Here is a 288,271-nt window from a genome sequence, read left to right on the forward strand (position 1 = left end):
AAAAAAAAGCATTACAATAAATCGTGCTACCAATGGTGATTAAATCTAACGATCTCTTAGCTCATATCACATCAAACCTTGCAAATTATTATTATAGTTATACTTTGTTCTCAAATTGTTAATGTTAACAACATCAGCATTGCGTGACTATGTGTATTTAGTGTGTTTTAGCGTAAACTGTAGATTTCAATTCTGTAGCCACTCTGCAGTCCGAAGACTTTTGCTTTTGACTACGGGTGAATCTCCAGTTGTCACTGATGATTGTCATTTGGACCTTTCTGGATTACAATCTGCCATCAAAATGATAAATTAAACTATTCCATCAACTGTGAGAAAAGGCTATAAATGATCCGCTACCAACAGCATCCTCACATGCCATATAGCCTACTGGCTGGGACTCCTTCTTTATGTATACAGACGTGATATAATGACGCAAAGACGAACGGCTGCATGCTCGAATTTCCCGCGGAAACCCACCAGTACCATGCGAATTAGGAAACAGGAGTAAGGAGTTTTGAACACTGGCTGGTTATGTACTTGCTCAAAAATTGATTTTGGATCATTTTTAACCAAAAAAAGTTACGGACTGCAGCTTTAAGATGACAAGACATCAATAAATGTCTCAGACTCAAAATGGTTAAGGACTTGGACCCAACACTACTAGATACTTTTTGGAAATCATGAGATTAAGCACATATATTTTATTCAAAGGACACATATAGTTTTATTCTTTATTTTATCTTTATTTATCTTCGGATTTTCAACATGGTAGGTAGAAATAATAATAAAAAGTATATTTATAATATAGTTTTTTATACATGAAAATATATAGTTGCTCATATTTGGGGGTGAAAAGTTTGAAAAGAAGTCTTTGAATACAGCGCACAAGTCACATAATTCACAAAATAATCCATTTTGTTCTCTCAAAAAAAAAAAAAAAAAAGTGCCATGAGCGTGATTAAATGATGACAGCATTTTTATTTTTTTTATTTTTTTAACTATCCCTTTAACATATTCTTGAAATGCTCATAGATTGCATGAACAGCATGACCAACAACTTAAAGGGGGATTAGGCCCAAAAAGTGTCTAATTTCCCTGGACAGGACATCTCAATAATCCAGGCCTCTGCAGCCAAATGAGCCACATGTACAGTTGTACAGAGAGTAACAGAGCTGTATGGATTGATTTAGAGCAGTATAGTGCATAGAGCTGCAGAGAGAAATATAGGTTTAGAGGAGCGGTATAGAGTGATATACAGACCATTTTTGATTGGTGTTCTGTGGCACAGATAGATGTAAAGCAGCGAAGAGTGGTGTGGAGTTGTTTAGAGCAGCGTAGGGCGGTGTAGATCAGTGTAGTTTAGCACGGCTCCCTTCTCCCACTATCTGGAGCAGAGCGACAGACTGCCGGGCCCATGGGGCAGATTCTCTGGCATTCATCCACACTGCGAGCCTGCTGGAGGAAAGAAAATGGAGCTCTTTGGTAAAACAGAAACCCCCCTTTTTCTTTTTTTTTTCTTTTTTGCTGTTATCTCTTTTTTCGCAAATGCATGTACCATTATTTTCCTGTTCTTCACTTTGCATAGTAATAGGACCGATAGATCTCCCTCATTGGACGAATTTCCAAAATCAATTTTCTCTAATTATCATCCATTCCTTTTTGTTTTCTTCTTTTATCTCGCTTAACATCCCCTCTCTACTGTGCATTTATTCTCGTTATCTGATCCTCCCTGTCTCCAATGTGTCTCTTTCTCGTTTAACTCTCTGTTAAACTGTTAGCCTTTACCACAGCCTTAAAAAACTCATCTCTGTTCATGGGAGTGTTAACGCTCTTCAGCACATCTCTACGATGACTATGACCACTGACTGGGGTGGAAGTAATGTTTTTTTTTTTTTTTTTTTGCAGCTGAAATCAGAAGCAGATGGATTCAGGATGGCTCAAATTAGCCTCTCTCTCGTGTTCTGCTGTTGCTAAGTAACAGTTGACAGACAGGGGGTGACAGGCCAGTGATGGCAGCGTTTGATGGCAATATGTCTTTGGCTCAATGGCTCCGAGCTAACATTGAAACAGTGCCTCATTTAAATCAGAAGGAGAGTGAGAGAGAGAGATTTTTGTAAGAGTCTGTGAGCAAGCAGATGAGCCAAACCTACCACACACATAGCCAAAATTTGTCACTCATGTCATATGTGAGAATACAATCATGTTGCCATAAGGACATCTGTTGTGTGCCAATAAAATATGTTGTTTTAAGGGCATTAACCAATCAGAATCCCGCCTTTCCCCTGCATAAGATCACAGATTTGACTGTATTTTAAAACTGTCAGGCACACAGACCATCAGGAAAAACAAAAGGGATAGAAAACTAAAAAGAGTAAAGAGGCCATTTTTTGTATCTATTGTAACTATAATGTATCATGTTTTTATTCATCAAATTGTTTTATTTTCCCTAAAGTTGGCATGAAAAGGAAGTTGTGATAGTCTTTTCTTCCCTATTTTTGATGTATATCCGAGTGAAAAGGCTTCTCAAAGAAAAAATGCAGGGCAGAAAGACATGGTAACTGGTACCCTGGTAAACGTCATCAGAAAAGAGAGAAAATCAAAAAATAATGAGCACAATATGCACAAATAAATCATTTGTAATAAATACTGCAATATTCCATATTTAAAACAAAATCAATTTTGATCTCATGGTGACCTTAATAAAGAGCTGTTCAGTTTGTATATAATTAGCATTTCGCATGTAAACTGCTAGGACTACACTGGTTTTCTGATTCGTCACGCATGTAAACCTGCATCCTTGTGGTTGTTGTAGTCTTTATGTAGAAACTTGTCAGCAAAAGCTCAGCGGTTTCAAAATTCATGTTTGCGGCAAAATGTTGTCTACTTTATGTTGTAAGACAGTAAGTCTGTAAGTAATTAACCTTATGTTTTAGTGTATACTTTTGTTTGCCACTGTATGCGCAGCTCACTGCATTCAAGAAGCGTTTTTACTTGACGTTACACATTACACTTTTCTCCGAAATGATAGATGGCAGTGCAGAGAAAACGGCAAAGAAACCGCAGTAAACGTTAGAATAATTTTATGAACTCTGAATTTGTCACAGTCAGAAATTTAACAGCGTAGTTCAAATCTGACTGCTTTAATAATATTTGCGGTCTGTTTCAAGTATGCTTACCTGCACATGCAGTTGCTGTTCGTTTAAAGCCCCAAAATTTTGAGATGTAGGCTACCTACAACGCCACACTTTGCGGAGCAATTCGTCAAGTGTGCAATGACGTATTGTTTTTTTCGCGCGGATCCACGCGTGCGAGCTCATCAAGTAGAAAATATAAACGTATTGGAAGCTGTGATGAGCAGAAATAGTCTTCAGAACCTACTCAGGTAAACTTCATTTGCTTGTTGATAGAGTTTGACAGTTTGACAAAACAACAAACACATAACATCTGTCTGGCTGTCTGGTTCTACGTTAAGCTACTTTTTACAGTTTACATTTTATAAAATCAGTATCTTGTTTTTTTTACGTTTGAAATCATGTTATGAAACGAATTTCATTTATAATTCCTTCATTGCCCCATAGTGAAGCCAAAACAGATTAAAATTACATGGTTAAATTGGAATTTCATAAAATTTTAGACTGTCATGTTTCAGTTTTTTAGCTGTTAGATACAATACACATACAGACTGGCAAAGAAACCTTACATTTTTAAAGACATGAAATAGAATTATGGACTTCTGTGTATTTATAGCACTTAATAATATAATTTAAATATAGTCAATTTATACAATTAGAAATGTTAAAATGTAACGGTATATGTAGAAATTAATATTAACCTAGATTAAAAAAGTTAGTTTTGCACCTTTTGTTTGTTAATGAATTGTACTTACAGTTAAGTCTTAGCAAGATTATTCAAAAGATTTTTAGTTTCGCTTTGTGCAGAATAAAAACAGTAAGCAGGTTTAGAACAACATGAGCATAAAAAATACAAAAGAGTAAATTAATGACAGATTTGTCATTTTTGGGTGAACTACTTTAACCCCCAAGTTCGCACCCAAAAAAGTTTTTTTTTCTCATTTTCAAGACTTTTAAATAATACATTGAATATATTTGTAAGCTACTGCCATCATATGTTCCCTCATTTTATTTTACTTTGATGTGTTATGCAATGTTTATTATATTCTGTACTAGTATGTATGTCTCATTCTATAGCAATATTAAAAAGAGAGGGTCTGATAGAGATGAGATAGAGGGAATAAGAAAGAAGCTCGGGCACAGTATTAGCTAGAGAAGGTTTATTATTCTCTGCAGCACTCAATCAAACATTGGCCCTATGAACAGAGAGTAATGCTAGAGAATCAACCTCAGGGCTTCTGTCTGTCTCTCTCTCTGTCTCTCTCTCTCTTTTATTCCTTACAGTGTGTGAGTGGTATCCATCTGTCAACTGTCAGTGCCAGTGAGAGATATCCAGAGCTGTCACATCTTGTCAGCTCTCTGAGCTGACGCCTTTTGCAGCTGCCTGGCCAACACACATACACACACACTGTCCCCGATGATGGCCAGCATGCAGCCACACTAAATGGGGAAATAATGTGGCTGAAAGAAAGAAAGCAGATAAAAGCTGTATAAAAAAAAAAAAACGTGGGCCGGAAGAGGGATGGAGGGATGGCAGGAGCAGACAGATTGTACAGAGGGACGATGAGTCAGATCCAGGCTGTAGAACTCTGTGGATGAGAGACTGAGTTGGAGAACCATCAAAGTGCTGTGGACAGGGGGTTAGGCGAGGGGCAGCGGGCATACGGGCAGCGTGAGGAGGATTAACACAGAGAAAAGCTCAGAGATGGCTGTTTCAATGGCCACAAGATGAAAGGGGCAGAGTAGATATGACAAATATATAGCCTGTCCCTCTTCGGCACGCATTGGTCGTCCGTTTCTCCTTCAGTCTGCAGATTAATGTTCTTGATAGAGTTTCTAAGACTCGCGTGACTTTGCCGTTAGTTTGAATGGCTGTTAAACGGCTTGATGTAGCTATTTGGCTCTTGTCCCAGCTCTTAAAATGATCTCCTTCTCCTTGTCTACTTTCCATCATTAGTTCAGATCTTCACAAGATCTGGATAAATAAAAGCAAGATGGCTTCAGCTCCATCAAGCTCCATCGTTCATCGACGTGCTAAAAAATCTAAAGACAAGGGAGAAAAGGATCATTTCGAATTTTGGAAAAGCGCCAGCTGAGTGTTGAGAGATCAGAGCAGGACATTCCCATCTGACTTCCTGTCTTGATTTCACTCAACAGGAAGTAAGAAGTCAGGTGTGGCCGGGGGAAACAAAGCTACAGCTTATGTTTAAGACGTCCATCTCCGGGGCCCAGATTTGAAGGATTAGTTAACCAAAAAAATTAACATCCTGGCATGATTTACTCACCCTTGTGTTGGACTAAACAAGGATGCTGTTATTTTTTATGTAAAGTAGAAAGTTGCTTGTGTCTAGATTCTTTAAGTGTAATGACATGAGATTAGTATGCTCATTTTGGGGGGTACACTATCCATTTACATGTGGAAGACTAAAGACATATGGTCAAGTGTTTAAAATGAAGCATTCATTTTCCCTGGCTGACACAATATAATGATGAGAAGAACCGTGCATAAAATGAACGGGCGTTAGAAAGAGAGATAATTAAAGATTGAGAGATGATTTTGATGTACATGTGAGTTTTGTGGCATTTGACAGTTTCCGCATTTGCATCTGCAACCTCAGCATAACTGATCTTCACAACTCAGACAGACTAGTGTGTATGCGTGTGTGTCTTACAATGGCTGATGTGTGGTTGTGCTCAGGGCTTGACATTAACACCCGCCAACCTGCCAAATGCGGGTGGATTTCAGTAGTGGTGTGTAATTCAGTCACTCCTACTAGCCACTTTGGCAGGTTGAATTTTATAAACAATATATACTTTTTTTTTTCAATTGTAGTCTTTTAAAAAGGCATCTGAAATAATAAAATAAATGCAATGTAGTGTCAAAAATTTTGATACATATCGATACTAAAATATCTGAAATGCTTCCATTACTCATTTTCTGTAGAACAGATACGCGATACCAGCTGCGCTTTCTTGCTCTCTCATCTCTCCGACAGCAAGTTGATACACAAACTCGCCTTCCCTCACTCACTTGTTTCATTTGCTCAGGATGAATATTGTTGGTGTTACAGGGCTTGAATTCTGGCGTAGGATTGCGCGTATTGCGCATAATTTTACTCATTCCCGCAGATTTTGTGCTCACACCCAAAGCGCGTGCATATCAAGCCGCCTCTCAGTACTAAATTGAGTTCTTTTTCACTGCTTATTGTGCTTAAACAGTCAAATACACACAAAATAATGTCAAAATGCTGGTCTTGGCAGTATTTTAACGTAAACACAGTCAGTTATGTTTTAAGTGAACATAAACAGTTGAGAAAGAAAATGTGTGTAACAACACAGTGCTTTCCACACATAGATTTTACTTGGGCCGGCCGCCCAGTATATTTGGAGACGCATTTATGCTTTTATTATTTTTATTCTCGTATACTTTTGTATCCGCCCAAGATAATGAAACCATCTGCGATCGATTAACTAGTGGAAAATCTCAACTCGCCCTACGTGTTTCGTACCTGCTCGTTATGTGTGCGTCAGAACTGTTTACTCCCGCTGACATTCCCACGTGCGCTGCAGAGACGCGGTGGATATTTCACAAAGAGCGCTGCATGTTGCAAAGTCACAAGGCAGCGTTGTTGCGCATTCTACAGGCTCGCGCAACAGCGCTTCAGACTGCTTCAAAGTGATTCTCAATCAGTGAAAAGTGCAGATTTATGCCAAGCGATTGCTAATGAACTCAAGTTGATGAATTATTACGATGTCTACTTTATGGCCTTTATATAAAATGTTTTAGATAGTTGTAAGAATCTGAAGGATCAGCCCGCAATTGTGTAGACATTTCAAAAAAAGAGTCCTGGTGTATTTCGGACTTGTTTATAATTAAAAGTCACACGCTAAGTTTTTTTTTTTTTGTGGTATTTTGGTTACACAATAAATTGTATTTAATTTGATTCCCATTTAAATTATTTTAGTCTCCTCCACAGGAAGAAAAGACTAAGAACATTATTTGACACGTATATTATTCATTATATAAATTTTACTAGTAAAATCTGTGTCCCATTCACTGAGAGAGACACTATATGACAGCAAGGAGAACATAGGAAAAGGAGAACCATTTAAATGCTGTAATTTTGCATAATTTACAATGCATAATAATGCATAATATTAATATGTAATTAAATGTAATAATTTGAAATTAATTTCAATAAATAAAAATACTGTTAAAAATCACACATTATTTGTTTGTCACATGTAGTAGACCATTTTTGTGCCATGGGTAATAGGAGGATTTTTCACCCGGCTACCACCGCAAGTATATTTCAAACCTGTGAGAAGCACTGCAGTATAAAACCCTGGGTATACTTCGTTTTTTTTTACACATACACTAGTGTAGACGCACAGTCAAACGCACATTTGCAAAGTATACTTCATTCGACTCGTACACATACACAGGCATTCAAAGCATGCACAGTTTTGAGCAATCTCTCGCCAAGAGTTACAACCCACGTAAACAGCTTTGTATTTTTTTTATGCTAGAGTTGTACAAATGAATGTAACTTTCTACCCTCTTCGCAAAATCTCTCGTCTGTGTAGGCCTCCATTGTCGCTGTAGCTTGCATGCGTTCCGGTCTGTTCTGTTTATGCAGTTTTTCTTCGAATTGATGCCCCCAGGGGACGGTTGCCACCTTGTGGATGAACTAATTATGTAAGGTAATGTTGTAAATAGACATAAATTTTCACCAAGCGCTTACACTGATACACACGAGAGCGTTTGAAAGCAGTATGCAAACTTCCAAATTCAAACACTTTCGTGCGCTTTCTTTCAAATGCTCCCGTGCATTGATCATTGTAGCCAATCACAGACATATCTGATGAGCACGTGAACACAATGGCCAATCAGAGGCGTTTACAAATCCACTCAACAGCGCTCAAAGCGTCACATTTTTAAAATTTCAGTACCGACTTGGTATCGTGGTCGGTACTTTTGACAACACTAATACATATATATATTACAACTGTGAGAATTAGTAGTACAGATGTTGTTTGTGTTGTTTGTAGGTGGAATAATGTGTGATTTTTCACATTTTCTTATATGTTCACTACTTTTATGATGCCTTTTTTTAAAAATTTATATTGGTGTTTGACATTTCACCATCCACTTTCATTGTATGTAAACGGCCATAAAGACATTATGCAAAATTTCTCCTTTTTTTGCTCCACACTAAAAAAAAAAAAGTCCTACAGATTTGGAATGACACAAGGGTGTGTAAATAATGACAAAATTTTAATTTTTGAGTGAACTATCCCTTTAAGGTTTCTGAAGATTTAATGTGATGTTTTGTAAGAGTTAGAAAGTCTGAAAGAAAGTAGTATAGATGTTGTTTGTGTGGTTTTTTACGTGGAATAATGTGTGATTGTGCACATTTTCTTACAGGTTCACACAAACGCACCAGGAGGGATCTGAAGCCCACGCGACACAGACACCTCAACCAAATGTAAAACAAACACACTCGATTTCACTCTTCAAAAAGATGTTCTCCACCTTCAAAGCCTTACGACGAAAGCGGAGCGGAACGCTCCAAAACACAGGCAACAAACAACTCGTTTATACATTCTCCTAATTCCTCTCCGACGGGCCTCAATGTCTTTCTTCCGCAACAGACTGTTGGGGATCACGGCTTCAATGTTGCGGTTTTAAGACTCCTCCGTCTCCCCTCCCCGCTCCTCCGCTATCTCTGTGATAAACGCCGGAGCAAATTCAAAGCCAAACAAACACGGATTCAAAGAAAGATTTTCGTGGCAACTTAAGGAAAGCGTGCGTTCCTGACAACGTGTCGCCGGGGAGTTTGTTCAGTCGGTGCTCGCTCAGATAGACCCTGGCTGCTCATCCTGAGCAGGGAAGTGCATTTGCTTGATTATCATTAAAAAAAAGAGAGATGATGTCTTCAGAAGTCAGCAGGGATATTTATCAGACTCGCAGTTGGAGACATGATGGCGTGTCTCTTCTAATAGAACAGCCTCAAGGCTCTGGGCCTGTGTGTGCAGGTTATGATCCCATGAGAAGTGAATAAGTAAAGCGCTGACTGATCACATGTATTTACTTCATGCTTGCCTTTTGTCCTGTAATGAATATCAATGAATGAAAAGGCAAATGTGGATGAATAACGTATGCTATTAGATGGCGTACTTATTCAAGTGCATATTACTGCAGCATAAAGTAGTGTAGACTATATATCACAACAGATAAGGCTTTTAACATTTACCATTATAAACCAGGGCCGTAACAAGTCCCCCCCCCCCAATAATTAGAAATGGCCAAATTATCCCCCCCAATATTTGATATTATTGATGCTGCTCTGCTGTACTCCATTACGCTCTGTTTGTTGTTAACGTTAAATTTTTAGGCTGGTCTGGCTCAGTGGTCTAATAGTGCTCATCACTGTCGGAATGAGTGAGCTGGCCAATCAAATCAAAGAAGGCAGGGCTTACTGTTCACAGAAGACGAGTGCGAATGCCAATGTGATACTTTCGTTTTAGCAGTGAAAGAGTATGTGGCGAGTAAATAGCTAAACATTTAACATTTGACGACTGTCTTATGAAATATCCAGTGATGCAAACTACTCAGCATTTTAATGAAATTTTGCCGTTTTGAATTGAAAATGTGCTATTATTTGATTAATATGGTATGATTAATGTAATTCAAATCATTACTGAAGGTGACGAGACAAGGAACGTTTTGCGTTTTTGACATAATAGACATACAAATAAGAGTAAATTTTTTTTTTAAATGTTATTTGCAAATAGTTTAAATTGATTACTTAATAACTACAATAGACCTGGAACTTGTACCGTTGTTATTATTTTATATCAGTTATTCCCTTAAATCCCTTTTAATATTTTTATTATTTAATTCCTTTTTCCTTTTAAATTTTTTTTATTAAAAATGTTTGCCTTTGAAATCTGCAATTTTGAATAACGTGTACCAATAAATAGGGTCCATTTTGATTTTATGTAGACTTAATTTTCTTTTCTGGATGATGGTGGTGGCTGACATCAACTTACCCAGTGTGTTTACCATGGTTATTTTTCTTTAACGTGGTAAACGGTTTGTTTGGGGCTAAATTTAAGATCAGAGTTTTGTGAACGAGAAATGAATTTATAATGATGTAATCAAACTTAGCAAGATTTACAACGATTCTCTTTTTATTACGATATGCGTTCTCTTGCAGACCAGACTGTGAAAGCACCATAAATCACTCTATTTTTATAGGTGTATATTTATTTTATTTCCACGACATACTTTTACTACTGCTTGCTCAAACTTCATACAAAACAAAAGGAAAAACAACATGACCTGTTATCAGTTTTTATTCAAAATCCCATACCTGTCTGAAAGCAAATGTTCAGACAAGAAAGAAGCTCACAAAGACGGAGAGGAGGGAGCGCCGCAGGAAAGTTCCACATGCAATCTTTTTTGTTTGTTTGCGAGTGTAAACGCAGTTGTGATGAAATATTGATGCTCCCTTCCAAACTGTCTTGTAAGTCGTCTCCGTTCTTTCAGGCTTTCCATCTGTAGCACCTGAGGAAGAGGACGGGAACGCCGGGCTGTCAGGAGAGATGAGCTCAAGCGCTCTGCGGCAGGCTGTCAAATGCGACACATCCTCTTCAAGAGCAGACACAAGAGCAAACTTCCGCTACTCCTCTATCGTTGTCTCTTTCTCTATCTGTGTCGCTGTACCTCAATCTCTATCTTTCTTTCTCTCTTTGTTCTTCTCCTTTTTCTCCCCTACTCACATTGCAGGACAGTAGGTAAGACCTATGGAAACAGAGGCATCCATCATTTGTAGGTAATCAACATTTTTGAAGGAAGTGACTTGCCAAAAACAGCAATATGCATATATAGCAATATGAATACAGATTCAAATATAAATTAATTACAAACAGACATGGAACAGAAACAAAAAAAGACAGTGTTCACATACTTCAGCTCTGCTGACATCTCTCTATTTTCTTTGTTTGTGCTCTCCGCTATATTACTGCCGACTATCATTTGCAAAGTGTTGTTTGGCATTTGTGTTTTTCTCTATTGGCTTTGCATGCTTGGCTAGCTGCGCTCGAACCTCTCAGCAGAAGAGACCTAGGCCTTTTTTAATAAGGTCCCTCATGAGAAATCTTCCTCATCTGAGCAGGAGCATGTCTAGAGGGCAGTTAAAGAAGAGAAATAGAAGAGGTAACAAATAAAAAGATGAGGAGATATAGACAGAAAGGAGGAGAGACTGATGAGGGAAGGGGAAGAACGTGATGCGTGATTGAGTTTGTGCATTCTGCCTCTCTGAGAGGTGAGAGCTGCTCTATCAGGGGACAGGAAAAGGCATTCAGAGTGTGACATGTTTGTCACGGTGGGCGACATTGGCATCTGTCACGCAACCTTTGGCAACGCTTGCAATAACCCTCTCCGTTCCAGAAGGGTATGAGACAAAAAGAGACTTTGAAAACGAGAGAGATTTCAGAGGTGTGTCCTAGTCGGAGTGCACAAGCTCGAGGGCTGCAGTGCTCACAGCAACCTGTCCTGTCTGAATAAATCCACGCATAAAGGCCTGAAGTTTTAAAATTAATAAAAGATAAAAAAACATAAGAGTAAAAAGAGATTCCCTTGTTTTTGCATTAGCAATTCTATGGTACTCACATTTAGCACTTTGTCTTTCTGAATAGGACAAAAGAATCAAAATGATCTTCCCTTCCGAATTCATGGAAATGGAGAGGGGGAGGAGGACTCCTGTCAGGAGGGAGGCATGGAGCGCTGGTCAGTATATCAGGGAGTTTTAATTAACAGCTCAGTGATGAGGATTGAAACAGCCCTCATGCCGTTTACCACTCTACGGGACCGGATCAAACCAAACTGCAGCGCAGAGGGGTTGGACTGGTGAGTCTGAGAGTATTAGAGTGTTTAGAAAGTACCATTATGTAACTTAATATATTGGATATTTATCATAAGACATTGTCAAGGTCTGTTAGTATCAATATATCATTATTATGATGATTATTATTATTATTCACAATCCGTATAAACAACTAAAACTACAACTATAGTGTAACCATTAATAAGTAATGATATTTATAAATCTTATTATTCAAAATCAGTATAAAAACAACTAAAACTACAACTATAGTGTAACCATAAATAAATTAATGATTTTAATAAATATTATTACTATGACTCTAGTTGTAGTTTTAGTTGTTTATTTTATTGTTGTTGTTCACAAAAATCAAACTATAAATAACTAAAACTACAAGTAATGTAACCATAAATAAGCAATTATATTAATATGACTAGTTGTATTATTATTATTATTATTATTATTATTTATAATAGTCATAGTATAAACAACGAAAACTACGATTTGTGTAATCAGAAATAATGATATTAATATTAATAATATCACTGTAGTTGTAATTTAATTTGTTTAAATTATTATTATTATTATTTATAATAAGTATAAACAACTAAAACTACAACTTGTGTAACCATAAATAAGGATATTAATATTAATAAATATTATAATAATATGACTCTAGTCATATTTTAATTGGTTTATATTATTATTATTATTATTAGTAGTAGTAGTAGTAGTAATAATAATAATATTAATAATATTAATATTAATAATAATAATAATAATATAAACAATTACTACTACAATTAGTGTAACAAGAAATAATAATATTAATATTAAAAAATATGAATAATATGACTAGTTGTAGTTTTAATATTATTATTTTGTTGTTGTTGTTGTTGTTATTATAAAGGAAAGATAAAAATGTAAAATTAATTTTAAGTCTTATACCAGACTGATTAAGAAGATTGAAGCATGTTTGTTCTAAATCTTCCTTGAAGTATTAGTAATTCACATTGTAGTACACTGTTCTGTGTCCAGTCATCCTAAATGGTTTAAAAAGTAAATAACGCCACCTCCCTTGACATCTCTCTCTCTCTCTCTCTCTCCCTCTCTCTATCTCTCTATCTCACTCTCTGATGAACAGCTCCACTCAGCCATCTATAAAAGACTGGCACTGAAATCAGGGGCATTTGCATACGGTAATTATTCTGCGAATCAGGCTACCTTTATTACTACCACAGAAATCTACTGTCAGCAGACACACATACATCACTGCACCGGGGACATACAGTACGTGTATATCTACATTACTGCACAGTGCACAAGAGAAGGATGGAGGAGACACATACTTGCAGTACATTGTATTGTAAAACACCTGTTTGTTTATTTATTGGGATATTTGTAGTGCCCTTGGAATTATTGAATTCCTAAGTACAATCTTCAAATAGCTAGTTAGCTGTCATTAAGAAGATGTTTTCTTATCCAAAGCTGTACTTGTGTGTTTGCTATACACCTATTAAGCAATAAGATTCGAGAGGCTGTGCTATGTTGTAAATACAGTCGATGCAAATGGCCTGCAACCCATTCAGCCATTAAATATATTCACAATATATTCACAGCCGGGTGTCGTATTGCTTTTATAAAATTTTTACTATTAAGGACACAAATTTGATTAAAATACTCTGCTAGAATTCCTTACATAATTTAAACCAGTGTATTGATGTAGTACACATACATTCAAACACACAACAGTGCAATTCTGTGCATTGTTCATTGTGCATATATCACACACGTACACATATATACAAAAGGATGTAGTTTGCAGTCATTGTCACTAATGGTGTTTGCTGTGTGTGCCCTGGAGACGGTCTGATCATTTACTGACAACATCATTATCCGGAGCTTATTGATCCCGTCATACTGCTGGGAACAATAGCACACACACACACACACACACACACACACACACACACACACACACAGACAGTCACTGCCTTGCTTTAATTAATAATTAAAGCGACACTGTTCATTTCAGAAATTGTCAGTAAACATCTTGCTCATGTTTTTATTGTCGTCAGCGTTAAACACAATCATTACAGACAGTCGAACCAAGACACAATATCGTATATATTCTGCTGTGACTTTGTCAGATATTGCGAGATCTGTCAATATCAGGGAAAGTCTGATTGGCTGCGCTGTTGTGTGACCATCAAATCACTGGCCTGCGGTGACTATACATTCAAGTTTCATGCAATGAAACCGTTTGTCAGGAAACATCATTTGGACAAAGCCGTTTCATAGATTTTTTTGTCATGTTGTTGGTGTCATTTGAGGCTTCAATAATAATTTAATATAATGAAAGTTCAATTTATGTAAGGCATAATGTACAGTCATTCGGTTATTATTACAAAATACACCCAGACAGGGTGATTAGAGCCATGCAATACTCGCTGAGATGTTACATTATTTTGGCAGATGAGTTAAGGCATTGAATAGAAAAAAGTGTTAAAAGTCAATATATTGTTGCTACCCTAAGACTCCCCAAGTGAAAAAGTTGTGTCTGATTTGGCAAGGTGTGTTGTCTGTAGCTCAGGGGGAGTCAATTAAATAATTTTTTATATAATTAATTTTACAAAATTAAAACATTACTTGTAGTTCTAACATTAAATAGTTAACATACAACAATTATAACATTTTGAAGTTAATCTATTAGTTAGGACTGTAGCTCAGTCTTTCTCTTAAAGGGATAGTTCACCCAAAAATGAAAATTCTGTCATTTACTCACCCTCAAGTAGTTCCAAACCTGTTTGAATTTCTTTCTGCTGCTGAACACAGGAAGGAAGATATTTGGAAGAATGTCAGTAACCAAACAGATCTCGCCCCCCATTGACTACCATAGTATTTATTTTTCCTACTATGGTAGTAAATAGGGATGCACCGATACCAGTATCAGTATCGGGCCCGATACCAAGCTCGTGTACTTGTACTCGTACTCGTAAAAATACCCCCGATACCAAAGACCGATACCTTGCATTACGTAACTGACAGAATTTTCCGTGCACAGAGACACCGGCGGCAGCAGCAGAAACAATGTCAGCCTCAGGGGTGTGGAAATACTTCAAAATTAATGATGACAACCGACACATTGCGAACTGCATGCTTTCAATCACAATTCGTTATCGATTAGTGAAGGCGGGATAGGCGGAATCGTGCTGAATGACACAGACCAGAAGTGCTCTCTCTCTCGCGTGCGCGCTCTCTCTCTTTCTTGCGCGCGATCCCAGTTCTCTCAGACAGCACGCGATCAGTTCTCCTTGCGCCTGAATGGTCAAATGCACACATAGTTGTCAAAATGTCCATCGTGTGGAGTATCTTGCGTAAATACAGTCGGTTATGGCTTGAGTCGACATTAACATTTGGTTAAAACAGGTCAGTATCCATGGATTTGGTCTTAAAGGGACCGTATCCTATATTTGTCATTAATGTTAATAAAACAACAAAAGATGTTAAATAAATGTATACATGGTAAATAAACCTGCTGTATCTGAAAAACAAGCTTATTTAATTTGTACCTCTATAGTATTTGTTGTATTGTTTATAATTTGTAAATTTCTTTTTATATTACAACAATTATATATATTGGTAATTATGCCCTTTGAAGGTTATTGGACACTGAAATGTTTGTTGTTTAAGTTTGTGACAAGCACATAAAAATTATTATTTTTCATTAGAGCAATAATAAAGAAGCTGTCCTGCATTCATTAGTCTCACTGTGTTGTGCTTGGAAAACTGCAACATCACCAAAAAAAAAAAAAGAGAGAGAAATTAAAAAATGTGTAGGCATCGGTATCAGTATCGGCGAGTACCAGAAAAAAAGTATCGGTACTCGTACTCGGCCCTTAAAAAATAGTATCAGTGCATTCCTAGTAGTAAATGGGGGGCGAGATCTGTTTGACATTCTTCCAAATATCTCCCTTTGTGTTCATCAAAACAAAGAAATTCATACAGGTTTGGAACTACTTGAGGGTGAATAAATGATGACAGAATTTTCATTTTTGGGTGAACTATCCCTTTAAGATGAGCCCCTGTTTGATTTTCAACACGTGAAGGAGGCACACAATTCACTCATCACCATGCATAGTAATGCCTCACTGGACTTATTATGGGATTGTGTTACTTTATAGTCTGCCCTGAGTCCTATATTGCCTCAGCGTTGTCGCTTGAAACCTGTGCTCATGGGACTCCGGTCTTACTATTAATACACACCGGAGAGTTTTACTAACATTCGTTTACTTTCTCTCTCTGTCTCTGTCTCTGTCTCATTCTATCTAATTCACGTAGACTAGTATCTCTCCTTTTTTTCCTCTCTCTTGCTACTATGAATATATTCTATATCTGCTTCGTCTGCTATCACTGTAACACATTTTTAGTAATTTTATTGGTAAGATAATGTAAATGTGCTTAATATAAAAACCTGTTAATTTGTTAACTGTAAATCTATTTTATATTTAACAAGAAAATAATAAGTGAATACATATGCGAACTTGCAAATTGTTAGGCACCAAAATAAATGTGATGCATAAGACTTTTCTTGGTTATGTTTATTACTTCAGTTATCAGTTATACTTTTGAAAAAAGTCTCTCATGCTCACCAAGATACAGGTACAGTAAAAACTACAATATTGTGAAATATTATTACAATTTAAAAGAACTGTTTTCTATTTTCATTTGTTTTAAAATGTAATTTATTCCTGTGATTGCAAAGCTGAATTTTCAGCATCATTACTCCAGTCTTCAGTGTCACATGATCCTTCAGAAATCATTCTAATTGGCTGATTTGGTACTCAAGAAGCATTTATTATAATCAATATTGAAAACAGTTGTGCTGCTTAATATTTTAGTGGAAACCGTGGAAACTTTGATGAATAGAAAGTTCAAAAGAACAGCATTTATTTGAAATATAAATCTTTTGTAACACTGTAAAATTATTTACTGTTACTTTTGAATGAATTTAAAGCACCATTGCTGAATAAAAGTATTAATGTCTTAAAAAAATAATCTTACTTCAAACTTTTGAACGGTAGTGTACATTTTTACATTTTACATTACATTGCATGATTTTTATCATTTTATTAACACAATGCTGTCCAAATGTTTATTAAAGGAAAGGCCAATTTTGATCAACTTTAATTCATAATGCTGCCTTTTAATGACTGAAACATTGTCGTCATATATATATATATATATATATATATATATATATTTTTTTTTTTTTACTGTATATTTAACAGGATTTTTAGTGTACTCTCTCTTCTTCCTCTCTCTTCTCTCTCTGTATCATGTTTTTCTTTCCATCTGTGCTCTTGTTCATTTGCGCTCTCTCGTTCATGCTCCCTCTATCCTCTTTTCTTGCACTCCGTTTGTTCTTGGATCTCTCTCTCGTTCTCTTTCTCTCTCCTCTAAATGGGAGAGAGGAGAGCTCATGGCCTATATAGAAATCCCAGTGGGAGTGTATGAATTGCGGATCCTCTCTGAGTAGCTGTTTTGTCATGTTTTATATCATTCAACTAATAAAAGGCAACTCCGTTTACTAACGACTCGGAGTCCCATAAGAGCATTGTTCTAAATGTACTGCAAACACAGTTGTTTGCTTCAGAACATGTTCTCTCTTTTTCTTTCTCCCGATTTCCACTTCTTTGCGCAATTTGCAGTCACGCTCTCTTTCTCTGTCTCGCTCTCTGATTTTCTCTCTCTTTAAAGTGCAGTACTGAGATAAAGTGTAATTGAAGAGTACTGAGCTACCATCCTGCCAGATGAGGAGATTTGGCTCTGGAGAAAGAGATCTTTAGAAACATGCTCGCTTTTGCAGTGGAATTATCTTGTCCTTTTGTATGTACAACTGTTGTGTGAGTTTTGTGTCGTTTCCTGATTGGCCGGCCTTTCAATCCTCCAGGGCATGGTCAAGATCTGCTTTCTGAAATGGGCTATGATGTTGTTTGCCCTACGGACTACATTCATATGACGTGTATGATTATTTGCGAAGCAACAAACCAAAGTGAAACCTTTCTGAAAGACGTTAAACAATATTCAGTCATTCCCAGCGGAAAATTGTTTTGCTCTTTCATGGCTGAGGAGATGTAATGGAGTTCTCAGTTATGTTTCCTTTAAGCTTCCACTTTGTTTCAGATGTTTCTCCTCTTTTTAAATGCGCTTTAATATATGTACACTACTATTCAAATGTCTGGGGGTGATTTTGTTGGAAGAAAATAATACTTTTATTCAGCAAGGATGCATTAAAGGGTTAGTTCACCCAAAAATGAAAATTCTGTTATTAATTATTCACCCTCATGTTGTTCCACACCCATAAGACCTTTGTTCATCTTCGGAACACAAATTAAGATATTTTTGATAAAATCCGATGGCCTTTTTCAGTGCCCAGAAAGGTACTAAAAACATATTCAAAACAGTTCATGTGACTACAGTGGTTCAACCTTAATATTATAAAGCGATGAAAATACTTTTTGTGTGCCAAAAAAAACACACAAAATAACGACTTTATTCAACAATATCTAGTGATGGGCGATTTCAAAACACTGCTTCGTGAAGCTTCGAAGCTTTATGAATCTTTTGTTTCGAATTCAGTGTTTCGAACTTTCAACAGTTTGATTCACGCTCCAAACCACTGATTCAAAACAAAAGATTCATAAAGCTTCGAAGCTTCATGAAGCAGAGTTTTGAAATCACCCAATCAGATTGATTTCAGAACGATCATGTGACACTGAAGACTAGAGTTATGGCTGCTGAAAATTTTGCTTTACCATCACAGGAATAAATTATATTTAGAAATAATGTATATTCAAATAGAAAATGGTTGTTTTAAATTGTAATAATATTTCACAATATAACTATTTTATTTTTGATCAAATAAATGCAGCCTTGGTGAGCGTACACTGGTTAAATGGTAGTGTACACTGTATATATTGATATCACATGAATAAAAGCCCATAACCAGTTAAGGTAAATAATTTACTCTGAAATATAAATGGCATCATCTGTGCTGTTATTACTTGGCACTTTGACATTTTTTCCATTTACGCCTCTTAAAAAAAAAAAAAAAAAAAAAATATATATATATATATATATAATATATATAATGTTGTCTTTGCTATGGATATCCTGTGCAGGTTTTTTTTTCCTTCCATGTGTTTGGAGTCTATGAGATTGCATTACAGTTTATGAGAAACTATTGAGAGATTGTGAGAAAAGGAGTGTGATTTTGTTGATCTGGTCTGTCTTAGCGAATCGGCATTGAATTGCTTGAACTAACACCTCTGTCCTTCTCAGAATTCAAGGGAATTTACTTAAGGACACACAGAGATAGACAAAAAGCAAGAGATCAGAGGAGAAAGAGGGAGAGTTTAGATGCAACCCGATCAATACGTCAGTCAAAGGCAGCTTTGATTGATTCTTGTGTGTGTGTGTGCACTAAAATGTGAGGGAATGCATACAAGAACACAAAAACAAGGCAGAATTTCTCAGAACCTCAAGTGCCCTCCTAATCCATTTAACCCAAAACCGACTTAGCAGAGAAAATCTCACATGACTCTCGACAAACGCTTTCCACACCTGTCCCCGTTTCCATTCGAACCAGGTGTGGGATAAAGTCAGTGCTTCTCTGTCCAAGTGACCCTGAGCCTCCCTCCTGTCTCAGCGGCGGTTTTAAAGAGAGCTCCGAGAGCTTTATTGCTAAGTGGGCCTAGGCACACTAAAGTGGCTGGTGACTGTGTTTAACAGGACCATTAAGAACAGACAGACCGATCAATACTTTGAGGGAACAGGAGAGAAAGGAGATGTGTAGTTAGTGCATGACTGTCTTGAGGTGTCGGCAAATCTTAAACACACCGATCCTTCTCTCATCCTATTATTCTTTAATATACCTGACTCTGCTACAATTAAACCGAACCCTTGCAGGGCATAATGCGCAATGACCGTAAAACTGAACGTGCCAACGTTTCTTCATGATTGATTTGCAATCAGACATATCTTATATCACCTTATAAATGCAGACAATTCCTCCCTAATTAGGTATAGTGTGCTTTAGTGATTAAACAATCTGAGTTGAGTTGGATTCATCGCCTAGCTGTTTGCTTCTGGGTTTTATGTGTTTGTGCATTTATCTTTATTTATCAAATAAAGCCATTGATCAATTCATGTATATAGAGCTAAAATCGAATATGGTAACACATCAATAGCATCGACGCTTGTGTCATGACGTCATGCCGTTAATTCACGTGACATGCAAGAACCAATGAGGTTTGATGTTGCTGCCGTGTCATATTTGATTTGGGCTCCGTTTACATGAGCTGATCAGTGATTTGATTTGAGAGTGAAATGACCGCTTACACTTTAATATGTATTGATTACTTTTATGCTAAATTTATTTTTGGACAATTTGGAACTTGGACTTTTATATGGACAGCGGAGACATTGCTCAAATTGTGTTCCACAGAAGAAAGAAAGTCAGGTTTGGAGCAAATGATTTTTAGGTGAACTGTTCCTTTAAAGAACCTTAAAAAACTCCTTTTTGAAGGTCTAAAATAAGGAAAAGAGAAAAATCTGGGTTGGTAACTAAAAGATTGTTGGTTTGAACCCCAGAGGCGACAATTTGTGAGAGGCCACCATTGTGCCCTTGAGCAAAGTACTTAACCCCAACTTGCTCCATAGAGACCGTCCTCGTCATAAAAAATGTATTGTAATTTGCTTTTAGATAAAAACATAAAACAAATATAGAAATTGATGTAATATTTTTTTACCACTACAGGTACAGATGACTTTACATCATGATACTGATCCTTGGAGTCCGTGGAGTAATGGAGGTCACCGGAGAGCTGCTGAGTAACTGTGCTGAAGTACGAATTACAGATCCTGGATCCACGGAAATGGTGCTTATGTCGGAGCGGGGTATCAGTCTAGTTTTGTTTTACATTTTAAATTAAGGAGATACTTTCTTTGTTTGGTAAAGGCATTATATTGCACATCGGCTTCTAACATTACTCTTTTTGAGACCTGCAAGACCCCAAGAAAGTGCGGTTGTCTTTCTTGTGTTGACACTTTTCTTATTCAAACAGGATGTTTACATATTTAAAGTCACAATAAAATTGAAGTAGTGACATATCTTTGCTTCCCTATTGTGATGCACATCTGAAAAGGATTATAAGAAAACAAATGTAGGACGACTGTCATAACTGTGAGTTAGGACATTTTGATTAAAAATGACCAAATCAAAACTAAATTTAAAAAATGAAACATGTACACTTAAATCGTTTACAATGAGATAAATAACATACATTTAGAAAATAAATAGGGTGAATTTCCATTTCATCCCAACTTTGAGAGCCAATAGCCTTAGCTTTACATCACAGCCATGAACATGATCTGCCATTTGCTATTGCTAATCATAAGTAAAAACAAACATTTTGGATAAACCCATCAGATGTGTTTCAGTACAATTTTCCCAGAAGGGAAATACTAAAAAACTTAAATCTGTATGTCTTCTAATCTGAACGATTAGACTAAATAAGATTTTGTAGGGAGATTTTATGCAGAGCCGTTTTTTACTGCCTTTTCTTCAGTGGAAGCATAAGAAACTCTCTACATAGTGTTTTAGATGCTACAGACTTCACCGGCACTACAGTGAGCGTTTGAGTGTGTGCGAAGGAGACCAGGGAAGTGTGAGCCTGCCTGTTTGACTGTTTACGTGGAGCTGATATATTTATTTCTATCTCTCTCGCTTCCTCAGAGGGTGGTGTATGAAGCTGTGTTTGCCTGCGGCAGATCCCCCTGGCAGTCTCTGAGAGCTGCCATCTTCTTCTGCCAGCCCTCCATTAGGCCTGTAAGGTGTGTCAGTCAGCGCTCGTACACAGGGGCTTATGGGAAGACTGCGGGGAAGTGAGGAGTGAACGGTAACTTGTAGCGCACACACACACACTACTCACCCACACATGCCAGCGTGTGTCAAATTAGGACAAGCAGGGGACAATTAAACTCTCTGTCTCTTACACACACTCTCACACAAACACATATACACAAAGTTGGCTGTGGATGCAGTTGTCTCAGACCTCTTGTCTTCTCGTCTCTTCCTCCAGGTGATTATATGTACTGACTACTGCAACTCTACAGTAACACAGTGTCTTAACCAGGCACGATCAGCCGCGGTTCTAGACTGTTTACAGTGGGTGGCCGCAGTGAAGTTTGCGTGATGTGTCAGGATATGTCGACTATAAAACTAGGTCTATAAAATATTTCACTGAAAGCATATGACAACAATAAAGTGTAGTGTAGATGCTCATAGGCAAAATATGCATTCTACAGATTTTTTTTTTTAATGAAAAAAGTGACTTATATTGTAGTCAAGGCATACATTTTAGCAGCTTATAAGTTCTCTGGTAACAGTGCTATTTTATTATTTATATATTATTATAGTATTTATTAATATTTTTAATTATCTTGTATTTTTAAAAATGTTTCATTTTCATTTTACGTTTTATTAATTTTGTTATATACTTTTGTCATTTTTATTAGTTTTTTTATATTTCTTTTTAGCTTTAATTTTTATTTTAGTTCTATTTTCAGTAATTTAGGTACTTCAACTAAAACTTATTTTTATTTCAGCTAATTTAAGTTTTTAAGTTTTTCACATAATTTTTATATTTTATTTCCCTGTATTTCAATGAACAAAAACATTTTTATTTCAGCTAATTTAAGTTTTTAAGTTTTTCACATAATTGTTATATCTTATTTCTCCGTATTTCAATGAGCGAAAACAGTTTTTTATAAATTTTGTTTTACTTAAAAATAACAATAATGTCTATGACTTTGGTGTTGCTAGCTCCATGCTCTAGAGTAGTGTTAAATAATAAGAGTAATAAACTGCAGTTATAGAGCCAGCATTTGAAGTGAACTGCACAACTTCACCTGAGTTTGAGAACAATAACATTATTCAGCCAAATTCTGCCAAAGTCTGCTTACTCTACTTAAAAACATTTGCCGCCTTACAGACAGGGAAAAAGAGACAGAACGCTACCTCAGAAAAGTGGCTTACACCTGTGAGTTTGCTGAAAAGAAAAATCTCTGTGTCATCTCTCAGCAAGATATGTGCAGTTCAGCTGATCATATTAGCTTGACAAAAAACAAGCAATGCTTTTGTTGAAGTTCGTTATAAAGGTCTTGTATTGTACCAAGTGGCCTACACTACTTTTTTTTATTTAAATGACTTTCTTTCTTTAATAGAAACCAAAGAAGATATTTAGTGGAATGTTTGTGCTGCTCTTTTCTATACAGTGACAGCGAATGTTGACCACAGTCTTTCAAGCTCCGAAAAGGTAAAAACAAACACCATTAAAGTAGTCCATATGACTTGGTAAACAATAGCATTGTGTGGGAAACAAACTACAATTTGAAATTGCTGCATCTCATATAAATGTGTCAAATGTTTTTACACCCACATAAATGTATTTAGATTTATAAAACGGTTAGTTCCTGTCCTTGATTCTGTGTTTTATTCACGATAAAACACGGCTATGACCGCTTCACCCAACGGTTCTGTGTATCACTACACAACACCCTTAGCAACCACTCTAAACTGTTTGTTCTCCATTTATATTGTTCATTGAAGCTTATTGTATTATCATTTGTGAGAAAGAGATCGAGTGAGCGAGTTTATTACCTGCATTCAGATTTAGCATTTTCCTTCAGGTCAGTCCTATGTTTATAATAAAAATCTGTTTAAATGTCTGATGCAATATCTTGTCCTTTTAACAGTTAAGGGGTTTTCCCGTGACTAACAGGTTTTCCTTTTTCCGGCGGAAGGAAGGCTTTTAGTGATTTTACTTCATGAAAGTTGCATTGATACATATTTTTTGGCTTTAATATTTGTATTGTGTGGTAACCGTTTTATAAAAGCAAATAAGTCACGGCTGAAGGGGTTTTAGGCACTTTGCGTCGTGTCTAACAACGCCCTTCAGCTGTGACTTATTCACGATACAGCACAGCCTCTCGTACCTTATTGCTTACATATATACTACTGTTTAAAAATTTTTTGTTGGAAGAAATTGGTACTCTTATTCAGCAAGATTGCATTAAATTGACTAAAAGTGACAGTAAGGACATTTAAAATGTTACAAATGAATAAAATACTGTTCTTTTTTGCTTTTTATTAATCAAAGAACCCTCAAAAATGTTGTATCATGGTTTCCACAAAAGCATTACGCAGTACAACTGTTTTCAACAATAATAAGATAGTAACAAGAAATGTTTCTTGAGCACCAAATCAGCATATTATTAGAATAATTTCTGAAGGATCATGTGACACTGAAAACTGGTGTAATGACTGCTGGAGATTCAGCTTTGCCAACACTGTAATACAGTAATACATTTTTACTGTATTTTTGATAAATAATTGCAGCCTTTGTGAGCATAAGAGATTTTTTCAAAAAAATAACTGACACCAAGATTTTGAACAATAGTGTAGAAATATAAATAAAATCTATAAATATCTTGTGAGAGAGTGTGCAAAGTTACATTTGAATATTGAGAAGTGCAAATGAGATTAGAGAGTCGGTTTTCCACCTTATATTTCAATCTGTTCCTCACACAAGTCATACAGGTTTGGAATGGCAAGAAGGTGGGTAAATAATGACAGTATTTTCTTTTTTGTGTAAGCTATTCTTTTAAAACTGTGGACACAAGCAGTAAAACTTAAAACTCAAACTATTTTGATTAGTTTTTTCCCCCTGAAGTATGTGTGGGTGGTCTAAGTGTGTGCAGTACTTGTTTGCCATTACTATTTGAGAGCCAGTACATCAGGAGTCAAGCATAACAATACATACGCGTTTCAAATCAAAAACTTTTGTATCCTCTTCACACATTTATAGCATTTCCACAGTCTCAACACTCAAACTCATGACAGATCTCACTCTGTCTCCGTCTGTGTCTCTCTCAGTCTCTTTTTCTCTCCTTCCCTGCGGAGGAGGCCTGCCACATCTCTCTTCTCTCTTGTTCTTCACTGTTGTTCATGGATGTGGGGGCAGTACAGTATCAGATAACTTTATCCTGGGCCAGTGCCAGTATTTTGCGCATGCAAACGCGCACACATACACACCAGCTGTGTGGGTGACTCGGCTCCCAGGCAACGGCAGGAGGTCAGGTAGTCCTTTGCATTGCATGCTGGGAGTGTAGGAGTGTGGGGGTGTGTGACAAGTTATTTCAGCTTTTGTTTAAAAACATGTGCAACAGTTTTGCTAAATGTCCAAAACAAGTCGCGCAGGAGTAGCTGTGGACTGTCGTCAAGTTGAGCACTTCAACTTTGTGTTGAGGCTCCTAACCGAAAGTTCTTTTTATGTCGTCTTTTCACCAGGATGAAGAAAAGACAAGATGAAAGAGTGATTCTTGTCCAAGTGCATTCAGTTTGAATCGCCTACTCTGTCAGATGGCCTAAGTCCTTCATGAAGTCTTTGTAATAATCCATCACGCAGGACTATCACGGTGATATATGACTTCCATTTCGTTCACACGAGGTTCATATGGCATCGTCAGCTTTGCTTTTAATTATCGAAACCTCGCCTGATCCCGCTGTTCACATCTCCCTAAATATTGATTTGTCTGTGGAGCACAGCTAAATCAGTCAGCGCATTCAAAGCATTGATTGTGGGTGGTAAAAAAAATAGGACAAAAAAGGGAAAAATTTTAAAGAATTGTTTCCATTACCATGACAACCATTCTCTACGAAAATTTCTTTGGCTCTCAGGTCAGGTTTGGATGGGGGTTCGGACGTCTTGTGAGAAACAGGTTGATTTCGCTCAGCCTTGCCCAAAGCGATTTCACACCTTTAAATGCAAGGATGCTGTAGCTTGATTTTAATTTCATTATATTTATAAAGAGCCTTTCATCTTGCATATGTAGCCTTAGCGAAACATCAGCTTTAAAAAAAAAAAAAAAAAAAGACCTTATATTAAAGGGTTAGTTCACCCAAAAATGAAAATTGTCATTTATTACTCACTCTCATGTCGTTCTACACCAGTAAGACCTTTGTTCATCTTCAGAACGCAAATTAAGATATTTTTTTTATGAAATCTGATGTCTCAGGGAGGCCTCTATCTGACTCTATATAAAAAAAACTAAATAACAGCTTTTCCATAATATCTAGTGATGGCCGATTTCAAAACACTGCTTCGAATCTTTTGTTTCGAATCAGCGGTTCGGATCGCGTGTCAAACTGCCAAACTGCTGAAATCACGTGACTTTGGCGCTCCGAATCACTGATTCGAAGCAGTGTTTTGAAATCGGCCATCACTAGATATTGTAAAAGTATTCTTGTTGCTTTATAATATTAAGGTAGAACCACTGTACTCACATGAACTGTTTTAAATATGTTTTTAGTACCTTTCTGGGCACTGAAAGTGTAAATTAACTTGGTGGCAATAGAGGCCTCACTGAGCCATCGGATTTCATCAAAAATATCTCAGTTTGTGTTCCGAAGATGAACGAAGGTCTTACAGGTGTAGAACGACATGAGGGTGAGTAATTAATGACATTATTTTCATTTTTGGGTGAACTAACCCTTTAACGGAGAGACTACATGGAATGTTTGTCACACCACAGGACAATTAAAGTGCACATTTAGGGGCACAAATTTGAATCAAAAATTGTGAATAACAGTCAACATGGAATTAAAAATGATTAGTGCACTTTATATAAAAGGGGACCTATTATGCCCCTTTTACAAGATGTAATATAAGTCTCTGGTGTCCCCAGAATGTGTCTGTGAAGTTTCAGCTCAAAATTGTGTTTAATTTATTATAGCTTGTCAAATTTGCCCCTATTTGGGTGTGAGCAAAAACACGCCGTTTTTGTGTGTGTCCCGTTAAATGCAAATGAGCTGCTGCTCCCAGCGCCTTTTCTAGAAGAGGGTGGAGCTTTAATAGCTCTTGCTTCAGTTGCTCAACAACAACAAAGCTGGAGAATATCACGCAGCCAAAATGATGATTGTCAGTAACGTGTTCAGCCTTACATTGTTCAAACTGGAGTCGGACACTGATGGAGAGACTCAGGAAGTTACAACTGGACGTTACTGAATGGTTAGTGGATTAATTTATGTAGTTGCTGTGGAGTTGATTCAACTCATCGACTAGCACGTGCCGTCATGTTAATCTTTTGTGCAAATCCAGTGTTGAAATGACCCTCGTTTGTGAAGCAGTCTGGTGTAAAATGACGGCATGGCAACAACACTGTACTACAACAACTCTTCCTCTTCTCTAAAGCAGCCCAACATGGCCTCGCCCCCTTTGTTGTGTGTCCTCAGGGGTAGGGCTTACGTAAATTTTAAGGTTTGTGATGTCACCAACCCAGGAAGAAGCTCGTTGTAGTCCCTACCAGCCGTTTGTTGTAGTCCTTAAAAAAAAAACGATTTCTGTAAAAGAACATATCTCCCTTTGCATTGAACTTTAAGTGTCATAACTTTGCAGATGTTGTTTATGCTCAAACAGCAACATTACACACTAACTAAAGTTAAAAAAGTAATCAAGGACCCCTTTAAAAAAAGCATGTTTGTCTTCATAATCATTCATCAAAATGTCCTTTCTAGATGATTTCACCTAGGCCATGCAGAATATTAAGTAACTATTAAGTAATGTGACTAATGCCACTTTTTAGAAAAAGCTTAGTGTTTCAGATCCTATAGATGCTTTCAATAGTGAACTTGATCACCAGCTATTATGTCCTGATCGAAAACTTTCCTTAAAACTGACTATGGACTTGGCACTGCAAGCTTGGATTCAGGTCTTTTTGTGTTGCACGTCTAAATATGTCACATTACAGAAGTAAAATGGGTTGCAAATGTCTTTTGTTGTGAAGGGGGCCTTCTAAGGACGATTTAAAAGTATTACAACTATAAATTATTACTAACCCCCCCCCAATAACTATTGTCTGTATTGAAGAACAGAATCATGTATGGAATCATGAAGTTTAAATAAAATGTGGTTATTTTAATATATCAACGCTCCTACTTTGTTGATAAAAAGTTTGAAAATAAGCAGCATTTTCATAAATAAAGAAGAAAAACTAGAAATATATGTCCTATATGCGGGACCTTTGAATATGGTGTTGGACAGTATAAGACCTTTAAGTAGTCAAAAAGGCTGAAAACCACTGATCTAAAATATTTTTTTCTCCTTCATAAGTATAATTTTTATCTTAAATCATATATTATATAAAATCTGTTGTTAGAGCAATTCTTAACTGAAATATCAGCTAGACGCAAACCACTTTAGCTTACAGTAATGGCAACAGTACCAGAGCTCAGTACAGCTGATTTTAAGTCCATAATATGGTCACTTGAGGCCGTTGCTTCCTCAGCGCTTCTAGCGTCTGTCTGAGGGTTGCCATGGCAACCGGGGCCCAAGAATACCTCTAACTGCTCCTGACTGCCACCTTATGGCTGGGCCAAACACCTTCATTTACTAGATTAATCATTGTGTGTTTAACAAAGGGAGCACAGTGTTACAGCAGCGGCTGTAGTTCAAGAGCGAGACAGTTCTACAAAGTGGCCATTGTTAGAGAAGCCGCAGTTGGTTCAAGCATCCAAAAAAATAACAGATGGATTCAACTCTTTGAGCCTTGGGCAACAAACACGTCCTATTAAGTTCGGTCCCTCTATCACAAACACACACACATACACAAAAAAAGCCTGCAGCTGTCCTACTCTCCCAAACTCCATGTGTTGCTCTGGATTCATATACTTGTTCTCTCTCTCTCTCTTTAGGCCTTCTGGATATGTCTCTGTCTTCACTGAGGGACTGGAAGTAGCATGAAAGGAGAAGCTGTCTTGCGGTTCTTGATGGCTGTACACTAATTGCTGACCCTAACAGGTCCAATTAGAAGCTACACGCGCCCCGCGCAGGCCCAGGGGACTACACATCCCGGCATGCCGAGCACTGACACTCTCAGAGTGACATGAACAAGACAGCAACCAGACGTTCCCTCTTTCTTCTTTTTCCCACCATGCTTTTCTCCATCGTAAGTAACGGGCTAATTTGTGAGGGCTGAGAGGCACATCCAAGTGACTTTTTATAGGCCAAAGATACAGATGCATTTGCAGTAGGAGTTTTTGGCACTTTATTATAAACAGAGATTATGAAATTGAAAGTATCAATAATTTTCGAAAGCACATGATCTTAAAAGTAAAATTGTGATATAGGAATATGTCTAAGCGCTGGGACACACTAGTTGTTTTCAAATCTTAACCGATTTTAAAACGGTGTGAGACCACAGCCATAAGGACAGTTTCAATGATTTTTTTTGTCAGAGGCAAGATCAAGAGTTGTAAATCAAACATGTTTGATATTTACAATTTGGGATTAGGGAGGCTCCGACTTGATTAGGAGCAGTAAAATAATCATAATGACACCACACAATTGAGAATTATTTTGGACAAGAAGTCAGTTCAACAAGCCTTGAATCGGTCTCGAATCGAAACCCCCCCAGTTCGTTGGGGGATGCAAATCGGGCCAAATATCGGGCTTAAAATTGTCAAGAGTGTGGACAGCATAAGTTAGTGATACAAGTTCTGGAACTATATGATTTGTTGTTGCACCTTTATAATATAATATAATATAATATAATATATCCTGCCACCCTACGTAGAAAAAGTGGTTTGGGCAATAGGTGGAAAATATAATATATCATATAATCCAGCCATCTATTCTTCAAGCCGCTTGTTCTCTGTATTATATTATATTATATTATATTATATTATATTATATTATTATAAAGGTGCAACAACAAATCGTATAGTTCCAGAGCTTATATCATTAACTACATATCACTATTTTAGGCATATATCACCATTATACTTTTAAACTGCTCTGTTTTTATAATCAGAAGGAACATATATAAAACAGTTTATGTGCTTTTGAAAATTATTCATACACTAAAATTGCATAATCTATAATGTATTTAATATATTATGATTATATATATTGCATTATATGTAGTAGGGCTGCCCCATAATAGTCGACTAACCGTTAGTCGACGAGAAGAGGCTTAGTTGTGGCTTTACAATTTTACATGGCCGCGCTTTAACATTAACCGGGAAAAATGCGGGCTTTCAAGTGTTTGTGCAGAGTGTGAAAACTAAATAGTAGCGCACTTACTGCATGACAGCTATGTAGGAGCTGGTGTGATCACTTGCACTTAAATTACTCCGTCATTTTTGGTCATACAGATAAGAGTAGGCTAATACATCTTTTGAATCTGTGAAGAGTCTATTTTTATTTTTAAACGGGTGCCCATTCTGCCGTCTCTCTCAGTGAACTTGAGTGCGCCGAAAAATAAACCGAAACAACTCCATGTAAACTTGCCTCACAGACATGAAAAATATATCTATAGAAAGCGAAATGTCTACTTCTAAATGAACCAGTTCAAATGTAAAACAAATATTCTCAGGTTATGTAATCCATATGAAACGTGCATATAGCGCGTGCGTCCACTACTGCGAAGATGACGAGTCAGCATCGTCAACTTCATCACTGCAACTGAAAACACAGAAAACACTAGTTTAATAAATTATTTATTAAAATGTTAAAGCAATCTCCTTGCTGTTTTTCCCTGACACATTCATAATCATTACCTCTGCCGGTGCGCTGTGGCGAGCTTTATGCGTGCACTTGACCGCTAATTAGGCAATGTAGTATACTAGTCGACTACTAGTTCACCAGAAAAATCTTTAGTCAAGGGCAGCCCTAATATATAGACACTTAATGGCAAGCAAAATAATATAATATATAAAAATGTTGTAGATTTATAGTTTACTTGCAATTAAGTGCCTATATAAATATTAAATAATGTAATGTATTTATAATATATTATATTTAAGTACATAACATTATTATTTACATTAGATTATTATTTATTTATTACTTCTATTATATAAATTTAACACTTGAGTTTTTTTTCCCTTATTGTAGCAGCCCGGTACCTTGTTAACACAACTTTTCCGGACTTATAAAACCTGTGCACGCTCACTCCAACCAATCACATTTAAGCTTGTCAGTTTGAGAAAGTGCTTTCTTTTTTGTGTGAAATATGCATCAGACAATCATCGAATAGACTGGGGGTGGGCCGCAGGCATGACGCTGATACTAGTTTGATGGAGTCGTGCTGATGGACCTTTCCTGGTCCCGTCTATCTGTGGTGCTGATCTAGCGGTCTCCAGCAGCCCCATATGGATCCTATTATGTCTCGGCTCTGTCAGAGAGGAATTACAGGGCATCAGGCATGAGAACATGATGACCGTATCAAAACGTTGTCATGTCCTCTCTGCAGAGCTCTGATGTGGTACACACACATGCTCTGACGTTGCCCCAGATTGCGGCATGGTCGCTGTCCACACGATTCGCAAGCAAATCAATAGCATTATGTCTCGTAGCCCTCACAATCTTTACATCACAAAAAAGTCCTCAGGGTCGGATTGTAAACCGCTGCAGTTGGAATAAAAGCGGCCTAAAATTGTTTAAAGGAAATGCTTTTAGCATAAGAAATGTTGTGTGTATTTATTTGTCGAAGATAGATACAGAAACCATTTGAGTTCTGAACTAAAATCTGAAATGTAACTCTTTTATATCGGATCTTTTAAATTTGTACATCCATCTCGCTTTTCATTCTTCACTTGAGCTCTAAGGCTATTGAAAAATTCATTCAAAGAACATTGTTTGTTGATTGATTCTCAGTATGGAATATTAATCCCAAATCGTATAGATATTTTATTAGATGTGAGTATTTAATAGTTTAATCTTGAAATAACATAACTGATTGAGCCGTTGAAGCTCATGCGGTATTACATTATGTATAGATATTAAATCAAGCCGGCTATGTATTTTCCTCAGCAGTTAGAAGGAAAGACGGCGATGTTAGCGCACAAAAGAGGAAGAGTTGAGAGATCAGCCCCATTTTCTGCCATTTACAAACACCTTGTTTAGTTTCCCGTGTTTACCGAACGCCTTCACGTTGATTCTCCTGACATTGACGCATTGCCCTGGAAAAAAGAAAAGAAGCGGAATAGATAAATAACACAACAGCGACACTGCTCCGTAATCCCTTTTGTTTCGCTGGATTTGTTCTTCTCATACGCTAAAGCAAACAATCCCCCGTAAAAAAACTTGGCTTGGAACTTTCCCCCCCTCGACAAGCCCCCTCCCTTTATGCCCGTGTGTGAGAGAAAAAGATATTTAGTGACTTTGATATGTAAAGCTACAAAATCTTACCTGAGGCTACACAATCATCTCTCTTCCACAATCCAGTCAAATCAGGAGAGAGAGCGAGAACAAAAGAGATAGGATAGGACACCGAAGAGCAATGCAAATCTCGCTTTCTGATGAGAACAACAAAGAAGGGGGGAAAAAAGGAGTGAAAGGATGGATGTGGAGATTAAAGGGAAGACAAAACCCACAATTGGCCGGCGCTGGATTCGAAACGCCGCTCTCTCTCACAGCAACCCAGTCCGTCATTCCGAGATGTAGATTTCCATTAGGAACACGTTATTAAATGCAAAGGGTTAAAGGCGAGGGCTGTGAGGTGAAAGTGGACAATAGACTAAATGCTACATGCGCTCAGGGCAACACATCAGACTAATTTAACAGAGCATGCCTCCGTGATGTAGAGGTCAGATCTGGAGAGTTGCACGTCCTGAAGCCCACAATGCTTTTTTAATGAAACAGGCAATGGAAAGAATGCCCAGCCATTTAAAACGCCTGACCCCAGACTTTAACACAGCACTTGTAAATTAGCCACACAGACAGCCTTAGCCGAAAGGTCACGAGCGTGTTTTTCTGCTCCTCTTTCTTTGACATAATCTAAAACGGAGGGTCTGAAATTAGCTTTAACCTCCCGAATGACACGTTTATTTACATAACCGCTATGGACAGAGGGAGCAGCTCCACGCTAGATCAAAATCAACACATTGTTTTTGCCACGTCGCGAGCAGTCGCCCAGTGACCATCTCCGAGTGGCCCGGGGATATTTGTTGTCAAGACGAGAGCTCGGCAAAGGGCTTCAAATAATCTAATCTGGTGCATCTAAGTGTGTTCTGTCCTAACGCGCCTCTGACCCCATTCTGTTCTCGCGGATCCTGGCGGTGGGGGCCAAGGGGGGCTCATGTGCGGCGTGCTAATCCGCCGAGTCAATAGCGGCAGCGAGCGCTCGCGAATAAACCGGTGCCGTGGTGGTGGCACTATCGCGACTTGGCTTGACTCTAATGCCAGTGTCTCCTCAGGGGAAGGACTTTATTTCAGCGTCGTTAAGGGAGGGTTTCGGAAAAACATTAGCGTCAAAGCGCGTGAGCTTTTATAGAACAGCACAGAGGAAGAGTGCGAGGAGAAAACCTGTCACAGCAGTTCTAGTCTCTGCGATCGCATGAGGGCGACCTGCAGTTTTAACTCTGTCACGGCAAGAGTCTGGAGGTTTCCTGCTTCGCTCTGCCTTTTGATAGCACATTTGAAATGCAAGAATAAACGTGTCAGCTTGGCACACAATCTGTGTCCACTGGGCCTTTGTGAGATGACCTTTGGCTGGTGAATGTCGGACTGAGTTTTTAAGTGTTATACGCATTAATTTGAGTGATTATTCATATTAGTGCGTGTGCACAAGGCTTTGACTGTTGTTTTTTGTTTTTTTTTGTTTTTTTGTTTCCTTGAGGATGCCAACGACCTTTATGCTGGGCATCATGTACCTTTTTTTGAGGGAGCACCAGTGACAGTCTTGGTTCACTGAATTGTAGGCCTATAAGAAATTCTTGTGGTACCCTACATTGTTTTAAATTAATTCATTTTTAATCTAAAAGTTAATGTTTTAAATGAAGCTTTACTGGTTAACAAATCAAATTGTTTGAGAGAAAAAAAAAAAAAAAAATTCCACCAGAATGTTATGTTATGTTATATTATATTATATTATATTGTGACGGGATTATATCATATTATTTTTAATTATTCATGTACACAATATAGAATTTCAATATTATTTACAAATATATACACTGTAATATATGTGTGTATATATACATGCATACACGCACACACACACACACACACATATGTATGTATATACAGTCAAACCAAACATTCGGACATTTTTTATATATTTTTACTAGTGGGTGCAGGACACTATAGTTCATTTATGTAAGTGAAGATAGCAAAATAAAGTAAATGTGACATATTATACCCAAAAATTCTTCATACAGTGGACTACCAGTAAAATTGATAAAAATTTGAAACCAAAAATTATTCAGACACTTTGACCTGACCATGTTTTGCTTAAGTGTTCTGACATAATTAAGAAATTTATTTTATTACCATTTTTTTAAACTATAGTGAATAAACTGCATTAATGAATGAAATGTTCAAGGTGTCTGAATAAATTTTGGTTTGACTATATGTATATATATATATATTGAAAAGTAACATTTTAAACAATATCTCAATGAACACAAAAACAGTTTCCAAAATGTTGACAAGACTAAGTTTAATATAACATCTGTTTAACTTATAACATGAAAGTAAGGTTAATAATATAACTTAGATTACACATTTTTCAGTTTTACTCAAATTAGGGTGATGCAAAAATGAGTACACCCCACAACAAAACCTACTACATCTAGTACTCTGTATGGCCTCCATGATTTTTAATGACAGCTCCAAGTCTTCTAGGCATGGAATGAACAAGTTGGCGACATTTTGCAACATATATCTTTTTTCATTCTTCAAGAATGACCTCTTTTAGAGACTGGATGCTGGATGGAGAGTGATGCTCAACTTGTCTCTTCAGAATTCCCCATAGGTGTTCGATTGGGTTCAGATCAGGAGCCAATGAATCACTTTCACCCTGTTCTTCTTCAGAAATCCAACAGTGGCCTTAGATGTGTGTTTAGGATCATTGTCATGTTGGAAAAATGGACGACCAAGGGCATGGAGTGATGGTAGCATCTTCTCTTTCAGTATAGAGCAGTACATCTGTGAATTCATGATGCCATCAATGAAATGCAGCTCCCCGACACCAGCAGCACTCATGCAGCCCCACATAAGGACACTGCCACCACCATGTTTCACTGCAGGAACCATGCATTTTTCTTTGTATTCCTCACCTTTTCGACGCCATACAGTTTTGAAGCCATCAGTTCCAAGAACATTTATCTTGGTCTCATCACTCCAGAGTATAGAGTCCCAGTAGTCTTCATCTTTGTCAGCATGGGCCCTGGCAGACTCTAGACGGGCTTTTTTGTGCCTGGGCTTTAGGAAAGGCTTCTTTCATGGACGGCACCCATGCATGCCATTCCTCTGCAGTGTACGCTGTATTGCGTCACGGGAAATAGTCACCCCAGTTTGGCTTTCTACTCCTTTAGATAACTGCAGTGAACTTGCATGCCGATTTTCTTCAACCCTTCTCATCGGAAGATGCTCCTGTCTAGATGTTAACTTCCGTGGACGACCTGGACGTCTCTGTGAGATGGTTGCAGTTCCATCTTTTTAAAAAATTTTGTACCACTTTTGCTACAGTATTCTGATTGATAAGTAAAGGTTTGCTGATCTTCTTGTAGTCTTCACCTTTCTGGTGTAAAGAAATTATTTTACTTGTGACATTTCTCTTCCATGTGGTGCCATTGCTGACGGCATGAAATGGGAAGGGGTTTTAACACCCTTTTATAGTCAACTGTCTGCTGGACACCTGTGTAATGAATAATTAGACTCACCTGTGGTTGAATTCTTGTTAAATTAGACATTTGTAGTCTAAAATTTAGCTTTGCTCCAGAGACTTTCAGTGGGGTGTACTCATTTTTGCATCACCCTAATTTGAGTAAAACTGAAAAATGTTTAATCTAAGTTATATTTTTAACCTTACTTTCATGTTATAAGTTAAACAGATGTTATATAAAACTTAGTCTTGTCAACATTTTGGAAATTGTTTTTGTGTTCATTGAGATGTTGTTTAAAATTTTACTTTTCAAAGGGGGTGTACTCATTTACACTGAGCACTGTGTGTATATATATATATATATATATATATATATAGTAATTCTATCATTTATTAGATATAAGTCACATTCAAGATCCACTTGGCTCACTAATTCAAGGGGGCACATGACACAGTTCGGTGGGTAGACTGTGTGTGTGCCACCATGTGCGTTTTTTCATACATGCAAAAGGCTCGCGTGTTCAAGTGATTGATTAGATGAGTGAGTAATGTGTGTGTGAGTGTGTGTTTAACAGTTAACGCAGCAGGGAGTGGACAGAAGGGCCAAGTGTGACAGGTGGACAGGCATGATAAGGAGAGAGCAGTGCAGCCCAGCGCTCAGCAGAAGCAGAGCCCAGGAGAATATCCAGCCAAAAGCAGCTAATAGCTGATACTCATCAGAGATAGAGCCACTGAAGATTTCCTGTCTCTGTGGAATAGTCTGTTCATTCAGCTCCAGCCCAAATTCTCCTCCCTAAACATGTACTGTATTTCATACAGTCGTGACAACATGCTGTTGATCAAGTTTTATACAAAAGGACAATTAAAGTTGGGACTAATGGAACATGCCATGGTTAGTATAGTTTACAGCTTACACTATAACCCAGGTTAAATTGTATGTTTTTTTTGGTAAAATTGACGTTAAATTATGATATTCACATTTTCAGTATGAACGTTATGATCTTTGTGACTGCTCATAAGAGAAAAAAAATCACAAATGAAATCTCTTTAATTTCACTTTTTGTTTGTCCTAGATAAGAATGAAATCAGATGGAGACTAAATTGAGATTTTCTGTTTACTCCAAAGAAAAGACCACATTAATCTTGCACATTTCCTCTCAATTTCAGAAGAGATTGCAACAATATCTCAAACTTTTGATAGACATGATCAGTATAGTTTTGGCTTTTTCTGTGATCCAGTTAATAATGTTTGTGACTGCCCATGTCTTTAATTTTTTTAAAAATTTTCTCTTAGACAAGAATGAGATTATATATATTATTAGAGCAATAATTGGGCCTTTCTGCTTCTCAGATTTCTACAGATTTCACGCCAGTGTCTCCTAGAGTTTCAGAGATGATCTCATCAACTGTTGTAACTGCAAGAACCTAACATGGTCAGTAAAATTTTTTGCTTTCTCTGTGATCCAGAATATTTTATTTTTTTGTGCATTTGTTTTTCACATGTATAAACTTGATCATATTTGTGACTGCCCATTTCTTTAATATCTAAACTGAACTCTTTCTCCTAGACAAGAATGAGTGTAAATAAGAGAGGAAATTGTACCTTTCTGCTTCTCAGCTTCAGGTTCAGAACAGATCTCTGTAATGTCATTTGGTAAAAGTTCAAAGGTGAGTGATTTCAATATGAACAAACATTTCTCATTAAATTCAGAACAAATGATCTGTGCTATGCCATTTACAAAAATGTTTATAGATCTATACTTTTACTGCATGTCATCAGTTGACTCATTTGTTTCTATTTTTATTTCTTAAAGGACGAGAGCGACCCACTAAACGTGTCTTTACACTGCTGAGCCCACACTTGTAATTTTTGTCCCAGGTCCCATGAATTTAAGTGATGGCCCTCTCTGTGAGACAAATACATGTACCTAAGAGATTTTCAGGTATGGAAAGATGATTTTGATTGATATGTATTTACTTAGGCATCAAACGGATTGAATGAAGGTTCAAATCGGAGCTTGTTTGTGTCGAGCCGAATGATGTTTACGGTACAGTATCGTTCGAGCTTAGTGATTTATCACAAACGTGGCAAACAGTGAGTCAGTCAGCAGTGTGGGTGGCAATGTGTCACCAACACACAGCGCCATCTGCTAGGAGTTTGTTCAACAAAGATCGATTGTGCTTCGAGACGCTCCCTCTCTCTGTCGGTTTCTCTCCTGTGTTCGTTCTCTCACCTCCTCTCCTCTCCTTTCCTCTACTCCGCACAGAGGAGGACGTGCGATGCCAAAATAAGAACGAGATGTTGGAAGGCACTGAAGAGGAAAAATGATCGGTTTGTCCTCTCGTTGGGAGTGGTCCAAATCTGTAGCTTCATCTGAAAAGTTTGTTTTCGCAGTTGGTCATTGCTTATGAAGCCAATAAAACTGTACAAATGCACCTATAAAGTCAGCTCACGGCAGCCCCTAGGGGTCAGACATGGTAAGTCGACATGTGACTTTCAAAAAGCGCTGTTTAACATACAAAAATATATCATGTTGCCCTGCAAAAGGGTCAAGTACAAATGGTTAGATCTCAGGAGACTAAGCTTCACTCTAAGCGCTTCCTGCAGAAATCAAGATCTACGATACGTGTCAGCCATTATGTGAGACGTACGAGGTAAAATTGCTAATGTAAAATTGGTAATGTGATTAGAACGGTCCCTGGCAGGCGAGGCCGAGGCAGCGGTAAACAAGCCACCGCTCCTTATGTGTAAGTGAAGATGGTGGAGGAGACACAGACTCGACATGAATAACTTCAACCCGGCCTGTTTGCCCCAGAGCTAGAGGTCAGGACCCGTTTGGAAACAGCGTGTTATGGCGTTTGGACATACTTGTGCGGGTGCTGGACCAGTCTTCTGCGTTTTATGCCCTTTAGCTTCTTACATGCCAGTTAAAGTCACCGAGGACAGCAGCCGACATCTCCTTTTGCGCTAAGACAGAGGATCCGTTTGTTGACAGAGCCGTCCATACATACGCCAGATTGGGATCTGTGGCCTTGGTAAAGCCAAGGGTCCTACCCCCATCAGACTCGCAGCGGTGACCCTCATTTTGGTGTTTACGCCCAGGCAGGTGTGCCCATGATTGCGGGTTGCGTGAACTGGCATCCGTCAGGGCATCCGTTCCCTTAGCGTGAATGTAAAAGAGCCTACAGTCTGTGGGTGAGGCCCTTGTCTGTTTACCTGCCAAAGGAGGGCAGAGAGGGGGCTATAAGCACAGAAGGCCTCCTTTGACCTGGTGTTCCTGATGGCCCCCAGGGTCAAGGTCCCTCGTTTAGCTCTCTAAAAGGACTATGGGTATGTTTTTATACTTGTTTTATGTTATTTATACAGCATATTGCCAAATGTAGCATTTGATTGCACCGATACCAGTCGAGAATGAGTCTTGCGTACCAGCGGCTCTCATTAATTGTTGGTTCTCTCTTCTGTCTTTGTTTGAAATGAAGAGGTTTCAGAGAAGCAACAGCAGTTAGAGTTAAAGAAGTGTGTTGCTGGACTGACACTTTTTTGTTGTTGCGGATTCTCTATTTTAGATTTTAATTGTTTTCCTTCATTATTTCCAAGCCAAAAAACATCTTATCTTGAAAGCCATGTTTGAGTCTCTTCGAAGCATAAATATTTTCAGAATTGGGCCCTAAATTTGAGGGGGATAAGGTGAAAAATGTTGAGATAGAGGTTGTATTGGGGCCTTAATTAGCTTTGACCTTTGTCAATTTGTGATTAAAATGTGAGATATTAACAGTATAACAATATTTCACTCATTTTGAGGCACACAATGTTGACTACCTAGGAGAATCTTGTATGTATCAGGATAGGTACTGTGTCCTATAGCCAGCAATATTAGTTTTTGTGTGTGTGTGTGTGAGTGTGTACACATACCACTTTTTAAAAGACATTAATACTTTTATTCGGGCAGAAATCATGTTCATGGATGAGCTAATGTATTAAAGCTTTATTAACGGTATTGTGGTATGAAGGGCAGGCCGAGAGCCACGGGAGTCCAGCGGAGCTTTTATTATGCTTATGCTGCAATAGGCTGCTTCCTCTCTTTTCGTTGCATATGTGGGGTAATACAGTGCTGTTTTACATGGTTAAAACAATCATACTAAATACATTTGAGTGTGTTGAAAGTTATAACATTACTCTGTGCGTTCGCTTGGTGGCTGGTATAAGAGCCTTATTGCACTTTGCAGTAATCCAGATTGATATTAGAATGTCATTTTAATAAAAACTGGATGACTTGTGTTGCTAAATGACATACAGTTACTTTAAAAATACAGTTCTGGTCAGAATTATTGGTGCCCTTGGTAAATATGATCAAAGATGACTGTAAAAATAAATCTGCATTGTTTATCCTTTTGATCTTTAATTCATAAAATTAGCAAAAATCTAACCTTTCATTGAAGGAAAAGAATTGAAAGTGGGGGGAAAAATCACATTATGAAATAAATGTTTTTCTCCAAAACACGTTGGCCACAATTATTGGCACCCTTTTATTACTTTTTGCATTGATTTGATTTGATTTTTTATCTGTTATTTGATAGAATCCATGATACCATGTATCTGAACAAGATGTCCAGGACCTCCAGCAGAAAAATAGGCCCACAACATTAAAGATCCAGAAGTATACTTAACCGTGGGCATGGGGTACTTTTTATCCATGTGTGCACCAAACCCATCTGGTGGGTTTGCTGCCAAAAAGCTCTTTTTTTAGTTTCATCTGACCATAGAAGCCGGTCCCGTTTGAAGTTCCAGTCTTGTCTGACAACTGAATATGCTGGAGATTGTTTCTGGATGAGAGCAGAGGATTTTTTTTAAAACCCTCCCGAACAACTTGTGGGGATGTAGGTGCTGTTTGATAATATTTTTTTTTTAAATATTTTTTAGGCTTTCTGAGACTGAAGACTCAACTAATCTCTGCAATTCTCCAGCTGTGATCCTTTGAGAGTCTTTGGCCACTCAAACTTTCTTCCTCACCGCGCATTAGGACAATTTAGACACACGTCCTCTTCCAGGCAGATTTGTAACATCTTTAGTTGATTGGAACTTCTTAATTATTGCCCTGATAGTGGAAATGGGGATTTTCAATGCTTTAGCTATTTTCTTACAGCCACTTTCTATTTTGTGAAGCTCAACAATCTTTTGCGGCACATCAGAACTATATTCCTTGGTTTTACTCATTGTGATGAATGATTAAGGAAATTTGGCTTTTGTGTTTCCTCATGTTTTTACTCCCGTTGAATAGGAAGTCATGGCTGGACAATTTCATGTTCATGATCACCATGGTGTGCTAGAAAAAATGTAAATATGAATGGGAATATACTTCAGAGATATTTTACTCATAAAAAATTCTAGGGGTGCCAATAATTGTGGCCAGCGTGTTTTGGAGAAAAACATTTATTTCATAATGTGAGTTTCCCCCGACTTTCAATTCTTTTCCTTCAATGAAAGGTTAGATTTTTACTAATTTTATGAATTAAAGATCAAAAAAAAAAAGGATAAACAATGCAGATTTATTTATACAGTCATCTTTGATCATATTTACCAAGGGTGCCAATAATTCTGACCACAACTGTATATTGTATGGTGGAAAAAGCTCTTTCTGATTATGTTATGTTAGCCACTTGACAAAATAGTGTCCCTGAGGCATGGTAAAAATCGTGGTAAATCAAGAAAAAAAAGTGATTCAAACAATAAGACTAACCGTGTTAAGCTATATAACTATGAATAGATTTCAGTTGATTTTCAGTTGATAAATATATCCAAACAGTTGCTCACCTGTCTAATAAAACACATAATATATTAAAGCATCTTTGGTGTTTCCATGGTTTCTATGAAAGTAAAACTGGAAATCGAGGGTAACACGGGTATGACGTCATTGCCAGGCAACGAAATGACACGGTCCATGTCCTGGTTAAAATTGCTGATTTCTCTGAATTTAAACATTGTTTGAAACATCTGGGATAATATAAGTACAATATGTAAGTCAATAAAATATATAACATTGTTCTTGTGGTTTTTGGATATTTTAATCTAAAAATCGTACATATTGTGCCTTTAAATTGATCAAAAATGGCAGACAATTATAATTAATTCTATTTCATATAAATGTTATTTTGAATAACATGGTTTCCACAAAAATATCAAGCAGCATACCTGTTTTCAACATTGATAATAATATGAAATGTTTCTTGTGCACCAAATCAGCATTTAGAATGGTTTCTGAAGGATCATGTGACACTGAAGACTGGAGTAATGATGCTGAAAAGTCAGCTTTGCTATCAAAGGAATAAATTACATTTTAAACTACATTCAAATAGAAAACAGTTATTTTAAATTGTAATAATATTTCACAATATTAAAGTTTTTATATTTTTTGATCAAATGAATGCAGCCTCTATGATCCAAAAATATTACCAACCCTAAATTTTTGAGCGGTAGTGCGCATATGTGTATATATGCAAACAAGGGGCAACAACACCTAATTTTTTGCACTTCAAACACTGTCTAATACCCCACCGTCACTGCTGACAATGATGGGAATTTGATTTGTAAATTTACAAAAGAAAGTGTAATAGCCTGCATATTGTAGTCATTAGAACTGTTTTTCTGGTTATTTCCTCAGGGACGAAATGGAAAGATAGAGAGGGAACGAGAATAATAAATGCAAATTATGAATCCGTTTACAAAACACCGGTAAGAGCATCTCTCTTTCTTTTTTTCTAACACCCAAAACCTCACAACTTCCTGCCTGTCCTTGGGGAAACGGCCACACTTCTCCAGTCCGCCTATGAACAAACATCTGCCGTGAAACACGGTAGCGTTCCCCTGATGATTTGTTTCCAACAGATCCCCTCATCCCATGTGCTGTTTAATCACGTGTTAAAACTGGCGACAATAGAGCAAGTCCCGGCAATCTGAAAATTAGACAAAAAGTCCGGGAACAAATTTACAGATTTTTAATGAAGTTTATTTTTTTTTCTTCTTCTCCTCCATCTTGATGTGTCTCGCTCTCTCCTGATGTGCTCTCAGCAGTGCCGCGGTTCCTCCTCCGTTAATTCAGTTCCTAAACACCTGCTTTTGCACCTTTGATAATTATGGCTGGAACGTTTGTTAATCCGCTCTAATAGTGCTCAAGCTGAGTCCGTTTGCAGCTAATAATTACGGCAGTCGGCATGGGGTTTGGCTCGTCTCTGGTGTAGCCTGTGTGATACAATACCGATCACAGCTCTAGCTAGCTAACATCTCGACTGGGATAACTCAACATCACGTCCCTGCCTCTTCCTACAGCTGTCTCTTAAAACTCGGCGCTCTCTAAATGCAATATTCATCCCTCTTTTGGGACATTTATTTTGGAGATATTAGTGCAAGCTTGACCTTAAAAAGAGATGAATTAATAGGATGGAAATATATCAGGAAAAATAAACGAATTCTTGAAGCCCTGAAGGAAGAGCAAACAAATCATTGGCACAGATCTCACCTTTGGGAGTTGTCATACTTTGCGTTTTTTTTTTTCTTCTTCTTCTTCCACTCTCTCTCTTCTTCCTCCCTGTGAAAAGTTAGCTAGCGCTTGCATATCATCATTAGTGTGGCTGCTGCTCCTTCAGAGATCAAATGCTGTTTTCTCAGCACTAGCAGAAAGTCTGTTGGTTTTAAACTCCAGAGGGTTTGCCCTGAGGCTTTAAAAACATAGGCATGTCAATCTGTGCATGTCGAAAGCACTCTCACAGGCTGCTAGATAAAAAACGGCGATCATTTAAATGGTAAATAGTCTAAATGTTTGGCGTTTGAAGAGTGGAGAAATGCCAAAATAGATGCTGCTATGGTTCATAGGGAAGCAACGAGGGGCAAAGAGGCTTCTGCCTACCGTTTCATATGCTATGGCTAATCGTGCGTGTATCGGAGCGTCTGATCGTTAGCGTTGAATTAAAAGGAGAGTTCTAAGGCCGGGCTTCTAGTCTCAGATCTTTCTGTATTGACACGTTGCAGCGGTACAGACAAGAAAAAGCATGCAGCAAAACACATTAAAGAGGAGATTCTAGAGTAATTCTATACTGGCTGCAAATGCTTTAATATCGGGGGGAAAAAATCCTGAGGTGCAATCAGTGAGTGTAGACTAGAGCAACAATGAAAAAGAGAGAAAAGGGATGTGTGATCTTCGTGTTTGTTATACACTGAAATAAAGAATCTCAAAGTACAGACAGAATGTTGAATGTATGTACAACTCGACCCGATAACATTCTGGTACTCTATTGATAAACGGTAAATAAACAGATTTGTTTTTTAAATTCCAAATAAAATAATAAATTTAATGGTTAGCCTTGGTTAAAGTGAAAATAAAGTAAAAGTTGTACATGACACCACAGTGAAATTTTGGTAGTGCAAGTCAAAAGTCAAAATAGGAATGTTTTATAATGAGAGTGTTACTAAAATGGTTTAAATTTTATATCTTGCTGAATATAGTGATCTGTTTCAGTGTCTACCCAAACATATGAAAACGCACATTTGCTAGAGCCAGACGTTTCATACTAGTGAGGTTTAATATTTTACCTTTTTTTTTTTTTTTTTTTTAAGTAAGCATCATATATGTGATGTTTATTTAACTGATAAATTCATAGAATTTATTTATTGGAAAAATAAAAATAATATATATTTATATTGTTTATTTGTAATATTTTTATAACTTCTATAAACAAGCAAAATGAATTTGTGCAATTTTGAAATAAATAAATAAATATTGATTGATTTATAATTTTTTACAACTCAACAGTTCTGTAAACAAGTGCAAAATGAATTAGGTTGTGCTGTACACACACACACACACACACACACACACACACACACACACACGTTGGGTTTTCATCTTTTATGGGGACATTCTATAGACAAAATGATTTTTACACTGTACAAACTGTATATTCCATCCCCTAACCCTAAACCTACCCATCACAGAAAAACGTCCTGCATTTTTATGTTTTCAAAAAGCATCATTCTGTATGATTTATAAGCTGTTTTTCTCATGAGGACTAAAAATTTTTGGTTATTGACATCTTTGTGGGGACATTTTCTCCCCATAACGTAGGGTATACACATTTACTAGTTATCTTAATGGGGGCATTGCATAGACTTCTGTTGTTTTTATAAGCAGCTAGTTGTAAATACTATAACCTAACCCACATCCTAACCCTAACAGAAATCTTTCTGCATTTTACAAAAAAAAAAAAAAGTATTTACTTTTTCTATCTCTGCATCGCTTTCACAACATTTTAGATCCCTCAGTTCTTGCCATCTCCGAAAAGCCAATCCATTGTTGATTCTTGTTTTATTACAAGAGCATTCTCTTTTTGCCAGCATACTCTCCACCCTCCGTGATGTATGTACACAATTTCCAGTGAAAACTATCCCAACAGGTATAAAATACAAACACTTATAATAGGCTTACTATAGTGAATTAGAGTAAGACAGAAATGCGTTTTTGGAAGAAGTATTGATGATGTATTGACTCATTATTTAAATTTTGTTCATTTTGAACAAAAAAAGTTACCTAGTGTACCTTTAAGTAGGTACACACACACACACACACACACACACACACACATATGTAAGGAATAATTGACGAATTGTTGAATTCTTAGAAAATAATGCACACCCGAGGTGGTAATGTGGCCAGGACGCGAAGCAGAGTGCATTATTTTCTAAGAATTCAATGGGCCGGAGTCAATTATTCCACTTATACTACGGTTACCACACCTCAAGACACTGTTCCGATGTTGTATTTCAAGACATTTGTCAGGTTTTTGTCCTTAAAACACTCTTGTGTGGGCATCTCATCACAAGCCTCTGTTGCTAATTCCAAAACATCATTTCAGAACTAGTAACGGACGCTTAAGCCTTGATAGCAGAGCCTTGAGCCTTATTAACACAGTTGAGAGAGAGAGAGAGAATATGACATATGTGAATTAGCCTACCTGAGTCTGTGCGTCTCTCATGGCAGCAGTGTCTTTACCAATAGCGAAACTATAAGTTTATCTACCTCAAGATAGATAAACTACCGCACAGATATTACCTCGCTGGTGAGATATGTCATGTAGCCTTTAAGTTGCTAAACTGTTTTACCGATTAATTCGTCAGAGCAGCGCTGACAACATGTTTCTGTGCAAGTGTGTGTCTGTACTATACAGTATGTGTGTACATTTGAAAGAGAGAGAGAGCTGGAGAGAGTATGCCCTTTCAGGACATAATAAAACATATTTTGTGGCAAAAACCATGACAATAATTTGTTGTTTTCATCCTATTGTTTACTATATTTATTTGCTTGGTCAGTGTCGTTGTGGGTTTTGTTTCTTTTGCTGTTGTAGGCTGTAGGACCTATTGAAATAACTGAAATCATTTGGGGAAGTGATATGGAACTGCAATGCGGTCAAGACCTGCCTAGAACTACTTCAGTCATGCGTTTCCCTGAAAATAATTGCACACCTTAGAATGTTGGTCAACCAATCAGATTCGAGCATTCAACAGCCCCGTAGTATAAATATATATATGTAATTATGACTTTTCATTTTTGTTAAAATGAGGGTCAATGCAGTAAAAAAGAAGTATATGCTTTTACGGCTGTTTAAAAATACATGAGAAAAAGAAGTAAAGGCCTGAGACGCAGCACCGTGGCTGTGGTACGACTCCGGCCTGCTGTCCTCCGTGTGTCCTCTCCCAGCGCCCTTAGAGTCACGCATCACTCATCGTGTCACAGTGAACTCCAGATGCTCTCACCCAGGAGAACCATCCCACCCCTCTCATCCCTCTTCATTCCCTCCAACAATTTAGTAATGAAATATTGATTTTTAGTTAGATTCATATTGATGCTATTAGCTTTGCATTGATAAATCACAGCTCTGTGCCCGTCGGTGGCAGAGCAAGTGTTTGCGGTGCAGTGCCGGGGAGATTACAATCAAGCCATTGATGTGTTAATTTGATGGATATCTTTGATTTCTGTGTCCTTTTTTCCCTCCCTTTTTTTTCTACGCTGTCCTCTATTTCCACGAACCGAGTTTCATAACAATGCTTTAGCACAAATCACACACAGCTGGATTTATGAGACTCACTGTCCATTGGAGCGCCTGCAGCCTTCTACACACTCTCTTGCTCTGTCTCTTAGTGTGTGTTTGTGGGAAGGTGATATCATACTCTTCGCCTCAAATCACCCACGCAGCATTTGAGTGTCAGCCTGCACACATCCCAATTAAAGCCTTGAGAGAAAAAGAGGTGAAGCTAAAACTCAAAGCCCTTTTAGTCTCCACCCACAGAATGTTTCTATAAACACAGCTGAGCAATAGATGATCATCAACATTTCATGTAACATGATTAAATACACAATATTTTAATTAAAGCCAGTCTCTGCAGATGTATTTCTTCTAAAACAAATAAGTGGGGTGACTGTTGCTTAACATATGCACGGTTAGTAAGATGCTTTGGTCAAAAAGCACCTGTTAAATGATAACCTGTAATTAAATGACATCTATATAAACAAAACATTATTATAAAACTGATATTTTTCTTTATTCTTATTGGATTAGTTGTGTTAAACCGCCATAAAATGCAGATAAACGCATAACTGCGACCACAGATTACACTGTTTAAACAACTTCATTTAGCTAATGCAAGCAGTCACCGATACAAAAAAAAAATGTAAATTACTTCAAAACCCTCAACAACAACAACAAAAAAACATCCCCCAAATGTTGTCCCAACTAGTCAAACACATTTCTTATATTGAACAATTTTGCTGTTTTATGTGCAAAAATATTATTCATTGTGTAGCTTTGCTTCAAAGTAATGTATAAGTGTCATATAAAACTACATATATAAGAATAGGATAGACTAAAATGTACTGTTATTAATTGAAGATTTTATGAACAAGAAATCTGTAATTGCCTTGAGAAGATTTTTTTGGGCATCTTGCATTTAGTGATCATACAATGTCAAATTCTGTATTTTTTCTTCTTCCAATTTATTAATTATTTTTGAGAACTCAGTTTAAATTTTCTCAACAAGTACTTTTTTTTTTAAATGCATAACATTGCTACCAAAACTATCTTGTTTGTCTAAAGTACTATATTACTTGGTGGAATGAATATTTATTATTATTTATTATTTTTATAATTGTTAAAGGATTAGTTCACTTTCAAATGAAAATTACCCCAAGATTTACTCACCCTCAAGCCATCCTAGGTGTATACAACTTTCTTCTTTCTGATGAAAACAATCGGAGAAATATTAATAAATACCCTGACGCATCCAAGCTTTATAATGTTAGTGAGTGGGATCAACGAGTATAAGCTGAAGAAAGTGTCTCCATCCACATCCATCCATAATAAGCATATTCCACACGCCTCCGGGGGATTAATAAAGGACTTCTGAAGCGAAGCGATGCGTTTGTGTAAGAAAAATATCCATATTTAAGTTATGAAGTAAAATATCTAGCTTCCACCAGACCGCCTTCCATATTCATGTTGCGAAGAAAGTGTAAACTGGTTTCACGTCAGTTAAGCTTTTTCCACAACTTGAATAGGGAAGGCGTTTTTTTTACACAAACGCATCGCTTCATTTCAGAAGGCCTTTATTAACCCCCCGGAGCCGTGTGGAATATGTTTATGACGGATGGATGTGGATGGAGACACTTTCTTCAGCTCGTACTCGTTGATCCTACTCACTGCCATTATAAAGCTTGGATGCGTCAGGATATTTATTAATATTTCTCTGATTGTGTTCATCATATACACCTAGGATGGCTTGAGGGTGAGTAAAGCTTGGGGTAATTTTCATTGAAAGTGAACTAATCCTTTAAGAGAGGTTTAAGCACTTACCTTTGGTAAAATTATTGTAATATGTCCTTTTATTGCTTATTGCTTTAATAACACATTATAAGAAGAAATAAAACTACATTTATCCAGTATCAGATCCTGTAGGTCCTACCTTTAAAACAACACAACCAGTTCTCACCAAATAACACATAAAACATTTCTAGTAGCCAATGCAAGAAATTACTTTTCCTTCCTCATTTCCACAATAACATTCAGTTTGAACTGAGTTTAATTGGAAATTATGATGTCTACACACAACGAAAGTTCCCTCATAAGTGTATGTAAAATGTATAGAGGGTAAATAAATGTAGGTTGTAAAATGTAATGTTTGTCTGTTTGTCCTCCCCTTTGACCCATACAGGCAAGAGGAAGTTCACAGTCTCCAAGGCACCAGATTACTCCATTGATCCGAACCCAAAATGGCTCCATGTCTGGCATTTTCAGAGGCTGTTTCCAAGTCAATGTCATCCTATCGGCCCCATACTAAAAGAGACAAATACGACTGAAATAAGGTATCTGCCTCATTATGAGGCACCACAGATCAGAGCTTAAATAGTTTAGACTGATTCACTGACCAACAAAATAGCGCCAGAGTTTCAGTTCAATAAAACTCAGCCTTGCAAAGTGTCGTTCCCTTTCTGAGTGAAGTTGCAACATACTACCATGTCCAAACTGTTGTGTAGTTTTGTTTGTAGAAAGGACTGGAAATATAGCTTCATTTATGTTCATAGTGATTTATTCTTAGCCTGCTTCTAGTGAAAAGATAAATTGATTGACATTTTTGGATTTTAGCATTAATTGGAGTTGTTAACACTTGCAATGTATTCATACAGTACGTTTGAAATGCTACCATAGAAAAGTGCTTTAGCGGGGCCATAACTGAAGCCTTCTCTCACAGGTAAAGATGGAGTGGTTGCCTTGCTGTTGTGCTGGTATCAGACATGGGCTCTTCATCAGATGACTAATGGAGTTGTGCAGCTAACCAGGAGGCCCAAGGCTGTTTGTTAGCTCCTAACAAGGTGAACCAGCTCCTACGGAACAGCACACTAGCGCTGAAGGATTTATTATAGATCTGCGTGTCCGCAGGCCATGAACGTTAGCGCCAGTCTCATTGTAGTGGGTCCACCACACTAGCAGAGGGCTTAGATCATTATTGCCTCATTGTTTTGATACAATTTTGGAGAGTGGATGATGGATGGATGGATAATCGGATGAGTAAAGGAGTTTCGGTAGCCTAGCACATGAGGGTAAAGGATGGACTGCAGAAATACATGGGGAAGATAGGGAAAAGTGAGTTTTGAACATATTTGGAGAAGGAATTTAGAAAAAGTTTGCAGTCTTTACATAAATCAATATTTGGGTAGTTGACATTGTTGGATTGTTGACAGAATTTGTGATGATTACATGATTATATATTACTTTTTTATATACAGTAGTGGCCAAAAGCGATGTCTGGAGGGTATTTTTTATTACCCTACAGGTTTGATTAAACCATCAAAATATGAGGAAAATATTTTACATATTTTAAATATCAGTTAAGAACAAGACACTAAACTGGGTTAAGGTATTTTTCTGACAAAATTATTTTGCCAAAAATCTAGTTTTTTTTTTACTATGCAAATAATAATAATAATAAATGTGTATATATATATATATATATATATATATATATATATATATATTACATTGACTAATACGTAATCAGTTATTAATATTTTGTTGTTTCTCTCTTGTTTTTGCCCGTTTATAATTTCTTTGTATGACAGCCTGGTTAACAATGATGTTTTCTAATAGCCAATTGAAAGAAATTAGATTTATTTATTCATATATATATATATATTATTATTATTATTTAAAAAAATAAAAATACATTTTGTATTCTAAAATCTTGATTTAAGAAAAAACTTTTACTTATATTTTTAGAGATTTAAAAAAAAAAATTAAAAAAAATGCACAAGCGTGTATGTAAACCAGTGCAAATTTTCCCAGAGAAAACTCAGTACCATTTTGCCCTTTTGTCCCTCAGTCAATACAATCAGCCGGTGTCATCCAGCGGTCAGTCTCCATGCAGGAGGGGCAGGTTTGTGCGAGGTAGCGGGGGCTTTAAGCGACGCTAATCACCGCGCTCGCTGTCAATCGCCTGCCAATATTAGCCGCCCCGTCCCCATCTGTCAGAAGCGGGCCTGATGGCTCCCTCGTTAGCGCCGATCACCTGCCCTCAGCCGGAGCGGCTGTGCTAACATCCATCACTCACCCGCGCCCATTTTTCCGCCGCCGCTGTCTAATGGCCTTCGTTCAATTGTCTCCTTTAGCTCGGGCGCTACAAAGTTAGTAGAGCGCAGGGGTGATGGGTTGGGGGGGAAATGTAGAGGGAGGGGTGCGACAGAAGCAGCTCAAACATTTCAGGCACGCTGCGGTGGTGTAATGAGCCATGGCAGCTGGATATACCTGTGCATGCTTTGATAAAGGTGAGCTGACACACCAGGGCCAGATAGGCACTTTGGTGTCGCAGACATATGTCTATCTATCACCGCAGAGTGCTGGAGGGGAGAGAGAGAAACAGGGAAGAGCAGCATGAGCGGGAAAAAGCCAATAGGGAGGAAATGGTGTGAGAACAGCTGCTAGTATTTTGTAGTCATCAGTACGTACAAGCAGCGGTCTCCAAATTGGACATTCATGGCTAGAAGGCTCCTGATCTCAGTTTCCCCTCTAACAATCCTCTGAAAGCGGAGCGAGATGATAAACTGCAAAGAGCGTCTCCAAGCTATTCCTCTTGTGTGGCCCTCTGCGTCTCTCGACCCCTGTATTCTTCGCTGTTTCTTTCCTTTTGTCCGAAAAAGGAAAAGAGGGAAGCAAACATTTAGGGGTGCAGTGTAGCATGCTGGACTGATGCAATACATTCTCTTTGTGGGACTGTAGTGGTAAAGCCGCTGGACTGTGGCTCTGCTCACCAGCCGTGAGATGATTAATTCAAACTTAACACCAGAGAAGACACTAATATTCATCACCTCTGCTGCATTCCTCTCCAACGCCAGCCTACAGCTCTCCTAATTCATCAGCACAGACTACACCCCAGCAAAGCTGCACAACAACAGTGTATGCTGATAGAAAACAATGCAGGAGAAATCAAAGCACTCTCAAATCGGCGTACGTTTTGATTTTTACTAGGGGGGCTCACGTGATTGAGAAAATTTGGCCAGCGTTTAATTGTCGTACAATAATTGTCTGTAATGTGTAAGCTTAATACACATACCGGAAGAAATCATTTAGTCGCACTGGAAACATTAATAAAATGTATACATTATATACAAGGCTTCACATTAACACCCGCCAACCCACCAAATGCGGGTGGATTTCAGAAGTGGTGTGTAATGCAGTCACTCCTACTAGCCACTTTGGGTTGGGGTTGACTTTATATAATAAATACATTTTTCAATTGTAGTTTTTTAAAAAGGCATCTGAAATAATGAAATAAACTAAGTGCAATGTAGTGTTGTCAAAAAAATATTGATTTTTCTATGCATATCGATACTGAAATATCTGAAATGCTTCCAATACTCATTTTTTGCATAAAATACACAATACCAGCTGCGCTTTCTCGCTCTCTCATCTCTTCGACAGCGAGTTTAAACACACAAACCCGCCTCCCCTCACTTGTTTCATTTGCTCCAGGTGAATATTGTTGGTGTTTACAGGGCTTGAATTTCGGCTTGGGATTGCGCATAATTTTACTCATTCCCGCAGATTTTGTGCTCACACCCAAAGTGCGTGCACATAAAGCTGCCTCTCAGTAATAAATTGAGTTATTTTTCACTGCTTATTGCACTTACATGGTCAAATACACACAAATATAATATCAAAATGCTGGCCTTGGTGCGTATTCATGTGAACACAGTCAGTTATATTTTAAGTGAGCATAAACAGTTGAGAAAGAAAATGCATGTGTAACAGTATAATGGATCCGTGTGTCAGGTCTTAAAGTGACAGCAGCCTAATATACCTGCTGCCAAATTATGAGATAATATTAAAAATATCTATATAGCAGTTTATCCTCATGGTATCGATTTTAAAATTGTGGCCAGTGAAAATGCTGAGTGGCTAGTAACTATGGAAAACCACTAGCCACAGTGGCTGATGAGCAAAAAAGTTGATGTAAACAAACAAATATTGCACAGTGTAGAATATTAAACATTTCATGTAATATTAAAGTTATGTAACAAGATTTTGTTAGCTTTTTTTTGTTTGCTGACCTGAATATTAAAGTAATATTTATGTTTTACATTTAGTCATTTCACAGTAAGTAATCAAATAATTTTTTAAATAGATAAATTATAAAAAATTTATATAATAATAATGATAAATTATTCTATTGAAAGTGATGATTACATTTTTAATCAATATTATACATAAATGAGTAAATACATAATTTATCTCTGTTCTAATTTATTAACTTTCACACAACATTTTAAGTCAGTCCAGTTAGACCTTTGAGTCGTCATTGTGCTTTAAGGAAGAGTTATCGATAATACTTTTTCTTCAAATCTTCATATCATTTGCTTTTTTTTTTGACATCCAAAGATATTTGAAGATATGTGAATGTAAAAAAAAAAAAGTGAATCAGGAGCTATTTACATTGACGTGTATAAAATGTGGGTTTAATTTTATGTTTGCTTAAAATTCCCATATTTTGGATGGCAATATACAATTCGAATACAAAGGTCACAGTTATCTAAAATAATCACAATGTAAATAATCGCAACAGGCCTAATGCGATTTCATATTGTAGTCCGGCCCCTTTTCTTTATTTCCATATATGACGGTATGCTGAAACGAGTGGCCCTGTGCTTTTTGTTCTTTTGAAAATAAATCCCATTAGTCTATGCGACATCATACACTATTGTGTATCTCTTTTGTTTCATGCCATTCAGATGCCTAGCTCGAATGAGATATAGATCATCTGAATCGCGATTGTTGAATGGAAGGATTGTTAGCATGTAAATTCATCTCTTAAATTAGCACCTTTCATTGTGTAATCAAGTTCTGCGGTATGCTGGAAAATAAGACTTTAAGGTTCTGAATCCTGCGTTGCTATAGAAATCTTTTTTCCTTTTTTTTTGCAGTACAATCCCTCTCCTCATCAGACGGAGAAAATACCTCACTTTGTTCTGTTGTGCTTTGCATTGTTGTTAGCCTTCCATTCAAACAAAGGAGACATTTTATGGTGCAAACGATCTATTCAGTGTTGCCTCCTCTCATAACTCCTCTCAGAAACAGCCTTTTATGCTAGAGAAACACCCTCATATGTTAAACAGACAAAAACCAAATCCCTTCTTCCAAGAGGGAAAAAAGAAACGTGCATTTTGCCGAGAGCTATTTTTCTCGGTTTGTCACAGGGGAGCGAGAGTTTACACGTGCCTCAACATGGCGGCCTTGACCGCGTATGAAGTAGAACAAAAGTGCTGACTTCATCTCCACTTTCCTTTTCTCTCAGTAGCCAGACAATCTCATCAGCACTGCTTCTCTTCAGCATCTGTTTCGGTTATGATGGCCACCTGTCCTGTTGTCCCTCGAGACTAGGAGATAGGACAGACAATTCACACATGTAGAATGCCAAAATATGGTGTTGGTGTTCACACCAAAATCTTTTGCTTTTTTGTTCTCAAGACATGTATATTCACCTATGGTCTGCAGGCAGGGTGTTTTATTGTTCACAATATGCCTCGTTCGCTTTTCAACCTTCAGTTTAAGTGTTTTTGTATTATATGGTGCATATCATGACCGAACGAAGCTCTTTTCTTTCTCTCGCAGCCTGAAGAGAGTGAATCACATCTTTAGAATAATTTCAGGGTTTGATTTATTTATTTTTTCAGATTTGAAATACTATACTTCAGTTGTAGACAGTAAATATAATGGGATCCAAAAGTCTGAGACCACATTGAAAATCCAGCATTCAAATAATAATTTAAAGTTTAAATGTGTCTATTACTGTCACCAAATGAAATAGGAAAAATAATGACATTTTCAGACCAGACAGGTTTCCTGAACGCTCCCTTCTGTCTTCCATTGGGTGGACAAACAGATGGTCTCGCCCCAAATTCACATCATTGGTTATGCTAATGTTGCTGTGATGGATTGGAAGTGATTCTCAAACAAACAGTATTTTGATAGTGCAAGAGAGCCATGGTGTTTACAAAGAATTAAAACATTACTTGGAAATTTAAATTTGGAAATTGTTAGTATTTTATACACCAAAAAAAAATCTTATGTTATTCTATTATTTATGAGAGAAGTCTTTCTTTTTTTTTTTTTTAAAGTTTTAAAGCATTTTCACTAGTGGTCTCAGACTCTTGGACCCTACAGTACATCCATCAATTCGTGTTTGAATGTCTGTCTTCAAAAGCACCTCTTGAGTGTGGTTTAAACATACCTGTAAAATGTCTAAATCAAAATGTTCCTAGAGAGGAAATAAATTCATGTCTGTCAGATTTCTCTCTTCCACATGGTTTTAGTAATTTGTTTTAAGTTGGCAATCTTGACAAGCTCAAGAAGGTGAAAATGGCAAACTATGTGGGACCAGCTGAAATATTTCAAAAACGAATTTCATACATTCCCTAAGTACATTTGAAATATTTCTTCTTGTTTTAGACCTATTGACATTTTCCAGCACTGATAATTCAAAAATCATCAGATAATGACCCTGCAGTACAATGCTCTTCTTATTTATTCAGAATAAATGAATAAACACATTTATTATTAAATAGAGAAAGATACTCCCCATGACCTTTTTACAGTTTGAATGCAAAGTATCATAAATATTAGCACTGATGACTGACTTTCACCTCTGGAATACTTAATTCTGATTGGTCGATCGCAGCATTCTAGTCGCGTGTTTTGTATAATGATAACTATTTGAATTTGTGCCGGGCAACCAATTTCTTTCCTGTAATTCTCACATAACAAAAAATGGTAATACTTTATAATAAGGTTTGTTAACATGAGTTAAATACATTAGTTAACATGAACTAAAAATTAATATTTCAGTTACACTTTATGGTAACACTTTATTTTAGTGTCATTGTTACATATCTTACATGTACTTACCATAGTAATAACAGTAAATTATGCATAATTACACGCAACTAACCCTCGGCCAAACCCTAATCCTACCCTAACCCTATAGTAAGTACATGTTGTTAATTAATATTACTCAGTATTTAAATTTATAATTACACTGTAACAGTGACACCTTAAAATAAAGTGTAACCCACTTTATTTGAAGATGTCTTTGTTACACATTTAAGTACTGAGTAATATTAAGTAACTACATGTACTTACTATAGGGTTAGGATTAGGGTTTGGTTTATGGTTACTGTTTTGGTTAATTTACTGTTATTACTATAGTAACTACATGTAACAAATGTAACAATGACACTGTAAAATAAAGTGATACCAATATTTCTACAGCATTTATCAATCTTATCTACTTTCACTCTCAACATTTACTAACACATTTTAAAGTTCAAAAATGTAATGTTAACATTAGTAATGCACTGTAAACTAACATGAATATGAATATTTTAATTATGTAACATTAACAAGTACTGTAAAAATATATCACTCATTGTTAGTTCATGTTATTCATAATGAGACCTTATTGTAAAGTGTTACTAAAAGTCCATTTATTGATTTATTTGTAATAATATTAGTCGTGATTGCAAAATAAGCCTCTCCATGGTGGTTTTATGACTTTACATTATCCCTTACATATATCACAATAATAATATTCACAACAATTTTGCATTTGGCCCTCAAGAGTGGCACTTCATAGCCCAAAGTTTCACTTCATAGCCTTGCATTTCACAACACCATTTAAATCCAGTAAATGAAACAATTATCTATTATTTCTTTAACTAGTTTTGTTAGTCTATCATAGCAATGGCTCGTACACCTGCTTTTCTCCATTGTTACAGATGGGTCGTGCGCTATCATTCGGCACAATAGCTGCCTTTTAACTCACAGAAATAGCTTGGGAGTGACACATTAACACAGGTGTTCCTCTCACAGCTAAGTGCTCCACGAGGTGAAAGGCCTTTAAGTACCTGTTGATAGGTGACAGGGAGGGACATGTTAATAAATACTGTTAGGCTGCGGAGAGGGGCCTGGTGTAATCGTGTGCAGTAAGTCAGATTGCTGTCTGGCTCTCCAGCAACAGTAAAGAGTTAATGACACGCTGTGCCAACCGCACGCCTCCTCTGCCTCGCCTCTCTATTGTAAAGGCCCTGCGCTACACAAAGCTGAGAAGAGGGATGAGCGGAGAGAGGCGGCGTGCCTGCCGATGAACAGGAAATGAAACAAAGAGAGAGAGGATGGCCTGATAGCAGTGATTATTACCCAAAATATCATATAAAGATGGCAGCGAGCGTGAGGGGGAGGACTAGCGTGCCGCCCACTTAGCCTCGCATAATGAAAACGTGCAAGGTGCGAACGCGGGCCAGAATCGTGCTTGTGAACGTGTGTGTGTGTGTGAAAGAGAGCGAGGGGGTGGGTGGGTGCGCTGAGGGATAAATGCTAGGAATGTAAGCGTATTTTTTCGTGAATCCGGCAGAATATCAAGGTTACTAGAATTCATTTGTCCTTTTGCCATTCTTCGGGTTTACCCTGGAGAGATGGACCGCGGTTCCACCTTTTAAAAAGGTAGTTAATCTGGAACTGAAATGTACACCGACTCGACGTGCCCTTGTAATATGTTGCTCGAATGAAGGAGCCGATCAATCTGCTTTTGATTCATGGACATATTTCTCAGATTAAGTCTCCGCTGCCATTAGAGTCCCCGGAACAGTAGTGAAACGTGTTTACGACGTGTGGGGATAGGTAGCGTTTCCTGTTTATGGTGATATTACCATGCATTAACAGCTCTCGCTCTTTCAAACAAATGAAATCCACAGTAAGCTGACTTTAAATCGATAGTTTTCATCTGAAGCCTGCAGAAGTTGGACCGGGCTGAAACAATGCCGCAGTCAATGAGCAGGGTGAATAAATCTTAGGATTACGAGTCGGACGTGCGCAAGCTGTGACCTTACTAAAACTGAAGTAAATGCGAGGTCTGCTATGGGGTCTGTTACATGTTACAAATAATTTTGGTTCTGATTGGACGAGCCGCACCTGTGACTCTGTGCCACGCATTCTATATTAATGTGCCAAGTTGCTATGTTGCTTGGCAACCGTGAACAGCCAATAGTTAATGAACTTGGCGAAAGAATCATCATTATTTAAATTATTATTCATAAATTTAAAGGGTTAGTTCACCCAAAAATGAAAATAATGTCATTTATTACTCACCCTCATGTCGTTCTACACCCGTAAGGCCTTCATTCATCTTCGGAACACAAATTAAGATATTTTGATTAAATCCGATGGCTCAGTGAGGCCGAGTCACTGATTCGATTAGTAAAGCAGTGTTTTGATATCGGCCCATCACTATATTGTTGAAAAGTCATTATTTTGTTGTTTTGGCACACAAAAAGTATTCTCGTCGCTTTATAATATTAAGGTAGAATCACTGAACTCGCATGAACTGTTTTAAATATGTTTTTAGTACCTTTATGGATCTTGAGAGAGGAAATGTCATTGCTTTGAATGCAGGCCTCACTGAGCCAGCGGATTTAATCAAAATATCTTAATTTGCGTTCCGAAGATGAATGAAGGTCTTACGGGTGTAGAACGACATGAGGGTGAGTAATAAATGACATTATTTTCATTTTTGAGTGAACTAACCCTTTAACTACTTATACTGGTGCTTTTTTCTTTGTATTATCAACTTTACAGTTTGGTCATTCAGTATTGATGAATTTTGATGAATTGAAGTCAGTTTTTGACTGAAATGTCATTATTGACATCATATTTAATTCATATTGAATCATTCAGGCTGATTTGTTTACCAGTTTGGTTTTCATTGGGGAAAAACAGTCTCAAAAGAGTGAGTCGCTCACAAGTAAAACATTTCTGCAAGTTTAACACTCAATAGATCTAGCCAGTTAAATATTTCAGAGCATAATTAGAAAAAAATGTATATTTACTATGGATTTTTATACAGGCCTGTAAAAAGACAATTGTTGATCATTTCCTGGCCTTTCCAGGTTTTCCATTAGTCATTTGTGATTATAAGAAAAATATTTTTTTATAATGAATCATCTGTGAACCGATTTAGTCAAAACATTGAAAAGAGCCAGCTCAGAATAATAATTCATTCTATTGCTTCTAGTCATGAAATAAAAATGAAAAACTTTTAACAGAGTATAACTAGAAAACTGTATATTAACTATAGAAATTTCCATGACTTTTCCAGGCCTGGAAAGCACTATTTCATAAAATTTACCTGACATGTTCAGGTTTTCCACGACTGCAAGTTTGGGAATGACTGACAAAAAAGTTCCCTGGCTTCAATTTTAACTGTGACATTAAAAATTGAAACCTGAAAACGTCCATTTTAGCGTGAGCGTGAACTCCTTCTTTTACCTGCCGTCTGACCTCCTTGTATAAGGTGTTCTATTATCTTTTAAAACGATGGGCAGATTCTATTTCCTGTCCATCAATCAGCCACTTAAAATGTACTATGCTTGAGATTATGACGAGCAAATTACACATACAAGAGCTCTCAGCTTCAAAATGGTTATGAGAGTCGTTAAGAGTGTAATTAACCTTGTGTTAAGTGGCATTTACTAATGATTAATGTGCAGTATTATAAAGGCAGATTGTTTCCTAAAATGAATACCTCGAACATAGCCAGTTTAAGGCTAATTGATCCAGACATCAATAACCCAATGTGGGATCAATTACAGCGCCTATTATCAGAGCGACAGCAGAACGGGCCAGCTTTTAGTTGACACAAATGGCTTACTTACTTAGTGATATAAATTTATTGTGCCATATTTGCTGACAATACATTGCAGGACATGTAGGTTTTGTTGTGAATTGAACTTTGCATCTGGAGAGTTTGCAATGTACCAAATACAGGAATTTCAGTGTCTTCAAGAGCCGTCAAGTCGAATCTTGATGAGAAGGGGCTTTTGAGGACTTTGTCTCTCTCCTTGTTCTTTGTCCGCTCCGCTGACCCGCTGTTAAGCTCTGTATTTGTGTAGCTTCTGCTATGTGTTAGGCCTCTGCCCCTCTGTCCCTTTCTTTCTCTCATCCTCTCTGTCTCCCCCTTTTGCTCGCTCTAGTTTTATATGAGTCCATGCGTGTGTGTTTGTGTGCGTGTGAGGCCCTGGCCTCTCAGTCTGCCTTTCACAGAGCGAGATGCCTGTCATTCTAATCAGCCGGCTGCCCATCTCTTCCACCACCAGCTGGCTGAGTCAACAAGAGAGAGGGCGAGTGTCTGAGTTGACTGGGCTGCCAAAGAACATATGCCCCTGTAACGGTATCTACTCTCCGAGCCCTGAGCGCTGGAACTCGCGGTCTTCTCTAGCTGGCAGGGCCGTCTATGATCCGTGTCTGTTAAACCCATGTCTGACTGACACTGCCAGTGAGCTGGGTCCTGACACGCTGACGCTGAGCCGATCTGACACGCCGGAGCTCGTGCTGGATTCCTCCGTTCGCCGCTGCGGAGAAGTGCGGGTAGATGGGGAAATGGGGGCTGGAATGGCGTAGCGAGCACGAGACCGCGAGATTTCAGGCAAATAAGAGGGATGAGATAGCGATGGATGGGTAAAATTACATTTTACAAGCACGAAATAAAAAAATAAGCACCTTTAGAAGTGACGATAAACTGTTATCGCTATCCGACCATTTCTATTCATTACCAAACGTATGAATAATCAGTTAATTTCACGCAGTGCAATAAATGGAAACTGTAAAGGGATATTAAAAAAAACCTGAAAACTCCACAGCGATTGCTGACCTCTCTGAAAAGAAATTTCTGGAGGCAGTGTTGTCTGAAACTACCTCCAGCTCTCAGAAATAAGCCGCTCCAGGGCCTCTGCTTACCGTAGCGCGCCATCTGCTGGCTGCCTTAGTAACTGACGCTGCTGACTCGTTTGATGGAATGTCATGTCACTCATTACAAAAATAATATTTTGTGAAATGTTTCAATACAGGTTTACTTGATTATTATAGATTAATTTGATCCCCTATGTGTAGAAAACTTTAGCTGTATATTGTCGCCAGTTCCAGTATGAGCACTTAATGAGTAGGCTACCCATAAATTATAAAGTTTTGCGGTAGGCTAATAAGCTAATGTTTCCTTGACAGATTTTCTATTTATAGGCTACATTTCTTATCCCTAAACTCAGAACCTACCAGGAATGAGAAAAAATGTTTTAAGAAGTTAGACCGTCATGTTTGTTTTATAAACTTCAGCTTTGCAATTTAATGTACGTCATTTAGGGAGCGTTTAATCCGCTGAAGACAAGCGTGTAAAAACTCTAGTGCAATGATGGTCGTTATATAGCCGTAGGTTCAGTTCACCTTCATAAAGTCACTCTTGGCTCATTAAAGGTTCTCCCATTAACAATAATCCTTCAGCATTTGGCTTAAGGTATTTGGGCAAAGGAGAAGCACGCAAATGCTCCGCTTTGTCGACTTTACGGCAACACTGGAATACATTAAACTCCTGCGCCCTTCTCCATAACTGTTTCCCGCTGTGAGTAATTAGCATTTCTGGGGTAAAAGATTCCAGCATGATTGTCAAGTGTATTACAAAAGACTCAAATTACTCAGGTTTTTTCTTCTTCTTTTTTGGCGACCATTTATCTAAGGAGTGACAAAGTCTGCTTCTGTTCCTTGTAAAAGAGAAGGGGGGTGGGAATAAGTCTAGGACACATTGCCATGTTGAGAGAATGCATATGAGAAAAAGCACATGAGAACCCTAAAATGAATGAAATTTTACACACTTTTGGATATTCTTTTGAGGTAATATAATACTAAATTATAACATATAATTATTTTATATAAATGGTAATGTTGAAGTATAAAATGCAAAACTTTTATTGGTGATCCGTGGCATTTTTTTAAAGTGAAAATCAAAACATTATGTTTGTTTGAGAAGCCTGACCAGCCTGACATAGCAACACTGGCCCAATGGTGTGAGTTTGGGGGCAGGACGATCGGTTTGTTGACCAATGACTGACAGGGGTGGGAGTGTTCTGGAAACAAGTTTGAAAACAGTGTTTTGCAGTTCCATTTGGTACCACTAGTGGTGGACAACTTGCTTTTAAGACGGTCACCATGAACATACTTGGTTTTGTTGCCAGAGGCCATTCATCATTTGTCTACTAAACATCTGGTTAAATACATCAGCTCTTCTACTTATGCTATTGTTAACATCACTGTTTGTTTAGAGCGCTTTCCTCCTTCTTCTAGCTCATTACCAGCTCAATGCATGGGAAGAGACCTAATCAGAAATTCCACTCCACTTGGTCTGTGAGAGTCGAGTCTTCCTATCACAGTTGCCAATACTGCGGGCTGTGCCTATAAAGAAGTCCCTAAAGAAAATTACACAAGAGTTTAAACCTTCAGGCTAATAGCATTGGCACAGACACTTTGCCAATATACATTTATCACCTTCAGCTCTGGCTGGGCCAAAGGTAGTGGGCCAGAGTCATGTCCTTCTTAGAAGTGTCTGGTTGGAAGATTGGACTGTCCGTCATCATTGGCTCTGCCCATTTCCCATGAGTGTACAGAAGGTTGAAGAGTTGTTTGTGTTGAAGGCGAAGTGATTGAACCATTGTCCTTACACCGCTCTGACTTTGAGAACATCAGTTCTAGGGCATTGTTAGAGATCTTTTGCGCCACCAGCTTAGAGACCACCGTTGACAGAAGAGGACAAGAGAGTTATAAATGGGACATGAGAATGTTTATAACCGCGCGAGTCCATTCATCTTAACTTATACTGGTCTAGATGAACAAATGACACATGGATCTGTTGGGCACACTAGAAGAGCTGTAGAATTAGCTCTTTTGACTAATCCCATGCTAGTCGCTTTAGTCAAACACTGGACGGTTTGTGCCTGACTGATATCCCAGGCCCTGTATTACAGGATTTACTTTAAACTGCTTCTTTAAAATGTTCTGTTTCTCTTTGCTGTTTTGTCCTTTTGTCACAGAATAGACTATACTGGTGCTCTTGCTATACTTCTGAAGGATTTCTGCCAAAAGCGTAGCATTAGTTTAAGCTGTAGGATCCAGCTACATACATCAACTGTTAAGTATCAGTAAAAAAGAAAAAAAAAAAGAAAATTAATGGGGAAGGGGGATATATGAAATGTCCTTAATGTTAATGCTAATCACTTTTTGCCTATTAAGCACAAATTAGTGAGGGCGATGTTAAATGTCACTGGATGTCCTGGGAACCATTTGCACTTTTGAGAGTGCAGACCTACTGAATAGCTTCTGATTAGCATACTTTAGATATGGTTTAATTCTCTCCTCTGCTGATATGAGTCACGAATCACACGGAGCCATAAAGCTTTGACAATGATGCTAAAAGACAAAGGCTGCTGGCTGTCGGGAAATATGCAGGACAGGTTAATATGTAAGATTGGGGTTGTTCTTTAAGGTATATGTGCCTGACTCTAGTTTAAGTGTGTTAGGGAAAACAAAGTGATTTATATGTTCAGCTTTAGAAGTAGAGTAGGGCAGTTTAGAATGGGTTGTTACTGCTGATAATGGAGGGGGAAAGTACTGTGGCAGTATGATGGTACAGCAGTCAGTCAATGATATATACCATGGTACTGAATGATTATTATTAGTGATGCATTCATATTCTGGCTGATATTCTGTCTATATATATGAGTCAATGACATGACGCCTACATTTTCTGTCCGATTGCATTTTTTTTTTTCGGTTAAAATTCGGTTTAAATGCATAAAAAGATACCATATATGTGTGGTACCTCTTCTGTGCATGTATTCACTTTAACTTTTCAAAAAACATTAGTTATTTGTAATCCTGTACAAAATTGCAAAGCATTTGTATTTATATTTCCATCATAATATACAAACAAACGTTATCCGATGATGTCTATTTTTTTTTATGAAATATCATGTGGTGCGACCGTCAAAAAACTACCACTTTGACACATGACATTTTTTAAGGCTATGGCCAATTCATCTAGACAAAAAAAAAAAAAAAAAATGACTTAATTTAAAATTTTAATATGAATTTGTGTACACAGCATTCTTAATATTTGAACAATTGCAATAGATATTATTTTTTGTATTTTAAAATTGGCTTGTCAAATCCTTATACGTCATTGACCCATATATATATATATATATATATGTATATATAATTTTATATTTTTTCAATAATTATTTATGGCCGATAACTGATAAATGGCTAATATTAACATTCTATACTATTCTATCAAAATAATTCACTAAATATAAAATAAATATAAATAAATATAAAAATTGTTTTAGGCCTTACAACATTATATAAAAATGGTTATTAATTTTGAGATTTGCTTAAAGATTACATTCAAAAGTGTTATTAAATTAAATTATTAGTGTTTAGTGTTTTTAAATATTAACTTTAATTGAGCATTAGATGATGGCAAAGGTAATCTAAAGATAAAAATATAGTATGCCCAGTAAAATATCACCAAAAACAATTTTAAAAAATATCAAATATTATTTAGCAATAATTGATTTGGTCATCATTAATAACCATTATGATGTCTTTAAGATAAGTTAAAGAATATGATGGGTACTACCATGGTATATGTCCAAAAAACATTTTTTCTGTGGTCAAAATCTTTTCTTTTAGTGCATTTTTGCAACGGAAGGGTATAAATAAAAATTTTAAAAGATAATCAGACTTTTAGTTAAAATGTCATTCTTTTTGTCATTTTAGCTAGCAAGTTTAATGTTTAGAGAATTTCAGTTGATCCATAACCGAGAGCCTCGACATCAAGAGACTTAGTTTTCTTGGCCGCCAGCCTCCTGCATTTGACAATGGCGATGCGAGGCGAACAGAAGAGAGTGTCTGTGTCCCTGATGACTAGCGTTCGCTCTCTCAGCTGTTTGGCTGTAAATAATCGTTGATATGCATAAACAGCTCTCTCCATTCATTACTGTCAGCATAGTGAGGGGCCTGCAGGCAGAGGTCGTCCGCCAGGGGTCCGCTCTCCGCTCTCAACCCCGCGGTACCCGTCACTCCAACCTGCTCCGCCGGTGCCCTAAACCCTCCATTAGCAAGGCTCCGGGTCGCGACCTCGCTGTGGCATTTGCAATTCCAGATCGTTTGATTAGCAGCGTATTTACATATTTCCGCCGCAGACACTGTTGGGGTGTCGGAAACACTTGAAGTGTTGTAATTTTCTCTGGCCTTTTTGTCGCGTGGCGATCGGGGCCCACGCACACACAAATATGCACATGCACTTCTTTTCTACTCATCTCCGATGACAGTGACAGCGTCCTTCGCTTTCCTGCGACAACTCTACAGTTCTGGTCTGACCCTCAGAGAAGTGCCCAGTGAAGTGGATCACAGTCCCGTCTGAATTCCCCAAAGATGGGTGGCCTCTTGCCTTTTAAATCTAGTCTGATTAAAGGCATTGAGTTTTTAATACATGAATCAGATTTTACCAATGGCTGCTCTTCATTCTGGGACTGAGAAGGGACTTTAACTGCACCAGTCAAAGCAGTTCATTTAATCCAGCTGCAGTTTAATTCCTTGATAGGAAAGAAAGATCACAAATGAGATCTTTTTAAAGCAGTTTCTTGCTCAAACAGGAAGTTTGGGCAGAACTTATTGCTTGTTGCCTTTTTCTCTTTTATGAAAAAGAATAAGAACTCCATTAGTCTCCCAAGTTATTTACAAAAGCAGTAGATCTGTACTGTAGTAGGTAACTGCTTGTTGTTTATTAATAAATGTTCACCTTTTGATTATTATTGTTGCCTCTAGTAATTTTGTGTCTGATTTTTAATTTCCAACCTATTTTGGGTTCATTTTAAGCCAGCCATATAGTCATTTTTAAGCAATAGTTGGGTTAAATAAAACCGCCCAGCACTTTGGGCACACATTTAACCCAACCACTGGGTTTGTCCATTTTCAACCCAACTTAGGTTGTTTTTAACCCAGCATTTTTAGAGTGTAAGTTTATTTATTTTATATATATATATATATAATTATGAGAACAAACTTTGTCATGTCTTGCCTTTACCTGTTTCAATCCCCTGCATAGGTTTAATTGTGAGCTTGAACAGCGCCCCACAGAGGTTTGTTTCTGGTCAGAGGTCTATTGTGTGGCTAGTAGATCAGACAGACTCCTGCAGTTGTTTAGCAATGTAATCCCAAGTCATTTGTCAGAGCACAGAGCAGCAGCAGTAGCTATGCATGCACAAGAGGAGATCAATGCAATTAGCAGCCATTTCAATGCAAAGGACTTCAATACTAATGTAAGTGAACACACATGACAGAGAGGTCAGAGAGAAAAAGAGGGAGAGAAAGAGATATGTCTGTTTGAGTAAAATGCAATTTAGAGCATATAATTTGGCTAATGTGTGCGTTTTAGACATTTAACACTTAAACAAATAGTAAAGATTAATCCTTACTGTAGATTACAGTATTCGCATGCTGCAGTGCAGTATCTTGAATGACAGTGTGCATAAATGGACTTTTTATCTGCTGTCAGCTGCCAGCCACAGAAATATATTCAGAACAACCACTCGATTGCAAGTGGGATTTTGCTTTTTACACAACTCCTCTATAAACAAAAATTAATATCGAATTATAGTGTCCTATCCCCCTAGGGATTCTTTCCAGGGACTTGAATATTTTGAATCTGGTTGCTAAAAAAAGATTGGTTCATTGACTCCAATTCATTAAAAAAAACAAAACACAGATACTGCATTCGTTACTTCGCGACCATCAAAAAAGTATGTTCTACATAGTATGAATGTGCGTATGAATTGAATTCGGAATTGCTACATCTGCCATGTTTTCACCATCATGTAACTTATGGCGTCAGTTATGTTGCTTCATGGGATGGTAGAGTGTCCATTAGATGTGTACTTCAGAATCTCAGTGGATCTAGTAGGTCTTCCGGGTACTTTACCCATACTATTTTATGAATACTATGAATTTGGACATACTACTCTTTTCACAAACTGTCTTTCATCTACTATATAGTAGGGAAGTAGTCATATTTAGACACAGGGCAAGTTGTTCACAGCAGAAGATGAAAGTCTTGTCTTTACCAAAAATGTGTGTTTCTTAGAAGATCTGTAGATACAGAGTGTTTAAGCAACATAAAATCATTTGAGAGAAAAACACTTATCACACTATAGAAAAAGACTAATAAGTTTCAATAACGTCCTTACATCATTTTAATTTTGGTCATCATTCATTTTTGCACATATCTGCCCATTTGTCTTTTTGTAAACACGTGGCATTACGCATTACATACAGTACATGCTTCCTCTTCTTCAACTGGTCAGCAAAATTGTCCCTCTCCTTCAGTTAAAACATTGATTTGTGAATGTTATTTCACAACTTTAACTCAAATGCTATTGGCTCTTACTACAGTTAGTGTTTAACGCCAACAGAGCAGCCATACACTTCAAATGGTTAAGACTTTAGTAAATGAAAAATAAGTCATAAAAAAGTCCAAATCGTCTACAAATGAAATGTCAATGTCCTGATTGCTTCATGCCCCTGACTGAGAAGCATTGGTCTAGATCAGTGGTTCTCAAACTTGTCCTGGAGGACTTCCAGCACTGCACAATTTGTATGTCTCAGACGCATATTGCAGTCAAAGCTGCTTTAAAGGGTTAGTTCACCCAAAAATGAAATTTGTGTCATTAAGTTCTCACCCTCAAGTCGTCCAAAAAACCTGTAAGGCTTTCGTTCATCTTCGGAACACAAATGAAGATATTTTTGATGAAATCCGAGGGTTTCTGATCCACACATAGGTAGCAACGTCATTGCACCTTTTGAGGTCCAGAAAGGTAGTAAAGACATTGTTAAAATAGTCAACATGACCACAGTTCAAATTGTCTTGCGGGTTTGGGACAACATGAGGGTGAGTACCTAATGACAGAAATTTCATTTTTGGGTGAACTAACCCTTTAAGGCAAGCCTCCAAGGTTAGCAAAAAACAGCGTAATGCTGCGGTACGCCGGGAAGGAGACCAGAGGCTGTTATTTTGGATTTCAATGGAAGAGAGGCTTCACTACGCTGAATAAACTGCTTTTTTGGGAAAACGGCTTATCATTAAACAAATCGACAGCCTATCAGCTACTCTTCCAACATGTTTGCTCTTAAACATTTGGATGGATATATTTTTAGAGTTTACACTGGGAAAATTACTGTTTTATAAGAGAAGTCATGGACAATTGAGCGACAGGTATGATTCAGTTTACAGCACTTCTCATTCATTTCTATGTTATCCGCAAACAATGATTGACTGTCGCACAAATGTAATGACGTCATTGCTGTAATGTGATTGGTTATCAAGGCACACATGATCCAGGTTGGCTGTTACGCTTTCTTCAATGGTAGAGCCACGGACCCGTGTATCACCCAATAATAATACCATGGCTCTGTCTGAAATCGCCCCCTATACCCTCAAATAGAGCACTATATGAGGAGACAGCCATTTGTAGTGATGTCCGAAACCATAGTGGATGTCATTGAGTGCAATAACGAGTGTACAACAAATGTACACTCAACAGCTATAGAACACCCATAATGCACCATGAGGGTTGCGCTGTATGAATTCCCGATCTCACCAGAAGATGACGCCCACAGCTGTATCATCTATCCATCCATTTTCCAAACCTTTGGTCCAATGTGGGTACTGCATAATACCATACAGGTATAAATTCCTTTTTAATTGATTATTAAATTGTTTAATTACGGTGTATACATAGTTTCCATGACAGAGTTCAAGATAAATTTGTTCATTACTACTGGAGCTGCCAGTTAGCTAAGCGCTAAATGATTTTTAAACAGCAAGCACAAGCTATGCAAAAGCGGCAGCTGTGCACTCAGTGTCCGAATTCGCTCACTCATTTTCATTCACTCCCTCAAGTGAACTATATTACTGGACTAATGTTGGGAATAGTGAATTAGGGTATAGGAGGTGATTTCGGACACAGCCCATCTCTGTTGCAATCTCTACTAATAAGCTGATGAGTTGAATCAGGTGTGTTTGATGAGGGAGAAATACAAAATGTGCAGTGCTGGGGGTAGGCTATTCCAGGACAGGTTTGGGAACCATTGGTCTAGATTAATATTAACACCATTTAATATTTAACACCATTTAGACCAAAGGTAAGGGTAAAGTTTAATTTAAGCGGTTCAAAACTTCAACAGTTGACAATGTATGAGATGGAGATGATGTGATGATGACAGTTGACAGGTATTGTGTACTTCATTGAACAAAATATATGTGGAGGGAAAAAAAGAGAAAACTTTTAACCACACAAAATACATTCCATACATTCAACTACTACTTCTATTCAAACCACAAAATTAATAGTGTTACATAAAGAAAAACAATCCAATTGCAAATGAATTCATAACATGCTATTTAGTTTTCTTAGGTCTTCTGCTCTAGTACTCAGGGGTTTTAATTTAGTAAAAAGCTAACGGGAAAGGCTATTTGTTTTTTGTGTCCTAGGACAAATTTTAAAAGATTCCATGATTTACTGTTAGTAAATTACAATTAAGCAGTCACATTTCATCCTATGCAACTTCCAAGACATCAATTGCAGGAACATGAAGTCCCTATTGCCTTGCTCAAAGGCATTGGTGATAGAACTGTTCTCAGTAACTCTCAGTTCCTGGGTCACTGCCGCTGCTTAGAATCTGCAACATGTTACAGTTTGACTGCTGAGTATCAACACAAATTCACACGGGAGGTTCTTCTAAAACAAAATTTGTAATGTAGGATCAGTTTTCTTGGCTTAGTTTCCAACATAAGGACTTCGGCAATATAAATGCTCTAGATAAATGTTCATTTTTGTCTCTTGTACATAACTAAATGCAATTAAACGTACACAACTGTGCAGGACTGTATCTGTAAATACCTAATTACCATATACAACATCCATAGAAATATATGGACAAGAATTTCTTTGCTTTTAAGTTTTCAAACTCTAAAAAATATGGCATTCTAAAGCTTTATACGTAGCATTATAAAACGCACTAAAATCCCCCAATCTAGTCTTGCACTAATCACTAGTTTCTCTATGATGTAATAATTTAAATGATTATACAGACAACTTGAAACTCGTCATGTTAAGATTAAAATAGATCCTTCATCGAAAACTTCAGCATTTTAACATGGCTTTAAGACCTGATGTGCCATTGCCATTGAACAGTTTTCTTTCTCTTTTTTGAGATAGAATTATTCAGAATCCACTGAGGCAAACATATTTGATGGAAAAAAAAAAAGAAACACAAGCACAGACAAATAATATTCCTGACTTTGTTGGACCAATCAGATGACACTAACACAAAATATGGCATGTGTCTTTACCTTAAACTCTTCAGAAAGATGGTTTATGAATGACACTCAACGCAATTGGAAACCCATGTAACAATACAGCTGCGCTTACATAAATACTTTAAATCCCAGGTATAACACAATACAAAAGTGTTTAGGGCATATTTTGATGATAGTGCCAAGTGTTTGTCCAACCAGTGACAAAACACACACACATCTATATTATATATGCCTATAATCAGCAAAACTCAAATCTAAGTATTGAATTTTACTGCATGTCTCCTTCGCGTGCAATTATGCACTGTTGTGAATGAATGCAGGCTTTGGAATTTCATCTAACTCAAGTCCTGAGAATTAGAATGTGGAAAACACAATCGCACACGCACGCACAAACTACACTCGTTGTGGACTAAGGCTATTTCATTTAACCACTAGTCATTCAGGGAACTCTGAGGCAGCATTTCAAGTTTAGGGGATCAGCTGGAGTCCTTGGGTTTGAGAACGCAGCTCACTGTCATACTTCATCAGCTTTGACCTTGTGTTGCCAAGGCTTTAGCCCTCAAGTGTTTTGCAAGTTCTGGGTAAAGGAGGTGTAAACATGTTGCAAACATGTCGCTGGTCTGTTCTGCGTAGTTTCCTTTTAATCTAGAGCATTGTGTCGGGTGAAAATATAAAGGTAACACTTCCCATCAAACTAAACTAAAAACACGAACAAATCCAATGCCGTACATTATACAAAGTCTTCCTTGAATGGCGTATTTTTGCGTCAAACAGTTTTTGATGGACTTTTTATAGATTTCAATCTTCATTTAAGCTGGTCGTGAGGAGGTGGGGATGTTCAGTGAGATCCGGAGGGGTCCGTAGGTTCATTGGTAGGGGCTTGGCGGAGTCTCCTGTCCGGGTACTGTGCGTTGTCGAAGGCTAGACGGTGCACGGTCTGGACATGAGTCTTCAGGTTACCTTTCTGCGAGGCGCTGTAAGGACAGTATCGGCACTGGAAAGGTCGCTCACCTGAAACGGACACACAAAAAACAAGATGAGGTCAGAGCCTGGACCCGAAGGTGAGAGCGGAGCCGAGGTTGGAACCAGAGAGGAGAGAAAGGTGACGTGGCGGTGATGTCGAAGGGCTGGCTTTGAGAGCGCTGCCTTCCCTTTTCAAGAGGAAAGAACAGAGGCAGGTTGGGAAGGTGGGGGGAGGGGCCGTGGCATGATTGATGGGCTGATGACATGCCATATGGAGACGGTTGACTGTTCCCCCCGAGGGGACGTCAGCCTTTTGTTTTCTGTTTCTGTCAGCTGTTCGTACAAACACACAAACTCACAGACACAGGAATCTCTGCCTGCCTGCCTTCCCCTGAGCAATAAGACGTCACACCGATGGTAGATGTCGAAAGTCTGGGCATATCAAGTTTTGCGAGGAGAGGCGAACTTGACAACCACACACAGACCTAGTTTCTCCTTCTGCCCATGTCTGTTTGGGGCTCAACACTGGAATAATTGTCAGAGTCCCAGTTTCAGCGTTTAATTAGACTGATGTACAACGTTGTCCTCGCGCAATCGCATAAAAATATCCCCCCACACCTGAGCAAAACAAATGAGTCTGCCATTCAATTTCTCCGTATTATTATTTTTGAAAAATGAATGAATTATCCACTAGGAAATAATTGTCATTCCGAGGGGCTGAAAAAGGGGTATTATCATAAATCATGCCTCATAAAAAAATGAAGACAGACACAATTAATCAGGACTATCTGAGGCTGGGTTGCGCTGGCTGCCTGATAAGGTCTGCGGCACAGTAAGAGCTCATCCAGGGGCACCGTGGTTCCCTAGAGGAGTAGAAAGTGAAACCCCGATCCAAAACAGAACTCACCAAATTACATTAAAGGTTATTGTCAGAACATCACCAAGAGTGCGGCACAAATTTAATTTGACCTTTACTCTCGGCCTGCTTTTGCCATTTGTAATATGCAACACATGCAAAGGGGGTAATTCATTAAGGGTGGGCCTCCCCGCTGCAGCAAAGCACATCTCCGACTGTTAAGGTAGATGCGGGATGTGATCCATTTGATCCCCTAACGTCTGTTTATTTCTAGAATTTTCTGCATGGTAACAACGATGGCAGGTTGCAACTGCACATCACAGAATGAAGAAAGGTGAAGAAATGATTGACAGGACAGAAACTTTAAAAGAAAAAAAAACACAAGATGCACACAAATAATGCAAACAACCGAACGAAAAGTGAAACATACTTGTTTGGGGGCTTCTGTAGAGGATGGACTCCAGTTCCCATGAGTCCATTGGACTCAAACATCACTGTGGGAGCAAGGTGGCCGGATTAAAAGAAGGAAATCAAATGTAAAAGTTGCAAAAATTGGAACTTGTTCCCTTTTAATGTTATCCAGCAGGGTGTAAACATAATTCTTGAAGCTTTTAAGTCAATACAAAATCAAAATGTACTCTATTTACTATCTAATCATATGTTCCTTGCTAAAATAGTCTTCTATCTGAAATATAGAGATTAGAGTTGTGAAAAGTACAGACTTCAGTACCACGTCGGTACTTAAATTTCAAAAATGTGATTCTTTGAGCGCTGTTGAGCAGATTCGTAAACACCTCTGACTGGCCATTGTGTTGACGCGCTCATCGGATATGTCTGTGATTGGCTTCAATAATCAAACACTTCAAAAACGTTGTAAATAGTCATCAATGACGCTTTTCACCGAGCGCTTACACAGATACACGCGGGAGCGTTTTAAAGCAGGCATCTATCGCGGGCCAGTCCGCTGATAGATGCCTGCTTTCAAAGAGCTTTCAAATTCAAACACTTCCGTGTGCTTTCAAACACTCTCATTCATTGATCATTGTAGCCAATCACAGACATAACCGATGAGCGCGTCAACACAATGGCCAATCAGAGGTGTTTACAAATCCGCAACAGCAGTCAAAGCGTCACATTTTTAAAATTTCAGTGAAGTCGGTACTTTTGACAACTCTAATAGTGACCATTTTTCACGGCCCAATCAATTGATGAAAATAAAATATAAATTTTTATCTCACTGAATAAAAGTTTTACTGGCACATGCATTAAGTTACAGAAGTAAAATTGGTTGCTAATGCTATTTCACGTTGACTTTAATGATGCTTCTGTTTTTCTTGGTCACATTCGAAGCAAGTATTGAGCATCCTCAAAGCAGGAATCCATTTTAAAAGCACTAAGGTGCAAACCAAGAATCCACCCTCTCATCGAGCATTAGCCGTAAAGGCCTTGAATTAGTATCACCAGTTAGCGTGGCCGCGGCAGACAGTGAACTGAAACTACCAATTTAAAGTGACACACAGAGTTAGTGTGCATGCTAATGGAGGCCGGGGGCCCCTGCCCCGCTTCATTTGGAAGCTCACACTGAAGAGAGCAATCACTGATGACGTAGATTGTAAGTCTATGTATGTACAGAGAGAGCGCTCCGTAAAATGTAGCATTTGGCCTCTGTCACTGGGGATCAGTCTGGCTAGTGTGCACAACCTTCACACACTCTTCAAAACAAAACATTAAAAAAAAAAAACTCAGTCCTCTCATGATCCGAGCAGCTAAATGTACACCCCTGTTAAAAAGAGTGAAGGGAACCCTATTCATTTGGACTACTGCAAATGGTACATGACCTCTTTGTATTATTAAAAAGCTGCTACGGTGCATGCTAATGATGTGCAATAGCGTTTTTTCCCTAGTAAACTGGAGGTAAATGTACTAAATACTTATAATATAGGTGATTTCAGTTTGTAGAATGTAAATTGATACAAAATTACAATGGCAATGAATCATAACAAGCCCCCAGTTGTTTAATATTCAAAATGTTAACAGAAAATGGCACACAACTTCATTATAGATTTGTAATAGTGAATGAAAGTTTGTTGTTTAACATGAATGATGGATATAATCTTATCTGTGATGAAATGAAAAAGACCCCCTGATTGAGTAGGTGTGTGTGTGTGTGTGTGTGTGTGTGTGTGTGTGTGTGTGTGTGTGTGGTTTGACAAGAAGACAAGGGCAAACTGTCACATTTTCTCAGTGAGCATTTGACGCATATCATACTGGACTGGTGACTGTTCAGCTTATTAGCATGCACAATTACAGCTCCATAAGTGACATCTGATTAATAATGTATACAATTTTCACAGGTCAGAGTCAAACGCAAATATGTTTGCGGCGGAAAGAAAGAAAGACTCTCGTCCAAGGACAGAGAGAGATCGCTCGTTATACATACACACACACATAAACGCATACATGCACATTTAAATATATATGAAATTGTATGCTAATATATGGGAATCATTTAGCAGCTTCTCTCTTATCCAACTTGACTATATACATTTTTGGTATATTTATAAATTATTTCACATTTTATATATAATATTTCATATATTTATAAGGATAGAATAAAAATGTATTAAAAATAATAAAAAAACACTGATATAATGTAGATAATGTAAAATGTGTGATTGGATAAAGTATCTTATATTATTACAAATATTTATAATTATATTTACAATATATATACAATATATAAAATGAAATGACAGCTTAAAAATGATATAATGTGACATGAAAAGCAGCGTTTTATAATATTTCATATATTTATCATTTTTATAGTGATAAAATATGACAAAAACAGCATTTTTAAAAGGAAAAGGTATTTTGTGACTGTAGATGCTACTAAAAAATGTAGTTAGGTTAGTAGTTTCAGTTAGTTGCTTTCCAGCGCTGGTGTGTATGTTTGTTTTTAGTGTGTGTATCTCACCTGTGTGTGATCTCATGTGTGTGCGGTAATGGCTGGGCTGGTTGAAGCTCTTCCTGCACACCGGACACACATATTCCCCCTGCTGAGACCCTGACCTCGCCAACCCTACAGTTCACACACACAAACAGAGAAAGAGAAATGAAAATTAATAGGAAAAACATGTAGCCGAACTTACACGGAACAGATAGAGAGGTTAGGAGACGGAGAGAGAGAGAGCATCATTAGTATGTTTTATGTGTCATTATGGGAGGCTACCTTCAGGGCTTGGATGGGGAGCTGTCATGCCGCATCACGAGAGCATCTCTGACAGCCTGACATGAACACAGGCCCATGTGACCGCATAAATTACTGTGAATTAAAAGCCTTGCCCTGTGATGTGCCCCCATCTGCGCTACCATGTCACATGTCAGGTGTGCTGCTTTCCCCTTCCTCCCTCTCTCCTTGTCTCCTTCCCTCTCGCTCTCACTGCTCTTTTCCTGCCCGTCGCTCTAGCTATGTCAGGCCTCGTCCGTGCGAGGGGAATCGCTTGGACACGTGCGTGTCGGTGAAGGACTCGCTGAAGTAACAGGAACGGATGTGGAACCTGAAGCAACCGGCATTCGTTTCCCCTCAGGGCGCTTTAAGCGCGTGAGCTGAAATTCTGTCCCTTTGGCTCCTGTCCGTCACCTGGCACTGGTGGTCCTACCTGCTCCGACCCCTCGGGCCCCGCTTTGTCGTAACGTCGAGCCGTGACTGAGAGCGTTGGTGGCAGTGGTAAGCAAGGCTACGTTTAGTAAACATGAGTCCGCGAGTTATTACCATACAGGAGCGACACAACAGGAAAAGCAGCGGGCAGCACAAACAAAAGGAAAGTCTAATATTGGAAAGGTCACTTTATTGTATGTGACTCAAAGGGCTAAAGAGAGTGCTGATGATATCAGGCCAGACAGTTGACAGAAATTTCCGCTGTCTTTCCGCAGAACTACACTCACTGAAGCCGGCCAACTGGACCACCGCCTGGCAAAATGTCCTCAAATGAAGTGGAATGGAAAAAAAGCATTTGAAAATATTTTTCAAAGCAGCTGGTGGCTTAATTTGACTCCTCTTGCTCTTTCGCTCATTCACTCGTTGAGTTGGCTACTTTGCATATTTGTGGCGTCGAGGCGCTGTAGCCCCTCGGAGAGCGCCCGGCACGCCGTTACAAGCGTGATGTTTAAGGCTCGCAATGCCTCTCAGCGATAGCTGTCTGAAATGTTTTTACACACTTTCGTAGGTTACACGATGATGAAGAGATTACTCAATAGTTCCATTAACCTTTGCGTATGCGCATGCTGGCACAACGGCGTGCGGGTTGCTACGTGCCATTTTAGCCCTCACCGTTCTCATTTGTCATTTCAGCTCAGGAGTAAATGTAGTTAATGTGCTTTTGCTGAATAATTCAGGTACTGTGACCTGACAACCAATTTTCAGCATGCCAATCTTTACCTGTTTTTCAATATCACAATGGTCCTGCGAAGTTAGTGTTATTAGAGAAATTCTGACTCTTAAGAATTTTCTCTGAATAACTTTGTCTAAATAAATGAAAAATAAAACACTACAAACTAAATTCAATTGTTGTAATGCTACAGGTGAATGTAGGCATCACATCATTATAATGTAAAATATGAAAAATGGATTTTCATTTGCAAAAAGAATCCAATAAAAGTGTTATTAAATCATTAGTGTTATTAAAGATTAACATTAGGTGAGCATCGGATGATGGCAAAGGTAATTTAAATGCAAATTTGGGAAATGAGCATGCATAAACAAACATCCAATATTGACAGATACCAGTAAATTAAAAAATCTTTAGTACACATACCAATATATTATATCTCTAGATCCAGGCCTTCTAAATAGCAAACATTTGATACTACAAACTTTGTCAATTGATATAACAAATAGTTGCAAATTTTGAACAAATGTGTCTTATCAAGTTTGCGTACATCTTATTTTATATTATTCAATTGTATTATGTATATATTGACATTATAGACCACGCTGCTCTATAGATATCAATATTGGTCACTAAAAAACAACTAATAATTGTGATAATTTTTTGAGGGTTAGTGTTAGGTTAGTTTTTACCTTCAACTATTCTGTAAATGATTAAATGTGCATCCACAACTGTAGTTGCATGTGAAGGTTTCTTAATCGGTTCTTGACTGAGGTATGCAAATGTAGGATTTGGCTTAATGAATGTACATCTTGCCCTGTTTATGATTATTTAAGAGTCATAATCACAAACGGCACAGGAGAATGTGGAAGTCCAGTGTGCACTAACCCATTGCAAAGCTAATTGATAAGATATCTTAATACCAGTTTAGTAATCAAGTTTCAGAAGAAGAGAAATAGGCCCAAAATACATCATAGAGGGACCCCAGTATTTGGACACGCACATCCCTATTCACATGTTCAATGTATCAACATTGTGCTGATGTGTCATTACATTAAATCATAAAATCAGACCAAATTGCATGTTGAAAAAAGATTATTATTATTAGTAGTAGTTGTAGGTTTTTGTGAACTCATACATTTTTGAGGGCTACTTAAATGTCCAAATACTTTTTGGGACCACTATACAATAAATATAAGCTTATTGGAATAAAATAAACAGTTAAAACAGCATCATATGATACAGGTATACTTCCAAACACCCCTAAACAGCCTCTTACCTGCTTGCTCTGCAATGGCATTGCTGAAGCCCCAGTGGTGGTAGAGGGCAGCTAAATCGTGAGGACTGCAGTTCTTCAAGAAACTCAGGATGTCCGTCACAGCTTCTGGACCGTCAGCCTTTGACTGTCTCTTGGACTGGGAGTGAGAGGATGGGCCGCTCGAGTTAAGTCTGCTCCAGGGGTCATACCCAGCCACGGACGGTGTATCCTGAGCTTGAGAGTCAGACCTGCCGGGGGTCTGAGGAGCATGGGCTTTGGAGCTCCTCTGATCTGAGAGGTTGTGTTTGCTAGAGAGCATAAAATGAAGTCCTTCTTGAGGTAGCAGACTACTCTCCATCACTCTGCTTCCCGTCTTTGGGGTTCCAGTCTTCTGAGGACTTGCCGTGGGCCGTGATGAGCTGTTTTGATGGACGTCTGCTTTGTGTTTACTGCTTGCCAACTCATCCATCCTGGACTTGCTGGTCTTGTGTTTGGACGAGTGAGATGGCGCCCCTGGTGCTGTGGCCGCGTGCCAGCTCTTGCTTTGCGAAGAGCTGGACTCTACGCTACTTGTCTGAGGTTTTGATTTCTTTGTCCCTCCAGGGCTGCAGTCAGGTGGACTCGTTCGGGAAGTTCTCATCTGTGGCAGAGAGGGGCAGTCCTTACCCTCCAGAAATGGAGGTGGCCCAGTGCGTCTCTTGAAATCGAGAAGCGTTTTTGGCCCCTTGAGGCCATTTCTTGGGGCCCACTTAGGCACCAACGTAGTGCTGTCAACTTTGTGTGCAATTCGTTGGTGGATCCAGAGAACTTCTGGATACAGTGTTGCATAAGAGCAATAAGGACACTGGTGTCTAACCAAACTGTTCAATAATGTAGAAGAAACCCCTTCTTTTCCGTTATCCACCTCCATGGAGAGATTAAGCAGATTAGCTTCCACTTTATCTGTGGAGCTACTTTCTTCCAAACCCTTGCTCTTTTCATCCTCCGTCTTTGAAGCGGTGTCGCTCAGTGCTGCCCTCTCCAGGTGAGTTGAGGTGGTGTAGGGCCAGTAGGGCTGCTGCAGCAGGGCATTTCTCAGCCTCGGGAAGCCCGTGTGGCTCGTTTGGTGAGTTTGGCTTTGGCTGAGTGAGCTGGTTAAGGCATCACTCCTCTGGCCCCAGTCCCTAATCGCCAAATGATGCGTTTGGACGTGGGCAGCGATGGCCGAGGGCTCCGAGGTGCAAAAGTCACAGTGCTCACAGGTGTATGGCTTTTTATCTGTCATGAAAACAACATACAGGGATTTGTAACTATAGAACAATAGCAAAAAGTCTCTGAAAGTATAAAAGTTAGCAATCATAATAACAGTGAATTTAGATACTGGCAATCAAAACAGTTTTAGAGTTTCACCACAAGATGGCACCACATAACCATGTCAGTTTACTTAAGTACAATGTACTAATCCTGTACTGAAGTTTTGGATCGTGTTTATATACATTATACACACACACACACACACACACACACACACACACACAAAACCTTAATGGTGGTAGCACAATCACACACAGTTTGTTTAACAGTAGTACAATGGAGCAACAGACTACTGGGCCTGGGAACTTTGCCTGGGTCTACCTCTTCTCATCTGTCAGCAAGATGTTTGTTTGCATTTAACATGTCTGCAATCTCTCAGTAGCTCTCTCTCTTCTATTCTCTCTCTCTCAAGCCATCTGGATTGCATTTGGTGGCTTACACTAGCTGCTGTGCAGCCTTCAGTCCACCCTCTCTGAGGTTACTTTTGAGCCAATTCAGAGAGGGGGGTCCTCTGAGATAAACCTTACACGAATTTAATGGCCATATCTTCTTCCCTAAATTCTTTCTGCCTTAGAAAAGCTACATGAGAAGCTATTATATTCTAAGAATAATTTGGTATGATTATGAATCTTTTAGAGGAGATAAATTGTGTGCAAGAGCATTCTACAATCTTCACACCTTTATGAAAAATATCAGTAGTGAGTGGACATCTGTTTCAACTCTTACACAATGAAACCTCTGTTCTGGAACATTCCATCTATGTTAATCCCTAAGAGGGCATCTTTTGTTTAGGGCAATTTATTTTTCTTAACCTTGTGGTATCACGGGGCCAGTCTCTCAGATCTGTAATCTATTCCTTTATAGACGATTAATACAACACCCCATGATTTCACTAAGTATGACAGGAATTATCTATCATCAGGACAGATTCAGTGCTCTATGGGGCATTGGCTTTGTTGAGATACCTGCCATCTGCAAGTATTTTCCAGTGATTTTAGTGTTGTGTTTTAACTGAAGGTCTGCACTTAGATGGGGAAAGTGGAAAAAATACACACAAATCTTTAGAGCTTGTCTTCCTGAGACAGGAAGTCCAGAAATAGCATCATTCAAAGAGGGCTGGACAGCTTCAGCTACAAGCTCAAAGGACAGAAAACAGATGTAAAGGGGTATGAACAAGTGATACACAAGTGAGACTAAAATGTATCTCACCCAAACCTATGAGACCTATAGTCCTTTGAGACCCTACCTGTCTTGTGGTCCTTCACAACAAATGCAGTTATGTTTTTTTCTTTTAGCTTTGATACAGAAGAGTAAAACAAACTATAGGTACTACAAATGGTTTTATTTTGTGCATAAAGCTTCAAATATGTTAATTATTCAATTGAAAGCAAGGAACATGCTCTCATTAATTAAATAACAAAGTGAAAAAATGCCATAATGACAGCCCTGTTCAGAGTCAAATATGTATTGAAGATTTAAACTAGGCACAAAAGCACAAAAAGTACAATACAACTGAGCATGTTAAGATGTGCAGTAGTATTTGTCCACAAGGTGTCTCTGTCCTCCTTCAGAAGCTGTATATCATACAGTATCTGTTAAACCAGCCATCCTCATATCCTATTCCTGGAGATCTGCCTTTGGTACCAGGTCTAAAATACCTTCCAGTTATTTGTTGGTTGAGTCACTAGTTTAAATGTGTTTTATTAAAACCTTGTAGAAAGGTGGATCCACAAGAGTAGGATCAATAACTATAAAGGCTCTTGAATGTAATTTTTAAAGTGACTACAGCAGATAAACCTGATTCATAAATGTTACTGTAATCCTTCACATTATCATCCCAGTGTAATTTCTGATCAGGTACAAGGTACCTGTTGTGAAGTTTACACATTCTTTGGAGCACTGTCACACTTTTAGTGTAGCCAATTCAGCATGAGTAAAATTCATTACAACTATAAATTAATCAAACACACCTGAAACAACTAAACAAGGTCTTTAGGTTCACTTAAAAATTATGCTGTGGGCAAGTGTTGAACAGGGATAGAAAAGGAAATTTCTACAATAAAGTGTATTTACAGTAGCAATACTGAGGACCCATGGTGTACAATACACATACTGTAAATAAGTAACCCATAAACACATTAAAATGATGAAACTGCATTCCTTGCGGTGAATTTAAACATCAGCAATTCAGTATATAAAATCAAAAATTTGAGCTATTTGTGCATCTGCACATCATTTCATTGTGCATGTTTACAAACAGGTAGACAGAATGGAGGTTATGATATGCAATCAAGTGATGCTTGAAGTTTATAACAAATGTTCAAACTAAGAACACATTTCTGAGATTACACTTAAATTTTGTATTGGCTTTAAATTTCGAAATGAGAATTACCTGTGTCCCCAAAGAACCCTGTCCGCTTTTGATCCCTGAAGTGTCCTGCTGATTCCCCTGCTTTAGATGGGCTGGACGCTGCTTTACGGAACAGTCCATTTCCACCAATGGTTTCACCCAAGCCACCATGTCTGATGAGCATGTGGATCACCATCTGTTGCTGTGTGCGGAAGCCCTTTCCGCACTCCAAGCACTCTGAGGTTTTCTGGGAATTCTTACGGCTAGGGCGAGAAGTAGGCCGGTACTCTGAGTCACTCAGATTCTCTGGACTTCGCTCACCTGTCAAGACCTGGTTGTTCCTTTCTCCATTGCTGTGCTGATCTGTGTTGGAGCCTTGGGTTCCAGCCCCTCTCCGTTTCTTGGTTGGGATACTCACAGTGGAATTGAGTGATTTCTTCCGCTTGTCCTGTCTTGTCAAGACGTACTCGCCCTTTTCTCTGTCATATGCTACATCTGCATCGGCTAACCTCTCTTCCCAACCCAGGCTCTTCTCAGATACCTCCACCAGTTTGCCTCTGGTGACCAGTTGCCAAGCCTGGTAGCTACTTACTGGATCAAGCTCTGGGATTCTTTTCCCTAGAGTTCCCTCAATGGGGTTCTCTTCCTTTCCTGCTGGTTTCAAGTTTAGGCATTCCAAGAAGCTTGTCTTGGTGGCAGATGTGAAGTCCTTATCACTGCATAAGGTATTGTTAGGAGGCTGCTCAACATTTCTGTGGACCTGCTCGTGCAGTTGCAGGCTCTGGCGGTCATGGAAGAAGTTACCACACTTGGCACAGAGTTCATACAGACACACTTCATTCACCAAGTTGGACTCATCCTGCGCCACCTCGTTAACAGTAGCTGGAAGGTAAGAGTCACTCTTTGGTTTTACCTTGGTGTTATGAGTCTTCATGTGGCTACGTAGGAACCAGGGCTCACGGAAACGGCGTCCACAGATCCGGCACCCATGATCCAGACTATTCTGATGCTTCTTCATGTGAGCTTTCAGAAACCAGGCTTGGGTGAACACTTGGTCACATTGTTCACATGGGAACTCGCCTTTACTAAGTTCACCGTCAGCTTCCTCGCTGGTAGAGACTTCTTTGGTGATAGATTCCTCCTCAATAGGATGTACCTTTTCAACGTGAGCCTGCAGTTGGTCCTCCTGCAAGGTCTCATAAGGGCACAGTTCACATTGGAAGACCTTGTGAAGCTCCTGCATATGCTGTTCAAGCTCTGCCTGACTTGACACTCTTTTCCTGCACAAAGAGCACTGCAATGACTGTTTGCCATTCTCACCAGAGATTCTTTCCTTCTTCCCACCTTTCTTCCTCGTTTTGGTCGCCTCTTCACCACTCACAACCTTGTTGCAGGCTGAGGTACTCTCAGTAGGACTGGAGCAACCACCTTGATCTTCTGGCACCCCTCCTTCTTTTTCCCCTTCCTCATCCACATCTTCCTCCTCGCCGCCAGTGCTCTGGCTGAGGCCGTCCAGTTTGTGACTGCGAATGTGTGCCTTTAAGCTACCCTTCTGAGCTGAGCGGTGATCACAGTGAGGACACTTGTATGGTTTCTCCCCAGTGTGCTTTCTCATGTGCTGGGACAAAGAGCTGAGGAAAGGAAAACTTCTTCCACAGAGTTCACAAGTATGACCCCGGATCTTCTTGCCATCGGGGTTGTCCTGTCCACCCTTGGAGAAGGTCTCTTGCTCTGCGACTTCCGGCCTTTCCACCTCCATCTCAAGGCTTGAATATTCCACTATGCTGCTATCTGTTGTCCAATTTATTAGATCCTATTAAGTCTGTCTCGCCTGTAGTCATTCGGTCTGGGTAAAAGTTCTCTTTGTCAGACGTGTCATTGTTGGTAATTCTGTGTTGACAGTGTTGCTTTTGTCTGGAATATGTCTGGAGTTTTTTCTCCTATGAATCATCTTAACAGCTGAAGGTTTGCTTCATTCTGGTCACCTGAGAGGAAATGGAGACACAACAGAAGTAAATTTGAGAACAAGACTTGCAAATGAGTAAATAAAGGTTATTCATTAATCCATTAGTCCATGGCAATGAACAAGCAGTTACTATGACAGACTCTACTTTTTTCCTTTTTTTTTTGTAAAATTACTGTCTTAATGATTCTTAATATGAATCAAGTGCTGTTATGAATCAAGTGCTATGTCTTAAAACTGTAGAGATTCTAAACTGTTACATGGAAAAACTTAGACCCAGTGTTTGAGACCCCCAGCTAACAGAGTCCTTTTATATAATGTCATCTGACAGTCTTTTGTTCAGTTAAATCTATTCGTTTAAGGCAGGATCCATACTGCATAGCTGAAAACAGAGGACATAGTACATTGGGTTTTATGCTCTGCACCATTTAAAAGTGAGTGGGAGAGGGACAAAGAGATAGAGAGAGAAAAGACTGCTGATGTCCTCATTTAGAAGTCAGAGGGAACGGCATGTCTTTAAGTAATGCATAAACACACTAACTTTCCCATAATGCTCTCTGATTATTTTAACAAGACAATAAACACAGATACAGTAAATATACGGCTTAATATTCCAACAAGCATGGTATTAATTGTTGAAAATCCACAAAAGCTTACACACCCAAGTCCAGAATCAGGATTTCCTGCCATTCTGTTTTGTGTTCTATCCAATCTAAACATAGCAAACCTTTTTTTTTTTTTTTTTTTTTTTTTTGCATTCATCAAAAATGAAAAAATACCCAACCTGACATATCCGATTATCTATACTACACTACAGTGGAGACTGGGTGAGGTTGTAACATGGAGAACTGTAACTAATCTCAGTAATATCAGGGTTTTCCAATTACACAATTGTAATGTGTGGAAATGCTCTTACAATATATTTTGAATTTAAATGTTACAAACCTGTTTCATTAATATTAATAATATCTACAGACAAAACAATGGTTTGATACTTTTTTTTAAATAATTGTTTATTTTCATAATTATTATTTGTTAATGTTTAAATTTAGTTCCTATAATTCCTATAATAGGCTGTTCAATGGCAGGTTCTCATTGTGACACCATATAAGTGTGACAACGTGCCCCACTATTAAGGTCAACGTGTATTCAGTGAACTGTATCTTTTTTCCTGGGCAATAACTGGAAATGTTCAATAGCTTTTTTTTTTTTTTTTTTGTAGCCAAGACTTTTAGGTTTGTGTGACAACTTGCCCCTGCCTCCCCTATAATTGAGTCTGTCTGTGTGTATTTGTGCGAGTCTTTGACTGAAGGACAACAGTCTCAGTTTGTCTCCTCTCATAATCAGTATGAACAGTGGTTGTCTGCTCACAGACCTAAATTCGTTGTGTGTACGTGTGTGTGTGTGAGTGTGTGTCTGCTCAGGCGTAAAGAGACTATTCAGTGTTAGGCAAGAGAGGGGCCAGTTGGGATGAACCCTGAGGGCCGGTCCTCTCTCTCAACAATCAATAATCCATTATATACCAACTACATTTCACCACTGGCCCAGCATCCCCCTCACACAAACACACACATTCTAACGCACAAAAAGCACTCCTCTCTCCACAGTTCATCTTTTACGGTAAGTTAACTTGCTGGGCTATAAAATGCCAGGTAAGAAATTTAAAGAAGAGACGTTTAGGAAATTGGAAGTTTTCCTAGAGGTCCCATCATCCATTTATCTCAACTTATAACCAATGTTTGCCTACTTATCTAGTTTATTTTCTTTGATTATTTGATTTTGTATGTTGTGTAGCGTGTAAACAGTGTAGCCATTATGACAATGGAATGGATGAGGTGCTTAACCGCATAATAACGGAACTGAACATGCTGAGCTGGTAATGAATAGTGTTTTGCTGTTTGGCAAACCAATGAGCTGAGCATTAAATCGCCGTAACTATGATACCAAGAGGTTTGGGAGATGTGTAAGGACACACACTACACAAACACACACATACATATACACACGTCAGCAGTGGGGTTATTATTGAAACATGGCTGTTCTCAGAGGGCTTACCTCAGCTCTGCTGACCTACTTATCCCCAGACAGTTCATCTCATCTTGTAGTTCCATCAATGCAGGATCAGTGCATTTTTCAAATTGAGCAGTGTGTGTGTGTGTCCGTGTGCGTGTGTGCACTCAAATCCTAAACCAAATTGTGCATTTTGTCCAAATGCATAGAGACAGTTACCAAACCACTAACATGCATCAACAATAACAAGAGAAGATAGAAGAGCTCGACTGTCTTTTGTTCTTATTGTGATGTGACGGACAGCAGATTAATCATTTGTTTTTCCTTAAGACTACAACCAATGACATTTTTAATGCATAATCTGTCTTAAAACGAGCATAATGAAACAAAACAAAGTTTAAGTATTTGATTTCCACTTAATGTGCAAAAGGTTTTTTGTTTTTATTCCAAATGTTTTAAAGAACAAATCACAGTTATCACTGATGAAGCTCACTTGTTATCCATCATTTTTGCGAAACTCCTATAGGAGCATATTGCCTCCATGGGCTTCCTATCTTACTAACAATTTGGTAGTTCTCAAATCCCCCCAAACTACAATCTTATTGTGCCTCTCGCACCAGAACTGTCACAATAGCTCATGTCTATACCTCCTCTGAGCAGCGGGGAGTCCAGCACAACCATTGTTGGATGCAGGGGTCCATCCTACGCTAGAGGCCTGTCTGAAGCATGTCTGGTTGGGGAAGACAAAGGGAAGTCCCTCCCGGTCCCATTTCGAAGTAGAACCTGCCTGGTACTATCAACTGCTGATTACAGCTGCAATAAAAAGGGGGCCCTGGTGCATGTTTGCGCTTGCGAGCATGATAGCAGGTGCTGAGGCTAACATTGTCATGTTAAATTACAGAAAATATTCTGGTGTCTATGACAGAAGTAGTTCCCCCAGGTTTGAAACCAAGAAGCGAGAGGAGCCAAGAAAAAACGGGCTTAGTTGGACATGCTACACAAAATGTCAAGTCCAGCAAAGTTAAAGTCTGTGTAATGAGGAATGCGAGTACAGATGTGGTCATATGATAAAAACCAAACGGAGAACGAGCACAAACGTTTCTATTCAGCTGAAATGTAAAGCTTAGTGATACAACTTGCACAGGGTGAAGGGCTCCTTTGTTCTGCAGTGTTTCTGAAAGGGAGACACAATGAACACTACTTAACTGTAGCCTGACCATGTTACATAGGCATAAAACAAGATTTAAGTTAAAACTTAAGTTCTTCAAAAATACGCTTCCCCTATAGTTGCTGACAGTGGTTATGATTGGGTGTTTATGATTCTAGCAGTTTACACAGTTAGGATACAGCCACCGTTCATTTCAGATTCCTGAGGAACCTTCCTCTGACCTGTCTGTGGCTGTTAGCCCTGCCTCAACCCTTAGCTGTCATTCTTAATACACATTTGCAGTTACATCCTCTGTATAAGGTAAGCATCTTCAACATAGTTTGTTGATTTACTCATCTTAAATGAACCGATCACTCAATCATTATTTAGTCACTCTCACTGATCGCTTTCTGCTCTGTATGTCATCATTTTCAGCATAGAGTTTAAAATGAATATTTTTATTCAGCAAGGATGCATAAAAATTATCAAAAAAGTGACAGTAAAGACATTTGTAATGTTAGAAAAGATTTCTATTTCAAATAAATGCTGTTTTTTTACCTTCTATCCATCAAAAAACATGAATACAAATGTCACGGTTTCCGCAAAAATATTAAACAGCACTGTTTTCAACATTGATAATAATAAGAAATGTTTCTTGAGCACCTAATCAACGTGATAGAATAATTTCTGAAAGATCATGTGACACTGAAGACTGGAATAATGACTGCTGAAAATTTAATCTATAATCTATAATGAAAATCATCAACAACGAATTTCATTATCGATTAGTCGTGTCTGCCCACCGTGCACGGAAAACTTCCACCAGTCGCATCAAATTACAGCACTGAATATCGCATTTCTATGAACAAAATGCATCTAAAAATAGTGGAGTAAACAGAGTGAGCTGCTGCGGCAAAGGTACGTGATCCAAGCTGCCAAAAACAAGAGAATTCTTTATTTTGAGCTTCAGGCTAATGCGTTAGCGTAATGTTTAACATGGCTTGCCATATCAGGCGCTTTGACAGCGTGCAATGTTTCCTCAGTGCAAAACTTACATTTTTTCACTTTCATATCCTTATCTGTAAGTGTTACAGATTCACATGATTATTTCAATTTTGCATGAAGGCTCGTTCTGACAGTCTGCGTTAAACTTTACACTTTACTGAAGGAGGCAAGGAGCGCATACACTTCAAATAGACGGTGCGCATTAGAAAGGATGGCAATTAATATTCAGCGCAAAAATATTAATTTTGCTGAAATATCTGTTGCTGGACGTTAAATTTAGGTTTAAAAGTCCACATGTAATTCAAGTATTTTATGACTGTAAAAGGATAACAGAGTGTGATTGACCGTTCGCAAAGACCCGCCACTTTTAGTTACTGTTGCCACGTCCGACAAGCATCGCCAATCTCTCGCCACACATCATGTTCTCACACAGTGAAAAATACATTGCGGAGCAAAGAGGACACTGACAACGCGTCGACAGACAAGACAGAGCAGGTTACTTTTGATATGAAACAAAGTCTCAAATTTCAAATTTTGTCATTTTTAAAGAAATTTAAACAATAAATACCGCTTTATGGCTCTTTAATTTGTCGTGACAGTTCGCTGTAGTGCCTCAGTTCAAGCGGCTCGTGAACCGATCATCTCTTCATACTAGTTCATTTATAGCATCAAATAAACATAATTGAACATCATAAGAAATGTTGTTTCAATCGCGGAAAGACACCATTTTTCAAGTTCAAGTCCACCTGCGTTAATCTGCTAACTCCCCTGACTGCTTTGTCAGACAAAATGGCGGATTCGGCGTTATGATTGGTTAGATCGCCTGTCAATCAATCTCCTGGCGAAAGGTCAATTGAATATAAATGTAAGACGTTTCTTACTTTTACAGGATAAAGAAATGACAGTAACAGGTTACTGTGTCCACTCCAGAGTGAAAGTGTGTGTGTTCCTGCAGAACACTCCTCTTATCTGTTAACACTGAGTTTGTGTTTATGTTTTTCTTTATTATCTTTATTACAACCTTCATTTTTACTGTCCTTTTGCTTTATAACTCTTTTGCATGTAGCATAGATATAGAAATACTCACTTTATAGGCTATGTTTTCATAGTGTTCAGTTGGCATTGTTTGAAGGACAGCATTGGGCAGGATGTGGAATTTATCCGATTAATCAATTAATCGAAGAAATAATCAACAAACTAATCGATTATCAAAATGATGATTAGTTGCAGCCCTACTGAAATTCAGCTCTGCTATCACAGGAACAAATTACATTTTAAAATATATTTTCAAATAGAAAAAATATTTCACAATATTACTGTTTTTACTGTATTTTTGATCAAATAAATGCCTTGGTGAGCATGAAACATACAAAAAAAAAAAAATCTTATCAACAACAAACAGTTGTTTTTGAACAGTAGTCTTACACACACATATATATATATATATATATATATATATATATATATTTCTTTATTTTAAAAAAAATACTGACCCCAAACTTTTGAAATGTAGGGTTAAAAAAAAAATTACTTTTCACTTATATATAACTAATGAATTTAGATGTTACCACATTATGCATATTGCAGCAAAAATCTATCCTTATTAGTACTATACTTCTGTGACATTCTACTGCTGAAGTAATTAAATCATAATTAAATGATCAATGATTGATTAGCAGCCATATGCTTGAGGAAAGTCTTCAAAAATGATGTCACATCTTTATGACTGCATTTACAAGCAAGAACCGCTGTTTACACTTCACCGACACACAAGCAACAACATATGTGCCTGTAAAAACATGCATAGGCATAAAAACACAAACAAAGACGGCCAGCTTTCAGTGGAAAGAAACAGCAGCACATATACAGGCCCGTATCTGAGAGACACAGCCCTGAGCGAGAGCTCCATTCTTCCCCTCCTCTCTTTTCTCTGGCTGATGAATGGCTATGGCGAATCAACTGTCTGCTCGCTTATTCAACCTGACGGCTAGTCCAGCTCAGCACAAACGCCCCATGCTCTGGACATTACTCCTCTGCTCTGAGCCAGTGTTTGTGGAAGAGAAAAAGTGCACGTGTGTATATCCTCATGTGAAAGACAGAGCTAAACCAGTCCATCACACATATGATTTTTCTAACACACCCCGGTTTGAACCATACAGCGTGAGCCAAACAGTGTGTGTGCTAGTATGTGTGTGCCCTGTGCACATATGTTAATTGTTGCATCCGTGCCAAGCAAACATGTTGCATGTCAGTGTGTGTGTTTGATAAATCCTAAAATACCAAACACCACGAGAGGCCGAGCAGGAGGAGCTGTAGGTTTTGAAACAACATCACAAACCAACACTACAGTACAATGTGTGTGTTATTGACGTATGATGCTCATCTGCTAATAAGATTACACCGCTGCAGTGACTTCTTCACAAAGCAGTAGTTTTTCAAGCTCAGCCAGAATTCATAGCTAATGAATGGAATGATAATGGCCTCAGATCACTGTCATCAGTATTATCAGACCACCGTTTCCCCAGTAGAGATTACAGATGCGCGAGTGCTCCATGACCTCCCAGTGCCGTCACTACAGAACGCCACTCCCTAAAGCCAGAACACGGTTACACAAGCAATAAGCGAGGGATTATTTTCCTGCCAGTGTACATGATGTCTGACTAAAGAACCTGGAAATCCTGAGTGATGATATATATGAAATATATAACGGTACAGACCTTTTGTTCAACAAAAATTATTAAAAATAAAAGATAATGTACTGTAGAAAAATGCTATTCTTAATCTATATTAATATTTCTCTTGTTTTCATTTGCAAGTTTTCTCACTTGTTTAACGCTAAGCTTAAACCTCAGCAAATCTTACAGAAAAAAAAAAAATCTGTGGATAATATCTTGTCAAAAAATCCTAAAGGGATGCTAAAAGAATCAATTATGGAAGCTTGTTTCCGCCACTAAATAAAAAAAAATTACAAAAGGTAATTGCGACTTTTTATGTCACAATTCTGACTTTTTTTTCTTACAATTGCGAGATTCCGAATTATAAAGTCAATTGCGAGTTATAAAGTCAGAATTGCGTGATATAGTCGCAATTTTGACTTTTTTCTGGCAATTGCGAGTTTTTATCATGCAATTCTGACTTTTTTTCTCAGAATTGCGAGATATAAACTCGCAGTTGCATCTTATAAAGTCAGAATTGTGTGATATAAACTCACAATTGCTTCTTATAAGATTACTTTTTTTTCTCAGAATTGTGTTTATATCTCACAATTCTGACTTTATAACATGCAATTGCGAGAATTGTGAGATATAAACTCTCAATTCTGAGAAAAAAGGTCAGTCTTTTTTCCCTCACAATTGGACATTATAAAACGTAATTGCAAGTTTATATCTCACAATTCTGATTTTATAACTCACAATTCTGACTTTATATCTCGCAATTCTGACTTTATATCATGCAATTCTGACATTTTATCACGCAATTCTGATTTTATAACTCGCAATTCTGACTTTATAACTCGCAATTCTGACTTTATATCTTGCACTTCTGAGAAAAGTCAGAATTTTGAAAAATAAACTCGCAGTTGCAAGAAAAAAGGTCAGAATTGTAAGACAAAAAGTCGCAATTACCTTTTTATTTTTTATTTCATGGTGGAAACAAGCTTCCATAATCAATTAAGAATCAAATCAAATCAGATAATAAATCAAATTTATTTTCCAAAAGTAAGGTTATTCAGAATTGCGAGATATGACTTTTTTTCTCAGAATTGCGAGTTTATATTTTGCAATTCTGACTTTATAACATGCAATTGCGCGTCATAAAGTCAGAATTGTGAGATTTAAACTCGCAATTCTGAGAAAAAAAGTATTTTCCCTCACAATTGGACATTATAACACAATTGCAAGTTTATATCTCACAATTCTGACTTATTACCATACAATTCTGACTTTATAACTCGCAATTCTGACTTTATATCATGCATTTCTGACAGTTTGTCGCACAGTTCTGACTTTATATCGCGCAATTCTGACTTTATAGCTCACAGTTGTGAGAAAAAAAAGTCAGAATTGTGAGAGAAAAAGTTGCAATTACCTTTTTTTTTTTATTTCATGGCAGAAACAAGCTTCCATAATCAATTAAGAATCAAATCAAATAATAAGTCAAATGTATTTTGATTATTAAGATTACCTCACATTTTAGGTTTTTTTTTCTTATTATTTAATTAGATGATTCCTCTTCTTAATTTCATTAGGATTCCATCAGCATTCCTTTACTTCAAAAAAAAATTCTTTAAAGGAACAATTCTGTGATCAATTTCTCACCCTTATGTCGTTCCAAACCTGTGTGACTTTCTTTCGTACGTGGAACACCAATGTAAACGTTTAGCAGAATGGTCATTATGTCGTTTTGCTGTTCAGGTAGATTTACCCTATTTTATTTATTTTTTTAGCTATTTTTATTGGCAAACAAGACAAACATACTGAAGAATAGGATTTCTTTTTTAGTAGAGTGCATTATAAAATGATACTTAAAACAGCTAGCGGCCATGTGATCACCATAACATAAGATCTGTGAAAGTGGCGAATTGTCATAAGTAAATTTGTTTGGAATAATCGAAAAATACCTCTACATGTTTCCACAGGTGAATTTGTATGTTTTTGGGTGCAAGCCAAAGCATGCAAGTGTGCATGTATTTCTATGTGTGTGTTTGTGTGACAGCAGTGATAGAGAGATGAGAGAGGGACACCAGCAGTAATGCTTATGTAATATCTGGCCGAGCCTCTGCAGCACTACTGATGGCAGTATGACATAACACCTAGGCGGCCACACAGATCGTCTAAGAAACACACACATACGCACTTAAACAGACAAATAATTTTCATCTGGTCTTGACTAGATTAACAACTTGTTGCTTACTGATTTGCATGTAATCTATTATGATTTGATAGTTGCAAACAGCAATAAAATTCACAAGAAAGAAATAAAATCACACATCTATAAAACCAAAAATAACTATTTAACAATTTGAACTGTTGTCAGACGCAGTTGACGTAGTGAACGCAGTGTTGGCTTCCGTGTTTACATCCAAACGCCGGCTCAGTATTCACTACGTCAACTGCGTCTGACAACAGTTCAAATTGTTAAATAAAGTCGTTATTTTTTTGTTTTTGCGCACAAAAAGTATTCTCGTTGCTTCATAACCTTAAGGTTGAACCACTGGAGTCACGTTTACTATTTTAACGATGTCTTTACTACCTTTCTGGACCTCAAAAGGTGCAATGAAGTTGCTGCCTATGTGTGGTTCACATACCCTCGGATTTCATCAAAAATATCTTTTTGTGTCTTTTGTGTCCTTTTTTAAGCTTGACACCTTCACCCCTTATTCACTTTCCCTTTATTCTCTGAGAATTTTATTTCAGTTTCAGTTTTAGTTATTAAGTTTACATTAAGTTGATGAGAAATGTTGTTTTAGTTAACTATAATACCCTTGCTTTACACTCTGTTTGTTATCACAGTTGTCTTGTGACTGTAGAAGTGATATTGTGACAGTAAGTGGCTTGCAGATACACTAGTGTGGTTGGCGTGGTCTAGAGCTGAACTATAATCTGAAAGCATTAACTTGCTCTCTAAAAAAAGCTCTCTGAACAGGGATTAGATTATCATGGTAAGGCCAGCTCAGACTCTCTTTCTCTGTCTCTCTTTTTGTCTCTCACTCCCCTTCATTTTTGCAAACACTTTCTCAACAAATGAAGGTAAAACAGAATAAATGTGGCACAGGAACAGGAAAGGTTGCAAAAGTGGTTCATTTTTTTTATTTTTAACTAAAAAAATTGCAAATCACATCAATGTTTTATCTTTACGTTGAGCATATGTTATGGCACAGAACAAACTAAAACTCTTCATTGGGTTTATAGCCTGAGGGCGAGCGACTGCTGATTGGAGGGGTTGCAGAAGCCCCCTGGGGCAACTTAGGGGTTAAGTGCCTGGCTTTGGGTTGCCAGATCCGTATGACCCATATTTGGCAGAGCAAAAAATAAATAAACAAATAATATTCTTAAAGAGATAGTTTACCCAAAAATGAAAATTCTCTCATCATTTACTCATGTAACTGTCGAAAGCATCCAAATTGCTAAAAACAAGCTAAAGCTATAACATTTGATAAATTCTTGCACTACGTATATGCACTTTCACATAGTGCAACTCATCCCTCCACTGCCTGTATGCTTTATTGCCCTTGATGTCAGCCCAAGTGGGACACTCTTCCTCAGAACCGCCTGGCCTCCGTAAGTATATCTGCGTCCTTGCCGAGAGACGTGATCACGAATGGCTCGGTTAGAGAGTGCAGGGCAGCCAGATGTCTTTCTCATGGCCTTCAAAGTATTGTCTCTCCAACTGTTTATTTATTAATGTCGAGTTCACACTGTGATAACTCTCACCCTGCAAATACTGTTTATTATACCAGAACCGTGAAAAGTGGCAAGTTTTTAACTCTTTCCTCGGCAGCGTTTTTTTTTTTTTTAGTTTCCAGCCACCACCATTGTTTTTGCTCATTTTCACAAAACTTTCATGACCCCCAGAATATTTTGAATAAATGTCTGAACATGCAAAATATCAAAAGAACAGAGCCTCTAATATTAAAAAAACATTTTCTAGCGTCCATGCATTATTTTTTCATCAACGAATGTGGGTACATAAAATAAAAAAGCAAAAATTTTATCAAAAAGCTGGAAAAAAATTGCATGTTTTTTAAAAACTGCAACGAATATAAACAATGCTTTTTCGCTTGTTTCTGCTTCTTCTTTGCCTGTGTTTTGATCTAGAGATTCTGTAGTCTTTCAGAAGATGTGTAATAGCGCCCCTGCCATATAACACGGAAAGCCGGAAAATTCCGTCAATGGCAGGGAAAGCGTTAAAGACTTATATTGAGAGATATTGCCATTGACAGAATTTTTTATATATTTTTTATATATATATATATATATATATATATATATTTTTTCTGAGTGGTGCTTGCCTGTGCATGGTATAAAAGCCACCACAATGCTGTTATAGTTTTGTGGGTCGTTGCCAGGGCATTGCTATGAGGTGGCTAAAGGGTCCTGAGGTGTTGCTAGGTGGTTGCTATGGTGTTCTTTGTGGTTACTTGCTTACCCATCCAAGTTAAAAGAGCCCTCCCCCAAGTCTTTGACATTCTGCTCTCATATGACTCTGGACGCTCTTTCTATTAGGTGCTTAGAAAAGCAATAGCACATGATTTGAGGTATTATTCGTGTCTGTAGCTGAAAAAAGTTTAATACTTTGGGTGAGGGGTTTGTTAAAATTCCCATGTATGAGTAATAATAATAGTGATACTGATGCTTACATTAGCAAGGGAAATACCTGGGGCAGATCTTGAAATTGTTGGACCTTGGATTTGTCCTGTAAAGTGCATTAAATCCTATTATCTTAACCCTCTGATGCATGATGTCTACTACAGTATACAGCCATTTCAGCCAATGGCCGAAAAGCCATTTTTAAACATTCAGGGTGTGATCTTACATCCAAACTACCATGGGTGATAACCTTTGACTCCATAATTCTATATGACAATTATAGTGTTTTTATTATATTTTTTATTTAAGACAACATAAATTCAATATGGGACTAAAGTAGTGCATCAAGTACATTATCATCTAAATCAATGGACAGATATGCAACTCTCTCAGAATATTAACAAAAATAAAATCAAATATATTTTTAATTAAGATATATGTTGTTTGGAAATAAAAATAACCATAATGAAAGTATTTTGTTGTTTGTTTTTTTTCTTTTCCTTTTTGACTTACATTATTAATTCATGCATCAGGAGGTTTAATACAGTAAAGAATATGAATTTATGCTTTAAGGTCATCGTCACAGTCTCTGAACAAGCTCAAGTTTCTTAAAACGGCTGGTTTCTCTCACTCTGGTTAGTTCAGAGAAGGACAGGTAATCTAACACCATGAAAGCCATCTCAATCGCTCTCTTTCCCTCCCTCTTCTCTGTTCTTCTTTTTCGTGTTCCTGTTCTGGTAAGAGAAGATCTGTCTCTTTTTAATGAAACTGCCCCGTCACACCCATCTCCCATCTGGTATGTGTGCATATATGTGTGTGCTAGATGGTGGGAGGGGGAGGCTGGTGTGCTTATGTGTGTGAGCAATGAGCATACATATAACCAGGGGAATAAGTACATGTGTTTGAGTGTGTGTTGTCATTTCAGCAGGAAGCCTTTACTCTGATGAGAGGTCTCACTTCCTGTTTATAGAGCAACCACTGGAGCAAAACAATAGCTGGAATTTTGATGGATAGGCAGAGAGGACGCCCAACTCACGCCCTCCAGAAAAAAAGCTTCAGTTTGTCACTATTGCTGACAATACAACAACACAATCTATTCTCATCCCAAAAATTAATAATTAAAACTATTTATTTATTTTGGAGTGAATCATCTGGACATTTCTTACAAGTTTAGTGAGATTCATCCATTTACTTGGCTGTTTACTACAGCTCAACTACAACAATAGCCTCTCGTGTTATTGTATAAAGGGCTGTTTTGGCTCCAGCCTGATCAAAATGGTGGTGTCGAGCATTCCCCTCGCTGAGGGATATGTCATGTCGGGCTCTCTGGGATTTGAGGTCAGTCCAGCTGGACGTCTGGTGCCAAAATGAGGTGGATTACACCCTTTAATCCCAGTTACCCCAAGGAAGTGAACTAAAGCTTCCAGCGTCCTTCTCCAAACCACAGACTTCATTCAGCTGATGAACCTCTTTAAACGGGCTTGGTGAAGTGTGACTCAACAGTGCTACTATCACTTGTCACGATACAAAAAAACAGATGTAAAAGAGTTTTGCCCTCGGGAGACCAGCAGCACCGACTGCCGAGATGAATTATATATTTACACTGTATCATGTGACGAGTTAGAAGGCTTAGAAGGCTTGTCAGGAAAATACATGTAGAATACTTCTGTCAATTCCTTAGAATTGACAAAATGAGGATGTAAAAAGTTTGGTGACAATTTTACAATAAGGTTGTATATGCAAACATCAGTTAATGCTTAAGGTTTTTTTTTTTTTAATTTAGGCTACTACTGTTAGTTAATGCATTAACTAAAAGTATAAACTTTAAAGTCATAAATTTATTATGTAGAATGCTATACAAAATAAATGCTGTAAATCACAAAAGCTTCACAATCACAAAAGTTCATAAAACGAAGTTTTGTCTGTTTACACTGACATCAGAATTTTCTGTAAATTTATGTATCTCCCTACAAACAAAAGGGCTGCCTAGGCAGCTAGGTGTTTTGATCGCACTTTTTGTAGCACAACATATTGATTTCAGACATAACACTGCAATAGCAAGACCTTTTTTAAACAAGAGTTTACTGAAGCTCTTCTTACTGGAAATAAAAGTATGCACTTGCACAAGAAAAATGCACAAGAAACTCAGAAACAGACTTCAACAACTTCAGAAATTTGAACAGAAGGGTTGCACTGTATTGGATATGAGAGGTTTGGCACTGAATGCTAGCTTTATTTTTCTCAATAAGCGAATTCCCTCGAGCTCGAGCTATTAATAATCTCTGAGCTCTTTCTCAGAGGAACAGCTGTTGGGGAAGCTGAAATTTGCAAATATTCCCAACCTAGGCTCAATGGAAAAACATGCCTCTAACCACAATTTTGCAAAAACTCCAAAAATGTACCTTTACATATAATTCATTGCATTTTCCAGATGAAATGAAAACTAGTGACAGTAAAACTCTGATAACTTTTATTTCTGTTTACACAAATTGTATTTACTGAGGCAAATTAACGATTAATGAAGACCTATTTTTTGCATAATTAATACATTTTGACGTTTGCGTCACATAACCAGCTCTACATGTATGGCTTTACTGACATAGTAAACTTGCTCAGTACCTTACCTGGTACAGCACTGCACGTGCAATGTGAAGCATTTGGTTAAAGTGAAAGACATAAGTCCTGATAAAAGAGCTCAAATATTTGTAGAAGCAAGCTAAAATGGAATTACTGCCTCAGAATATGCGTTTTTATCTCACGTTTCCTTTTGTTAACACTATGGGTTAGGTTTATGGTAGGATTTAGTGTCGATGGAAAGTTTTCAAATGCAATTAACCTTTTACTTCCACTCACCAGGCATTTCATTTTCAAATTTCCATGATATCTACAACTTCCAAAGTAATAAAATGTTGTCAGATTCATATGTTTTGGATAAAACTGAACACATTTTAGTGTCACACAATGGTTAATTAGGTTCGAAAGAGTTGTGAGATTTGCAAGAAGCCACGTAACATCATTTTGCAGAAATGTCACCACAGGCCTGTTTTTCCACTGAACTTAAATTGAATATTTCAGATCATTTTTCCACTTTAAAACAGCTTAAAAATCATTGGCCACCCATATGACCAATACATACTCTCCTTTCCCATTTACACAATCATTATCCTTTCAAAATAATATCATAAATCCATTTTTAAAGCAACGATCAATCAAAGCAGTGTAAAATATTTAGCTGCATTAAATACAAAGTACACAAATGAAGATATAACGTGCAGTGCTTTTCGACATGTTGTTTTACAGACAAACTAGACTCTGAATAATTTACAGCAGCAAGGCCTTGACATCCACAGGATCCAATTAGTTGAAATCCACATGCAATCAGTCCACAGGAAAAAGGCACAACAGGGACATCTCCAGAGAGATGAGACACTATTAGCAAGTTTCTAAAATACAGAGGAGTGCATTGCAAAGAGGAGAGCAAACGCAACAACGTTTAACAAAACATGGAATCCTTGAAATCAGATCAGTGGACAAAGAATGTGATACTCGTATACAAATAACTCAGACTTCAAACAAACCTTTGATAAGACTGAGTAACAGCTGTGCTTTAAATAGCAACAGCTATAGTGTTAGATATTTTGTATGATAGTGCAGTATAACATTGTATATAGCACTATAGTATATTATGGTCTGCTAGGACATTTGCTTGTGGTTTTGTAAAATGTAATTTTTAAGTAATCCGTGCCCTGGAAAATAAATAAAAGCATCTGGTTGTGAAAGGCAAAACCTGGACCAGCTGAATGTTTGTCTTTCCCAAAGTTTAAAAACAACTTTCCACAAATCATGTGAAGAACTATTCAGATTGTTAATGGTTTCCTTCAAAACAAAGATTGTAACTATGAGTTTGTTTCTTCTGCTGAAAACAAAAGAAGATCATTTGAAGAATGTTTCAACTGTTTTTCTGTAGACAATGAAAGACAGCAGGTCTGATGTTGTTTTTTGTTCCACAAAAGAATAAAAATCCATACAAGTTTAGTTCAACACAAGAGTGAGTAAATGACGACAGTTTTCATTCTCGGGTGAACTATCGTTTTAAGAGTCAATTATTATCACTAATCTAAACACTGAGGTTGGTTATGGTGGTTACAGCCCTCACTAACAGTGGCACATGAGCGTAAACTACTAAAACAAAACTAACAAGGCAAGTCCAGATAGCAGAATCTGTCCTAGACAGTTTACCAAGAGATCCCACACCAGAAACTACCAAAGTTAAACTAAAATTCCTTGTGACTGATTGAGTGGTTTGCATTATAAGCTCAAGAGAAAAAGAGCTGTTTCAGTTCTGTCTAAGGGTGGAGTAGCCACAACTGTTTGTGTGGTTTCCAGCCAATGGCAACAATGACTTGTTTCTATAATCTTAAATGGAACATTTGTTAGACATTGATTATGCACTACTGAATAAAGTATCATAAAGGGTTCTTAGCATAGTATAGTCAGGTTTGGTTTAGTGTGGCATTGTTATGGCTTGATGTGCTGTGGTTTGGAGAGTATTATGTTTTAAATGTATAACATGATCTGGTTTAACCAGGTTTGGTTTGGTATCTAATTTGGCCTTTCATGGTATCATATGATCGGTCTTTGCTGCGGTACCATCTTTCAGCATTGCTATGGTCTGGAAAAGTCTGATATGATATGGTTGTTAATGCTGCAATGAGGTAAAGGGGACAGTTTACGCAAAAATGAGAATTATACTAATTACACAAAGTTTGGAGGCGATATGATTTTTCAGTGTTTCTGAAAGAAGTTTCTTGTGCTCACCAAGGCTGCATTTCTTGGAGCAAAAAAAAAACAAAAAAACAACAACAACAAAAAAAAACAGCAATATTGTGAAATATTATTACAAGTTTCTCATTTAAATATATTTTAAAATGTAATTTATTCTTATGATGGCAAATCCGGATTTTTAGCATCATTATGATGATCTGAATATGCTGATTTGGTGCTCAAGAAATATTTCTTATTGTTATCGATGTTGAAAACAGTTGATATTTTTCAGAATTTTTTGATGAATAATAAGTTTTCTTTTGTAATAATGTTAATGTTTACTGTCAATTTGGATCAATTTAAAGGGTTAGTTCACCCAAAAATGAAAATTCTGTCATTAATTACTCGCCCTCATGTCGTTCCAAACCCGTAAGACCTTCGTTCATCTTAAGATATTTTTGATGAAATCCGATGGCTCAGTGAGGCCTCCATTTCCAGCAAGATAATTAACACTTTCAGATGCCCAGAAAGGTACTAAAGACATATTTAAAAGTTCATGTAACTACAGTGGTTCAACCTTAATGTTATGAAGCGACGAGAATACTTTTTGTGCGCCAAAAAAACAAAATAATGAATTTATTCAACAATATCTAGTGATGGGCGATTTCAAAACACTGCTTCATAAAGCTTTCGAAGCTTTACGAATCTTTTGTTTCGAATCAGTGGTTCGGAACTATATCAAACTGCCAAAGTCATGTGATTTTAGTAAACGAGGCTTTGTTACGTCATAAGTGTTTTGAAATTTCAATGGTTCGCCACTGGGGGGCGTGACTTTGGCAGTTTGATACACGCTCCGAGCCACTGATTCGAAACAAAAGATTCGTAAAGCTTCAAAGCTTCATGAAGCAGTGTTTTGAAATTGTCTTTCTGGGCATCTGAAAGTGTTAATTATCTTGCTGGAAATGGAGGCCTCGCTGAGGCATCGGATTTTATCAAAAATATCTTAATTTGTGTTCCAAAGATGAACAAAGGTCTCACGGGTGTGGAACGACATAAGGGTGAGTAATTAATGACAGAATTTTCATTTTTAGGTTAACTAACCCTTTAATGCATCCTTGCTGAATAAAAGAAATACTTTTTTTCAAAAAAATAAAAAAATCAATCATTCAATCAATCTTACTGACCCCAAATTTACTCAACATCATGCTGTTCCAAACCCATGACTTTCTCTCTCCTGAACAAACGATGAATTTTTGTAGAATAACTGGGATGGTCTTTTCCATATGATGAAACTGAATGGGAACCAGAGCTCTCAAAGTCTTAAAACAATGAAAAAAGCACCATAAAACTATACAGACAACATACAGACAATAATTTTCAAATAAAAAAAATGACATTTCTGTTTGTTTCTGACACAAAGCTATTGGAATATACAGAGTTTATAAGCATCTTTTATGTTGTTTTTTTATGTTTTTGTTGGAGCTTTACAGCTGCAGTGCCCATTCACTTTCATTATATGGTGGAACAACATGAGATGTGTGCATAAATAAGATTTTTGGGTAAACTATCCCCTTAAAAAGGCAAAAGACCATGGCAATGGTTCAGAAGAACTCTACTAACTACATGCTGGACGCGATGGCAGTGAGGTCATGGTCAAAAACAGGGATGTGTGCAGTATACAGTACCAACCTGTTCCTGTTGGAACGTTGAACAGGAAGATACACACTGCCATCACTTGTTGTGCTCTCTTGTGCCAAAGCTGTGCCCTGCTTAGCTCTCTCTGTCTCTCTCTCTGCCCGCTGATGCCAGCTCACTCATGTGCCAAGCCCTCCACTAGACACTGGGCATTATGCACGCCCAACACAGCTGATACACACACAAATCCTGGACACAATCATTCCAAAACAGTTTTTTATCATCAAAACACATTTGTATTTACTACAAGTAATGTACAGTCATGACACCACCAGCCTGTTTTTCCACTATACTGGGTGATGCTGATTAGTCAGCACTACTGTATTAAAAGATAAGGTATCTGCCATCACTTGAATAGATTCTGGTTTAGTCAAGAGAGATAGTATGCCTTTGTGTACATATAAAACAAAACATGGGCAGATTAAGACATGTATTTCTGCCTTAACACTCCGGAAAAACAAGTACAGCAGTTAGTTTACCTTACTATACTGGTTGAGGCTGTAATTACTGCCATACAGTCGATCAAAACACAATTACAAAACAGTATTACTTTAATATGAAGTGGAATGACTTTTTGTAATAAATAAATAAATAGACAATTATTTAAGAATTATTTATTTCATATTGTTTATACTACATGAAAAATTGAACACATTAAAACATTTATTGCGTTATATATCAAAATATCAAACCAAGTGACAAAGAAATTATGCTAGACATTTTTTAGAATTAACTTTTCAGATCTTTGGATTTTTCCAATTAGAAATTCACTTCACACATGTGTTGCAGAGTAACCACAGTTGTAGATCATCACATTAACAATGGACATGATCCACCAAGACAACTAGAACATGTCTAAATAATTATTTTGTGAAATGTTTTGCTTGAAATGTGTTTTCTTTTAAATAAATGGCGCTTGGTTTTATATTTTGTTATGTAATGCAATGACAGTGACATACATATTTTTTTAGGAGCAACTGTATGTATCTAACGCTGTATTTACTATAAAACACTGACCATTTAGTGCCTAATCAAAAACAAACAAAAAGCACAAATAGGTATGTAATCAAATAAATATCAACCAATTTAGGAAGACATCTGTTCACTCTTAACCTGGACGTCTTAACTCAGCAAATTAAATTCTTCATGCGGAGTCTCTCCTCCCCCTCAGCTGCACTTAATCCCAGTGATTAAATCATTTTTCTTCAGTCCTAATTTTGCCTGTTACAGGGCTCTGATGGAGGATGGGCGTGCTCTCTATTGATTGGTGGGTTGAGCAGATTACCCTAATAGCGGGATTACCGCCCACATGTTGACCACGCGTGTTGGAGCTGCTCGGCCGTGGTGCCAGCTCCCCATCAGATGGCCCGGGGGAGCAGTGAAGACACACCACTCAATGAGAGCGTGTGTCTGTTCATCTGTCTGCAGGGTGCGCATTAACAAGTATTTGGCGACACATTAAGTTCTTTTATTTGCAAACTCATTAGTCATCTCAGCTGTGTTGTCAGTTAAGATGTAGTCAAGTTCACTAATGCTATAATAATTATCAAGTATAGCTTAGGCTATACTAAGGCTAGCACAACTTGCTTGGAACATGACGGGTCCTATGTCAAACTGTGTAAATGTTAGTTAAAGGGTTAGTTCACGCAAAAATGAAAAATCTCTCATTAATTACTCACCCTCATGTCATTCCAAACCCTTAAGTTCCCTTGTTCATCTTCGGAATGCAAATTAAGATATTTTTAATGAAATCTGAGAGATTTCTGTCCCTCCATAGACAGCTACGCAACTCAAACATTGATGCTTCAAAAGGTTCATAAAGAGATCGTAAAACCAATCCAAATGAATTGTCCAAATTTTCTGACACAATCGCGTTATATGAAGAACAGGTTGAATTTGCTTTTATTCACATATAAACATTGATCAAACCTGCTTGACCCGTGAGAACAAACCTCTTGGAGAAGCTCAAACGTGCTGCGTAACACACGAGAATGAACCTCACTGGTTCTTGCACGTCATGCGAACATGCTTGAGCTTCCGTTGGTTTACCACAACTGATGTGTGAGTTGATGAATGTTTATATGTGAATAAAAGCCTAAATTCAAACTGTTCATCATATTAAGCGACTGTGTCTCTTCAGAAAATTTTGGACTGAACAGCTCAATTCATATGGATTAGTTTTACGACGTCTTTATGAAATATTTGAAGCGTCAAAATAGTTTCAGTTGCGTAGCTGTCAACAGAGGGACAGAAAGCTCTCAGATTTCATCAAAAAGAGCTTGATTTGTGTTCCAAAGATGAATGAAAGTCTTACGGGTTTGGAACAACATGAGGGTAAGTAATTAATGACAGAATTTTCATTTTTTGGTGAACTAACCCTTTAATGTAGCCTTAGACTTAGTGTCCATGGACTGTTGGCTAAACAGCTGATGCATAAGGCACACAAACCGAGAAACTTGAAAGTTTGAAACACTTTGAAAGTTTCAAAGTCATCATATGACTTATGTTGAATTCTACAGGATTTCCAGGTACATGTGTCACATTCTTTAATGGTCCGCCTGGAAACAAAGCCCTTGTGATGCCAAACCCCCTCATGGAAGAAGAAAGTCGCTGTGTTTATAACTGTGACAATGACCACTTATCAGTATCAGCTAAATGCTGGATTTTCAGAAGTATATGAAGTTTTCCTTGCACAACGTTCTTGAATGAAGAATAATTTATTAGATGCATACCGGTCTGTTATCGTAGGGAAGTCAACTTTACATTTTCACGCCCCTAATCATGCCGCAGAACAAAATGAACTGTGATTGGTTGCTTTACATGTCGGCCAGACCTCCTTTTGGGCGGTCCTTTGTCAATGAAAGCTGCGATGGAGTCCAGACCTTCTGCCGTCAGTCTAAATGTCTGGCTACGCGAGACTACTACAAATGTAACCTGAAAATGTGCTTCATCTGGTACAGTAACATCTAAATGATCTGTTTTTATTCAAGTGGAAAATGTGATTTAATATAATTGAATCAAACTGACATTGTGTTACGCCAATAAAAGTCATTTAAATGCAGAAATACCCAGCTAACAGGGAACATTCTCAGAACGTTGACTAGAAAGAGTAATTTATAGCAGAATGTCCAAGCTTCTCTTTTCCAACCAATGAAAGTGAATGTTGACCATGCAAAGCTACCGTTTGCTTTTAGATGACTTAAAATATAGTGCACAACTCATATAGACTACTTTTATAATGCTTTTCTAATACTTTTTTGTCGTCTTGGGAGCTTGACAGCCTCAGTCCCTATTCACTTCTAATGTATGGAAAAGAGCAGCTCAGACATTCTGCCAAACATCAACTGTGTTCTACAGGTTATACGGGTTTTAAATGACATGATGATGAGTAAATGATGGCAAAATGTAAATTTTTTGTGTAAATGATCCCATTAAGGAAACGATTGAGCATTTTCATTTAACTCGCTCGCCATAATTCAAACCAAAGGTGGATTAAGACCACAATTTATGGATATTTCCTTTCAGAATTATTGCTCCTGAGGGCAAATGTCTCTCAAACTGAACTCGGTGTGCGTGTGTCTTCGAAGCCATTTTCCTGATTATGATTCTATTAGACTGAATGTACAACATTCAGCTGTTTATCAAACAGACAGTTATTCAAATTAATCCACAACAGGTAAAACTGCACTTCAGTTGATGACATATGCATGACCCAATCCTCCAACCGTCTCTCTCATCTATCTGTTTCTGTACGTGGGTGGGTGGGTGTGTGTATGTGTGTGTTTATGTTGAATTTAATGAGCAATGAGAGGCAATGATGTAGCAATGAAACATTTAACAGCTTTGTGACATACTATAATACACATTACGCATACTGTAGCAATAATATCAACTCATTAAATCTATTTCCCTACTTTGAAATAATCAACAGAACGCATCATAAAACATTACTGCATACGTTTCACCAAAAGGATCTTACATTTGCAGCGCTCGTTATTATGTCTTCTGAATCCAACTGACACTAATGGCTAAGCAGCCTCATATTGCTTCAGTATAACAAAGGCATTAAAATATTAAAGTTGCAAATGTAAGCTTTTCTCATGTGTCCAGATGGGGGAACTAGAAGCTTATTCAGGCCATGGAAAAAGAATTCCAGTAATCTACTGCTGATCCTTCACAATGCCACCCTTGTGCCTTTTGTTTTAGTCTCCCTATACTGCCTGTACTCAAAGCCACTGATAATGTTAATGGTCCCTTCCTCCAACTAGCGGATCTTGAGCTATTAGGGGTTGCGAGAGGACTGGAAATGCTTGTTAAGTCATAGTAGAATGTCGAGGGGACGTACAGGGTCAACTTTGCAAGGTCACCACAAGTTCAAGCCATAAACCTCAAACAGAAAATAGTCTGGTGACAAAGGGAAATGTCACATAAGGAACGTTATTTAATCCTCTCGATATATGCGGAAGATGTACATGTTGCGCATTCTAGGTAGACTTATTATCTCCAATGTTCAAATATTTCAAATATCTGGGTCTTTGTTTTTTTATCGTCATTATATAAACAGCTTGGGCTCAAATCAAAGGGACAATTCAGCCATCACTGTTTTTAACTTCTTTCAGTTTTGAAAAAGGCTGCTCATTCCATTCTCATTCAGAGAAAAAGATCTTGAAATCCAATAATCTTTCGACATTTAAATGGCTGAACCTAAGCCCCCAGGACCTTTTCAGAAGAAAAACAAATCCACAAAAAAAAAAAGCACTGAACATCTTATCACTTTTCCTTACATCTCAGTTGGGATTTCATAGGTTGCTTAGGTCTCTTCACAACTCGAACAAGCAGTACAACACCCACTCACTCACTCCCGAATGAACATGCTAGAGTTTGTTTGATTTGCACTGTCAAAAGGTGTGTAGTGCGTGAACTGAAGCCGTGTAAACAACTTGCTTCATTGAGGCTGAGCACAGTAACCAGCTGCACATAAAAGGGAAGTGACTTTAGCAAAGGCCCATGCAAATATCTCCCACCGCTGCTGCAAGGTAAGGCTTTTGTCTGTCGGCACAGAACACAAGAATAACTCTAGTGTTTAGTGTCAACTTTTTAATCCAAGGCTACCTCTTGAAAACCAAATAAAGTAGCTAACACAATAAAATATGCAGTTGTTACTTTGAGGAGTTAATTATTTTCACATATTTTCACTAACTTTTCTTTTCTTTTTAAGAAAAGGCAGTTTGTTCCTTTAGGTTTAAACTACATGTGCACAACATGTGAAATATTGGGATTAATTTAGATGTTATCAAATGAAACACCATTTTAGGTCACCTGACAAAACATAATTCCATTGTGTGTAAACCAGCAAAAAGGAACACAAAAGAACCCTCAAAAGTATCCCGTTCAAAGTCATGTTGGTCAGAAACAGACCCCTCATCACAAAGCAAAGGGGTATTAACTAGTATGCTGACGCCATCCCTGCAGCAGCCCCCCAGCAGCCCTTATGCCAGCAAATTCACCTAATAATACAACAAGAGAGCCCTGCACATGCCTGTTGGGTGATTTACCACAAAACCTCCCTCAAGTTATTTGACTGTTACATGAACTTTCAGCTTCACACAAGCAGATGTTCCTTGGCACCACGACAGCCATGATAATGATAATGCACACACATATCACCCTCCTCCCCTTCATTCAGCTCATTATCATTATCAAACAACACCAAAACCAGTTTAACAGTTTGTATCCAAACTAATAAATAAGTAGCCTTCCTTATATGTAAATGGGCATGCAAACTTAAACATCTAGTAACAATAAATAAATAAAAAAACACTTAAGGGTTTTCTCAAGTTTAGAGGGTGTTGAAACTGGCTATAGGTGTTTACTAATCAAAGTATGCTGCATAATTACATACTGTATAATCAAAACATGCTATAATTACTATGCACGCTAATTAGTTTGATTAAGTTTTATAACTGTAAAATGTCTTACCATATGTTTTTATTTATTAAGTGTCCTCATGAAAGATCAGTCATGCACGTTCTTTAGGAAGCACGAACATCCTTTACTGCTTTTCAAACGCTTCATTCGCATAGCCTATTCCTTATCCCCGTATAGTGAAGATCCCAATTCAACAGGACCGTTATCCAAAAATTCCCTGTAAATCGCAGTCCGTCGTCCTCCAAAGGCTTTGAGCCTTGATAATGGTAAGCTAAATGCGAACTGACAAGCATCCGACAAGCTTTCAGGGAGAGGGGAGGAAAAAAAACTGAACAAAACAAAAAAGTAAAGCACCAAAGCCCCGCCCTAGACTGTAATAGCTCTGAAAGTAACATTGGGTTTAGATTTAAGACCATACGAAGCCAATGGTCGCTATTGTGTATTGTACCAAAAAAAAAAAAAAAAAAAAAAAAAAATCTAGGCTAATAGATCATGTTTAAAGTAATCATGTCGAAAAAAGATCAATAGAATGATGGAAGATAGCTGTAACCTAATTTAATGCTGGGCATTGCATGGTAGCCTATGTTTTTTCCATCTAAAATAATTGGTTTTCAGTGATGTATCATGTTTTCCTCTGCATCAACAAGTTTATTATTTAAATGCACAGCTGTTTTCCTGAGCTTGGCTCGGTTTTGGGTTCATGGTTAAAATAATAACGATTAGAGCAGAATTAATATTTATACGCGCATTTATACGCGATATAAAGTGCATAGTGGCTGTTGTTAAATTAACAAGAGTGAATAAAGCATAAAGGTCGTTATATCTGCGTTGTAGATCTAAAAGTTATAAACAAACACGTTCAAGTAAATACATTTGGCGTCAAAGTCGCCTAAAGTTAAAATATATGACAGGCTACACAAAACTTTGACATGCCAACTCAAAAGCATTTTCTGAATGATCACAGATGTAGATTTGGGAACCTGTTCTTATGAACCGGTTCCATTTAACAAATACCGATCTGAATCTAAACAATGCGTAAACTGTTGTTTACACAAACATCGCTACTGTAGGCCTACAGCGAAACATACAGCAGCCAGCAGTCCGTTTCCAGATTGATTCTCTTATGAACCGATTCTTTATAATGAATAAAAAACATACAGCGCAACTACTGTAGCCATAATGACTCTATTATGCGCCGGTTCGTTATAGGGAAACAAAAACATACAGCGAAACCGGGGTAGTACAATTCCCGAATGAATGACTCTTACGAGTCTGTTTAGTGAATCAAAAACATACAGAGCGAACAGTACGATTCATAAACAAATGGCTCTTATGAGTCGGTTCTTTTTAGTGAGTCAAAAGCACTTTAATCTAACTAACTCACTTACTAAAACCACAAATAGTCTGCATTCTGTTGTGATAATAATATTGTATAGGCTATAAACAAATAAAATAAAATAATCAAATGTTTTATTAGTTTTATAGCCTAGCTATTTTATGTAACCTATAAAGCCAATTACTAGATTGCAGGCTATGCCACCTCTAAAAAGTCTGTGAAAACTCATTAAACACACTCTTTGCCAGAAATGTATTTAATTCATTTCTGATTTGCTATAGACTAGACTAGGCTACATGCTATGTAATTTGAAATCTCTTCAATCTCACCAGCAACAGACTGCTGAGTACAGCACCTACAATAAGAATTTCTTACTTTAAAAAATGTCCTTCTCAAAAGTAGATTCGTTAGAGGAATTATGGAATGATCCATAGGAATCGGAATTATTAAATTCCTTCCGATTTCCATACAGCTGATTCAATGGTTAAAGCTCTTCAGAAGAGAAACTTCCTAAAAATAGCGCATGGACAAACAGAATGGGTTATGGCAGAGGTTATAGCCTATGTGAGTGCGACACGATAGGCTTTATGTACTGCTATTTACAATAAATAAACGAATCATTCAATGTGCGACTACCATTTAAAGTGAGTTGCCAATAGATTGATCTCTAATCTTAATCTCAGTTCCACCAGCGCTGAAACAATGCCTATTCACATCACGACAGCAAGTCCAAGCGAAATCTCTCCGTCCAATCTCCCTTCAAAGTAGCGAACTATTATTAACACGAACGATTAAGCGATGCTACAGTTTATGATGAAATCTTTCTCAGAATTCGATTCGAAACTTACCTCGTTACATTTAAATGACGTAATGAAGTTGTGGGGCAACGGCACAAACGCAAGGTGACACTCCGAGATGATGACAAACTGAGTGGCATCCGCACTCCGCAGTTTCCAAATGACTTCAGCGTTGAAATCGCAAATCAAAGCGATCAAATCGTCTAGGTTCGTAGATCGAGGAAACAATGTGATGACATCGACCGACGTTGATCCAGATCGAGACGGATCGACAGCGAAGTGCCCCGTGTGTTTGGTGCGACACCTGGAGAGGCAATGGTTCCGTACCTCCCTCTTTCATTGACTATTGTTTATTCAGCATAAAGTTATGTGATGCAGAAGTCTGGTGTTGAGAAGACTTGTAGTGGTAATGGTACAGTCTCGGTCTACTGGCACATAAGGTGATAATGACTTACATTTTATAATTATTGAAATGATTTGGGAAAAGATAAAACACACAGAGGCTATATATATCTAGGCTATATATGGGTCAAGGACGTGAAGATCATATTTTATTTATTTTGTCTGGATCTATTGGGTTATTCAACGAGACATTTCAATATACAATAAAATAATTATTAAAAAATTTAATATTTTATAAAATATTTTAAGGCAAAATATCTATGTGGTGTAACTGGATAAAGTAAAAAAGACAAAAAAAAATGTCTAAAAACAAATGATTATTATGTATTATTATTCTGTTATGAAGGCCTAATATATCTGAACATGTGAACTCTCCACTGTAGGAAGCCATTTTGACCCCTTTAGACCATCAAGTGTCAAAGATCTTTCTTTTTTAACCTTTCAATTCAAATCCACATTTTGTGCAGGTCAAAATGAATAATCATATAATAAAAATGTTGATTTAGTATATATATATATATATATGTTAGGGATAACGCATTACAAGACTCTTTTTTAAGTAATTAGTAAAGTAATGCATCACTTTTGCAACAAAATATCTAAGTTACATTTTCAAATAAGTTTACTTTTTCACATTTATTGACTGACAGCTCTCCTGTCCCGTGTTGAGAGAAATAAAGTGTAGAGGTGTTGTGTGCGCTGTGTAAACATGATGGTTATTGTAGTTCAAGTGAACATGCATTTACTCATCTCACTTGCACGAAAACATTCAGTATTCCTCAAAATGATAAAACTGTGAAATGCAATCTCAGAATTTTACGCAAACCTGTAATAATTAACTATATTAAATTACACAAATATACTTTATGTATTTAATCTCACTTTATTAAGCAATGTCTTTGCTGCTGACCTTCAGTGATCGAATTCAACTATACTAACAAGCAAAAACTGTACAGGCGTAAATATGCATTTCCTTCAGTCTGAGGAATATTCATTTCACTTTTGGTTAGGGCCTTAAGATTTGCCAAAAATATAACTTTTTTTGTTGTTATTAAAAAACAAACAAACAAGCCCAGCCCAGGTAAGAAAAAGTAACGCAAAAGTAATGTAACACATTACTTTTCATAAAAGTAACTAAGTAACGCAATTAGTTACTTTTTTAGGGAGTTATGCAATATTGTAATGCATTACTTTTAGAAGTAATTTTCCCCAACACTGTATATATATGTAAGCAATAAGGTACAAGAGGCTGTGCTGTATTGTGAATAAGTCACGGCTGAAGGCCGTTGTTAGTCACGACGCGAAGCGGAGTAACCGCTTCAGCCGTGACTTATTCACGATACAGCACTAGCCTCAAGTACCTTATTGCTTTTATAAAACGGTTACCACACAATACAAGTATTAAAGCCAAAAATATATATCAATGCAACTTGCATGAAGTAAACTTTCACTAAAAGCCTTCCTTCCGCCGGAAATAACAGTCCCTGACCGTGAACAGCAACAGAAGTTACATTATTACGTTCGTAAGATTTTTTATTATGAACATAGGACTGACCTGAAGGAAAATGCTAAATCTGAATGCAGGTAATAAACTCGCTCAATCAGTCTCTTTCTCACAATTCTCTTCTAGTTCTACATATTACAGAAAGCTTCAGTGAATAAGAGTGGTTGCTAAGGGTGTTATGTAGTGATACACAGAACTGTTGGGTGAAGCGGTCATAGCCGTGTTTTATCGTGAATAAAACACTGCTATTGACCAATCAGAATCAAGAACAGGAACTAACCGTTTTATATGTATGTGTATATGTATATATATATATATATATATGTGTGTGTGTGTGTGTGTGCGTTTTTGTGTTTTATGAGGACACAAATTTGTATAATGACATTGGTATTACACTGGTATTACGATGTAAACATGAAATATGAGGACATTTCATGAGTCCTCATATTTAAAATAGCTTTAAAAACATACTAAACAATGTTTTAATAAAAATGCAGAATGTTTTCTGTGATGGGTAGGTTTAGGGGTAGGGGTAGTGGGGGATAGAATGTACAGTTTGTACAGTATAAAAACCATTACGCCTATGGAATGTCCTCACTAAGATAGCAAAACAAACCTGTGTGTGTTCAAGGTGTAAAGAAAATTACTTTACTTGACATTTTTGGAGCTACTATGTTTTGCAGAAAACTTGCAGAAAATGATTACATAACTTGTGTTTATAACTACAGACATCCTTCTTTGTCATTGAGTGACAGAATTTATCTTAAAATTTAAAAGTGGCACATGATATGCACACATGCAGGCTTTTATTATTACTATATTTATTATACTATATATACTATATAATGATATGTATTTTTTTATTGTTACCTTTATTTATTTATTCATTTATTTAATAACTAGTCCTTTACTTGAATTAACTGATTTATTTGTTCTTTTCATAGAGCAGCTCCTTTAAATGCTTTTTTTATTCACCACACTTGCCCTTCAAAAAACAGTGTGATTTAAAGTCAGTAGTCAAACTTAATCACCATTGTATAATTTCAGCTCTATGTTACATAACTTTCAGGCCCGCCATGCAGAAGTGGATAATGCAGTAGCTGTTTGGCTGGAGCTGTTGCAGGACACCTATGTGAAGAGTGGTCATTAGTGGCTCTCACCAGAGGCTGTGACAGCTGTCGCTTGTGGCTGCCGCTGGGCCCCAGTGCCTCCCCCTCGCCCGCTCACAATGCTCCAGTATGAACAGTAGGTCTGAAAAGACATGCAACCTGACTCCCTCATCTCCACTTACCCATCTCATATTTAATCCCAGACTCACCCTGTCATTAACCACCAGCCACATTACCTCAGGCCCACAGCTTTGATCATTAATCAACGCATTCGCGCAATTATCGAACGGCACAGATGCTCGCCTAACAATGTGTGTTTTGCTAACTTTTATTTTTTCTCTCACATTTTCTATCATATTTTGTATTATAATACATCGTTTATTCTGTTTAATCGTCTTGTGAGTATTCTTGATGATTAGTGTGGTACAATTAGGCCTGGTTTGTGGTATCGGGACTGCCACCCTTTTAAGGGCTTGTTTTTGAGATGAGCGAGAGTCGATGGATTTTTTTGGTTGTGGGGGAAGGGCAATTCTGAACTCTATCACCCCACAATTCCTCTCAGGCACACAAAAAACCTCACACACTGGAGTCTGGACACAAGGGGGAAAGGATGAGTATAAATTAACACATGTGAAATACAAATGAAATATTCAGTTTTATAACAGGAGCATGAAAAGGGGGGTTACAAATGAGCCTGAGTATGTGTGTCAATTTAAACGTTTGTTTCCAGCTAACAAAAATATGTTCTAAGAATGTTACCATTAAGTTATTTCTGAATGTTCTGTGAACTTTTAAAACATCCAGTTTTGTAAATGTTTTAAAAACGTTTTTTCTTGGTTATGCAAATGTTAAGGGAACATTTCATTTTATCATTTTGCAAAGATGGGAACGTTACTTTTGAATGTTCTCTGAACATTCTGAAACAAGTAGTAACATTTAGACAAATATCCAACTAAAACGTTTCAGAAAAAAATAATGTTTTATATTAACGTTTTGAGAACATTATTAAAAACCAGATACCTTTGAACAAACGTTCTATTGACATGTTTGTTCATAACTTTAAGAGAACCTTGCCAGAATGTTAGCTAAAGTTCTGAGAACGTTTCCTGATAGCTGGGTGGTTGTTTCAATGATTTACATTAAATGTTTAAAATCATTTACATTTAGTCCGCAACCTATTAATATTATTCCCAGTGTATTTGCATTGCAGACAAAGAACACTTGTTTCTTCTCCATTTTTCTTGAGGTGTTTACATTCTGCTTCAGAAACTGATTGCATTCTGCTTTGCACTACAGATCCTTATGCTTCGAAGTTATTAAACATATGATCTGAAAGCAGCAACCTGTTGTTTTCCACAGCAATGCGGAGCAGAACAACTTTGACTCTGAGAGTTAGTTTAGAGAAGTGGGGGAGGACGCATGTGAATATTCTTCCAGCAGGTCAGAGTTCACGGGCTCCATCAAGAAGTGTAGAATGCTTTTCCTGTTCACCTCCAACTGTGCAGTTTATAGAAACAACAGAATAACACGTTCAATCAACTCATTTATAACTTTGTGCACTCGTGGTGAGCCGTTTTATCAGAAAAAAAAAAAAAAAAATGCAATCTTTAAGCGCTGTAGTAAAACAGGAAGAATCTACTTTAAATCTGGGGCATATAGTAGCCTATCAATGATATCAGTTACTCTACTCTGAAGTGGAATATGATGAAATGTTTTGTATAGAATGCTGCAGGAAAAGGAAGTCTAAAAATAGGTCAAACCAGCACATGCAGTTTGGTTTCTCATTGGTTAAAACATTGCAAACCTGAATGTTATATACTTAACCCCTCTGCTTTAATCCCTTGTTTTCTGATTTGTGGTGTCAGGCCTGTTGCTTTGACAACAGCAGAATGTGGTGAATATTTCATGATGGGGGGGGAGGGGTGGCCCGCCAAACTTTGACCTGGGGACTAATCTATTCAGACAAAAAGAGGCAGACAGGAGTTGAATTCTGAGACAATTAAGGTGCACTGTGGTCAACTCTTTGTGAGTTCTCTCGTTTAAGTGTTATGTTTACAAATCGCTCCTGCTGCTTTTTCAGCTTTAAAACATTGTTCAGTTGGGTTTTCTGTAGACTTGCGTTCTTAGGTTAATCTCTTTTGTCTTAGACTTGGGATTCACTGTCTTCGGCCCTTCCATCAGTAAACTGTTAATGAAAAGAAGTCATGAAGTGCTAGAAATTGTGTTTTAGAACATTAAACATCTCGTCAAATGATGTCCACTATCTGAACGATTTGATATAGATTTTATTTACTTGCTTTTTTAAAAATACTTTGTGAGAGTTCAAAATGTATTTAAATATATACCTATAACAAATCAATATTTATTTATTTATTTATTTTCTAATGTGAAACAAGGTTGCCAAATGCCATATTATCTTTCTTTGTTATTAGAGGGTTTTTTTTTTTTTTGTAAAAAATTAAAAATAATGTGGAAAAATATTCCATTGTTAGACCATAAAGGTTATAAGAATTTTTATCTAAAGAGATTTTCTGTGCACTTCCCCCTGCAGCACCTTAAGGTTAAGGGCCTTGCTCAAGGGCATTGAGCGAGAAGATGATCTCAGTAACTCTCCAGGGCCCCTCCTAGTTTGCAATTGAACCTGCAGCCTTTGTGTTCATAGCCTGGATCCTTGACTCCACCATGCTGGTTAAAATTCTAGGCTTGTTCAAAGACTGACACTCCTGAACAGAACTTGGAGATGCTGCAGAAACTCTTCTGTCGTCCATTACTGCGCAAATCGCATTTATTTCGCCTCTCATCATCCATCAAAGCATAGGTGCTTTCATCTGGCAGTGTCTCTTTGTACCTGTAATTAGTTTTGGGACAGGAGATCGACTCTATTAAAACAGCATAAAAAGAGAATAAAGAGGTTTGTGTTTCCTTGTCATGGATGCTCAGGAGCTCTGCCTAATAATGGCTGATAGATTTCGCTCTGTCAGGCTGTAGAGAAAATGCTAGTCTGGCATGTTTATGACATTACCTCAGAGTAGGACCAGGGCTGGAGTCAGACACTCATGGTCGAAAGGGGTTTATTATGTGTCCTAAAGTCGCATAGATGGCTTTGTGGCTCAGACTACACAACAGCTATTATCCAGCTAACAAAAATATGTTCTAAGAATGTTTTGCTAACCTTCAAGTTATGAAAACATTATTTCTGAATGTTCTCTGAACATCCATAATGTCCATTTTTTAAAATGTTTTAAAAACACTTTTTTTGTTGTTATGCGAAGGTTAAGGGAACATTCCACTTGATCATTTTGCAAACATTATGGGGACGTTACTTTTGAATGTTCTCTGAATGTTCTGAAACAAGTAGTAACATCTAAAAATGAAACTCCAACTTAAACGTTTCAGAAAAAATTCCACGAATAATGTAGACATACAGTGTTCATGCTAAATGAAGTTCATGATGCAAGCTAAGGAGGAGGTTGTTCAAGCATCTGGCAACATCCAGCTGGAATTCTTGTTACACTCTGCACAGCACGAAAGCTTCTCTTCCGAAGACGAAATCGTCATCTCTCCCCACTCTCTTTCTCTGGTTCCTGATTCCAGACAAGGATCTTCTTCAACATCCTCATCCCTGGAGTCTGTGATGGTAAAAAGAGGCTTCTAGCTAAGAAAGTTTTTCCCCACCCTGTCACCTCCAGCCTTCCCAACCAATGAATTTGGCAAGCCTTTATACACCTCCTATTGCAAAATGGATAGTAAATGGTCTGCGTCACGCACTAGCAGCTGCTAACATCGTGCTTTCTCACAGAGCCAGCAAAGTACAGATGTTTAATCTGTATGTTTCATCAGTTCCATAAATCAACCATCTGAGAAGACAAGCGAACAATCTGCCAAATCTCACTTCAGGCATTCAAAGCATGTCTCTTCTAACTCCAAAACAGGGACTACATCTCCCTTTCAAGACACAACTTCTGATCTCACTGTACTTCAACATCAGACAGCTGATGCCACGTATCAAGGCAATGCCCTTCCACCTCAGGTTTCCATCACTTCTCAGTCTAATGATCCATTTCTTCCCTTCCTGCTTTTTCTCAAAATCTTCCACCACCTGCTCTCCCTAAAGCCCGGAACACACCAAGCTGACGGTCGGCTGTCGGGCAGTTTTTGTTTGTCGGATGACTAAGTTTTCTCAGTGTGTTCCGCACCATTGGCTGAAGTTGGTCTTCGTTGGCTTTTTTTCGGCCGATTCGACATGTTGAATCGGTGTCAGAGCTCGTCGGTCAGTCGGGCCATCTGATCATTCTGATTGGCTGTTCAGCTAATGCCACCTGCTGGTACGGAAAGGCATTTCTTCTTACGCAGACGTAGAACGGACGTGCTACTTGGCCGTCGGGTGTCGAGCGTCAGTTTGGTGTGTCAGGGCAACTTTGTACCCAGACGCTGCCGACGTGAGCCAACCCCACAGTCTGCTTTCGTCGCCACTAGTTGGCGTCGGCTTGGTGTGTTCCGGGCTTAATGCTATTCCTTCTTTGTCCTTTCATCAAAATATTGCTCTTTTAAATATGCACCTGTTTCCTCAGGCCCTCTCCATTACCCTTTTCTTTGGTCTAACCAAATGTTGCCTCCCACTGTCATGCCCAGTTTTCTTTTCTTATACCTGCCTTCCCTTTCTGCTGAATTTCTGTCTACTTCATCTGTGCCAGGAGTAGATCCAAATGTGAGGCTCCCTCCGCAAGGACTATCTGCCTCTGCATTTCTACCTTGTAACATCTCAATTCCTGGCTCTCTCTTTCCTCTCAACTATTTTGCCTATGGAGTAGACCCTAGTGTGAGGCTGCCTCCGCTGTCGTTGCCTCTCCAGGAATTTCTATTCCTCCTAATCCTATCACATCAGTACGTTCATCTCCCTATACCCTCTCATCTGCTACCCTTCTCGCAGACCCCCCACACGCCCCAGCCATGAAACATCCGCGCTCAAATTCTGGTAGGTGCAGACATACTGCAGGTCTGGCTTCTCTCCTCTCTCCTTTCTCCCCACACGAAGCGCTTCACTCTTTGGACTGTAGTTCTATTTCAGTGGTTCTAAAAAATTCAAATTCCGATTCCAGAAGAGCGTTAACTTTGGCAGAATTTAGCGTTGTCTTTACCAAATACACAGAAGTAATTTGCTCCACCTTCCCGCACAGACACAAAGAATTCAATTACTAAATGCATTGCAGAACTTTCTCTGTCATTTGGGGGTAGTCTTTTTTCTATTCCTATATTCTAAGCTAAATGCACAGCTAAGCTAAATCCACTGTCCCAGTGGAGCCCGGGACTTAGAATTACACAATCATCTCTTCCTAGGATGCAGAAGATAGATCTGCAGATCTGTAGACCACAAGACTTCAAAATGTCCCCTAACTTAATTCAACTACATCTGTCAAATCCACAACCTATGTCCCACAGTCCCAGAGCAGAAGCACTTTGAATGTGAAAAGAAGAACTTTTCATTCCAACACTGTTCGACAAGTGTGCAATGACTTTAACAATTTTGGTTGCTCTAGACAATGAGCCTCATAATGGATTTATCATCACCCAAGCATAAATAGCTTAATTCAAATTGATGAGTTCTGTTTAAACAATATGGCAAGTTATGGCAAGTTATGCCAATCCACCCAAACTTCTGGCATATCTTTGGAATTCAACGGAGAGAGAAATATTATTTTGAAGTCCATCAAACATTCAGCTGTAAGAGCAGCCCCAAAATATTCAACACATTGTCTGAAGTCCTTTGCTGGATCTTGTCGAATAACTACGCAATCCCCTTCCTAGTCCATTTATTAGAGGATTTCATTTCCATCTCCCCCTCCACATGCTCTCCTTGCAGTACATCTCCCTATGATTTTAAGAGGTTTTTTTTTTTTTCAGAATTAGGAGTTCCCATTTCTGAGGGAAAAAAAAAACTTGGTCCCATGCACAAAATTGAATTCTTGGGAGTATACTTGGATTCTCTGTCAAATTTCAAACATCTCTTCCCAAAAAGAAAATCAAAAGGATAATTACAGTAATATCCAACCTACTAACGTCCCACCAGGGCACAAAGTGGGACCTTGTCTCTCTGCTTGGTCACCTAAACCTTGCCACGCATATCATTCCTCTAGGGTGCTCTTTCATTTCCCGTCTCCTTTTGCTTACATCCTCAGTCCCAGCTCTCGCTGATCCAGTAATCATTAATGACTCGTTCATTTGTGGACTATATTTCTCAACCACTGGTACGGAATCTCTTTCTTTTACAACGACTGCCTTTCTCGCTCTAGTGACATGCACCTGTTAATTGATGCAGCCCCATCCTCAGGATTCAGAGGATTTTAATTGATTTAATTGAAAAACAGTTCTCCTGTCATTCATTTTGCATCGAGCCGCTACAACAGCAGCACAGAAAGGCCTTCAGGAACAGCAAATTAAGTCTCTGTAAATGTTGTCTCATGCTTTCCACTCTTACATTCGCCTAAATCCACATCACACATCAAGCAAGCTCATCAAGCTCTTTTCAAAAGTTCACACTTACAAATAAATAGATAGAATAAAAGAGTTTGTGTATTTGGCTTGCTGTCTGGGGGAGGGCTCCGGGCTCGGAATGTGGCCCGAACCCAGAATACTCCCCCGTATCCCTGGCTGGGATAGGAACTAGCCGAGTGTGAGGAGTAGGGGTGGCAGAGGGATGCAGAAACTGTCGAGGAACGAAGGTGAGTTGGCTATATATATAGGCCTTCAATTGTCGTGATTGGGTAGAGAATTTGAACGTGCTCCTCCTGAACTTTGTTAATGAAACATCATTTGTCTTAGACCCTTGTGCGTATTTGTGGGTTTGGGGACCCTGGACGTGGTTTCCTCTTAAGCACAGCTCAAGTGAGGTGCCCGTTCGTTGGACGATCTAGCTTCATGTGTAGTACTCTATCATGGACTGGACTGCCCGACGTGACAGGAGCCAGCTTATCTATCAAACCGGGTCTTCTCGAACCATCTATTCAAGGGATTTCCCAGCCCGCCCCCTTCGTCGCATCTGGAGGCACGGGTACACTGGGTATGGGGTAATCCTGTGCAAAACTACATGTGTCACCGCTGTCGTCAGGGAAAGACCCGCTCCTCTATTGTTGCGGCAGTCAGCATGAAATTCTTATTTGCCCATCCTATTAAAGTTGGAAACAACGGTTTATCAGTCCAGGTCTTCAGTTCAAAGTGCAGCGGGGTTCTCCCTTTTTGCATCGCCGTGTGCTCGGCCTCCACTATTATTTGGTGCGTTGGCTTTGCATCCAGCATGAAAGGGTGTGGGGGATCCTTTCAATGTATATGGGAGATGCTCCATGTGAGTCGCTTAGCACTTTAGTGTACTGCTATTGACTGCTTCCGCTGCTTCTGGTGTGTTGAACTCTCCACCCAGTTTAAGCTCATAAACTATACAAACCCGATCGCTCACACTGCCACAACGGTAATTCACACACTTCTCCTTCTATCTAATCTGCATTCTCTGGCAGTGGTGATCTCATCTCGTTATTTAAACCACCAGCACCTGGCTATTTATGCTGCGGCAGACGCTGCCTGCAAGTAATCACTGCCTTGCGCTCTGTTCCTAGGCAGTTTTTTGCGCCAGGCTGTCTCTGCGTAGGTCTTTTGCCTAGCTTATGTTTTTCGACAGCACGCCAAACCTGTTTTCCTATACTTTTTTCCCCCTATGATTATAAAGCGAACTTGTGAAATGAAGTTCATGACACAAGTTCAGGAGGAGCTTGTTCAACTTGTCATGTCTTTAGGGGGATATAAGTAGTGTCTTACTATACCTTCTTCCATTGACGTTGCTCAAGCATCCCTCCTCCTCCCCTTCTCCACCTGATGCATCGCTCTATGTATTCTCAAGGGGGCGGAGTCTAAAAGCTCATTCTCAATTTAAGAGCAAACTTTTAACGTTTTTGTGCTAGCGTTTTGAGTACATTATTAAAGACCAGATACGAATGGAAGAGACGGCGCCAACTCCTGCGATGACTTCAGAAGATGCAACATCTGGATCAACACGCACATTCGCAAATTTCTATATATCCTATTTCTATATATATTATTGTTAATATGTAATTCATTTTTCCAGGAGCTCTTTGCTTCTACCTTCAATTAAATTGCTAACAGTGATTGTATATTAATCGCCTAAATTATTACATTATTAGCTAACTGCAGTCTCCAAATTGTAATGTTGACATGCATTCTCTGTAAAGCTGCTTTGAAACGATATGTATTGTGAAAAGCGCTATACAAATAAATGTGAATTGAATTGAATTGAATGTTAAAGATGTATCAAAGACTCTGAACGAACGTTCTTACATTACTGGAAGAATGCTTGTTTATAAATTTTAGAGAACCTTACCAGTCAAAGTTCTGAGTTCTGTTAGTATTTGAGTTGTGTTAGCTGATAACTAGGCAGAGAGTGTCAAATGCAACCTCGCAGGTGACTGACAGTGGAGAGCAGATGCTAAACAGTTTTGTTCATCTGCAACCTGGCGGTTAGAATTTAAGAATATGTCCCTCCTAGCACCATGACAAAAACACAAAATTACAGTACTTGTGTGTGACGTCATGTACCTGTATGTGCGCAGCCATTCTCGCCTCTGAGAAATGACAATATCGGGGTTCTTAGTTTTCATTCAGAAACCTCATTTCTAATGCATTCATAATACACTACATTGGCCTAATAACCAGCAAATCTGATCTCTCTCAAACATGGACGTGTGAGGAGGAGGGAGAATCCAGGATGAATGAAAAAGGAAGGGAGGGCTGGGAGAGAGAGAGAGAGGGATAGCAGGGGCACAGGCAGATGGTCGGGCTGGTGTGGAATCTTGCTTTGGTGGAAATCCCTGAGTGCTTAACCCCTCCTCCACTAGGGAGAGATGTGTCATGACAACAGTTCTCCCCCTCCCTGCGACAGATCCTCACTGCTATCACCAATCCAGGCCCCCAGAGGAGAAGAAACAGCTCTGTCAGTCTGCCTCTGCAATACTATTCACATCTGCCTTTGTGCAGGTTCAGGGAGTGGATAGATAGATAGATAGATAGATAGATAGATAGATAGATAGATAGATAGATAGATAGATAGATTGATTGATTGATTGATTGATTGATTGAAGATCAATAACTGAGTCAAAATGGATGTTTAGGATATTGACCTGAATGTTGTAACAAACCTGTGCTTGTCTCTTCTCTTAGAGCCACTTCTCTTCTCTCACTCTTAGAGCCCTCTACTGGCTCACCACGGTCACAACACCCACTTTATGAACCATGAATACAGTCACTGCAACAGGTTTAAGAAATTACAGTGGTTCTCAACCATTTGATTTCAAGGCCCCCAGCATTGTCCAAGACATTATTCAAAGGATCCATGTAGGTATAAAAAGCTGCTTTGTGTAAAATAATTTAGACAATAATAATTAAATTCTATCATTCCAGAAGTTTCACAATAATAATTAAATTCTATAATTCCAGAATTTTTAAGAACTGAACTTTCCAGTAGTTTGTGGGTGATTTTTATAGATTAAAAAATTAAAAATAGTAATTTCTACCTGATAAAATATTTTAAAGCTTGACATAACTGGAAAAATGTATATTAAATAGTATGTCAGTGTACATCGTGATCTTTAGCTATTTTACCTTGTTTTAACCTCCTGGGTCCCTCTGTCCTCGTACGAGGACATTATATTTTAGTGAATTACTCGGACACCATATATGTCACAGCTTTATGTCCTGGATGTCCTGTAAAGAGCACATTCAGGGCTTTTCAGAGATATCAAATGTTTGAAGGTTTCACCAAGACAACAACTTCTCCTTGGTCTTTAATTATGAATGATCAAATTCAGCACTCTTATGGAAAATGATAATACTTTGTAATTATCATTTAAATCCAACTAATTTTCAAATTATTTGTTATAAATCATAAATCTCAGGAAAATGTTATGGGGTTTCTAATCAAAATATGTCTTTCTGGTACAAAACTCTGTAGAGGACACAAGGACTTAAATCATGTTTATCAGACATTTTAGGAGACACAACAAGTGAATATATAGGGAAAGAAATTACATATCAATATTCCTATGAAATATTAGATATTATTATGAAAATGTTGCCAACTATTGCTCCCATTATTACAATTCTTTTTTCATTACATGTTGCTCCAAGAACACATTAATATGCAAATTAGATACAGTGTATAGAGACATTGCATTGAATGGGAAAACCCATGGATGGCCATTTTACCTATATTGCATAAAGTAAAATGGTATATCAATTCATTCTGTTATATCTTTCATAACATAGTTGAGAATCATCTCTAAACAAAGTTTGATTTAAAAAAATCCTGAAACCTAAAAATGTATTGGTGAATGAAAAAAAAAAAAAAAAAAAAAAAAAAAAAAAAATCTCATTGTTTTTGCCTATACATGTAATTTCATGTCATTTTATTTTTTTAACAACTGAGTCCTGGTGTCCACTTATGAAGACATAGCATAACATATGAATAAAATATAATTTTTCAAAAATGTTTTTTTTTTATTGTTATTATTTGTTTCTTATGCTCTAAACAATGTAATGACTAAATTCAAAAAACATTTGGAAAAAAAAATCCAATATCAAGTAAATGTACAGAATTATATAGCAAAAGAAGGAGCACCGCATGTAAAATTCACTTCCCTATTACACCAAAGGAGGGCAGTGTTTCATAATAATACGATCTAACACCTGTTGCCATGTGCAACAGAGCACAGAGAATAATGGATTTACGTGAGCATTCATCCGTACAGGGATATAGATATTCCAGAAACAGATCAAACATTTTCTCTTCAAAGAACCCAGTGACACATCCTCTTTTACTGGTTCTACGTGACAGATCCTCAGGTATATAATTAAAAGTCCATTTGTGAACCCGCAGGTCTCAAGAGCATGTTTGAAGTCATGAAATATTATGTGATTGTGTGTGTGAAAGAAAATAGCCACATTATCTGTAACGGGTTGACTGAGGTGCAGTCAATTAATCAATATTGACTGTTCTTGGGTTTTGTTAAATGTTTGGATGATTACTTTCATGTTGATAAGTTTTCATAAATAGATATGTAGTAGGGTACTTTTCTGTGTGTCGGTGAGCTTCAGTCAGTCTTTTCAAAAAAATTCATTGCTTCTTTTTTGTAGTTTGTAGGCCCAGATCAAAAAAAGAGTCCACTGAGACGCCATCAAGAGAAACCTACAAGCTGCACACATGTTTTTATGAGAGAAAGAAAAATCTTTGGTGAGTTGTGAATTCCCAACTTCAATCAGTATTTTTTAGTGCAGTATGGACATTCTCAGCTAAGTAATTTGTGTTCTGAGAATGTTATACAAACATTCTATTTTGGTTGTGGGAATGGTGACTTCAAATGTTCAAAAAAAACATGAAAATGTCCAGTTTTCTTTATGTTAGCATGTTATTTTAAAGTTAACATAATGTTCCTGCAATGTTCTTTTTAACCTGTGTTCCTTTCACCAGCAATAATAATAATAATAATAATAATTATAATTATAATAATAATAATTATTATTATTAGCATGCCATTTGTGGCAAATTTAAGTCTTCAGGCTAATATATCTGATATTTGACACATAAATGAAGCATTTTGAAACCATTTAAAGACATTTTCAGTGACCTTTCAAGAGAATTATTTTAAGGGCATTTAAAGAAAAAGCACCAAGTGTCTGTCCACCACATTAACAACTGACTAGGCCCGAACACACCACACAAAGGTCATGGCAAGTCTTTTGCTAACATTCACTTCAGAGAGAATCTCCTAAATCAAAGTTTTTTTTGTGTCTCTCTTTTATAGTCTCATTTTATAGCTCGAGTCTCCTCATCTGTACACAGTGCTGGGTAGTAACTGTAATTAGATTATATTACGTTTTTAAAATACTTGTAATCAGACTATAGTTACTTTTTCATTAATTACATGATTACATGTTATGCTCACTATGGCAATAAATTATTCATAATTCACATCACTTCGTATTTACATGCAATGCAGGGATTCCTCAACTTTTTGTCAGCTGAACCTCTTTGATCTAATATGTTTACTTGAAGTACACCCTGAGATTTTAAGTTAATATGTAAGGTTAATAATAAAATCAAGTTATTGATAATAATAATAATAATAATAATAATAATACAATTTAGTTTACAGTTCTCTGATGTCATTTAATGGTAATATAAACAAATAAAATACTTTTATTTTAATTGTTTTTATTTTAAAATTATTTATTTTAAATTATGATTTAATTAATAGCTTTTCATTAAACTCATGAACCCCTGTAGTTCCATCATGAATCTCAGTCTGGGAAACCCTGACTAATGTAATATTTAATTCACTTCATGTTGTTGATAAATGTCACACTTACTCAGTTCTGTTTATTCTTAGTTTCATTTTCATACACTTTCAGTTTGTTTTCATCAGTCACATGTGTTCCTTTGTTTGAGTTTCCCGCCACTCATCAGTTTCCATGGACACTAATCATTTTCACAGCTGTTCGTCTTTTAGTTAATCACCATGGGCCTCATTTATAAAGCGTGCATACTCACAGATTTGATCTTAGAGTGTGTGTACGCTTAAATCCATGCCAACGCTCATATTTATAAAAATGGTCTTTGACGTGGAAAAGTGCTTAACGTCACGTCAGGCTCTGAGCAGACGTACGCACTTTTCCTTGTCAGATTACTGTAGGTTTTTGGAAATCTAAGCTATTCTTGCAGCTCGCCATTCTAAATGAAAGCTGTGCGCAAGTTCAAGATCATTTGCGATAGATTTCACATCTGAAACAGAGGCGTATGCTCGTTTTCTGTGTGTATGTTCATTCACACGTACGCACATCTGAGAAATGATCGTAAGATCAAATTTAGGACGGTTTCTGTGCAACATTTTATAAATGAGGCCCCAGGTGTAAATTAGTTCCTCACCATCACTCAGTGTTTGTTTGGTCTCGTTTATGTAAGCACTTGTTTGTATTCGTGCCTGTTGGATTGTCATTAAACGCTGCATTCGAACTTATCCTGATTTTCTTCATCTGTCTGTCTGAACCTTGCTGACAGAAGACCAGACCAAATATGGATTATGCAGCTCTATTTTCTGCTGTGGCTTGTGAGAGCACAGATTTATTTTATTTTTTTTTTTTACGGAACATTTTTGTCGTCTTGCCGTCATCTGTCCCTATGACAACAAGACCCTCAAATCGCTGTCCTATATCGGGGCCAACTACCACCACCCTGTAGACCTCCCAGACACCTCAGGACTTGGCTGGAAACCATCATCAGGTGTCTGAAGAGCGTCTGTCCCCGATCCAGGACACAGCCAGACCAGAGCCCAGAGCCCAGCCCACCACCATCTTCGACCGCAGAGAAGAGGACAGAGCTGACAATCACCCTGGAAGTGGAGCTCCATCTGACCAGGGGTGTGAGCCCGCGACATCAGTGGACGAATGAGTAGTGAGTATGGAGAATGAGGACTGGCTGATAAACCTCAGTGAGGAGCTAGCATGGACTGTGTAATATTTACTGTTATTCTGTCAAATTCTGTTGCTGCCATCACTGCGAAGCTCAGTCAGTCCTACAGCCCTGCCGCTGCCAGATGTTTACAGCCTTGAACCGTCTCCATGGAAGCCCTGCTTTGACGTTGAGCCGCAGGTCATGATACCACCAGCAGCGTCTGTGCAAGAGGATCCTGCTGCTCCACCTCTGGCCTCAGATCTCTTTGCTCCATCTCGACCTGTCGGCCCTCGGACTTGTGGCTTCACCAGGTTCCCTCGTCCTGCTGGCTCCCTCTTGGTCAGTCGTCACACCATTTCCACAACAGACTTGCGGGCCGTCCGCTGCACTCCGTCTCTCCTTCCCCTCGGCGTTGCCTCTGTCCTCATTCATACCGGCTCTGGCTCAACCATCAGGTACTCTGACTCCACCTACGACGTTCACTGCCGCGGCATCGCCGAGATCTCCAGAGCCAGTGATGTCGCTCAAGCCCATCAGCTCTCCGCCTGCGCCCTGGGATTCATCGCCTCCGCCTCCGTCAGTCATCGCCAGGATGTTGTTAGCCACCGCAACACTTTGGCTCCTCCCTCCCTCAACTCCACTGTGGGCTATCATCCCTGCTGTGCTCTGGGTCTGTGCCAGCGGACATTATTCATCCCCCATCGTTCAGCCTTCTAATGATGTGTTCACACCAGACGCGAATGAAGCGTTAAGTGCGAGTGATTTACATGTTAAGTCAATGCAAAGACGCGATAGACATCCTGCGGTGCGAATGGAAAAATCTGAACTTTGCCGAATATTCGCACCACGTTAACCAATCAGGAGCTTGCTCTAGTGGTGACGTGATTGCGACGTAGCAAGCGGAGGCAGAAATCCGAAACAACAATGGAGGACAAAATCATTGTTGCTGTATGTGGATACCCGGAGCTGTACGATACATCTTCGTACTTTTATAGAAACAGGAATAAAAAGGATCTTGCTTGGAAGAAAGTGAGTGAGGAGGTCGGACAATCTGGTAAGTTGTAAAAAAAAATGCTCTTTACTCAATTTGAGCTATATATATACATATTGAGACTACAAGCTAGCTAAAGCCGGCAAATTCAGCTTATTCGCCGTATTTTACAACTACTTTCCCGCTGACGAGTTGATGTGTTTATTCAGAGGAAGTGTGCGGAAAGAAGTGGAAGAGTCTGAGGGACACATATTTAAAGGAGAGCCCCTCCCATGATGCGAATTCGCGTCTGTTGTGAAGTGAATTTCACGCACGAATGAAGTGAGTAAACTCAAAATGTTCAAGCGTCCAACTACGTGCGAATAGCGCTATTTATTCGCGCAAGTCGCGTCTGGTGTGAACGCCCCATAAGCCTTCTCCTCTCCACGGCGCAAGGTCGTGCCTTCCAGGACGGGGCGTTCTGTCACACTTATTCAGTTCTGTTTATTCTTATTTTCGTTTTCATGGACTTTCAGTTTGTTTTCATCAAGTCAAGTCACCTTTTTTATATAGCGCTTTTTACAATGCAGATTGTGTCGATGAGGCCTTCACAGGGGATGGTCTAGTTGACACAATCTCTGTTGACACTTCATGGTCGTGTCTAGGCGCAGGTCCTTCATCTGATCTGGATACGGCCCGGATCCGACTGACTACAGTAAACCTTGGGATAAACAGAGAGACTAATATTAGCGTAGACGCCATTCTTCTTCTGATGTAATGAGTACATCGGGTGTTATAGGAAGTGTTCCCTGTTCCGGCTGATCTAATTTATGCAGCCTAACAATCCTTTAACAGATGTGAAAATATAAATTGATAATGTGTTATGTGTATGCCAGGTTAAAGAGATGCGTTTTTAGTCTAGATTTACAGAGAGTGTCTGCTTCCCGAACAATGCTAGGAAGACTGTTCCAAAGTTTAGGTGCCAAATAGGAGAAGGATCTACCGCCTGCGGTTGATTTTGATATTCTAGATATTATCAACTGGCCAGAATTCTGAGATCGCAATATATGTGTCGGACTGTCACATTAGTCACATGTGTTCCTTTAATTGAGTTTCCCGCCATTCATCAGTTTCCATGGACACTAATCATCTTCACAGCTGTTTGTCTTTTAGTTAATCACCATGTGTATATTAGTTCCTCACCATCACTCAGCGTTTGTCCGGTCTTGTTTACATTAGCACTTGTTTGTATTCTTGCCTGTTGGGAGTCATCAAACACTGCATTGGAACTTATATTGATTTTCTTCTTCTCTCTGTCTGAACCTTGCTGACAATAAAGAATTTTTATCAATATGGTACAAGATTTTCCTATTCAAATCAATGTGATAACCAAGTTAGGTGAAAAGTAACCTAAAAGTAATCAAAAAGTAGGCAGATTATATTACCTTAAATGTGTAATGGGTTACGTTACTAACTACAATTTTTTTATCATATAATTTAGAATCAGTACCCGACTACAATTTGTAAGTAATCTACCCAGCACTGTCTGTACAGAATATATTAGCGTATTAAGATGAACAATGCACATTAACAAACAATTGCAACATATTGTCTGATTGTAAGTTTACAAATTATCTTAAAAGGTCTATGCAATTTTGTCACTAATCATCACATCTGGAGTAGTGACAAAATCTATTTCTATCTGTGTAATCAAAATGAAGAAACAACACAGTGAGACAAATTTTCGAGATTTTCGAGGATGAACAGATGCACAATCAAACACAGACTGCATACATTTCTGATTCTTTATTTAACGTTACTTTATAAATAAAGGGAGGGTTAAAGATATAACATCAGAACACCTGGCCACTTCAGAATATCCTGTGCATTATAGAAAGTGTAGCACCATTTTGGAGACAAATCCAGCGCTGACAGGGAGAATATGTGACCTAATGTTTATTCAGCACTTTTTCAGAAACAGTACATACAGGAAGAGTCTATGAGACACGAAACAATGAACATTATTAAGACACATGAGAAACATCACAAGAAAAAAAAAAAAAAAAAATCAGCTGAATAAACTTCATTTCAGAATACCTGGTTTATCATTTCCCACGTTTTCCCTCTTACACTTTCATGTTTCCTTCCTTTCTTCCCACCGGTTTTAAACCCTTTATGCTCCCAGTGACTGTTTGTCCTAGATTTCTGCTTGTCTGTTATTTAAATATTAATCCTACCCCTGGTAATTATATGAGACCTTTCTAAAATAATATCAAAATTGCACACATAATGACGCAGACAACTTTTACAGGCTGTTTTAACACACATACTGCAGTGCAACATCTGAGGGCATACAATCCAAGCGTCATATATGCTTAGAATCTATTCCCTAGTCCACAAAGGTTTTGTTTTTAGTCTTCTTTTAATGATTTTAAAGCGTGTTCGTAATTAGGAGCTAAATAATTTCTCAAATAAATCAAATTTAATATTAGGTAAATGTTAACTTGTCATCATTTTTATATTGCTTAAAATACAATAAGGAATCCTATATACAAACTCCTGATACAAAGTAAATAAACAATATATAATGCAACACAAGGACCACAATAAACATCCACAAATACACAGCACATCACTGAGGTTGAACATTGATCTCAACAAAACCATGGAGAGGCTTTTTCACTGTAGCACTAATGTCACGCATCAATTGCTGGATGGCACACAAACAACCCATTATGTAAGATAGATCTGAGACGAATTCAGAATTATAAGATAATGGGTTTTAATGGCCATGATTTCCTACTTTTATCTGTTCAAACAGAGAAATATTCTGTCTGGTTCTGTCAATTAAGACTATTATCAAACCTTTTGGTTAATCTGCATTGCTGAGGGATGATGATCCCTTTTTGCTCTTGGAACATTTTCGAATTGGTCACTTCAACTAAATTTTGAAGGGAGACTTTCAGTATAGCAACTAGACGTATCGCATCACCTGACCATTGACAGTTATTGCTGCAGTTTTGCACACATACAGTCAACACGTGCTTATGAAACCCTGCAGGCATGTAGCAACAGATACTTGGATTGTATCTCTATCTAGGAAGCGAAGATGGCCAATGTTAGTCTGTTAAACTCGCTGCGACTTGTGAATCTATAAGGCAGAGATCCTCCCTCTCAATTTTTTGCTTTTCTTCCGTTTCACTCTCTTCCATCTTAGTGTTTTTCTGGTCGGCGAAGGGCTCAGAAGATGGTGCTCCAGCGTTTGGGTGGAGAGCGAGATCGGCTTTCTCCCTGAGATCGGAGAGAGAAAACCAGCATGGTCATCATCACATCAGATGTGTAAAACACAAAACCTTCTCGACAATGATGTTGGATTATGCAAGGTCAAAATCAACGTTGCATCACCGTTAGTTCTGAAACATATTACAAAAGAATAAATGCTGAAGCGTGCATGGAAATAGCACATAGCATCAGCAGGATGGGTGAAGGACTGAATGTTCAATGTCACAACTAGAGCCTTTAATAACAAAAATGACATAATGTTGAGTCACCCATGTTGTAGGAGCATTACCCAGCCATAACATTTCTAAAAGAGTGATCTGAGCACTCAGCGCTCTAGTTCTACAGCATAATGGAGGTGGAGAGCCAGTCTGATTGGATTGTTTCCACTGTGCAGGAGAGATTGTCATGTGAAAAGTATAAAAGGGAAAAAAGGAAATTAGCAAAGAGAGCAGATGAGGTAGAAGATTTGAGCTGAACATGAGCATCAGTGCCATACTGCTGGATGCTGAAAGTGATCTGAATAGTAAGTGTTCAGTAATACCATATGAAACAAATACTTGCAAATATGTACATTTATATACTGTTTCTACTATAGATAAAATGTTCTATTTTTTGAAAGAAGTTAATACTTGTATTCAGCATTCAATTAATTAAAAGGTAAATTTATAATGTTACAAAATATTTGTTTCAAATTCCTAAAAAAATGTATTCCAGTTTCCACCAAAATATTGAGCAGAATAACTGTTTTTTGAACATTGATAATAAGAACAAAATGTTTATTGAGCACTAAATCAGCATTTTAGAATGATTTCTGGTGGATCATGTGACACTGAAGACTGGAGTAATAAGTTATTTTAAATTGTAACAATATTTCACAAGACTACTACTTTGGCTAAATAATGCTTGGTGAGTGTACATACCTACACTCTAAAAAACTCTGTAAAAATAGGGCACAATGTACTGTATTAATTTAACAGAATTTTCCGTATTTATTTTTTTACCTATATTATATTACCTATATTTTTACTATATTATATTACCTATACTATACTATAAAGTATAGGTTTTACCTATATTTAGAATTTTGCACTTCATTGTGTTGTGTTTTAGGGTTAACGAAAAATTAGGTAAAATTACTGAATAATGTCCTGGTAATGAGCTGCCAGTACTTTTTTTACGGATTTATTTTTTACAGTGTGCACATATACATATATATGTGACCCTGGACCACAAAACCTTAAGTCTTAAGTCGCCAGGTATATTTGTAGCAATAGCCAACAATACATTGTATGGGTCAAAATAATCAGTTTTTTTTTTATGCCAAAAATCATTAGGATATTAAAGGTGCAATGTGTAAAATTTGGGAGGATCTACTGACAAAAATGCAATATAATATACATAACTATGTTTTCAGGAGTACATAAAGACCTTACATAATGAACTGTTATGTTTTTATTACCTTAGAATGAGCCATTTATATTTACATACACCGCGGGTCCCCCCTCCATGTCAAGTCGTCATTTTGCGCCGGCATGTTTCTACAGCAGCCCTAAATGGACAAACACTCTACAGAGCACGTTTCGTCACCATGTTGTTGTTCTTCTAAATCGTTTGTGTTTTTAGAGGCAGCTTGTATCGTCACTACATTGAATACGCACAAAGAAGAAGTAGTAGTAGTCGTCTGGTTTATTAGAAGCAGAGAGTGTTCTTTGTCAAGTAAGAAACCTCATTGCTTGAATGGCTCACGTACTATCTGCTGTCTCAGATGACGACATCTTTGCCTTGTGTCGGCCAGACGGCCACCGTAGCTTCTCAAATCACGTGAAAGGGAGGGGTGAGCTGCCATTGGTTGCAGTTCACAACCTCACCGCTAGATGCCGCTAAAATTTACACACTGCACCTTTAAGTAAAGATCATGTTCCATGAAGATATTTTGTAAATTTCCTACCGTAAATATATCAAAAAAAATAAATAAAATAAAATAAAATTTGTGAGTGGATATGCATTGCTAAGGACTTCATTTGGACAACTTTAAAGGCGATTTTCTCAATATTTTGATTTTTTTGCACCCTCAGATTCCAGATTTTCAAATAGTTGTATCTCTGCCAAATATTGTCCTATCCTAACCTAACAAACCATACATCAATGGAAAGCTTATGGAAAGCTTTATTCAGCTTTCAGATGATGTATAAATCTCAATTTCACAAAATTGACCCTTATGTGGTCCAGGGTCACATATACTCATCCTAATGTCATTCCAAACCTGTATGACTTTTTCATCAGTGACCTATTTTCATTGTTTGCATATAATGAAAGTGAATAGTGACCATGGCTGTCAAGCAAGATTTTTTGAGGATACAGAGTTAAATTTCAGCCTTATACAAAGCTATCAAACATCAACTTCAGAAGAACTGAAATATAGTGCACACTTTTTTTTTTTTGGCGCTTATAATGTCTTTTTTTTTTGTCTTGGTCTCTATCCACTTTCATTGTATGGACAAAAAGCACCTCAGACATGCTGATTAACAGCTTTACTTTTCATGGAAGAACGAAAGTCATGCAGGTTTGAAAAGACATGAGGATGAGTAAATGATGACAGAATTTCAGTGTGAGCGATTCTTTAAGAAGCAGGTGATATTTCCTTATCCATTGAAAAAACAGATCTTATTGGGAATCAATGAGCATGAAGAGATGCGAATACTTTTATGCCCTGTACCTGGCAAAAGTTCACAATGCTTATATGAGGCTCTCAATGACTAACTGAATATAAGCAAGGTTAAGGTGCATGGTAAGACTCAACTTTCACTGTAAAATTAAAACAGAAGAGACGGGCTTTCTTTATAAGCTGAATAAATATTGATTTTGAAAAGCTTAAGTGAATAAAAGACCCTCAATGACTTCTGAAAGACTGAACAGCCCTCGGCATATGACAGGATAGGTGTCATTACTTTGGTGAGAGATGGATATTATTGGACTGGCACACTGAGGGCGACTCTGGGACAGAAGCAGTCAATAGTCTCATCAAGAACATTCTCATTTACTTTTTCAAGCACAGAAAGAGAGTTCTACATGGTTTCAAGGCAATAATCTATGCTCCATCCTGTTATTGAACATTTTTAATAGCCTTAATTACATCTCGATGTTGAAATTGCTTTCTTTGTATGCATTTGCAAAAAGGCGCATCAATCAACAGTAATTGCGTTTAAATGAGAATAACCTCTTTTAAATAGCTAAAAAAAGAGGTCTAAACTGTATATGATAGTTTTCTCAGAGGATCTAACACTGATTTCTTTTTCTGCTGTTTTAGGCTCACCAGGTTGAAGATTCTGGAGAGTGTATTCTGTTCCCTTCTGCGTCTGTGAGGCGATCTAATGCTCTCCGAGCCACGCGCTGACGGGGAAGCCTAAAACACATAGTTTATGAACACAGAGAGGATACCAGCCCAGTGTTGTTTACCCCCCGAAAAACTCTCCTATACCAGCTTAATAGCAGAAATAATTATAAGCAAGCCAGGTTGATATATCTGAAAAGCATAAAAGGCATTTTTCTATCAAAATGTTTGGCAATTTACCTTTTAAAAACAAAAAACTCACAAAAAATGTTATTTGAAAAACAATTATTTTTCCAATTTCATTTGATGGAACAAAAACGACACACTTCACCTTTAAGGAAGTCTCTGAAATGTCCATGAATATTCACTTAACTGTAACTGTCATAATAGCTTCCTGTGTTCATAATGTTGCAATATAGCACCCCATTTTTTTGGATTGGTGATGCATTTCTGCACTGAAGTCTACAAAGAGTGCAATAGCAGGTTGCAACAAAGAATGTTAAATGTTTGCCACATATCAAGTATTATAGGAGGGGGTAATTTAGAGACGGCAGGAGTGCAGCATATGACAATCACAGTCATAACATGGGTTATTTACATATTTCAATCTCAAAACAAAACAGTTTGGCTCGCCAAAGTCAGTTATTATTAATGTCCAAATGCATCCAATGCTGCATGCCTTTATGTATTGGAGCCTGTGGAGTTAAACAACACGTGACTAAAACATAGGGGGCGCTGGTGAGTCAGTGAATCAGGACCTGGGAAGGGAGTAGATGGGTTGGAGTATGAGTATGGGGGGAAGTGAACAATTTAAAGACCCCTAGAGAGAAAGCTGCTTTACCGGCTGCGACTCAGAAAAAGTCTCGCTGTCTCAAAGTCATCAAGAAGCAGAGAGTCGCTCTGGTTCAGGAGAAATGCCATCATAAAAGAAAGAGCGCAACAATCAAGGCAAAAAAAAAAAAAAAAAATACAGTAGAAAGAAAGAAAGCAAGAAAGAAAGAAGGAAAGAAACTGAAAAACAATCAAAAACAGGAAAACTTTTCTAATAATCTAATCAATTCAGTGCCTGAGATCACTCTTTTATAGCTGAAAGCTGTGGAAATTCATAATCACATGATAGATTAGGATAAAATTGCAACAGATTTCTTAAGTAATGCCTATTTCATGCATTTTGGCATTAGAAAATTTGTTCCGCAATGAAATTATGCATATTTAATCTTATGAGAGTGTGCCTTAATAAGTGCAATAATTATATTGAAAGCATTAAATGTGGCTAAATTAAAACCACAATGCATTAATGCTTAATAAACTTCACTAAGAAAATGACAAGGCTTAAATTTCATGGCCCTCAACAACACTAAAAATGTGATCAATCTGGAGATTTGTGGAAAATGGGCCCACTCAACCTTATAAAACATCTTATCCCACAGGTTAACGAGAAGATCGCATGAAGCGCAGCGAAAAGTTCAGCAGCTGTAATTAGAGCAATGCATTGGTTAATTCACAAAGAAGAGAACAAATGATTAAGTAACACGACAGATCTATTAGAAATGAGACACGGGACAGGAAGGCTTCCTGCAATCAGCTAATCAGATCTGTTTATGGGGGTGTCTGTGAATGCAAATGTGAATCACGTCAAGGACGAGTGACGTACCAGGCCCAATAGTTCTCTCCACTGCACATGAAAAAAAAAAAAAGAATGTAGAATAATTAATTTTTTTCTTAGATGTAATTATAATTTCATTGCTGGATACGAGAGGGCATAGAAAATGATCATGGGTCAAATCTATTATATCAGCTAGGAACCAGCGGTATTACTCATAATACATGGTGGTATTTCATGGTTTAATAGAGATAATGGTGGCCTAATACAGAGGTGTAAAGTATTTGATTAAATGTAATGTAACCTTGTTGGCTTATTGTATCTTTTTGGCTAGTTTGTAGTTTTAGAGTATCAAAGATATTAACAACTTTTACTTGACTACATTTTTGAATAAGTATTATGTACTCTTTATGTCAATACATTTGTAATGAGTAATGCAATTAGTAATGACATTTTGCATGGCACCTCACTATTTCTGCAGCAGTTTATATCTGCTACAAAATAAGTGTTATCGCCATCTACAGGGCATTGAAGGTACTATATTTTGTGTGTTTTGCCCTTGCTCACCCAAATTTGTCAACAGGGCTATGAATGCGAACGCATTAGCAGGTAGTTGCTGAATCGCAGGTGTTTCATATATGAGATGAGGACATGACTGCAGCCGACATTAGACCGACACTAGCACATCCAGTGCAAGTAGGCATTGACTATTTAATTTTACTTAACATTATTGAAAGATATTTGCTATTTATTCCCTTTTAGAGCACTTGAGCTTAACTGATACTTGAGTGTTTGGAGATGTTTAAGAGGCTGTTGTGTTGACCCTTGATTTATTAAAATACTGAGGTGTTATTTGGATTTTAGAAAATAAGCACTTTATTTGATTGCTCTCTCTCTCTCACAAATAATCTGTTTCATGTTTTTCACTGGCATGTCTCTTTGGTGATGAGGGCTAGTGCATCTCTGAGCCTTCAATTAAAATGAAAATTCTGTCATTAATTACTCACCCTCATGTAGTTCCACACCTGTAAGATCTTCGTTCACAAATAAGATATTTTTGATAAAATCTGATGGCTCAGTGAGGCCTCCATTGACAGTAAGATAATTAACACATTAAAATGCCCAGAAAGTTACTAAAGACATATTTAAAACAGTTCATGTGACGACAGTGGTTCAACCTTAATGTTATGAAGTGACAAGAATACTTTTTGTGCGCCAAAAAAACAAAATAACGACTTTATTCAACAATATCTAGTGATGGGCGATTTTAAAACACTGCTTCATGAAGCTTTGAAGCTTTACGAATCTTTTGTTTTGAATCAGTGGTTCGGAGTGTGTATCAAACTGCCAAAGTCACATGATATCAGTAAACGAGGCTTCGTTACGTCATAAGTGTTTCGAAATTTCAATGGTGCACCACTGGGGGGCGTAACTTTGGCAGTTTGATACACGCTCCGAACCACTGATTCGAAACAAAAGATTCGTAAAGATGAATGGAGGTCTTACGGGTGTGGAACGACATGAGGGTGAGTAATTAATGACAGAATTTTCATTTTTGGGTGAACTAACCCTTTAAGTACTGTTAAAATCAGATATTCTAAGACTTTTACTCAAACTTGTAACTTGTAAGGGGCCATTCACACAGAACGCGTCTTTGCATATAAAAACGCGAGATGCAGCGCTCAGGAATGGTTTTTAAAAAAGTGCAGCATAGAAAGCGAGGGTCTCGAGACGTGCTTTTGCGACGTGATGCAATAACGACAATAGAAATAGACAAACAGCAGAATTGATAGATACGAGTTTTGACATGGAAAAAAAGAAAATAAGATAATAATGAGCGCCTCCTCCGCCATGCTGCCATCAAATAAAATAGTTGTGATGCCAACTTGCTACTGTAAACAGAACAGAAGCTAGCAACGCTTGCCCCACCTCCGAGTTCTTTTTAATGGTCCACTGTTTTGGAACTGACATTGATGAGCGACGCTGCGTGTAAATTCTTTTAACTTGACATGGCGTCTTAAAAACGCGGCGCTCATGTGCGAGGCGCTGCAAAAGACGCGAGACGCGAGCGTGACGGTCATGCACGTCCGTCAAGCGCGTTTACATAGAAAAACAATGGGAAAGTAGCGCATTGGAATAGAAAAACACGTTCTGTGTGAACGTCCCCTAATGGAGTCATTTTCGCTGTAAGGTATCTGTACTTTTACTCAAGTATGGTTTTCAGGTACTCTTTACACCTCTGGCCTAATAGAGTGTTTTAAATTGCACAGTCTTGATCTGTCACTATTTATACCCTGAGCAAAGTGTTTTTTTCTTTAAAAATGTTCACTGCAAATTTAACTACAAACGATTGAAAATCAATATACCAAGAGCATTTAAAAAAAATGGGATTAGATGCACGGCAATAGAAAAATGGGATGTGAGACTTACCCTTGACTTGGGACGAGGAGAGGACACCTTTCAAGAAACAAATTAAAACTTTTAGTCAGGGAACATTTTAGGTATTCAACAGGCACAACCACAGCTTTTAATGAAGAGGCCTGAGCATTATAACGAGATTATGTGATATCCAGTGTAATACAAACAAGATAAGCAAGTCTTGAACAAAGACTTTTCCTTTTAAAGATGTTTACAGGGGTTGTTCATTAGGCTTCCTTGCAGTTCATATGAATAATGAAGGAAGAGACTGTATCTTTTTAATGAACAAGCCCACACAACTGAGAAACAACTGTGCAATTAGTGGTTCCCAGAAAAACATTTTTAATTTAGGACATGAGTAATAGGAAACATTAACAGTTATAGTTTCCACAGAACCGATTTTGTGTTTTTCAGGGGAAAATTCAAGAAAATGATTATGAGATAAGACTACATGCTGGTTCGAGTTCTAGTCATGTCACCCAAAAAGTGGAATTTCACATTTACACATCACATCTTACATAATGGAAAAAAAAAGGTTGATAGTAAAGGGAATCGATCACTTCGAATAAAACGTCTATGCTATGCCAGGTAAAAGTTTCCACACATACAAGACTATATTCTCACTTTTTTACTGAAACAGTGACCTTCAAAGAGTGACTCATTCTTTACTACATAGCAGAGAATCTAACACTAGTGATGTAAGTGTGTGTAATGTTGTCTGTCTGACAGAAAAACAAGTCTGGACTATTGTAGCAAAGAAAACATGGGCTGCATGTTGAACATGACGACAAACTTGGCCTGCGAACTTAAACGGCAAATGGCCAGACACAATGTGGCATGTCTAGGACGAAAGCTGTCTGGAGGTTGCCTTATTGATATTTTGGTTTGGTTTTACGTAGTCTTTATCAAATATATATGCTCTTTCTTCTAATACATTTGAACCGATACGTTGAATGGGGTAAAGTTTTCCTGCTGCTCAGTGCTTTGAGAGCGGTAACAACCTCTTTGGATCAGTGGGAGCTAAAGATGAGAACAAAGGGAGGTGTGAAAACATCATTCTCATGTCTTGAGACGAATTGATTTCTTTTCTAGGGTTTCTATTGTTAGTTTCCTATGACTCTGAAGTTTGGGACTTGTAAAAATCCATGTCAGCACACATACTGCACTTACAAAGCTCCTGAAGAAATGCACCACAGGGTTGACATCTCCACGACGACGGGTGGAAGAGTGCTGGGGTCTCTGTGGAGAGGAGGATAGATGACCACGAAATGAGCCCTTCAAATAAATGAAAAAAAAATGCCCAGAGTCAAGGTCCAACATACATTAAGACGACAACTTCTTGGACTGGAAATCCAACCATGAGATTCAAAAGACACAGCTACGTTACCAGTCCAATTATTCAATTTCTGTGACAAAAGCTTGCCACGAGTAAAAATAGAAGAGGAAAAAACGGAAATAATTTTTTTTCCTTGCATAATAAATTGGCATGCTTTGAACATTAAATTGAGCTTGCAACAAGGAGGTATGAGTGTCAATAGATAAAGCTCTACCCAGAGGAAGTAACTGAATTGCACTCTATCACCAGAACAGCAAACCCCTATAATGATATCACTAGCACCGCAAACAGCTGCGTCCAACGCTTCTTAATGCTGTGAGGATTTATTGTTTTTTGTTTTGTTTTTCATTTCAGCGATTTTGCTATGATCGATTGCTGCTAAAGAAGCCCAAAAAATAATTCCCATAAACATTATTTTGAAATATAATGTTTATGGGAATTATTTTTTAAACAGATTTGTTCAGGATTTAAGACCAAATTCTTTGTTTAAATGCTCCATAAAATAAAATATTTATAAAACGTTCTGAGAAAAAAACCCAGTATCCCAAAATACATATCAGTGAAATGTCATATATATATATATATATATATATATAAAATTTCACTGATATACATATAAACTGATTTATCTTTAAAATTGTTTTTAAAAAAAATTGTATATAACACTTGCATAACACAGCAGAATACTGTCAGGCATTTCAGCCAATGCAGAGACTATAATATTTTTAACGCAATTCAAAAAAAGATGAGTAGAGGCAGCCTATTTGCAGTGCAGATGAATTTGCAGTGCAGTCCACAATCAGTAAACAATTTCTCTAAACCCAAGAGTATTTTTTCATGTCTGTAAACTGAATCCCGATGAATCCAATACAAATGCAATTTCCACTGAGTCCTAAACAATATTCCAATTCATCTACCCAATCTGGAACCAGTATTTTCCCCAAGAAATTGAGCAAGAAGTTGTCGTTGACCATGACAATGTTTGGAAAACTGTTAAAAAAAAGACTCACCTTTCCCTTTCTCTTTTTGTCTCCTTTAAAGAACCTGCCAATCTGATCCAGAAGTCCAGGGGCCCTCTTCTTCCTGCTCAGCCCAAAGGGGCTTTGTCCAGAGGTGCTTGCAGTAGCCATTCTAGGTGTTGATCTGTTTGGTGGTCTACAGTCTGGACGGTTCCACTCAATCCAAAGTCCGTTCTGGGGACACTCTGCAAACCTTCTCGATAGTCTTCGGCACTTCTAAGGAAGAAGGGCTGGCCTTTGAAGGTGTCGTCCCCTCCGTTGCATGGCATCACGGGAGATGAGGTGGGTCTGTAATAGCGTCAGTGATTCTGGGCTGGTGCCAGGCATTCTTTCGAGCCCTATGTGCCCGCGGAGGGTGTCACTACCCTGCTCTCTGATAAAAGGAGCTGCTATTGTTCTAGTCCACATCTGCCTCAACTTGGGTTGAGCACAACAAGGCCTGTCTATGAGAAAGAACCAGAGCGCAGTGAAGAACGGCTTCAGCACAATCAAACCATTGTTGTGATGACTCATGTTCATTATACAAATAGTTTACATTGAGAAATGACATATGGTATATTGCAACGTATAGGGTTTGGAATTGTTAGCTGCAGACAAATGCTGCCACGTTTCATTCATGCAATATGATAAAGCACGTCTCCAGACATTTAAGGAACACAGACACTTGATGCAATTGATGCAACATGCCTTTTTTTTATTTCCAAATGCCATGAACTAGTTCTTGGATTGATTTCTTGAAGTAATGTTGTAATTTGTGCAACCTGCACTCGCCGGTGCAATCTGCACTCATTCTGTTCCCCCCACGTCTTGAAATATTCACAAATTAATTTTCAATGACTTTGCCATTCATTAACCAACTGCTGTGTGTGATACTCAGCATGGTGCCCACCATGCTTTTCAGAGAAACATTATAAACACATGGACAAATCTGTCTCTGTTGAGGGTGAAGTGCTCCTAAAAATGCTGTTGGCTTTAGCGTGCTGTTTTTTTCCTACTTTTTTCAAACAATTGACAGTTGTTTGTGCTGCGAGTTTGGCCAGAGAACAAAGACTGCAGTGTTTCGTAGTAAAAATGTGCCGCTTTTATTATTTATTTATTCATTCATTTTTAAAAATGTATTCTGTTTTTGTTGTTCTTGTTGTACTATCATGTTGCAAAATCTGAAATTTCTGATCATATAAACAAAGGTTTTTCCTTTGCTATATCTCCCAGATGTGAGGCTGCTATTTCCTTTGTCCTCAAGATGTTTTCCACAAGGTCATTAGTAGAGGAAATTCATTCAAACTAGAGATCCAGCAAAACTACTGAGCAAACATGCATAAGCTAAAATAATGAGGCATATGTGAAATAGCTCAGGAAATAAAAAACAACACAGCACAGGCAGAAATGATGCACAGACTTTGTAAACACATCTAGTCAATTTCATATACCATCAAATCTAGATTTTAAAATGATGCTACATGATTACAAACGGAAAGCAAAACTAGATAAAGCTAAAAGTTGTAAATGCATCTCATCTATTTAACATCAAATTTGTGATTTCTCTTTCTAAATTGTAGTTTAAAGACTGTTTATTTGCTTATTTCTTCCTTATATTGTTCAAATATAAATATATTTTGAGTAATAAAATATACACCAATCAGGCATAACATTATGACCACCTTCCTAATATTGTGTTGGTCCCCCTTTTGCTGCCTAAACAGCCCTGACCTGTCGATGCATGGACTCCACTAGACCCCTGAAGGAGATCTGAGGAATTTGGAGGCCGAGTCAACACCTCAAACCATTCCTGAACCATTTTTGCTTTGTGGCAGGGCGAATTATCCTGCTGAAAGAGGCCACAGCCACCAGGGAATACTGTTTCCATGAAAGGGTGTACATGGTCTGCAACAATGCTTAGGTAGGTGGTACATGTCAAAGTAACATCCACATGGATGGCAGGACCCAAGGTTTCCCAGCAGAACATTGCCCAAAGCATCACGCTGCCTCTGCCAGCTTGCCTTCTTCCCATAGTGCACCCTGGTGCCATGTGTTCCCCAAGCAAGCGACACACACACACACCCGGCCATGCGCGTGATGTAAAAGAAAATGTGATTCATCAGACCAAGCTATTTTCTTCCATTGCTCCGTGGTCCAGTTCTGATGCTCACGTGCCCACTGTTAGCGCTTTCGGCATTGGACGGGTCAGCATGGGCACCCTGACTGGTCTGCGGCTATGCAGCCCCATACACAACAAACTGTGATGCACTGTGTATTCTGACACCTTTCTATCAGAACCAGCATTAACTTCTTGAGCAATTTGAGCTACAGTAGCTCGTCTGTTGGATCGGACCGCACGGGCCAGCCTTCGCTCCCCACGTGCATCAGTGAGCCTTGGCCGCCCATGACCCTGTCACCGGTTCACCACTGTTCCTTCCTTGGACCACTTTTGATAGATACTGAGCACTGCAGACCGGGAACACCCCACAAGAGCTGCAGTTTTGGAGATGGTCTGACCCAGTCGTCTAGCCATCACAATTTGGCCCTTGTCAAACTCGCTCAAATACTTACGCTTGCCCATTTTTCCTGCTTCTAACACATCAACTTTGAGGACAAAATGTTCACTTGCTGCCTCATATATAACACCCACTAACAGGTGCCGTGATGAAGAGAGAATCAGTGTTATTCACTCAACTGTCAGTGGTCATAATGTTATGCCTGATTGATGTATATAATCTATACAAATGCACTATATGTAAATGACATAAATTGATTTTAACACATATCTTCCGTAGCATAGACATTGCAGATCAATACAACAACACATGTTGTCTCAAAAATGAAACTGCACGACACATGGCCAAGGCATCATGTGTGCATAATGTGTTGGTGATGAATCATACAATTTAAAATACAATTTTTTATAATTATTAAAATTGAAAATTTGAAATGGGGTCCCCCTAGGACCCTTACAACAATCTGTACTGTTCAGTCATTAGCATATACACGAGTTTTCAGTTGTTTATCACTGTATATTCAGTGTGTAAATTTGTGTGATTATACTATGAGCTGTTGAGAACACATTGAGTATTGACATAAGTTCACAGCATGCTCTCAAAACATGCTCCTCACAATGTTTGTCTATGCGCATATTCAACTAAGTTAGCCTGGCCTCTCTGTCTCAATTTATAGCAAACCCTGCGTCTCTATAAATGGAGCTAGAAGATTGTGTTTGTTCACTCTGACCAGTCCACAGAAGCTCATCTGTTGGCTGAAGAGCTAGCTATCTACAAACCTCCCACTGCTCTTTAAGGGATCAGTGCAGGAATGCAGGGAGTGGGCAGGTTGTACTGCAAGTGCCCTTGTGTTGAAAACGAGAAGCTTTGTTGCCCAGAAAGGGGTGAAAGAGACACAGGAACAAACAATACAATTCTTGATGTGATCTTGTGGGACACAAACATGGGAGACAGCCCAAAACAACGAGAAGTATTCAGATCACAACCAAGACTCCCACAGAGCAGCTTTGGCCTGACCACCACTTCCATTTGTTATAGAGAAATCACGATGAAAATGACTGTAGACCAACACTGTGTGCAGTTTAAACTGTTATTTCCCTGAAAAAGTCACATAATTATCTCCCATTGAAAGATGACATAATTGATCTTCACAGATGGTAAGTTGTGTCTACAAATCAATGAGACCAACCAATCTAAATGCCAAAAAAAAAAAAATCCCTGGATGACATATTGGATGCCTGGAGAGCATATTTAGTACCACATGTCAGCACTCTTTCAAAGACTATACAGATTTTTATTTTCATCCAGGCAAATGTCTACACACTTTTTCATTACCATGATATATTGAATGAAATATAGTGGAGTCCAAAAGCCTAATTTCATTTTGTACAAATAAACTCACATGTTCAATGTCGGTAATGAATATAAATAAAATAATTATTTAAAACACTTTTCATTCATTTTTATTGAAATGATTCGTTGATTCAAATTTCTAAAAAAGTTTCAGATTATTTAAGAATCAGTATTCTATTAACCATAAATATAGTTCATGAAGAAAAACGGGAACTCTATTAAATTCTAAACCTTTGTTGCAGAGTGAACATTTCTGTGAGTTTTTGCCCATGCGTGGCAGCGCCGAGTGTGAGGGCATGATATTGTTGTGACATAAAACAAATGGCCAGCATTATGCTTATGTCCAGCATTGAGAGAGGATGCCAAGAGTTGATGGAATCATTGGCGGCCTATCACTGAGGCATTAGCATCGCCTTGTTTACCCGCCAGAAGGAACAATTAGGACAGGCCTCCAGCACACTGAGATCAGATATACCAAGGACAAAGTGCATAGAGAAGTTTTGGATTGTTGTTGTGGCTGTATTGCTGAATATATTTTGAGACTATTCAAACCTGTTTAGTGAAATTTTGCACATTAGTACACAATAATAACATCAACAAAAAAGCTTTTGTTTCATTAAAAAGGAAGCTCTTTAGGGAACTTGTCTGTGATTCATCAAATACATTTCCAAAATCTCGCATATAAGCCATTGAGCATTCACAATAGCTATTCTTCATGACACCCCGGGAAAGAGATGCAGGAGGGAGGAGGTCACGGTTACTAGCGGACACGTGAGACATCAACACCTTCCGGTGGCCACATTAATGAAGGATTGTGGATCCGTTGGTAGAAATCAATGACGCAGGCAGTGTGACATATGGCACAACATAAGAGTTTGTCTATAGGATGTGTACAGGGCATAGAGGGTTGTGTTACAGAATTACAGCTTTACTGGAGGAGCCCTGTCCCTGAGTGCTGCCACAGCACAATCGAGTCTTTGTAGCGTAATTCAAGCTGGTTTGTTCTTCACAGTAGTTATTCTGTGACTCAGAAACCCTTGATTTTTTTTATTTTATCTGTATGTACAGCAATCCTCTTATTGTGCCATTATTATTATTATTTTGTTAGTCATTGCAGAAGGTATAGTGTGTTCCAAATGCATGCTAAAAACACTCGTCACACTTTTATTATCTCATTCTGTATGGAAAAAATTTGGTTCGAAACTGAATTCACTTCTGAAAAAAAATCAGATGACAGTGACAAACAAATGTTTAGTGTAGTATGCAACCTGTTTCTGATTCCGCATAAAAATGTAAAGAACTAATTGTAAGAATGAAGTCACATTGTGAGAAATGTAAGAAATGAAATCAATTATGAGACATAAAGTTGCAGTTGTGATGAGATATTGTGAGAAGTCACACTGCAAGAGTTTTTATAAAAATATTTTTTTCATTCTTAGGCAGAAACGGGCTTCCACACAAAACTGAACTGAACAAGCAAAGGCCCGTTCACCGAAGAATGATGATTATAAAGATAACTTTAACAATATCTATATTAGCGTCCACATGATATTGTTTTTGTTTATTATAAGCATTATTATAATTGTTATTATAAGTTCTGTTGTCTGCAGCTTTAAAGTCCCCTTACAAAAAAGTAAGTATACTTCAAGTTTATTCTATTACGTATAGCCTACTTAAGTAAAGTTTAAGTATATTTTAAGTATACTTTATGTAGTAAGTATAGTAATATCAATGTACTAGAAGTATACTTGTAAGTGTACTATTTCAATACTACTAGGGACTAAATTGGCCCACTTTTTAGTGTATAAAAGTATACTTTTAAGTAGACTTTAAGTGTAACAGTAGTAAACTTTGAGTACACAACTAGCTTACAACTAAGTTTTTTGTTTGTACTGCAACTCTACTACAAGTGAACTTATAGGTATACTGATAGTTTACTAGTTAAATACTAACACATTTTTAGTTTATGAAAGTACACTTTGAAGTATACTCTCAGTAAACCACTAGTTTAGTAGTTTTATACTGTATACTTATAAGTTTTCTTTAAGTGAACATGACATCATATTAAAGTTTACTATTTATATATTATTTTTGCACTTTAAGTATACTATTATGTTTCTATTTAGGTATTTTTTTTATACTCGAAATATACCTTTATCTGTACTTTTTCATTTTAAAAACATTTTATTCTAGCTTAATGCATCCTTTTTTATCATGAATATCTTGAATGTGGGTAAGTTTCATAAATAAGCAACAAAGCAACATTTTAAACAAAAAGCTGAGGAAAAATGCATTTTTGTCAAAGGAAAGGAAAGTAGGATGTGAAGGCCAAGTATGGTAACCCATACTCAGAATTCGTACTCTGCATTTAACCCATCCAGTTAGTGCACACACATTAGGAGTAGTGAGTAATGACACACACACCCAGAGCAGTGGGCAGCCATTTTGCGGTGGCACCTGGGGAGTGACTGGGGGTTAGGTGCCTTGCTCAAGGGCACATCAGTCATTTCCTGCCAGTATTGAGAATTAAACCTTTGGGTTACCAGTCTGACTCTCTAACCATTAGGCCACAACTGCCCCCAGGTCAGATTCAAAACGATGATCAAAACATAGATGGAGTAGATTGAGTCCATCAACACCCAAAGCTTCACAGTCATTAACCCTTCCTGGGTTGACATTTCATTTGGTAACGTTAGGCGAGACTGTTCTCCTTCAAAAAACAACCCTATAGACCCTTTTTATGACCTATATTTACATTTTAAAGTCATGCGCCCTCTAGCTGGCGTAAAAATAATAACAGTGTCATGTTACGTCTGTCGTCATGAAATTACGTATGACCGTCATTACCAATCAAAATGTGTGTTCATTTAAATGCAATATGTGGATTTTTTACACGGTCCCTTACCCGCTATTTGTCCTATTTCCATTTAGCAAAAATCTTTTTTTTATTAACGACTACACCTACCCCAACCCTAAACCTACCCTTAGTGATTTATAGTGCATATACACTTTATGAGCACATGCGTTCCCTAGGATCGAACCCATGATTGCATGATCACGTGATTGCATATTGTCATATATTGCAATGCTCTGCCAATTGAGCTACGCAAAACCCAAAATATGACGCAGATAAAAGGGAACAATGCATTAAAATGAAAGTGTCCTGTGGTCGATAGGGGCGCAACTTTAGCAAACGCTCCTATGGGTCGTATTTAATGCATTAAAATGAGAGTGTCCTGTTGACGATAGGGGCGCAACTTTAATAAACGCTCCTATGGGTTGTATTTCAGGGAAGTGATACACGACCTATATGGGCGTATTGTTTGGAGGACATGTTGCGTTAGGCAGTTTTGAACTTATATGCTGTTTAATGTTTGATGATCATGTTATATTACATTTGCAGAAGCAATCTTCTATCACTTGTTTATGCTTCTTCTTCACCTGTGTTTGGATCCGGAGATTCTGTACTATTTCAGAATATTTGTAATAGCACCCCCGTACCATATAACAGTAAAAACATGGATAGCTGGAAAAATTAGGAAATAGCGGGGAAAGAGTAAAGTAGATTTGAAGTAAATTCCTATGTACACTACCAGTAGACTAGCCTACGCAAAAATTCAGATACTCAGAATTAGTAACATATCTGTTTTCTTGATAAATCAATATTTTCAATCAATGTTCAAACAAGTTTACAAGACAGTATGTAAAGTTATGTGAAAAAGTATTTAATAGGCAACTCAATCAAAAGATTAAACACAACTACACGCCAAGTATACTTAGAATACTTAATTATATTTTTAAGTGTATCTCGATCAAAAGATTGAGTGCATGTATAGTCTAAATATACTGTACTTAGACTTTTCTGTCAGTATAAGTCAGATATACTTAAGTGTAATTTTAAGTATATTTCTGAGAAGTACATAAAGTAGGCTATAGTTCTGAGAAGCATAAAAAGGAGACTGAAAGTATACTTTCTTATTTTAGTTTAAAAGAAGCATATAGCACACTTGAATAAACTTCTTTTTCGTAAGGGGAGGTGGAGGCATACTGCTGCTAGATCCATTTCAGTGACATTTCAAATATAGTAATGTCCTTTCAAATGACATTTACATATAAGTATTTTAAGGATGTTTATAGTGCATTTAGGTAGCTATACATTTTGTGTGTTACTTAGGAATACAACCCATGTCCTTGGTGTTTCCAGCGACATGCAACAGTTGAGCTAGAGTCATTTGTCACATAGAGCAGACAAACATAGCTATGCTGCACCATGTAGCAATACTCAAGCTCAATGGAATAAAAAGGGATACACTAATTGCTAAGAATTCCGAGAATCTGAGTTGAGTTACCTTGACCATCTTATTTCAATAAGAACATTCTCAGAATCTCTGAAATGCAGAAAAATATGTTATTCAGATTAAATGGGCCCATCAATTTCATTAGTGTCTTTTTATTTTTAAACCTGAACTACCTTTGAAAAATACAAGTCTGCTTCAATGTCCTACATATGTCTATACAGGGTTGTACTGAAGCACATTAAAGTAATTTCTATTAGACTACTGGAGTCTTTTATATTTAAAGCATTTTGGACCAAGCAGTAAGTATCCGAAGAACCTTACATAAATAACTTGGAAATTTGACTGAATAAGATTCAGAAAAAGACTAAATATGTATCCAACTGCCCATGTCTTCTGGGATAATTCCAGGAGAATATAGTTGCATGAGAGAGAAATTTTGTCTGTTTTTATTATTATTGTTGTTATTATTATTTTCTTTCTACCTTTATTTTTTGTTAAAAAAAAAAAATGTTTCCTTACACCCAACGGTAGCCAAAACTGTTTGGTTACCAACATTCTTTAAAATATCATCTTTTGTTTTCCACAAAAGAAAGAAAGTCACACATGTTTGGAAAGACATGAGAGTGAGTAAATGATGACAGAATTTAAATTTTTGGGTGAACTGTCCCTTTAAATGAAAATTGGTTTAGTTTGCTGAATGAGATTTTAAAACCAGAGTCAGTAAACTGAAACAATCTAATCACTAACAAAACATATGTACAACACAACTGTATAAAGAGAGCATATTTTATGTATCTAATCATATGCGTAGCAACCATTAAAATCAATGTTTGCTTTTTGATTTCAATTTTCAAATAAAAATCTTGGCTGAACACAAACAGTGTTTATTAAACAGAATCACACATTTTAAATCTGTGGTTCATTACAGAAAAATCCAATTATATACTTTTGTAATCCAAGTCCGCTACCGCATTTTTCAGTGGAAACCAATCACAAAGGCCATCCCAAAACATTTTAGAAATTTTGCATGATTAAAATAGACGTACCAGTTATTCTATCTCTGCTTCACAGACAGTGAGCAGAAACTTCAATTGAAATTCATCAGTTGTAGTAAGCCAGCCTGAGCTGTGTTCACACAATGTGTTTGTTTTCCTCATGAACAGTTACTATTTTTAGGGTGCAAAGGTCTCTTCAGGTTCGCACAATAATACATGTTGAACTGAGTCATCCATCACTGCTCTCCAGTGAGATCTAACCAAACACGCTAACTCTGAATTCATTAACTGCAGAACTTACCCAATTACAAAATGTGCAAGCACTCATTAAACTCAGAAGTGTTAAGTACTTGAATTTAATTTCTCTAAAGAATTTACAGATTCACAATAGTCTTTTTCTATAGTTTCTCTTCATTTCTCTCTATCTCTGGGTATATGATTCTTAACTAGATGTCAGGTGTGTCGCTGAGGGATGAGGTAAAGACTCAAATGCAGAGGGTAGTATTTATTAGAGAAACACACACTCCAAGGCACAGCAAGGCAGGGTAAGACTGAAACACACTGGAACGTTAAACAACAATCTGACAGAAGACAGAGAACACAGAGAGAATAAATAGTGAACACAATATCAAGGGAGGACAAGTGGGGAAAATTAACTGATAATCAGATAACAAGGAGGGGAGGTTCAAGACATCAAACAGAAGCCATGTGCTCCACATAATACATATCTGAATTTTACTGTTAACAATTTGACATTATCCAGGATTGTGAGGTTCTTCGAAGTTCATCCTGGAGGTGCTGTCATAGCAACACGTCTGTAAGCTCAAACCTCCTCAGGAGCCGGCTTGTTTCACAGAAACAAGGTTTGACTGTGTCTTTTTAAAGGTGAAAGTCTGTTCCAGCCATTGCTACTTTCTTACAAGAGCACCCTATTGAACCGGGGAAATTAATAATTAAAAATATAAATGGAAACATGTTTTATATACATAATAATAATAATAATAATAATTTAAAAATCAATTTGAAAATAATTATAATGTTGTGTAGTCTATGATAGACAGAGACAAATTTAATTTTTGAGAGATTTATTCGTGATTGAATAATTATGTCATAATTTTATTGGAGCCTTATAGACTGTCAGGCTATGGGCCCTATTTTCACACACTTAGGGCATGTCTGAATCCACTTTTGCTATGGTTTAACAACGGAAAAAATGGTCAGCGCACAAGGCGCATGGTCCAGAAGGGTTTTACCCAGTCTCTTAATGAGTCAGGGCTGTGTTTTGGGCATAACGTGCAATAAACCAATCAGAGTGTCATCTCCCATTCCCTTAAAAAGCCACGCTTGCACCATGGCATATTGCTATTTACATGGTGGAATATAGACACCCTCAACTTGACAAGTCAGCTTAACCCTTTGACATGTAACATGGGTCTAAAGTGACCCGACTGAGTTTTTATTTTCTATATCTTTGCAAGAATTTAATTTCATCATTCAGTATTCCAAGTATTTCTCAACAAATTTGTTTTTGATCATCACAAATCCTTATTTTCATTTTTCCTTTCTTACTTTTTGAATTAAAATCGTTTTAGTATCACTACCCTTCTAATGCACAACATGGGTCTAAAATGACCCATATTCATTCCTTATTTCAATCATGGCTGAGTGATTCTTTGCTGAATCTTTGAAAGAAATGTATTTTATCATTTATTATTCCAGGTATTCATTAAATATCTAGTTTTTGATTTATTTCCACAAATCATTATGTTTAATTTTTCCTTTCTTACTTTATATACAAACACAGTTTTTGTAATTTTACATCAATTTTACACACATGGGTCAAAAATGACCCATATAGAAACCTTTGATTTTTGCAAGTAGGAACATATTTACTGCAGAGAAATATTAACCTGCCACACATTTCACCACTTAACATGTCTTTATATATATATATACACACTGCCCTCCAAAAGTTTACACCCCTGGTAAAGTGTGGTTTTGGACGATATCAGCATAAATCCTTATCATTTTTTGGTGCAAATACATTAAAGTAAGTTGACATTATCATTGAAGACCAGCAATAATAATTTTCATTTTGATTACATAATAATGGCAATATATACATGTCAAAGTCAGACATGCCCCTTTGCCAGCTGTGATGCCTGGTTACTGGTTTAAACTTGGCCCAGGTTTCTAAAAGATTTTTGGGTCAGCACACCTTAATAGCTTCAACAATTGATTGCCAATTAAGTTTAGAATACAATGAACCATTAGTTTGTAACCGTAGTTTGTGTTGTCCCTTATCAGTGCAAAATGATCACAAATTAAAAAGGATTCATGCCAATATTGTCCAAAACCCCACTTTTCTAGGGCATTTCCAAACTTTTGGAGGGCAGTGTGTGTATATATATATATATATATATATATATATATATATATATAGGCTAACGTTACCTAGATCTTGAAATCCATTACTATTGAGAAAGAGAAACATGTCCAATACTATTAGCTGGCTTGCTGTTGACATATTCTTTTCTAGCTAGATAATATTAGCTTGTTCAAACAATATAAAAGTTGAAATAGAATGTTATTATATACAAGTATATCACTGTCGGGCAGAAACTTTGTATCTCCGTAAGAAAAAATAAAATAAAATAAAAATTGTGGTCACTGAGAAAAAGATGTTTTGAATATTTATGGATCATAGAGTTCAGAGCTCATGGAATATTACATGCTAAAATAAATAGATTTCAAAAGATAAAACAAAAAATGCCCAGCCATGCATGAAATAACATTGGAAATGAATATGGATCATTTTAGAACCATGTTGTGCATTAAAAGGGGTTTGCATAGCTTGTGCATCAAAGGGATAAATGTGTGTATTGCCACGATTGGTCAAATAATTAGCCAATTTCATTCGTCATTACTGCGAATAGGTAATTCTGATTCATGCAATGACTATCCATTATGACATGTAGGCATTTATATCTTTATGTGCACAATAATATTCTTTTACATTGTAATTTTATATTTGTCATGTTTGTGTGCTGCTGCACGTCCCTGTGTGTGTAACAAGCAGAGTGTACGCGCGTTGTGCACCCTCCTATAGGTTTATATTACTAATGCACCCTTTAAAATACCGTGCCATTGATTTTAGACCTTGTTTTTTTTTTTTTTTTTGGTAAATGGTTCATTAGTTTTCAATTGCCTCAAAATAGCAACACGCCAACAATGCGCCTGAACACACCTCGTTTTCAGAACAGCATGCCGATGGGCGAACAAATGGGCACGAGAGCATTTGCTATTTAAACAACATGGGCGCTGAACGTGACAATGATAACTGCGTCGAGCTGAAACTACCAAAAAAACTTAAGTCGTGCCTGCCGTTGCATTGTGCCGGATGTATGATAGGTCCCTATGAGCGCACAATGACGAAAAAGTACAAACAAACAGTCTTTAATATTAAATCCAAAAGTAACATGCAGGAGATGAGCCAAAAACAGAATAGCACAACTACAATCAAACTAAGATGAAACTGAACACTAAACAAAGGGAACTAAGGGCTTAAATCAACAAAACTAGAGACAGGTGTGTAATATATACAGTAACCATAGAAATAAACAAGGATCGGGAACACAAGCAAACAGGAACAAAACACAATCAAAACACAATGAAACGTCTAGGTTACTAATGTAACCCCCAATCCCAGAAAGGAAAGAACGGAGATATTATGTCAGAATGACTGACGAATTGGGGTCTCGCCTAAAAGGCCAATCACCTTCGAGTGTAAACAAAACAAGCCAATGGTCATTGGCGAGTGAGAATTGCATCACAAACCACACCCCGCGAAGCGGGTATGAATAGAAACATGCTGATCTCACCGTCCCGGCCATTTCAGCGGTGGTACAGCAATTGTGGCAATGGGACGTAAAGTCATTACATTAGTAACCTAGACGTTCCCAATTAGACAATCATGTTCAATGTTACATCAGAACGACTGATGAATTGGGATCCCTACCAAAATTCCGCAGTTGCTGCCCCTTCCAGCATCTCGCGTAAGCCGCACTACATTTTCACGATTTGTATTTGTACAAGCTTTACACTTTTTCAGTGTCAATAGTAGTCTTTTTTAATTAACAATTCATACAATTTTACACATGAAATGGATAAAGCTTAAGGGTCAATAACATATTTATAGTGGCACAGAATTTTTTTTATGTTGCATTATTATTATTATTATTAGTAGTATTATTTTATATGTTATCTGCATCTCCTGCACTACAGGTTTGGAACGACATGGGGGTGAGTAATTAATGACAGAAATTTCATTTTTGGGTAAACTAACCCTTTAATGACCTGCGGCCATATTCACAAGACATTCTATCTTACATATCTGCATATCAAGAGATTCCAGAATTCAAGCGACAAATTATGTTTTACAAACAAAGTTCAGGAGAAGCACGCATCTAATCAGCTAGAGAGGAGGCATATATATATACACAGCTGACTCACCTAGTTTCCTCCACTGTTTTCTGCATCCCTCAGCCACCTGACTCACTCTCGGCTGGGGATACGGGGGAGTAGTTTGAGCTAAATTTGAGCTCGGAGCCTCTCCTCAGACAGCACGCCAAATATGCTTATTTTACTCTTTTACTCTATTGGATCATTTGTAAGTGTGAACTCGTGAAAACAACTGCCACAGGTAATCTGACATTATTTTATATTTATTTATTTATTTTCAAAGATTTATTTTTGCCATTTTTGTCTTTTTATTATAATAGGACAGTGAGTAGACAGGAAGCGAAGTAGGTGAGAGAACGGAGGGGCCAGGATCGGGAAAGGTTCATGAGCCAGAATTTGAACTCGGGTCACCCGAGCTGCCCACAAGGCTATCAGTGCAGACGATAGGACATTATTTTCAGCTTGACCACAATGTTTTATTCTCCAACATTTAATACATTTTGCCTGTACATAAATGAACCTTTATGTTATGTCATTGCAGATTAATCTCTATAAATCAAAATATTTATTGCATTTATGAAGAAAAAGCTTAGCACCCAAGGCTCTCCTATTGCCTCAATGGTGTACAGTGTCATTGGGGGATTGCCGGCAACAACCATTTGTGATTTGGTGTGATTTGCGATTTCAGACACAGCCCAGGAATCACAATGGTCGCTAAAAAAAGTACGCCATACTTCTTCTTTCTTTTAATGGCTATTTACATTCTTTTTGTATATTGCCACCTACTGGGTGGTCGTGCAATCATTTTTAAAATCTTATCTTTTTAATCTTTTAATCTTTTAATCTTTAATAGCTAAGTGTTTTTATTACTGTGAACAAGTTTGATGTTTTATGCTAAATATAAAAATGAAATACAAAAATTAAAAAAGATAGATTGAATGAACTAAAAACCGGTCTGTGCTTTCAAAGATAATATGGCTGTATAGGTTTATTTGGTAACACTTTAGTTTAGGATCCATTTCTCACTGTTAACTAGTTGCTTATTAGCATGCATATTACTAGGATATTGGCTGTTTATTAAAACTTATAAAGCACATATTAATGTCTTATTCTGTATGACCTTATTCTACATCCCTTAATCCTACCCAATACCTAAACTTAAAGAGTTAGTTCACCCAAAAATTAAATTTCTGTCATTAAGTACTCACCCTCATGTCGTTCCACACCACACCCGTAAGACCTTCGTTCATATTTGGAACACAAATTAAGATATTTTTGATGAAATCCGAGGGTATCTGATCTACACAAAGGCAGCAACGTCATTGCACCTTTTGACGTCCAGAAAGGTAGTTGAAAACATGGTTAAAATAGTCGACGTGACTACAGTGGTTCAACCTTAATGTTATGAAGCGACAAAAATACTTTTTGTGTGCAAAAACAAAAAAAATAAAGATTTTATCCAACAATTTTAACCGTTGAACAAAGGTCTTACGGTTGTGGAACGACATGAGGGCAAGAGTACTTAATGACAGAAACAACAACCAAACCAAAACCTAACAAATATATAAAATAAATAAATAAATAAATAAATTAGAGCAAAATAACATTGCTTTATAATATATATAGCAGGCTATGCTTAGAGAGTATATTGCTATGGCTAATTACATACCCTGAAAGTTTCCTCCACTTTTGTAACTGAAAGTTGAAATGATTCACTAAGTTATCCGTAAACATATCCAGGTATGTTGCATAACCTGCTTTCTGGAACAAACCCATACAGGAGCACACGGTGAGGGAATGAACACTCAACCTGTGTTCTCACAACAATAGATGAAACATGGATCAAAAATGTCCAGACCCTGACACTTAACCAAAACCTAACTAGACAGGAGTGGCGGTATCTTGGCTTCACACTCCACACACACAACGCATGATGCACACTCAAAGCCGCACTCTTGCACAAGGACAAGATGATACATAAGTGTCAGGGTTTTGTCACCAAACTAAGAACCAGCGTGACAGAACCCTGACTTGAGTGCTTCTACTCTACTTCACTGGAGTCTTGAGAGAATAATGATGCTCTCTTACCCCCTCCACAGTTCAAATGAAGCAGCACAATCACTCATCCCTCCATTTCCTGATCTAATGTCTGTTCTCTCCTGTGTAAAACATCCAACAGGTCATATAGCATTCAACATAAAAGAGGCTTGTCAGAGTACTTACCTCAGAGAACAGATGAGAGAAGAGGAAGACTTTTGAGGAAATACTGAGATGAACTGTGCTAACCTTCCATTTCAGATCTACTCACGATTTCATTTATGAGAATATTGCTTGGTTACAAGGAAGCATAAGGATGAAGGTAAATTAACAACATCATTCAGTGCAGCAAAATAAGCTGTCAGAGATGTTGCGTTTCATTTTGTGTGTCAACATTACAGGAAAGATTGCATTATATTACTTTAAAGCAGTATGAAACAATTTGATTAGGAGGATTTATGCTTAAAAAAAATAACGAAAGGCATAGAATATAATACATAAATAACATTTTGTAATTCAGTATTTTCAGGTGACATTTGATAAATATTTTATGCAGCAAACTCAGGTTTGCACATTCTCTAACAGGAATGATGCAATTCATTATTTTAATCGAGTGTTATAAATGAAATTATGCATTTTTATGGGGCCATCTATAAAAGTAATCAAGAAGAGATTTGCCTATTACAGAAATGAAAGAGCGAGACTAATGACTAACTTTATGCTTCAGGGCACGTTGCGTCAGACTTGTCAAAAAAAAAAAGAGACCACGGCAAACAAAGCATTGAATACTTAATTTCATTATAATTTCTTTTGTCTCTTCTAAATTAGAAGAAGCTATCAGAAGAATCTTCACAGACAATGGATGTATTGGTTCAAGCCCGAGGCCTGCGTTCTCCGCCTCTGTCCATGGTGCTGAAACAAGCAATATACTGATATGCTGACCATTACTCTTTTGAGAGCTCTGATGACTCCTTCTAAACAACAATTGTACTCGCTTTTAATAAACATATGATTAAAATGGATTCTTAGATGAGTAATGATCTTTGTCAGGGGCTTAACCACATTGTGTTTGATTCATCTGACCCAGAAAAACATGATCAGCTCCAGCACAGTCTCTCACACTGAGAGAGAAAAAATGTTTTGGTCTTTGAGAAGAGGCAACCGGTCACCATGGTAACATCAAGATCTCACAGGGGCAGCACACAAAAGGCTGGAGGACTCCAAAACAATCTAAATCGTTAAAGAGCAGCCTAATAATCTTTCAGTGTGATTAGAACATTGATGAGTGGTTGATTTATTTTTTCTCATGCAAAACATCCAACCTTGTTGACACAGTGTCATGTCTGTGAGATGTTCAGGCCTCTTGAGAAGGACGCTAAAAACAACCATTGCATGTCAGTGGCAGATTTGTTTTACAATTCAGATTGAATTTTTACAAAAGATCCTTTAATTTCTCTGGAGATTCCTAGTCTTATGAGCTTCCTAAGAAACTTGCATTGATTTGTATTGTTTGTTTCTTTCCATAATCGTTCGCCTCATATGCCATGTGTTTGAAATATGCTCAGGTTGTCTCACATTGTCTGGTGATTCACTAAAAGCTTTTATTTCATGTCATGTGGGGCCACATCTCAATTCATGTTTATCATAAGAATGATTTTTCATTGAAAAGACAATATGCAGTAGCTCTCAAGTTACGATTTTTTTTTTTTTTTTTTAAATAATTTCATTAGAAATTCAGTTGTCATAGTTTCCTCAGCGCCATCAATACCCAACGAGAAGGCTGGAGATGTGGTTATCTCTTCAGCGATCGTACATGACTAACCATCTCTGGTTCCCTAAGGACAGCACAGTTGTATTTCCTCTTTGGATACTTGTAGTTGTGCAGTAAGGGTAAAAGGAATCCATTCAGCATGTGAGACAATTTATGTGTAATGGGTAGCTTCTTAAATAATAAATGTTTTATAGTGACCAGACCTATGACCAGCTTTGTCTCCATACTGGTGTGATGCATCCAATCTTCACACAAAAGGAATTGGATGAAATATTTGAATGCTACCAATCCACATTCTGATTTCTGACTTGTTATGAAGCCTATCTCATAATCATATTGGATGAGAACTGAACTGAGATGGACGATGACATCACTGTTTTCTGCAGACCTGCTTTATAGATGAAATGAACTAATTTAATAATTAACGATCTTTACAACGGAACTGAATCAACACTGACTTCAGCTGAACAATGACACTATTTTGTTTGAGAGATTTTCTGATGTATATTAACAGGTGGCAGCAGGTCACTTTGGGGCATCAGTCAATCTAAAATGTAAAATAATTCATACATTATTTTTTCCTTTTTTTTTTTCTTTACAATTGCTAGGACGCATTTCTCAATTCTTAGGTCAGTTTTTTAGCTCAACTTTTACTCTACAGCAGATAATTTTACATTCAAAATACACTAAGGCCAGGTTTCACAGACTAGGATTTAGATTAAGCCAGGATTAGGCCTTTGTTCAAGGATATTTAAAGGGATAGTTCACCCAAAAATGAAAATTTGATGTTTATCTGTTTCCCCCCAGGGCATCCAAGATGTAGGTGACTTTGTTTCTTCAGTAGAACACAAATGATGATTTTTAACTCCAACCGTTGTGGTCTGTCAGGCGTATAATGCTTGTCAATGGTAACTCCATCTATAAGAGTAAAAAAAACATGCACAGACAAATCCAGATTAAACCCTGCAGCTCGTGATGACACATTGATGTCCTAAGACACGAAACGATAGGTTTGTGCGAGAAACCGAACAGTATTTATATCATTTTTCAGTATTTATATCACCTCTAAAACACCACTATGTCCAACTGCCTTGCGCATCCGGTTGGTGAGGTCTGAAAACGCCTTTGATGACGGAAGTGATATACTTCAATGAGTGCGAGTGCGAGACATCACTTCCATTGTCAGAGCACGTTCAGACCTCACCAACCGGATGTGCAAGGCAGTTGGACATAGTGGTGTTTTAGAGGTAAAAAAATGATATAAATACTGTTCGGTTTCTCGCACAAACCGATCGTTTCGTGTCTTAGGACATCAATCTGTCAACACGAGCAGCAGGGTTTAATCTGGATTTGTCTGTGCATGTTTTTTTTTCACTCTTATAGATGGAGTTACCATTGACAAGCTTTATACGACTGACAGACCGCAACGGTTGGAGTTAAAAATCATCATTTGTGTTCTACTGAAGAAACAAAGTCACCTACATCTTGGATGCCCTGGGAGTAAGCAGATAAACATCAAATTTTCATTTGTGGGTGAACTATCCCTTTAAGTAGCTTTTATAAACGTGCCCCAGAAAAAACAAACAAACAAACAAAAAACATTACTGGAGTGCATCTTCAGACAAAACAATGGCACTGGCATATTTTAATGTCAGTGCAAGATGTTTTCAGTTAAGAAACCCTCAAACATGTATTTTAGTCTGGGACTAGGCTTAAGCCTAGTCTGTGAAACCGGACATGAAACTACCAAAACACTTCATGCATGTTTAAAATCAATTCATTCTTCCATAACACTAGCAAAGGTTGTCACCCAACAAACAAACTTTAAAAAAAAGCACTGTACCAACTGAGACGGATCAGACACACAATTGTTTGTTATATTTAACAAAAGCTGCAGTCCGTAACTTTTTTTGGTTAAAATTTTCCAAAATCAATTTTTGAGCAAGTACATAACCAGCTAGTGTTCAAAACTATCTCCTACCTTAGCCTGATTCACAACGGTATGCTTGTATTAATGTTTTCTAATAAGAGCGGTACTGGTGGGTTTCTGCGGGAAATTCGAGCATGCAGCTGTTTGTCTTTGCGTCATTACGTCACGTCTGTTTACATGAAGGAGTCCCAGCTAGTAGGCTATATGGCATGTGAGGATGCTGCTGGTAGCGGATCATTTACAGCCTTTTCTCAGAGCAGCTGGAATAATTAAACTTATCATTTTGATGGTGGATTGTAACCCAGAAATGACAATCATCAGTGACAACTAGAAATTAACCCGTAGTCAAAAGCAAAAGACTTCGGACTGCAGAGTGGCTACAGGTTTGAAATCTACAGGTAAGGCTAATACACACTAAATACACATAGTCACACAATGCTGATGTTATTAACATTAACAATTTGAGAACAAAGTATAACAATAATAATAATTTGCAAGGTTTGACGTGATCCGAGCTAAGCGATCGTTAGATTTAATCACCATTGGCAGCGCGATTGTAATGCTTTTTTTTCTTAGTTGGTCAGAACAACAGTGGTAGACATGTTACTTACTTGTTCAGATGTCATTTTCCGGTGAAAATTCTTATTTTGGTCATACTTCCAAGATGTAGAATCTGATTCCAAAGTACAGTATCCACACCGATGTGGTGACTGACAGCAAACATTAGATTCATCCGTGCTGAGAAGCCGTGCCGATGCACAGCCCACATGAAAAATGTTAATTCTGCAAATAACTGCAATTGCAGGTTTCAAACAGAGATGGTGACAAAGAGGCAAAACTTACGGACTGCAGCTTTAACAAATAATCCACAACACCCCTCACCCAACAAGCAGACCATGAGGTAGAGTTCTGAGGCATTGTCCCCGAAGAGCAACTAACACCCAAATGCAGGCCTCTGGTTACCGTGGTAAAAAAAGATAAGACTGGTTTACAAATACAAAGTTCTGGCATGAAACTCTAGATGCCGCAGGCTGATAGGTCCCTAACTCAATATGTTAGCAATCACATCATTATCTACATAGTGCAGCTGATTGGTGGCATCAGCAGCCAATGAGCTTGCTGCTCAACATTCATATACTTGCCATTGTTTGCTGTTAGCAGTCTGCAGTGCACTTCAGAAACACTCCATCTTCCCCAGCTCCACCTGTATAGATCTGCTACGGGGGTTATTTCATGTATGTTATGCAGCAGCATGTCTTACATGCTCACAGCAGCATGTCTGTGAATGTATTGAATGTATTAGCATTAGCAAGTCTACTTGCTCTGCACAGCAGCAGCAAAAATCAACAGCAGCAGCAGCAGCAGTGTAGCATATCTATTTTGCCAAAACCAAATATATTAACATTGCCACATCCATTGCCATGCTAATCTCTCTGAGAGTTGTCATGACAGCTCTCACTGTCATGACAGTTTTACTCTAAATTCACTTTGAAAAAGACAAATGTACCCCTTTTCTGCACAGTCCATCCTAATCCTACATTCTCTATATAATCACTTGAGATATAATCACTTGTACAATTATGTATCCAATTTTCCCATGTAATCAAATGTTCTTTTATATTGTTTTGCATATGTATTAATTCAGACACTATTGAAGGAATTATTCAGAATGGCACACTTAACCAAGATCACATGTATAGCATGTTGGGTATCCATGAACTGCATTTTTAATTTCCTTTATGTTCATTTACATTACATTTTGCTAATTCTGTTACATATCAGTATTATAATCTACTCTCTAGTCTCTTATCTTTACACAATTCAATTTCATTTGCAAAAAAAAAACAAAAAAACTAGAAGGCAAAGGATTGTAAAATTCCATCCAAAGGAACAACTCCTTATTGGCTTACTCGCTGAGGGTGTGACATCTTCAGACTTTAAAAGATCACCAATCACAAGATCAGGCCCCATCACCCCCTTCCCTTTTGCTGATTCTGAGAAATTAAAGATGAGCTAGAAGTCCTCTAAGGACCCCTAAGTTTGTCCCAGGCTGCGGCCTTGTCTTTCCATTCATCAAAGATGATCTGACACAAACTTAGTCACATTATTTGATACACTGACCCCCGGTTTCACATATTTTTTGTTTTGTTTTTGCGCACAGAAAGTATTCTCATACCTTCATAAAATTAAATTTGAACCACTGCAGTCATGTTGACTGTTTTAACGACGTCTTTAGTACCTTTCTGGACCTTGTGTCGGTTAAATTGCTGTCTATGGACGAGTCATATACCTTGCGGATTTAATAAAAAATATCTTAATTTGTGTTCTGAAGATGAACGAAGGTCTTACGGGTGTGGAACGACATGAGGGTGAGTAATTAATGACAGAACTTTCTAACCCTTTAACCCTTTAAACTAACCCTTTAAGCCTATTGTCCCAGACTAAAATGCATATTTGAGCTTTTTAACTGAAAGCAACTTGCACTGACATATTTTAAAATATGTTATTGTTTTATCTCAAGATGCATGTAAGTAATGTTTTTTTTTTTTTTTTTCTAGGGCACATTTATAAAGGCTGCTTAAATGTCGTAATTGTCCTAATCCCCACCCCCAAATGCTTTATGAACTTGCTTTTTTTTATATACTATACATCCTTTGCACATTTTTGTCTCAACACAATGCTTACAATGTAACTTTCAAGTTCACTTGAGTTGAGAATATATGGTGGGGGGTGACTCTTGAATCATAGATCCTGCGCTTGTTCCATGTTCATAAGAGGATGGGTGAGCAAGGCTGGGAAATTGGTGTCTCGGTGACGTCCACACAAGCAATATTTTATTGCGGCAGCAGAGCACCTCTTTTTTTTTTCACCTAACGCGAGTGCAAATACTAGAAGAGCTCCTGCAGATGAAAACATAAATCTAAGCGCCATCAGTGTGAGAAAGCAAAAGGATTGTCAGAAGCTTCATTTCTGAGAATTATTTTTATTGTTATGAAAGTGTGAACAATATAAATATTGTGATGCGCGTGAATGATCAACTCAAACCCCGTCGCTGTTGCACTCCGGTAAACTTTAAAGGATTTTCCAACCAAAACCTCTCTTCTGGAGAATCAACCAAGAACCAAGAAAACTAATTGCTGGAGATCTTCAAGGTTTCGTTTTCACGACAGACCGTCAAAATACGCTCACGTTAAAGATGAACATCCAAAACAGCAGTGATTTAGACAGACCTGAAGGCAACTTGGAGGCACCTGAAAAAACCTTATTTGGCATCGGCACCGACAACTTCGTCACGCTTTTGATCTTTGGACTCATTTTTAGTCTTGGGGTCCTGGGAAACTCTCTGGTTATCACTGTTCTGGCTCAACGCAAACCTGGACAGCAACGAAGCACCACCAACATCTTCATCCTCAACCTCAGTGTGGCAGATCTGTCCTATCTGCTCTTCTGCATCCCCTTTCAGTCAACAGTTTACATGCTGCCCACATGGATCCTGGGTGCCTTTATTTGCAAGTTTATCCACTACTTTTTCACCGTGTCCATGTTGGTGAGCATCTTCACTTTATCAGCCATGTCGGTGGACAGGTATATCGCCATAGTGCACTGCAGAAAGTCCTCATCCATTCGAGTTTCGAGGCATGCATTGATCGGGGTGCTGATCATATGGGTGCTTTCTTTCGCCATGGCCACCCCGGTTGCCTACTATCAGGGAATCGTGGAAAGTAAGGACAACAGTACGTTTTGCTGGGAAGTGTGGCCAGATCACAGCAAGAGGAAAATCTATGTGGTGTGCACTTTTGTCTTTGGATATGTGTTGCCGTTGATTCTGATATCTTTCTGTTATGCCAAGGTGGGTGATGAATATTTTCATCATTGATTATGAATATTTGCATTCAATGTCCATTGATTTTAATCCTTATTAATGCAAAATGATATGTGGGTTTGGTTTAGAATCTGTTTTCGATGAGAAATAAGGATGTCCGAAATTACATGTGTGCCAAGTTAGAAATATTGTCATGTTTAATACATTTATAAATCAATTTTTTGAAAAATGGTTATATGGTTTCCTTCAAAAAAAGTTTTATTACATATTCAAGAATTTGTAAGTTAAGTTTAATTCCATTTATTTCATTTTTATTCCATTGAGTCCTGAACAAAACATGAAAATAAATAAATAAAATAACATATAGGTCTATGGGTCCTCTCTGTTTTATGCATTTGTCACATGACAACAAAAATTGCATCTCCTGTATGTTGATTTGGCTAACAAAATGTTTTCAAATACTATTTTTTGCCACCTAGATCTATTTTTTACTTCAAGCCCCACAAAATATATCAAAATAAATATTAAGAAATGTAAAACTTATATATTTTATAGAATGATCTGTTGTATTCAATTCACTTGTATAAATAGCAAAAAAAAGTTGTATATTTGAATAATTCAATATATCTGGACAAAAAGTGCATGTCAAATCATTGTCCCATCATTCTCACATCTTAATTTCAAATTACTATGTGTCAATGTGTCTTTAGGTCCTGAATCATTTGCATAAAAAGTTAAGAAATGTCTCCAAGAAGTCTGAGGCATCAAAAAAGAAGGTAAGGAATATTAAGAGTGCTTGCTTTAAATATTAAAATATAATATCATCTCTTTCCCACACGTTTATGTTAATTGTTGACTTGTTAATTGTTTATTATTTTGTGAAAACCAGCAGAAATTTCTCTCCACCTCTCTTGACAGACTGCTCAGACAGTTCTGGTGGTTGTGGTGGTCTTCTGCCTGTCCTGGCTGCCTCATCACGTGGTGCACCTGTGGGTCGAGTTTGGCTCCTTCCCTCTGAACCAGGCATCCTTCGTGTTCCGTGTGGCGGCCCATTGTCTGGCCTACAGCAACTCGTCTGTTAATCCTGTTATTTATGCGTTCCTCTCCGAGAACTTCAGGCAGGCGTATAAGCAGGTTTTCCGTTGTCAGGTGGCTTCTGAGTGCCCAACAAATGAGGCCAGAGAGATGAAGGCAGCACCATCCACCAACTGCACCACTGTGTAATTCCTGCAGCTGTTATGTTTGTCAAAATTTATGATATCTTAAAAAAGACTTGAAGTTGAGTTTTTAAGCTTGGGAGAAGGCGAGAAGCTTGTTACATATTGATTTACATTGATAAGAATTGAACATGGTTAGAAATTGGCCAGTCTTTTTCTTATATGCTTGGAGGTTTGAGTGGTTGCCATTTTAAGGGCTTTTGACATGTTAAAAAAGCATTTGCTGTGTGCTTACTCATGATGATGAATTTCTTTGGAGCGCAATCGAGACCTTACTTAGCACCTGCTGTGAAGCTGTAGTGATGTATGGCCTGTAAATATGTGCAATCAAAAAAAAAAAAAAAAAAAAATGGTGAAGGTTAAGGAGAGTGAGGATCTGGTTTTCCTTTTCCTACAGGGAAAATAGTCTGAAATGTAATGAACTGTTATCTTGAGCCATGATATAATTTCAAAGTCTTTCAAAGTCTATCAAATGCTTGTTTAATAGCATTTTCCCCCTTATATCATCTGGGGGGAAAAAATGAATCAGAAAATGCTGGTCTTGGAAATGTCCCATATGTTGTACATAAGGTATAATTATAAGAATATTTTGGTAACACTTTACTTAAAGCCTTTATATATAATGCATTATAAAAGTATTTTTAATGAATGAAAAATGCATGTCCTCATGAATAATTGTAATCACAGTTATATTATAATATTTATTTTACACCTTTAGAAAGTAATGCATAAAACACAACCGATTTCAAATGTAACAAGAAATCTGCAAATATTATAATGCATTTTTACAAATATTTATGATATAATGCATTATAACATACATTATGAATACATGTATAATCCACTTTACATAAAGACATTTAGTAAAGTGTTACCAACATTTTATATACAGTACATCATGTTAGAAAATTTAACAATTTGGCTTGTTATATTATATTATATTATATTATATTATATTATATTATATTATATTATATGTAGTATAATCAACATGCGATAAAATGCTTGTTATATTGCATGTATATTTATTTTCTTTTGCTACATATATATATATATATATATATATTAGTGCTGTCAATCAATTAAAAAAAAAATAAACATTGAAGTTTTTAATATTCTTATACTGTAATACTTTCACACTGAATCTCCAAATCTCCAAAATAATGTAGAAACACCATAAAGCTAATATATTTTAAATATGTTTAATAGCATCTTTTAGCTAAGCACTATGAATGAAAGCCAGTATTACTGATACCAGTACTGATTCTCTATTTAATGGATTTTTTTCCTCAATTTTAGCCATTAATTATAGCCATTTAGAAATACAGTATAATTGAAAGCTATAATTTTTAAAGGCTGTGTCTTTAATGTATCAGGGCTCAACACTAAGGTTTTTTTCTACTGGGCCAGGTGGGGCGGTTCAGATTTTTACTTGCCCTGCTAAAATGCACAAAAAAAGTTGTTTTCGTTGTTTTGACCCATGTAACCTTGTAAATAGAGCTTTAAGATTTTCAGGTAGGTCTAACAGGTAGGCCTAAATATACAGAAATTGAACAATTTCTGGATCTGTGCATTTAATAAACACAGCACAGTCTTCACTGCATAAATTATAAACTGAAAATAGATTAATGCTTGTTAAAGCTACAAAAGTTATTCAGTCAAGAGCAGTGAGTGATTTCCCTTTGTTATTTGTTCTTTGATTAACATTAATGTTTATCAGGCTGCTGTCACTTTAAGACCTGGAATACATGACGCGGATCTGACACACATCCTCTCTCAACTCTACATTCAGTTAACGCTTTTTAACTCACTTAAAACTCTGCTTACAAGGTTACTCGCCAATAACAGCAATTTTGTGTGTTTTTGTCCGTTCAAGCGCAAAAGAGAACTCAGTTTGGCGCTGGCGCCTTTCTGTACAAGCGTTTGTACAAGCACGCAAGTGCACCTAAAGATGGCAGGATAAACAGAGGCTGCGTTAAATAGGCTATTTTTTACATGTTAAACTGAAAAAATTAATTAACTCACTCGCTAATTTTGACAGCCCTTATATATATTAGGGCTGGGACAATACATCGATGCATTGCAAATCGAGCAATGACTCTGTATCATTTTAGATATTTTTCGTATGTATCGTGATTCTCTCTCAAATCGATTCTGAGCTTAGTTTTTAACATTAGCTGGCATTGTGTGCTTTAAAAACAGCTGTACTCTGCTTCCTTCCAATTCCTTACACACACCACTTGAACCTTCTATAAAATAATCATTCATAAAGTTCGAAAAGATTGAAGCGAATTACAAGGGTGTTTGCAGTGGGCTGTTTACATTAATCTCATGTCATAAAAGCATTCTTGGGTGCAAATACATTCTCAGACTCAGCCGAATGCACAAGCGCTCTTCTTCGTGAGCATTTGAGCATGTGGTTAAAAAATAGCCTAGAGCGCCAACTGTTAAAAACTAAGCTCAGAATCAATTTGCGATGCATTTGGAAAAAATATCAGAAACGATCCACGAATCGCGATGCATCGGTAGTATTGTCCCAGCCCTAATATATATATATATATAGAGATTAAGCCAGGATTAAATGGAAACTAAAAATGAAAATGTTTTGGAAAGTCTTGAAAATATTTCATATCAAATGATCATATTGCATGTATTGGCCTATTTTTTTTTCTTTTGCTCCCTCTCTCTCTCTCTCTCTCTCTCTCTATATTTATTTTTTATTTTATTTTATTTTATTTTTTAAATCTGAAAATGCTGGCCTTGAAAATGTATCATAAGGATGAGAAGATTTTATATACATAATGTATCCTGTATCACCATCAAAAGAATTATGTGAAGTAGTAGCACTCAAAAAAATATATTTTTCCGAAGATCTCATAAATATAACACTCATCGGATCACAAAGCAAACCAGTACACCTGGGGATGTCTTTACATCAAATCTACATAACACCTAAGCCCAAAGATAACACATAAGCCCATAAGATGCCTCCTTCAGCAAACCAACCACTTGAAGTTTATTAAAGGAACTTTATTGTTAGGATTCATAAATTCATAAGTGTCCTTCACTTTAAAGGAAATGCAGAAGCTCAATTTATATGTGGCACATTAAGTCCACACTGAATTAAAAAATCCAATAATAAGACACTGCACTGTCTCAGGGTCACGAAAAGATGCTGTTTATCTTATCACCTCAACAAGAGACTTGACAAGATTACCCTTTGTGGCAAATGTACCTGAATTACTGATAATGGAATATAAGAAGGTCATGTGAGGCAGCATCGTCACGATCTCTCTCAGAATGGATTTATATTTTGCTGTGAAATTTATATATCTACAACTGTATGTTATGATCATATGTATGTTTTTTTATTTTTTTTGTGATGTGTAGTAAAGTTCTTTCATGTGCTGTAAAAAAGAGTTTCTGTCTCAAAGTATCCTGCTTTTGGTCGTCATGGAGACCTGAGACCTGGGCTTTAGGGTGAGCAACAGGAGTTGTAATTCTCCATTTCTGGCTTGTGTGTGATAGGTCACTGTGATCCACAAAAACTCTTGCTTCTGGAAGCTTCTATTCGATATGGGAGGGCTACAGTTCAGAAGAGTGTAGAAAGATTTGTAGGCTGGAGTCTTATTTTGTAGCAAACAAAAGAAATATTACACAATATCTATCTATCTATCTATCTATCTATCTATCTAAAAGCCTTTGGATTTTAAGGTTAGGTTAATACATGGCCTCATGACATAAAACCATCAAAAAAAATAAATAAAAAATCATCACTGGGTCAGAGTATACTGTACTGTAAATGATGAGGTAAGATTACAAAAGGATTTGCCAAAAAGGGCTCTTTTTCTCTTCTCTGCATGTGATTATGTGCAATTTGTAACTTTTGTAACTTCCTCTGATGATACCATTTTTAAAATTTCAAGATTTTAACCCCAGGGACTCTGTTGAGGGATCCATTTTGATTGCTGCCTGTCTCTGTCTCTGTGTGTGTGTGTGTGTGTGTGTGTGTAGTGTAGTGTACCTGGTATTCCCTACGTCATGGGGACCAAATTACTTTTTTTTTTTTTTTTGGTCCCCATGAGGAAAACAGTTTATTATTCATACTAAGTGGTGTTTTTGAATATGTAAAAATGCAGAAGGTTTTCTGTGATGGGTAGGGTTAGGGGATAGAATATTCAGTTTGTACAGTATAAAAATCATTCTATGGAATGTCCCTTTAAAACATGGAGATCCAACATGTGTGTGTGTGTGTTCAGGTATTCCCTGCATTGTGGGGACAAAATACCAGAAATCTTTGACCTTGTGGGGATTTTTAGGTTCCCATGAGGAAAACAGCTTATAAATAGATGATGTTTTTTGCAATGCAAAAGGTTTTCTATGATGGGTCAGAGTGAATGTATGTTCACATATGAAGGCTATTTGTGTTCCCAAAATATTTAATTGGCTTACAAAAGTGGATACATTTATACATCACACACCATTTTATGAAATGATTTACATGGAGTCAAATGTTAAATGATTGAGTAATAACATTCTAGCCTTCAATTGCACTCTCATCAAATTCACTGGCAGTAATAAATATGAATTAGGGTTTATCTGGTTGGATAAGCAGTAATAAACAGCATGACATGTCTACTGACTTTGTTTTAAGGAGCTCACTTTTCATATAGGCCAATGGATTACAGAGGAAAACTCAGAATTAGTCCAAACATGATTTAAAATAAAAAAAGTATTAAAACATCATAAAATAAAAAAAAATCATAGCATTTTCATAAAATTATTGTACCAAAAATAATTTACGTCAATTCTCAAAGCAGAAACAAAATCTTGCAACAAAAAAGTTGCTCTATTGGGTTACACCAGCAGAGGTCAGACTTGCACAGCATTTCAAAGATTGCGCTTCATCATGTAAAACCCCTCGAGATTCATTCAAGTGTTATTTTAGTGGCACTAGACTAGAGTAGTTAATATAACCCACTAATCAAACAGATTAATCTAAAATCATAATGATAAAACATAGCACTCTCATTACAAAGGACACTTCAAACTGTAACACAATTTCCTCCTCCGTTTTTAAGCACAATACGCCCTCAGCAACATATCAATGTTTTATCAGTGTTTTTAAAGTCTCGAGAGGACACGGAACGGGGTTCAGAAACTCTCCTTCAACGGTTTCTATGTAAAACTGTGATAACAGTAATTTGATAAAACAATGTTCAGTAGCCTAAATAGCAATCTTAATCAGAATAAACTTTAAAAAAAAAAATTATTAAGCCTAAACTGTAAGTCGTTTAACACGGTTGCTAGGCAGCGTAGCAACCTGGCGCATTAACATATAATTAATCATAATTAATTTAGTTCTTAAGTTAATTCTTAAGCGGCTTCGAACGTGGCTCATCCAATGAGAATCAGGTCAAAACTATTTATTTATAATTAAGGAATATAAGTACAAGAATAAATTACACCATATTTTAATCTAAAGGGCGTTGCGCGGAGGACTGTTAGGCTACTAGCCTAAATGTATAAATATCAACTATTCGCTAATATAGGCTGTAATGTAAATGTATTCTCTTCACAGTATAGCCTCAACAATGCTTTACTAAAACATTTACTTAAAAGTAAAAATCACAGATTTTCATTAAAGCATTTTTTATTAAGTAGCCTACCACTCCTTTTGCTAACAAATACCTATAACCCCCTAAGGAGGTCTAGCCTATAGTGGGGTTGGAAATATTTACAAGATAAGCATGAATGACCAGATAAGGTGCATGCCACTGTAAAGCAATTATAGTAATGAATGATTTTGCAATTAAGTTAATTTAATTTTCCATGCTGTATTTGAATAATATTAAGGCACATACGAAAAAAAGCTCATTGACAATCAGTGTAAACTTTAGTAACGTAATAAATGCAAAACAAATGTTTGCAAAATAATTTTTTTTTAGATATCATACATAATTGATTGAGATTATATAAAATAAATTATATAAACATTATATTTTTATATAATTATATAAAATAAATGTAAAATATAAAACATTATTAAAATGATACACTCTTGATACACACAGTGTCTAGACCGGATGTGAGCGGCGCGATGCAACAAAAGCAAATAGAACCCATTATAATCAGTAATGCTGTCTACATTGGATGCAGCGCAAAGCAACACACTGACATACTTCAAGTTTGATTGGGTTAGTTTAATTGGCCTAAAGAACCATATCAATTTTAAAGAACCCATTATGCCAAAAAAGTTTCTATATGAGGATAATGATAGTGTAGGGTACAACGGGGCTAAAGACACCGCGGGAAAAAAGGTGCCTTCGATTTTATTTTCCTCTAAACCACTAGATGGCACAAAAACTTTCCTAAACATCCGCTTTTCAAAACGCATGTGTACATTTGTCTGATCCTTGACGCGATCGTGGGCAGCAGCACAAAGTTGATTCTGAGGTAGTTTGATCTAATATTTGATGTTTTTTAAAATGTTGTTGATTTAAGTGGCAAATGAGAATTAATGTTTATGTTTTCAGACAAAGGTCTTCTTAATCATTTTTATATTTATAATGAAACAATCTTATATAAATTATAAAACGGATAGTTCCGGCCATTGTAAATTACTGTACAAACATACACCTGTGACCTCATTACATCAGTATTACTGCACCACTGTGTCTGTGTGTTGCTGTGGTTCCATGTGTATTTCACGAAAACTGTTGTTTATTATTTATTAAAAAAAGTTATAAATACAACACGGCTATGATCACTTCACCCAACGGTTCTGTGTATCAATGTACAACACCCTTAGCAACTACCCTTAGCAACCACTCTTATTAACGTAAACATATGTTTGTTCTCATTTGATATTGTTCATTGAAGCTTACTGTATTATGTAGAAGTATTGTGAGAGAGATATCGAGTAACTGAGTGTATTACCTGCATTCAGATTTAGCATTTTCCATCAGATCAGTCCTATGTTCATAATAATAATAAAAAAATTAGATTGAATGTACGCTGCGATCTTGTCCTTTTAACATTTCATGGGTTTTCCCGTGCCCTGCTGACACTGACAGCGCTAGTCAGACATTTGTCATTTGCGTCTTGTTCCGTATTCACAACAAGTTTCACAATAAAAGTCCTTGCGACTGAGTGGCTTGCTCATAAAGAGAATCTTTTCCGCCATCTAGAGGCGTAATAATGTAACTTCTGTTGCTGTTCACAGTCAGGGATTATTTTTTCCAGCGGAAGGAAGGCTTTTAGTGATTTTACTTCATGAAAGTTGCATTGATATATATTTTTTGGCTTTAATATTTGTATTGTGTGGTAACCGTTTTTGTATTGTGTGGTAACCGTTTATAACAGCCAAGGGGGTTTTAGGCACTCCGCTCTGCGTCGTGCCTAACAACGCCCTTTAGCTGTTATAAATTCACTGTAAACCATGGCTTCTTGGGGCTTATTGCTTCAACATATTAATCATATCATATAAAAAAATATCATTTATTGTTACTACTGCAAATCTATATTAAATATTATGGGATCTCCTTCAATGCTATCAGAATCTTTACTTTTTTAAATAATTTTATTTCTGTATTTTTAAAATATATTTTTATATTAACATATTTTAATGACAGTATATTTATTGAACAAAAATGAATTATTTTATCAAAATGAACAGAAAAAAGTATAAACTTTGCTTAAGTAATTCTGTCACAGATCAGCCAGGCTCCATCACCAGCCAATCACAACGCACTCCCTCACCAGAGTACTGATCACGCACACCTGTCACCAATCAACACACTCATCACGCTGGCTACATAAGCACACACCTCACCTCACTCCAGTGTCCGGTCTCGTTCACACGTAATGGACTCATTCTTCGTTTCTCCTACGTATCCTCCAAGCAAGATTCGCCAACGTCTCCTAGTACTCACCTCCAGTGTGTTTTCCTCGTTTTCGTGTGACTACTTACTACATCGAGTGTGTGCGCGCATCCATTTGTCATCCGTCCATCCACGAGCTCCAAAACCTGTAAGACAAAGACTGAATCAACATCATGATCATTTCTGCTAAAGTATCATTGCTTTGTTTACTCACCTGATATTCTGTCTCATCGCTACTGTTGTCAATAAACATCCATTCATCGACGTTCTCTGTGTTCCGAGTATACTTCCGTAACAGATTCTTTTGAACAAGTATTAACCTAGACATTATTGAAAACATTATCTTGGCCAAAGTATTTGTATCAATACTGTGTGCCTTTTGCCCCATGACGCACGTGTAAGGGGGCCTTTTACCCCGTGTGTGGTAGCCTACCCTCACCACCTCATACATTTATTAGATTTTTAAACAGATTGAACCACTTTTATGATTTATTTTCACACAAAATCTGTTGCTCCATCAATGTTCAATCATATACTTTTTCAGTATAGTGAAAAGCACTTATGCCTTTAGCCCTGTTGTACCCTAACACTTTCTTTAATGGGTTATTACAACTTTTCTAGTTTGAGCTGTTTAAATCATACAATTTTATTAAATAATTAAAACATAATTAAAACTAAATCCATAAAATCATCTCATAATCGGAACCCCTAAAAGCTTATGAAGTGCCAGAAGGTTAAGAGAACCCCTACATAACAGAACCCTGTAAGGTTCTATATATATATATATATTTTTTTTTTTTCTCTAAGTGTATTAAATTTTTTTTTTTTTTTTTTTTTTTTTTTACTTTTACATATTTTGATTGTTAGGATGATATTAACAAGCGATAGACTTTGTAATGAGGCGCAATATTAGTACCAAAAAGACATTGTCAGCCAGTGGAATCGCTGTGGGGGTTTGGATTTTGGGCTTTTTGGGCTCTATTACCTGAGCCTTAAATGTCATGTGACTAATGACTCAGGTGGCACCACAAGAACGCACACACTCCAAGCCTTTCACAGCAACTATCCAAAGCTCTGACGTCAATATGAATCCATTAAATGCTTTTAAGAGCCCTCCAAAAAATAATCTAACAGCAGAGGCTAACAGGGCCATGCTAACCAGCAAAACCTTGACCCCTTGGTCCGAACATTGTTATGCAACAAAATAATTTATGTATGCTCACAGTGATATGCTGGACATGTGATCTGCATCATAGTTGTATACACAGGTTATTAATATTGCTGGAATGTTGCATTGACCAATTCGCATCTGACTAACCTATTTTATAATTGTATAACTGCATGTAAAGGTCGAGAGAGATCATGCTGCTGCTGTTCCACTTTCTCTCTCTTTCTCTTCCTCCCCTGCAGTGAGCTGATGGCCATACATCTCTTAAAGAGCCCATTGTAATCAATAATATTCTGAGCTAGCACTCAGTATTGGCCTCTATAGTCATATAATACCGCAGCATTTGTCATTATTCGTACTGACGGCTGAGGTCTGTGTTATTCTCCTGGGAGCTGTTCCCCGGTCATTACCGCTGTCATAAATAATATGCACTAATGAGATATGAATTGATTGCTTGTGTGAGCCTGACATTTTCATCTCTCACATTAAATGCTGTTTAACAATAGATTACCACCCAATCGTTCCTTCAGTACGGACCAAGCGGAAGAGTGAATTGTCGCCGCATCAGGCGGAAAGCGAAAAATATAGGACTATATACCTGCTATAGATGTTGCACAAAAGCTGTCAAATGTTTCTTTTTTCTGTCTGTACAAGAAATACTGATTTTTATTTGAATATTAAGCATAAATGGGGTGTAGAGTGTATGGTCAGGATTTGTTTCAGGGTCATTTCTTATTATATTAGTAAGAATTAGAGCATTATGCCACCAATTGAATTTTTCTGTTAATATGGTTTAGATAAAGACTAACTGAAAAGCTTGACACCACTAAAAGCTTTATTCAGCCAATAGTTTTCTTTCTTTCAATTAAATCTAGAGCAAACACATCAACAACACCTTCAGTCCAGGGAAACAAAAAGACAAAAAAGATGAGATGAACATGAAGAACATGAAGTGTGTGTGTTTGTATGGCTGTCACTTTTACTGATTAATGACTGCCTGTTAATGTACATTGAAGCCCAAGTGTATGTGTGAGTAAGTGTGTGAGACAGAGAAAGTAAGGGAGCGAGAGAACGAGAGTGGAAGAGATGGAGATAGGAACATGGAGAAAGAGGGATTGGTGTTGGTCTGTCCCTTTGTTCTCAAAGGAAATGGTGTCAGTGGTTCAGTGTTGCTTGCCATTGAGAGGTAAAGATTTACTGTCATCAAAGAGCAGATTAGAACACACAGACACACACATTGATTTGGGAGAGAGAGAGAAGAAGGGAACGAAAGAAAATAGAAAGAGAAAGAAGGAAAATAGATAGAGAGAGATTCACATTTTTGGTGAGGAAACTCATTCCGAGCTGGGAAAGATATGATCAGCTTATTTCAGGAGAGGGGAACATGGCAGCTCCTTCCTGAATGAACGTTGAAAGAAGTAAATTGTAAATATTGATTTCTGCAATGAACTGTCAATCTCCCTCGGCCCGAGATTATGCCGATCATCGGAGACCGACAAATTCGAAAAATGCTGACAGAGACAGCTGTATGGGATTCGTTTTAGCAGTGAGTGGAGTGGGCTTTATTTTCTGATGGCTGGTAATGGTTGTTCAATTTCATCAGATAGCAGCTGAGATCTCATCGGCGGGGGAAAAATGAAACCAAGCGTGACACCTTCGCAGACAGAGGGCTTCGTCCCCCCAGAAGGATCTGAGGCACTTCAGTGGTCCTGTATAGCAGGTCAATTTTGATATATCAGGAAACCTGTTTCAAACCAGGTCAAGCCATTGAACTTATGTCAGTCCTCTTAAGTGAGTCAGTTTTTTGAAGCAGACAAAGGAGAAGTTAACAGATTAGTTCTGAAATGAGGAATAGCTGCAGACCTTAGAAATGTACTCAGTAACTGCAATTATTTGATCAAAAATATAATAAAAAACTCAACAATGTGAAATGTTATTACAATATAAAATATTCTTTATAAATGTATTTTAAAATGTAATTTGTTCCTGTGATGGCAAAGCTAAATTTTCAGCAGCCATTATTCCAGTTTTCAAGTAACATGCTGACAGTTGTGCTGCTTAATATTTTTGTGGAAACTGTTTTTCAGGATACTTTTATAAAGAGAAAGTTCAAAAGAACATGATATCAAAGGTACAATATGTAATATTTTCTGTCCGCTAGAGATCGCTAGAGGCCTATTCAAAACAAAGGCGTAGCTTGATGACGCCAAGTTTGAGCGCGGAATCTTGGGACGTGTCGTCTTCACATCACAGCCGGTGGAAATAATCGGGATAGGACTCGGGAAGAAATCATGTTCATGGATGCGATTATTAACGTCACTGTAGTATGAAGCAGAGCAGGACCGAGTGTTGTGGGAGCTGAACGAGGCCGCTGGAGCGATCTCACGAGCAGAGGAACTTTTATTATGCCACAGTCGCCGGCGCTGCTTCCGCTTTTCCGGTCATGATTATGAGGTAACACAGCTCTGATTATCATATTAGATACATTTGAGTGTGTTGAAAATAATGTTATAACGTTACTCTGTGCGTTCGCTCGGTGGCTGCTGCGAGACACTGTTGCACACTGCAGTAAGCTAGATCGATTTTAGAATATCATATTAAATGCTGGATGGCTTGTGTTGATAAATGGCATAGAATTGATTTTAAAACATATTGTATGATGGAGAAAATGCTGTATTACTGTTACTAAAAAGAAAGCTGCATCTGATTGTTATGTTAGCTACTTCACAAAATAGTGTTTTTCTCTGAGGCATGGTAAAGCATGGTACTCGCAAAAAATCAAGAAAATTAGATAATAAGATTAAACGTGTTGAGCTATATAACATTAATTAGTTTTCTGTCTATAAATGTAACCAAACAGTTGTTCCCTTGTCTATTAAAACATGTAATATATTAAAGCGTCTTTGGTGTTTCCATGGTTTCTACAAAATAAAACCGGAAACCGAGGGTAATGCGGGTATGACGCAATTGACAGGCGACTCCTCACATGTCCCGGAGCCTTGGTTAAAATTGCAATTTTCTCACGATTTACAAATAGTTGGAAACATTTGGGATATTGTAAGTACTCAAGTGAACAAAATATATAACACTGGCCTAGTGGTTTTTGGATATTTTACTGCAAAATTCTTACATATTGCACCTTTAAACATGTTAAACATTGCTTTCTTTACTGTCACTTTTGGTCAATTTAATGTGTCTTTGCTGAATACATTTATATATATATATATATATATATATATATATATATATATATATATATATCTGAACACCAAACATTTGATTGTAGTGTACATGTAAAAAAACAAAAAAAAACAAATTAATAAATAAAAAAATAAAAATTAAATAACAGAGATAAATAATTGGTAAAAAATAAATAAATAAATAAATAATAATAATAATAAAAATCCATGCATATCAACAGCCTAATAAAAGTTGTTTTATTTCACATGAAGTGGGTCGCCTCATGAGGGTGGACATACAGAGATAGTGTTTCACTGTGGCCCAATGCAGTGTTGCAGGGGTGACGTATTTTTGTTGGCCAGCCTGGAAGTTAGCATCAACCTGGTTCTCTTGACAAAAACCCAATAGGATTTTTCCATTTGCTTTTAGATTATTGCAGAAAATAAGGTCTGTGACTAACAAAAGCTTATGATTCTTATGTTTTGTTCATCATGATAATCTTCACAAATGAACACAACTTGTATGCATTTTGAAGTGTACTGTTAATACAATAGGCAGAAGTCAAAAGCTAAATGTAGGCAATAAACAAACTACACTAAAGTCACATGCCTCCAACTTAGTTATCATCACTAAGCTTTCAGTCTTTGTTTAAAGGGGTCATATAATGGCACTTTTACAAGATGTAAAATAAGTCTCTGATGTCCACAGTGTGTATGTAAAGTTTTAGCTCAAAATACCCCACAGATAATTTTTTTATAGCATGTTAAATTTGTCACTTTTTCAGGGTGAGCAAAAATGCTCAGTTTTTGTGTGTGTGTGTGTGTGTGTGTGTGTGTGTGTCCCTTTAAATGCAAATGAGCTGCTGCTCCCAAGAAGAAGGTACTGTATTGCAATAACATGGCCTCACCCCTTTGTTGCATGTTCTCAGGGGCAGGGTTTATGTAAATTTTAGGGTTAGTGATGTCACTAACCCGGGAAGAAGACTGGTTTAAAAAAAAAAAAGCCGTTTGTTGTAGCCCTTAAACAGAGAATTCTTTAAAAATAAATCTCTCATTTTTATTTGAACTTTAAGCGTCCTAACTTTGCAGATGTTGTTTAAGCTCTAACAGCAACATTACACATTAACTAAAGTTAAAAAAGTGAAATCATAATCAACCACCCCTTTAAAAACTTTTTCCTTGATAGTTTAAGTTAAAATAATTTGCAAGAGCGTGATTCTAAACATAACGAGGCTATGAAAGCAGACCAGTGAGTAGATAAGCTTACCTGTTTGGCTGATGGCGTTTAATGTCCCTGACAACGTCTGTAGTCCCATTTAGCCACTTGTTAGCAACCACCTTTTACAAGATAAGTAAAAGCTTTAAAAAAATCACAAGAGGGTATTACTGCTCTATTTTATATTGCAGAATAAAATGTGAAAATATCTTGAGCTTGTGTTGCAGGTGTTGCAGGGGTTACCTCTGTATATGGGTTTGTTTACGGAAACACAGCTCTTTTCCACCAGAATAGTTTGCGTTGCTCAATGAGACTGCCATAGACAGTGACAGCATTTCTCCACCCCCCACTCCATTCGAGACATTCTGCAGTGGAAATGTGCGGAACGGTTCGAGAACGGACAAAGGCAGTGTTTACTGACAGCAGATGGATAAATAGTAGTAAAGGAGCAGATGAACACACCACAGCTAATTATGGCAGGTAAGTAGTCCATAGTAAACAGGTAATGGTCGACCCAGTCCTCTAGGAGCAAGACATTGAGGATGGCTTTCGTGGAAGGTGGTAAGTAGGGTCAGATCCAGGAAGCCATCCTGATGTACCTCAGATCTTTCATCAGGTCCGTATCCTTCCCAGTCCACCAGGTACTTGAGACGACCCCCACGGAGCCGGGAGTCCAGGGCCAGGCTCTGTGGAAGGAGGTGAGACAGATTTTATCAGGAATACATGGAAGGTAGGGTAAATACGATATTGTGGAGGGAGCTGGAGTTGATAAGCCAGGTGGAAGTCCCTCGTGGAGAGCCACACCTTCTGCCTGGGCTGGTAACTGTGAGTGGTGGATTTCCGGGCATCGGCGTTGCTCTTCTGGTACCACAGAGCTTGTTGCAGTTGTTTGTGAGCCAGACCCTCTAGCTCTCTCTGAACCAGAGGTCAACAGAAGGGACATCCAGTGGTTCACCGGACCACAGGAACAGAAGGAGGTTGGTATCCAAGCACACACTGGAAGGGGGTGAGTTTCGTAGAGGGGTGACGGAGTGAGTTCTGTGCGTATTCAGTCCAGGACAGGAAGCAGTTCCACTGGTTCTGACAGCGATGAAAGAAGGTATGGAAGAAGTGACAAATCTCCTTGATTTTGTGCTCAGTTTGACCATTGCTTTGTGGGTGATACCTAGATGACAGGCTGATTGTCACACCTAGGAGTTTGAAGAAAGCTTTCTACACTTGAGAGATTAACTGGGGACCTCTGCCAGAAACAATATCCTCAGGAATCCCATAATTTTGGAAGACGTAATTAAAGAAGAGTTCGGCAGTTTCCTTAGCCGTGGGTAGGCCTTTGAAAGGAATATGTTTTTGAAAGCTTTGGAAAAGCGGTTGACAGAGATGATCACCAGGTACATCCATCAGAAGAAGGGAGATCTGTTATGACAGAGGTTCTCAACTGTTTTGGCCATGGGACCAACATTTTCCAATGGTTCAAGTTATGAAAATAATGTTATAATAATGACACCTACATACAGACAACATCTCATCTGATCGCTGATCCTTAATCAGAACAAAGTGTTTTTCTCAGGCACGCTTTACTTATACAGCATCTAAAACAAGAGTCAACAGCTTTCAAAAAAAAGTCTTGTATCAGAAAAACATTTAGAATTACGTTTGTTGTTGTTTCTTTGACTACATACCTCGCAACCTGCTCAAAATGATTTTGGACCCACTTTTGGGTCGCATCTCACCAGTTGAGAAACTCCGTGTTATGAAGTCTACTCTAAAGTGTGACCAAGGATGGCGAGGAAGGGGGAGGGGTAACAGTTTCCCAGAAGGTAAATGTCAGGGGCTCTTGGCACATTCCTAACATCCCTAGACATAACTTCTGACATCTCTGTCCATACACGGCCACCAGAACCATTCATGGATAAGCAAAAGGGTCCTATTGGTGCCTGGATGGCCAGTGCCCACTTAAGTATGAACTGATTCCATGAAAGGGATATGTTGCAAGGTGGGAACAAAGGTCTTATTTGCAGGGCAACCTGGTGGAGCAGGTTTGGCAGCCTTCATGATATGGTTGTCCAGGGACCACTGGATGGGAATGAGGATAATCTCTGGAGATAAGATTGTTTTAGGTTCCTCTAAGGGTTCTTCAGGTGAGTAGAGGTGAGATAAAGAATCAGCTTTAAAATTTTTGGCCCCTGGATGATATGAAATACCAACAATGGATGATGGGCTCCGTCCAGCCAGTGCCGCCACTCTTCCAACAAGAAGTTCTCGGTTACCGATGTAGTAATTTTGCTCTGCCGGGGAAAGTTTATGGGAAAAGTACATGGATGAAGTTTGGGAGGCTTCCCCTACTGCTGAGACAAAACGGCTCCCGCGGCAGAGGTGGAGGCTTCTGGGGTCTAGTACAGAGACTTGGGCTTGTTAACTAAGCAGTAATGGAACTATAGATTTTGATAAATCAGCAATAGAAGTTACCAAAGCCTAGACAGTTCCTGAATGATGGTTGGAATGGGCCAGGATTGGACTGCTTTGAGGAAGAGATGGAATTTCTTTAGCTTTTCCAACACAAGCGCGATGTGATGACAATGTTCGGTCTCATTCTGGGAGTACACTTGTCGATATCATCAATGTAGATGATGACAAAGCGGTTGAGGTACTCCCGGAATAACTCATTCATGAAGCCCTGGAAGACGAAGGGGGTGCTGACCAGGCCATACAGCATAACATGATATTCGTAGTGGCTTGTAGGGGTCATAAGGGCAGTTTTCCATTCACCCCCCTGTCATATTTGAATGAGGTTTTACGCGTTGTGAGGGTCCAGCTTCCATCCAGAAGCTGGCCCAGAACAGACAGGAGTGGAGGACTTTTGTTGCTGCCCTACATGCCAGTGGCATAAAGGGCAGTAAGTAAGTAAGAAGGTCCAGCTTGGTGAAGACCTTGGCTCCTCTCAATAGTTCCAGGGCAGCTGGGATGAGGGGAAGAGGATACTGGAACCGGATTGTGATTTTGTAGAGGGATCCAAGGTATAAAATGTATGAAAGGGGATATATATTTCTGGAATCTTGACAGGGATCTTATGAGTAGGATTGTTTGTAATAGGTTTAAACTCGGTATGAAACAGAAGTTGCAACAGTATTTTCTTCTCTATTGTGACATATATCCAAGTGAAACGGCTTCTCAAACAAGAAATAATGTAGGCGAGGACTTGATTTTGTTCATTGGGAAATGATTGAATTGTTGGATCATTGTGGTTTGCTATTGCTGTGAACTCATGTGAGTGACAGGCTGTCCCGTCCTTGCACCAATAAACACGTCATCAGAGGAAGTTATTTTGTTTAAAGATTAAGAGGAACACAATTTTATAAAACATAAATAATAATGTGCACAGATAAATCATTTATAATAAATACTGCAATATTCCTTAAAAAAAATAAGAACTGTTGAATTTTGAATTTTATGATCACATCAAAAGATCTGATAAAAAATGTTTTAGATCCCATTTTCACCTGTATTTTAGCTGATCACTTGTGATCTGATCACCAAAAACGCATCTTAGTACCAGGTGGAAACAGGGCAGGAATAAAGCAGGAATTTTCAGTGAAAACATATTTCAGTGTGAAAGAAATACAGAGCAGCAGTAGCCTGTGCAGGTTTGAGCAGGTTGCCCCCCTCTGGTCAGATCAATAAGGTTTCTCTACAGGCACAGGGCTGATTATAATCTTTGGATGAGTTATGTTTCTGTCATAACCATGGGAAGGTTTTAACACTGACTCTCAGCCGAGATAAACAGTAGGTGGCATGTGTGGAACAGGGTCTTGAGTGACGGTGACAGCTTTTGAAACATTAATCCAGAGGCGAGAGCCTGATACGAGAAGGCTGTGTGCTGTTTGTATGCTGAACGGTCTGCCAATCTTCATATTGAATATGGGCTCTGGAACACTGGGTGCTTTGTGGACCCTATTATATGTTTTTTTTACTGATAAAGGAAAGACGAGCCACTTCCTGATGCTTCACCTGGTGATCTGTTATCTGAAAACTTTGAAGTAAATATTAACCAGGGCCATGAACAAGAACAGTGATATGAAACGATTCTCATTTATTCTCTATTCTCATCCCAACTCAGATATGTTGACTATATCCGTTTTTTTTTTTTTGACAACCAGCTTACGTATTCTTGTAAAAGTGACCCATATCCAATATCTGCATTTACACTATACACTTACAATGTAGAATTACTGACCCGGAAAAGCTTAGGCCGAAAAGGAAGTTAAAACGGCACGATTTGCAATGGATGCAGACTAAATGATAATACAAGCTTTTGTTTTCCGCACCATCTTTAAAGGTCAGCGAAACATTGGTCTCTTAAGGTGGAGGAAAAAAGAGAGTTCTTGTTGCAGCCTGGGCATTGAAGAGTTGACGTCATTCGCCACAGTCACTTTTTCGATGATGTACGACTCGCATTGACGGGAATATCCGATCTGTTAGCTTACATGGCAGACGCAAATGCATGTATCCTGATTCATATCAGATTTATTTCCACATATGAATGAGGCCTGAAACCAATCTGAGAATATCAGAATCTATGTGCTTTTTTCCTGCTTACATGTTCGAGGGTCATATCCGATCTGTGCCAAATGCGAGGAAAAAAATCAGAATTGGGTCACTTGAACCATGTAAATGCGGCCTTATTATCTATGTTTTCTGAAATGCTTGATTATGATTGGTTAATCATGGCATTCTGAGGTGTATGGAAGTACAGACCACATATTATTTTGTGATGATGATTTATGGCTAATCACCATGTAATGAAAACCGACAATTCCTATTTTATTTTTATGTAAAATTGCAGTATTTATTATAAATGATTTATTCATGTGCCCTCATAAATGTTTATCAAAATAACTTCCTCTTGCTCTCGCAGCAACATCTCTTTTCCTTTTTTTCCTTCTTTCCCTGATGACGTGTCGTGGGACAACCTGTCACTCACATGAGATCACAGCAATAGCAAACCACAATGATCCAACCATCCTATCAATTCCCGATAGACAAAGTCAAGTTCCGCCCTTTATTTTTTTCTTGTTTGAGAAGCTGTTTCACTCGGACATACGTCACAATAGGGAAGAAAGGCTATAGCAACTTACGTTTTATGCCAATTTTAAGCCTTAATATTACTGTAATATTGTAGCACTGTTCGCCTTGCCATGACTGACCAATCAGAATCAAGTATTTCAGAAAGCAGAGTAATAATTTTTGGTAATGACCACTTCCCTACATCACTGTGCTAGTTTCAAGTCTCTTATATTACTCTAAGCTCTGTTTCTGCTCACATAATATAATTTTTTTAATCAAAGCAATATTTTTATTTCAGCTTTTTTTTTTTTTACTTTTTAAGAAAGTATAAAGGTGGTCACATTAGTGAAATTTTCCATTGGTCCATTGTCTGTTGTAAATATATAGCAATATATGAAGCAAAGGTCACACACAAAAGTCCTTTTCAAACCAAACAGCTTACTCTCGGTCAGTGTGGTGAATCCATGCCACCAGCTTGAACCCACTGCGAAACCTAAGTGGGGAAATCTTTGGCTCTCACGCGATATTCCTATTCACATGGATTCCTATTGAGATGACTGGATTTAGCACATGAAAATTCGACAGACAACAGTAAATGTGACCACACCTTAACAAATGCAAGCATTATCACAAAATAATGCCCCTGCAGTGACATTTTTAGTTAAAATTTCCTCCAGAAAATTTAGGAAAAAAGTGGAGAATAATGTTATAAAAACATGAAAAAGCAAGGAATTGCAAAATGGAGCAAAAAAATACACAGACAAACATCTTGGCTAAATGTCTTTCACGGATATTCACAATTCAATCAGAGACCGCTGCACAGCTGAGAATGATGTGCAGAAAGCCAATGCTGGCACTTTGTTTTGTTAGCATGTGCACATCCAGGTCTCATAACATTAGGACCACTCAATGCGCTGCTCTTTTGAATTACTGCTCCTGGGCCAGGCCTGGGAAGGCTCATTTGCGAGCAATCGATACGGGAGAGGGATTGGGTGCAGATGGAGCGGTACATCAGGTCGGCCTTGATGGGGAAATCATTGAGGTCAGCGCTGAGAAGGCTAGAGCTGATCAGCTGTGTTAAACTCCTGCAGTGTCTTAGACTTCGCAGGACAGGGCCGGATGCATAAACAGACTGCTCACGCCGCATTATACCTCTGAGAAACGTGCTTGATTGTTCAAAGATGATGGCGAGAAGAAGGTATTAGGTTTTTAAGCATCTTGCTGATGTTAGATTCGATCTTAGATTACTGTGACGAATGAACAATAGCTTTAAAGTGATATATGCAAGCTGACAGACTGCCCATAATATTGTTTTAGCTGTGCATGACTTCAGGTCAAATCAGATGAGATTCAGTGAAAAACGATCCTTTCTCAAGGAAAGACTTGCAAAAACACACAAATCATACTGTATGTGATTGTTTTTTCATAATTGATTCTGTCTAACTGACTTCAGAAAAAAAAATAGGCTTCTTTTGGCAAAAGAAAAAGACTTGTTTGGGTGGAAAGAAAACAATAAACAAAATCAAAATATTAGTGAAAGCCCACATGTATAGACTACAGCCAAACAAAATGAATTCCTCAAAACTCAAATAATAAACTTCAGAAATACAACCCGAATTCCGGAAATGTTGGGACATTTATTTATTTATTTTTTAATTTGAATAAAATGAAAACTAAAAGACTTTCAAATTACATGAGCCACTATTTTATTCACAATAGAACATAGATAACATAACAAATGTTTAAACTGAGACATTTTACACTTTTACCTACTAAATGAGCTAATTTCAAATTTGATGCCTGCTAAAGGTCTCAAAAAAGTTGGCACGGGGGCAACAAATGGCTGAAAAAGCAAGAAATTTTGAAAAGATTCAGCTGGAAAACATCTAGCAACTAATTAAGTTAATTGATATCAGGTTTGTAACATGATGAGCTATAAAAGGGATGTCTTAGAGAGGCAGAGTCTCTCAGAATTGAAGATGGCCAGAGCTGTGAAAGAGTGCATAAAAGATTGTGGAATACTTTAAAAACAATGTTCCTCAACGTCAAATTGCAAAGGCTTTGCAAATCTCATCATCTACAGTGCATAACATCAAAAGATTCAGAGAAACTGGAGAAATCTCTGTGCGTAAAGGACAAGGCTGAAGAACTTTATTGGATGCCTGTGGTCTTCGGACCATCGGACAACACTGCATCACTCATCGGCATGATTGTGTCAATGACATTACTAAATGGGCCCAGGAATACTTCCAGAAACCACTGTCGGTAAACACAATCCGCTGTGCCATCTGCAGATGCCAACTAAAACTCTATCATGCAAAAAGTAAGCCATATGTGAATCTGGTCCAGAAGCGCCGTCGTGTCCTGTGGGCCAAGGCTCATTTAGAATGGACCGTTTCAAAGTGGAAAAGTGTTCTATGGTCAGACAAGTCCAAATTTGACATTCTTGTTGGAAATCACGGACGCCGTGTCCTCCGGGCTAAAGAAGAGGGAGAAAGCCAGCATCTCTGATGGAATGGGGGTGCATAAGTGCATATGGAATTGGCAGCTTGCATGTTTTGGAAGGCACTATGAAGATCTTTCACCTATAGAGAACATTTGGCGCATCATTAAACGAAAGACAACCACGAACTCTTCAGCAGCTGGAAACCTATATCAGGCAAGAATGGGACCAAATTTCAACACCAAAACTCCAGAAGCTCATAACCTCGATGCCCAGACATCTTCAAACTGTTTTGAAAAGAAGAGATGCTACACCATTGTAAATATGCACCCGTCCCAACTATTTTGAGACACGTTAAAGAATGTCTTTCTTTAACGTCCTGAAGAAAGTATCCTCCTCATCTAGCCCCATCAGAAGCACACGTGGCCTGGTCAGCTCACTTCCCGCTGGTTGCCTCCACATACCCCTCCAACAAATCTGCCCATTCCTGCCTGCCTGTATTTCCCCTAGGACGCAAATGGGCTTCCAACAGCGCTGACCTGAGGGCCAAGGTAGTAGACCCGATGTTAAAATCTGTCAGGTCAGCACTAAAGTCTGCCTCCCTTCCAGCTACAACTGCTAATGCCACTCCAGAGCCTTGTCACAAGATGGCCGCCACCACGCCTGAGCCCTTGGTCAAGATGACCGCCGCCGCAATGCCTGAGCCCTCAGTCAAGATGGACGCTGCCACAACTGAGCCCTCAGCCGTAATGGTCCCCACGCTTGTGCCCATAGGCCTGTTAGTGGAGTATGAGGGGATGTCCTGGGACCCAGAGGTGGTTCCAACCCCTGAATCTGCTCCAGTATCTTCTCCTGTCCCTGAGTTCACGCCAGAGTCTCCTTCAGTTCCTGAATCTGCTCCAGTGTCTCCTCCAGCCCCTGAATCAGCTCCTGTGTCTGTGTCAAATGATGGCTTTAGCCCGCAACCAGTGTCCAGAGATGGCTTTAGCCCATGACCAGAGTCCAGAGATGGCTTTAGTCCGCGACCAGAATCCAGAGATGGCTTTAGTCCGCGACCAGAGTCCAGTGATGGTTCCAGACACCGCTCCTGTCCCTGAGTCGGCTCCAGACTCCTCTCCAGTCCCTGAGTCAGCTCCAGACTCAGATCCAGAGCCCGCTCCAGTCCACGAGCCCGCTCCAGAATCCGCTCCAGCCCAGGGACGCGCAGATCCTTTGGGAAATCCGCAAATTTCCCAAAGAAATTTTGGGGGTGGGCTATGTTCCCTCACGGCCATGGCGCCCTGAAGCTCCCGACCCGTCATGGCGTCCTGAAGCTCCCAACCCGCCATGGCGTCCTGAAGCTCCCTGACCCGCCATGGCGTCCCGAAGTCCCTGACCCGCCATGGCACCCTGAGCTCCTAGATCCGCCCTGGAGACCTCTTACCTGTCTGCACCTCCATCATCACCTGTCTGTAAAGTCTCCAGGGCGCCCACCCTCCCCGGTTGTTCCATCCACGGCGCGAGGACGCGCCTACCGGGAGGGGGGGGTACTGTCACAGTCTCCGTCTGTCCTGGTTTCCACAAACTCCATTTCCCATCATCCTCCCTGGCCCACACCTGCACATACTTCCTCATCACCACTCCTGATCAGCCCATCACTCGCACCTGCTTCTGATCAGCACTCAATTACAGTATTATATTCGTGGTCTGTGTGTGTCTAACGTGTGTGCACTCCGTTGACGATCATCCATCCATCCAAGACCTACGTTCCTGTAAGACAAAGGACAGCATCATTATCTAGTTACCTCTCAGCAAAGTCTATATCACCAGTTCACTTACCTGCATCACTGTGTTCACCTTGCTGTTTGTCAATAAACTCCCATCTACGTTACATCCATGTCTCCTGTCCCTCTGTCCGTAACACCTGTAGCAGGCATCAAATTTGAAATGAGCTCATTTTGTGCATCAAATTGTAAAATTTCTCAGTTTAAACATTTGTTATGTTATCTATGTTCTATTGTGAATAAAATATTGGCTCATGTGATTTGAAAGTCTTTCAGTTTTAATTTTAGTCAAATTTAAAAAACGTCGCAACATTTCCGGAATTTGGGTTGTAAACACATCAAAACAGGTCAATAAGCAGCTTTTAAATATAATATAGCATATATTTCACTAAATGAACACAGAGGTCAGTGAATTTAGCATTGTTTCTGTTTTAACTAGTGTAAATGGTTTCACACAAGTCACTTTCCCCACTCTTTCAATCACTATTGTCAAAACGAACGTGAGCGTCGATCATTTTTTCCCATTAAGCACAAATGATTCAGTTGTGTTAATGGCATTCTTGTTTTCTGGTATGCATGCGTCCATGGCAAACAGCTGTACTTGAACTTTTGTCCGAGCGATTAGGACACAAGGACAGTGCCTGCAGCATTAGGTGTCCTTTAATTGCCATTTGCATAGTGGGTTAATCATTTTCCGACTCCCCAATTACTTACCCTCTGTGTCCATGTCAATGACGCTCTCACACAGATGCCCACATTTGGGATTATGGAGGCTTTGTTTTGCTTAAATGGTTATCGTCCCGGGATCAATCACAAAGTGTGCATTTAGAGAGTGGAACATGTGGTTTTTCATTTGGATGCTTTCTCTGAATTCTCATAGGACTTCATGGCCTCCGTTATAACGTTGTAAAAGATAGATTATAGATTTTTAATAAAAATATGTAATAATGCACACTGATTAATTAGAAGTCAAATGGGAGTTTTGTACATTGCATAGGCATGAATGAATGTTAGTGTCTAGTATTTACACCACGCATTCCATAAAAAAAGGTATTAGATTTGTGACAATTACTAACTGTTTACCTTATTGTGATGCAATTTATAATTGCTTTACACAAAATTATACTCTGTTAAATCTTATTCAAGAGTAAGAAAACAGTTTTCACAGTTTTATATTAGTCAACCAAATTGAATATATAAATTCAGTTCACATATCTGATATAGGAAAACCTTTCTGAGAGTGAAAGGAAAGCAAGTATTCTGGAACACAAAGAGCTGACTTCCAAATTATTTATTGTTGATTCCCTACATTTTGGCATCTTGTTTTCTTTCCCCAGCTGTGTAGTGCCGACTTTGCCCTTTCCCTGAAAGGACGATATGAGTGTCAGATTTATGACCTGCTAAACGAGGCTGCTGGCCCGATTGAAATCTACTGCAGTGAGTAACAATGACAGAGTGAGGATGTTTGCCCATGATTAGCAGAAATGCTAGAGGTTAATTACTCAGATCTACGTTTATTGTTCCATTTGCACATTTCAGACAGACTGATCGTTATTAATTAGGGTCACCGATCCGATCGAGGCGAACAAGGAGCCCCTACAGCCATTTCAAGCAGGCAGAGACCGAGGCACCATTACCTCGGCGGAACAGTTAGCGCTGTAAGCTATTGGCTTCATCTAAGAGCTGCATTAGCGTGAAGAGCTGAGCTCATAAACAGTGTGGGCCGAGCTTTAAATGGCTGACTGGGTTTATGTGCTCTTCTGTTTGATAATGCTTTGCACTTCTAATGCATTTTTAAGTGGCCCTTCACGTACTCATTTACCAATAAAGTGGATTAGTTTGCTTTAAGACCCGGTATGAAAGGGGTAAATCACACCAACATCCAAATGAGAATGGGGGAAAATGGGTGTTTTTGCATATGGAAAGCATCACCTGGCTAAAGAACCCTTTGAAAACCTTTGGAGGAGGTTTTGCAACTAATTACAGGAAGTGTTTTTGACTTTCTGTTTTGCAGTATTGAATATACAATTCAATATACAATGCAAAACAGTTCGCATGCAGTGCCAAAAGTGCTTGATGCGCCAAAAGTGAATGTAGAAGTCAAATAAAGTCAGCCAATACGCTAGTATACTAATATCAAAATGAGAGTTTGATCCTTGACATTTACTAGATATTATTTACTTAAGCTTGAAAATTGAATCAATACATTTCGGCAATTCCATAAATGTAAATCAGATCTTTAAAACAGGATTATCCTCTATGAGGTGATGTTATTCAGAGTGAAATGACTGACCGCAAGAAATCAATCCTGCAAATTAGAGAAGGATGAATCAGACGGCACCCATGTGGACATGGAAAATCAATAAAATAATTTAAAAGATAAAGGCTCTGGGTCCTTCAAATCTCCCCTGTGGCTATACGTGACAGTTTATTCTCATTAAAGTTTTTGATAAAATGCCATGCAACGAAATCCGAGGACTCATGCATTATCTTTTTAAACGTAAGCAGAAGGAGTTGTACCACCTTCTGGAGTAAGTAAAGTTGGCGGAAACCAGGTGTTTCTAATAAGTAAGTCTACCTCGAGGACTTTGTTGTAACTGATGACTCAGGGATGTTTCAGAGTCTTGCTGCATTAGCTTTATCACTATATTTAAGAGTTGCACTGCACTTTCTGGCTGAGGGATATCATATCTGAAAGACTCCAATAGAAAATATGATGGCAATCATATTTCATACCATGTGGTGGTGCTGCAGTCCAGTTCCTTGTTCTGTCAGATGGAGATACACTCTGAATTTTTAATTGTAGAACCAACAAGCACAGAAGGTGAGCTGGATTAATGTATTTAAAAAAAAATAAAAAATAATAAAAAAAAATAAACCTACTTTTAAAAAATGGTTTTGTGCCTTAGTCCCATCCATTCTCTTCCCAGCATGCACTTGGGCATGAATAATTAACATGCATATAGCAAATGAACATATTTGAACATTTGCCAGTTTTATGTACCATTTGTAGTTGTATTTTTGTTGGGGTTTGTCACAACTTTTTATCTTGTAATGTCAAAACAAGTTTGTTTTTTTTACTTAAAATGATTAATTTGTCTGTTGTTTCCCTTGTTGCGATTCATATACCAAATCTTGAGGTCTTTCTGTGATTTTACAAAAGTTTTAATCTTATAAGTGTTCAAATAATTATAATACTTCAAACTATTCAAAGAAAGGAAATCATTTATCTAAAACTTTTTTTTTAATGATTGCAGATTTTAAACCATGGCAATTTTCCATTTTAATTTCAGTCAAGATATTTACTTAAAATAATTGCGCAAAATAATCAACAACTACAAAACATGCAAACAGTTGTCGTCATTTTTTAAAGTTCTGTAAACACCCCATTTTTTACAGTGTATATAAACAGTGTAGAAATATATGACAAATGTGAGATCACATATGACAGAAAATCTATCCAATAAAGAACAAATATTTAGACTTACCCTAGACTGATGGCTCATTTTAATAACACTGCGGTGATGAAGGTAAATAAGATTGAAAGTTCGTCTTACTGAAGAGGGACTCAGAGTTTCACAGAACAAGTTATTTACAGGCACACTGAAAGGTCACACTAATCTCTGAATAACCAGCCATTGATTTTCAGTTATACCTTTTAATAACATGGAGAAAGAGACACTCCTTTTATACAATATTTATTAAGTGCCTCTAAATTATTAAGTGCCTCTAAAATTGAGAAATTCTCTTAGGCTTTGCTCTAAATGTTTTTTCTTTGTTAAAAAAAAGGAAGCATTCTTCATGGTTTGGTCTATTTAAGATGTTCATCAACACAATGTAGGCATGAAAACCTCCATAATGGAGATGGGAAAATGAGCAGAGATTATTCTTTTGAAAAGACTAATTGGTATGAATTACTAAAGCTATGGCTGTTTACACCCATCTTCTTGTTGGTTGACAGGTCTGGACCTCACAGGGCACCCCTTTGATTGAGAATGAACTCAGACAGCATCTGATGAGGTCAGGCTATTTGTTGATTAATATACAAAGAGTCACACTAGGACTCCATTAATCAAATGAGAATGTCACGTTCCGTATGATTTACATGTCGCCTCTCCTCCAGCAATTCTGTTTCGGACATGGCACGGGGTGGGAACGAAAGGATGAGGGATGAGAAGACAGGATGATGAAGGGTATTTTAGAGAATGAGTTTACTGTATGTGATGTCACTCCTCGCAGCGGGACTATTCGCAGAGCAGCGAACTTTCATTTCTGTCATAAATCTATCTATTCAAAATATACAGTCAAATGCAGCATGCAGGCGTACATCAACTTGTTTGTTTATTCGTCTCGGTTCAGATTGGGCACAGTTTTTCCAAAGAAACGTGCATCTTCTTAAGTTTTATGAAATTTCTTTATATGTTTTGAAAAAGATTTCAAATTTGAGTATAATTCCAATCATATATTTTTATTCATATATTTATCTGTGATCAGACTGATGTTTTAATAATGATTCTGATTCTAATTCTTATTTTGATTTGGATTTTCTGCGTGTTTGTTTATATATTTGGCATTCACTGTGATCACACTAATAATTATTGATCCGATTCTAAAATTTTCTCTTATTCTGATTCCATTTCCAAATTTTGAGTGTGAATCTGATTCTGAATCATGTGTGTTTACTTTTTTTAATAGTGTGATCACATTGATACATTAATAATGTTTCTGATTCTAATTCTAATTTGTATTCTTATTCTGAATTCTGATTCTTATCATGTTTGTCCATCTGGTTCTAATTCTAAATTTGACTCTCATTCTGATTCAGTTTTTGATTTGATTCTGATCATGTGTGCTTGTTTATATGTTTTTTTACACTGTGATTATTAATTATATTTCTGGTTTTGATTCTAATTTAAATTAATATTTTGAATTCTTATTATGACTCTCAAATTGACTCACTTTTGATTCTCGTCATCGATTGATAATGATTCTGATTCTAATTCCAAATTAAAATTAAAATTATGACTCTGCACTCTTAGAAAAAAGGTTTAATGGGGTTCTGTATAGACCCCTGGGGTTTGTGACTCAATTTTAATGAACACTTTATGCCAAAAAGGTTCTATATAAGAAGAAATATCTTAAATGATTACATAATACTTTCAGGTTTCAGGTGTTATTTCATTTTTCTAGTGATAAAGTATGTTTATGAGCTGCTTAATTCATGAAATGTAAGTAACATTAAAAATGGATTACAATTAATGAATTGATGCATTAAACCACTAAATCTATAAAATGAACCCTCTTGACAGAACCCTTTAAAGTTCTATAACCTTTCCTTCTAAGACTGTATCTGATTCTGATGGCTGGAGAAGGTGATATGAACTGAAGGTTTTATTTTCCTCTCCAGATCAGTGTTCAGGCTGGTGGTCAGACTCTGACCCTGTCAGTCGGTGACCCTGAAAAATGACACACTGATTGACTCTTTGTCACCAGTGTGTCATAAGGACGGTTGTCGTGGGAGCTGCGGAATGTTCAGAGCATAAAAGCAAAGCCATCAATCTCTGCCGGAACACGTCTTGTTCCTCGTTGCCCTGAGATGATTTCAAACACCACAGGTCTTTTCCATCAACCATTTGAAAATATGCTTGCCAAGACTGCTTTCTCTCTGTATTAATGTGTGTGTGCAGACAGAGATGGCTATAAGAGTTTGTCAAACATATTCCCAAACTTATTTTTGATGTTTCCTTCTCCGTTAACTGTTTCAGAGGGACCACAGTGCACGGAAGCAGATGTAATTTCATTTATATGTGACGTTTCCCAGCATGCCCCATTCAGACGCCAGAGCATAGCAGGGGGGACACTCTTTTATTCCCTCAGTCTCAGGAGACATTCTCCAGCGTTAAAGATCTCACCAGAAGGTGAAGTCAACTAGCAAACATCCCACAATAATGCCACAAAGTGGATTTAATGTCTCACAAAGCATCAGCCGTAATCCACAAAGATGACTCTCACAGTCTTTCAGGGAGTTTTTATGATGCTAATCAGATCTCTGACAGCTTGAAGTCCACGGCTGACAGCGATGAAAGCAAATTTAATTTTCTGTTTTCACACAGCGCAACATTATTGAAACATGCACTTATATTTCCACACATTGTGATGCTGTATGACGAGCTGTTTTGAAGCATATGGTGAAACTAACATTGGGGCAAAAACTGCCTCAGCACTATGTCCAGTCGGCTTTTCGTTTAGCAGCTGTTTTTTTTAAATCTGGACACAGGACCCCCCACAGTCAGGCCAAGTATTTACTTTTCTCTCAACAGTTTACATTTGATAACAAGTGCGATATGTTCACTTCCTCAAGACACTCTCATGTCCCATTCTCTTGCTTAATAGACCAGTGAACACAAAGTGAGAGAGGGGACTAAAGTGAGACTTTATTCAACTAAATTCTGGCACCAATAAAGCATAATTAATGACATATTAAGATGCATAAGTGATGTTACAAATTAAAATGATGTACAAATGTCTATGTCTGCCTTTATACGAGGATCAGTGAGTAATCTGACCTTATCTAATACTTTTCTTGTAAAATATATTTTCTATTATGCAATAAAATGTACTTTTTATGTACCCCCCCCCCTTTTTTTTTTCCCTCTTTTTTCCTTATTTTTTGACTTCTATAAGTTGTCACCAATAAGAAACGAAGTAAATTTAAGTACACATACCTTTCCCTGCATGTCACGTTATGAGGAACACTGATCAATCTGTCTACTTTCTTATACACATACTTATATATGTATCTTTTATCTTTAGTATAATTAATATGTATATATAAATTGCTTTTTTTTTTTTTTTTACATATTTTTGTTCTTTCATTTTTTTAGATATTTTCTAAAAATAATATACTGTATATACTGTAAAAAAATTATTTTCATGATTTATCACAACATTCTTTTGTCAAATCAACTTGATTAATGTGGTTCAGATAACATAATATTTTGAGTTAAACCAATCGCCTTCATTGTATTAACTCAAATTTTTAATTTCAGTGAACTCAAAATTTTAAGGCAACCAGGTAACTTACTTTTTTAAGTTAAACCAACAATTCAATTCAATACATATATATTTTAAGTTTTTAAACACATATTACTATTACTATTACTATTATAAACTATTATCTTATGTGCTGATAAAGCACATTGAAACACTGCGAGAGCAAGAGAGAGCAAGAGAGTGAGAGAGAGAGCGTCTGTGCATCCGCTGCATGTTCTCTGTGCCTCAGTCATTAGTGCAGCAGTGTGAGTGAGCGTGTGAGACCTGCTCTCTCTGGCCGCCCTGCTCTCTGCTCTGTTGTTGTTTATGAGGGCCGAGGAAGGGCCGGGGAGTTGCTGAAATGACAGGACATGCCAACAAATTGCATCACTTCTGCCTCAGTAGCTGGGGACAAAGCAACGCCATATGCTCAGAGCCGGCGATGAATGGGGCTCATTTCCATGGCCGCACCAGGCTCCCAGCATCCCCTCTGTCCACCCGGGAGACAGCTATGCCAGGACATGTGACACTGATGAACCAGTGTACTCAATCTCACCAAAGAGAAAAAGAACTCTAATGCCAACTACTACTTTGTTATGTGTTCAAGTAAAGTTGGATGCACTCATAAAAATTAGATTTTATAATGAAAGTTGATGTAAATTAATTATTTTCTGTTCTTATGACAGTCTTGCATTACGTTTTAAAGTCAACATGAAATCAAAATAAAGAATTTACATTGTTAATGAACATTTCTAGTCTTATACAGAAAAAAAAAAAATTATTATTTTTAATTTATTGCTGCAGTCTGTAAGTTTTGCCTCTTTGTCGCCATCTCTGTTTGAAACCTGCAATTGCAGTTATTTGCGGAATTATCATCTTTGTGTGGGTTGTCCATCGGCACAGCTCCTCAGCGCGGATGAATCTAATGTTTGCTGTCAGTCACCACATCGGTGTGGATACTGTACTTCAGAATCACAGATTCTACGTCTTGGCATGTCATGACATGACATGTCATGTCTGCCACTTTTTTTCTGACCAACTGAGAAAAAAAGGATTATAATAAATCACGCTACCAATGTTGATTAAATCTAACAATCGCTTAGCTCGGATCACGTCAAACCGTACAAATTATTATTATTGTTATACTTTGTTCTCAAATTGTTAATGTTAACAACATCAGCATTGCATGACTACATATCTTTAGTGTGTATTAGTGTTACCTGTAGATTTCAATTTCTGTAGCCACTCCGCAGTCCGAAGTTTTTTGTTTTTGACTACGGGTGAATCTCCAGTTGTCACTGATGCTTGTCATTTGGACCTTTCTGGATTACAATCCGCCATCAAAATGATAACTTTAATTATTCCAGCTGCTCTGAGAAAAGGCTATAAATAATCCGCTACCAGCAGCATCCTCACATGCCATATAGCCTACTGGCTGGGACTCCTTTTACGTTTGCAGACGTGACGTAATGACGCAAAGACGAACGGCTGCATGCTTGAATTTCCTGCGGAAACCCACCAGTACCGATTTTATCATAAAACATTATTACAAGCTTACCGTTGTAAATCAGGCTAAGGTAAGGAGATAGTTTTGAACACTGGCTGGTTATGTACTTGCTCAAAAATTGATTTTGGATCATTTTTAACCAACAAAAGTTACGGACTGCAGCCTTTAATAACTTTCACATTATCATGCTCTTTTTCTTCTGATGTCAAAAACGATGAATACAGGTTGGTCACAGGCGATCCACACTCTAATCCAGAAGGGGGCGTGCGCGGTAATGCAATGCTGGAAAAAGTGGTAATGCCACAAAAGGAAAGAGCACAGAAGAAGCACAGACGATCTATGCATAGATATGTTTACGTGTAATCTCTCAATCAGTGTTTCAATGGCGGAAAGATATACATGTAAATAAAAACAGCTTGATAATAATATCTTACGTAGCATTACATTTACCACAGGCAAGTCATTTACTGTCCACAGCATGTTAGTTCACTAAAGAAATGAACTCTAGAGGGGGGCATTTCATTAAAAATATGCTCTATATTAGCTTATATATTCATTGTTTACTTTACCTGTTAGTAATGTCTTTATTTCAAAATTAAATTGGAGTAGAAAAAATAATTTTAAAATTAGATTTAGAAGTTTTAGTGCATTTTAGGGTACTTTACAGGACAACGATGTACTAGAACGGAAAAGTTTTTTCTTTGTAGAGATGACAACGTTTTCATCGTTTCAAACTATCCCTGTTCACACGGATCCGTGCAAACGACTAAAAACGCTGTATTACGCATGCCAGAAAAGTACTTGCCAATTTCATTTTGTAAAGAAAGACTACACACCTGCGCATATACACATTCTTTTACAGAGCACTCTCTTCGCGCATGCCTATCCACCTTATTTTTACAGTTTACTGCACTTTGATATTCTTCTCGTTATTTCCCTATAGCGACTAATACATCGTAAGTCTTGCACATTCACAGAAAACACATTATTTCTGCATTGAAAAATAAGGTGGATAGACTAAACACGTAATAAGCATGTCAAAAACGTCACCGTTTTCACAGTTTCGGTTTTTGCAGTTTACATGGAGATGATAACTGTATCGTTTTCAAAAACTTCCACTTTGAAACCTGTTTTCAAAAGTTTGCATTTTCAGGCCACCAAAACACTGTTGTCGTGTAAATGAATGCCCAAAACGCATAAAAAGTTTTCAGTTTTTAGTTGAAAACTGTGTCATGTAAACAGCTTCTTACTTGGTTTTTAATTTGAGTGTTGATTATTATATCTAAAAATAAATAGCAGTAGTTATATAATAGTTGGCAGTGGCTATTTGCACTAAGTGAAAATAGCAATATATTCTATTTACACTAAGTGACAATAGCAGCATTTTCTTATGATATGCTATTTACACTAGGTAAAAATAACAATAGATTCTTTTTACACCATGGAAAAGTATCAGTTCTTTCTTTGCAATAAGAGTAAATAGTAATTAGATGCTATATATTGGCAGATATTATTTGCACCTTAGTATTTTTGTACATTAACAGGATGCAATAATATCATAGAGTGTAAATGATTATATTTATTGAAATTATTAAATGGATGCTGCCTTATTGGGACAATAAAAACCCTCCCTACACCTTCCCCTAACCCTACCCAATAAACACTTTTAATATTATTAAACACTTGTTTGCAGTTTATTTCCACTTTTAGAACATTATTTTCATTTTCATTTTCATTTTTATTTTTATTGAAAATAAATGCGAGCTCGGCAAAAGGCAGCATCGATCACGTTAAAAGAAGACATTGAATCCCAGGTGTCTTTTTTAAAACTTGAGTGGCCCAACCAGACAATGGTGTGTGGAGCTAGTGTAAATAGCGTTTGCCAACAAGGGATGCTATTTGCATTTAGTGTAAATAGATACTATGATAATGGTTTGGGCTGTTGTTAATTGTAAACTTTAATATTATAGTAATGTGCAAGAAAGGGCATCCTGTATATAGTTTACAGCATTAGCTAAGGTAGATTTTTTTTATCCTTAAGAAAATGTTAGGCTAATTATAATTCAATTTATTTAAAGAGAGAGAATAAACCACTGATTTTTAAGTACTAAAAATAATTGTAATTATACATTTTGGTGGAAAAACAGTCCCACTTTATATTAGGTGGCCTTAACTACTATGTACTTACATAAAAAAAAAAATTAAGTACAATGTACTTATTGTGTTCATATTGTATTGCAGAACACTTTTGCTTCTATTGAGGTGTGATACAGGTAAGGTTAGGGACAAGTTTGGTGGTATGGGTAGGTTTAAGGGTGTGTTAAGGTGTAAGGGATGGGTCAACAGTGTAATTATAAATGTAATTACAGAAATTAATTACAGATATAATTACATGCAGGTATTTTTTAAAAATATAAGTACAATGTAAAAACATGTATGTACACAATAAGTGCATTGTATCAAATAATTAATTTAAATGTAAGTACATTAAGTTAAGGCCACCTAATATAAAGTGGGACTGAAAAAACTATGGTTAGTGTGGTAGATTTTTGAACAGGATATTGCAATATGTTTCTGAAATATGACATAGGACATAACAAAGAGAAATTATATTTTGCACATAAAAAATTGTGCAAAAATTGCCTTAAAAATATACCATATTTCTTGTTTAAGGACACCACTACCGTTTTGCTGTCCCAACAGAGGCACATCCCTCTCTGTAGCCAGTCTCTGCTCCTAATAATCACTCTAATTAGAGTCGTGTGCTGATAATCAATCAAAACGATGGGGCTAATCTGTTAACCTTTCTCTCATTCTACACCTAATCCACCGGCCCATTAGCAACTGCTTACGTCACTAAAGCTGTTTAACTGAAATCGCAGAAACACTCCAAAACCCTTAACAGTGGCCAATTTTTGTAGATATGACCACTGATTAGTTATTTTGAGTGCTTAGTGACAAAGCCAATTACGAATGGCAAGAGAAAGCGAGAGAGGCAGAGAGAGATATGATTCTGTCAGTGTTAAATTGAGCATAGAAAGTCCACAGGGTTTAGGCATGTCTGCGCAGATGTTGTATGGCTGAGTTGTATTCATTACTTCCCTGAAATGATTTTAGATAGCCGACCTCCGAGCTAGGCGGACATTGATTAAATAACTCTCACATTTCGGGATCCAAACGAAAACCGACGTTGATGGAAAGTATGTAGTGTTTGCGCCAATATAAATAGAGAATTCTACAACAGAAAAGATACAACCATCAGACAAAGTGCTCAAACATCTGACAAAATGCGATTAAAAAAACCCTCTGATATCACACTGATTTACTACTGGCTTCTATGCAGGTGTTATCCTCACTAACTTTTAGGCCGGAACTAGTTCAAGGTTATTTGTCAGCATATGTTTACTCCGGGGGGGCTGACAGGGGTTGGGTCGGGATCCTGAGTCAGCCTCACTTATGATGTTCGCTGGTGTATTCTCCAACCTTCTTCTCTGGGTTCGTGCCAGATGCTCTGCCAATCCTCAGCTTGGCACAGGTTGAGATCAGGCATGCAGGTGCTCACTCTTTCTGTCTCCCGCCACTCTTTATGCCAGGAGTGTGACCCTGAGGTAATTTTAGTGCCAGGGTTGTTGGGGCGCTGCCAGACAGTGGTGGTCATGTCAGATATGGTCATTAGTGTTGTGAAGATCTTGCCAGAGGATTTCCTCCTATGACCTGCTAAATGTTTGGGCTCTAGGTTTAGAGTAAATCAGGTGTCTGGAGGGTGAATTAATCTATCGTAGTGTTTTAAATCCCCATAGTTAATGGCATATGGCACTTATTTCTGACACTGAGGTTTACTGGTAATGGGGTTGACTGTACGCTAATGGAAATGTGGTTGAAAATGAGGTTGTTTACCTCATAGCAGTCTTTAAAAATGTATTAAGACAAAATGAAATGTATTCATTTTAACCAAACATCAAAAGGGTTTCATCCAACGCTATCTCACGACCAATTCGTATGTATTTTATGAGGCGGCTAATTCATACGAATTCATACGACCTCACTCGTACGAATTCATACAATTTGTCGAAACCCCAGTGACGGGAAGGTTTAGGGGCGGGGTTACGAATTCATACGAATTTGGCAACTTGTAAAATTTAGCGTACGTGAGGTCGTACGAATTCGTACGAATTAGCCACCTCATAAAATACGTATGAATTTCCGTGAGATCGGGTTGGTTTCATCACATTATGTACCTGTTCTCCTAATTTGTGAGAACCAGAAAGTGTCCAAAATATTTATTCATTTATTCATCATTTTTGAGTTTTAGGTAATTAATTAAAGCGGTCATATAATGCCACTTTTACAAGATGTAAAATAAGTCTCTGATGTCCCCAGAGTGTGTATGTGATGTTTTAGCTCAAAATACCCCACAGATATTTTTTTTTTAGCATGTTAAATTTGTCACTTTTAGAGGGTGAACAAAAACACTCCATTTTTGTGTGTGTACCTTTAAATGCAAATGAGCAGAGGGCGGAGTTTCAAGAGCTTGTGTTTAACACATAGTACTGTTAGCAGCTCCGATTACCTCACGTAGACTCACTGAAAATGTCAGAAACTGTTCAGCCTTTTATGTTCAAACCAGAGTCGGACAATGATGGAGAGACTCAAGAAGAAGTGACAACATGTAGAATGCAACAGGACATTTATGAATGGTTAGTTGATGAATTTATGTAGCTGATGTGGGATATCTTATAGTCATTCATTAGCATATTCTGTCATGATAATCTATAATCTCGTGTGGGAACTGTTGTAAAATGCCTACAGAGCCTTTGAATATATGCTGCATGAAGATAGAACAGGTATAGTTTAGTTTAATTACTGTTATAACTTATGTTGGCATCTTGCTTTTATGACATGCTATTGCATTGATGTGTTACATACTGTATTGCAATAACATGGCCTCACTCCTTTGTTGTGTGTTCTCGGGGGCAGGGTTTATGTAAATTTTAGGGTTAGTGATGTCACTAACCTGGGAAGAAGCTCGTTGTAGTCCCTACAGCTGTTTGTTGTAGATCTTAAAAAGAGAATTCTTTAAAAGAAAATATCTCCCTTTGCTTTGAACTTTGAGCGGTGTAACTTTGCAGATGTTGTTTATGCTCAAACAGCAACATTACACACTAAGTAAAGTTAAAAAAGTGAAATCATAATCAACCACCCCTTTAAATATAACATAATACATAATAACATATAAAATATACATAATACACAAATATTATTTTATTAAATATTATTTATACTATTTATTATACATAAACCCATTTAAATTTTAGTGGTGTTACTATTGAAATTGCTGGAAAAATTTATGGGAAATGGGGATATATAGGAAAAGGTGTGCAATTCTTATATATCCTATCATTTCCCATAAATTTCTCTAGTAATTTCAACAGTAATTCCACTAAAAATTCTATAAATAAATTATTTAAATGGATTCATCTATGAGTTTATGTATTCTAATATTTAATAAAATATCTAGACTAGACCATAGAGATAGAAAAATCACTCATGGCCTCTTTAGGGACAAAACTTGATTTTTTTTTTTAATAACATATAAAAAAATATAATAATAATTTTAATAACATCCAAAATTGGGCTCAGGTGCAGGACAAAAAAAAAGAAAATAGCAATGTCCCCATACTGAAAACAAAACTCCAAAGTAAGTAATAAAGTACATAAATGAATCCAATAAATAAAATTATTGAAATATTTTGATCTGCATGTGCACTACTACATATGTTGCATCACAGATCCTTTTCTTTTTTATTTGTTGGAGTTTTTTTTTTTTCTTTTCAATTAATGTGACTTTCACACTTAAATAAATTTTGTACAAGGGGAACAACGACTAACTATGATGTACTCTTTGATACTGCACAAGTAATAAAGAACGGAAAATCTCATGTTGGGTTTTCTTTCCCCTCTCCCTCTTATTTTCTGAAAGGAGATTAAATATTTCTGCATGAGGAAGTCTTTTTAAATCCTGCAGTGACTACTGCACTGGCCCCACACTTATTGCTTGGACACACCGAGATGCAGTGAAATCCTGAAAAGCTCCCCCTGCCCCAGCTGTCTACAATGCATGGGGGAAAAAAATCAAAGTCATTTTCATGGGGAAGGCAGAGAGCCTCTAAAAGCAAAGTGTTTTATGACCTGTTGCTTCTTTACAGGTAAGATAAAGCAGTAGAATGCAATACATGTAACAATATTATTCTTAATGAGGTGTTAAAAAAACAAAAACAAAAACAAAAAAACACATTGATTCTCATGACATCACTACAGCACAACAGAGTTCATATGGATAGATATAAATGATTCAACGTGTTGCGGTGGGAAAGGGGCGGATATGCTTGTGTTCAGAGATGATCTCCTGACATCTCCATTGTGATCTGACGGGAAGCCGAGACTGCCAGAGTAGCTCAGGACATGCATTTATGGCTGTGTGAAATAACGACTTAATTTTGGAGAAAGGCAAATGTTTTCCCACCCACTTTTTTCCCTCCGTCTTTCAAGCACACCAGCTGACTAAATCCATGAAGTCAAACACAATGTTTATCATTGCAGTAATGCTCTGTTTCAGATGAACGGCGACGATATTATCACTGCCGCATTTTTAGCATAACTCCACTTATACAAACAGCTTTTTGAAAGACTTCAAGTCATCAATCTCTGGGACCCACGTCCAGCTTTACAATGGTGTTTTATGGCAGATGGGCTGTCCGGGAAACTCAAAGGCTCTCAAAGTCAACTTTTATTCCTTTGGGATTTTTTCCCCAATCTTCTCCAGCTTGGATTTTAAACATGATTGGTGTTTCCAAGGAAAATTCGATGTCGAAGCCGAACTTACTAGTGATTCTACCCATAAGCCCCCGCACCTCCTCACTATGAACACTTAATCTGCTATAAAAACGTCCGGTAGTGCTGTTTCCGGACTCTAGTCATATTAAACATACTAAGCCGTATCCATATTGTCGATTTAAGTTCCCACAATACTTTCCCATGTACCATATGGTGAAAGTTAACAATTAAGTCTGTAATGCAAAATCAGCATTTGTACACAGCGGAGTGTCTATCTCTGTTTTATGAAGTATCAGTTGTGCAAAATAAAGGGTTAGTTCACCCAAAATTGAAAATTCTGTCATTAATTACTCACCCTCATGTCGTTCCAAACCCGTAAGACCTTCGTTCATGTTTGGAACACAAATTAAGATATTTTTGATGAAATCCGTGAGTTTTTTTTCCCCCATAGACGGCAATTTAACCACCACTTTCAAGGTCCAGAAAGGCACTAACAGGGCTGGGTAGGTTACTTTTAAAATGTATTTCACTACAGATTACACAACGTATTTCGTTAGATTACCCAAGTTTTGTAACTTAATCTAAGTATTTTAAAATACTTTGGAATACTAATAAGTATGTAACACAAAAACAAGGTAATTGCACATTTTTATCTTACAATTCTGACTTTTTTTTCTCTGAATTGCAGGATATAAAGTCAGAATTGTGAGATAAAACTGTGCAATTACCTTGCTTTTGTGTTACATACTTATTAGTTTTCCAAAGTATTGTCAAGTATTTAGATTAAGTTACAAAACTTGGGTAATCTAACGAAACAAGTTACAAATGTATTTTGTAATCTGTAGTGAAATACATTTTAAAAGTAACCTACCCAGCCCTCGGCACTAAAGATATCGTTAAAATAGTCAACATGATTGCAGTGGTTCAACCTTAATTTTATGAAGCGACGAGAATACTTTTTGTGCGCAAAAACAAAACAAAAATAATGACTTTATTCAACAATATCTTTTCTTCTATGTCATCCTCCTATGTTGTTTACGTTCAGCGCTTCCATTATCGAAGGTCTTACGGGTGTGGAATGATATAAGGGTGAGTAATTAATGACAAAATTGTAATTTTTGGGTGAACTAACCCTTTAATGACGTCCTAACTCACGGACGTTATTGTTGAGCCACACTTGTTTGTGACACCAGCCTATCAAACGCATCCCGAGATCCAGATCGATCCGGTGTGGGTGTCTGCTTCTATCCCATTATCAAAGCGCTCATACTGTACCAGACTATTGGGGATTACGTCTAGAGACCATAGACTAGATAGAAAGAACCTCACCGGCACCCCTGGCCTCTTCAGAGACACTTGGTGGGGGACAAAAACTTGCTTTTGTTCCCTTGGACAAAAATTAATTACTATTTTAATAACACAGCCAGACTTGCTGAAAATCGGCTTAGAGAAATGGTGATGTAATGATTGCTGGAGAGGAGTTTTGTAAGGGGCATTTGGGGGCTGCCTTGAGGGCCCTCTAAAATCTCTATTTGCCACATTGAAAAAGTGCACAAATCAAAGTGATCTGCAGGAAAATGAAACCCACACAGTAGGTTTGAGAAACCCCGGCTCATTGAGTGAATTCCTGTGTGTCGTTGTGACATCTGCACGCAGTGTGTGCTTCCTTTACGTCTCGCATGGACTCGCGCACTTCAGATTGCGCAGCTGAAAGAAATCAAGTGTGTTGAAATTTCACAAATGCAAATAAATTTTCCGTTTATCCCCATTTGAAGCACTTGGGGTTCGCGCTGGCCCGCCGAGTCTGCCGAGAACAAGAGGGAAAGTGATAAGCTCGTTTTTGATGAGCAACATTTCAATTTGCATGTGAACACACACGAATGGTGTTCTCTCTCTCTTTTTCCCTCCCTCGCTCACTCACTCGCTCTCTATTTTCTCTCCCACTCTCTCTCTTCCTGCCCCTTTCCCCTGACCGTGATTAATACACACATGTTGTACAAAGGGCTCCTTGTTAGCTTAATGGCAAGGCCTAAATGGAGACTTATATTTCCAGGATTATATCTGTATTCAATTGCAAATGATTTTTTGGGGGGACTTTTAATACCCTGCTCTCTTGTCTATGAATAATAGTATCATTTAAATGTAGCAGACACCTGGTGCAGGGAGGGGGGAGCTCAAGGCACCGAGTCTGGCTGGGCACTACTGCCAACTTCCCTCTTTCCCAGCCTTGCCTTATCCCCAACGACCAGCCTCCGATTTCACTCGCTTACCTTCAAATGCCATGCACTTGAAACTTTATTCTCCCTTCGGTAAAAAACGCAGGCTCTCCTGAAAGGGAGAGAGGGATGTAAAAAAAAAAAAAAAAAACCTGAAGAGATTTAAGAGAGGGAGGAAAGAAATTCTTATCAATCTTTTCTTAGATTTGGGGAAAAGTCATCTGAAGGAGCCGTGTACTGTTTCAAGGGACCCTTCCAATTAAATACTTAAAAAAAGGTACAATAACAGAAGCCTATCCTATACTCAACGGAGACATTAATGCTCTTTTGTTGATTTATTGTACATTACCTTCTGAGGCAGAAGAGAAACAGGGGGTACTTTAGACGGGGGGGCCATTTGTATGCACCCCGCGTCCGTCCCGCGCACAATCCGGCCTGTATTGCGTTTTGCAAATTTATACCAGGATGTTGGTTTAGAGTGTTTCCCTGGAAAAAAAAGAGAAAGTTTTTCAAGTAAGTGTCTGCTTTCATGAGCACAAGTGACTGAAGCTTACAAACAAAGCTTTGTTTCAAAACTCACAGATGTATGGCCGGAGCATGCTTTTGTCCTCCAACCCTTTTTTTGTAGATTTTCTGTACGGGGAGAACACAGACAAAAAAAAAAAAAAAAATACTGGTGAGCACAGATATTAGCCTAAGCTTTCCCAGGGTTATATTTTCCTCAAAGAGGCTTGTTCGTAGTTTTCGAGGGGTGAACACTTTTTCTTGTTCTCAGCACTTTAGCTAACGGGAAATAATTAAAATCATTTGTGAGGCGCTTTAGATCTGCTAAATGAATAAATGTACATTTTTATATTAAAAATATGAAAGCATCAACTATAAAACAATTTACAGTCTCAGAGAATTTTATTCTGGCAAACATTTATAAAGTTTGTGCATTAAACAACACGCTAAATTAAATTAAATAACAGAAAACCTTGAAAACAGTATCTAAGTGTCTTTTATTTTGGAAAGACCTGCCAAATATCATTTTTTAAAACGGTGGCTGATATCAACACCTCACATTCACATTCTTTCTTCCTCAAAAGTTTTGTCGGAGTCCGTTAGCTGCTAAGCAAACAGCATGTGTTGGGACTCGGCTTGCCAACGCTTCTTTTGTTGTGTCTAGACTACAGGAAATGCAAAATTGCATTTGTTTACAACCGTTAGGAAGTCAAAGCCAAGGCAACGATTAAAGAGCTGCTCCCAGGAAAAAAAGGCTTGAACACGGAGCACAGATTTTCTTAAGAAAGAGAGGGCGAGAAAAAAACACAGGAATATACGAAGAGGGACTGCCTCATAAAAACATCTGTAAATCTTATCGCACTGAGCTTCATTGTTCTTATTCACCGTCCTGACATTTGCTCCTGAAGCTTGTAAGTGCTGCTGTTTTCAGATCTAATCTTGAATCAGTCATTCTCTCAGCTTTCTTAATGAGTCACATAAGGATGTGAGGGGAGGAAGTCGATCCCTAACCAGAAATTTCAGGTTACCACAGTAGTAGCCTTCACTTCAATTTTTTCTATTTTAAGAATGTTCTTCCGCGATGTGCGGATTACGGCCTGTCATCTATACACCACTGCCTGCTTCCATTTGTTTGTTTAAGCTCCCTGACCATGTCTCACATATGGGACTTTACGTTTTTCACCCTTTGGGAAAATAACAGTGAATGACGGTGGCCTTGTTCTGTGTTAACGGTGCAGTGAGATATGTGTCTTCTCTATGCCATGAGAATTAGTTGATATGACTGAGTTTCACCAATTCAATGACCAGACAGACAGCAAACACTACACTGTTGACTGACTGCGTCTACGTACTTTACACTGTCTGGTTATTCTGCTTAGTAACAAAGTTTTATTTTAATTGTCAAGGCTGCTGAAAAAAAACTATAGTAACCTCAAAAATTAATTGGAATTAGTTACAAAATATCAAACCAAGTAGCAAGAAATGATGCCAGACATTTTCTCAGAACTAACTTCACTTTTCTATTCAAGTTCTGCAATGACTTTTAAATAACTGGTCTCAAGATCATTTTTAGTGGATGTATGTAAGTCAGTTCCTCTCAAGTTCACAAAGGTGTCCTAGCAGAGTAACCACAGGTAGTTCATCACATTAACTTTGAACAATTTACTATATAATTATTTTCTAATTTAAAATCAAAAATCTTAAAAAATATTGTGAAATGCTTTGATTGAAAAGTGTGCTATTTTTAGTTGTGGCTTACTGTGTGTGAAAGTGCAAATACTGTGAGTCCGAATACCCTTTTGGGCTACTCTATATATATAAAACAAATAATAATAACAATAATGATAATATTTATTATTATTATGGTATTTCTATAATACAAATGCATCATCAGATTGTACATGCACAATGTAAATCAAGAATTTGAAAATTATCTTGTGTTTTGGAGTCTCGAGACCACCTCTACTGGACGTTTTTATACAGAATTGGTTTACATGCCCAAATTAGTTAAAATGTGTGAAATTCTTTTTGGGAAAAAAAAGAATTTGATCATTTTTGAGGCCAAGCTATAGTCTTATTCAGTGCGTTCAGAGAAAGCTTTGCCTCCGTTTACATAATAGTGTACAGAGAGGAAAACAGGAAGTGCCCCGAGTGACATATAACAGCTGATTTAAAGCTATTTTTATCTACTTTCAAACAAAGGCTTCAGACCACAGGTTTATCAGATCTCAAAGTGTGATATATGTAAGATGTATTTCTTACACTGAAAGTATTTCAAGAACGTCCAAGAGAAGAGCATCTTATAGGCTATATTGAGGTAATCTCAGGTCCTCTTCCATCAGGGACATGTATGGTGACTTCTCTGCGGTTTGCCTCAAGCGTCTGTTTAAGACATGGAGAGGAAGTCACTATTTCAGAGAGTTTACACAGATGGAGCCCACTCTTCAGTCAACACTCACATAAAAATCGAGCAAAGACTTGTTTTTTCTTTTCATTTCAGTGTACACAGATGCTTATGCGACATAGAGGTGCCACAGTTTGTTATGAACAAGTAAACGCACATGATAAAATACCACAGATGATTATTATTTTCATATAAAGACACCTTAAATCATAACAACAGATCTTGATTATCATCAGTTTTTCTGTGTGACCGTATTTGTAACAGGATAGTTGTTTAATAACCAGTTTAGATCTCATTACATCAATCAGATCTTTTACTACTGTTCAGGTCAGTGTGACTTTTGTTATTCATTCTGCCATTAAATTAAAGTTAGACTTTGCCTTTCCGTTGCTTAAGTGAGCGCCTCTTGGTTTACTGGACTTTTGTCTGTGGTTTTACAGCAGAATGTTGGGAGACTAAGAGGTGACTCATAAACCAGGCACATACGTCCGCTAGTCACTGTCTGTTTACTTCTGACAGCTCTTTACAATCGTTAACTGTAAATGTCACATGCATCTGTGATCTAAGGCCAGTGGCATGCAAGAGATTGTGCCATTAATTTCTTTTACTTTGTCAAGACAGCAACAATCATGGCCCCGAGCACCTTTAGTTTATGCATTCAGAGGACTATTCAATGGCAACAGGCTTAAGTCAAAGCCACTAGATGATGGATGATCATGCTAACCTGGTTTTGCATCTCTCTCAGCATGTTCAGGGAAACAGCTTCCTAATCGTTATCTTGTCCCCAGCCTCCAACTGAGAGAGTAATTTTGGACATGGAAGGTTAGATGTCCTCCCATATGCTCCTTTATTGAGCTGTCAGTGAGGTCTGACTTACAGTTTTGTCACAGTGTCTATTTAATGATAGAATACATCCAAACTCAGCATAACAAAACAGGCCACACTTAACATAGGGCCTAACCGTGTTACAATTTGTAATTTCCACATTGTTCATTTTTATTGCTAATATAACCAATCTTATATGGGCCAATGATACAAATTATTTTGTCTGGATCTATAAAATGAATAAATTTCACACATACACCAATCGAATGACTTGAATACACCTCTTCTATGATTAACAATATGTTTTCAATTTCCTGTTAACAATATGTTTTCCTTCCAATTAAATGTTATTTTTATATTTTGTTTATGTATTAAAGTAAAAAAAAAAAAAGGTGTAGTGTAGGTAGTGTACCTAGCAGATTTGATTTTAAAAAAAGAAGTCTTATTAAAAGGCTAAAAGTAAAAAAAAAACTTTTAAGAGTTTAAGAGAACTTTTAAAGAGTTTAAAATTTGATTTTTTTTTTTTTTTTTTAAATAAAAAGCATTGAAGCATTTTTGTTTTAAAGTATTATACTTAAAACACTTCTATCAACATGCAGGAAGCCATTTTGTTGTCATGTGACAAGAAAACAAACCTTTACTGGTACTTGTTTTCTATATCACAGATGCTGTAGACCCTTATAACTGTTTCAAGGTCAGTAAGTTTTTAAATATATATTCTTTTTTTAAATGATATGATATATGTACATTTAACATATGTAAAAAATATTTTTTTTTTTTATCTTGACAGTATGTTTGAAACTTTTTAAAACCAAATTCTCATGTTTAAAAAATTTTATGTGTATAATATATTTTATTTCATTACTTTTTACATAATGTTTAACCACAATTAAATAAAATAGTTGAACGTGGTAAATATATAAATATATGTATAAATGAATTAAAAAGTATATTTCTGTTAACTTGCCAAATTGTATTTGTAATTCGATTTTTAAAAGATTTCTCAGTTTTATCATCTCTGACATCTTTATTAGCCATATACATTTAATATGTTTTAAGGTAAAGTGGCTATGAACTTCAGACTTAACACTAAGAAGACATATGCAGTGTTTTACTTTTCCAATATTCCCCATCAGGACCATCAGTCTACATTTCATTATTTCACATTGATCTACCGAATAACGCACAGATATTATATTTGTATAAAATACACCCTATAGTATATTTCAAAGCCCACAGACTGTCCATCTCTAACATTAGTTTTACCCTTGGATTAGATTTCACACTCTATGTCAGAAGATACTTCCTGTGAAGCGTTCAGAGAATCTGAGCTGATGGAGATTAAACTCATTCGTTACATGCTTTTCCTCTATAGCATGCCAATAAATGCTAATAGCAGGGTCTGTTCTTTTTCAGGTCATAAATGTAAGTGAATTACTTTGCGCCTAAAGTCTTCCCTCTGCCGTCTCAGACTCCACACACTCACAACCAGTAATTAACTACTGTTTTTACTGGCTTTACTCTTGTTTTTGCTCGTTATTCCCTCAAGAACATAGAATACATAATATCCTGTTTGTGCCTAAAATTTGCTGTCTTTTATAAAAATAGTCAGTTGTCATGGCGACTCATGTTAACAGAACTGAAACATCTTCTTTGCACGGTTGTTTACAAAGCAAAAACTTTGTGTACATATTCAGCGAAGCGCTTTTGCAGAAGTGTTTGTAAATGACCGTAAGTACAGGGGTGAAATCTCTACATGCGGTTGCATATCAAGGCACACAAAGCAGCGCAAGTGTACTGATTTCCATGCTGCTTTGTTGTGTATATTCAGAAAATCCGTTTTTTTTTTTTTCGTGGACAGTCGGATACAAGACTGTACCACGGTACCGCCTAGGGACCCGTATCTCTCGGCTAAAAACGTTTATTTCACCTTAGATGTATCAGGTCCAACTGGCCCCACAATAGACCCTGACTCACCCCTCATACATTGAGATTCAGTTTCTTTTCCCAGCTCAAGTCTCTCCCGCTAGTGTCAATCACAGGCTTTATTGGTGGAAGCGGACCTGACACCCCGGACCTCATGTGAAACCATGGTCGACAGGAGGCAATAAGCCGGAGAATAGCAGCCATCTCAAAGTAGTCCTCCATTTAGCAAGTGCTTTTTTTGCTCTCTTTGCTCCAGTCCTGCATTAAAGATAGAGAAGAGAAATCAATAGAGGTTCACAGCATTAGATAAAAGTCGCGGACTTGAGGAGCAGCCGCGTTAGATGTGGTAAATTAAACCAATCAGAAATTTCCAGAGGCCCTCGGCACATAGAACAGTGCTATCTCACATCTGTCCATCTCACTGCCCCGTCTCTGCTTTGTTTGTTCTTCATGTAGTTTCGCCCTGACACTTCATTTGTTGATCTATCTGTGATGATGTGCTTTATACTCAGAGTCAAACCCTCTTCATCGTGTTTAGAGTAGGGAAAGATGTTTTTTAGCTGTGGGATATGTTCTTGGTTAAAAGACTGCATTCGGGGCTAAAAGGAACAGAGAAATAGCATGGACCATGAAAAGATTCTAAACATGATCCTGTTTTAATGGACAGAAAATGATAAATCTCACCAAACACACAGACTTGGACAGAATTCTTCCTTTTCTCAGCAGAATACAACTCTTGAATTCCATGCTTGAACAAAAACAGCATTTTTCTGCACCAACTGAAAGTATTATTTTAAATTAAAAGCTCATAAATGTTTGTGAAGCTATAATCTGTGATTACCAGGTGATGTAGAGTATAGAAAAAGCTATATCTATGATGATTAGTTCATTTAAATCTGGCTTGTCTTATTCTTATGAAAGCAGATGGGGGAATGTGAAGAAAAACAGCATGAAAAATAAAACAAAAACACAATTAACAACCACACAGGCAAAAATTCCCTGTGAGAACAAACATTAAGGGTTTCATATGCAGAATTTTAAATATTTTGTCCTTCTAGGCGCTCGTCTTCATCTGATCATTTTGTTTCGTTTTGAAAAGCCTGTTCCTAATCCTACATGGCATGGATAACAGAAAAGCCGGGATAACAGCAGCCGTTTTAAAGACTTCCCTTGGGGGTGGATTTTGACAATTCCCACCACTTTGTAATTTTATTGATAATGAAGAGGATGGCGAGGAAGGGACTTTTGATTTTTGCCAGAAAAGCTAGTTAAGGACAATCAATAGTACATCATTGGGAGAGTTTTGTGATAAAAGCCCTCGGTTACCCTGGCAATCCATCACTTGGCCATACAGATAGGTCAAACGAAATTATATTGCGCTTATCTCTCTACACCAGAAGAGTAACAGAGACGCCGATCAATAGGCTTATATATTGTTCTACTTGTGTTGTAATGGAAATGATGTATCGCTGATTTAGAGCCCTTTGGCCGCTATACACCAGCGATACTGGCCAGATGTGAATGCTGTCTGATCCCATGAGAGCAGCTCAATATCATGATAGACACATAACTAAAAGTTTACTGTGTTAAATTTATATGCTGCTACACCACAGATCACAAAAAAGTGCCATATCCTATTTTTGTGTTCCTTTTAAATTCAGTATCATAACAGATGTGAAGTTATGAGAAAGGTTAACAGGAAAAAGAGCAGGTTGAATAGGGGTCCATCGTTCTGTGATATCCTAGTGGTCGCCTAATGCAATAGGCTTACACAGAACAGCCCTTCTGCAATTCTCCAGGACTTCTGCTGGGTTTTACACGCACATTTGCTGCACAATATCAGCGAACTGGTTTCAGCTCAGCTTCTATCAAGACATCTACCTTATGGGACTCTGGAAGAAAGGGCATAGTTTTGAACTGGGTGCGCTATGGAGGATGCGTCCTCGGCATGAGTGAGGAGCAGACGGACCGACAGAGAACAGAACGAACAGTTTATTGTCAACATACTTAATAAACAGTCTGCGAATCATTCGATTGAGTTCTCGACGTCCCTTAGTAACTTTCATTATTTTTCGCGCTCGTTCTGTCTATGTTCGTCTCACGAAACCGAATTGTTTTGTTTTTTCCCTAATACAAAAACTTAAAAAATAAAGTTTTAAACTGCTTTTGTGGTATACATGTGGTAAGTAAATGTATAGAAAGCCATAAATTATGGCAGTCACTTATGTTTTGCGACGTACCGTCCCATACAGATCCTAACGGAAAGCGCTGGAGCAGCCTACCGTTGCTATGGTGACCTCCTCAGGCGAACGCGACATTTGCGAGTGTGTAGTGCACTCTGACTAACTTGTAATCTAACTTTTGTGGTTAATGAAACATTGTTTGAAAAAATATATACATTTAAAAGCCATCAGCATTTTGTTTTGAAGTTGACACTGAGGGTTTAAGCTTTAATTACACTCCCAGAGAGAACCCCTCAAATAACAACCAACCATTAACGAATAAATGCTTTATTAGGCTAGGTGTATATTCGCCTGTCAGAAAAAAAAAACTTTTCTCGCATGGATATAATAATTAAACAACTTATTTGAGGGAGGGATATTCTTAAACTAGAATCAATACACTTTGGAAGAGCCTGTTTGAGAGGTGCTTGAATGTTATTCACACTGTCATTTATTTGAAAAGAAGGCGTGTGAGCGTGACAAGACTGGTTTTTCGTACTTACGGTGATGTTTAACAAACTACGGATGGACTTTACGCCATGTGAAGTGCCAGCAGAGCTGTAGACGCACTTGTTTGCGTCCAGTTTGTGGTCCTACGTGAACAGAGAGCAAAAGGGGGAAAGTGAGGAAGTGAAACGGGCTAATTACTCAGTCCATCCCTCATTTCCATATCCAGAGAGAGTGTCTACTGGCGCGCGGCCAATCCCTCATGCAGCGCAACGTAATACATGACCCTCTATCATTATAACGCCGACATGCGCAATCTGCACAACGGTAACAACATCTAATATCTCTTATTCACTGACCCCGGGACTGTACGGGACTGCCTGCGTCCGATGTTTCTGCAGATTGGAGCGCCGACGCGAAGCGCAGAGACATGTCCCGAAGAAAGCAAGCGAAACCTCAGCATCTCAGATCGGACGAAGAAGGAACACAGTCGGACAAAAGTCCGGATAACGGTATGTGAATTGAAATACGAGTCTTTTATTTGGCTCTTTAGATACAAGTTTCTTTTGTCAGAATTTCGCGATGTTTTATTGTTAATTTTGAGTAGTGCTGAAGATACGCTATAGAACATATTACATATGGACACTTTGAACACAGAGAATCGGAGAATATAAAAAGAACTTGATTTAGCAGCATGTAAGTTTATACGATGTTTCAGTTCAGTTTAAGTGGACTAAATGGAACTCGAGACAAAGTTTTACACCCTTAAAAATAACGTTCTTCGATGGTTGTTAGGTTCAACAAAGAGTCATTTTTTAAAAGGTTCTTTGGATATAGCCTATATATAGCTAAAAAAGTTCTTACTGTTAGTTTTCTATGTTCTTTAAAGCACCGGTGCATAGATGTTCTCTAAAGAAATAAAAAGTTACTTGTGGAGGTTGTCCTATGACATGATTGTAAAATTCTGTTCGAACCTTTATTTGTAATAGTGTATCATAAATACAAGTTAAGTGTGTTTATATACCTAGTAGCCTACTTGAAACCTACAAATATGTGCTGTTGGAAATTTCGTGTCAAACGTTGATTATGTGTCATTTGACAAAAATGCCGAACACTTCCCCCCCCCCACCTAAATAATGCAGTCGTAATTTCTTTTCAGTCTTTTCAGTCTTCTAGCTGCTAACTAACAATTTCTGTTAAATTCATTGGAGATAATTCAACATTTATGGACATAAAATGTTCTCATTATTTACAATTTTATTTGCTTAATTAGGAACTGTTCACGTATAGGCCCTATATTTATTTATTTTTGTGTTTCATGTAGACTTTCAAAAAATACTTTGATTTAGCATTTTGATTTAAAATGAATTATTAATTATAATCAGTAACGGTAGATTAGAGCTGTGCATCTGTTTGTGCTTTTGATAAAGCACCAAAATAAAAGATCTGCAAAACATACAAAAGTGTCCAAGACCCAAACAAAACCTTCAACATTCGTCTGTTTGCGTGAGAATAATTCCTTTTGTCATGGTAATGAAGTTACTTATGAAAAAGCCTCACACTTGGTTTGGTGTCGAAGTTGTGTTTTCATTTAAATGGCGTTAAAAGTATTTACTGCAACACAAAGATCGAACTAAAAGAACTGAATCAGAGTATGGGTTGAAAACACACTGAAAGACGTTTATTGTTCTTCAGATCAGTTTTAAGCAGATGAATCCATTATAATCAGGCCTGATCTGTTAGAAGAGTAAAGAATTTGAGTGAAAACCTGTCTGATGCAACAATATTGATGTAGAAATAATTAACATAATGTTTCAATCTTGATCATTTAGCCTACTGTTTAAACTGTGGCTTAGTTTATTTATTTATTTATTTATTTTAACCAGTTAATCAAATAAAATGACTGCTTTAGTCAATAAGCAAATAATTGCACATGACAGTTTTTTTTTAAACTTTGAACAAATTAATTTTTTTCAGAACATTAAACATCTGTTGTATGTATTCTGAAATTTACTAAAATTAATGTACAGTAAGTACAGAAATTTCAAAGCAAGCTCAAACACTGGGCATTTCAATACATTTAAAAAAAAAAAAAAAAATATATATATATATATATATATATATATATATATATATATATATATATTATTAACAAACTTAAGTAACTTATGACCTACACTTACTCCATCTTAAGTTAGTTAAAAGACTAATTGGCATACACAAATGTTAAATATTAAATTGTTATATCTTAAATTAATTTTAAAATAAAAAATAAATCATGATGATTGGACTTCAGAGTGTTATCCATATGCAATAGATACTTAGTTCTTGTTTTCTCTAATTTTGTCGACGCCAACACAATTGACTTTCGTGTTTGCCCTTGTACATCTTTCAGTTCGCCATTCATCAGGCCTCTACAGTAACGATTGTCTAATAGCATTTTAGCTTTCTTCCTTTAGGGTCTGGGAAATTTATTCCAAGACTCTTATGTTGTAACCTTTGTCTGTCTCATGTCGAAATGATCCAGCTAGCTAACAAAACCACGGTTACCAGCTGAGCACCCTAGGAATCTCCTAAGTTTTTTCATCTTTGTAGAGGTTGATGCAGTAGGGCCCCACAGAATGCTTTTTTCTGATTGCCTTTTTTTCTTTTTTTTTACAAAATTTGATATATCATGTCATGAACACAGTTTTGTCCGTCTTTTCACTGTGGTTTCACCATAGTATTTTTTTAAAATCTATTTGGACCAAATAGTGAATGCTAATATCTATGTGGACTAATGTATGAACATTTTAAGATGATTTGTAGCTCGGCCTTAAGTTAATTGGTTGCCTTACTAGATCAGTTTCAGTTAGCTCTCACCTTTCGGTGTTAAGAGTTTTCCAGACCACCCACACAGTTACTGGAATTAGACGAGCAAATGACCCACATTGTAACTCCTCTGAGGAAGGCTCACAAAAAATGAGAAGATACACAACAACACCTGACCACAAAATTATTTCAGATATTTTGTCATCCTCACTCCACTCATTTCTCTTTCTCACTGTCACTTTTTCAGAAATTTTTCTACGATAATATTCTTAAACGTTGAAGTCATAAACATTCAGTGTGGCTACATCAAGAGGGGTAATCATACAGCAAATACACCCATACAATCTTCCATCTTCCTTTACTATAAAAATGATAAAAAGATAAATAAAAAAAAAAGAAGAAAAGAAAAAAGAAAACACACACACACACACACACACACAAATACAAACAGATTGAAAATATAGGAAGTAATGTCTTACATTTTTCTGTTTAGACTCATACAGTTTGCCATCTCACTAAACCTTTTATGTGTAAAACTATTTCTGTTTATACTTTCCTCTGAAAATTTTGGCAAGTGCATAAATTACCCCAAAACAACCCCTTAAGCCCTAATCAGTGAGCTCACGACCTATAATAATTTAAGGTCTTATCTGAACTGGATATAACCTAGGTATTTTATATGTTGTCTAAATTTGAATATCAGAACAAAAAGCTAATGATTTATTTTAAAACAAATATATATATATTTTGTCTCCTATGATCATTACACTTTGATTTTTTAAAAACTTTTTTAAGCTGTGTATTGTTGTTCAGTATTGATATGCTTTACACTTCATAATGTTCTTGTCATTATATAATTTACTGATTCCATGAGAAAATGGCGCTGAACAGATTTATTCAAAGATTATACTGTAAAGGCTTTGACTTCTAGTGAAAAGACAGATCTTTTTTTTTTCTTTTTGACAGTTTATTTTAAATGATCAAATATGGCATGATTTAAAACAGTTAATTGTGCAGTTTACACTTTTAAAACTGAAACCAATTTTGTCAAGGTTGTACACCTTTAGCAGTGAGAGATAACTGTTTCACTCAACAATGTCAAGTGGAGGAATTAGTTCTTCAAATTCATCAGGAAATAAGAGTGTTTGATAGCAATGGAGAGTTCAGATTAGTCAATCAAAGACTCAATTTGCCCTCAACTGACAGTGCAGCTGTGAATTGTATAAAAACATTGGAAATCAATATCCCCTATAGAATTTCATTAAGCTCCCGTATATTCAATAGATAGGTCGCATAATTTGATGGATTGTGCAAAGAAAATTATCGTCTGAGTCTTTGGAGCATGAGCACAAAGAGGCTGGCTTTCAGTAATTGGTAAAGTGGTACAATTGATTTAGTTTATCTATATTGTTCACTCCTCCAAGAATAGCTGTGAAAAATCTATCATCTCAGAAATTTCTATTCACACGCTTTCTCTCTGTGTCTTTATCTCCCAGCACTTCTGTTGAGGGGAGGCGATGAGGAGGACAGCGGCACAGAGAGCCGTAGCGGGGGTGAAGAGACGCACGTGTGTGAGAGGTGCTGTGCTGAATTCTTCAAGTGGTCCGAAATGCTGGAGCACCAGCAGAAGTGCACGGAAGACCCCCCTGTGCTGATAGTAAAAGAGAATGAAGAGAAGGCCATTTCCCGGGGATCACCGACAGAGTCCCTCTTGAGTGCCCACAGTGACTCAGCAGAAATGGAGGCCAGCGAGCTCAACTCTGAGCTGGCTGAGAAAGTCGACGAGATGCCTGAGGAAACCCACATCATCGACATGGATGAACAAATGGATATAAGTTTGCCAGAGCATAAAACATCAAACCTCAGCCCTCTACAACTTGACAATGAAAACACCACCTCTTCTCCTGCACCACCTATAACCAATCACTATGACATGCCCAGCACCAATGTGACTCTGGAGATTCTTCACAGCACCCGAGTGGCCGTTGCTCAGTTTTCCCAGAGCATTCACTGTGCAGGGTCTGCAGGCAAGCTGAACTCAGCAGCGATACCCATGATTCTAGAGCAGTTGATGGCGCTTCAGCAGCAGCAGGTTCAGCAATTGCAGCTCATTGAGCAGATCCGCAGCCAGGTCGCTGTAATGAATAGGCAGCCTACGCAAGCCGCCCTTAATCCTGCCTCAAAAAGCCTGCCCTCTGACTCTAACACTTACAATTTCAAGGGCATCGCTCCACCCCCTGTACTTCCATTATCTGGGGTCATGCCCTCTGCAGTGAATGGGCAGGCCTCTGTATCCCAGTCGTCTATGCTTGCGAGGCCACCATTGCTTTCTTCCCAGCCAAGCAGTGGACAAATCACCTCTAGAGCATTGGAGAGTGCCACTGCTTCCTTAACAAGTTCCAGCCCTCATCTCTTCAGCTACAGTGGGGCTTCCCCACTCTTACCCACTTGTAGCGGATCGCTCTCTAATGTTAGTAACACCCAGTCCGTAAGCACTCCCAGTCCACTATCAGCTTGCCAGAGTAGCCTCCTTAGCCCGTCTGCCAACCTACCATTACTACCTCAAAGCCCTCCTAATGGAGTCATATTTCCCAATCCACTGGCCAGTATTGCAGCCACTGCCAGTGCGTTAGACCCACTTGCTGCTATGATGAAGCACCGTAAGGGCAAACTGCCTAGTGTCTCCATTTTTGACAACAAGCCCAATTCCGAGGACCCATTCTTTAAGCACAAGTGTAGGTTCTGCGCTAAAGTGTTCGGCAGTGACAGCGCCTTGCAGATCCACTTGCGCTCGCACACAGGTGAGAGGCCCTTCAAATGCAACATTTGTGGCAACCGTTTCTCAACAAAGGGAAACCTCAAAGTCCACTTCCAAAGGCACAAGGAGAAGTACCCTCATGTTCAGATGAACCCCTATCCAGTCCCAGAGTATCTTGACAATATTCCTACCAGTTCTGGGATTCCTTATGGGATGTCTTTTCCTCCGGAGAAGGCAGGACCTACTTGGTTAGACAGCAAACCTGTTCTTCCAACGGTGCCGTCCTCAGTGGGTCTGCAGTTGCCGCCCACAGTACCAATTATTGAAAGCTTAAGTGATTCATTTACAAGCACACCCTCTGAAAGATCTCCACACAGGCCGTCGCCAGCCAGAGGTGAACTTGCACCATCGTCACCCAATCCCACCGGCACTGAGACAGATATGTCTACCATAGCGGCCTCCCCTAATTCAAACAGAGAAGGAGAGATCACACAGAGCTTCAATACCGAGGAAGTGCACCTGCCATCAAACAGTATGACTAGAAACAGTAACAGCTCCAACAGCTTGCTTTTGCAGTCCATGTCGACAGAAACACCTGTTAAGGGGAACGTATCAGAGTCCACCGATGTTCCTTCAGCTGTCAATAAGTCGTCCTCTCCTCCACTCATCTCGGATCAGTTCAGGGCCAAGTTCCCATTTAGTGGTCTCCAAGACTCTATGCAAACATCTGAGACATCAAAGCTCCAACAGCTTGTGGAAAACATTGACAAGAAGATGATGGAGCCTAATCAGTGTGTAATCTGCCACCGCGTGCTTAGCTGTCAGAGTGCGCTGAAGATGCATTACCGCATCCATACAGGGGAAAGACCATTTAAATGCAAGGTTTGTGGACGAGCATTCACCACAAAGGGTAACTTGAAGACCCACTTTGGTGTCCACCGTGCAAAGCCTCCTCTTCGGATTCAACATTCATGCCCGATCTGTCAGAAAAAGTTCACAAATGCTGTTGTGTTACAGCAGCACATACGCATGCACATGGGTGGGCAGATTCCAAACACTCCCCTGGCAGAAACCATGTACGAGAAAGATACAGATATGGAGAGTTTCGACAGCATGAGCACTTATGATGACGACTGTCTTGATGATATTTCATTTGAAGAAGAAGCAGATGTTGTGGAGAACAATGAAAACACCCTGAGCTCTTTTTCAGAAAGTCCACCACCTATCTCATCTCTTCCAACCAGTGTATCAGAATCTCAAAATGTAGGGGGTGACTCATCCGTCAGTCTCAGCCAATCAAATGAAAAAAAGATGGTCAGGTGTGGACCAATGGATAATGATTTTCATGCTCTGGGCTCGACCACCACTGGTGAGATGGAGAACCACAGCATGGGAACTGCTTTAATGCCACATTCATCTAGTTCTATTCACATTCCACCCTATCCCAACAGTCAACCTGAAGGACAACATGAGCACTTAGTCTCTCTGAACCTCTCCTCTAAAATCCCAGAGGCAACAGCTATAGTAAAATCTGAAACAACAGATTGTCCTGCAGCAAATGCAGTCAACGGGGTGACTCTTAATCAAACAGGAATCCAGCCTATCAAGCCTACAGTAAAGAAAGAAAACCCTTTCAACGTGCAATGTTTCAGTAAGGAACATGGTAAGCTAAAACTGTTATATGATACCCATAAAACACGCTCAAAAATTATTTGTTCAATGAGCTTAATTAAACTGAGGAATGTTTTTCCAACACAATTATTTTAGGTTCGCACAACACCACTATAAGTATCTGAAATAAGCACAAATGTCAGGGCATGTCAAAACACCTCCAGGGCCCAGAAAACACCTCAGACCCCAGAGGGTTAATACAAATAATGTTTTGTTGAACAAACCTAAATATAAGTTCTTGCATCAGATAACTTCTAGCTAGCATTAGCGCATGTTAGCACATTAAATAAAATGTATTATTACATGTAATGTATGGAATGATCAAGTAAGAAGAGACTGGTCTCAGTACTGGAGTTAGCAGTTATTGCTCACTGACTGAAGAAACACACACCATAGTAGTCATGTAGATCACACCCTAAGCACAAGCTACACTCTTCAGCACAGCAGTAACCACACAAAAACAGAAACTATAACATAACATTAAACACTAATAAGTATTTCCCTTTACTCATAAACACAAATAACTCTTAGTTTTATCATTTACTCTGCTAGTTCAGTCTCATGTAAAGCATGCTGGGAATTATAAGTCCACTGTCCAGTTAATAATGTCAACAAAAATGATTCATGTAGTCTCAACACAAAAGGATTAAGTTAACGTCTATTTCACAAATGTAAGTGATTTGAATGTAATGAAATTAAGTTAATCAAGGTAAAATGTTCAAGAGTTGTTTTACTTTGGCTTATTTTAAACTGAAATCAGCAAAAATCTTTTTTTTTTCTTTAGTGTACATTTAATTACTTAAATGGTGAAGTGTCATTTTTTTTTTTTTTTTTCGAAATTCCTACCCTAGCTAAATATGCGTAGACAACGGTAAGTAAGCCGTATTCAATACACCTGAAATGTGTAAACACTGTGGTACAACACAGTATGCACTGCAGCATAGCTCAGTTAATGGTTTGAGTTTAGGACTGAGCTGTTTGTTCAAGTAATAGAGAACAGGAGAGTGTTTGTAGGATTTAAAAAAAAATATATATATATTTAAATGGTTAGATTATTATTAATTCTTAAAAATTGAAAAAAAAAAAAAATGCATTCTGTTTGGCTTTGCGAGGCCAGAAATTACACACTTAGTATTGCAGTATTTGTTTATTTGATTTCACTGTTGATTTTTATTCTTATTTTTTATTTTTATTCTCAGAAAATGCTCAAAGGTCTACTGAACAGGATACAAAAAATTCGCCGACTGCAGTGAAACTGGAGATGAGTGCTTGCAGTAGACCATACATGCTAAAAGAAGGGCCTTTCCCTGCATTTGGCCTGCAGTCTCCCACCTCACGCTCTGAGGTGATGATACCGGGCGTCACCTCACTCACTGGACCACCCCCTCCCCGACGGACCCCTAAGCAACACAACTGCAGTGCATGTGGGAAGAACTTCTCTTCTGCCAGCGCCTTGCAGATCCACGAGCGCACACACACAGGTGAAAAACCTTTCGGCTGCTCTGTCTGCGGTCGAGCATTCACAACCAAGGGTAATCTCAAGGTATGTGATCATTATTGATTATGTTATTTCAGATGTTCACTTATTCACAAGTATTATATACTTGTGAGATAAATATATATTTTATTTATTTAAACTGTTCACTTTTTCACAAGTATATAATACTTAAATAAATAAAATAGATATGCACTTTTCAAATCAGTTTACATTTTATAATTTTCATGTAATGCTTACCAGTGTTGGAGTTGTGCGTTGCTCCCAACATGTCAAAAGCTGTTGTGCGCATTTCCTTTCAGGAAAAAACAAAAAAAACAAAACACACATTGCAGTCATCATGTCGGTCATTTTTTATCTTTACAGATTAATACTACACAAATCTGCCAGAAATAGCATAAAAATATTTGTCATTGATTTCTCTTTCATTTCTGTTTGTCAACAGGTGCACATGGGCACCCATATGTGGAATAATACTCCGGCCCGTAGAGGTAGACGACTGTCTGTGGAAAACCCAATTGCCCTTCTGGGCGGTGATGCCCTGAAATTCAGTGAAGTGTTTCAGAAGGATTTAGCAGCCCGGGCCATGAATGTGGACCAAAACTTCTGGAGCCGATATGCAGCAGCTATAACTAATGGCTTAGCAATGAGGAACAATGAAATATCCGTCATTCAGAGTGGAGGAGTTCCCCAGCTCCCTGCCATTACTGTGGCCACGGACAAGGCTAGCACTGGAAACAGCCCACCAATCACAGCCATGGAAAAAACAGGCTTAGAAAGGGGTACTGGACAACACTTCTCCATGATGATTGATGACAAAAAAGACATTGGAATCAATTAAAGTAAAGGTGACATATTCGTTCTCCTTGCGTAAGGAACATTGAAAATAAATGTGTCTTGATTTTTGAAAATCAGAATAAACTCTTTAGAATGTGCTTGATTCATGTGGGAAAAGATTCTTTATCTTATGCTATAATGGCACTTGTTTTTTTATTTCATTGTTTAAACTGAGGCCACGGTTAGTTTTTCAATTATGTCCACTGACTGAAACCTTACACTTGATTCAAGGGCATTGTTTTGAGATAAAATTATTATTTTATGTTGTAAATATGTATTTTATTTTATTTTATTTTATTTTATTTGTTTTTACCCTCTGATTTTGCTGTCAAACATTGCTCAATTCATGGGAAAGGGAACATGTTTGCATATATAATAGAAACTTTTCATTCCCACACTGTGGTCTTAATATAGCTACAGTTGAAGGTATCTAACTTAAATCCCTGAGCAAAAGATAAAGAGACATTTCAGAGTTTTTGAAAAGAGATGTATTCTTCTTTGACATCCCACTGCTTTGCTGCTATGCATTGGATGCAAACCGTTTATTTTCATGCAAATTAAGTACACAACCATGAAACCTAGTATCATTTTAGCTGCCATCAACAATCAAACGTTCCATCTTATACCAGCCTATGTATGTTATTAATTCCGATTATGTGTTTTATGCTATTTTCTGCCTTATTTACTTTTACATGCAAAATTAATTAGTGGGCCAACATGAGACTATGAAGTATAATATCTTGCAAAAATCTTGCATTAAAAACATCTTTACACTTCAGTTTAAAGTATAGTAGTCAATAAAAGCCCTTGGGATGCATCCGAACGTGTTGCGGGACAATTCTGTTTCAAAATTTAGAAATGTTTTCCTATTAAGAACAAAATAAATAAATGTTTCCAGAAACACAGGAAAAGAAAAAAGTGAAAACAATATACTTGTCTGTAATGGTAGCTTATGTCTTATTTACTAAGCGTGTCATGTCAGGTCAATTTAGTGTTTTTTTATTTTATTTTATTTTATTATTTTATTTTGTAGTGCTATTTTCCTTATATAATATATTGTTTAGTGATGGGGGAAAAACATTAAATATGAACGAGCAGTTTTTTCATAAAATAGGTAATGGTGAAAAGGGACGGGGTATTTGATGTGTCCTCTGCATGAAAAAGAGACACTATTTTTGTACTCAGATACGTTATAACGAATAAAAAGTACACCAGGTTTTCTTTTCTGTCTGCACATCAGTATTTTTTCATGGAACAACTGAGGTGGTCTCACAAAAACACTGACTGAACTGGATTTATTTCTAAGATGCAATATTGCTGCCACCCTCAATAAATAAATCTCAAACAAAATATTTTGTGTCACATTACTGTTGTGAGTATATGGGAAAAGGCTTCACTCTCTGTCTCTTTCTGTCTCTCAGTGTGTCTGTGTTCTAAGAAACTTTAGCCAGACATCGTTATTAATAGTGTTATTAAAAAAAAAAAAAAAAAAAAAAAAAAAAAAAACCATCATTAAATAAATATATTACTGTTATTAATGCAAAATCTTGATCTCATTCATAACCACAAGCCCTCAAAGAACAGCAGGACAAAAATGGTAAGATGCCTTACGTGAAATAACCAAATATAGCCGATGAATTCAACCAAGTAAGATATAAAAATACACTTAAATAAAATAAAATACCTATAAAATCATATTTTCAAATTACAGTAGATATTTCCCTCTCTTTAGTCCGGACGTGACGACATTCATACGTAGCCAAGTAAAGATGGCAGACAGCATCCCTTTGAATCCTGTACGGAAGAATTCGAGAAAAACTGCGTATTATAATGCTGGCAGACCTGCCAGGTATGTAGGCGGTTGGATATTGATCTTAAACACCTCTTTTTAAACTCAAGACTGTAAGTTGAGTTGTTATAATAATATATGTTTTGATATTGGGTTTGTTTATACCACGGTTCCGGGGTTGAGTGCTAACGGGCTAACAGTCTAGCAGCAGTGTAAATTCAGCAGCGCGAGCTGTCAGTGTCAGATTACAGCTGATAGGACATGAGAGGATACAAGACTCCCCGAGAGATGCATGTGTTGATTAAGATGTGATATAATCATGTGAGATATTTGTCATTCCGGTTCCTTCTCATAAAACATCTAATAGGTACATTACATCCATTGAAGCGTACTCTGACACGGCTATGAGATATTCTGTAGTTGTTAAGTACATTTATGGAGCATCTTATAAAGAATCCCATGGAAGATGTTTATAGAACACCTTATGAGCCTTAGGTACATTTATTAAACATCACAAATAATACTTTGTGTTAACAAATACATTTGTTACACAAAACACAATTCACGTGCATCAGGAACATTCATAGAACATATCATGAGCTTTTGGTGTATCTATAAGATCATCATTATGAGGCTTTGTTCCTTCTGTAGCATATCTTGTACAGCATCTCATTTGCCTTAGGTATATGCATCACATGCCATAGTCTGCTGATTCTGAGCTTGTCAAGATATCTCTGCAAACTGTTTTCCCACGGTTTTTGTGAGGCAAAGATGCCAAAGATATTCATTTAAAAACTAATGTCCATCTGGTTTTCCTGAACCGCATAAACAGCCTAACAGCAGACAGGATCTGTATTTATGGCATCCAGCTGTTTGTCAAATACTGACAGTCTAAGGACCACTTGTGGCACTGCTGCTTGAGAGTATGGACCTAAACCAAAATGATTGCTTAATTTGATTTCATTGTTTGGGGTAATGCTATTGTGAATAATCACTTTGTTAATCATTTTGTGTTTTATTGAGGAAGAAAGAGAAGAGCAGAAGAACTGACCACAGTTAGGAGAGATTAATTGGACCACCAGCTATGTTTGGCTCTTTCTTTGCTTATTCTGTTGTCCTTCTTGATTTATATGGGTGGTTAAGCAGATTTGATGGTCATCTGATTTCTTTTATCATACAATTGAATACAAATATCAGTGGTGGGCCTGCAGGATACAAATGTCTTACATCAGCCTTGCTAGACTGTATTGTTTTATGATTACAAAGGTCAGCTAACCTGGTGTCTTTTTCAATTACACCCATTTCTGCTTGACCGCTGTTGAGACTGTTTAACCAAAAAGTATTTTTAATGGACATCAAAGGCTAAAATCAACAAAGACACATGTCAAAGTGATGTGTTTTTGTTGACATACCTCAATAATAACCTGCCTATTGTGTCAGGAACCGATTAGCCATTGTAGAGCTAATATTTGTCATTTCCTATTAGTTCAAAGTCTCTTATAATGGTGAATCTCACGAAACTTGTCAAGAACATGTCTGGACCACATTTCGCCCCCAAACTCAAAAAACAAAACAAAAACAAAACAAAAAAATTATAAATTATTATGCAGCGTTATCTAGCTATAATTAAGCCATTTGTAGGTCCATTGTTTGAGCATCCCAACCAGCCCGGCTTTCTCATTTACCCTCATGTCGTTTCAAACCCATAAGACTTTTGTTCATGTTCGAAACACAAATGAAGATATTTTAATGTAACCTGAGAGATTTCACTCACTCCACTGAAAGTCCATTCCCCCAAAATTCCATGATTCAGAAAGACAGTTATGTAATTCATAATCGAGCAGTTTAAATCCAATTCTTCTCAAGAGACACAATTGCTCTATGCGATGAACAGATTTAAAGGATTAGTTCACTTCAGAATTAAAATTTCCTGAAAATTTACTCACCCCCATGTCATCCAAGATGTTTATGTCTTTCTTTCTTCAGTCGAAAAGAACTTAAGGTTTTTTTTGAGGAAAACATTTCAGGATTTTTCTCCATATTGTGCACTTCAACAGGGTCAATGGATTGAAGGTCCAAATTGCAGTTTCATTGAAGCTTCAAAGGGCTCTACACGATCCCAGGAATAAGGGTCTTATCTAGGGAAACAATTGGTCATTTTCTAAAAAAAAACAAAAAACATTATATACTTTTTAATCACAAATGCTCATCTTGCACTAGGTCTGCGATGCGCTACGCATAATGTAATCATGTTGGAAAGGTCACGCTTGATGTAGACGAAAGTATCGCGGTAGAGCAAAAAACTCACCATTTGACTTAGTCTTTGCATGTTTGCTTTTTAAACACTCGGTACTTCCGCCTATGTCACGCATGACCTTTTCACCATGATTGCGTAATGCGTGGCGCATCGCAGAGCTAGTGCAAGATGAGCATTTGTGGTTAAAAAGTATATAATTTTTTTTTTTTTTTTTTTGAAAATGACCAAACGTTTCGCTAGATAAGACACTTATTCCTTGGATGGGATTGTGTAGAGCCCTTTGAAACTGCAATTTGGACCTTCGACCCATTGAACCCTGTTGAAGTCCACTATATGGAGAAAAATACTGGAATGTTCTCCCCAAAAACCTTAATTTCTTTTCGACTGAAGAAAGAAAGTCATAAACATCTTGGATGACATGGGGGTGAGTAAATTATCAGGAAATTTTAATTCTGAAGTGAGCTAATCGTTTAATTTAGACTATTATTCACATATAAACATTGAAAATTCATTGAGCACATTAAATATTGTAAACAGAAGGTCAAACGTGCTTGATTGTTAAGCAGATTTGATGGTGATATCAGTGCGGTAATCTTCACTGCACAATGTGGGCGTTCGGTGTTTTGCGGAGGATCAAATATGATTCACACTAACTGATCTCTCAAATCTATTTCTTCCCTGTTCATTCTTTTAGAAGAAAAAGGGAGCGTAAGGAATTCTTAGCACTAGAGTTTGTAGGTTGTTAATGTCAGCCATTGTAGTGTATTATGTTTCTTTAATAATTTATCTAACACGATATCACTAGCATAGGAGGGCCTGTTCAGTCCGTACAGTCTGAATCTGGTATGTATTTTTATGCTTATTTCAGTGTAAAACTGCAAAAGACTGTCAATGTTTACAGTGATCACCGAGGCCTAATTGCATGAATTAAGTCTATCCACGGACAACTCTAGAATGAAAAGGAAGCGTGCAGGTTTTGACACTAATGCTAAAGTGGGTCTGGTGCAGAAACGGCTGGGCTTTTGTGTGGGTGGAAGCTGATATCCTCTTGGGACGTCGACTGTTTCAGAGTGTCACAATAGCATTCTGCTGATCTGGGTTTGAGACTCGTCTCGATAAATGAGGAACACAGTGTGAGAGAGGAACAGTTCCCTTAACTTCTGCATTTTTTTTGTTCCACTCATTCATGTAGGCGCCTTTAAAAATGTCCTTATTTCATTGCATAATGTCTGTTTATATTTGAGAGGTTATGTTGAAAGTAGGAATGTTTTTTGGGCAACAAACAGTGTCTGTTTATTACATTAGTGATGAGACACCTTAATTTGAAATAGAAAACCTATGTTTTATAGAAAACCTGTAGCTTAGCAGGTTATTAGTTTTTTGTAAATTTATAAAAAAGAGAAATTAGCCAACACAACTTGTCAGAGGTGTAATGTCATCCTTTTTTTTTTTTTTTTTTGTAACAATGTTTCAGGTATCAGATTGAAGACGAATCCTCAAACCTTGATGAGATGCCCTTGATGATGTCAGAGGAAGCTTTCGAAAACGACGAAAGTGACTATCAGACCCTGCCCAGAGCCAGAGTGAGTCAGAGACGCAGAGGACTGGGCTGGTTCCTCTGTGGAGGATGGAAGGTCCTGTGCAGCAGGTAACCGCCTGCATGAGCTCATGTTAAATTTTTAGCCATTAAAGGGATAGTTGACCCAAAAGTGAAAATTGTCATCATTTACTCACCCTCAAGTTGTTCCAAACCTGCATGAATTTCTTTCTTCTGCTGAACACAAAAGAAGATATTTTGAAGAATGTCGGTAACCAAACAGAGTTTATGGGCCCATTTTTCCATACTATGGAAGTCAGTGGGGCCCATCAACTGTTTGGTTACCCATATTCTTCAAAATATCTTCTTTTGTGTTCAGCAGAAGCAAGAAATTCATACAGGTTTGGAACAGTAAGTGATGACAGAATTTTCAATATGTGGGGTATTGAAATCGCTTTTGAATGCGTGCTTGTTTTTCTTTCGCTTTCGAATTCGCAATCACGCGTACTCTGTGTATAGGAAGCAGGAGTACTGATCGCACATTTTACAAGATAAAATATGTCAAAATATGACTCTGCAGCTCATGCTGTATATGGAGCAGAGCAGACATTTTCAGTTTAGAATTTATGATTTTAGCGTCCATTGTCCGACTGAGCCAAATGTTTTTTTTTTTAAAAAGAAAACGACAGTGGGGGCGGTGCTGTGGTGGCCAGGTAATGTAATCAGTGTATAGCCGTACACCGACTACCACAGCAAACCTACTGCAAATGAATTGTTCTTTAAAGGGTTAGTTCACCCAAAAATTAAAATTCTGTCATTAATTACTCACCTTCATGTCGTTCCACACCCGTAAGACCTTCGTTCATCTTCGGAACACAAATTATGATATTTTTGAAAATCCGAAGGCTCAGTGAGGCCTCCATTGTCAGCAAGATAATTAACACTTTCAGATTCCCTGAAAGCTACTAAAGACATATTTAAAACAGTTCATGTGACTACAGTGGTTCAACCTTAATGTTATGAAGCGACGAGAATACTTTTTCTGTGCCAAAAAAACAAAATAACGACTTCATTCAACAATATCTAGTGATGGGCGATTTCAAAACTGTTTCATGAAGCTTTGAAGCTTTACGAATCTTTTGTTTCGAATCAGTGGTTCGGAGCGTGTATCAAACTGCCAAAGTCACGTGATTTCAGTAAACGAGGCTTTGTTACGTCATACGTGTTTCGAAATTTCAATGGTTCACCGCTGGGGCTGTGACTTTGGAAGTTTGATACACGCTCTGAACCACTGATTTGAAACAAAAGATTCGTAAAGCTTCAAAGCTTCATGAAGCAGTGTTTTAAAATCGCCCATCACTGGATATTGTTGAATAAAGTCGTTATTTTTTTTTTTTTTTGGCACACAAAAAGTATTCTCGTCGCTTCATAACATTAAAGGGTTAGTTCACCCAAAAATGAAAATAATGTCATTTATTACTCACCCTCATGCCGTTCCACACCCATAAGACCTTTGTTAATCTTCGGTACACAAATTAAGATATTTTTGTTGAAATCCGATGGCTCAGTGAGGCCTCCATAGCCAGCAATGACATTTCCTCTCTCAAGATCCATTAATGTACTAAAAACATATTTAAATCAGTTCATATGAGTACAGTGGTTCAATATTAATATTATAAAGCGACGAGAATATTTTTGGTGCGCCAAAAAAACCCCAAAATAACAACTTATATAGTGATATATATAGCCGATTTCAAAACACTGCATCAGGAAGCTTCAGAGCGTTATGAATCAGCGTATTGAATCATGATTTGGATCGCATGTCAAACCGCCAAACTGCTGAAATCACGTGACTTTGGCGCTCCGAACCGCTGATTCGACATGCTGATCCATAACTTTACAGTTATTGTTCTTGGTGCGAACAGGCCTATGTCAGTAATAATATTTTATTCAATAATATGAAAATTTGAAATTAAAAATAATGTCTTTTGAATTTTCTTCATTTGGGGGCTTTTATTTGAACATATTGATATATGTTATTACTTGTGATTAATTTGATTGGTATATCATGTTATTAGTATGATTTAAAGTTTGTTTGTAATTGATTGACAGTCATAGACTGCTAGACAGACAGACAGACAGACAGACAGACGTTTTGCTGAAAACATTCAAAAGATCTTGGCCTTCACCTTTTGTTAATAAAATGTCACAATTGTCATGCAGCCTATTGTGTGTGTATGTAGCGCTTGTGCCAGGTTGGCTCAGATCCTTTCTAACGCACCGGTAACTGTGCATGAAATACATACACAAGCACAGGTTGTGTTTTTTGGTTGAGGTGCTCTCTGCGCATCATCAGTCAGAAGGTCAAACACGCCAACCGAAAATTTGCTTATCCAGCCAACAATATCAACGAGCTCAATGTCTATTTTGGACGTGCGTTCCCAGAATATCTCAATGCCTTTTGTGTTGCATCAATGACATGTGACGCAAGTGTGATTAAAAGATATATTTGTAATTTATGGTTATGAAAGTGTGGACTTGACTCTTCTCCACTTATGCACTAGGTTATCAGCAGCGCATCTCAATTGTAAGCTGGGTATTGATTTTTTTTTTTTTTTTTTTTTCTTCTCCTAATGAACAAATGGGATTTCACACAGCTGACCAGTTTGCTGCTTTCCAGTAATTTTCTGTGTGCTTAGGCAAAGGATTATGAAATGAACAAATAATTCAAGCAGAATAACTCTGCTTATTCAAATGGCTCTATTATTTGAACTACATTCATTTGAGCAAATAATCTCTCTTATGAATCAGGGCGCTGGCACTTACAGACAGGAGACAAAAGGGGCCAACACAAATATTATTATATATATTTTTTTTTCAAGGTTTATGTAATTTAGTTCAGTGCCAGCCAAACCAATCGGCATGACTGTGTACACTGCGCAGAGTACCGGCAGAGTACCGTCACGCCGTTCAGCAGGGATGGCAACCGCTAGAATATAAAATGATTATGAAGGTCAACAAAGTGTTTGGCTCTCTCTCTGACCTTCACAGCGTATCGGAGCTTTCGTTTTACTAAGGAGGGGTTTATTTGGCAGGGGGGTTACAGAGGACATCATCTACAGGTTTGTTGTTCCCTTTAGGTATCACTAGGCCTGCATAGAACCCGCAGGAACCTCAGATGATTTTTTCAAAGTTTGCCATCGTTCACAAAACTATGCACATCTTCAACCCCCTTGCTTGTTTTTTTATTTGCTTGTCTTCATTATCAATATGTGTAGTATTCTCAGTCGACATGAAATCAAAGTTCAAGGGATAGTTCACCCCAAAATAAAAAATTATCCCACGGTTTACTCACCCTCAAGTCATCCTAGGTGTATATGACTATCTTCTTTCAGACGAACACAATCAGAGTTATATTATAAAATATCCTTGCTCTTCCAAGCTTCATAATGGTAGTGAATGGCGCTCCTGATTTTGAAGTCCAAATAAGTGCATCCATCCATCATAAAAGATATCCAGGGGGTTAATAAATCCCTTCTGAAGTGAAGCGATGGGTTTTTGTAAGAAAAATATCCATATTTAAATCTTTATAAACTAAAATAACTAGCTTAGAAAAAGAGTAACCTCTGACGCGACGCAATGACGAGCAAGGAAGCGCAGAGGATAGAGCAAAACAAAACACCAGTCACAAATTAGAAGTCTAAAACACGAATTTTGATATAAGAGAATAGGAGATTAGGTTTGTTGCCCAGCCCTATTTATTTTGAATCGCGAGAGGCATCTAAGCCTACGCCACTCCTACATCCTACGTCATACATTGCGTCAGAAGTTACTCTTTTGGCGTAAGTCGATTTGCGTAGGACGTCTGCCAGAAGCTAGTTAAATATGAATATTTTTTCTTACGCAACCCCTTCGCTTTGCTTCAGAAGTCCTTTATTAACCCCCTGGAGTCGTGTGGATTACTTTTATGATGGATGGATGCACTTTTTTGGACTTTAAATCGAGCGCCATTCACCACCATTATAAAGCTTGGAAGAGCAAGGATATTTTTTAATTTAACTCTGATTGTGTTCGTCTGAAAGAAGACAGTCATATACACCTAGGATGGCTTGAGGGTGAGTAAATCATAGGATAATTTTCATTTTTGGGTAAACTATCCCTTTAACACACATTTCATAACACCTCTTGTTTTTACTATGCATGATTCTTCAGTACATGAAAATATATTATATTATGGAAGGAAAATGAGTTGCTTGTTGCAATTAAATACAAATTTAAAATGCTCTTTTTGAGGGTTATGAGAGCATTCTCACTCTTCTTTTACTATTTTCTGGCTCTACCGTTCCAGTGTTACTTCTTAGTGGAAGTGCTCTGTGTCGTCTGCTTAAAGTTCAAGTGAAACTAGACTGAGCTAGGCTTCCTTCACTCTCTGTAACATCAGTTACATTAATGTTGCATTAACGTCAGTTGTATTTCAAGTGGAATCAACTGGATATGCGTGACTGGTGATGAATTCCGCAAAAGGTCTCAGTGTTCATTTTCAAGAGCATTTTAAGTGATTAACAGGGTGATAATTCAACAAAATCGCCGGTTTTCAGCACAACCCTCAGATTAGCAGTAATGACCAGCCTTGATATTTGTTAATTATTCGGTCAGGGATATTTTTAAATGAAGACCATTTACTGGAATCCAGGCCTGAACTGCGCCTGCAGCACTGTGTCTCCTTTAAGTGAATTTGTCTAATCACTGGATGATCTTTTTCCTCCTGTGGTCTCTGTCACGCAGCTGTTGTGAATGTCTGGTTCACACATGTCGCAGGAAGAAGGAGCTGAAGGCTCGGACAGTGTGGCTGGGACATCCCGAGAAATGTGAAGAGAAGTACCCCAAAAATGCCATCAAGAATCAGAAATACAACATTGTCACTTTTGTGCCAGGGGTAAGGCCATATAAACAATCTCTGATGCATGTGTTTTTTGAGAGTGCTAAAGCTGACTTCTTTTCCAAAATTACAAAGAGTTGTTTATCATTTGTAAAATGGTGTATTATTATTTTTGTATGTTTGTTATAATTTATAATATTATTTTTATATTTATTATTCATTTCATCTTAATGTTCAAAGGTGCAGAACTTTTTTTGTGCCTGCATTTATTCCTAGCTCTCGCTAGGCTCTTTAAAGTGAAATCTCTACCCATTGTACGCACAGCAGATTTGCTCAGTAATCAGGTTAATGTGTAACTAGCTGTGAAGTAAGGGGGTGTAACAGCAATCTAACGGATCTTTTTCCACTGAGTGTGTAAGCGATCTACTGTATTATGACTGCTGGCGATGTCTTATTCAGGCGAACGCACCTTGTGTATGTGTCCTTGGCAAAGTATTTGCAGCTTGTACAATGAATTATGTATAAGCCAATCAGGTGTGCCTCCACAAGCTATGTTAGGATGTCACATGTATTACCGTCATTACATCACTAAGCCCTAAAATGTTATTTGATTTATATTGTTGTGGGTATATTATCAAATCTTCATCAAATATATTGCTGTTGTTGATTTATTTTGTGGTGCTTTCTCTTTGTTTTAGGTTCTTTACCAGCAGTTTAAGTTCTTCCTCAACTTGTATTTTCTGGTAGTGGCTTGTTCTCAGTTTGTTCCATCGCTTAAGATAGGATATTTGTACACCTACTGGGCCCCGCTGGTGAGTAAGTCTAACTGTACAAAGGTGGAGATTGAACACTAAAATCTAAATTCATTCATCACTTTTGTTGTCCCTTTTTTTTTCCTTCTCGTTCAGGGTTTTGTGTTGGCTGTCACCATGGTGAGAGAGGCAGTTGACGAAGTTCGGCGCTGCAGGAGAGATAAAGAGATGAATTCCCAGTTGTACAGTAAACTCACAGTGAGAGGTGACCACAATGTGACACATCCTGATGATATTATACATGTTGTGTCATATGCACATGTTTTAAGCTCCATTGACTAGCTTCAAGAGTTACAGCCTTTGGAACCTATGAAAATAATGTAAAAGTGATGTTTTTTTTAATAGGTGTTTTTTTTTTTTTCCCAAGTATTCAAATTCTCATCATGTTTTAGAAATCTAAAATCATTTACTTCAGATTTTGCAATTGTTCTTGTAAAATGATTTATTAATTAATCTCTATTACTATTACATTTTTGAAATGTTCATTTTTAATGTAAGTACTTGTACAAAAAAGTCTCAAAGTAGGCCTACATCAGATTGCTCAGAAAATATGAAATTTAGTATGCAATTTGATAATTTTATGAATGTAATATTACATGTATAAAGATACAATCCGCCACATTTCTGTGAATGATAGTGTTTCAATGGGTGATGTGCCACTTGTTGAGCTTTGATGATAATTAAATTTCACCATACAAAGAATGCAAATGACTTTTGTTAAAGGCCCTGTCTGAGTTTAATTTATAAATAAATTATCCGTAAAGAATGTCTTTCTCCATCTAGTGGGAAACGGGTACTCCGCAAGGCGCTTTTGTGTGCATGTGTGTGAAATCTTAGCGGCTCTGTTCAGTCCCAGTCACTCTAAATGTTCTGATCATTTTTTTAGAAGAAAAATCACATAGAACAGAATGAAAGTTATAATGTACAATTGAAAAAAAAGAAAAATGCTAACTGAATTAAACATAGTTAATCCATCTTGGTATGTTAACTTTGACAACCCTAATATTTATCATTTTAAAAATGTTTTTATTAAATGTAAATTGCCTTTTCTTTTTACAGTTATTTGTCCATCTTGCATTTCAGGAAAGGTCCAAGTAAAGAGCTCAGACATACAAGTTGGAGATTTAATCATTGTGGAAAAGGTTTGTTGTCCTTTTTTTAATCTCTCTCTCTTTTGTTGTTCAAGGTATCAGCATAAACTTTCTGCTATGTGATCCGTCACATGAAATACTGTCATTCTTTCAGTGGGACATTGTGTCTGTCTCTCCCCTTACTGTCTGTGGTTCGCTTTAATTGCTTGCTAGGGAAATGACCTTGTTCAATTATTCAACACAACGCTAAAATAGGACTAACGTTACAGAACTGGAGTCACTGACATACCTGTGTATATATATATTATTATTGCATAGCTAATACATGAATATCTCTAAAGATTATAAGCTGCATAGGTGGGGAGAACATTCAAGTTTTAAAACAAAGATAGCATGGAAATCCTATGTGCCTCTGACCGATGTCTAATGTTTTGTTTTATAGAATCAGAGAATTCCTGCTGATATGATTTTTCTGAGAACATCTGAGAAGACTGGTAAGTTTCACTCTTCACCAACAAACCGAGCTTTCAGTTGTCCCCAATAACTACTTGTCATTAAGCCAGTGGTTTCCAACACTGTGCCTGCGGGCACCTGGTTGCGCATATGCAGCCTGTGAGTCACTTGTAGAGCACACTTTATTCTTAATTTTCTGTCTTTTTCATAAAATAATTAACAAGATATCAAACCAAGTGCCATCTAACTCATCCCAGGGTGATTTTAGTGGATGTATTCATAAGTTCATGCAGTTCTTAAAAGAGTAACCACAGGTAGTTCATCACATTAACTATATACAAGTTCGACTAATGTCTCATAATCACAAAGTGTACCTTATCTTAATTTTCATTTGAAACCTTACAAACATCTTTATGAGAGTTGTTTCTCTTGAAAAGTGTGCTTGTACAGTCATTCTTTAAGTGCCATTTGGATTTGATATTTTGTTGAAGTGAACACGGCTGATGCTTCACTTGCTAGTTTGAAAGTGGCACTTTTTGCATTCTGAGAAACCATGTTCTCTGTGTGAGAGTGAGCAAGAGTGTGTACGATTACCAGCGTTTGTCTTGACGCTGATCCATATAAATGACTTACAGTCACATTATGACACACTATTACAGTATTTTTGTGTTTACAGTTTTCACCAGATGCTGAAATTGCTGTGCTTTTCATAGTGACTGAAATTGCTGTGCTTTCCATAGTGAAATTAAAATCAGAAAAACATTAAAATATTTCTTTATTTTTTTATCTGATGTGCTTAACCAGTGTTTCTGTTTAACCATTTCTTAGTAAGACATTAACCATGTCTTAGTGAGCAGATGCTTTAATGTGTTGTATGGTTTACTGAAGCATGTGTAAAAACAGTTTTTTTTGCAGAAAGTCATTGAAATCTATTTTAAGGACCATGAAGATTTTTTTTTGCATTGTGACATTATATTTATAACATTTTTTATAATTATAATGAAAAGATGTATATATATATATATATATATATATATATTTTTTTTTTTTATTTTTTTTCTCAACGAAATGACCGGATATGTTTTAACAGGCTGTGCTTCAGTAAGGTTTGATAATGTAGACAAACTCAGTATATGGAGCATGATGAACACTGAAGCATTTGCTCTGAGAGATTAAAGACTGCGACCTTTCCTGTCTACTGCCTACTGTTATATCAGTCTTGTCTGAGATCAATATGAACAATATGTTAAGCATTCAGAGTTCTTTAGTGTATAGGGGCCAAGGTTTTGGCCCATAAAAAATGTGTCCTTCACACATACATCTCCAGCCCTCTCACTTTTCTGTCTGTAAATAAAGATAATACAACTTCAGAACAGATCACTGGATGTTTTCAGGTTAAATTTGATTTTTGAAAGAATAATGTGAAATTATTTTATTCTGTCACATTTAAGATGCAAATGTTTTGGTTTTCCAGGTTCGTGTTTTATTAGAACAGATCAGCTGGATGGAGAGACAGATTGGAAACTGCGAGTCGCTGTTGTTTGTACTCAAAGACTACCTGCCTTAGGGGTATGAACGTTGTCTAGCACAAAAACACTACATACTCGATATTGCTGTGATCTTAACATGTGTTAATAATAAATTATACAAATATTTGCTGATATAAGATGCTTGACTTATATGAAATACGATGTTATGATCTAGTCCTAGTGTTTCACATTTTAAGTCTATTAATGGTGCATTCATGCTTGGCTCACATAAATGTTTTTATACCAAAGTAGTCTGTGAGGTATGAAGAAAAAATGCCGCCGCCCCCCCCTCTTTCTTGTGGCATAAATATTACTTGAATATGCTTCTGTATAGTAACAAGAATGGCTTTATTGCCCAAAATAAAGTATATTAAAAAATCTAAATAATATAAAAGTAAGATGATTCGAACCGTCAGAGACATCAGCACCCATCTACTTCTGGAGCGAAAGCTGCTGCTTCCAAAATCACATTTCAGCTCCTTCTGTTCTGTTCTCGGATGGGTCGGTAACTTTACCCCCGTAGGCCCACACTCAGACTCTCTCAGGCTGATGATACGAAGGCTCATGTTTGATATCACTGTGTATCTGATTTACTGGCCGGAGGGTTTGTTTCACATGGGCCGGTAACTTTACCCCGAGAGACAACTGGAATCCGCCAAACGGTCTGTCTCCCAGTGCCATCAGCGTGGAGATGACACTCACCTCGAGCAAGGGTTCACGTTTGTATTTGTCTTTCCGAAACCACTTAATGTGATCACAGAATTAAAATTTCAGCAAGTCGCCGAATGATTGCCGCAGTAAAGCAGCGGATCGGGTGTCTGGTGGGCTTGACAGATCGCTAAACATCCCTGTTTTTCATACTTGCAGACATGTCATCGAATGCAAAAGTCATAATAATTTGTAAGCAACCCGTCAAAGTTTTGTTTCATTTTAATTATGTTGTTTTGTCTGCATTATCCGTTCTGTTTGAAATTTCTTGTGGCAGGATGTCTGAAGGGGCTTATTTTCATGAGAATCACTCTGATTGCTAGTCACTTTGAGTCCTGCCCATAATACTTGCATGAACAAGAGGTTGGGTTTGGGCTGAGCCCAGAACTTTGTTCATGGGATGACATTTCGGCTGCTGATTTATTGCGCTAATGTTTTTCTTGACCTTTCCGTTTGCTTATTCGCAGGATCTCTTCTCCATCAGTGCGTACGTTTACGCCCAGAAGCCTCAACTGGACATTCACAGTTTTGAGGGGAACTTCACAAGGGTAAGAGAAACTGCTATTAATAAAGGAATTTTTACGAGGCTTCGTTTAGCATGCGCTGTGACGTCACGGCCCCAATTTAAACCCGCTGTTAGGTTTTTGTAGAGGTATTTAATGTTGTGTTGTTGCCCAGTAAACTAAACCTAACCGCTGTTTTTAATTGCACATTAAAATAACATGGATTCTCAAAGTGTGCCTGTTCACATGACTATGAGCTGAAGTGTCTCTGGAATGTAAAAGCGGCCAACCAGGCGCATTCCTCACAACGTTGATGACATCACGGGTTGTTAGGCTCACTCCCAGCCCATTGGCCGAGCACAGTTCCTTATTAACAGCAGATTAGCGCAGTACCGTAGAAAGAGAGAAGGAGGGAAAAAAGGAAAAAAGGGACCCCCCACATGAAGCCTCTCTTTGTTTGAAGTCTTCGCTCTTGGCCACACAGCATGCAGGGGCAGAAGATCACTTCCTGCGCTGAGTCACCCTCCCGAGCCTGCTTTCACAAATCTGCAGCTACAGGGACGCACTTCCAAACGCTGTTTCCCACAGTTCTTTACTGCTCACACACTTGCTGCACCTTATTGCCACTTCAGTGCTTTATTTATTTAAAGGAGTATGTTGTCATTATTTACTCACCCTTTTGTTGTCCAGACCCATAGAAATTTCTTTCTTGAATTTGAAGAATATTCTCTTTTTAATTAAAGCTAATTTAAATTTAATTTAAAGCTTTAAATCTTTTGCCCTCATTCGTTATAATTGCGTAGAAAAGTGCCATAAAAAATTTTATGATTCAGACATCAATACAGGCCCTTACAATGACATTTTAATCCATTGATTAATCACTTGATTGATTGCTTCTGCGTTTATTATTCTCATTTGTAAGTCACGTTGGATAAAACAATCTATAAATTGAAATGTGAATATGATTATTCCTAATGTCCCACATGCACACACATCTATGTTAGTATCAGAGAGGTCAGCCTATTTAAAACATGATGTTCACTCTTGATGTTTTTTACACTTGTCTGTACACCTCTGTATTTAAACAGGTGTGTGTGTTTATTTAGCCAAATTTTTTGGGAAATTTGGTGACATTCATGTTTGGAAATAATTTTGTTTTGGTAACACTTTACAATAAGGTTAATTAGTTAACTACATTAGTTAAAATGAACTAATAGTGAACTGCACTTACACAGCATTTATTAATTTTTGTTAATGTTAATTTCAACATTTCCTGATACATTATTAAAATCTTGTTAACATTAGTTAATGCACTGTGAACTAACATGAACAAACAATGAACAACTGTATTTTCATTAACTAACGTTAACGAAGATTAGTAAATAAAGTAACAAATGTATTGCTCATGGTTACTTCATGTTAGTTAATACATTAACTAATGTTTAACTAATGAACCTTATTGTAAAGTGTTACCTTTTGTTTTTAATTGTTCTAAATTAAAACATTTCTTTTTGTGGTTTTGGGTTGGGGTTAATTTCTAGAAAAGAAGTCTCTTATGCTCACAAAGGCTGCATTTAATTGATTGAAGATTCATTCAAAACAGTAATATTATGAAATGTTATTACAACTATTTTCTGTTTTAACATATTTTAAATCATTATAATTTGCTGAATTGGTGCTCATAAAACATTTAGGTAACACTTTACCTGAAGGGGTGTGCATAAGACTGACATGACACCTTCATAATCATGACATGACACGTCATGAATGTGAAGGAGGTTTTATGCATGTTTATGACAACTGTCATTAAATGTCATTCGCTCAATTATGTCATTTTTAATGCAAAGATGACATTGTTTGAGACATGAACCAATACATCATAACCTGTCAGTGTCTTTGTCATGACAACTTGACATTATTTAGCTTTATGGGTTAACATTACATTAAACTGTCATGTGGTTGGTTTTGACATTGGCTGTCATGAGGCCATTATAATAGTGTCATGAATATTTTTCTGACCACTTTTTTTCAGTGGTACAAATTGAACTTGTCATTAAAATGCCATTAAGTGTTAATACTTTGTCAAATATATTTATAACAGCGTAATGAATATTTTTCATTTCATGTTTTTTTTTATTTATTTTTTTTATTTTTTATAAAGTTTCCTCCAACAGAAGGTCAGATAATAGACAATTTCAAATTTCTTAAAAAAAGATGACACTGTTATTTTTTTTATTAGAGGGTTTTTTAACTAGTTGCTTATTACTATTAGCATGCATATTACTAGAATATTGGCTATTTATTAGTACTTATTAAGCACATATTAATGCCTTATTCTGCATGACCTTATTCTAGATTCTTAATCCTACCCAATACCTAAACTTAACAATTAACTATATTTATAAGCAGTAAATTAGGAGTTTATTGAGGGAAAAGTGCTAGTTAATAGTTTATATATGTGTTCCCTATACTGAAGTGTTACCAAAATAATGTAATGTAATGTTAAACGATAAAGCAAAGTAGTTTCTTAAGTTTGATAATTAATCTGCTATGTCATGTTTATGACAGGTTATGTTGTCTTGGTAATGTCAAGTTGTCATGACAAAGACACTGACAGGTTATGATGTATTGGTTTATGTCAAGTTGTCGTAACAAAGACATCTCAAACAATGTCATCTTTGCATTAAAAATGACATAATTGAACGAATGACACTTAATGACAGTTGTCATAAACATGCATAAAAATGTGTCATGTCATGATTATGAAGGTGTCATGTCAGTCTTATGCACACCCCTTCAAGTAAAGTGTTACCAACATTTATTATTAGCAATGTTGAAAACAGTTGTGCTGCCTAATATTTTTATGAAAACCATGATGCATTTTTTTAGGATTATTTGATGAATAGAAAGTAAAAAAAGAAGAAAAAAAAAAGAAGGAAAAAAGCAGAATTTATTTAAAAGAGAAATCTTTTTTTAACAATGTAAAAGTCTTTTTTTTTTTAACAAAACAAAAAACTCCAGACTTTTGAATGGTAGTATAAAAATAATTATGTTCCAAATTAAGCAAAAAAAACAAACAAAACAAAACAAAACGATTATAGATTAAATGGTAATTTAGGGTAGGGTAGTTTCACCCAAAAATTAAAATTGTATTATCATTTATGTTCTGCAGAACATACAAGATATGTTTTTTTTTTTCTTTTTTTTTTTTTTCTTTTTTTAAATATTGGTAATCAAACAGTTTTGATGAGCATTGATTTACATTGTATGGACAATCACAGAGACATTTCTCAAAATATCTTCTTTAATGTTCAGCAGAAGAAAGAAAGAAAGTCATAAAGGTTGAGGGTGAGTAAATGATGACAGAATTTTCATTTTTGGGTCAGCTATCCCTTTAAGTTATGACAAGGCTGTAACCATGTCTTGAACATTGGGGTGGACCAAAGGGGTGGACTAAATGGCTACAAAGTTGTAGCCATTTAACCATTTCCAATTATTGGGGGGGGACTTGTCCCCCTGAATGCCTATGGTGGTTACGGCCCTGAGTTATGATGCAGCCAAATGTTTCTCATTAAACTGTCAGATTCACAGCTGCAGAAAAAAATGATGAATGCTCATCTTGGAACTTTTCCTTTCTATTTTAACGGAAACTTGTAATTATACCTAAAAGTTTTATATAACTTTTATCCTAAATATGGAGTTATGATTTATGGTTTAAAACACTCCCATTTCTTTAAGCCTGTCTTTTGAGCCTTATCATTGATAAAAGGACTTTTCTCTTGATAAACCACTCTCCAGTTTCTGACAGGTTGGCTTTGCTAAATCTGTTGGCAAGAAAGAGACAAATGACAAAAGCAAGTGGGCCGTCTTGAATAGAGGACACATCTCTCTCGCTATCTGCATCAATGCGCATGTCTCAGCAGCTGCGATGTGTGTGGCCCTCTTTCTCACTGTATATTATGCCCTACTGACAGCGGATAATTAGATATCATCTGTATTCACCCAACCGCAACATGTTATGTGGAAAAAAGCATTTAAAGATTTAATTTCTGCGCTTCTCCCCTGATTTATGGCCTGGTGTCAGAAATTGTGTTCTGTTCTATTCTGCTCAGCACAGAGCGTGCTAACACTAAACGAGCCCTTATTATGATGTTCAGCATGGCGCTGTTTTTGTAAACAAGGCAAATCAAGTCAAACCGATTTCGCCATTCCCTCTAAATGGACTGTGTCGCTTAACTGGGCATTAGTGTAATTCAATCTGTTGTCTAATTCCCTACTTACCGTTCATCGTGATGAAAGTTCATCGATTCATTATTTGTGCTTTGAGTCTTTGTCATTTTTATTGACCTGCTTTTTAAAGGCCATAATTGATAACCGCTTTTTCCTGTGCTAGATAACCATGAAATCAAAACAGACTGAGATGTATAAACCCGGACTAATGTACGACCTCTGTTCCCAGGAGGACTGTGACCCTCCCATCCACGAGAGCTTGAGTATTGAGAACACCCTGTGGGCCAGCACTGTGGTGGCATCTGGTAAGCAAAGTCTTTTCCAGCGTGAAATTTCTTTTATAGAAATATAAGAAAAACACAAACCTCAGAGGTCTGAAATATTCATCACAGGTCAAATATCTTTCGAGTTTATTGTGTTGTAGAAGAGTGTGCCGTTGATACCGATGCAATCCACCAGCATCACTCAAGACCCCCTTCGCTCTCCCATTTGTTTGTCACTTGAGATCGCCAGACTCATCTGCTACTATTCAAACAATCTCATGAGCAGAGAAATATGAGGAGCCGTTAATGGGAAGCCAAAGTGTCTGGCTTTTTGCAGTCCTATCCCTGCGGTGTCGATGAAACGTGTCCCCAAAGAACAGGTCCGAGATCGGTTTTTGCCGCTACTCTTTCTCCGACATCTCCTAGGGGTCTGTTGTTTAGAATCTGATCCCAGTTCAACAATAATAGCAGGGCTATTCCTTCAAGCGGCATGCGTTTGTGCCAGCGATCGGCCCTTCATTGATCTGTGGTTGCCCGTGTCTTGGTTCTCCAGGGGTTTTTAGAGGTTCTTCTTATTCCCCAGCATGGTGTGACCTTCAGCCGAAGAAAGTCCTTCCATATCTCCCCGCAAAACACAGTCTGGTGACGTCATCCCATCCAACCAAGCAGACCCAACACAAAACACCATGGGGCGAGAAACCGATATGCCCTGTAGTCCTAGACCATTAAAGACCCCCTTGAGAGCAGCCTAGGTTTCGTTGCTTTCCAAACATGAAACGATATGTCGAGCTTAAAGAAAATGAGAAATATTTAAACTCTGTTGCAGCACGTTTTATATTGTGTTACCGTGTTTAAACAAAAGTTGAACTTCGGCGCGTCCTCGTTTAGTGGTGAGGCTGCATACTCCATCGGTAATTAGTTTACTTTAATGAATCAGTCCATTACCAAAGCAGCACCATTGATCTGACTATAATAGGCCTCATTGTAACGGTTTATTTCTGGGTGTCCCACATATTGAATCATTTGTCTGAGTCTCAGCTGCATCCGTTAACTGGAAACACACTTTTTGAGCTAATTGTTCATTAGGCCGGCCAGAGACACGCGGCCTGTTTATTTATTGTTGTCCATTTGCAATCAGTCATCCAATTTGTCCTTTTTTTCCAGGTACTGTCATAGGTGTGGTCATATATACAGGAAAAGAGATGCGAAGTGTGCTGAACACATCACAATCCAAAAACAAGGTGGGTTTGTTTGTCTAGTTATGAGTGAAATACTTGGTTTCTTTGATTGTTTGAAAAAAAAAAAATAATAATAATAGTATGCGTTGTGATATGTACAGTTGTATTGTCGATATTCACTAGACATTACCCAAGGATTGTTTTTCCTTTTAACCTTTCAATATAGACTTAACCAAATAAAAACAGCGAACAGTTGAGGTGGTTTTCAACCCTGATCTTAGTGATGAATTTGGACCTGTCGATGTGAAAGGACAACCCCAGAGAGATTAATCTAGAGGGAAATTAACCAACCAAGGGCTTGCGTGACATTTGTGGCAGAGCCTTAATCCTGCAGAATTCCCCTTAATGATTAGATACAGTGGACGTCAATGCTGTAAAAGTAAACTTAAAAACGTCAAATCCCATTACACTCATTACCCCTCCCCTAACTGACCCCTGCTGTCTTTGGCCTTTTTTTTTTTTTTTTTTTAAACTTATCCACATAGTTCGCTCTGACATTGTTCTACTCATATGTACACTACTGTTCAAAAATTTGGGGTTGGTAAGATTTTTTTTGTTTTTGAAAAGAAAAAAAAAGAAAAAGTATCTTACACTCACCAAGCCTGCATTTATTTGATCAAAAATACAGTATAAACAGTAATATTGTGAAATATTACCGCAATTTTACATAGCTGTTTTCTATTTTAATGATATGGTATGCTCTGAAGGCAGGGTTGGATCTCATGCTTTTAAAGCTAGCTTGCTATCGACCATTTTGGAGCAGACGTCACAGTTATGTCACTTGCAGCTGCGGTCTTTATAACTTGCAATTGTCACAATTTTGAGGGAAAAAAAGTCAGAGATAAACTTTTTTTTCTTCTTTTTTTTTCTTCACTGTTTTCAAACACAAAATAGGTCAAGCTGAATTTTCAGCTCCAGTCTCCAGTCTTCAGTGTCACATTCTGTTTCAGAAATCATTCTATTATGCTGATTTAGTGCTCAAGAAACATTTATAATTATAATGCTCTTAAAATGCTCAAAATGCTCTTAATATTTTTGTGGAAACCACAATATATATTTTTTAATAAAAAACAATATAAATAAAATATGAATAAAAAACCATTTATTTCAAATATTTTGTAACATTATAAATGTACCAAAAAAAAAAAAAAAATTGCTGACCCCAAAATTTTAAGCTTGCTCAAATTCATCAACCTAACTCGTATTGCTTTCATGACTTGATGGATCTTAAAACAGCATGTCATGTTACTTTCTTAGATCTTACTTGAAAGGTGTGTGTTGTTAAGCCTTAAATGTATTAAATCTGATATAGTTTTGTCGATGTTAAAGGATTTGTTCACTTCAGAATTAAAATTTCCTGATAATTTACTCACCCCCATGTCATCCAAGATGTTTATGTCTTTCTTTCTTCAGTCGAAAAGAAATTAATGTTTTTGAGGAAAACATTCCAGGATTTTTCTCCATATAGTAGACTTCAGTGAAGTACACCGGATGGAAGGTCCAAATTGCAGTTTCAGTGCAGCTTCAGAGCGCTGTACACGATAAGGGTCTTATCTCTGCGATCTGCCACGCATTATATTAGAAAGACAGCGGAAGTACCGTGGTAGGGTGAAAAACACCATCTGATTTTCTCCTCCAACTTCAAAATCATCCGATATCGTTGTTTTACCTTTTTTTGTAAAGGGTGTTTGGCTTAATCTTTGCACATTCGCCTTGTAAACACTTGCTCGTTACTTCCGCCTTCGTCACGCGTGATCTTTCCAACATGATTACGTAATGCGTGGCGCATCGCAGACCTAGTGCAAGGCGAGCATTTATGGTTAAAAAGTATATAATTTTTTATATTTTTTTTAAATGACAGATCGTTTCGCTAGATAAGACCATTATTCTTCGTCTGAGATCGTATAGAGCGCTATGAAGCTTCACTGAAACTGCAATTTGTACCTTCCACCTGGTGAACCCCAGTGAAGTCCACTATATGGAGAAAAATCCTGGAATGTTTCCATCAAAAACCTTAATTTCTTTTTGGCTGAAGAAAGAAAGACACACACATCTTGGATGACATGGGAGTAAATTTTCATTCAGAAGTGAACTAATCCTTTAAAATGCTTTTCCTTTTGAGTGTAGTTTAATATTGTTTAATATGCAAGGTCAACTATAATCTAATCGTAGGTTGATTTCTCCAAAAAAAAAAAAAATAAAATAAAAAAAAAAGAAGAAAAAAAGGGGTAAACGCAAGTGGGGCTGTCAAAACATTGGCTCGACCAAAGGTATCAGTTTGGGGTGGGACTATCTGTTTTTTGACAAATTGCAGATGAGGAGAGTGTTTGGGGAAACCTGTGTGAAAACAATCATCAATTTTGCAATATCATTTGGCTCTCTCTAGTGTCAGATTTGTCAGTGCATAATGTGGTTTTTCTATTTTCAAATATTTTTGAGTAAATATTAAAGTAAAGGTTTTAATTAAATGTATTTATTTAATAATTTAATAGAGTGTATTTATTTTCATCTAATTTGTATACATCATTTTATTAGCCATTAGCCTGTGTGCTAGATATCAGCATCACGAAACCCCATATTGGTTAACCACTATTCTTCATGTCATGAAGTGTTTCAGACCCTGTCATGGATGCTGCAAGATGTGTGTGATAGCAGCAGCTCTAGCGGAGCTCATAGCTCTACCATGTTCTGTGTGCGAGAGTGGAATTCAATATCTCAAGGAGATGATGTCAGAGGTGCCAATACAGGGAACGAGACGGGGCGGGAAAGTCGATACGACTCGGCGAAAGTCACTGAGAACGTTTTCGCCTCTTATAATCTGTTGTGACATTCCTTGCACAAAGCTCTAAGCTCTCACTTGAAGCTGCTGACAGCACATAAGCTATCACTTACACTCTGTGTGTGTGTGTGTGTGTGTGTGTCTGTCATTGTTGTAATATGGAGCGATATTCTCTTTGAGGGTCGAAACCTTGGTGGTCTGAAGGATGTGACAATGGGTTGGACAACCTTATTTGCTGACCAGACATGTAGAATGTAGAAGCTCAATTGGGTTTTATTTTAAGTAACGTAGATGCTCAGTTAGATATTTTTAATTAATGTAGAAGCTCAGTTGGATTTTACTTATTTATTTAATTTATATTTTGAGCAGTGTAGATGTTCAGTTAGATTCTAATTGATCAATTGTTTTGAAAGCAATGTTGAAGCTCAGTTGGATTTTATTTTAAGCAGTGTACTGTTGATGCTCAGTTAGATATATTTATTTTGAAGACTTTTTGTAACATTATTGGAAGGAGAGTGGCAAGAAGACAGGAAAGTATGCAGAAGTGGGAGGAGGTTGTTGCGAGTCAGATTCAAACCCACAGCCTTTAGGGCATAAGCACCACAGTTCAATAACCAGTAGGCCATGGCTATGATGAAATATCTTTTAAAACTTTTAAAAAGTCAAGTTTTCAAATTCTTTATCTGTGTGATGCGAAGCACTTCTTACCAAATTGATCAATAAATTAACATCAAATATTGATTTGAGTTATTTTATAATGTGAAAGGAGATTGGTTTCCAGGCACAACGGCCAATTATGCAGTTTAGTGGTCATTATACAAATTAATTTGACCATAGAATGCAGTGATTGACCAATCAGAATCAAGTATTCAAGACGTAATAAGCTGTGAATATAAGTTTTTGAATATGAAAACTTCATTAACTTTGATAATTTTAGTTGATACATTTGTTTCGTAAAGTGAAGAAACTTCTTTCAGGCCTCGTCTGTGGCCCTGCTTCGTGAATGGCATGTTACATTTAGCTGTATTGCATATCCAGTTTCTGGAGCACTAGTATAATGCCATATTGTTGTAACAGCCTCCGTATACTTGATGGATTTCAACCAATGAATATTCATTATGCAGGCACAAAGTCGTCATCAAATTTCACACACAAAACATACAGGCAGCGAGGGCAGGTTGAATCATTCCTTTCACTTTAAACGAGGCCCGGTTGAATAGAGTAAAATATGCACTCTCGATTCATTGATAGCATCTTCAGCTTGAGGTAATTGAGTCGCTTTTTCCTCTCGGGCTGAATGAATAACGGCTTCACCCGATCCCTGGCCAGCTTTGCAAAATTCAGCCTCTGCATTGTTTTGCCCCCATAAAGGGGGATTCCTCCCTTTCAGCTGGGGAACTATGTCCTCTGTCTTAATTTTTCTTCATTTTAATCCTTCCATTCCCCCCTTTTTCCTCACTAGCTGAAGCATGAAGCTCGGAGTGGGGAGGCAGGCCATCGGAGGGGTTTTAAACTACAGCTGATAAATCAGACAGCAGTTCTTCTCTCCCAGTGTCTCCCAGTTTACGCAGTTCTCCAGGGACTGGGGGGCCATAGCCAGTTGGGGGATTAATTTTGCTTGCATTTTTTGTTTTTTGTCTTTTCTGTTCAATTTGTCCATCCCCTCTCCCCCCTCCCCCCGTCCCTTTCACGCAGATTCCTTTTCTCAGGGGACGGTGTTATGTGTTGCTGTTTTTATTAGCGCGCTGCCGAGATGAAAGACCTCAGTGTTTTCGCGCAGGCCACGCTGTCGGCCCTCGCCAGAGGGAAACAAGAAAAACTTCTTTTTTGACATCATTTTCCCACATATTCCATTGGCTGAGGGGACATACTTGAGAGAAAAAGGGGAAAACTCCAGCTCTTTTGTCAGGGGGCCGTTTCTATGAAGAGGCGTTCTGCTTTTATTTTTCCGGTTTTGCCTCCTGTGCTTTTCACAGAGAGACGACAACAGCAGTGGGCTTCTTGGTTAAATGCCTCTCATCTCTTCTCTCCTCCACATACACTATTAGCATGAGAAAGGTCTGCGGTCTGGAACGGGCCTGGGGGGCATTGATCAGTGCTGGCTTATGGGCAGGTTGTTTTATTTTTCATAAGAGTAACATTTCAGATCACTCCAGATGAGAGGAACCCTTAAGGTTCTGGTTCTCAGAGGGGATATCACATGCTTTGGCTAAGAGTGCTTTAACCACAAACTCATTAAATTTGTGATTATTTTTTTTTTAGCGCATTCCAAACTAACGTTAAAAATACAAAATAATAATAATGAATAAATAATCATTATAATAATAAAATAATAATAAAAAGCATCTATTAGTTTTGATTTCATGTGGACTTACTATAGCCACTTTTCCATCGAAATTACCCAGAACAATTTGTCCCAGGAACTTTTTTCCCCCCAGACTGTCTGCATTTCCATCGTGGTCTAAAGTACCGTGAAGATTAAGTCCGGTGACGTAGGACTGCGTGCGACTTTCCAGTTCCAGCTGGATTTCATCCAGCTTAATAAAGCCTGAACCTCATCGTCGGTCCATCGGCCATATTTTTTTTAAACTTCATTGTTGATTTGAATAGCAAACAACTCTTAAGCCGCGTTTACACCGCAGGAACTTTCCCCAGGAACTAGGAACTTTGGGGTGGTACTCGATGTGTTTCAACTGCAGGAACCAGGGTCTAAATGAAGTTCTGGGTAAAAAAAAATACCCCTCAGAAAGTACCTGCTCGCTAGGTAGTACTTTTTCAAAGTTCCAGAACTTTCAGGGGTGGGACTTGGGCACTGAACATGCTGATTGGTTGAGGTCACGCAGCATTTTGATTGGTTGACTCCACGCAGCATTTTATTTCAACCATCGTTTTTTTAAAGTCTATTGCGGTGCGTGCAGTAAGAGTTGTTTGCTATTCAAATCAGCAATGGAGTTTAACAAATACGACCGATGGACTGACGATGAGTTTCAGGCTTTATTAAGCTTATATGCGGAGGACAAATCCAGCGGGTCCTGGAAAGTCGTGTGCAGTCCTATGTCACCGAACTATCTTCACAGTACTTAAGACTGCTATGGAAACGCAGCTAGCAATAGGTCTGGGGGAAAAAAGTTCCTGGGACAAATTGTTCCAGGTAATTTTGGTGGAAACGTGGCTTTAATGCACGCACGATAGTCTTTTAAAAATGGTGGTTGAAATAAAATGCTGCGTGGAGTCAACCATTCAAAATGTTGCATGAACTCAACCAATCGGCATTTTCAGTGCCCAAGTCCCACCTCCAAAAGTTCTGGAACTTTGAAAAAGTACTACCTAGCGAACAGGTACTTTCTGAGGGGGAAATTTTTACCCAGAACTTCATTTAGACCCTGGTTCCTGTGTTCGAAACACACCGAGTATCACTTCAAAGTCCCTAGTTCCTGGGGAAAGTTCCTGTGGAAACGTGGCTTATGCTCCATACTAGGCCATACTATGCACTTTTACAAAGTCTTGAGTTTGTTTTAGGGTCTACTAGAATAGGTTTTCATGCTTAAATGTTCAAAATACACAATTTTTTACATTGTTGCAGCACCTCTCTTCCCAGTCTTTTAGTAACGCTCTGTTTAGTTCCTGTCTCTATGTAGCCCCTCTTTCTGAAAAGCGCAATGTGCTCCGATTGGTCGGCTGGACCAGTGTGTTGTGATTTGGTCAACCATTTCGAACGTGTTACAGAAATGCCATGCTTCTTATCTTAACTGTGTGTTTCAGTGTCTCAACCAGGCCTCGCTCCTTTTTTTTTTTTTTTTTTTTTTTGCATTTTTTTTTTTGCATTTTCCTTGGGTGGGAATTATTAAAACGAGAAATATTGTGATGTACAGTGGCATGCAAAAGTTTGGGAACCCCCTGCAGAATCTGTGAAAATGTGCATAATTTTAACAAAATAAGAGGAGCATACTGTCCTAAGTAAGAAAAAAAAAAAAGCTGAATTTATTAAAATAACCCCATTCAAAAGTTTGGGAACCATTGATTCTTAATAATGAGTGTGGTTACCTGGATGATCTACGACTGTTTTTTTGTTTTGTGATGGTTGTTCATGAGTCCCTTGTTTGTCCTGAACAGTTAAACTGCCCAATATTCTTCAGAAAAATCCTCCAGGTCTTGCAAATTCTTCAGTTTTCAAGGATTTTTTTGCATATTTGAACCCTTTCCAGAAGTGAATGTATGATTTTGAGATCCATCTTTTCACACTGAGGACAACTGAGGGACTCAAACACAACTAATAAAAAAGGTTCAAACATTCACTGATGCTCCAGAATTAAACACAATGCATTAAGAGCTGGGGGGTGAAAACATTTTAATTCATTTGTCTTCCGGGAGATATGCAGGTATCTTCTGTTGCTTCCATGGGGCAGTACTAAATGAAAAAAAAAAAAAAAAAATTGGACATCTTCATCCTGTTCAAAAGTTTTCACCCCCCGCCTCTTAATGCATCAGTGAATGTTTGAACCTTTTTTAATAGTTGTGTTTGAGTCCCTCAGTTGTCCTCAGTGTGAAAAGATGGATCTCAAAATCATACAGTCCCTGCTGAAAAGGGTTCAAATATGCAAAAGATGCTGGAAAACTGAAGAATCTGCAGGACCTGGAGGATTTTTCTGAAGAACAGAGCTCAGTTTAACTGCTCAGAACTAACAAGGGACTCATGAACAACCATCACAAAACATCCAGGTAACCACACACCGTATTAAGAATCAACGTTTCCCAAACTTTTGAACAGGGTTATTTTAATAAATTCTTTTTTTTTTTTTGTCTTGTTGACTATATGTAAACATTGTTTATTAAAAATATCTTACTCAGGACAGTACTAAATAAAAAATAACATGCATTTTGTATGATCTCTCTTTTTTTGTTAAAATTACTCACATTTTCACAGATTCTGCAAGGGGTTCCCAAACTTTCACATGCCATTGTATTTGTTCCTGGAAGAAAACTTAAGACTTCAATTGAGGAATTTTAGGGAGTTCAGAAACTTTGCTTGCTGAACCTTTTTGTGCTCAAACAGTAACATTACACACTAAAGAAAGTTGAAAATGTAAGCTAAGCATCAAGTAATAGGACAAATGTCAAGAAGATGATTTGCAGATAAGGTCAAGAATTTGATCTCAGACTCTCTATCTTTCACTCTTCTTCTGCAGGTCGGACTGTTGGACCTGGAGTTAAACCGCCTAACAAAAGCTCTGTTCCTGGCTCAGGTGGTTCTCTCTGTTGTTATGGTCGCTTTGCAGGGATTTCTTGGGCCCTGGTTCCGAAACCTGTTCCGTTTTGTTGTTCTGTTTTCATACATCATCCCCATCAGGTACAGTTATAATATTATCACCCAGATTATACTAATGTGAAATATTACAGCAAAATCATCAAAGCTTCAGCTGTGTGAAATAAGAACAACAAACTTATTTTAGTACGGCATTTATATTTGTGTGTAGTTTAAGAGTAAACCTGGACATGGGGAAGTCAGCATATGGCTGGATGATTATGAAGGATGAGAATATTCCAGGTACGGTGGTTCGGACAAGCACCATCCCAGAAGAGCTGGGCCGTCTGGTCTACCTACTCACAGACAAAACCGGTACTTTAAGATGTTTCCCCCCCCTCCCCATTTATAATGGCACAAATGAATCATGAATCACCTAATGTACCAGAAATATTTCCAGAAGTCTAAATTTAAAGCGCCCACATTTTATTTTATTTTATTTTAAAAAAACTATTTTTCTTTCTCTCTGTTGCTTGTTTTATTTCCTTTTGTTGGAACTACTCTGCCCATCCAAAAGCTTTATAATAACTATTGATTTCTTTCCTGATCTTAATCTTTGTGTGCTGTTTTTCCAGGCACTCTGACCCAGAACGAGATGGTCTTCAAACGCCTTCATCTCGGTACTGTGTCATACGGAACGGACACCATGGATGAGATCCAGAGTCACATCATCCAGTCCTACGCTCAGGTGTGATTGACATCTGTCACCTTATACATCACCCTTAAGACATTCTCTGTCATTTACAGTGAAAACTGAAGAGTTTCACATCCTTCACAGAATGCTGTCGTCTTTGTGTGTGTGCTTATGTTTTGTGCCAACAGCTGGGTGACACAATGTTAAAGCCACAGTAGCAATTGATTTTCATGCTTCACGGTCCTTCATTACTGTGATGATGGAGTGGCAGGCAGGTTTGAAATGTACCCATGATATGAGCGATCATAGCCTTATTATATACCCCCTCAGGACATGTCAGAGTCCGTGTCCAACAACTTGTGTGAAATTGAGTTTGACAGAAATCAATAAACATAATGTAATTTACTGCTTAACATGCTTTGGTGTGCACAAGGCAGTTATAGCTCAGATTCTCTCTGGAGTGTTATGAGTATAAAGAAATTACTATTAAAAACAGCTGCTGTTTTGTAGAGGGCAAACCCCATTGTTTTATTTAAGATCTTGTCTGTCCTACTGGGATTTTGAACTTGAATTGTGTTTTGAAATGGCAAAATCTGATATTCCTATGTAAAGGACATGGTTCAGTTTAGAACCTTCAGTTCAAATGTTTGTTTTTTTTATAGCATTGTTGCTTAAAATCTTAGCTTTCTTAGAAAATTGTACTTTAGTACAGTCAAAAAAATTACATACAGCACCTTTTAAAGCATAAAAAAACATATGTTTGCAGAGATTTAGGAAACAAATACTTGTTTGTCCAAAAGAACAGTTCTACATACAGCCAGTTATTCTACTTTGAATTGTGCGTTCCGGATCGGAATTTCTGTTTTTGGTCTGTGTAATCTCTCCAATATTTAAAATTTGGACTGCGGTACCCATTTCACCCGCTAGCTGTCAGTAAGTTGGAAATTTTTGTGGCACTAAATGAAAGTTTATATATATATATATAGAGTGCTTAGCGTAAATGAGTACACCCCCTTTGAAAAGTAACATTTTAAGCAATATCTCAAAGAACACAAAAACAATTTCCAAAATGTTGACAAGACTAAGTTTAATATAACATCTGTTTAACTTATAACATGAAAGTAAGGTGATGCAAAAATGAGTACACCCCACAACAAAAACTACTACGTCTAGTACTTTGTATGGCCTCCATGATTTTTAATGACAGCACCAAGTCTTCTAGGCATGGAATGAACAAGTTGGTGACATTTTGCAACATCCATCTTTTTCCATTCTTCAAGAATGACCTCTTTTAGAGACTGGATGCTAGATGGAGAGTGATGCTCAACTTGTCTCTTCAGAATTCCCCATAGGTGTTCGATTGGGTTCAGATCAGGAACCAATGAATCACTTTCACCCTGTTCTTCTTCAGAAATCCAACAGTGGCCTTAGATGTGTGTTTAGGATCATTGTAATGTTGGAAAAGTGCACGACGACCAAGGGCACGGAGTGATGGTAGCATCTTCTCTTTCAGTAAAGAGCAGTACATCTGTGAATTCATGATGCCATCAATGAAATGCAGCTCCCCGACACCAGCAGCACTCATGCAGCCCCACATAAGGACACTGCCACCACCATGTTTCACTGTAGGCACCATGCATTTTTCTTTGCATTCCTCACCTTTGCGACGCCATACAGTTTTGAAGCCATCAGTTCCAAAAACATTTATCTTGGTCTCATCATTCCAGAGTATAGAGTCCCAGTAGTCTTCATCTTTGTCAGCATGGGCCCTGGCAAACTCTAGGCAGGCTTTTTTGTGCCTGGGCTTTAGGAGAGGCTTCTTTCGTGGACGGCACCCATGCATGCCATTCCTCTGCAGTGTACGCCGTATTGTGTCACGGGAAATAGTCACCCCAGTTTGGCTTTCTACTTCTTTAGATAACTGCAGTGAACTTGCATGCTGATTTTCTTCAACTCTTCTCATCAGAAGACGCTCCTGTCGAAGTGTTAACTTCCGTGGACGACCTGGACATCTCTGTGAGATGGTTACAGTTCCATCTTTTTTAAAATGTTTGTACCACTTTTACTACAGTATTCTGACTGATAAGTAAAGCTTTGCTGATCTTCTTGTAGCCTTCACCTTTCTGGTATAAAGAAATTATTTTCTTTCTCAGGTCTTGTGACATTTCTCTTCCATGTGGTGCCATTGGTGACAGCATGAAATGGGAAGGGGTTTTAACACCCTTTTATAGTCAACTGTCTGCTGGACACCTGTGTAATGAATAATTAGACTCACCTGTGGTTCAATTCTTGTTAAATTAGACATTTGTAGTCTAAAATTTAGCTTTGCTCCAGAGACTTTCAGTGGGGTGTACTCATTTTTTGCATCACCCTAATTTGAGTAAAACTGAAAATTTTGTTCTCTAAGTTATATTATTAACCTTACTTTCATGTTATAAGTTAAACAGTTGTTATATAAAACTTAGTCTTGTCAGCATTTTGGAAATTGTTTTTGTGTTCATTGAGATATTGTTTAAAATGTTACTTTTCAAAGGGGGTGTACTCATTTTACACTGACCACTGTATATAATTTTTTTTAGTCAATTATTTAGTCACTCAGAAATGTTTGGATAAACTGTATAACCAACTAATTTCTTACACAGCGCTAGTTTTGTCGCCATATCACTCTGTATTTTACGTAATAAAAATTAAGATAAAATTGAGCGATAAATGTAATAAGAATACCTATATTAAAATTCTGACCAATAGCGATACGCCGATAAATAATATTAGGGATAGTTCATCCAAAAATTACAATTATTCCATAATTTACTCACCCTCAAGCCATCCTAGGTGTATATGACTATCTTCTTTCAGACGAACACAGTCGGAGGTATATTTAAAAATATCCTAGCTCTTCCAAGCTTTATAATGGTAGTGAATGGGGGGCCTGATTTTGAAACAAAAAAAGTGCATCCATCCATCGTAAAAGTACTCCACACAGCTCCAGGGGGTTAATAAAGGCCTTCTGAAGTGAAGCGATGGGTTTTTGTAAAAAAAGATCTATATTTAAAGCTTTATTAACTATGATACCTAGCTTCTGGCAGACGGCAATTTTTTTGCCTTCAAAATCGGGCCCCCTTTTACTGCCGTTTATATAGCTTGGAAGAGCCAGGATATTTTTAAATACATCTCCGATTGTGTTCATCTGAAAGAAGAAAGTCATAAGCCGAGTTTACACCGCAGGAACTTTCCCCAGGAACTAGGAACTTTGGGGTGGTACTCGGCGTGTTTCAACCGCAGGAACCAGGGTATAAATGAAGTTCCGGGTAAAAAATTCCCCCTCAGAAAGTACCTGCTTGCTAGGTAGTACTTTTTCAAAGTCCATAAATTACAGGGGTGGGACTTGGGTGCTGAACATGCTGATTGGTTGAGTTCACACAGCATTTTGATTGGTTGACCCCACGCAGCATTTTATTTCAACCATCGTTTCTTAAATTCTGATGCAATGTGTGCAGTAAGAGTTGTTTGCTGTTCGAATCAACAATGGAGTTTAAAAATACGACAAATGGACTGATGACGAGGTTCAGGCTTTATTAAGCTTATATGCAGAGGATGAAATCCAGCGGGAACTGGAAAGTCGCATGCAGTCCTACGTCACCGGACTTAATCTTCACAGTACTTAAGACCGCTTTGGAAACAGAGCTAGCGATAGGTCTGGGGGAAAAAAAGTTTCCTGGGAAAAAAGTTCCTGGTACAAATTGTTCCGGGTAATTTCAGTGGAAACGTGGTAATATACTCCTTGGATGGCTTGAGGGTGAACTATCATGGGGTATTTTTCATTTTTGGTTGAACTATCCCTTTAAGGCTGATAACCAATAAATGGCCAATATTAAAATGATCTTATTTAAAAACTTGTTTTAATGGCTACAAGTGAATTTAGGCATCACAACTTTATAATGTACACTATAAAAATGGATATTCGTTTTGAGATATGCAAAAGATCACAGTGTTATTATTAAATTATTGTTTTTAAATTTTGAAGATTAACTTTAAGTGAGCATTAGATGACAGCAGCACAGGTCATCTAAATATAAAAATAGGGGAAAGTTCTCAAATCAATATTTCATTCCCCATTGTGACTGGCTGATTGTACATTATCCCATCACACATTTACTGTATATTTGTAAACATATCCAGATTGTCAAAAGCAGGGACCTAGCACGTGTTTGAGAATGAGCCAGCTGTGGGGTGTCTTTATGTACCTGCGTCTGCAATTTGGAGGCTATGTGCAGGTTGTCATCTCTTCCCCTCAGCAGAGCTCTGAGGAAAGAGGAGTTCATCAAGAGAAATCTCCTGCTCCAGTGGAGCACGGCAACCCCTGTCAAACACACACACACACTCAAAGACTCACAGCGGCGCTTATGTAAATTGATAAGTTTCAGAGACAGTGTGAGATTCCGACATTGTGTGGGGAGACACTGATGAAATCTTCACGCTTTTTTGCCCAGTGTGTCCTAAGTGAGAGCGAGCACAGGAAGGTGAATTATCAGCATACACTTCCTGACCCAGTCCTCCTGTTCTTACACTACACATAACGTTATCAGATTCTGACATGATTTAACAGATTTTTGAATGTGTTCGACTGGAACCTTTTTTGAAACAAATATTTCATGTTGTGAAAGTAAAGGAGGTCTTTTTATAGATGTTTTATTTTGTTGAAAAGTAATCGAAAGAATAGAATAGATAGAATTTATATACACGTATATAAATTCTATCTATTCTATCTATCATATTGTAATATGCTGATTTGGTGCTGAAGAAACATTTCTTAAGCACCAAATCAGCATATTACAATATTTCTGAAGGATCATGTGACACTGAAGACTGAAGTAATGGCTGCTGAAAATTCAGCTTTGCCATCACAGAAACAAATTACATTTTAAAATATATTAAAATAGAGAACCGTTATTTTAAATTGTAATAATATTTCACAATATTACTGTATTTTGGATTAAATAAATGCAGCCTTGGTGAGCATGTGATGTTACTTCTGAACCTGGAGGGCACTTTTGATATTTCTGCTTTGTGTCTCTCCAGGTGAGCTCTACGCAGTCTAATGGCAGTAGTGCGAGTTCCACACCCTCCCGTAAACCACAGCCGCCCGCACCGAAGGTCCGCAAGAGCGTGAGTAGCCGGATCCACGAGGCCGTGAAAGCCATCGCCCTCTGCCACAATGTTACACCGGTATACGAGTCCCGCATTAACGGTGCCAGCGCGGAACCGGAGGGTACAGAGGCCGACCAGGACTTTAGCGATGACAACCGCACTTACCAGGCCTCCAGTCCTGATGAGGTAAGAACGATGGGACATCCTGAAAGATAACTAACTTATTTATTTAATGACTTTGTTCGTTTGTGTTTATTTAAAAATATATAGTACATTTCTGCAAAGAAAATTGTTTATCTTTGCTTTTTGATTAGTATGTTTTTGTATTTAGCATTTTACCTCTCTTAGTAATTTTTGTAATTTTCACCTTGAGCGGTTCCAGAACAAAAAGCAAGGGCTTTTTTTTTTTATTTCAATTTATTTTATTTAGAAATCAGACAGATTGCATTGACACTGGTCTTCTCATTCCTCTAACGGTGTAATCCTATATATCGCTGCTTTAGTATTTATGACTCCCCCACTTTAGCCTTGAATTTACTGCCTTATTGGATGGTAATATAGACTCTGTGTTAGTAGAGAAATCTGAGAGGGCTCAATAAATATCAGAAGCAGAGGGGGCATGGGTAGGTCACACACCAGGAAGGACTCGGTCATCATTTGTGTTGAGAGATCGTAGATATTTATAGATCCGTTGTAGAGCAACAATATTTTGAATGAGTTGTTGGAAAGAAAAGCACTAAATAAATGGCAGAAAAGGCACTGAGGCCAAACATATGTCACAATGGCAGTGGTCCTCAAATAGATGGAGGGATACATCAGGTTCATTATAGTTAAACATATTTTTTTTTTAACAGAGAGGAATGAAGAACTGTTCAAGACTCGACTTTAAGGAATAATTCATCCATAAATTACATTTCTGTCATTGATTACTCACTCTCATAATCTTCCAAACCTTTCTACTGTGGATCTGTGAAGTGATTTCACTGCTTTTCGCCATACAATGAAAGTGAATGGTGACCAGTGTCTCCAAAAATGACAGAAAACACCATAAAAGTATTGTAACAGTAGACTATATGGCATCAAGTTATACAAAAGTATAACCCAAAAGTATCTATCCTTCACAGCCTCGTTTTATTAGCATATGTTTTTTTTTTTTTTTTTTTTTCAGCTTGTGGAGCATCTCTTTTTTGTTGTCTCTGTAATAAAGAAAACCATATCTGCCTTGAACAGCGTGGGTGGATAAATGATGACAAAATATTTGTTTAGGTGAACTAACCCATTCAGATAATTCTGTACAATGTTTGCTGTTCACTTGCAGGATCTAATGAAGATGAACTAATGAAGGGCAGTCGTTTTCAAAGCATTGATTGTTTTCAAGAAAATGCGGCAGTCATTACATAAATTGAGAATATTCCGGTGCTCTTTCATTTTTCCTTTATACAACCCAAGCATCTTTTTCTTCGGGACCTTCTGTAGACGTAGATATCTTTTGAGAGTGATAAAAGGAAAAAGAAATCTGTCCATCTCCCTCTTTAGTGGAATTGCCTGTCCTCTCTTCTCCCTTGATGTGTCTACTTATTTATTTTCTTTAATGCCCAGGTCTTATCTCTCCAACGTCTTCACTCCGGGATTGATCAATATTTAATTTTCTCTGAGAGACTAGCGGTTAACACTAGTCTTTCTCTACGTGTCACTCTCATCAGTGCCTGTGTCTATGTGTGCTCGCTCAAAGACCTCCAGCCTTTTCAACCTTTAATATGACAGACGCATAGTGATAATATTCCTAAAGAGAGCTGAGTTCAGGGATTGAATAACTCTGATGCCTTTCCGCACACTTATTTTAAGTCATTTGTGACCTTTGACCTCACTGTGTCATGGGTCAGAGGTTTATCATGATCTTTAATGATCGGACATTCTCACGAGCAAGACCGTTTGTTATGTCCGATAATGAAGTTTTACTTATGGGGGGTAATAGAAGTTCACTGATGGTTTTATTAGTGGTTTTGGCTTATTCAGATGAGATGACAGTGAGTGTTCAGTGGCTGTTGACCTTTGCTTCTTCTAGGAAAAATATAGTATTGACCTCTAACCTTTAGGCTATTAAATAGAAGCAGTCACAAAAAAGATGGGCCACTCGTACAAGAGAGTTATGGTGTGTTCAATTTTTTTTTTTTTTTTTTTTTTTTTTGAATGATGTTAAAGTGGATGCGCTATTGGTATGGTTTTGATTAATAGATTGAGCCAGTCAAATTTTGAAAACTGTATTTTGGAAGTAGAATTTGTAATATGAATTTTGATTTTGAAATTGTAATTCTTTCAATTTTAACTTAAATTCTGCAGTGCACTGACATATAAAACATTCATGGAAAACTGAAAGTCATGAAAAGTCATTGCTCAAAAAATATACTGTTATAAAAACAATAAGTGAAAGATAGATTTCAGATAAACTTCTCTCAGCATATTCCTAGATGATGCTGCTCTGTCAGATAAAGCCATCTCCACTATGCCTTCTTTATGACGTTGTATCATATTTCCTGTCACATCTGGTCTCTTTATTAAATAACAGCCACGTCTTCATGTGGTCGTAGGTCACATAGTGCGGTTCCAATCCTCTCCGCTTCTTGAAGGCGCAGTGATCTTGATTTATGATTACAGCTTTTCTTCCTGTACTGCTGAAATGATTGATAGAGTGTATTAAAGGCTCTCCCCTGTGTCGTAAAACAGTTCCCTGCTCGTCTCCTGAAGGCATTTCCCCACCACCTGAGTTACACTTGTGTGTGTGTATGTGAGCGAGTGTGTGTGTGTGCTCTTGAGGGCATCATTTAGCACTGTCAGGTTGATAGAAGACTGGCTAATTAGTCATATCACATTGAAATGTCATAAACAAGAGTTCTAGCTGTGTTTGGATGTGTCTAAGTGCAAAGAAAGCAGATTTAATCATAGGGCTGCAAAGGAATTTAAAGGCATAATTTGCAGGGATGGTTATGATCTTTCAGCCTTGAGATAAACAATAGAGTCAAGAAGTCTGAGACAGAGAAAAAAAAGATTTAATTTATTACATTTATTTCTAATGCAATGCTGTACATTTATTATGACTTATATTATCAGTGTAACAGCTAGATCTAAGGTTGAATTATAAAAGGATTAGTTCACTTCAGAATTAATATTTCCTGATAATTTACTCACCCCCATGTCATCCAAGAGGTTTATGTCTTTCTTTCTTCAGTCGAAAAGAAATTAAGGTTTCTGAGGAAAACATTCCAGGATTTTTCTCCATATAGTGGACTTCAATGGTTGCCAATGGGTTAAAAGTCCAAATTGCAGTTTCAGTGCAGCTTCAAAGGGCCGAGGAATAAGGGTCTTATCTAGCGAAACAATCTGTCATTTTCTAAGAAAAGTAAAAATTCATATACTTTTTAACCACAAATGCTTGTCTTCCACTAGCTCTGCAATGCGCCACGCATTACGTAATCACGTTGAAAAGGTCACGTGTGACGTAGGCGAAAGTACCGATCAAGTGTTTGCAAAGCAAAAGTGCAAAGACTTAGTCAAATGCCCTTTACAAAAAAGGTAAGACAACGATGTCGAACGATTTTGAAGTTGGAGGAGAAAATGACATGGAGTTTTTCGCCCTACCGCGGTACTTTCGCCTACGTCACGCATGACCTTTCCAACGTGATTAGGTAATGCGTGGCGCATCGCAGAACTAGTGCAAGATGAGCATTTGTGGTTAAAAAGTATATACATTTTTATTTATTTTTTTTAGAAAATGACTGATCGTTTTAATAGACAAGACCCTTATTCCTCGGCTGGGATCGTGTTGAGCCCTTTGAAGCTGCACTGAAACTGCAATTTGGACCCCCAGTGAAGTTCACTATATGGAGAAAAATCCTGAAATGTTTTCCTCAAAAACCTTAATTTCTTTCCAACTGAAGAAAGAAAGACATAAACATCTTGGATGGCATGGAGGTGAGTAATTTATCAGGGAATGTTAATTCTGAAGTGAATTAATCCTTTAACATGAATCCTTTATTCAGAATGTCTTAGTATTTGGTTTGTGCCTCTTTTGCTTTAAGCACTAGCTACATGAGCACTCCACAAGATTGTGTAAAACCTAATCATTATGTTGATCATGAGCATGGTTTGAGAATGATCCAAACAGAATCTTGTGCTCTAATGGAAGCAAGAAAATCTCACTGTACAAGAATTCACATGATCAATGTCACAAATTTGATTTTCAGAAATGTAATTAGTGACATAGACCTTGTGCAGATCATGACTTTTTTTCTTGAATCCTATAACTTATTTTTCCAAGTATAAATGTAAATGTCTGAGTTTTTGAAAGAAAACCAATTAAAGTGCCCCTATTATGTTATTTTAAAGGTTCTTAGTTTTTGTTTTGGAGGTCTCCTGCAATAGGCTTTCTTGCATCCAAGGTCAAAAACACTTTAATTTCCTCATGATATACATTGCAGCATCTCTAATTTCAAAAAGAGTCTGAAATGGTTCGATAAAGGATTAAGTCTTTCAACCCCTCCTTTCCGAGAGCCTACTCTGTTCTGATTGGTCAGATGGCTTAGTCTGTTGTGATTGGTCGACTGCTTACAGCATATATCTGAAGCGAAAAGTCCATTACCAAATCTGAATTTCAGCTCTGGAGGCTTCCTCAGCACTTGTATACATAGTGATACAAACAGTAACAATGGTGCCAGTTTTACCATATCAATTTAAGCCAGAGTCTTCATTAGTTGTAAGTGCTTTGGCAGCACATAAAACTTCTCGACATGTCGACAACATGAACCAAACTCTTCTAGGCCTCAGCTACAGCTACTGTGTTTGAGGGTCAAAGTAGACATTGTTCACAGGCAGCCAATGAACACCATAGGCTGGCATTATGCACATTTGTTACAAAGCTACATAAAAGGGTTAAAGGGTTAGTTCACCTCAAAATTAAAATTCTGTCATTAATTCCTCACCCTCATGTCGTTCCAAACCTGTAAGACTTTCGTTCATCTTCAGAACACAAATTAAGATCTTTTTGATGACAGAATGCTGTCAGATTTCCTTCCATAGACTGCCTTCACAGCTGAAACTTTGACGCTTCAAAAAGCTCAACCTAATCTTAATGAGGCATAAGAACAAACCTCTTCCGGACGCTCAAAAAGTCTCGAGTCTCTTCAGAAAATTTGGACTAAACCGCTTGATTCACATGGATTAGCTTTTCAATCTCTTTGTGAACTTTTTGAAGAGTTTTGAATTTTCAGTTGCAAAGACAGTCTATGGAAGGAAATCTGACAGCATTCTGTCATCAAAAAGATCTTCATTTGTGTTGCGAAGATGAACGAAAGTCTTACGGGTTTGAAACAACATGAGTACTTAACAGAATTTTCATTTTGTGTTGAACTAACCCTTTAAGCTGGAATTACTGACTTTCTTTCTTTCTTTCTTTCTTTCTTTCTTTCTTTCTTCAGCCGTAATATAAAAAAAAAAACTATAAATAGGCTCAGCTCTTTAAAGATGATTTGATCATTGAGAGCAAAAAGTTGCATGTAAATGGTCACAAAATCACACATCTTTCACAACAAAACATTCGTTCACTTGTTGTGTAGGTGGCTCTGGTGCGCTGGACTGAGAGTGTGGGTTTGACTCTAGTGAACAGAGACCTGACGTCCCTTCAGCTGAAGACCCCAGCCGGACACATCTTGACCTATTACATCCTCCAGATCTTCCCTTCACCTCAGAGAGCAAGCGTATGGGCATCATTGTCAGGGTATGTCACAATACAACACTATGTGTGTGAGCTTGTTTCTACAGTATGTGTTCGAAATGACATATTTATCTCAATTCAAACTTTGTAAAAAACATCTGGTGAGAATATAAATGTAAAAATGTGTGTGTGTTTGAACATGTTCCCTTTTGTAGCCTGATTATGTGTCCTGGATAGCTGTTTGTGTTGAGTAAGCTATTATATACTTCAGGACTCTGTACTTGAGCGTTTCTGTGAGTGTGTTGTGTTTGTTTTCTTGTTTATTTGTCGGTTACAGTTCATGCATAAGAGTATTGATGACTAAGTTTTTGACATGTTTGTGTGGGAGCAAATTATCTCTGTTTGACTTCTTTTTCAGTGATAACTTTAGGGGTCTAGGCACCATCGGTGTGGTTGTGTGCTCTACAGTTGAACATGCTAATGATTTAGACATATTTGGATATGTTTTTAAGTGTTCTCTTTTGAATTGATTATGTTTCAGGAGGAGGCTACTGGCGACATCACGTTTTACATGAAAGGGGCAGATGTTGCTATGGCGAGCATTGTACAGTACAATGATTGGCTGGAGGAGGAGGTAAGAATGCATGAACCATTGTTGATAGAGAAAATCGGCATTCTGCTTTTTCATGTGGGCTGGTGAGCATATGAATAAACCTAATTGTCTGTTTCTGTGACCCTTCTTGTTTTTGTTTGTTTATTTGCATATTTAATTGTTTTTGTATCCGATTCATAATCTATCTTTGCACATACACACACACACACACACACACACACACACACACACACACAGTTGAATGCAATCAAAATAAATGCAGTACCTTTGTATTTGTTCCACAAATGTAATTTATACACAAACACACACACACAAAGAAAAATGTCAGATCTTACAAATTTGGATGTATGGGTGAGTGGTGCTAGTTGTCTAATTCTTCAGCTGAATTTAAACAATAATGACACACAAAATTACAAAACTATAAAAATGTTAACAGGAATACAAAAATATACCATTTTTACATATTGTATGCAAGTTACACTGCTGTTCAAAAATTTGGTGTCAGTAAGACTTTTTGTAAAGAGATTTTATTCAGCAAGGATGCTTTAAAATTGATCAAAAGTGACCGTAAAAATTAGGAAAGAAATATATCACGGTTTCCACAAAAATATTAAGCAGCACAACTGTTTTAAACTTACTAGTAAATGTTTCTCAAGCAGCAAATCAGCATATTAGAATGATTTCTGAAGGATCATGTGACACTTAAGACTGAACTAATGATGCTGAAAACTCAGATTTGCCATCACAGAATAAATTATGTTTTAAAATGTATTCAAACAGAAAACAGTTATTTTAAATAGTAATAATATTTCACAATATTAATGTTTTTTTACTGTATTTTTGATCAAATAAATGCAGCTTTGGTGAGCATAAGAGACTTTCAAAAACATTAGAAAATCTCCAAACTTATGAACGGTAGTGTCATACATATTCTAAGTTATAAAATTATAGTATAAACAAGTGTGTGTGTGTGTATATATATATATATAGTATATGACAACTTGTGTTTACTAGCCCCGGTTCCCCCAATGTCTGTAATTCCAACGCACTTCCTCGGTAGCTACCTGATGTGGCGCCACTGTTTGTGGTGTTGAATCCCTTGTATGAATGACTTTATGAACAAATCCCTGTTGAATTAAGAATCAACACATATGATAAGGTACCGCTAAGCATAACAAACAGCTCAGCCTGTCCTAGCCTTTGTGATCAAGGACAATCAGCTCAGCCCATCATCACACATGCATTTCTCGCTTTGATGATTACAATTTGTATTGGCAATATTCAGTCGATGAGGGGCGGAGATGAGGCTTATTAATTAATGAATGACCTCAATAAAGGCGTATGACTGGGAGCATCATGTCATAATCCTCATCGGCCTGTTCACAATATGCTATGTGTGTGTGTTAGATGCCGTTATGAGGACAGGTCAATAAGTAATCACTGCATCACTTTCGTCTGTTGCATTTTCATATCAAAAATAAACCGCTGTCCCCCATCTTTTACAGTGTGCTCGAAGATTCCCACAGGCACTGTTGTATTTTTCACAATTGATCCTTCCTGTGTTTGTGTGTTTGCATATATCTATTTGTGTGACAGTGTTTTGATGTTTCCTGTAAATACAATTGTGTTAAAAGCATTGTTTATATCTTTGTTCCGATGCTTTCTGTATACCAATTGAGTTCATTGTCTCACACAACGTGGCTGTAGCAGATGTAAATGTAGTTGTGTGTTGCATTATTTTGTCTTAGTGTGGGAACATGGCCAGAGAGGGCCTCCGGACGCTGGTGGTGGCTAAGAAATCACTGACTGAAGAGCAATACCAGGACTTTGAGGTAAGATATAGACCAGCTTTGCTTCCACCCTCAGTAAGTTAAATAAATTGATATATAGGTTATATATCTTTCAGCTTTTTAGTATTAAGGGGTTAGTTCACCCAAAAATGAAAAAATAGCATTTATTACTCACCCTCATGTCGTTCTACACCCGTAAGACCTTCGTTCATCTTCGGAACACAAATTAAGATATTTTTGATGAAATCCGATAGTTCAGTGAGGCCTCTATTGACAGGAAGATAATTTACACTTTCAGTGCCCAGAAAGGTACTAAAAACATACTTAAAACAGTTCATGTGACTACAGTGGTTCAACCTTAATATTATAAAGCAACGAGAATACTTTTTGTGTGCCAAAAAAACAAAATAACGACTTTTCAACCATATCTAGTGATGGGCGATTTCAAAACACTGCTTTGAATCTTTTGTTTCGAATCAGTGTTTCGGATCGCGTGTCAAACTGCCAAACTGCTGAAATCACGTGACTTTGGCGCTTCTGAACCATTGATTCGAAACAAAAGATTGACATAATAATAAATGACATAACTTTCTTTTTTGGGTGAACTAACCCTTTAATGGATTTGCTCTGAAATAGATTAAAGTTGTGATTTTTGTACTCAAACAGAGGAACCATTTCAAACAAACATTCATTGTTGACATGTAGATACAAAATGTTCGTGTAATAAATAAAATGCAGTTAAAGATAATTATAAATGATCTAGGTATATTTCCCACGTTTTCATAAAACAAACACAAGGAAACATATTTAATCACTTTTATTAATTTAGATATAATAAAAGTATATACTATACATACTGTTCAAAAGTCTGAGGTGAGATTTGTTTAATGTTTTTGAAAGACATTTTTTATGGTCACCAAGACTTCATTTATTTGATCAAAAACACAAAAAAAAACAATAATACTGTGATATATTAGTACAACTATTTTCTGTTTTTGTAATTATTTTAAAATAAGCTGAAATATCAGCAGCCATTACTTCAGTCTTTAGTGTCACATGATCCTTCAGAAATTATTCTGAAAAGTTGTTTTGTTGCTTAAGAAAATTTCTTATTATTATCACTGAAAATAGTTATTCTGCTTTATATTTTTGTGGAAACAATGATGTATTTTGATGTATGATGTTTTAATATAAAGGTATTCTTTGAGTAGAAAGTTCAGAAGAACAGCATTTATTTGAAATAGATATCTTTTTGATACATTATAAATTTATTTACTGTCACTTTTGATCAATTTAAGGCATCTGAATAAGTTTTTTGTTTTGTTTGGTTTTTGACTCCCCGACCTCAAACTTTTGAATAGTAGTGTGCAGCAATTTTATAGGACATTTTTATTAAATCCTTTTAATATATGAATAATGACACTTGGAGCCCTCTTGGAACAATTGTGTTGCTGTTGCAAACAAATCATTGAATCAGAGTTTGGAATTGATTCATTGGTCAGTTTAAATTGATTCATGCAAGTGACTCAAATCAAATTTACCAATGCTAATACCATTTTTCTACTAAAGCAAGGCAAGTTTAAAATTCTTATAACTTAACACCAATTTTATCCATCTCTGTCTATTCAGAGTCGCTATAATCAGGCAAAGTTGAGTATCCATGATCGCTCTCTGAAGGTGGCGGCAGTGGTGGAGAGTCTGGAGAGAGAGATGGAGCTTTTGTGTCTCACTGGAGTGGAAGATCAGCTGCAGGCTGATGTCCGGCCCACACTGGAGCTCCTCCGCAATGCTGGAATAAAGGTACACATACATTTTATGGCCAAAACTATGTGATCACACAAACACTAGGCCCAAATGCATGTTGAGAATTTAACTCTATACAGCCTGCTGTAACTGTACTGTACCTGCTGTGTCTTTTTGCTGTGAAATCTTTACTGACTTTTATGAAGTAAATGTAAGAATAACTTATATTGTTAGTAATATTTCAAGGAAAACACTTACTGAACTAAACCTACTTAGGTTTACTTGATTATCTGTACATCATTTTTTAGAAAAAACTTATTAAAATGCAAGTATGAAATATGATTCATCAGGCTTTTGAGGAACATCTCTCAGTCATTATTGTATTGTATTGTATTGCATTTTATGTTTTGTAAATAGTTTTCTATACTGTTGTAAACATCCCATTGACTTACATTACAAGCTGTCAGAATTTCATCTTTCTTTTTGGCCATATAAATATTAGAAACTGCACTAAATTGCATATTTAAATTTTTCATCCTTGAATATGAGCTCCATATTCTCCTAAATCATACCATAAAAGCCTGATGTATTAAATATAATGCTCTATATAAGGGGTTCCCAACCACATTCCTGGAGGCCCCCCAACACTGCATGTTTTCCATGTCTCTTTAATCAAACACACCTGATTCAGATCATCAGCTCATTAGTAGAGACTCCAAGACCTGAAATGGGTGTGTCAGACAAAGGAGAGATACAAAATATGCAGTGTTGGGGGGCCTCCAGGAACATGGTTGGGAACCACTGCTCTATATAATACTTAACAAAAAACACATGTAGACTTTTTAATTATGATTTTATTTTTAATATTTTGTCTAAATGTTCAATAAAATGTTCCATTTAATTTTTTTTTCCCCGATGATTTCATATTTCAGACTTTACAGGATTAATATTGACCCTTGGGTTCTTCTTTTTATTTCAGATCTGGATGTTGACTGGAGACAAGCTGGAAACTGCTACATGTATCGCCAAAAGCTCCCATTTAGTGTCCAGAAGTCAAGACATCCATGTCTTCAAACCGGTAGGATCAGAACCACTGATAATTTGCATTTTAAGTGGATATAGAGTGAAACCTCTATGGTGTTTTAAGCCTTGTTCAGACTTTTAGTCCAAATCTGATTTTTATGCATAAACAATTGGAATCCAAGCATATTTAGCAAGTGTGAACGGCAAAAAAATCACATGAAATCTGATTTTTACAAATCCGTTACAAATCAAGCTACATTCATTTGTGGTTTTAAATTCTATTTAAATCTCATTTCTGGAAATCCATTTCAGTTTGACCGCTCTAAATGGATTTCACGAAGCACATATCACATTCACGTATGTCACTTTCATTTAGTTCCTGGAGGGCCACTGTCCTGCAGAGTTTAGCTCCAACCCTAGTTAAACACACCTGAACCAGCTAATCAGGGTCTTAAGAATTACTAGAAACTTCCAGGCACGTTTTGGAGTTGGTTGGAGCTACACTCGGCAGGACCGTGGCCCTTCAGGATCGGAGTTTGACACGTGTGGTATGGACAGTCTATAATTTAGGCTACGTTCAGACTGTAGACAAAAGTAGCCCAGATTTGCTCATATGTGACTCAGATCTGTTTTTGTTTTTTTCATTACAGTGTGAACAGAACAAACCACATGAAATCTGATTTTTTGCCACTTCCATATGTGGCACTAAATCAGATACAGGTTGGATGTTTTGCAGTGCGACATCAGTCTGAACGGTCATATCGGAATTCCTGCGACTTTTATGTCACTCTAAATCGATATGCGTCACAATTATGAGCTGATGGGAGTCACTCCAAAGATTTTACATACCGATAGTTCTTTGGTCACTCGGTTAATATGGAAGACAGCTGTGTGACGGTAGTCAGTGGAGGGACCGTGAGGTCTAAGTATCTTCTTGACAGCTATATACAAGCAAAACATGAGGGAAATCTATAAAAACTAGAAAAACTGCTCTCTTTCTCCTCATCTTCAATCTCCATCCTCCTTACCGTGGCACATCAGCTTATAAATGAACACGTAAATGCTGACTTCAGTAACCTCTGTGTTTACTTCCATATGACAGCATACTGCGTGCCGTCTTGTTATTGTTCTTTCGCGCATGCGGGCCAATTCGGGATCGTGATCAGTTCACACTCGAATCTGATATCGAAATTTGATCAGATTCCAATCAGATACACAAATAATTGGATTTGGACTTACAGTCTGAACATGACTTTAGTAAAAGGACGTGTTTTATGTTTTATGTTGGTAGGTGTCCAATAGGGGCGAGGCTCATCTGGAGCTGAACGCCTTCAGGAGGAAACATGACTGTGCACTGGTCATATCAGGAGACTCTCTGGAGGTAAAACACCTGAAATGTTCCATATGTTCAACACAATCAGGTATAATCAGGATTGATATTCTCATGCTAATTATTTCTCTCTATGTGTGGCCCATCAGGTCTGCCTGCGTTACTACGAGCATGAATTTGTGGAGCTGGCATGTCAGTGCCCCGCTGTGGTTTGCTGTCGCTGCTCTCCCACGCAGAAAGCTCAAATCGTTCGATTGTTACAGCAACATACAGCCAACAGAACATGTGCCATAGGTCAGTCCTCTCCGCTTCTCTCCTCAGTCTGTTGAGCTTTAAGTCCCATCATCTAGTAGCTGAGACCAAACCCACTTAAACCGAACTCTCTCCAAGCACATGAATCTTTGAGAGCGGTAAAGATGACTGTCTTCACAGTGTCTTCTCATGTTTTCCCGCTATCATCTTTCTTATCTCTGTGCTCAGGCGATGGAGGAAATGATGTCAGCATGATCCAAGCAGCAGACTGTGGTATCGGTATTGAAGGGAAGGTGAGGTATTTCTCATTAACATTAACTTTTCCTGTTGCTGTAACTTTTTAATTCATTTTTAATTAATCACATTTTCCCCTCCAAATACATTATCATTACCTTAATTATTTGTCTAGGTGTTTTACTTTTTTTTGTGTATAATTCCTTTTGCTCTCATTGGTGATATTGGTGATATCTTGTATTGATGATGCTTGTTAGATTCTCAATGTAAAACAGTAATTTTTAAATATTTTATATTATTAAATTAAATGTAATTTTATTGTAATATTAAATTAAACAAAGTTTTAATGATTAATTTTAATAGTGATATAAAATAAGAATAAATATTATAAAAAAGAAAAATTAAACTACCAATAGTGTGTGTGTATGTGTATATATATATATATATGTATATGTATGTTATAAAAAATATCATAAAAATGTCACAATGCAAAACCTTTTAATGGTCCTAAAAACAAAATATAATTTTAGGGGCCAAGCACCAAAGGTACATAGGCGCCTATTATATCCATTAGCCGCTCCCTTTTTTCTCTTCCACTTCCTTCTCCTCCTCCTCTTCCTCCTCTTCTGCCATGAAAGTCTATGGGCAGCCCATAAAACCGCTTGTGGGGAAAGTTGAAATTTATCACACAGATAGAGGACAGCCTGAACTGTTACAATAGCAAAAGTCTCTAACTCAAACCCTCTAACGCCACAAACTGTCCAAAGTTGCACTAATGTTTATGCTAATAACTTTTGAACCGCAAGGGCTAGAAATAAAATTCTTTGAAAATCGAAAATCCTCTTATTACTTGACTCAAGATGATTCAAATGCACCCAATGGCAATTTTTCCGCCATTTTGAATTTTTTCACGAAAATCAAATCAGATCGTCTTCAGACCATGATGACAAAAAATGTATGGAATTCAAGTTGATTCATCAAACCGCTTATGAATAATGTGCAAACGAATTCGATGAAGAGCACACCAAAGTGGACGTGAGGCAAGGGCTGTATCTTAAAACATGAAAAATGCTGCCTTTGGAGGACGTATTCCAAGGTAGAAACGCATCAAGGCACATCCGAATTCCAAGTTAGCTTCACTTCCTGTCTCATGAGATGCCTTCATCTGATGGATTTTTGAAGGCAGCATAGATGTATCCTTCGCTGCCTTTGATATCCCACAATCCTGTGCTTTCCAATCTGTGACAGTTGAGTTAAAAGATAAAGATAGCGTCTGAAAGTTGCGGTTGGTGGTCAGTTTGTGTGTAAATGTACATTTTTGACCATTGTTTTCCACTTTTGATGTCATTTCTAGCAAGAAATTTCTATTGTAGTACTTTAAATATTCGCTTAGTTATCACCAAAGCTCACACTGTTTTGTTGTAGATCATTAAACCATTACGCTGCTTTAAAAGTCTGTCTGAAATAAGTTTCGTGAGGTGCCTTCGTGTGCAAACGCTGCCTGCAAAGTCATTGCCTGATAGGGCAGCAAGGCAACAAGTCAGCTGCCTAAGTTTTTGGATGCAGCCTAGATCTCTGCAACGCTTTAGCATATTTAGACCAAACTTGGTGTGTATTATGATAACCATGACCTAAGGGTGCCTGCACAGTTTTGGCACAGTACCACCTAGTGGCCAGGAGATAAGAAAAAAAATATTTTTTGCTATTTTTGCTTATAACATCTTAATATCTAAAATCATCTAAAATGTCTTTAAATGCTCATTGTTGCAGTTGGTCTGATGCTCCCAGCCATGCTTACATAACTCATGCCTTTTTTTGTGCTTGGCCTCTTAATTGCTGCTTGCAACTATATTTATTTACCATTATTTCTTTTGATTTTGAGGTAAAATATGATCCGCATGTTCATGAAAGGTTTCATGCCAGTTTTAGAAAACATTTACTGAGAAATGTTTATATACAGTACCTTTAATCATTGTTTCTACCTAGCCTAAATAAAATGTATTTATTTAATAAATAATAATAAAAAAAAAGTGTACTATTTCAGACTCTGTATGATGAGTTCACAGAAGTGCATCATGTCATTTTAAAACTAAACTTGTGTTTCAGGAAGGAAAGCAAGCGTCTCTGGCGGCAGATTTCTCCATTACCCAGTTCAAGCACATCGGCAGGCTGCTAATGGTACATGGCCGCAACAGCTACAAACGTTCAGCAGCTCTTGGCCAGTTTGTCATGCACCGTGGCATGATCATCTCCACCATGCAGGTAACACACAGAGAGCCTCATGTATATTTCCATTTTTGTAGTCATATAGTGTTCACTGAAGTGGCCAGAGTCAGTACAGTAAATTGGTTTGCTCTCAGCAGCAAGAGCACCACACTTATGTTGCTGCAATGCAGCCTCTTGATTTGAAGTGCTGACATCTTGATTTTAATTTGTGTTTCCTCACAGGCTGTGTTTTCCTCTATTTTCTACTTTGCATCTGTTCCTCTGTACCAAGGTTTCCTCATGGTGGGGTAAGTAAAGGCTACACACCATTTTTGGACATTATAGTTGCCATTTTAACGTGATGTGTCACATTTCCTAACATTGTGCTTATATGTTACCAGTTATGCCACCATCTACACCATGTTCCCTGTCTTTTCTCTGGTGCTGGATCAGGATGTAAAGCCTGAAATGGCTCTGCTGTATCCTGAGCTCTATAAAGACCTCACCAAGGTAACAACATACCAGACCTTATAACAGCAATGATCAGAACTGACCATCAGCTCAAATATCTGCATGATACACATGATATACGTTACAGGAATGAAGGCATGAGTTTGTGTTTGCTGCATGACAGTGGTGCTGACTTTGGTTTTCCCTCCACCAGGGCCGCTCCCTGTCCTTTAAGACCTTCCTGATTTGGGTTTTGATAAGTGTATATCAAGGTAAATCGATGAACAGTATTGTTTTATATTTTTGTTTGACTGTAAACAGCAACTCACCAATAACCTTTACTCTCTCGTCTGATGTTTTTTTTTTTTTTGGCATGATCTTTGTATCATAGCTGGACGAATGTAAAAATTGACCACATAAAGGGGGGGAATTTTTCAGTTTAAAGGGGTTTAAAAATTAAAATACATTGACTAGAGAATGTAATAGTCAATTATAATTACAATAATATATTATTGTGCTGATAAAATTATATATCAATATGTTGCGATTCTTTTTTGCATTATGTTCATCGATACTTCAGGACCTTATATTATTAATTTTATTTATTTATATGTCTAGACGTAATTTTCTGCAGTTCAATAAAGAAGCAGGTCATTTTCAAACATTATAAAAGAAAACAATTTAAATAGTATTTTAAATATAATAGTTATTTTAAATTGTTATAATATTGCATAATATTACTGTTTTTATAGGATTCTGATAAAATGAATGCAGCCGTGGTAAGCATAAGAGACTTCTTTAAAAAAACAAAACAAAACAAAATAATCCAGTTGGTTCAAATCTGACTGAATCTTTACTAAATTTCCTGTTTTTATGATATATCACACTATTTATTTAAGAATTGTAATGGTATTGAAACGATCCAAGAACATGAATGAACCTGGTGGTGGTTAATGGTGAAGTATGTAATTTCTGCAATACCAGATAAACCAAATGAAATGGAAAAAAAAAATACATGTTTTTAAACAAATCCTTCATTGATTAAACAGACAGCCAACAAACGGGGCTCAATACTGTTTCGTCTTTTTATAGTAAAAACAGAGTTTATAGTTTTCTCTGAGTATTATGCTGTTATAATACTGTAGGAAAGATTTTAACATCGAAAAGGTTTACACCAATTTCCATTAAGGTTTAGGCTGGAATCCCAGGAGGAGTGATGCATGAGCCAGCACCATTGTGCCTGGGTTGTTCCAGGTGGATTGTTTCAGTACTAAAAATACACTGAACAAACGTAAGGGAAATGTAAACTTTAAAAAAGCCAATCCAATCTGAGATAACATGACATATATAAACTAACCATAAACTGATATTTTCTCTACAAATAAATCCATAAACGTTCCATCAAAGAAATAAACATTGAAGCTCAATGTAACATGTCTCCCGCGAATTAAGCCAAGCTCTTTTCATGAATGTGATTTTCGGACCGTCGCCAGCTCTCACGCGCACACGGCTGCCTTATCCGCACTGTAAATCGATCCGCGCAGCGAGCAAGAGAGATCAGTGTCTCCGTCTGACAGCTCCTGCTTTTTAATTAAACCTTAATACAGAGAGACAAGAACAACAGGGAAATATGAGCAAAGATTTCATTTAGTCCAGAGAGTAACCCTGAGGAATGTTCGCCGTATGAAGAGAGGCAATTATGTGATCAGTTAGAGGCCATTAGGCTGGATTGCGGTGGCGTTTATGATTAAAATGAAAGCAGAGACGGTTACAGTAGGCTGAGGAGCCGAGTGAGCGTGGAGCCTCGTGAGCAAGGGTCAGGGCTCGACGCACTCATGTGTGAATCGGGATCAGACCATGAGCAAGGGTCAAGAAATCACAGAAGAAACTTGTTCTTGATGGACATCAGTAAACCTTATGGATTTGTCAGGATCTTTGAGATATCTTCTTTTTTATTGTTAGTTATTGCCCTGTTTAATTTAATAACCACTAATTTGTTTCATGCACATGTTTTATACTCATTATAACACTAAACTGACAGCTTAGCAATATCTCAGTCCTTGTTAGTTCAACTCAAACACATGTTCTGTTTGTCCACCAGGGGGCATCCTGATGTACGGGGCCCTGGTGCTGTTCGATCAGGAGTTTGTGCATGTGGTGGCAATCTCTTTCACTGCTCTGATCCTGACGGAGCTGCTGATGGTGGCGCTGACTGTCCGCACCTGGCACTGGCTCATGGTTGTAGCCGAACTTATAAGTCTAGGCTGCTACCTTGCTTCCCTTGCCTTCTTAAATGAATACTTTGGTAAGAACTGACAACAGTGCAACACATTTTTCGAATATTCTTATTTTATGATTTTTTTCAAAAAAATGTTTATTAATTTCATTTTTAATATTATTTATTTATTTATTCATTCATTAATTCATTAAATTTTTTTGTTTATATTATTTTTAATATTATTTATTTATTTTTTTACCTGTCTACATATCGTTTTTATTTACTTCTTAATAATTTAATTATTTTAATTTATAAAACTAAATTCAAACAACAAATTAAAAATAAATGAATATGAATATTATTATCTATCCATCCATCTATCTATCTATTCACTTATTGATTTATTTTTGTTAAGATTGTTTTCAATATAATTTATTTATTTTTACCTGTAAATATTCTGTATTTACTTTGTTTTATTAGTAAAGTAATTGAATTTTATTTTTTTGAATATTATCTATCTATCTATCTATCTATCTATCTATTTATCTATCTATCTATCTATCTATCTATCTGTCTGTCTGTGTATCCATCTGTCTATCTATCATCTGTCTGTCTGTCTATATATCTATCTATCTGTCTGTCCGTCTATCTGTCTATCCATCTATCTATCTGTCTATCCGTCTATATATCCATTTATCTATCTATCTGTCTGTCTGTCTATCCATCTGTTTATCTATCTATCCATCTTTCTATCCATCTGTTTATCTATCTGTCTGTTTATCCATCTATATATCCATCTGTCTATCTATTTATCTGTCTGTCTATCAGTCTGTCCTTCTATCTATCAGTCTAACTATCTGTCTGTCTGTCTGTCCGTGTATCCATCTATCTATCATCTGTCTGTCTGTCTGTCTGTCTGTCTGTCTGTGTCTATCTATCTATCCATCTTTCTATCCATCTGTTTATCTATCTATCCATCTTTCTATCCATCTGTTTATCTATCTATCTGCCTGTCTATCCGCCTGTCTATCCATCTATCTATCCATCTGTCTGTCTATCTATCTGTCTGTCTGTCTGTCTGACTGTCTATCTATCCATGCATCTGTCTGTCTATCAGTCTATCTATCTATCTATCTATCTATCTATCTATCTATCTATCAGTATATCTGTCTATCTGTCTGTCTGTCTGTCTGTCAGTCAGTCAGTCACACTTCACCTTTAATGATATGGTCCACTGACCTATAGACTCCGGCTTCAGTGTTTCAACCAAACACACATATTAGTTCAAACTAATAAAAACTCACTGTAACTACAACTGTAACCACAACTTTTAAGCTCTTTCTTCTTCTTTCTCTCCATCTCTGTTTTGTGACTGTGCTTTAGGCATAGGTCGTGTGACCTTAGGAGCTTTCCTGGGTAGGTTTGTCTTTCCCCTGTGTTGGTTTGTCTTCCCCCTGTGTTCTCTCTGTTGTTTCACCAGCTATCATTTCCTGACTCCACAAACATGTCCGTTCTCCTCCCTCGGGTTGCACTCTCGTTTGGTGTGGGCCCCTGGATGAGAAGGAGCCATTCAAATGTGCCGTAACCCTGTGATTACTCATTTTTCAGAACATTCCATCATTGCAGTACATCCCATCCACTTCATCTACAGTCCTCTTTTTTTATAATATGTGAAAAAAGCGCCAGTGTACGCCTTGATGATATAAACAAACATGAAGACACACTTTGACCCTGATGTTGTTTTTCTTCATATGTTTTGTTTGTCTTCAGATCTTTCGTTTATCACAACACGGGTGTTCTTATGGAAGGTGTGCGTCATCACGCTGGTCAGCTGTCTGCCGCTCTACATCATCAAATACCTGAAGCGGAAGTTCTCCCCTCCCAGTTATTCCAAACTTTCCTCCTGAGCTTTCCATACGTCACCGTGTCAAAAGGCATGCAGACATATTTATAAGCACATGTGACAGCTACATCAAACACTTTGAAATGGATCTGATCCTTTTTTTATTATTGCTGGATGTTAGTTCACCCAAAAAATGAGCAGCCTGATATCATTTACTCACCTTAATGTTGTTCCAAACCTTTATGGCTTGCTGTATTTTCTGTGGAACACAAAAGGAGAAGTTTATCAGAATGTTCACGCTGCTCTTTTCCATACATTGGAAAAACTGTTATACTCCAAATATTGCACCTAAAACACAGTATTAACTTTTGTGTCTGATCTTAAAGGAAACTCCTACCTGTTTGGAATGACATGAGGGTGAGTAAAAAAAAAGGACCAAATTTTCATTTTTACATAAACTATCCCTTTAAGCGTCAGCTAGGAATGCCCAGAAGTGCTTTATGATGCTGTTTATGTGTGTTTCATGAATCCTTATTCAGTGACGCAATGTGATTTGTTTGTATATATGAACTTTGCCATTGGACTTATATGAGTGTTTCTGTGCTCATCACATTTCTGCACTTAAAGAGGGTGGGACAGCTGTAGGATAAAACTGAGTAGTATTGAGTACTTGAAGAGGCTAAAGCACAAAAAATGAACAAGATAGAATAAAAGGGTTGTTTAGGGCACCCACACTGGAATGACGGTCCAAAAACTGTAACTTTTTACTTACCATAAATGTATGTGAAGGCAAAATCAGTTTTTTATGAAATGGTTAATGGATTTTTAACTTCTTTTTATTATTATTGGTGGTATATAATTATGTTCATAGTTTAACAATACTGTTTCATCTATAATGAACGTAAAGTATTATTAGTATTACCATACCCATCAGCACTTTTACTTCTGATATTGGAACATTTTGCATTATTAGCTTTATTATTAATGAGATCTGGATGGGTGGGGCTTGGTAAATACCTGTGGTTATGATTCGAGTGTTCTGCTTGCATGAGTGTATATACTGAAGTTGAATTCGGGCAGCTCTGGTTTCCTGTTATGCTGTGGCTGCTGCTGCCATATGATCCTGCTGCAAAACTGTGTAAATGTAAACCAGAGCACAGTGTGTGTTCTTACAGCGGGAACTATTTGTTCTGGGAACAACGGTCCTCTCAACCTGACATCCTAAATGACATTGTATAAACTGAACATTTGACGTTTTGACATTTGACAAATTAAACTTGATTGATGTATGACTTGTAACGCCAAGACATTGAAACAAGAATGTACTTTTGTTGGATTGGTGTTTTTTTAAGATTGTAAAAACTAAAAAAAAGTGTTAGGATGTCCTAAGCTGCTTAGAGATGCACTGAAATTTTTGCATTTCTTAAATCACCTATGGCACTTGCTCATCAGCAGTTACTTTTTATAGACAGTGGCGCCTCACAATCAGTCATTTATTTTGGAGTTTAACTTTTCTTTTTTTTTCTTTTTTGAGAACATTCACAGGAATACTGCACATGCTTTGTCCCCTAATGACTGTGCTGACGGTGTGAAGTTGGCTCTATAATGTGTAAGATCATCTTGCCTTATCTTTATGAAACAAGTCAGCTGGAATGAGGAATGAGTTTTATCATTCACTTTATTTTCTATACTGTGTGTATGAGTGTTTACAGTACTGAATGAGACCATGCCAAGCATCATCTATGCCGTACGCTGTTCCTTTCTCGCTGTGCGTAATGGTGGGTGTGCTTTGAAGACGCTGAGTTGTACTTTACTCAGGAAAACCACTAACTGATTTGTTCTACTGTGTATAAACCTTCAATTAACCCTGTGACAGCCTAACAACAATAGCTTATTTATTATTTGAGTATTTTGCTCTTGTTTCTCCTGCGTTTTTTATTGACTGATACATAATGGAAAATGTGATGTTTTTCTTTGGTGTTACTGCGACTGTGGGCTTATTTCAGCAGTATAATTTACCATTTTAATGATTATTGATGTCTGATTAAAGAGCAATATGTTTCCAAGTGGTCTAGTGGGTGCTTCCTTTAAGAGGTCTGAATGTTTTTAGTGGTGTGATAATACGTATGTATTGCATCCATATTTGGTAGCACTTTTATTGTAAAAACTATACATTGGTGTTAAACTAATAAAGGCATAAAGGCATTTTTTAAAGCAAAAACTATTAGATATGTAAAATAAACTTCTCTAGCATCAAATTTACAGTATGAAATGTAGCTAGTTTTAGTAATATCTAATAGGTTTGTCAAATTATTTAAATTAAAATGTTGATTTGACTTTATCAAGCTTAAAAACAACATTATATTTTAAAGTTTCAGGCCCTTTTTGTTACCAAACTCATGGAAAGTTCAGTTTAGTGTGGAAATGATGTCAGAAACTATGACAAACATCCAGGGGAGGGCGCAGTGAGAGTGAGTATAAGCTTGTGTTTCTGAAATCTTTACCTTACAGCACTGCTTAACGTATCACACATTTATTTGTATTTGTTGCTTCTAACCACTAGAGGGCGGCATTTACACAGTATCACTGAAGCTAAACTTTGGGCCCACATGGAAACTACATCTGCTGGTAAGGTTGCTGTTCAACAATAAGCTTTCAGATTTGTGCGACCCCTGGTTTCTGTCCGCATGTTAAAACAAAAAATTGCATTTACCATTGCTTGTAGTGTGTTTTGTCTGCTTTGTCGATTTTGCTCTTTATTTTATTTTGCAGTCTCTTTGAGGGATGTCAGCATCCACCAGTGATATCTGATGTTATTGGAGCTTTTTTCTTGTTAATTATTTTATTTGCATTTATTGATATAACATTTGAATTAGTATTAGATCAATACATATCTCTATGGATTTTACCTGTCTTTTACAATGATTATTCGGTTAGATATACATCACCAATCAAACGTTTGGACATGTTTGACTGAATAATCTAAAGTCTTTAATTCTTTAAATTAGCTTTGTAGACAAATGCAAATCCCCCTATATTATTGTTGTTGTTGTTGTTGTTGTTGTTATGAATAAGTTGGATCAGGGGCCTGTTTCAATTAGGAGGTTCAACCAACTCTGAGTTAAAACTTGAACTCTGAGTTGACTTACTCTGAGATGGGAAACTCTGAGTTTTCAGTTTCAGAACAGCTGAATTGAGTTAGTTTAATTAACTCTGAGTAGGTTGACTCTGAGTTAAGTGTGTGCACCACGACTATGAAAAGCCGTGATCAATGGAGCTGCAATATTAGGATTCACCATGGCAACAGCACCCAACAAAAAGAAATCTACATACTTCAATCCAATATATTCATATATTTACAGTTCAATACAGTCAATGCAAGTTTAATTCTCATCACTGTTATAATATGCTATCAGAGGTGAAAACTGGCAGAATGAAGCTATTGAACTAATATTATGGTATCCTATGAGTCAAAAAAAAAAAATAATAATAATTTAAGTGCATTTTTCTTATTTTGCAAATTATCTGCCAATGGGGTAAGAAATAGCATACTTTCTTTGCGATAGAGATGCTATCTACAGTAAGTGCAAATAGCTGTAGATGCTATTTACACTTAGTGAAAATAGTGATAGGCCATATATTCTATTTACCATGTAAAAGTAGCAATTCTTTGCAGTAAGTAAATAGTAATTAGATGCTATTTATACTTTATACTGGCAGACGCATGCTATTTGCACCTCAGTATTGTTGTAAATTAGCAGAATGCAATAATAACAGTGTAAATGATTTATTAAAATTATAAATAGGTCTACTTTTACCATTATTAAACACTCTTTAGGCACTTTACTTCCATTTCTAGAACATTTTCTTAATTTTTATTGAAAACACGTCTTTCTGATGTGATATGTGATGGGAAAAGGGAGAAGAGTGAGCTCGTCAAAAGGCGGACTCGAAGCCAGATCAATTGCATCACAAGCTAGTTCTACATGTCTTATGCGCTACTGCCCACACCACTGATGGTAGTGAATCACACACGTCGTTTTTGCTCATTTTTATTACCACACTGGCAGATAATTTTTACTTAAGTAAAATGCAGTTAATTTAGATTCACCCCAGGAAACAATACTAAATATCTTATATCATTTTTTATATAGAAAATGCATCTTAATTTAAGAATTTTTAGATATTTGTACTTGAAATAAGACAAAAATGCTCAGTAAGAAAAGCATTTTTGCAGCTTGAATGAATGAGTCAAGTATTTAAACATCGCTTTCGCTTTAAAAAGGGGGAGGAGACAGAAAGAAACTCTGAGTTTACCAAAGAAAACCTGCTCCTGACCAGGTTAGGTTCACAGAGTAAATTACCATGGTAACTGACTCTGAGTATAAGTTACCTCCCTTTCAGAAATGGGCTTGACTTACCCTGCTTTCTCGGGTTTGATATACCTCCCAGTCTGAAACTGAAAACCCAGAGTTTCCCTCATTTCAGGGTTAACAAACTCAGAGTTTTCACTTAACCTCCTTTCTGAAACCCCCAGATAGTGAAGGAAAAGGATCCAACAAGTGTTCATATGAGGATCTCGGATAAATGCAAGGGTGTCATAGACAAATTGTGGATATTTTTATATATGCCCTTACATATTCACTATAGTGTAAAAATTATTTGATCAATAAGTCATGGCAACATATGTTTTTACATTATTTTAACTCCTAAAAATAAGTTAAGCAATTTCAACTTTTTATGTCATACGAGATTCAACTCATCATTTTAATATAATTTAATTTGTCAAAGCTGAATTTTCAGCAGTCATTACTCTAGTCTTCAGTGTCACATGATCCTCCAGAAATCATTCTAATATGCTGATTTGCTGCTCAAGAAACATCAATGTTGAAAACAGTTGTGCTTTTTATTTTTTTTTAAATAATATTTTTAAGATTCTTTGATGAATAGAGCAAAATGATAAATTTAATGCATCCTTGCTGAATTAAAAAAAAAAATTCTTACTGACCCCAAACTTTTGAACTGAAGTATACACATATTACTCCATTTGTTTTATTTCATTGTTTTGATGATTTTAATATTATTTTATATGTAAAAGAGTAAAAAATAAAGAACGAGCAGGTGTGACCAAACCTATGACTGGTTTATTGTACTTACTGAGATCATCATCCTTGAAACACACACAATGTGTTATCAACCCCTCCACCCAAACTCACCCACACATGCTCTGTAGAGCAGGAAACGCGTGGTTTACACCGACCCAGCACTAGATGTGATGGTCCACTGACACTAACATGCCAGGAAGCTTTCTCTTTCATCTTATCTATCTTTCTCTCTTCCTCCCTTCCCCGTCTCTCCATCTACCTTTCTTCACTTCTACATCAAACCTCAATTTTGCTGTGCCAGCTTTCACTTAAAATGACCCAAATCCGCTGCACGTGCCTGTATAGAGTCTCCACCCTTTGATGTGTTTGTGCACTGGACATTTCCGCAGAGGTTGTGGGGCAGTTGTGTTGTTTTATCAGCCACATGTGGGGCACAACTCGCGTCATACTGTTTTGCTACTGTCTCAAGAGTATCTGTTTTTCCAAAGCATTGTGTTTCCTGTAGGTGGACACAGATTTGAGATACGCCTTTAGCTAAGTACTTTCTTACTGTTGATGAAAACATTCAGCTGTATTTGTCTATCTATCCATCTATCCATCTATCTATCTATCTATCTATCTATCTATCTGCCTGTCGTTCTATCTGTTTGTTTGTTTGTCTGTCTGTCTCTGTCTGTCGTTCTATCCATGTCTGTCTGTCTGTCAGCCTGTCGTTCTGTCTGTCTGTCTATCTATCTGTCTGCCTGCCTGCCTGTCTGTCTATTTCTGTCTGTCTATTTCTGTCTATCTATTTGTCTGTCTGTCTGTCGTTCTATCTATCTGTCTATCGTTCTTACTGTCTGTCTGTCGTTCTATCTGTCTGTCTGTCTGTCTGTCTATCTATCTATCTATCTATCTATCTATCTATCTATCTATCTATCTATTTCTGTCTGCCTGTCGTTCTATCTGTCTGTCTGTCTCTGTCTGTCCTGTCTATGTCTGTCTATCTATCTGTCTGTCTTTTTATCTGTCTGTCTGCCTGTCGTTCTATCTGTCTGTCTGCCTGCCTGTCTATTTCTGTCTGTCTATTTTTGTCAGTCTATCTATCTATCTATCTATCTATCTATCTATCTATCTATCTATCTATCTATCTGTCTGTCTATTTTTGACAGTCTGTCTGTCTGTCTGTCTTTTTATCTGTCTTTCTTTTTATGTCTGTCTGCCTGTCGTTCTATCTGTCTCTCTCTTCTATCTGTCTGTCTGTCTGCCTGCCTGCCTGCCTGCCTGCCTGTCTATTTCTGTCTGTCTATTTTTGTCTATCTGTCTGTCATTCTATCTATCTATCTATCTATCTATCTATCTATCTATCTATCTATCTATCTATCTATCTATCTATCTATCTATCTGTCTGTCTGTCTGTCCTATCTGTCTGTCTCTCAGTCTGTGTCTATCTATCTATCTATCTATCTATCTATCTATCTATCTATTTATCTATCTATCTGCCTGTCATTCTATCTGTTTGTCTGTCTGTCTGTCTCTCTGTCTGTCGTTCTATCTATGTCTGTCTATCTATCCGTCTTTTTATCTGTCTGTCTGCCTGTCATTCTATCTATCTGTCTCTCTCTGTCTGTATGTCTATTTCTGTCTGTCTGTCTATTTCTGTCTATTTCTATTACAGACTATTACAGTCTATTTCTGTCTGTCTGTCTATTTTTGTCAGTCTGTCTGTCTGTCTGTCTATCTGTCTGTCTTTTTATCTGTCTGTCTGCCTGTCATTCTATCTATCTGTCTCTCTCTGTCTGTCTGTCTGTTTGACTGTCTATCTGTTTATCTGTCTGCCTGCCGGTCTATCGCTCTCTATCTATCTATTGTTCTGTCTACCTATCTGTCTGCCTGTCTTTCATTCTAATTTATCTGTCTGTATGTCTGCCTGTCATTTTATCTATCTATCTATCTATCTATCTATCTATCTATCTATCTATCTATCTATTAATTTATTGTTCTGTCCATCTGTCTGGATAAAATGATTATAAATATAACAATGCAATTATGAATTTATGAAAATTATGAATTTTGATGTTTTGATCTGTGCTTAATTTTGTGTTTTGTGATGTTAAAATGCTTCAGAATTCTTCTCAGGCAAGACTGAGAGGGGCTATATGTTTTAAAGATTTGGTTTAATTATTTTTTCCCAGTTTTATTGAGTCACATGAAAGTTAGGGAATGTATTCTCAAGGGCAGCATTTGCTCAATACCACTCTCTTAAAAATCTATTGAAATGACTTTCCTGCCATTTGTTGCTCAACTCGCTGTGTTGTGGATAAGTTAGTCACTGTTGTGTCTGGGCCCCACAGTGGAGCTCTGGGCAGAGGGTCTGTGTTTGCTCACTCAGCCTGTGGGAGCCCATGAAATCCCTCCCCTCTGGAACACAGCCACAGTTGCCCAGCAACAACCTTACACAACAGGAAACAGACTTGGGGATTCCGTCACTGTGCCGAGTCAAAGAGAGCATTCACTGGAGACAGGAAGCCCCAAGGTACAGCAGGGGGCAGTTCTATAACCAAGGCCATGTCATGTAAATACCACCTCAAATTGCTGTTGCTGTTTCTACTTTAAGCACTTTATATGTTCATCAGCTTACTTTTAAATGTGGTCTGGATTTTATGACATGGACTCATAAGGCACATCGTAAAAAGGCTAAAATAACACATTTGATTACAATCCCATTGTGAATCAAAAAACAACATGCTTTTCTTCTTCTACATTATCATCTTCACATAGCCTGCCTATAGCATGGTCACATTTAACACATGAGACATATTTTCAGTTGCTCATGGAGCCCTAGTCATCTGAAATCCAACTTCTGCATCCAAACCTGGTTTGATCTGTTTTATCTATTAAGGGAAAAGGAAAAAAAAGAAAAGCTGGAACCTTGAGGTCTTTTCCAGAAGACCACCATCAAATCAGCGTCATTCCCAGTATATTCACCCGCAAATATGATGATAAAACCTGCCAGCCAGACAGAGCAGTGACTTGTAAGAAGAGGTGAGTAGACCTATGACATCAATGACTCCCCCTTTCTTGACCAATCACGGCACAGACAGAGGAACGGTTTAGGTGCACATGGGGGTTGAATGTGGTTTTGGTTTATTTTAACAACTTTTAAACGCTGACACATCATTAGTGATGCACATGCATATTATGATTCATGCCATTGTTATGAGTGTGCAGTCTTTTTTTAAACATCTCCAAGACAGACGATTCAACATCTGTGGCATTAGTTATGGACTCACGTTACATAGCCCCAAATGTCTTTGCTGTCTGTGGCGTGCCATGCGTTGATACATATATTGCATTATAGCACATTGCCGCCCATGTATCCTGTTTGGAAACATAATTTGTCATTTGTGTATTCTTGAAAACCTTATAGAGTAAACAGCAGTGCATCATGCTGACACACGAGCCAAGCTAACTGCATTATCACTCATTGTATTATCATTATCATTAGCGTTAGTAGTTCTTGAAGTCATAAAGCTATACTGCCACTCCTGTACATAGCAGTTAATATGGCGTAGGAATATAAATGAGAAATTTATGACTAAATTGTTGTAGTGTGAGTTAACCAGCTGACCAGCCTTTGTGGGCGTCTAAGCAATTATTCATCTGCTCTCTGGAATACTCCATTCTGATTGGTCAATCACACCATCCAGTGGTCTGGTCTGTCGCCATGGCAACGCTGTATCCCGCACACCTCTCATCCAGGTAACTGAAACTGGCAGTACTTTCAGTGTGATTCCTCAATCCTGGAGCGCAAAGCCGCCATGCCGCCGATTCTAAAGATTTCATTGGCCATGTTATCCCTTCCCTAAACTTTTGAAGTCTGAACTTTTCTGAACCAATGAAATCGGCTGGGGGGGCAGGGTTTGCACCACGGGTTCTTGTATGCATCTGAAGGCATCTACAGCCTTTGGCTGTGTCTGAAATCACTCTAGACCCTAATATAGTGCATTATTTGAAGGCACAGCCATTTGTAGTGGTTTCCGAAACAATAGTGCACATTATTGAATGCACTCATTCAGTTCTATAATGCACCGCAATAACAAGTGTGCAACCCATGTATACTTGGCTAGTAGCCAAGCACTGTGAACATTGTGCTGAATTCCCATTTCTTTTTGGAAGATGGCATTCAAATGACCTTTGATGACCTCAGAATGAATTTTAGTAAAATTGTTCCAGTGTTCATCTTGTTGATTGGCCGATTGTTTTATAGTATGTATTTTTCTTAGCAGAAGCTTTAAGGTAATTCATGGGTACACTGTAAAAATGTATTTTTCAAACTTGATTATTGGAGTACGTTTTAAAAGAAAAGGCTATTTCAGTCTGTTTCAGAAAGCCACATTTAATTTAATGGTACTTACCATTTCTATGTAATTATTTGTGACATTTACTAGCAGTGTCTTAGTGAAAAATTGATTCAAAGTAAATCCTTCAGGCAAATTTTTACAGTGTAAAATTATAAAACAATTCAAAGCTTAAATCAGTATTTCATATCCATGTATTCATTTATTTATTTGCTGAGTGGCCATGTAATAAGAGGATTTAGCTACAGTCTAATAATGCTGATGTAAGTTAGATCTAAATCTAGTAACATAGACAACAAAAAGTCTTTGTAGAGACTATAAAATACACCAGCTTTTTTGGCATATACTGCAAAGCTGAAGTGAACAAAATATCCGGAACTGTCCAGCTGGTGCTTAAAAACCCCTGCCCTCAACAACGGGCAGACAGAGTGGAAAAACTACAGGCCAACTGACGTAGAACTAGGCGCACGTCAATCAGTGCAGTTAGCGCTATTTATTACCTTCAGTCTGGAAGCTGTGTTTACTGCGGTACGCAGCTTGCTTTCACATAGCTGGGGAGGATAGGGAGGCCCTGCCCACATCCCCTCAAGCCCACTTAGGGCCCCTAACCAGTGGGTGAGAGCTTTCCATGAGGTCAAACAAATACATTTGACCCACAGAACAGCAGGAGAGAGAGGACTGTAAGAGAGGGTAATGGCACAATTACCATGTTCCCATGATGAAAGAAACAGCTAGTGTTTCATAAATGCACTAATTCCTGATGCAATTATATATCATCCTGTGCGTGTGGGGTGAAGGCTATTTGGCTCCCTTTTGTTACTCGACCTGGGTGAATTCTTAGTGGCGGCAAACACTATGCAGCTACTTCAAAACATGCCCATGTCATTAGAGAGCTTGCAAAATGCTCAGCCATAAAAAAAAAAAGCCTAGACCATACTGTATTTGCAGATGCAATTTTTTGTGCAAAGATTAAAACTACAGACTTTCATTAACATACATTAAAATTATACAACGTTTAGGGTTGGGGTTAATAGCATGTGAATCTTTTTAACGAATGAATACTGAAAAAATGCAAATAGTATGCATTACTATTATAGTATACGTTACTCTTTACAATGGGGTGCAAATTAAGATGCATGTTTTAGTACAATAGTAAGTACAGGTAATATTGTGTAGTGCAGTATGAGAACCCTTTATGTTGATACAAACATTAGCCAACATTTCTTGGCTTCAAATAAGTCCTGCATGATTCCCGATGACGCAGCGAATCGCGCCCCATTGGAAAGATGTCAAAACCGAAATCATAGTTGCCAGAGCTGCCAACAGCATCTTGTGATTTTCAGATCCCATTTCCCTGCACTGTGATGTCCTAAAAAAACAACCGGAGCTGTTAGTCTGTTTATTCAATCACTATCAACGCACTGCTGTTGCTATGCGATGAGCCTCACAGAGACGCTATTTGTGTCTATTGATGGGACAATAGAAATTATTAACATGATAATGGATTCTTTAACTGCCTTCATTTTCAAAACGGCCACATTTTTTTCCCCTCTATTTCCAGTAGATGTACATGTGCGCACACTAGATCTTTCACCTTGCTTTTTAGCTATAGATCTTAGTCAGGGTAACGCCATTAATTTTTGACAGGAATGAAAATTAGGCTGTGAGGGTTAGAATTACAATGGATTTCAATGGATTTTTGTTTAACAACATACCAATTGTTAAGCTGATGAAACGTCTTTCAGAAGAAAACTTTCAGTAGACAAAACTCCGTGAAACAGTTTTAAAAGTTGTGAAAATTACATGATCTAGGACCTTTGTACAGTGTAAAGACTGCAAGTCTATCCCTTCACAGCCGTTTTCATACGTGTTAAATTCAATATGGCGTCTACCTGACTAAGGTCTATACCTCATTAGCTATTCCTGATTTGTAAGCGAATCGTTCATTTGAATCAGTTCTTCTAAATGAACCTGTTGAACATCTGCACAAAACCGGTCTAAAAAGATTTTTTCACGAATCTGACTGAATTAAAATAACGAATCAGA

General features: G+C 37.5%; 5 protein-coding genes and 2 long non-coding RNA genes across 19 annotated transcripts; 4 read left to right on the forward strand and 3 right to left on the reverse strand.

The window, feature by feature from the left end:
* Nucleotides 1-10,734: 10,734 nt before the first annotated feature.
* Nucleotides 10,735-109,576, reverse strand: znf516 (zinc finger protein 516). Of its 7 annotated transcripts, none has more exons than XM_051872799.1 (6): nucleotides 107,076-107,736; nucleotides 81,245-83,187; nucleotides 77,581-78,816; nucleotides 74,888-74,992; nucleotides 72,344-72,407; nucleotides 10,735-10,941 (listed from the first exon to the last, which is right to left on the reverse strand). In XM_051872799.1, exons 2-6 carry the CDS (start codon nucleotides 82,959-82,961, stop codon nucleotides 10,872-10,874), a joined length of 3,192 nt encoding a protein of 1,063 aa, XP_051728759.1. In that variant the 5' UTR covers nucleotides 82,962-83,187; nucleotides 107,076-107,736; the 3' UTR covers nucleotides 10,735-10,871. The 7 variants fall into 7 exon arrangements, with proteins under 7 accessions (XP_051728759.1, XP_051728760.1, XP_051728758.1 ...); XM_051872800.1 differs by lacking the exon at nucleotides 10,735-10,941 and adding an exon at nucleotides 11,059-11,322; XM_051872798.1 differs by lacking the exons at nucleotides 10,735-10,941; nucleotides 72,344-72,407; nucleotides 107,076-107,736 and adding exons at nucleotides 66,952-71,105; nucleotides 101,091-101,285; nucleotides 109,209-109,576.
* LOC127501057 (uncharacterized) lies at nucleotides 24,249-123,462 on the forward strand. Of its 2 annotated transcripts, none has more exons than XR_007926496.1 (8): nucleotides 24,249-29,092; nucleotides 37,107-37,188; nucleotides 37,324-37,423; nucleotides 37,570-37,698; nucleotides 49,008-49,158; nucleotides 49,545-49,665; nucleotides 112,133-112,308; nucleotides 123,366-123,462. It is a non-coding gene; the product is annotated as an uncharacterized LOC127501057 (long non-coding RNA). The 2 variants fall into 2 exon arrangements; XR_007926495.1 differs by lacking the exon at nucleotides 24,249-29,092 and adding an exon at nucleotides 36,123-36,647.
* Nucleotides 123,463-128,440: 4,978 nt separating this feature from the next.
* On the reverse strand, nucleotides 128,441-139,884 carry mbpa (myelin basic protein a). 6 transcript variants are annotated; one of them, XM_051873462.1, is made up of 6 exons: nucleotides 139,630-139,884; nucleotides 138,454-138,522; nucleotides 137,296-137,322; nucleotides 134,917-134,937; nucleotides 133,245-133,334; nucleotides 128,441-129,940 (listed from the first exon to the last, which is right to left on the reverse strand). In XM_051873462.1, exons 1-6 carry the CDS (start codon nucleotides 139,747-139,749, stop codon nucleotides 129,890-129,892), a joined length of 378 nt encoding a protein of 125 aa, XP_051729422.1. In that variant the 5' UTR covers nucleotides 139,750-139,884; the 3' UTR covers nucleotides 128,441-129,889. The 6 variants fall into 6 exon arrangements, with proteins under 6 accessions (XP_051729422.1, XP_051729420.1, XP_051729423.1 ...); XM_051873460.1 differs by having other exon boundaries at nucleotides 138,454-138,558; nucleotides 139,630-139,883; XM_051873463.1 differs by lacking the exon at nucleotides 134,917-134,937.
* A 20,712-nt stretch (nucleotides 139,885-160,596) lies between these two features.
* Nucleotides 160,597-164,754, forward strand: galr1a (galanin receptor 1a). The gene is made up of 3 exons (XM_051872958.1): nucleotides 160,597-162,828; nucleotides 163,512-163,577; nucleotides 163,720-164,754. The coding sequence occupies exons 1-3, from the start codon at nucleotides 162,175-162,177 to the stop codon at nucleotides 164,023-164,025; spliced, it is 1,026 nt and encodes a 341-aa protein (XP_051728918.1). The 5' UTR covers nucleotides 160,597-162,174; the 3' UTR covers nucleotides 164,026-164,754.
* A 38,164-nt stretch (nucleotides 164,755-202,918) lies between these two features.
* LOC127501389 (uncharacterized) lies at nucleotides 202,919-207,347 on the reverse strand. Its single transcript, XR_007926594.1, has 3 exons — nucleotides 207,087-207,347; nucleotides 204,901-204,953; nucleotides 202,919-204,806 (listed from the first exon to the last, which is right to left on the reverse strand). It is a non-coding gene; the product is annotated as an uncharacterized LOC127501389 (long non-coding RNA).
* A 5,533-nt stretch (nucleotides 207,348-212,880) lies between these two features.
* Nucleotides 212,881-223,726, forward strand: sall3b (spalt-like transcription factor 3b). The gene is made up of 4 exons (XM_051872473.1): nucleotides 212,881-213,160; nucleotides 216,956-219,880; nucleotides 221,088-221,431; nucleotides 221,829-223,726. The coding sequence occupies exons 1-4, from the start codon at nucleotides 213,079-213,081 to the stop codon at nucleotides 222,222-222,224; spliced, it is 3,747 nt and encodes a 1,248-aa protein (XP_051728433.1). The 5' UTR covers nucleotides 212,881-213,078; the 3' UTR covers nucleotides 222,225-223,726.
* Nucleotides 223,727-223,953: 227 nt separating this feature from the next.
* On the forward strand, nucleotides 223,954-278,846 carry atp9b (ATPase phospholipid transporting 9B). Its single transcript, XM_051872474.1, is given in 31 exon segments — nucleotides 223,954-224,069; nucleotides 227,741-227,914; nucleotides 232,589-232,739; nucleotides 233,381-233,494; nucleotides 233,591-233,699; nucleotides 234,578-234,636; nucleotides 235,028-235,079; nucleotides 236,513-236,607; nucleotides 237,743-237,823; nucleotides 242,238-242,313; nucleotides 243,436-243,512; nucleotides 251,475-251,635; nucleotides 251,763-251,905; nucleotides 252,166-252,278; nucleotides 257,304-257,558; nucleotides 262,982-263,096; nucleotides 263,099-263,142; nucleotides 263,621-263,713; nucleotides 265,441-265,524; nucleotides 267,112-267,282; nucleotides 268,205-268,303; nucleotides 269,540-269,629; nucleotides 269,728-269,872; nucleotides 270,059-270,123; nucleotides 272,171-272,326; nucleotides 272,513-272,577; nucleotides 272,671-272,779; nucleotides 272,934-272,991; nucleotides 274,821-275,024; nucleotides 276,321-276,353; nucleotides 276,708-278,846. Coding segments are annotated over 31 exon segments (3,408 nt in total). The 5' UTR covers nucleotides 223,954-223,989; the 3' UTR covers nucleotides 276,845-278,846.
* The last annotated feature ends 9,425 nt before the right edge of the window (nucleotides 278,847-288,271 follow it).

The sequence above is a fragment of the Ctenopharyngodon idella genome, chromosome 19 (genome assembly GCF_019924925.1).
Source record: "Ctenopharyngodon idella isolate HZGC_01 chromosome 19, HZGC01, whole genome shotgun sequence".
Classification (NCBI taxonomy): Eukaryota; Metazoa; Chordata; class Actinopteri; order Cypriniformes; family Xenocyprididae; genus Ctenopharyngodon; species Ctenopharyngodon idella.

What these genes read in the sequence shown, in the direction of transcription:
- galr1a (XM_051872958.1), top strand. Translation starts at nt 162,175, where the DNA reads ATGAACATCCAAAACAGCAGTGATTTAGACAGACCTGAAGGCAACTTG. An exon ending in TATCTTTCTGTTATGCCAAG is followed by an intron (nt 162,829 to 163,511) that starts GTGGGTGATGAA and finishes ATGTGTCTTTAG; the next exon opens with GTCCTGAATCATTTGCATAA. An exon ending in CTGAGGCATCAAAAAAGAAG is followed by an intron (nt 163,578 to 163,719) that starts GTAAGGAATATT and finishes CTCTCTTGACAG; the next exon opens with ACTGCTCAGACAGTTCTGGT.
- mbpa (XM_051873460.1), bottom strand. Translation starts at nt 139,749, where the DNA reads ATGGCTACTGCAAGCACCTCTGGACAAAGCCCCTTTGGGCTGAGCAGG. An exon ending in ACAAAAAGAGAAAGGGAAAG is followed by an intron (nt 138,559 to 139,629) that starts GTGAGTCTTTTT and finishes ATTTATTTGAAG; the next exon opens with GGCTCATTTCGTGGTCATCT. An exon ending in CTCCTCGTCCCAAGTCAAGG is followed by an intron (nt 134,938 to 137,295) that starts GTAAGTCTCACA and finishes TTTCATGTGCAG; the next exon opens with TGGAGAGAACTATTGGGCCT.
- sall3b (XM_051872473.1), top strand. Translation starts at nt 213,079, where the DNA reads ATGTCCCGAAGAAAGCAAGCGAAACCTCAGCATCTCAGATCGGACGAA. An exon ending in GGACAAAAGTCCGGATAACG is followed by an intron (nt 213,161 to 216,955) that starts GTATGTGAATTG and finishes TTTATCTCCCAG; the next exon opens with CACTTCTGTTGAGGGGAGGC. An exon ending in CAACCAAGGGTAATCTCAAG is followed by an intron (nt 221,432 to 221,828) that starts GTATGTGATCAT and finishes GTTTGTCAACAG; the next exon opens with GTGCACATGGGCACCCATAT.
- znf516 (XM_051872796.1), bottom strand. Translation starts at nt 82,961, where the DNA reads ATGGAGGTGGAAAGGCCGGAAGTCGCAGAGCAAGAGACCTTCTCCAAG. An exon ending in AGGGTTCTTTGGGGACACAG is followed by an intron (nt 78,817 to 81,244) that starts GTAATTCTCATT and finishes TTTTCATGACAG; the next exon opens with ATAAAAAGCCATACACCTGT. An exon ending in ACACATGAGATCACACACAG is followed by an intron (nt 71,106 to 74,887) that starts GTGAGATACACA and finishes TGTCCGTTTCAG; the next exon opens with GTGAGCGACCTTTCCAGTGC.